Genomic DNA, 224,117 nt, shown 5'->3' with positions numbered 1-224,117 from the left:
CATAATTAATGGTGTTTTCTAAATGATGCCTGGTTTCATATGAACATACACTATTGTGGTAGAAAGTATCTAGCATCATCCTTAAGGTAGAATATTACTATTTAACTGAGGTGGGGGAAAGTCAGTGTTTTCAAAGTTTCAAGTAAGTCTCAAGTATAGACGTGCAAGTCCAAGTCAAGTCTTTTAAGTCAAAGTTGAATGCCGTCCAAAGTCATAGGTTTGGAATTTTCCACTCCTCAAAGTCCATAGGCACTATTTATTCATTCATTCATTCATCACGAGGGTCGCAGGGGTGCTGGAGCCTATCCCAGCTGTCTTCGGGCAAGAGGTGGGGTACACCCTGGACTGGTCGCCAGCCAATCGCAGGGCACATATATAGACAAACAACCATTCACACTCACATTCATACCTATGGACAATTAGCTTTGAGGTCTGCGTGCTAACCACTCGACCGCCGTGCAGCCCTGCACTATTTATTGTCTCCCGAAATAAAATGCCATTTTAACAATGTAATGTAAATTCTGGTCGGATCTCTTTGACAATTGGTTGTCATAGACCAGCAATCCTGATTCTTTTTTGGTCACAAACTGTACGAGGTACTAGAAGAGGTGGAAGCAAGTCAGTGTTTTGCAAGTCTCAGTTTTCTGACCTATAAATGTTGTTACAATGTTTTTTCTAACACTGAGTGTGACCAATCACAGCAGAGTGGGCATACCTGGAGGTGGGCTATGGGTGGAATAAATTAAACAGACCGTTTGGGTGGGAAGCAGGAAACCCGTGGAGACACTGCAGGAAGAGGTGCAGAATCTGGAAGCTCTAGAAAGCTTTATGTGCAGATGATCACATGTAGCTGCTCTACAGGAGTCCACAACTCAACACAAGAGGTCGAAAATGACAACAATAGGTCCCATTTACGTCTGGAGTCAGGTCTGAACGACACATTGGGACTAGTTCGAAGTCATAAGGCTGAAAATCTGAGTCCTTACGAGTCATAAGGACTGCAATTGAAGAGCTTGCAACCAAAAGGCGCTAAATCCATTTTGACTGATTTTGAGAAAATCAATGATTTTTAATTACGCACATATCAATCTATTTGGTCATCAAGTCTATATTGCAAATGAAAGAGCTATCAATATAGGTCATAAAAATGCACGCTATAAAAATCCTGCACACACCAGGTATTTTATATCTTTTTTTTAATTAATTTTTTTTCGGATTTAGCGCCTTTTGGCTGAAATGATGGATTTAGCGCCTTTTGGCTGAAATAAATTTGAAGTCACCTTAACTTCTTCAATGGCATTGTTGTAAAAGAATGTAAGGTGCTTTAATGTGCTATGCTAATAAAATAATTACAACACAGAAGCCATTCTCAACATACAATACAAAATAATTATTATTAATTAAATTAATAAAAATGTGATTAAAAGCAGTGCTCATATTTGACTGCACCATGAAGGTGACAGTGACAAAAATCATCTCATTACAAACTCTTTACATTGTATGTTTTTTAGTACAAGTAAAATAATGTTTCTCATGAAAGTTGGAGGTGTCAAGGTAGAGACATGCCTTTTATGGCGTAAAAAAAACTTCCATGTTACAGAATACTGTAAAAACACAATTTGTGTTCTCCTGAATTGCATAACATACTGTAACTATCATACGTGTACTTAATGTACACAAACAAAACAGGATGCGCACTGATACTGGCTTTCTGTATGTGCAATGATAATTGTATTCTTCTCTCTGATTGGTCAGATTATCAATAGATGGGAAACTTGGGCCAATCAGAATAAAGAATAAAGAAAGGGATTTAGCTCCTTTTGGTTGAAATCTGAAATGGAAATAGCGCCTTTTGGTTGAAAGCATACATTTCATATCACTTTTTTTCATATTTTTAAAAATGATTTCAAGACCAAAATATGTGATTTGGATACACATGACAGAGGTCTATTAAACTCATGAAAAACATGCAACTTAGTGAAAATTGGATTTAGCGCCTTTTGGTTGCAAGCTCTTCAATTGTTGGCTATTAAATTTGACAGATTCAATGAATGCTGCATCATAAATGTAAACATTATGACATCATTGCAGTGCTGCATACTGACATACGTACATTAGCGTGAACAAGCGACACAAATAGCATAAATTCCTCTCTCCGTTGTTGCACGGAGGTGACAATTCCCTGAATAGCAGCACCTTCCCCCAACCAAAGCTCCCCAGTCTGTAGTACTTCAACCAGTACCAAATATTTTGGACCCCCTTCCTAAAACGATTCAATCAGTATCCACTCACCTGGGAGAAGTTGAGGCCATTGAGAGGATGACACTGTTCTTCCACCTTCTCGACAGCTCCCGTCCTCTTCCTCATCCTCTCCGCCTCCTGCGCCAGGTAGAGGTCCAGCACCGGCACGCCTCTTGTCTTAATATCCGCCTCGGTCAGCGAGTTCACCATCAACATGACCCAAACCGGTCGTTTCCTTTCCCAGTTCCCGGCGATGGCGTTGAAGAGGTAGTCCGCATAAAGTCCTTTCCCTCGCTGATCTGGCGTCATCCACGAAGGCATCATGAGTTTCACGTACTCCAGGTGCCTCTTAAGTCTGCGATAGATGTCTCTGGGTAGAACGTCCTGCAGGTTCTCGCCCTGGGGGAGCAGCTGACAGCTGGTCAAAGCGGAGATGGTGAACGGATCTGTCAGATCCAGCTCAAAGTAGACTATGTTGCTCTCCTGGAAGGCCTGCTTGGAGTTCTCAGGGATGAAGTCCCATACACGGGTGTAGGGAACGTGGATTGTACCGTAGAAATACGAGGGGGGGTCCCGTTTGATCGTCCATAAGAAGGAGTTTAAGTCTGTTTGCTGGAGAAAGAAAACAAGTGTTATTTGTAGTTTTTGAGGGTTGTAATTGGCTACGGCAGAAACCGTTGGTCTGGGGTTCTAGTTTCAAAACAGGATTTAAAAAAAATGATGAGAGTTATTTAAAATTGTCAAAAATGTGTATAATATAGGACCTGTAAGTTTGATATCCTTGAATGCTTGAATGTAACGTCACTGACGCTTCGGGAAGCAAAATAAGCATTTAAACACTCTCGCATTGCAAAAAAGAGAAGCTAATGATGTTATTTTCTGCCTTCACTGGCCTGTCTGACACTTACCCGAGACACTGTTTATTAGCCGTGTGCTAACAGAGTGCTAATGACTTATTAACAGGCCACTTGGGAGCAAAGTGTCAAACAAACAATACACATGACGTCACGTCATCAGACTGCGGATTAGCTGCCTTCATGTTTTCCACACGGATCGGACCTGGAATCCTGGAATACTCAACTAGCCCGGACAACACTTTATTGGCTGTAGATCTCGAAAACATGAAAAAACAAATCTGATGTACTTTGGGATTTTTCTGAAATATTTGGTGACTTAAATGAAGTAAGCGAATAACACAAAATGACCGTCTCGTGCAAAATTTTGGACTACATGAATTAGAATTTTACTTGTTTATTAGCATCGTGGTGAGTCCATGTTCACCCTCAAGGTATGCCTGGCTTCTCAACTGGGACACATAAAATTATGAGCAAATCTAATAAGCAAAAAATAAAATAAAATTACAGTTTGATTATGGCTCCCTCACTATATCAGTTTTGTGCTACATTATGGTGTATTATATTCCTACATACTGGTGTAGTATTCTGGTCACTAGATGTCAGTAATGACACAAAACATTAAGCTATTACCTTATATTACATTACCTTAACACTGCAAAAAAACTTCCTCTCCCATTCGGTGTGGAAGTGGTACGTTTTGGGCTGCTTAAGTTTATAATAAATAAATTTGACGCTGACTGGTTAGCTTGTTAGCTCGCTTGCTGTTGGCCGTCTTGGTTGTCGCAGGTCTAATTAATACCCACATTTCCAAAATAATTTCCAGGTAAACATTGCATACACAATGTGGCACCTGTTGAGAATCCGTGATGTTGTCAACTCCAAGCCTTTACTGAGCCAAGGCAGACATTAAAATTAAAGTAGACAAATCTCACCGAGCATGGAGTGACTTACTGTATTCTGTATTCCTTCTGACATCTAGTGGAAGAGTGATAAATTGTTTAATTGTGTCACTTTGGGAATTTTGGAGTAAATAAATCATGTTTAATTAAGCAGAATGGGACAATCCAAAGGCACATTTGATGATTTCTCATCACGGCACACTACTGTATATGCGGTGGCACAGTGGTTGGGAATCAGATCTTTCTTGGAACACATTAGAGTAATTTTTACGTTTTTTTTTTCAAAAAAATTAAAAAATGTCACCAGAAAATTCAGTTACATTGAATTATAACACGAGGTGAGTATGACTTATTACTTTTGTAAAATAAAAAAAGTATCCAAAAAGTGTATAGAAGTATAAAAAAGTGTACAATTAAGACAATTAAGAGTGATTTACTACATGGGATGCAGATGAACATCTATCTATCTGTCTGTCTTACTTACTTTCTTGTGGAGCTCACAGTTGCTTGAGTCAGATCTGATCCTCCACTGGTCACTTTTGACCAGAAGAACCAGGCAGGACTGGATCAATGCGCCCAGGGTTCCGCGCATCGTGACTCTGTCCTCTCAGACACACACGCACACGCACACGCACACACACAAAGTAATCCAAACTATGTTTTCTTAGAATGCATGCATGAGTTAATGCTTCCACGGATCCACGCGTCCACGCTAAACAAACCAGTCATGCTCAGGCTTTGCGCACAGGCGTAATAGCAGCAGCAGAAGTGGTGGTAATGATGGGAGATGTTGGTGGTCATTTGGTGGAGTTTCTCTTTCCCTTCCACCGGAGTCGCATCGTCAGCTTGTCACGGAGATGTCTGCGTGTCCGCTCCTCTGTCCGATGATCACTTTGTTGGAGGTGCTCCAAAGTTGTTGCGTAAAATCCACGCGCGTCTGAATGAATGGAAGCAGCAGGAAAAAAAAAGTTCGCTCCTCACTTCTTCTTCACTATTTGCATCTCTGTGCGTCTGCCTCGCTGCTGCGTGTGTATGTGTCCTACCCCCTGTGTCGCCTGCACCCCCCCCCCCCTACACACACACACACACACACACACACACACCATCTAACCTCACTTTAACCTTACACCAATTCTCAACCCCCTAACATTTAATGATTACCGTAATGGGGACAGTCTGACCGTGCAAGGAGATTTATGACTCATCACAATCTCAAACTTTCCCCATCGTTCATTCCAATATGTACAAAGTAGCAGCAAAAAATATAAGCAAAATATGAGCACTGATAACATGTATGAAAAATACTGACTTTTTTTTCTTGGTCAAGTTGCCTGCGGGCAAGGCAGGAGGTGCCAGTGGAGATGCAGCAGCCAGATTACCATAATGCCTTACAAGGTGGGGGCATTAACATGACAAAACCTGCAATAACGAGGCGCTTTGCCCTGCAAATTCATGAAGATGGGCAGACACTCAATTAGCCTCGTCGGGGCATCGCTTGCATGTCCCTGTAAGTCAAGATAATCAAATATTATTACTCTTCAAAATAACAATAATGGTGATTAAAATAGTTTGGAGTGTATATACTGTATGTAGGAATTTACTAATATGTATTTATAGTGGTTTATTATTTTACTCAATAATGTAAACGGATAAATAAGAAATAAAGAAATAAATACAAAGATAAACAAATCGATCCACAATCATGTTTAAAAAAAATTTCCCCAATTGATTATTAGTAACTTCATTTTTTTCATTTTTGTCTATTATTTTCGTTAATTTAGCAATTTTTTACATTTTTTAAAATTAATGAATGCCTCTTAATGTTATTTTTTTTAATTTAATTTGACATTGTTCTTCCGGAAGCCAAAAGATGGATGCGCACGTGACTCGTGTAGCTTAGCTCTGCGTTAAATAGTCCAACTTTACAACAATCTGACAGATGTTCCACTTTAATTAGAGGGTTTGTACATTTTTTAGACTAAAAATAATGTGTTGGGATGGGGGGGTGCTGCTTTTGGAGGGTAGAGCAACACAACAGTTTAATGGGTGCAGGGAGCACATTCACATACATCATTGTCACCTGTGAGTAAATAAAGAACGGTTCTCTGTGTTGTTGATGGCTGCTTTGTAGGAAAAGCAGATGCTTCGCCATATATCGTGGACGCTGCCGGGGTGTCAGTTTGGTCGGGGACGATACACACTGGACGTTAGAGCATCACCCTTTCTCACTGGCTTTCTTTAGGCATCACTCCCTGTCACCGTGCACATGTATTCAGCCATATGCGGGAACTCTTTATTCCGGTCCGTCACTTTTTAGACATCCGGGTCAAACCCAAACAACAATAACAATTCCTATTGTTACATTGTGTCCACCATTTAACCCACAAAAAACATCCGTTAAGATAGTTCATGTGTGTTTGAAATTCAATTCGACTTTATCAAGGCTTCCCAAAGCTCCCCCTAGTGGCCACACTTTATATTAACTTCTCTGCCTTCACTATATCAGTTTCCAAAGACCAACATTCATACTACGTATTAAAGGGAAATATATCATACAAAGTCTATATTAAGTAATAAATCCTGTATTATATATTACATATTTTTGCTTAAAAGTAAAAATAAACTAAGACAGAAGACACATTCAAAGATATTTCTATATGCAATATCCTACACTGGTCACTAGGTGTCAGTAACGTTACATTGATGAGACAATAACCACTACAGGAAGTACAAAGAACACTCCTAATGCTGACGTGTGAGTCTACATTATGTCCAATATGTCTTATTTTCCGTTACTATGTCACTATAAGCTAGGAGACCCAAGTTCAATTCCACCCTCGGCCATCTCTGTGTGGAGTTTGCATGCGTGGGTTTTCTCCGGGTACTCCGGTTTCCTCCCGGTTTCTTCCAAAAACATGCTAGGTTAATTAGCCACTCCAAATTGTCCATAGGTATGAATGTGAGTGTGAATGGTTGTTTGTTTATATGTGCCCTGTGATTGGCTGGCCACCAGTCCAGGGTGTACCCCGCCTCTCGCCCAAAGACAGCTGGGATAGGCTCCAGCACCCCCGCGACCCTCAAGAGGATAGAAAATTAATGAATGAATGTCGACTATATTGGATAGTATGAGCGTAAATGTGACTATAGGGTTGTTATTTCATGTCTACAGGGCTCTAATCATGTTATAACTTATTAAGAAAGTTTTCTATGTTCAAACTATAAAAATATTCTATTTCTAAATAATGAATTCACTTATTACGGGTCTGGAACCAATTAATTACAATAAACAAGACTTTAGAGTAGTCAGTGTACAGCTTGTATAGCTGGATGGATTTACTATCCATTTAAAAATAACGAAAATAGCCGGCAACGGAGTTAAGCTATGGGGCATGGCCAAGAAGCTGCACGAGTGCTGCCGGCATAGGGAGCCGCAGTTCCCGGATTCCAATATATACATCGTGAGGCATTGTGAGTGGCTGATTCCCAACATGACCATGAGCCCCAACCCACCTCCAAGATGAAGCTGAAGGCATCTCCAGCAGAACTATTGGAAATATTCCCGTTTTTTTTTTAATGCAATTTTCCATCATCAGTTGAGGAAACCCAGAAGTCATGAACCCATTTGAGGGTGAACAATTCAGTGAGCGGCATATCACATGTTTCATGTCAGAGCTCATGCTAGCGGCGAGTGATTACAGCAGACAAAACGTCACTTGGGTTTAAAAGCATACGGAACAGCTGCATGAGGGGTCGTTGGAACAAAGGCGCCGCTTGTGCAAAGCAGCCCCCATGCAAAGTGGCATCACATCGCCACCGAAGAACGTTATAAAAACAGGCGGTGAAAATATAAACGTGCGATCAAAATCATCACGGAATGAAAGCGGGCGCGTTCAAAGGCAGCTGTCGATACTGATACAATGCGCCATCTGTACATTTCCACTTGAAAGTGTCTCTCTCTTGGCCAACATCAAATGGATCTTCTGAGGGATCCAGTGCAAACATCTCATTCTGCCTGCCGACGCTGGACAGATCTTCAAAAGGTTCTCACAATATGGAAATATGCACATATGTTTCATTTTATACGGGCCGGGAGGCGGACCCATCTGATCCTGTCAGGCCCAGGTGACCCCCGCAGCGCTATAGCTATCATGAGAATGAGGATTTTGTTGGATTTCATACAAAAATACATTATAATAATGACTGGGAATTGATATATTTTAGGGAGGTTACTTAAAAAGCTGATTGTATATCGGCGATATCCGATATATTGGTCAATAACTCTGTAAGGATTCATCCATGACATCCATGTATCAATTTATATTCCTACCATCCAGCTCCATTAGCCACGTATACATGGACCCAAATATTCCAACTGCATTCGGTTTATTTGCTCAAACTGAAAGAATTGAAACTTTGTATACACCTCATTCCGAAAGAAACGTGCCAATCCGAATGAATATATAATCAGATTCATGCGGTGGAATATTCCTTTTCCCAATCCGATTGAGGTATCTTGTACCCGCTGCAAAAGGAATGAGTTCTTCTTTGTCATGTTTTTCTTCTTCTGTTGTTTATTAGTGGTTGGCTATATAATATATATATGTATATACATATACATATACAGTAAAGTCTCGTTATATCGATATTCTCGGGAGTCGGAAAAAATACCGATATAACCGGACTATCCATATATCCGATCCTGCGCCGAACTGCATTAAAAGTGGGCAATAATGCACTCGACATTGTTCTATAGTATAGAACAATGTCGAGCAGCTTAAATCAATCTTTGCTTAAGGATTTCAATACCAAAAAAGAACACGGCGAACGGCTGCTTCCAGTCAACTTTATTTTTCACACTTCCACCACCAGAGCACAGCACACACACCGATTCCCGCACTTCCTGGTTCACAGGTCATGCTCAACCCGCCCCACATAGCTGGCCAAACACATGCCTGCAACAGAAGAACCAACTGCGTTCGTGGTTTCTCTCGTGTGTATAGAATCTATACACACGAGAGAAACCACGAACGCCAGCATGTACATATGAAAAACAGTGATTATTGCAAGCGATAAAAAGATATCTGAATACAACACAATTAAATACATGTATTTGTACGCTTGTGTCTTCGTTGGAATAGGTGTGTATGCTATGTCAGTTGGTTCTTCTGTTGCAGGCATGTGTTTGGCCAGCTATGTGGGGCGGGTTGAGCATGACCTGTGAACCAGGAAGTGCGGGAATCGGTGTGTGTGCTGCGCTCTGGTGGTGGAAGTGTGAAAAATAAAGTTGACTGGAAGCAGCCGTTCGCCATGTTCTTTTTTGGTATTGAAATCCTTAAGCAAAGATTGATTTAAGCTGCTTTTGTATCGATATAAGCAGACCAAATTGGCTGGCGGGAGATGAAAAGGGCATCGTAGTAACCGGATTATCATAATAACCGGGTATCTACTAACGGAACTAATTATATCATAAAAGACTAGAAATTTGCCGGGAAATGAAAATAGTATCGTAATAAGCAGTAATTCCTTATAACCGATATCGATATAACGAGACTTTACTGTATATATATGATATATTCCTTTCCCCAATCCGATTGAGGTATCTTGTACTAAACGTGCGAAAGTTGTCAGGGTTCGTTCTTTGTTCTTTGTCGTGGTTTTCTTCTGTTGTTTATTGGCGGTTGGCAAGCAGCTTTCGTGTGCATTAGCGCCATCTGTGGAACAGAATCTAAACACTTCTATACTTTATTCACAAGTCCAGTTTTATTAAAAAAGGAAATATATATCTATATAAAACATGTCCCGAGTTTAATTATAAAATATTAGCAAGATTGAATTTGATCTTTTCCTGTTTAAATTTATCCCGGGTGCGTTCTTTCAGCGCATGCTCAGATATGACGTAACACGGAACTCAAGATGTTCTTCGGTTTTAAAAATGGAGTCGAGCAATCGGCACTGGACTGCTGCGGAAAGTTCGTTTTTGATCCAAAATAAATTTCAAGACCGGACAAAATAAAAACTGGCAATACGGAGTTATTCCAACAAGTGAAAGAAAAACTCGAGGAAGTCGGTATCACGTGATGTTGATGTTTACATTTTACTGGGCATGCCCCATTGACTATTCTGGTTGATTAGAGATTGGATTATTCCATTCCATGTATACCATTGTTTTCAGGAAAAGTCATTCGGGAAGATTCCATTCGAAAAGAGGAAAAACTGGCTATTGTGTTCAGCAAGTTCAGCAATCCCATTCCGTACGACATCTTAATTAGATTTTTGTCCGGTTGACACGTCTCCAGATGTTGAGTGATGGGAGTCCCCCAGTAGCAACAAACAAAACCAGGGAATTCGTGTTTCTGTGGGCGAGGGCCGAGATTCCTATCTCTTGATTACACTGTTGGGTTTTCTGCACGCACTCCCGTTTACACATTCCTTATGTCTTTTTTATGATCGGCACAAGTGACCGCATGAGGACATGACTGTAGCGGCGAGAAGAAGCGTCTTCCAGTAACAACACTTCACGTCTTATGAGTCAGAGCGCTACAGATGGCGGCTTCTATCGACCGTGGTCCGCTTCTCTCACAGCACATTAAACTCCGATTGAAAAGCCGCGGCTCCAGCGTGTGTGTGTGCTTGCTTGGAAGTCAGACTGATTTCTTCCACGTGAGGCCAAGATTACTGACAATTTGAAATCAAGAGGCCTCCGGTTCGATGCCCAAACATATCACATTAGCACAGTATTGGGCAGGAAAGTGGACGACCTCGTCCAAGGAGCATATTTGAGTAACATCTGGGAATATCGATATGTTGCATGGCCACTAAAATGTCAGATATGCTGCGATGATTTTCATAATTTCAGCTGGTTTAGGTTGAGGATGGAGGATTTTACTAAATTCCCTTGACCTGGCACGGGCGGGACATCCAAAATGTGCCTTTTGAAATTAAAACCCCGACATTAAGTCCTCAGGAACTCCTAAGCTATTCAACAGAGATGACTTGACTAATAATAATAATAATAATAATAATAATAATAATAATAATAATAATAACATGTCAGCCCATTTTCTGACATGTTTTTTTGCAGATGTTCTACCGCTGAGGATGCTTCAGTTGGACACTGATGGCTAATGCTAAATGTAGAATTTAACAAGAAACAAACAAAAAACAAAACAGCAAAAAAAAAAATCAACAATAATTTTACAAGAACAAAGTCCCGATATTTAGAGAATTTTTTTTTTACAACAATGTCAATAACATAATGAGGAAAAACAACATTTATGAGGATAGAGTATAAATATTTGGAAAATGTTTAAACATTTCAGGCATTTTATGAGCATAAAAAAAATGTTGAGGATAAAAAAAAGTTGGGATTTAATTAAAATAAACTGGTGATGTTATTTAGAACAATAATGTCACTGCCGTAGCATGGAGTTCATATCTTAAGTCTTTTTTTTATGTCATGATATTCTGAGAAACAAAAAAAAAAGTTGTAATTTTGACATAATCTTACGAGAATAAAGTCGGAATCAAATTCATAATATTGCAAGAAAAAATACTAGATCGTTGAAATATTTTGCAAAATTTAAAGAAATGAAAAAAAAGTTTAAAAGTCTAAAATAACAAATTTGAAACCGTTAATTCAAATAAATAAAATACAATTATTTATGAGAAACATGAACAGCATAGAGTTTTTTTATACCATAGAGTTAAAATATTAAATAATTTTAAAAGTTATAATATTTTGAGGAATAAAAAAAACACAAAGAGCAAAGTTGTAATTTTTTGGATAATTTGCACCTCAGGCCTCTCCGACCCCCACCAAGCATTCATTCCCATTCATCTTCCAGTGTGGGCATCACAGCGTGTATTTAAAACTATAAAAGCTGTGTTTTAATCGTGGTCTTTATCTTTGTAGGAGGTGTAGATGTGTCCCATTACATGCACTACTGTTGTGTTTTATCTGTTTTTATATCTTTAGAACGCACAGAAAACAGAAAGACATACGTATATTGATGTTTCACAGAAAGATTGTGGATTTGTGGAGAAAAGTTTTTCCTTTGAATCCCCTCATTATCTTTGTGTTTAAGTAACATAGTTCAATGGTATTGTCAATCACTTTTTCCACACAATTATATTCATTTATCACATTAAATAATGGTGTCCACCACTTTTATACAGTTCAGAAATTAAAAAGACCTGCCAAAACATCATTTAGAAGAGCAGGAAATATATGTTTCAAGCAAGGAAATAAAGTCTGAACAATGTTATTATTGGAGGGATTGAACGTTCCCTTGTGTTCACAACCACATCATTAAATGTCAAAATGACTACAAAGAGCTTCAACTGGTTTTTAAATAGACTCACAGCAGAGATGAGACCCACCTGGGTGGAACATCAACGCGGGCCACCTAACTTGGTTGATTGAACCTAAATTGGTTCAATCAACACAGAGTTTGTTCACTTTGAGTTAAGCGCGTGCACCACGACTTTAAAAAGCCCTCATCAATGGAGCCCCGTTCCCTCGATTCACCATGGGTGACCATGTAGTTGGTCTACATTTCTCATCAAATGTCTTTACACTTAAGACACCACATAAAAAGTAACTGGTTTTCAGGCAATTTTCACTTGTTTCACGCACATTTTCAATTGAAATAAGTAGAAATAACAAACTTGACAGATTTTTTCAAATTATTTTTTTAAGTGAAATGTGATTGAAACACGTGAACATTGTCTAAAAACAATTTACTTTTAGGTGTGATTCGTTTTGATCAGAAATTAGACATTTTGACGAGAAATAAGAGAAATATTGTTGGTATGATTTTGAGTTTTTGCAGTTTGATGCAGTCTGACATTCAATCTACCTGCACATTGATGCTGTGAACGGATTTTCTGTTCACATAGTCTCCTTCATTTTCTGAAGGAGCAACGATGGGAATGTGCGTCCCATCGATGCACCCTATCACACCAGGGAATCCTAAAAGAAATGAAAATGACAAATCAGTGTGAGGTTGCAGCACCATGTCATTAACTGAATATGATTTATAATCATACATTTTAACTGATTTCTACATTCACATGCAATTCTGTGGAATTCCTCCTTGATGACCCCCACGGGTTTATGTCCCGGGAACTAGGGACACTTTTGTGCTCTGCAGACGGTGGCCTTGCTAATGTTTTCTGCATCACCTATATTATATAAAAAACTTCTGTTGGCAAAAAACCGAAGAGCAACACACAGAATCTGGGTGGATGACAGTGGACGTCCACGGTTGGTGATGTTTTGAATGTCCTACGGATGAGATTATGGATGTAAGTGATGGATGGTGAAGTGAAGCGGTACTGTTCGAAAAGAAAATGATCTGGAAATGATAGCGTGTCCAATCTCGGCCTGTGGATAGCTTCCCTTCGAATGCGGAGCTCTCTTCTGAGTAGTAGTGCCTCTTCGTCTATACCAGAGGTAGGGAACCTATGGCTCGGGAGCCAGGTAGCGCTCTTTTGATGACTGTATCTGGCTCTCAAGCATTTCTTACCACAATAAAAATTTATTTTTGCTAACATTTTAAAGTAAACATCACAGAAATAATAGTAAAACAACAACTTTCTTATGCATTTTAATTCGTCCATCTATATTCTGCTGCAATACGGCCAACCATATCTATCTTTCCTGATGATATTTTCCAGGTCAAACACCAAAACTTGATTATTACTGGGTAATGCTGTAGTCTACCTCGGTCATTGAGATGTCAAAAAAACATGTAAATGTAAACGTTCCTCCTTTAGTCAAATAGCTAAAGCTGCAGAACCAAGCCTTCTGATGAAGATGGCCAAAAGAATGAAATATGTCTACGGAGTACGGTGCAAAACTATGCAGCAGCAGAAGTTGTATTAATGGCAACAAGTATTTGATTTATTATTAGACACTGCGCTGCTCACGAAAGTGTGCTGGCCACACCCCATTGGCGTGGGGTAGTGCGCCTGGTCTACGTAATTAGAGCACATTATCTAAAACTGTTGGTCTTACATAAAAATGCACACATTTTATTGCATTCAATGTTTAAAAAAATGTATATGGCTCTCACAGATACACATTTTAAAATATCTGGCCTTCATGGCTCTCTTCGCCAAAAAGGTTCCCGACCCCTGGTCTACAGGGTCTTCTACAAACGGACATGCCATGGTTCAAAAAACAATGCGACACACAGCACACCTTTAATTTAATTGAAGAAAACCTGGTCCCGACCAGGTTATGTTCACAGAGTCTGTTGCCATAGTAACTGACACCGAGGTTAAGTTACCTCTCTCTGTGAAACAGGCTGGAGTTACTCCTCTGTCTCTGGTTTGACTTACCTCCCTTTTTGAAACAGAAAACTCAGAGTTTCCTTCATTTCAGGGTTAACATACTCAGAGTTTTCACTAAACCTGCTTCGTGAAACGGGGCCCAGGAGATTTGACTTCATCCTATCATCCGACTATCAATGGACGTTACTATCAATGAAAGCTCCACAAACCCAACCAACCAGCTTGGGGTGGGGGGGCTGGGGTTCATGTGTGTGGCATTAATTAACTGCACAAGCAGGGATCAAACCTTTGGGTGCTTAGTGTACGTGGCGTTTGTGTCTGACCGCAAATCCACTGGGACACGTTGGGTTCCTGTAAAAGTTGTTATACCATGAACACCATCTTGGCTTTCATGCCGTGACTCACACCGTCGTCACACAACCACTTCCACACTCAAATGTCACGGTGGCGTTCCAAACAAAAAAAACACTTTTCATTGGCTATACTGCATATGGAAGTCAAAAAGATACAACTGAGATAAAACTTTATTGAGTGGTTAGCATGCAGGCCTCACAGCTAGGAGACCCGAGTTCAATTCCACCGTCAGCCATCTCTGTGTGGAGTTTGCATGTTCTCCCCGTGCATGAGTGGGTTTTCTCCGGGTACTCCGGTTTCCTCCCACATTCCAAAAACATGCTAGGTTAATTGGCCACTCCAAATTGTCCATAGGTATGAATGTGAGTGTGAATGGTTGTTTGTCTATATGTGCCCTGTGATTGGCTGGCCACCAGTCCAGGGTGTTTCCTGCCTCTCGCCTGAAGACAGTTGGGATAGGCTCCAGCACCCCTGCGACCCTTGTGAGGATAAGCGGTAGAAAATGAATGAATAAATCAGTTGTTGATGCAGCTTAAAGTCAAATTAATGCATTAATTAATTCATCAGAGGATTAACTATCTTTAATGCATTTGACTGTTGACCCAGAACATGTTGTAGAGACTATGTTTCTCATTTGACCTGGGAATACATCGGGATTTGTTGGGAGGATCGGGACAAAGAGCCTGGGCTTTTCTGTTTGGGCTGCTGCCCCCCGCGACCCGAGCCCTGATCAGTGGAAGAAGATGGATGGATGGATGGATGGATGGATGGAGTGCAGGAGAGATATTCTCCCAGCCCATTAAAATAGTCAATCCTCATCATCCTCATAGCTAGTGGAGGGAAAAAGCGCATTAGATGTCCTTTTAAACCAGGGGTCCCCAAACTTTTTCCAGTGAGGGCCACATTTTTCCTCTGAAGGGGGCCAGGGTCAGGGTCGTATGTTTATGTTCTATGACTGGGGCAAAGTGTGGTTGTAGTCACGTCACAATAGGTTACCATTTCCAGTTGTATGACAGAAAAATGACCATGCTTTATTGTTCAGGGGGCCGGGACAAATGTGGAAGTGGGCCGTGTCCGGCCCCCGGGCCTTAGTTTGGGGACCACTGTTTTAAAGCATTCATTTTTGCCACGGAGAATGATTTACGTCTAAAAATATTGCATAATATATAAATATGTAATATAAAATATAATGTAATATGTCATATTATTTGTAATATGTAATATAATAATAAAATATAATATAAATAAATTATAATATAAAAACACAAAATATATAAAATAAAATATAATATAAATTATAATATAAAAACATATCTACTTAAAGATTAGACATTTGTGATGAATTATCTTATCATTAGAGGATGTAATAATTAGAACTTTACAATCTCGTGGTTGAATTCCCAATTCAGAGGCTCCATTGTGGATATTGAACTGGCGTCATATCCACACCAAGCCGTGTCAGAACAGTAAGCTTACAGTAATTATGATTCCGCCTCATACAAAACGCCGCTTGTGAGTCCGGTTTGAGTGAATGTGACACAAAACACACTTAACCGTGACCCCGAAACGTGTTGAAAGGTTGTATGAATGATTAATGTTATCTCTGTTTTGATTTCTCGGTGAACTTATCGGCGCACCAGAGGGACGTCGCCCATCATGAGCCTTCAACACCTCGACTCGATGTGTTTAAACAGCAGGAGCGAAGGCCGAGAGTGAACAAAATGAAAGAGATTCTTGTCCGGAGAAGAGCATCCTATTCCAAAAGCGGAGCTTGTTGTCCACGGCGGCTGTCAATCACATCCTTCAGCTTGGCCTCCGCTCTTAAAGGTCAATAAAATCCAAAGAGGACTCTTGTCTTCCGTTTGACTCTTGCAGTGTGTCAACAGGCCGAGCGTGAGGGTCAAGTTTCCTTCGCCTTTTGACTTTGTGAAGTCACGCCAAAAAATGATCACGAGCGAAGTTTGCGTTGGCGGGAGACGGCCTGCCTCGCTTTGTGTGTGTGTTCAAATCTCATTCCAGGCTCAAAGGGCCGAGGAATCCTTTTCTGGACGTGTCTGTGTGTGTCAATGAGCCGCGTTGTAATTACTTTTATATTTAGCAAGAAAAAAAACAAGAAACACCTGGCAACCATAAAACCATAAAACACTTACAAAATGCTTTTTGTGTATTATTCCATTTGACTAATATTACTTCTAATTATGCACTATTATACTATGCTAAAATAGTCCTCCACAAGCTTATCCCCTGAGTCAAACAGCCTTGAATATCTAGGCATGTGAGCCTGACCTTCATTGTCTCTATCGCCCCTCCAATTACATATGTGGTTTCCTATATTAACGAATCCAATGAAGTGTCAAAAACAAGTCCTCCATATGCTTATCACCTGATTTAAATAGCCTTGGGTGTCTGGGCATTCATTGTCTCTGTCCCTCACAGGAGGAGCACCCTTACTATATTAACTAATCTACCGGAGGCCAGAAGCCTCTTTGTGTAAAAATAATATATATGAATATTTTCTCCTTTTACAAACAAGCGTTAAAAGCAGCAAGTAGACATAGAGTACCCTATATATCGTATACTGCATGGATATGGTGAAAGTGAGAAGATAATGGAAGATGCAGAATCTTGTGGTATTTCCGGAGGCGGTTGAGGAAACGTGGCAGTGGTCATCGTGTCGGTATTTATATTTGTTCCCGTCTGCCTGTGGTGTCGTTATGCTCTCAATAACTGTCTGTCACTGTCTTTTGGGGCCTGACGACCAAAGTGATGATTCTCTGTGGTGCACACAGTTTGAAACTGCAAAATATATATATACATATATACGGTATACCACTGCCTGGAAGGTTTTTTTTCCTCTTTATGAAGCAACAGTTAATTCTTCATTTTAGAGAAAATGTTTGTTTATTTCTGCTTTTTCCTGATTATGGAGTCATTTGATCTGCATACTGATTTTTGGCTTGAGCCCTTTCAATTTCGGATGCCCTTCCTGATGAATATTGATGATGCTGACTAGTGGAGATTCGAACCTAAGGTGTCCGCTCCAAAGTCCAGAACGTTAACCACTATGCCACGGCGGGCTCTTCATTTTGGAAAAAATGCATCATAAAAACAGTTATTTTTGTCATTAGAGCGCTCTAGATATGAAATAACACCCCTATAGTCACCCTTACACTCCTATTACCTTGAAAAGACTGATTTAAGTACATTTTTTTAATACAAGCTTTATTTACAATGTCATGTCCAAGTTTTACAGAGTGGGAAGCACATTTTTTTTTAAATGGAGAAACACTTATGAGATAGATGCTATCCATCTAACTACTTCCATTCTCTCTTCCTCAAACCGTTCAAGGCCTCCTCGATACTGCAAGATGTTAATACTATGTACATAGTGGATTTGTATACAAACAATAGAAAACTTGGCAAATGGAAGATTAGTTCCAACTTCATTGTTCAAATCAGTAAAAAAAAAAAAATTGGCAAACACTCCCCACTCTTGTTTACACAAACAGTGTTGTAACAGTTAGCAGTCCAGTAATACTATATGGGACTTATGGGAGTATTTGACACAATTTTAGCATGATCAAGCACCGGTATTGATCTCGTCATGTAACAATATTCTTGTTATGTGACTCTGAGACAATAAAAGGTGCAACAAAGACGTGGATTTAACACAATCTGCTATGCAAAATGGCCACTGATCACCATGGATGTGCCCCATTATACACAGTCATGAGTCGTCGGATGGATTTAGTACAGTGGAACCTCCAAAGTGGCAAATGCAAACAGTCCAAACCAATACCTGTCAATGTTTTCATTATGAATACAACCTAAAAAAAAACTTAATCCTTAAAAAAAAGTTTAACTTTTTAAGGAAAATTAGGTTCATACTAATACACTTTTTTATTTACATTTTTCTTTGTTCATCACTGTACAACTCCATGTGTGATGATAACCATAGAATCAGAAATTAACTTGAACAGGTCTGGCTGCTCAGTGCAATATGAGCATTCATTCATTTTCTACTGCTTATCTTCACGAGGGTCGCGGGGGGTACTGGAGCCTATCCCAGTTGTCTTGGGGCGAGAGGCGCCAGCCAATCACAGGGCACATATAGACAAACAACCATTCACACTCACATTCATACCTATGGACAATTTGGAGTCGCCAATTAACCTAGCATGTTTTTGGAATGTGGGAGGAAACCGGAGTACCCGGAGAAAACCCACGCATGCACGGGGAGAACATGCTAATTCCACACAGAGGGTGGAATTGAACTCAGGTCTCCTAGCTGTGAGGCCTGCGTGCCCCGCAATATGAGCAATCGACTTAATTACACCTCTCTATAGTGACAGATTTATTCCCTTTACTTTACTTCCTGTTGGAAAAAAAGCTTTTGGAGATTCCACTGTGTGCTTTTATCCACTAAATATTGACATCCAATAATTATTTACCACTAATTTCTTGTAAGACCATTTTATTGGATATCCAAGTGAGCAAGCAGCCTCTAATACGATAATAGGACATATTTGTAAAATGTGCTTTTCTTGTTAAAAGGTGCAACAATCAACCTGTAAAAGAAATAAAAGCAACCATTTTGAGCTTTGCCGTCATTCCATTGTTGCATAAGACAGTCTTTTAATGTCCAACTGCTAAAAGTGATGTAGTACTAACACTGCTGCACAAGACACAAAAGAATAAATAACCCTGTAGGATAAAAATGCACTGCATGAAATAATAATAATACACAGTAGAAGAATTATAAGTAACGAATGTAAAAGACCAAAAAAAAGCCCTCAATTCAATTTCTCTTATCTCACCAGTGACAAAGGCACTAAAACTGGAAGATCCCACCATATCACGTTTATGCCTGTAACATGCACGTTGCTGCTTTTTTTTCTTAATAGCCCTGCAAATAAAACGATAAATATGCATTAAAAAAAAGTTACACCAAAACTACAGTGTGATGTACGAGTTGCACCACCACTGCTGCATGGTCGATTTCACTTGTGATGAATTTCCTGTGATTATTGGAATAAGTTGAGGAAGAAAATTGGAGGGATTTTCAACGGCTTAGCCTTTCTTATATATAAAAACAAAAACTAAGTACTATACATTAGCCTACATGAGCTAATATAGCTGTTTGCAATTGTGGGTTTTGGCTCAGTTATTGGTTTGTTGGACATAAAAACAGGCAGGAGTTTGTCTTATATACACATGCTGGGTCGTTTTATCACAAAACACATACTAATTGGATATGTTCCAGCGTGAAAAACAAAAAACTAACTTCATTGCGACTTTTATCCCATATGAAAATGTTCCCATCCTATGCCTGTAAGTTATAAAATTTGAGGTAAAAGCCAACCTGACGTGGCGTGGAGCGGTCCCGGCTTCCGTACATCGACGAGTACGAGCAGGGTAGTCATGAATTTAAAGGGTGGTTTCCTTTTCATATTTTTTTTTCCAATATGCAGACTCCTTTTCCTTTTTAAATACTGACATCAATTGACAACGAAACATGTGGGAAAATGCTGTTGAGGTATTCTGTGACTGTGCTGGTCTGGCCTTGAACGTTTGTAACAGAAAGGTTGTAACAGACCTGATGCAGGTTGGAAGCACAAGGCGGTGTGTCCATGAGGAGCAATGGAGGAGGAGGAGGAGGAGGCAGCGATGGAGTTAGGGCAGTAGCAGGATGAGGGGAAATAAATAAGCACAAACAGGGTGGGTTTGCTTTTCCAATGCCTCCCTCTGTTGGCCTGTATGGGTATTGCAATGCTGCCAAGGGTGTTAGTGCTCATGCTGCTGCTGCTGCTGCTGTTGGGTTACTTGCAGTCAATGCAAAGACATGCAATCGGCCAGCAGGCAGGTCATTCATGCATCGCGCACCTCGGCCTCGCCCACAGACAGGCCTGGTCGCACCAGGGCGGGTCAGTGGTGTGCCAGTCATGCTGGGATATTGCTGTCAGTGGGGGGGAGAACAGGAAATAATGGTCAGATGGCAGGGAATGTTAGCAGCAATTTGTGGCTGTTAATAACAATTAACAGGATTAATTTGACAAAAAAATGCAAATTGATGAGGGGGTGTATTAATTCTGTATTTTCTTCACTTTACACTTCCATGGATTCTAATACTTTAATCAATATCGTATTCATCCGACATGTTGGCACAAATATGAGAGCCTAGTAGTTGCTGGTCTTACATGGTGACTAGATATTGCTTTTGCATTACAGTAGAAAGTGGAACCTCGGAAGTCAACAAACAGCAGAATTAGAAGTTAAACCTGCTGTATGAAATTGTTGCTATTGTTGTATTGTTGTTACAATAAGACAATTTGTGGACAAGTAGCATAGAGAATGATGGATGGTGCTGCAATACTGTCTGTTCATCAAAGGGAGGCTGACATCATTGCAGCGCCCCAATGAATGAATGAATTTATCAAGTGTTTTGCTTTTCTACGCCCATCAGACAAGGATATACAGTGATGCCAAATTGAGAAAGGTGTACTGATAACTTCCTTTTAGTGACAATAAAAGCAATGTAATTAATTGAATATTAATTCCACATGTGTTAATTTTACCATGATGCCATGTTGAGCATACCATTACTTAAAATAGAATGACACAAAATGTTGATCCTGGTGAGAGTATCACTGTGAAAATAGTGACGTATTTTTCCGCTTGTATGACTTTGGAGATTCCACTGTACTGTGTATGAATAAAAAAAAGTAAACTAAGAAGCTAACCAGAAGATGGGCTGCAGAAAACAAGCTGAACCTTTAAGACTAGGAGACGGATGTGAAGGAGTGTTTGAGGTTTGAGGTGATTAGTCAGACAGGTAGCAGTCTGCCAACACGATTAAGTCAGGTTAAAAAAATATTTAAGTGGGAATAAGTGGTGAAAGTTTTTGGCAGTCGTGTCTGGCATCTCTACCTTGCAGATCTGATCAAGAAGAAGGGGGAAAAGAAAGAAAATCAATAGGCAGAAGTTCAAATCAACGGGAATAGACATGCCTGATAGGCACATCAAGGTACTGCATTGGATGGGAAAAGGGGCAGGACTTGTAAGGTAGTTTTGCTGTTGAATTATTGTTGTCTGCCTTTCTACCTTGCGGTAGCTGGCTGGACGTGGCCCGGGTAGGAGCGACGAGAGCTGGTGGCTTGTCTCTGCCGGGCCAGGAAGGACTGACTAGAACTTGTGTTGGCAAGTCTGGCCTCAGCCGCCTTCTTCTGAAAGGTCATTCCCTGGGAAAACAAACAACCCAATCAGTTGAAGCTATGTTTAATTCATCATGTTTATCTCCACTCAGGATAGGATGCTGCTCCACTCAGAGCATATACTGCCATCTAGCGGTTTCACATAGTTATACTTCATAGCAGTGTGTGCCTGCTGCCTTTGGAGGGATTTGTGAATTCATGTTTTAATGAAGTCAACTTCTAGTAACCATCTTGTGGTTTAATTTACAGGCTCAAATACAAGGAAAGGAAGAAGGAAAAATAAATTACTGGGGATCACAATAGATGAAAATATGAGCTGGAAACCTCATATTACAAATATACAACATAAGGTGGCCAGAAATATTTCAATATTGAACAAAGCAAAACTTGTTCTCAATCAGAAATCACTCCACACTCTTTATTGCTCTCTGGTTCCACCATATCTAACTTATTGTGTGGAAATATGGGCTAATAACTATAAAAGCAATCTTCACTCGCTAAATGTACGAATAATGTAAGGATAATTTGTGATGCCGCCTACAGAGAACATACTAACTCCATATTTCTAAAATCACAAATACTTCAACTTGCTGATATAGTTCATCTTCAAACAGCTAAAATAATGCATAAGGCTAAAAATAAGCAATTAGCTAAAAATGTCATCCAATACTTCTCTACAAGAGAGGAGAAATATGATCTCAGGGAAGAACTAAACTTGAAACACTTCTATGCTAGGACTACGTTAAAAAGCCATAGCATTTCAGTAAGTGGAATCAAACTATGGAATGGATTGAGTAAGGAAATCAAACAATGCACAACGATGAGCCAATTCAAGAAACAATACAAGCAGTTGATGTTTGTCTTAGCACACCCATATGTGTTGGTTGGTTGACAAAATATCAAGGTGGGCCTTGCATCCTTTTATTTTTCAAGATGCGGCCCTCGCTGGAAAAGGTTTGGACACCCCTGCTGTAGGGATACGTGAAAAAACGAGGAAGACCCAAAGGGTGCATCTTACCATATTGTACCAGGCTGATACAATTAGTTTCTCCTCGTGATCCCTCTGGCTCTTTGTCTTGTCCATCTCTTTCTGTTGAAAAGAAATCAAAAGCATTGATGAATGAACTACGCTAGTACAGGTATTGAAAAACAGTTTGGTCTGCAGTTACCTCCAACGAGTGCAACATCCGCTCTTTCTCCTGTAGCTGGTTCTTCAAAGCCTGAACTTCCGGACCAGATCCCTGGTTCTGCTTAGGATCCAAGGTGCGGATGACCTAAGGAGCAAACAAGTGTCATCATTCTCCTGTCAATTGTTCATAGCTGATGTGCAAAAATATCCTTACACTCTTGGCTTTCTCCAGGTATTTTTTATATCTCTCCTCCATCTGTTTCATCTCGTCATCCTTCTTTTTCAAGGCCTCTTCCAGCTCGTCCACTCGTTGAGCTAACAGAGTCGGAGATGTTTAGCATTGCGCTGCCATATCTCCTTCAGGAACTTTTAAAAACCAGCAATAACAAAGTCAAACTCACAGCTGGCAGTGTATTTGGGCTCCATCTCGTCGATGAAGGCGTTCTTCTTCAGTAACTCATTGTTCAACTCTCGTAGTTTCTCCCTGGGAAGGAGCAAAAACAAAAAAAGACCACATGTGGTCTGTTTTAAACTAAAAAGATTCATTCAGGATTCATCAAGGATAAAGATTGTATCATTGGCCGTGTTAAAGGATCTGCTCCGATAACTAAGCAGCGTTGTGGTATTATTGATGACCCTCTACCTCAGCACTTTGAAGTCGACAGAATGTATTTACTATGTGTAGTGGATATATGTGGGTCTGTAAATTACTACTTACATGTGCTCCTCGTACTTCTTCTTCAGACTGGAGGACTGAAACGAGCAAGAGAAGTCTGGCTTAGCACTTGTGTGACATTTCATCTCAAAGACTGCAATAAAGTAATCTTAAGGAAGTTATTTTGTGGCTCATAGCAGCTCTTTAAGTCAGTGGATGTTATAAATGGTTCAAATCAAGGATGAAAAAACATTGTTCGCCTATTCAGAATCGGTGGATTCGCCTGTGATTATGAAACAGAACAAACATTTTATGACGTACATCATCTGCTTTAGAGCCTTGTTCTTGAAGCGTCTTCTGGAGCTCTTCTATCTGACTCTGTTCCTCCATCAAGCGCTGATTGGTTAACCTACAAAGACACAAAGCCCATAGACGAGTTTGGCAGCATAGTTTTAACAGGGCAGATACGTAGCTCACAGTCAGTCAAAAAAGGCAACATTATAACATTATAATTCTAGTATGACAAGTATTACACTATAATTATTTTAAATGGGGTTGGACAAAAAAAACTCAAATTGCCTGCAGTATAAATGTAAAAAACTAAGATAAAAAAATAAATGTTAATGCATTATTTCCATGCATTTGAGGGCCACAACGACACGGCAGGCCTTGAGTTATAAAACAATTCTCAAAAAGGAAACTTTTCTTTCCAACATTGGCTTCAATTCAAATAACTCCTCAGCAAAAAAAACACCATTGATGAAGATGTAATAGTTCCATGATGTCAGGTTAGCCAACATGTTTTTATGCACTTTACTGACCTGTTTTCCGTCTCCAGTTCACTTTTCCTTCTATTGGCGTCCTCCAGCAGACTCTGCAGCAGTGCAATCTTCTCGTTATCCGATCCCTCTTGAGCCAGTTTCAGCATTTTGTTCTCGTGCTGAAGGCGAATTAAATGCTCCCTGTGTAAAAAAGGAACAGAGAGAGGTGATTACACTGAGAACTCGCCTATTTTCACTCAGCGGCGCTAAGCCCTTCTTTTACCACTTCATTTTCTGGCACCAAAGCTGCCAATAAGTTTGATAGGATTACAAGTGAAAGAGGGTCGGGCGGGATCATGTAATAATTCGGGTATGGTATGCTGAGAGCACAAATCCAGCCTCTTGGAAAGCAGCGGCCAGGCTCATGTAACTCATATGTTTGTATTACATAACAGTTGAGGAGGAGCGCTTTTTGGGCCAAACTCAAAAAACCAAAGCTAAAGAGCATGTGGCTACAACATGAACATCAACAACCAGCAGATGTACAAAAAAATATACTTCAGTCACTGGGTTGCAACCAAGTGACTTAGAGGCAGTATGCATCACTTCCGGTGATCGTGCGGTATATTAAAGCGAGTAACAGTTGTGAGTGTGCATGGTGTGTTGCATAAAGAAAAAACAGTTGAACGTAGGGCAATCAAACAGCCATTAACGCTTATCTTCCGCCTCATAATGATCAAGAACTGCGTGTGTATGTGGCATGATTTCACGGCATGACATGAAACCCAGAAATATACACTACCTCTCAAAAGAAAAACACAATTTCATGCATTTCACAAACATTTTCATCCGTTTCACAAACAATTAAAATTAATGAGATGATTTTCAAAGAAGGATGTATATTTTTGCATAGAGGCCTACTATCAACAACTGTCAGTCCTCTGCATCAATCTCCTGGTATGGCTGCTAATCCAAGTTCATCATTTTATAAGGCTAATAGATTATTAGAAACCTATCTAATCTCTTACCATGCTGTTAACTACTCCCTTCAGAGAGCAGCACAAACTAGGTCTAACAAGGACAGAAAAACGTTGCACAACTGTGCAAGAAGACAAATATCTGAGAGTGTGTAGTTTAAGACTGTAGTTTAAGCCTCACAGGTCGTCACCTGGCAGCTGTACTAAATAGTACCCGTCAAACACCAGGGTCAGTATGAACTGATGCTGGACTTCATGGCAGGACTGCCAAGAAAATATCTCAGACTGGCCAAAAACAATTTCCAAGTGATCCCAAACTTTTGAGCTGTAGTGTATCTCGAATGACATACCGAATCTCTGGCGTTGTTATCTCAGCTGCCAGTGAATCAGTTCCGTCACTGCTGGTTAGTGGGAGCAGACCTGGGAACACAGAAAGTATTGTTATGTCCAATTACACACTTTCTGAAAGACCGAAGCATTGTACCTGATGTAAGCTGTCCCTCTTGAGCTTGGACACAATGCAGCTCCTCGATGGTCTCCTTCAAAGAGTCTCTTTCTGTTCGCATACGCTACACAGACACAAACATATACATATGTACCGTTTGGCTGTATATACAATAATACACCAGTTTACACCGTTTCCTAACTTGATGACTAATAATGGCATTGGAAGTACTTTTAATGACTTTATGAACAACTGCACATACATCTTTTTCTTTTTGTAGGGAGTCCACTTTCTCTTTGACTCGTTTGTATTCAAACTCCATCTTGTCTGCTTTTTTCGATTCTTCCGACAGCCTGTTCTGAAGTTCGACCACCTGCACAGAGCACCAGGAGAGACGATCACCACCATGTCTGGCTTGTGTGCAGTATGTAACATGTACAACGGCACGTGTGAGAGGCAACATGTGCTGTATGCCACACGTGTACCTGTCTCTTGTATGTCTCCAGCTGTCCCTTAGCAGCATTGGCCTTTCGAAGCTCTTCTTCCAAGCCTATGTTCGTCTCCATTAGCACTGTGTTCTTTTCTTCCAAAAGCTTAATCTGGAAATAAAATGGAAACAGAAATGTGATTGTCACATGAATGTTGGCCAAGAATAACTAAAATAAACAAATGTGTGGTTGGATCAGGATTTTACGTACCTGTCTTCGGAGAAGTCCCATGTCCTCCAGTTTCTTCTTGTAGTGTTCCACGGTGCCCTCAAGCTTTGACACTTTGTCGGATGAATGCCTGGTTGGAAAACAATTGACGTACTATCCATCAGGTATTCAGTGTAAGACTAACTGGTTTTCAGCTCATATTAGACAAGGCATACTGTATGATATGAATAACGTGGTAGGAATACATGGAATTACCTGAGTACATCCATTTCATCCTTGAGAGACTGGGCTTCATCTGCCAAAGATGTGAGCTCCTCGTTTTGCGACTTTACATCTAACAGTTCTTTTTCAAGCTCCTCGCAACGGATTCGGTAGTCGTCTTTTGCCGCTTCCAACCTGGAAACAGCATCACCTTACAAATTAGCAAGGGTGACACCAGCAACACTCTTTGTAGTACTTCCACACCTGAAGCTTTCTTCCTGGAGCTGCTCCAATTGTGTCTGCAGCTGGAGGTGTCGGCGGCCAGCCGGGCTGTTTATGTCCTCGATGGAGTCGGACTGGTTGAGTCGCTCCATTAAAACTTGGTTTTCAGCTAGCAAACTGCTTTTCTCCTCTTGCAAGGCTGCGACCTGTGGCGACACCAATGCATCCAAATAAATCAGTGGTAGATAACACGTGCGTCTACACATCAGTCAGTGCATTATTACAATTAACAATGAGTGCAATTTAGTTGTAGTAATAAGGCAAACGCACAAATGCAAATCCTCAACAGGCAAACCAACAAAGAGGGCTCCATACTGTATGGTTTGATGTTGTCCTCTCTGTGTGATAGACAGGGTATCAAACTCCACGCCAAGCAAAGCAAAAGCTGCATCCTGTTTTTAGCTCATGACTAATGGTGCTGCACATCGTCAAATATAGATGTTGTTGTATTTAAGGCTATGTCCACGTGAACACAGGTATCTTTATGAATATATTTGATATGCATAAATAAAATAGTCTGAATGAAAATGTGTGGTTTATTACTCAAAGTGCATTCTAAAAATTCAGACTGCATTCTGAGTGCATTCCAAACATCTGAATGTTTAGAACATGCTAAAAACTTTCAAGGTGGATACGAAGTGGAAAAATATCAACAGCATTGGAGAGGTGCTCTAACTGCGTGGACAGTGCATTTGAGCTGAAACCCAAGAAGCATGTTGAAACGTCACTCACCATTGATTGGCACGTCACCAATTCACATCATGTCAGGAAAAAAGGAGCCGAGCTTACAAAGTGATGTGATGTGGCTTTAACATTTTTTTTTTTAGTCATTAAAAAAATAACCTGTGTTCATGTGGAGATGAGCGTGCCTACAAGGTTCCATTCAAACCTATGCCCGGTCCCTAAAGCTGTGTTCTCTACATACTATTGCTGTGGGAATGCGTGAAACACACCAGGCAAATAGACAGGAGATTGGTAGTAGTGGAGGGCTGACACCTGACACAAATCTGCAGTTGTGGGCAGTGTACCCTCAAGCAAGTGTAGACTTGTGCACAAATACTTGTGCACAAACGTGTACACATACATGTAGAACACAGGAGAGGATTAATTTGATGCAAGCAAACGGAAAAATACTGCAAGACTTTTTTCTTCTTTTTTTAGACACAACACACAAAATGGATGGAAAAAAGGGGGCGGAAGAAAGTTTGAATTTACCCTCTCTTCTAGCTCATTAAAGTCTAACCTCAGTCTATCACGCTCCTCTTGGACATGGAGGGCCTTTAAAGCGAGGCACAAAGTATTGCAAAAGTCAGGAAATTGGAGGAAACAGACAGAGGAAATTAAATAATGCCTCAAAAACCAATATTTGGAGCAGGCAGAGAATGCAGGCAAGAAGTCCATTTTGATCATCAGTCATGATGATACACATTGAAGCCAAATTTGAATAAAAAAAAAGAATCATGAGAAATTGGAAAGCTAGTGAATATACTCAGTCAATTACAACATACTGCAATAAAACAAGAAGAAAATACTTTTACTGCAGACTGGATCTGGAAAAAAACACCTTCTCACCTTATAGTGATGTAAAAACATGAACTGTAAAAGACCTTCAAATAATTCAGGATTCCAACTGTATGAAATGTACCTGCATGTCAAGCTCTCGGCACCTCTGGGCAATCTCCTCCTTTGTGGCCAAAGCTTCGTTTAGCTCCTCTGTGGTCTTCTTCAGCTGATATTTTCAAACAAATATATATATATAGTCATTAAAATCATAATTTCATTTATGTTAACTCAAAATTTGACCAACATTTGAATCCTTTTGGGCATAATTTTTCCAGTTATTTGCTGAGTACCAAACTGTTCGAATTTCAAGCAGTTTATCTGAACTTGTTGTGTCCAAAGTGCAGCAAAAAATATACTTTAGTAGCAATTTTATGAAAATTAACTTAAAAATTAAAAAAAAAAATTAACTTAATTAAATTAAAATCCACCCTCGGCCATCTCTGTGTGGAGTTTGCATGTTCTCACCGTGCATGCGTGGGTTTTCTCCGGATACTCCGGTTTCCTCCCACATTCCAAAAACATGCTAGGTTAATTGGCGACTCCAAATTGTCCATAGGTATGAATGTGAGTGTGAATGGTTGTTTGTCTATATGTGCCCTGTGACTGGCTGGCCACCAGTCCAGGGTGTAGCCCGCCTCTCGGCCGAAGACAGCTGGAATAGGCTCCAGCACCCCGCCACCCTCGTGAGGATAAGCGGTAGAAAATGAATGAGTGAATGAACTCTTAAAATTATAAGGCAAAATGGAGTTGAAATATTAAAGAAAAAATACAAAAATATATATTTTTTTAAGTCTTGCTATCGTGATTTGGGGGCGGTAAAGTTGTATTAGTGGTATGAAAATAAAGCCAAAATAATATGGGAATAAAATCATAATATTACTATAATATGGAAACCATTCTTCAATACCTGTCTGTCCAGATCCACATAGGAGTCGTTACCTCCCATCACTGGAGTTTCTTTACTCATCAACTGTTGGGCACCAAAAAAAGTGTTGTGTTATGACACAACGGTATGATAACTTACAATAACAATAATAAGAATACATAATACAGAATGCAAATCTCATTACGCTTGATCATGTACCTCTTGAATGGCTGTCATGACGACATGCTGGACTGATTCCTCCATCATCATGATAGTTTGGATGTATTCTAGAAGCATAGAAAAACATTTACCGTCAGTTAGAACATGAAACACGGGTATGAAATTAGATTTAAGAAACACAGACACACATTACTCCATATACAGTACATATGACGTGCACCTTGTTTCTGTTCACAGTTGACAGCACAGCCCAGAATGAGCTGAAGCATCCTCCCAAGTTCCGCTGCGTCAGAGTGCTCTCCGATAAGGTTGATGTCAGGCAGTGTGAAGTCGTTTATGTGTTGGCCTAGGATCTTGACAAGGACAAAAAAACCATCATGAACATCTTGTGCTCTTGTGTGAGTGAATGAATGAAACACATCGTCTTACCTCTTGGTTATAGTCAAGGATGCCTTTGAGGATTTTCTTGAGATTGCTGACCTGAAACATGTAAAACTTTATGTAGATATCTGCTCCGTACATTAAATGAATACAAAAAAATACCATGACTTATACCGCCTCCAACACACATATTCTTACCTTTAACCTCCAGTTGTCACCCACGTCTGGCTTGATTCTACTAATCCACGCATCACTGAAATACACTTCATCTCTGAAAAGATATTAAAAAGATTTTTAAAAAGTTTGTCATGAAGACCAATCACTTTTGCCATCCTTTTATTCTATTATGCGCCAACTCTGAGACATCTTTTTCGAGCGGGTCTGCACGTTATGCCTGCATCTCTAAATGTCCATCCAATTCAGTTAATAATCACAACTTACATTTTCTGTAGGGCTTGAGCCATGACGATACCACTCGTCAGGTCCTCCACTGTCTTGCATGGAGCCTCCACACCGAATGTTTGAACCTACGACAAAAACACAAACATAACAAAAAATTTAATTGTGCTTATAAAAACAAATATAAAAGTTAAAGAGCAATAATTCCAAATACTAGCGATTTGAATAATAGACAATTATGTATTCTTAAGACATGTACAGTATTAACTAATCCTGTTGCAGTGTATATATGCAAATCTACTTTTATATTGGTTTATCATGCATATTAGAAAAAAAAAAACTTGTGGTACATGATACCCACAAGCTGAAAGCTATCAATGTTGCTTGGCGATTAGCTGCATAGTCATTTCATAAGTATTGGTAAGCGATCTCTGACATTGAAGCTGTAGTTCAACCAACATGTGACTTCATAGTTCACAGGTATGCGAGGAATGTTTGCCCAAGACTAAAATGAAGGCTATTATAGAGTGAGTTTGTGTTACTATTGTTACTGTACATGAATGCCAATGGCATAACAACATCAGCTGTAAAGAGCCTGTGACTCGCATGACAATGTAAGTTTAACCTAAAGGTGCAGCACAGTCCTTGGACTGGTCCCAGTGGCACTGAAATCTACATGTGCACCAACATGGCCCTGATGCCAAGTCACTTTTAGCTGACCTTTTAGTCACGGAGGGTAGCACCCTTTGGTTTGTTTGAACTGAGTATGTTTCCTTTGGCCAAATGCAGAGCTGCAACAATTAATTGATGACTATAAAATAGTGTAAACTAAGCAGCGAGTGGTCACATTGAGACAGCCTCCTCTCAATAAGTGCGTCTCTCCTTCCTTTGCAACGCCCCTTCCAATATGACAGACAACCACAGGGGTTAAAGTAATTAAGTCTGTTTATTTATGACTGTTATTTCTTTTTATTACCATACTTTTTAAACTATATATTTTCTGTTTACACTGCAGCCAGTGTATGACAGAAAGAAGAGTTTCCTCAACATGCCATTTCACGTTTGTTTACACTCCCTAGCAAAGATTTGTTATGTATGCAGTGGCATTCCCTATACAGACGGAGAGGTTATGATGCATATAACAACAGCTCACATAATCCGAGAGCATTGACATTTGTGTATAAACACATTTGAGCTATTCAGTTAGGTAAATAAAGACAGTAGCACATGATGCTTTATGGATGTTTCTCCCTGCTCTGTAAGCAAAAGAGAACATTTGACTGGTAAGCTCATACGGAGAGAGCAAATAAGTCAAATTGAGACACAAAGACAGCAAAAGCATCAGTCAACGCTCACTCAACCCCGAATAGAAAATACTCTTCCAATATGAACCTCTTGACCCAAAACTGCCTGACATCCATAAACAATGTCGATCTAGTCGAATATCGGTTGTCCAAATGATAAGTCTTGCTAGATTAGACGGCTAGCAAACAACACATCAGCAGCTAAAGCAGCCAACAGCTGGCCTGCATACGTAAGCGACGTGAGCTCATGTCATTTTCCTGCAGCGGAAACCTAGCCTTCCCCTGTTAGCTCACCAAGCTAGCACTGGCGCTAGCTAGCTTGCTAGCCAGTAGCGGCGGCGGAAAAAAACACACGCGCATTGTGTTCGATGATTTACCCATGTCAGAAGGCTTTCACAGAGTTCCATCCGATCCAGCGACCCCGATGTAGTCATTGTTACGAAAAGTCGTAGTAGAATATAAGTGATGAATATAGCCTAAAGTTGCTAGCAACCCCAGACGCTCCCAGATCTCTCTGGCTGGGTGTCTCGCAATCCTACACCGGCGTCTGCCAGAGGCGGGCTGGGTGGGCGGAGTCTACAAACTCGACCTGATACTGTAAAACTCCCACACAAAATAAGCAAATTGTCAGTAATACAATAATTCCACTGATCTGGATTTTTTTTTAGATGACAAGGTTTTACTTAAATGAGGGATGTCCAAACTCTGCATACTTAAAAAAATGACATTGTTGTTGTTATTGCCCATTAACACTTCAGCTTTATCCTTTTACATTATGTGCTTTTTTTTTTGCTCTATTTTGTTTTCAAATTCTTGCTTTTTTTGTTGAATTGTACATCTGCAATGGGCCGTGGGCTCATAAAAAATTAGCAATGGGTCACAAATGGCCCCTGGGCCACACTGTGAAGACCCATGCACAGTTCAGCATCAGCAGCATGAATAAGCGCCTCCAAACTTTTGAGTACCACTGTTCATCAGGCGTATATACAGGTGTAAACAACCCCCATGAACCTACCAGACGCATTTTCTCACACTCTCCACTATACAAGTGGTTAAAAAAAAAAAGAGTAGTTCATGTATTGCATGTACTGTATTTCACAACTGCTGATCGCAACATTAGTCACTGCTGTCACTGATGGTGAATTGTGATTACGCAAACGCATTACAATCATAGTATTGACTCTTGTCAAACTAGTTTCCAGCTGTTGAGTCACTTTCTCTTTTGGTTGTTACTAGTAAGACAAGCAAGAGGGCGGGTTCCCCAGCGACAGAGAGGTATAGCATATATGGTTTTATGTTGAATCTTCCTCTTGCTATCCATGAAAAGTAGATGCTCAGTCAGCAGATAGAATTCCAGAAAAGCAAATGGCATGGATAAAGTTTCAGGAGCCATTTCCGACCTTGGGGTCCTGACCCCCCATGGCCTCCCACTAACTTTAGGATCCAAGAATAAAAGATGTCTACTAGTGCCTGACCGATAAATCAGATGCTAAATAAATGTTTCCAAAAAAAATAAGCACTCTGATACTAAATATCAGATCTATCAAATCTGATACAATAATAAATGTAAACCATCACACTACCACCACCATATTTTACTATTGGTATGATGTTAATTTTTCTGTAGTTTGGGATTTTTTTTCTCCCTTAATAATAAAAGGTTTCATATTAAAACTGCATTTTGTGTTCAGTGCTTCAGATTAATCTACTATGAAAATAAAAATAATTAATTGTGGCCCCTAGATTGTTGATAACCAGTGTTTGGAACTATTTTGTCTTCAAATAAAGATTGAATAATGAGAATCGTTATACTCAGACCTACTTGAAAATACTAATTTAAAAAAAAATCACATCATTGTTTGCACATTGCTCAAGCGTCAGATTTATTTCTCCAGCCCAGGGTGCCAAATAGAGTGCCTTGCATTATCATCAGTTCACAGCCACACAAAAATAAAACATCAAATGACAGAATCAAGAATTATGTGTTGTTGTCCTGCATGATCATTCAACCTAAATGATTACCAAATATCATTGGCTAGCAGGTTGTAAGATCCACAGAACGACATGTGTAATGGAAAGGGGAATTTGTGCACCACAGCCACTTACAGTAAAGAAGGCCCCATCACAAAATACAAATATTTTGTATGATGCATGGTAATACATAACTCTTTCAATATTGGCCTTTGCTCCAAAAATTAAATACCTCACCTCAAAGAAACGCTTCCGTTTCCCTGGTGTGAAGCAGGGTTGCTTTACCGATGGCCCCAAATTAAAAGAGCGGTGGTCCTCGGGCAAATATGGTTGATGTTAGGACACTGCTAAATCATCGCAACATAGCGGTATAATCATATAACAGTGCCCACTGTAATATACAGTACCAGTCAAAAATATGGATGCACTCTCATTCAACAGCATGAGCAAATGTCTCCAGACGTTTGACTGACGCCGAATTACATATCACTACTTGTGGGAAAAGAACGAAAATAAATACTGGAACTGTAAGATGCATTTGTACAAATAAACTCCCTCCACCTCTAATACATACCTGGTAGTCTTACCCCAACTGTTACTTTAAGCAGTGGTGCACCCTCCATTCTTGGTTGCATTGCCCCATGTGAGTGGATGAAGTATTACTTGTATGTTCTGTACAAAGCCAACTTTTCCTTCCAAATGAATGGCGTAAACAAGCAGTTTTGCTCAACTTTCCTTTGGTAATCCACCACATACCTCCAGTGTAAACAAGCGTTGGAGAAAGCATAGGCCTTGCCGCCCTAGCCGTTCAGTCTCTGTGTGACCATCTCCCTGTACATGATGGAGATGTAAACAAAGAGGAGCAGGATGACGAAGAAGTCGTCCATGAATCCCAGCAGGCCGAAAAGCGCCTCGGGGAGGATGTCTAGGGGCGAGGCCAGGTAGGTGAGGGCTCCCACCAGGCAGAGGAGAATCCGGATGCGGAACATCCAGAAGAGGCCACCCATGGAGAACATCTCCCTAAAGGCATGGCGGAGGAGGGTGGGTACGTCTCGTAGCCTGTCCATCAGCTGATAGACGAGAGAAATAAACTCTGTGAGACTATAATGTTTTAGACTTTTACCTTTTCATTCAAGAAGAAATCTGGAGGTGAAATCACTCTTCACTACATTTACTTGAGGTGGACCGCCACAGATAAATCCGGCACCACCTTTGTTTGTTTAAAGAAAAAAATCCACACAGTTCCCCCTTGATCCACACATCCTCACCCAGAAGGTTATCAGGGAGCGAGATTTAAGCTAGCTGGATTCTGTTACATACGCACATTGCTCATAATTACATATCTGTTTATCGCCCCCTTTATTGAACACATGCGTATTTCATCCTATAATGTTCACTGAACTGTCATTTTGCCCTTAGAAGCTTACGTATTTTCCTGTTCTGCGCATACTGCAGCCTTTCTGTATATTTTGCGACAGAATACTCACAGATCTGGGCTGGCCTGAGAAGCGTCGGTTGTAATCGGTGATGTCTCTCAAGACGAGTTGAGGTTCTGCGACGCCATCCTGGACCCTCTGAGGCGTGGTGTGCTCATGGAAAAGCGGAAAGAGCAACGTGACCTGAAAAAAGGTTTAAAAAATGTAATCTGACAACAAAATGTATTACTATAAAAAAATATATATATAATGCAATTTAATGCAGATATAATAAAATATCTGCACAAAGCAACAATAAGAGTCAATATGAATGACAATTCTCACCATTTGTCTGCATATGGGGCAGTTAATGGCACCCAACCAGGTGCCATACCTCCAGTAGGCTATAATACATGAACCTATGCGTGAGGAGATGAGGAGAAAGACAATTGCATTGAATAATAACAAGGCTAAGTGATCACTAAATAGAAATGGAAATAACTATTGAAGTCATTTTGACAAAGTCTTTTAGAGACAGGCACTTAAGAACAACCTTTAAAAATATAGAATATAGAAATGTGTTTTTTTCCATTTTTTTTTCATTTTTTGAATTGAATGAGGTCATGCAATGGAAAAACAAATATATTCAATTAAAAATGTTTGTGTGATGAATACCACACATTCTTACCACAGAAAAGATGACCACAATTTGTTTCGACAGGCAGCACGGCCTGTTGTAAACACACGGGGCAGGACATGTCCGTGTAATACTGCTGCCTGGCCTCCGGCTGAGGATTTTCCTCCTGAAATACAGAAAAAAATCAATAAAAACACTCAAATATATGAAGATCTTACAAATATTAACATAGTTTATATGTTATCATTCTTATATTTTACCTGTTCTGTCTGCAGCTGCTGTCGGACAGCCCGGACATGCTCCTGATTCTCAGGATGGATGTTCTGATGATCTTCTCTGAAACATCAAAGTGCAAAACTCAACACTTTGTTGCCCGGTAATCCAACTGACGTTGCATATGCTTTCCTATGTGTGCTTACCTGCACAGTAGCGTTAGGATCCCTGCCAGGAAGGTGATGGTGAGCACCACAGCAAATAAAACCTGGTTGCTGACACCTTCTATGAAGGTGTCTTCATCTTGGATCAGGTAGTCCACGTCCCCACATTGATTGTCCTCCATCGCCCCACGCTCATAACCAATTCATTACCTCCAATACTGGCTAAAATGGGCATACCACAGTATATGTTAACATGGACCTTTCATTTTTCATCGTCGGTTATTACGGTCTCGCGAATACAGCGTATAAAATACACCTGGAATGCATTCATAGTAGTCGACTCACCTTTTAGTCACAAACTATCACAGGAGTCGGTTGACAGTGACGTTACTTTCCGGGATTATTAGACATTGCTGTGTTGTAAATTCGGTCCGTTATGACGTTAATGTACAATTGGGCATTGTGCTCGTACCTTAACTTAGCAGAAGTCACCGTAACCTAAGCAGTTGACATTTCACGTAATGTATTTCGTTTGGCGTTAGCGTAAGGAAGCCATAACTTGCTAGCTAGCTACTGTTTTGCTTCTCGAGATGCGCGAGTCATGAACGAGTTGTTCAAAAGTACCGAGTTTTTACTGGTGGGGTGCTGCTGGTGTAAACTTTTTTAAGAAGCTCGGATTTTTAATTAATTTCCAAAATGTTCTAGTTTTTAGCAAACGTTTCAAATGTACTCGACGAAAACTTGAATTTCACTGAATTCCGGGTGCTCACCTCGCTTTGTGACGACTACTCTAGTGAATTGAGTAACCAATTGAGTGATTCCTAAAAATCGAGTCAGTACAAAGGAATCGAGTTTCCCATCGCGTCGTTGTCAAGCGTCTTGAGTATTACCAGAGAGCTTCACCAGCCAGCTTTCATGCTAACGGCTAACAATAATCCATTGGAAAATATAGATAATGCAGTGGCAACGTTTGTTGATATGAATATATTGTAAATATTTTTTGGAATAATTATTTAGTTTGAAGGGGGCGGGCATGCATGTTTATTAATCAGGCATGTGCTCATTTGTTCTAATTTAGTTGATATACACTCTTTTTATATTTAAAATGTCCTGTACTTACACCTACTTCTTTTACACTTTTATACTCCCTATTTATACTCATTCATTCTTTTCTCCTCACTGTTTAATTTAATTGCACAGCGGATGCTCCTTGATATATGGTGAATTGACAATAAACACTTTTAAATATTGTGTGTGAGATGATAATGTTTTATTTTAAGCTGAAATTCTTGACGTTTTCACCACTAAGATGAATTTTTTATGTTTTCACAAAACAATGTTACTGGGGCTACGTTATCGCTCTCGAATCGAAGTACACACTCTTAATCTAATAACATCTTTGGTGATAAGCCTTTGTGCTGTGACCGTAGTTGTAGTTCACATCGTGCTCGATAGGTAGCAGTAGATAGACTCAACAGCAGTGTCAATGTAGCAAAAAAAAAGTCGCGAAGAAGTATCCGGTCTCGTTACAGAAACATGCTGCCGTCACAAACAAGGGGATAGTTTTCTGTCAACAAACATAATTGTTGCTTTGTGGCAAAATGCCTCGCTATGCCCAGATTGTGATGGGCCCAGCCGGCAGCGGAAAGGTGAGTTATGAAGCGCTTGTGGGCTTTAATGGTGGCATAGGGTGAAGACAGTATCTTTACATTAGCTGCTTAGCTAATGTAGCCAACAACAAACTTCACAGCTCATCGGTGGTGTGCTTTGTCCTCCAACCTAGAGCACCTACTGCGCTACAATGATCGAACATTTTGAGGCTTTGAACCGCTCGGTTCAAGTGGTCAATCTGGACCCCGCAGCTGAGCATTTTGACTACCCTGTCATGGCAGGTGAGTAGGAAGTGATGATCATCTACCTGGTTTCTCGTGTCCAGAATCCCGATTTATTTCACCGTTTTCACCCTCGCACCCGTGTTCTCAGACATCCGTGAACTCATCCAGGTGGACGACGTGATGGAGGATGGCTCTCTCAGGTTTGGCCCCAACGGCGGTCTTGTCTTCTGCATGGAGTACTTTGCCAACAACTTTGACTGGCTGGAAGAATGCTTGGGTCACGTGGAGGATGACTACATCCTGTTTGACTGTCCAGGTAAATGTTTTGTCGAGACTGACAAGAGGATCCCAACACGGGATATGATGTCAACATAGGCAACGGTAACCAGACGATGCAAGCAGCACCCGTAATGAGAATTGTCCCGCTTCTGCAGGTCAGATTGAGCTGTACACTCACCTTCCCGTCATGAGGCAGCTGGTGGATCAGCTCCAGCAGTGGGAGTTTCGGGTGTGCGGTGTCTTCCTGGTCGACTCCCAGTTCATGGTGGAGTCTTTTAAGGTTACGCTTCTTCTTTTTCTTGCATGAAATTCACCTTTTTACATGTGTGTAGTGTAAAACGTCTAAAGATATATTTCCCCTTTCTGCCTGCAGTTTGTCTCAGGAGTCATGGCGGCCCTGAGTGCTATGGTGTCGTTGGAGATTCCCCAAATAAACATTATGACCAAAATGGATCTACTCAGTGCCAAAGCCAAGAAAGAAATTGAAAAGTAAATTCTTTTTCGTAGGTTTTTGTTTGCTTTGAAGTGAATTTCCCCAGTTTCTAGTCAGGATGTCACCGCAGGAAACTATTACGACTTATCATGTATAATTATAATTAATATGTTACAAGCATTACAAAAATATTTTGTATATTATTGTTGACAGTATATTACAATATATTATGTATCCATTTATTTCCTCCACCCTCTCGAGATGTACACTTCTCTTTTGCCCTCCCAATGTCGATCAAATCTGTGCTGGTAGTGTCCTGGTTACCTCAAAACATAAAGCATGTCCTTTAAAAAGCTTGTTTCTTAAATGCTGCTTTCCGGTTTTCCTAGGTACCTTGATCCAGATATGTACTCCATGATGGAGGACAACTCCGGCACCCTACGAAGCAAAAAGTTCCAGAAGCTGACCAAAGCTATCTGTGAGCTGGTAAGAGCAGTTTATCTGATACACATTACCACCGTTCATGTGTGAAAGATGAGATGCAAAAAACCGAGTCCCTATCATCATTACTACAGAAGATGCTCTCTGGTTATTGTTTTCCGTGTTTGTGTTTTCAGATTGATGACTACAGCATGGTGAGATTTATGCCATTTGACCGCACAGACGAGGAAGGCATCAACATAGTTCAGCAGCACATCGACTTCTCTATACAATATGGGGAGGACCTGGAGGTGAAGGAGTCAAAGGTATGAAGCTAAATACGCAAGTTTTGGGTGGAGTCAATGTAGCCGCACATCCATTGACTTTTCTGATCCTTTTCTGTTTGACAGGAGCCCGACGAAGAGGCAGATAACACAAATTATGATGACTTCTTCCAAGGAAATGTGGACAGTTGAGAAATGTACAGTTGTAAATATCGATACCGGATGAAGTGGAGTTTTGTCAATAAATGTTTTTATCATGAATGCGATGTTCCGCTGTTTGAAATAAGTGACACTCTGTGATGTGCCCTACAGTTCTGATACCCCACTATAAACCCTCCGAGGCATGGCGTGCTTATGGAACAGTGCATAAAACATTTAGCACTTTGTATGATAGTCCCTGAATGCACCATGGTTGCTGTGACACAAAATGAACCGTAGCCAGTTTGTGTTTCTGCTGTTAATATACACTTTGTGGTATCATATATGATACGTTTAGAAATACCTTGTAAAAACTATTATTTGACTAATAAATTACTCGTGTTTAAAGAATGTGTTGGCGCCCTCTTAAGGCCATTTTCCAAAGTGCTTGTGGCCTCTTCCTGTTTCAATAGAAGGGTGGGACAGACGGAAGTAGCATCAGACGGTGCTAATAATTCTCGTAGAGCAGTTGAATTGCTCATTTATCACCCAACATGCCGGTAAGTAGCGTTTTTCCCCTTGGTGAAGCCAAGCCTCAATAATCAATATTAATAACTAAGAATGTCCCAAAGACCGCCGAGTTAGCGTTGCTGTCGTTAGCATCGGTGGCTAGCAGGGTTAGCATTCGCTCATAAATGAAATGGCGTGTCACTGCCGAAGTTAAATGTCTTTCTACGCTTATTTCTGCACAGTTTAATCGTAGATCAAATGCGATACGTCGAGAAGACGCTGAGTTGAATATGTCAACAGCTTTGTTGAACCTCTCTCGTCAGGCGTATCACTCAACCATGCAGGAGGAGAACACCAGAACAGTGGGGAACATGGCTTTACTCCCCCTGAAAACTCAGTTTAAGGGACCGGCGAGAGGAGACGGTTAGTACCTTTTAACTCTGCTTTCAACAACGTTAACTGGCGTCGTTTGCACACCTTCTTTGATGACACGTAACTGCTTGCTAGTCGTTTCCTGTTTCTGGAATTTACTTCCGGCCTATAATTAAACAACAAAAAGGACATTGCAGTTTGAATTATCAGGCACAATAATTACAATATTATGATGAATCAGTGTTATCATAATATTGTAACCCAACTGTGAACCCTCGTCCATACAGAACATTGTATTGTCTACTTTGATCATCATTGGACAGTCATATTCTACTTTTAGCTAAGCTTGTTCCTCATAATGTTGTGTTTTTGCTGTAGTAGAAGAATGTGATGCGTCAGGACACGTTTTTTCCCCCTTGCAGGAATCGACTCAGACATAATTGATGAGGCCATCTACTACTTCAAGGCCAATGTTTTCTTTAAGAACTATGAAATCAAGGTAAGATATCGCCTGAGCAGTGTACGGATACCTTCAACTACTACATTCTGTGGTAAAGTAGCTGTACACTTCATTCCTTTACATGTCCCTGCTTGCTTCCTCCAATTGCTCAAACAGTGCAGCCTGTCGTTGTGCAGAAACATCTGACTGCGTCATAAAATTCTTAGTTTGTTTAATTTGTGTGTTATGTCTATTTCAGAATGAGGCAGACAGGACACTGATCTACATCACACTCTACATTTCAGAGTGTCTAAAGAAGCTGCAAAAGGTAAATGATAGTGTCTTCAATTGGTCACCTTGTGTGGAGCCTCTGATTACATATTTTCATTAGCATTTTTTGTCTTTAAACGTGCCACACCGTGCTAAAACAAAACTTTTATTTATAAAATTAAATTCGTACAATCAGCTTGTCATGTCGGTCATCCCCGCTCGGCATGTTTGACTTTGCAGTGCAGCTCCAGGGGCCAAGGGGAGAAGGAGATGTACACGCTGGGCATCACAAACTTTCCCATTCCAGGAGAGCCCGGCTTCCCGCTCAACGCCATGTACGCCAAGCCGGCTAACAAGCAGGAGGAAGGTGAGGGTGACATCATTAAATTTAACGAAGTATTCACACAAGCTGAGCAACACGGTTGCATGTCATGTATTTATGCTCCCTCGCTAAAGATGCATATAACAAGCAGTGACTCGGGAGGTGGAGCGGGGGTGTCCAATAATTGGAAGGTTGGCTCCAATGACTGTGGAGTGACAGAATAATGTGTTGAGAAAAATGCCATATTAACCCAATCAATTATTTGTTAATCATCCTTTGTGGTAAATAAACAAAAAAACAGGGCATCCCATACAATTGATCAAAAGCAAGTGATAAATAACATCGTCTTGCGACCTTGTCCAGATACCATGAGGTTGTACCTCCAGCAGATCAGACAGGAGACTGGCTTGAGGCTATGTGACCGCGTGTTCGACCCCCAGACAGATAAACCCAGCAAGGTCAGTCCACTTCACACACAAAGACACATTTTCTCTGTCGTTTTTCTCTGGAATGTCATCCGTCTCTACATCACAGTTCCAACATCGCTGCCTCACTCTAGTGTGGTTTTTCAAACGTTCATCATGGCTGACTAAAGCAAATAGTTTCTTGCCCAAATTAAGCATTGTCAAGCATAAAAATGGCTAAAAGCACTAAAATACAAATACAGTACCACAACGTGTGAATGTAGTACTCTACATTGGTCACTAGGTGTCAGTAATTGTTCAGCGAGACCAACACTGAAGCACCACGCTTGAACAACCGCCCCAGCAACAATGTTAAGGAGCTGCACATATACTGTACATTTATCAGATATTTGTCTTGCAGTGGTGGATGTGTTTCGTCAAGAAGCAGTTCATGAACAAGAGCCTGTCTGCTCCAGGACAGTAAACAAGCAGCAAGACGGACGCTTATTTCGGGTGGTTGGATCTGTTTTTTTGTGCAATTTTATACTCTAAGTTCACAAGGATGTCTCCTTGCTTTTCTGTGGACGTTGTTCAAATTGAGCTGGTGCTTAATTCAATAAAGCAGTTATGGATCTGGGACAATCGTCTTGTTTCTGCTGTGCATGTTATGTAACACAACTTGTGCTATTCTTAAATTTGTCCTTAGTGCGCTGAGGAAAAAGCACCATGTATAAATAATGTTGCCGGATGTATATACATTTCTTTTGTGATGGGACACTTTCTATGTGCAGATCATTTCAAGTCAACATTTCAAGCTGATGCACTTAAAAAAAATGCATTGAAAGCATAATATTGAACCATGTTTACTTTATTCTTCACACATACAGAAACTGTCCACTTCGAAGTACGACACAGCTACCATGCCTCCTAGATGCATCTTCCCTGCATTAATGTTTGCATTTCCTTTATTTTTCCTCCCACAAACAAGCCCTCGGTTATTTTTTTTTTAATTATTGAGGCACTGTAGGCTGTATGGCTCAGTGTGGCAGAAGTAAACCCGCCCCCAAAAGCATCTTGACTGGTTCTCCTTCCAAAAATAAATAGGTTTATATAAAGTAACTGGTTAGAAAAGGGAGAGGGGATAATAATCTGATGTATGTACATGGAGTTGTTGCATCTTGAATCCTCAATCAAAGTCTGTCATTGATGGGTCAGTCAGTAGTGGACTCTGTTCTACCTCACGGCTGAGCTTTTTGTTCAATCCCCAAACTGAAACGTAAAGAAACACCATGATGACAAGAAATGGCGCGTGCTTGTGTCAAATTGCACTTACATTGCAAAAAATAAAAAAAATCAGTCAAACGCCATCTCTTGACTTTTTCGCACACAACGTGCAACCTTTTTCTTAAAAACGCCCTTTGGATCGTCACGCCACTCTTTCTGCAAGGTAAACATTATGGCGGTCATTTCAACCGCAACCCAAAAAAAAAAACAAAAACGTACGAAACATTTGAGAACTCACCGCCGCGTCAACGTTGGCGGGGGAGTCTCCATTTGGGTCTGCCAACATGGAGATGACACTGATCATGATGGTCTCCACAGTGTGGATTGGCAGCCAGCGCTCTTCTGGTTTCTCGTAGCCAAACTTGTCCTCTCCAGGTTCATGGAGGATAGAGATGCACACGTCACCATTTTTTGCAACTGGCCCCCAAAAAAGAACAAACAAAAGATTACTAGCAAGTCTATACAGCAATGGATTTTTGTATTTTCCAAGTGTGTGATACCAGGGATTTGTGTAAAGAAGAAAAATGTACTGAGAACCATAGAGACAGAAATGGAACTTGTGACCCTGTTTTAACTCTGGTTGAGTGTGTGATGTACAATTATCAGTTGGAACATTATGGGCAGTATTTTCCAATGCATCAATTCACTGAGAAACAATGGCACTAGTCTTCTATTAAGACCAGGGGTGTCCAAACTGTTTTTTTGACCCACGCAGGAAAAAAAAAACACACAAAAATGAGACAACTGAGCAATTTTACAAGACTAACATTACAAGTATGAGGAAAAATAGTATCATTTTAGTTGCATTAAATTGAAATATTAAAGTTGTAATATGTAAAAAAAACAAAATGAGCAATAAAGTTAAAATTTTTGTGTGATTGTAAACATTACCAAAATTGATTCAAGTTCAACCTCAGAATGGTTACAAATGGTTACCGTTTGGATGCCAGATTTCAGTGACGAACTTCATTTTGGGAGGCCTTAAAGGATAATCCCGGGGAAAGGATAATGTGGCTTTGAAGAACCCCCCTTCGCTGAAATTTGCAAACATATCAGAAGTTATCAAATAATGAGAGAATGTATGCATTTTGTCTTCAAGTCCACTGTCAACAGCTGAGCATAGATAGCTTACAATAGCGTGTCTTGGGGTCCGATGACGACCACTTCCCACTGAAAGATGTCATTGTCATCCACAAGACCAGCAGAGAAGCCTTCCACTGGGTTTTTGTTCAACTCTGAAATATGACATTCATATTTTTAAATTACAGTCATGTTGAAATGGAGTGTTGCTTGCTGCCACAGCTGAATGCATGTGACGACAGCATCAAGTGAAGGCAAACTTTCAATGATTGAGCAACAAGCTAGGACACTTTTACCCGTTGATAAACAGGAGTTAATTTCATCTAATGTCAACATAATTGTCCTAGCTAAGTCACTCTTGTCTAGTAGCACCACTAGCTAACTTACCTGCTAATTGTTTACGTAGCAACAACGCGGACTGTTCCGTCATTTTTCAAATACGCGTTTCCGACTGGACTATTTTAGTTAAATGAATCTTAATCGCTGTCAGACCGCAGACTCTGATAAATAAAACATTTGACATCAAAAACAGGTAACAACGTCCACGTTTCTCCGTTCTCTTATGACGCCGACCACACGAGTTGGAGGGGAAAAAACTCACAGGAAGTTATTGCGTACCAGTAGTTATTGCCCTCAATTTAGCCTGTCAGGAAAATCACGCTGCCTGTGTGGTTCAAATATTCAGCAAGAAATCCCCTTTCCGTGGAGATTAAGGTAAAACTGATACTGATGGAAGTAAAAAAGTATTAAGGTGTGAAAAGCTTGAAATGCACGGCAACTGAGCTGTGCACAACACCCCTTAAGACAAGACTCGGGCCATATTATATAAAATTACTTTGTCAGTACACTTGCCTTGTATGGCAAAGTGAGTCAAGGAATAGCGGCTGTTCAATGTATTGTGTGTAATGCAATAAAATATATAGATCATTTTTTTTTGCTTATAAGCAGTACTTGGATTATGGATTATATCTCTGTAAAACATTACCGGTGCTAGTTATTTTTTTTTATTTTTTTTAGACAATATTGGGTTATTTAGCACCGCTTTGTCTCCGCTACAGTAATTCCTTACTTGAATGATTTCCCCTAGGCTTCGTATTGATCCCTGCAAGGAAAAGCCGTTGGATAAGAACGTTTTTGTAATTCATCACATATTGAATCCCCTTTTAAAAAATAGCATTCATATCCTCTTTTTTCAATTTTCTTTTTACGAATATCACACCTCCCCAAAGGCCAAACAGATACACTTTTACTTCCCTAAATAAATCAATTTCATTTTCTTATAGGCATCTGTTGTGAACTAAGTAGTCTATCATAAGTGTTAACTTAATTCAGAACATATTCTCTCCATCCTAACAAACGATGTTGCCTAGATGACAACCTCTTGACTTTCCAGGGAACTTCTCGGTTCCTTCATCTCGCTCACCTACGAGCTTCCTTCACTTGTTTTTTTTCTTCTCCCTGCAGGCATCCAATCAAGAATGCATGGAAAAGGCAAACATTCTAATAAAATATACAGTATACCAGAAAACGTTTTACTTGCTCCTTAGGGGTGATCTCTTGCCGTCAGCTGCGCTTTAATCTCATGCAAATACTCCTTTTGCAGCCTTGCTTTGGCTTTTTGTCGTGACATGCTTTGGTGTCAATCCGGCGAGTTCTCCCAACAGTTAACGAGCTTCCTGTTGACCTCCATGCGAGTGCTTTTCCTCTGACTACTGTTGCAATCTTTAATTGCATGTCATAAATACTAATGTGCTGAAGAAGACGTACATACGTGACATCGTTGCGATTATTTTGCCGCTGTGATCAAAAGAAAAGTCGAAACATGAGGTGAGAAACACGATTGAACTCAAGAATGAACTCATGGCAAAACATGAAGGTGTTGATCTCACTGCTACATTGTGTCTTTGTGTCTTCTGTTTAGATCACACTGCAGAATAACCCAGAATGAAGCCAAAGAAAAATAAAAGTGCCAGGATTTTGATAAGGAAGGCGAGAAACGATGGACTTGAATAAAAACCTCATGGCAAAACAGGAAGGTGGTGTCCGTGAGACCAAAACATTTTGCAACCTTCACATTTTGAGTGATGACTGTCTGTCGAATAAGCTAATCGGGAGACGATAACTAAATATCAGCATCTTTATTGGTGTTCAGAGGGCAAAACCTTGCACTATTGTTATTCCATGGGCAGACAACAGGGAATGAGAATTTTCCATGAAAGAAAAGGTTAGTCCTCTTTAAAGGTTGCATCAAAGGTCACCGACTGTTGTTCATTTGTACCCCGCCATTAATCATCATTGCTTTAACAACTTGTGATTTCTAGTTTCTTGTCCTATAAATTGTGTATGTGGGTGGCATTAAATATAATCGTGTCTGGAACGCAGTATTGCCAGGAAGTTTGAAGTTCCCAATGTTGATTGTTTTGTCTCATTAAGTATTATTACTGTATTTTCCGAGGAAAATCCCTATCTTCTACTAAAAATTATTACAAGTGTAGAAAATTCTTCACATGCATCCACAGACATGCTTTTGAAACAAGCCAACAAGTCATAAAGTGGCACCAAAACAATGCCTTGCCAAGGAGATCTGAGTGTTTCTTCCTGTCATTCACACACACAGACTTGAAATGATGATTCATGAAAAGCCGTGAAACTTCCAAGCATCCGAGGAACAGGATATCCTTTTTTTATTTATCTGTTTTTGTGTGGCTGAAAATGACTGGAAGGAGCAGATAAGTCACTAACGCGGCGCTTCATCAATCCCGACAGTCAACTTGCCGGGTGATTTGCTCCTGGGAATATGATAGAGTTATAAAAAGTGTCAATGTGATCCATAGCCTGCGACCGACTACTCCTCCCTAAATCAATAGGAATTTAAACTTAGTGCATCTCAGTGTTAAAGAATAACAAGAATAAAGACAATTTTTTTGGGAGAATTAGGTTAGGAAAATGTATAATATTATGGGAATAAAGTCATAATATTGTGAAAAAAATTAGGAAAAAGTTTAAATATTTGGAAAATTTTACAAAGTAAAAATGGTAAAAGTAAAAATTAAATTAGTTACTGAGAAACTCATGAACTAATGAGTAGTGGTTAGGATCAGGTAGGGTTCGTTCCTCAATAACTTCTATGATTTTTAAAGGTAAAGTGTTACCATTGGAATTATGAGATATAGTCAAAAGATTTACAATATAGTCAGAATTATGCCTTTTTATCTTGTAATTTTATTTTTTAACTTCATAATTATGGCTTTGCATTGTTTTTTTTCTTCCAATATTGGAAACAGGCTTCCATACAGAGCTGAGATGCAGTTTTATTCTAGAAATCCTTTCATTTTTCAATATGTGGCCCTTGGTAGGAAAAGTTTGGACACCCCTACAGTGGACTAAAGCATTTACTCCTAAAATGAATTAACTCCAATTCAACGCATTGCATGTTTTAATCTGAAATGATCATCTAGGAAGAAAACCTAATTAAACTTAATTACACTTCAGCCAACACCGGGTATATTTTTAATTCAATAATGAAGGAAAGCGGACCTCCCTTATCACATGCAAAAAAATGTAATCATTGCATCTTACTGATGAAGAGAGGAAGATATCAACTCTACACCATAGATGGAGATTAATTGCACTCTTTGGCTACTTTAACACAGCATACTAATGAATCAGGACTGCGGTACAGTATATTGTTCCATAAGTGACTGGAGTTGAATTGTGTAACGGTATCAAGCCAATTAGTATGAGTATAACAAATACAGGGAAGGGGTGTTGGCATCACGTAATAAATCAGAGCTAAACTGTGTATTTTCGCCTTTCCAAACAGGAAACAACACATTCTGTAAATGCAAGAGAAATTAGATTTCTTCAGCATATCCTGCAGGGTAGACTGCATTCAATAGGTGGCAGCGTGTCACAGATTTTGAACAGAAGGCCCCACTGACTCCCCAACCCGGCCAAGATGACAGTCTGCAACTGATTTGGTTTATATTGTGAACCCCCCCCCCCCAATCTAAACATGGCTGCTGAGCATTTCTATACATTTGTGCTGGTCTAACGCACAGGAGGGACAACTGCTGCACCACTTTTCATTATCCCTGTAAAGTAAATATGGGAGATAAGAACATCACTTTCTGTGGCCAACATAATCTTTAGGGAGGCTGCAGCGGCAAACCCTGCACTGCTCATTTTCTCACTGGCAGGATGCACACTCTCAAAATCAACAAAGATACCAACAATCTTCCAGTTTTAAGATGATACATCAGGGGTGTCCAAAGTTTGGCCCGGGGGCCATTTCCGCCCTGTAGGTGTTTCTTTCTTTGTAATCTAAAAGTCTTATTATTATGAGAGTAATGTCATAATATTAGGAGGAAAAAGAACATCATTTCAGTAGAATGAAGTTGAAAAATATTAAAAATTTATTAAAATATTTATTAAAAAAGTCATAATGTATTAAAAATTGTGGAAAAAGTAATTATGTCACAAGAATATTTTAGGATACCAGAAGAAATTTTACAAGAAAGAGATAGCAAATTAAAACCTAAAGACACCAAAATACTATCGGCATAAAGTCTCAATATTTCACAATTATTTATCTAACATTTATGAAGATTTTGAAAAAGTTAAGATGAGATGAAAAAACAGTAAAGATATAATATTGATTTATCATCGATATATGATATATATTCCGATATTTTTTCCACACAGTGAGTTTACACAAAAGTCATTTATAATAATGTTTTAATACATTATTATAATGTAAACAGCTGATGGAATAAAATAGTAGTATCCTAGTATATCCTAGTATGGAAAAAGTGGAAAATGTTAAATCCAATGTTCAATCAGTGTATTCATACTGCAGTCACGGTAATCTCTCTGTAGCCGGGTTAGCGCCGTTAGCGCTTCCATTTTCACGTTCCCCATGACAACAGACGGTACACATGGTTGATACCGTCTTTATCCAGCAACCTTTATACTGTCTTTTCACTATTTACTCTCGCTATGCAGCATCTCATCCTCCGTATGTCCGTGGGGATGTCCAGTTGCTCGGCGTAGCAAAGGGGTGCTCAATGTTAGCAACTGCTAACTCAGTTAGCAACTGCTAACATTGAGCAAGACGCAAGCTACAAACGTAAGTAGATGAACTTCCAAAGCTGCACACTTGCTTAAAGGGTCTGTATGGCACAAAAAACAATAAGAAAGTAAATAAAAATCGCAAATAAATCGCAGCAGAAGATTCGGAGCTGCCATAACTAGCTTGCACTCGGTTGGTGCCATTTTCAAACAAATATCGAAATACAGTAAAGTCTCGTTATATCGATATTCTCGGGAGTCGGAAAAAATACCGATATAACCGGACTATCCATATATCCGATCCTGCGCCGAACTGCATTAAAAGTGGGCGGATCTTTGATATGGCATGTAATTTTCTCCTTGAGTTCATGGATTGCGTATCTAGCATGCTTTTGTACTACAATACATTTTGTACTACAGTAAATAAAAATAAACTTACGCTGTAGTGATTACCGGTTACCGGGACATAATTCACTCCGGAACTATCGATAGGGAAGGTGTTGCCACCCGGAGGGGTAGGCGCGAGGGACGGGTGTTTTCCGCTGTGTGTGCTGCACTCTGGTGGTGGAAGTGTGAAAAATAAAGTTGACTGGAAGCAGCCGTTCGCCGTGTTCTTTTTTGGTATTGAAATCCTTAAGCAAAGATTGATTTAAGCTGCTTTTGTATCGATATAAGCAGACCAAATTGGCTGGCGGGAGATGAAAAGGGCATCGTAGTAACCGGATTATCATAATAACCGGGTATCGTACTAACGGAGCTAATTATATCATAAAAGACTAGAAATTTACCGGGAAATGAAAATAGTATCGTAATAAGTACTAATTCGTTTTAACCGATATCGATATAACGAGACTTTACTTTAAGATGAGATGCAGTTTTTTTCCGCTTAGCATATCTACATGTGTTGCTTTTTCAGTGGGCAGCCCTCGCTGGAAAACGTTTGGACACCGCCATGATGCATTGTCATTATTTGGGGAAAATTATAAAGCACATCTGATGACCCCCCCCCCCATCTGATGTTCTGTTTGATTGCCCTGTCTAACCTCGTATTTTCACATCGATATGCCCTCATTTAAATAATGGAGTATTAAACCCCCTGGAGGGGGGCAGCGCAACCCCCCTACCAGGCTGATTACATCCTGCTTTGATTTAAATTCACTCACCCGCCCCTTCCCATGTAAACATCACTAGAGTTCCACGATCTGTCCGGAAATTAGCAGGCCGCTCCAAAATGATGAACAAATGCTGTGGCTGGTAAATCACTCCGATTCTGGTTGCTATACAACCAACAGGCCTCACGTCAGCATCTCACGCCTATTTACATAATAATAACGCTTCATTTTAAGATAACACACTGAGATATTGCCTGTTATTAGATTTGTTGCGTTAGCAATAATGTAATCACCGTGATGAATTAAATACATTGTGACTGGCAGGTGTGTCCTATTGCGCTGATTATTCAGTCAATCAATAGCACTTAATGTCAACGCTCAGTTTTAGATTCAGTAGGACAGGTTTGGCCTGTGTAGACTGCATTTAGAGGTAATAAAGCACATAAAAAGCAGGGAGCTCCAATAATGGTAGGACCCATGTTTACAATGCCATAAGCAGCTTTTCAATGATCTAACTACAAATAAATGAAGAAAATCAATCAATCAGTAATAAATAAATATAATAATAAATAATAAAAAAAATAAAAAAATAATAAAAATTAAGAAACCACATATAGTTGGTGGGTAGACAATTTTTTTTCAGATTAAAATGAACAAAGCATTATTAGAGCCCTGTAGACATGACAAAACACGACTATAGTCACATTTATACTCTTTTTATTTACAACATATTGCGCAACTGCAGGGTCTTGAGACACATGCTAACTCGCAAACTAGAGAGCTAGCGACCTAAACGGTAGCCTTCAAGTTATTTCCTTTAAACTTAAATAGCCAAAAACTTACCACTTCCACACGGATAGGGAGGATAACTATTAACAGTTATTTAACCTTTAACATGAACATGAATCAAACGTAATCATTTTTTCTGGGTACATGATACCATACAGCATCCATATCAAACTTGCGTGGGCCGCACTAACATTAAACTTTCATATCAAGGCAGGTGCCTCAAACTAGTGTCCTGCAGGCCACATTTGGCCCACGGGCCGCGTGTTTGGGACCCCTGATTTACAGTTTGTAGCGGAGGTTATGTTTTTGTTGGAATTTATCTGTTTATTTGTGTTGGAAACACTTTATTTTTTAATTTTCAAGAATTGTCGGAAATGGAAGAGCTGATTAAAATTGCTAGCTAGGACCATTTTTGGGATTTGTGAGTATAACTCCACCAAAATTATCAAAGACTGATTAAGAAAATGTTGGATTATTATTTTGGTGCTAATCACAATATGGGGGGCGAGGGGGGGGGGGGCGGGGGGTTAGCAATGGCGTTGAAAATTCACTTATCACGGTTGGGTCTGGAGCTGATTAACTGCGATAAACAAGGGATGATTGCATTTTCAAACAACCATTCACACTCACATTCACACCTGTGGGAAATTTGGAATCTCCAACTTTTGGAATGTGAGGGGAGGGGGGCCAGAGAAATTCCAACCGTGCTGCCAAATTTATTGTCGTGGTACAATATTTCTTTCAAATCCACCGAGATCCTTTTTTCTGTATTTCTGTATAACGCTTTCTAGATGACATTACTAACAACTCATTCACAGTCCATGTTCACATCCCACCTTGAGGAGTCCCGTTTGATGTTTAATATCAAGTAAATGAAATGTGTCTGTAAAACATCGATGTGCGTTCCGAGGGCTATTTCAGTCCAGCTCAATGCTGTCTGCTTCATTTTAAACCTAAAACCGTCCTGAACATCGTAAAATAAAATATGGCCCCCTCAGGCTTGGCACCAGAAATAGATGCCCTTGTTGTCATCTGATGCAGTGACTGGTCATGAATGTGAGCCATTCCGTGTTTATTAGTGTTCCGGTTTATGTGCGCACATAAAAAGCTACAACAACATTGATCGGAAAGATTTCAGGATGAAAACACGATTGGCCTGGTTAATGCAACATGTCACACGGGTCAGCCATGTGGACCGACCGACTGAGAGCCTTGGACTGAAAAGTCCAGCTTCTTTTTTCTCTCCTTTAACTGTTTTGGCTCAAATAATCCCCGCTAATGATTGGGAAGATGACATAACATATTGTTAAACTCACTGCAAGAGATTTGTTTCAGTGGGTATTAATCATTCCACGACATCCAATTTTGCTCAGTGCCAAAGTATTCAGTGTATGCCCTAAATAGCTGCCTGCTCCAAAGGAATCCATGGAAATTAATTTACAGTTTTGGAGTGCACACACGGGCAATTTTCAAGTACAATCGAGACTCAGGAAGCCGAAATAAGATTATTGCTAATCTCTGCCTGAGATGTTGAATTTTGGGTTATTACTCGACAACATGATGAGCACAGGTGTTGCAATCAGAACAAGGGTTAGCTTAATCACATTTAGGCTCTCGTGCCAATACGCCTTGGCACTCGACATATTCTCGAGGTCTGCACAAATCTGATGAAAGAAATCACAGGTTTTATATTTTCATTTGCCACCTTCTGCTCGCCTGTTTTTTTTTTTTGCCATCTCTCGTCTGGCTTTTGTCTTTTTTTTTCCTTGACAAGATATTCAATCCGGGCAGTCTTTGTGTATTAGTTTAGCTGTATGCAAAGCCAAGAAATAATCCTGCACTGTGCATGGAAGGCCACTAGTTGGCAGTGTCAATTGCAATTACAATTTTCTTTACAAATGAATTCAGAAGACACCATGCAAAGAACCCCCGTGCATGTTATATTGCTGGATTTGTTCTGTTGGTGCGCAGAGCGCTATTTATATTTGATAATATTTTGTGTAACCATGGTGACATTATTTAAGCGCAAAGTCAAAAAGGGGTCAGTAAATTAGGAACACTGGGGGATGTGCCTCTTTTTCAAGGCTCTGTCAGTCATACAGTCACACAGCAACAAAAAATACTATTAATAAATACTAATATTTATGGGTTTTTTTTTCAACCGGAACGCCCGATTCTTTGTTGTGTTTTGAACAGATAAAGAAAAAAGGGTGATGACGCAACTGCACAAGAGAAGAGGTCATGTTTAGTGCATTTTGAAGTGTATTTTATAAGAGCTCGGCATGCATCTTCCCCGTATAATAAGAACACAGGAAGTCAAACAGCATGGTGGCGTGTAGCATGCAGGAGGTTACGCATTCAAGGGCCGTTTTAACGCAAACACACAAGATAGGTTCAAAATAGGAAAAATTGTGACTATTTCATGGTGTTACATTTATAAATAAATAGTTATTTTGGATAAAGGGGGTACAACCTGGACTGGTTATCAGCCAATCGCAGTTAATTACATAACATGAAAATGTATTACTTTCTGTATTATACTTGCCAACAATGACCGTGATCATGGGGCACCTCCTGCAGGGCTGATACCTCCGCAGACAGCTGGTCCCTCCACAGAGCACCGCTGATGGCCTCCAAATCCATCTCTCCCTCCTCCTCTGACATGCCGTCCTGCAGCTCATCATCCGAGGCCATGAGGTCACCTGCACTCCGGCAGATGTTGTGCAGGATGGCACATGCTGCTATGACCCGCAAACAAAAAATAACTTTGTTTACATCACCAGATACTATCATTAATGTGTATTATATAGTTGTTGTTTGTATATTACTTGTCACAGTGTGACTAGATACTATAAAGTTTACATATTTGAGGTGTGGTGGAGCTCCAGCTGATGGAGTGTGCCCTTGAATGATGCTGATTAAAGGGTTGGGCTTCCACACCTTGCCCTGGCTGCTTATAGGGAGTGATGAGAGGGAGTGGGCATTGGATGTACGAGTATCTGTCCGTCTGCGAGGATGAAATACACTAGAGGAGGGTAGATGGGCTGTATCGAAGTACCCCAGAGTCATGTACTGACCGTGTCAATGCAGCGGCAGAAACTGCCTGTAGGACAATTTATACAAACAGTTTCCCGTTTTGGTCGCACTGATCAGTAGAGCCAATTGGTGTCTTGATTCTGATATGGTTGCCATCAATTGCTCCACCAGCTTTTAGGAATCCCTGGAGGAGGGTAGATGGGCTGTATCGAAGTACCCCAGAGTCAAGTACTGACCGTGTCAATGCAGCGGCAGAAACTGCCTGTAGGACAATTTATTTTACATAATAATAACGCTGATTCTGACATGGTTGCCATCAATTGCTCCACCAGCTTTTAGGAAATCTCCGTGTCTTGCCAGCCTTGCAAAGCCTAGAGTTACTGAGTGAAGGTCTTGATTACTTTTGGGGAAGTAGATGACTTTGTGTCAAATTGCCACTACATCCTGAATAACTCTGTGGACAATGTAGTGGACAATGCTCTCCTCAGTGATGTTCTATTCATACATGTAGTATGTTCTGGACTTTTGCACAATAGCATACCTTACTTGAGACACGCAATTGTTTTGCTACGCTTCCTTGTCCTCCCAGGTGAAGCAAATACGTTCCTAATTACAATGAAGACGCTCCGGGAATGAACGAGGAAAGATGGCGCTCCCTGAGGCTTGATCCAATATTGGGCGCTGGACTCGGTACATTTGAAACAATATATATGCAGCCTGAAAGACTATACATTTCCCTGGGGAATCCAGCCAGTGTGCAGGTGCTTTTGGTGTAATTTACAATTGCAAAGATTGATCCAGGTGCTTTGGCAGAAAAGGGCAGATTTGTTTTTCCAATCCGTCAGAGCACAGCTAGAATGGAACGGGCATCAAATCTGTTCCGTTTACTGATTTTTAGATTATTGCATCTCCACCTTGTTGTCAACTGTTATCCAGTGTGAACTCCGCTCGAGATTTAAGCTGTCTGGCAGCTGAAGTGAATTGCCCTATTTGAGTTAAAATGGGCCTATTGATTTGGGTGCTTGATATTCCATAAGTACTGTCTGCAGCACCGTCTGAGTTGTTTTTATTCATGTAGCGTTTTAACCAAACAGGATGCGGCGTCGTAATCAAAGACAGTCATTGCTTCTGCTTCAGCTTACTTTGTTTTGACTGTTTCTACTTTGCATAACGAGGTCTCCTTTCTCTTTCAGCCTTGTTTTGCAATGGATGCCGGTTGCTGCAATTTCATCACTATTGGCCCTATGGCAAATTGGCCCTTTATCAACCAAGGGCCCCATCTATCAAGGCGCAGACGGGTATTGAAATTGCCCCACTGCCCACAAATCAAGCCAATGGATCGGGCTTTATCTCCCGACAAGGCCGTCATCATTCCGTCCTGGCTGCAAGGGGTGGGAAGAGACCATCGAGGAGTCGCTCCGTTGTTTCCCCGCTGATGGATGTGGCCTGCTTGACCTCCCGGTGACCAGGGGAGGCTGGACGAGGGCCGAACTTGCGCTCAACCTGGATCATTATCACTGCCCGAGTGTTTAATTCTCCATCAGCCGACCTGAAAAATGTCTGTCCTTTTGTGTTACCTTTTCCCCTCCTTGAGTTTCCCGACTCTCAATGCATCTCTTTTTCCCTTCCTCACCGCCAATTCCTAAATCTTTCTCGGCTCTTTCCAACATTAGTTTTACCAGGCCAATCAAGGCAAATGGAGACAGGCAATAATGAAGGACAAGATGGATTCACCATCTTACAGTTTTAAAGCCCAGCTCAATGTGATTGATTGGAAGTCTGTTTTGGATAATAGCTCACGCCTGCCATATTCCTCCTGCATGCTGCTGTCAAAACGAGCAACTTAAATCATATTGTGCATTATCATATTCAGACCTTAAGTGATGCAATGTTGTCGAGTTATTAATAGAGCAGAAATATTGCATTTGCAGTCAGTTATGTACGCACACATGCACATGACCCACGAATCACTCATCCCTCGCGAGCTGGTTTTTCGTCCTTGTGTTGTTTTTCACGCCTGAATCCTAATCATTTAAAAAATACAGCAAAACTTCTAAAGTCTCTAAATGGAATATACTGTACATACATATTAAATCATTTGGTTGGATGGATTTTTAAGAATGTCCGACACCAAGTCTTTGTCTCCTAGCCATTGTTTATATTGATTCTTCATCTTGTTGGACTTGGCTCTGTTTGCTCTGATCAACCAATCAGTGGATGGGAAAATGCTGATCTTCTTGCAGGCCAACAAATCGGAGGCAAATCTGAAATCTGTTTGGTGAAAGAACTAAGAGCGCTAACGTGACATCAGCCAGGACTACTGATTTTGAAGGATTGGATTAACATGGAAGCAGATTGGATTAACATGGCAGTTGCATGTTTTTCATGAGTTTAATAGACCTCTGTCATGTGTATCCAAATCACATATTTTGGTCTTGAAATCATTTTTAAAAATATGAAAAAAAGTGATATGAAATGTATGCTTTCAACCAAAAGGCGCTATTTCCATTTCAGATTTCAACCAAAAGGCGCTAAATCCCTTTCTTTATTCTTTATTCTGATTGGCCCAAGTTTCCTATCTATTGATAATCTGACCAATCAGAGAGAAGAATACAATTGGCACTGCACATACAGAAAGCCAGTATCAGTGCGCATCCTGTTTTGTTTGTGTACATTAAGTACACGTATGATAGTTACAGTATGTTATGCAATTCAGGAGAACACAAATTGTGTTTTTACAGTATTCTGTAACATGGAAGTTTTTTTTACGCCATAAAAGGCATGTCTCTACCTTGACACCTCCAACTTTCATGAGAAACATTATTTTACTTGTACTAAAAAACATACAATGTAAAGAGTTTGTAATGAGATGATTTTTGTCACTGTCACCTTCATGGTGCAGTCAAATATGAGCACTGCTTTTAATAAAAAATTTATTAATTTAATTAATAATAATTATTTTGTATTGTATGTTGAGAATGGCTTCTGTGTTGTAATTATTTTATTAGCATAGCACATTAAAGCACCTTACATTCTTTTACAACAATGCCATTGAAGAAGTTAAAGGTGACTTCAAATTTTTTTCAGCCAAAAGGCGCTAAATCCATCATTTCAGCCAAAAGGCGCTAAATCCGAAAAAAAAATAAAAAAAAAATATAAAATACCTGGTGTGTGCAGGATTTTTATAGCATACATTTTTATGACCTATATTGATAGCTCTTTCATTTGCAATATAGACTTGATGACCAAATAGATTGATATGTGCGTAGTTAAAAATCATTGATGTTCTCGAAATCAGTCAAAATGGATTTAGCGCCTTTTGGTTGCAAGCTCTTCATATAATAATCATTACTATATTATTAATTAGCCTATTATTACTACTATCATCATATTCTTCTTCTGATTATTACTACTACTACTAGTAGTACTAGTAGGCTGGTATTAGGCTGCTTTTGCTCAATTATATGAAATTTGTCAGATATTTTTTGGTAAAAAAAAAAAATTATAAAAAAAATATCAAATTATTTAGGGTGACTTAAGAACATCTAAAATAGGCCTAATGATGCCACTGCTGGAAGCGGTGCCGCCAATAGATGTGCTGCAAAATGAAGATAATATGCAACAGATGCTAGAGCAGGGGTGGGCAAACTTTTGGACTCGTGGGCCGCACTGAGTTAACAAAACTGTCCGGGGGGCCAGAATATATATTTTTTATAACACACACTATTTTACACTTATAATTCTAACAGTCCACCTTGAATTATTTGTCTAATTTCATTTATTTATGATATATTTAATATATATTATTATATTATTATCAATTATTAATTATATTATACCTATTATATTTAATATATTATATTTGTACATATGTATATTTGTATATATATTTGTATAGATTTGTATTTGCTTCTAATTCTAACAGTCCACCTTGAATTAGTTGTCAAATTTTATTTATTACATTATATATTATATTTAATCTATATATATGTATATAATATTATAATTATATTATTATTAATTTTTATTATATATACCAATTATATGATATATTTTTTATTTAATTAATTTACTTATTTGTATAATTTTATCTGTAAAAGTGTCAGACTATTAGATATATTCCATATATACGTATGCCTTTTTTCCACAGCATTTTAAACATCAGACCACATCAAACTACAAACTTTAATTTTACATTTAAAAAAATAAAAAAACATTTTTTTTTTAATTATTTTCATTTTTATTATTATTTATTTTTTACTGAATAAGACATCCAACTTCATCATGTTGCCAGCATGCACGTATGTTAAAAGTTAGAAAGCAACTCGCGGGCCGGATTCAAACGATTGGTGGGCCGCATGTGGCCCCCGGGCCGTAGTTTGCCCACCCCTGTGCTAGAGTCTACGTAGTAACTGTTGGTGAATGACCACCAGTTACTACATAAACGGCAACGACTGCTGCCCAATCCATCAAGCCTTCATAGGATGTCGAGAAATTCAGTGAGAAAAAGAACAAAATTCCAAACTTTTTGCACAATCAACTGATTGCCATCACAGCTGCCTCGTGACTGCCTGGCAATCAGGGTGAGCGTCCCCCAACTGTCTCCAAAGTCAGCTCACATTCCAGGAAATTGGCTGGATATGCAATCAGCTGCCCATTTCAAACACACTCTTGTCTTTTCTTGCCGGGTATAATGTAGCCTACAAAAACACGTCCTGTATTTCACTCCCAGGTTTGCCACATCTAAACCACAAAGAGAAAAATAACGTCTCCCACAGTACTGCTCCTCCGAGTTAAAGTCGAAAAGAAATGCTCAATACTTTTACTGTTGTTACGCACATCAGGCACGTGTGAAGTAGACCGCGTAATCCCACTTCTTGCCCTTGGAGCGGAGTAAGAAAATGGAACAGCATGAAATGCTAATCAAATTTAAGAAAACCAATTCGGAATTCTGAAAGCCTTATCCTACCCCATCCCCTTGACTCGGGATGTGAGAGGTGTTATCAGTCCCACGGGAGAACTGAGGGACCCTTGGCCCGCACAGTGTTAGGTAAGGGAAAAACAGAAGTCTTTGGGGAGGAAGAACACCCACACACAATGGACGCCTGCAGAAAGTAAAACAGGTCAAGACTCCAGTGGTCTGATAAAGCAGAGGACTCATGAATTAAAGAGTGGTGGAGGAAATATGACATTTTGCTTTTCCATTCTGTCTATCGGGACTAGTCACACACCGGTGAAATCTCCAGGAGAGAGCTGGCCCGATAATAGACTGCCGGAGACGAGATTCGTCCGAGTCATTTCTCTCCTCTCTCCCAGACAGATTGGCGCTGGAAATTCCAAACACTATTTCCGAAATATGACTGACAGGGGAATTATATCATCATAATAGATCATTTGTATATAAATACCTATTGTTGCATTGAATGGGATGCTGTGCTTAAGCCAGCTATGCATGAATATTGGCTTGTTATGGATGATTTCGGGAGAAAGAGGCGATAGAAACTCTTTACAAAAGAGCTAGCCCTTTAGGAATTTGAACGTTATTAGTTTACCGACACAAAAGCTTAGACATGAGAACTTGTGTTAAAGATGCTAGCTATGTACGACACAACGTTCATTCATTTTCTACAGCTTATCCTCACGAGGGTTGCGGGGGTGCTGGAGCCTATCCCAGCTGTCTTTTGGGCGAGAGGCGGGGTACACCCTGAACTGGTGGCCAGCCAATCACAGGGCACATATAGACAAACAACCATTCACACTCACATTCATATCTATGGACAATTTGGAGTCACCAATTAACCTAGCATGTTTTTGGAATGTGGGAGGAAACCGGAGTACCCGGAGAAAAGATGCAAACATGCAAACTCCATGGGTGGAATTGAACTCGGGTCTCCTAGCTGTGAGGCCTGCGTGCCAACCACTCGTTCGCCATGCAGCCCACAACACAACGTATTTTTACCAAAACAATCTTGTCCAATTCTGATCCATGCTAACCTTTTTCGGGGGTTGACATTGTTTACAAGTTTGCAGTTAACTTTACCCGGAGAAAAGCATTCATCAAACCATTTGGAACAAATTAAAACCAAAAACCGAGGTACCACTATACGTAGAATCCATTTCAAATGCGGCAGCCACCAATGCCTACGAAGAATCCAGTAGAGTCCATCTGCTGTGTCGGTCTGGAGTGGATGAGGACCTCCCTTTGCTCCATCCAAAGCCATGTATGTGATTAATGTGGAAGCGCTAATGGTGGGGCGGGCTGGGATGCAGTAGGCATTCTTGTTCTAATGATGGCTATAACTGAGAGCTACACTACACCGGGGTGCCAGTCGAGGTGATTAATGGGCCTTCTTTCCTTCTGTCACACCATTGAGAACCACTAGTGAGGTGGATGGAAGAGAAGCGGAGTTTCACCATTCTTTTGCAAGTATGTGTAAAATATATATTTGCACCTGAAATTGGACAGCGGTGTCCTGCTGCATATTTATCAGAGTGTAAAAGGGCAAGTGGTTTTGTTCCAAGCTAACCTTTAACTAAGTGTCAATGATGCCACAGGGGTATAAGCTGGCAAGATAATGAATGGTGCACCCTAAGTGGAAAAAGCTTAAACCTCTAAGACCAGCTTCACTGCAGGGGTACCGCCAATCACAAACCGAGAGCCCGTTTTTATCAGTTGCCCCCAAGAGAAATATACATGAAGCATTTATTTCTCCCTTTGAAAAAGGTTATAATGTCCTCCATGGGGTGTTTTTGGTTAGGCAAAGAAAATGAAGGGGACCCGAGGGGAGTAAAAGGTGGGTAAATAGCCTGTCTAATAGAGTCCTAATCTTCAGAGGCAATCTGCAGAGAGCTGCCCCTGGCTGTGTCGATGGGGATGATGAGACGGGGGTGACAGCACGGCAGTTATTATTAGTGCTATCATTGATCAGACGACCGCAGTGGCAGGCTTGGAGAAGAATGATGAAGCTTGTGGCTGCGGCCCAGCTCTGTCGCGGAGGCCTTGAGGAGGCCTCGTACGGGATACTGTACACACTACAGATGCAAAGGTGGCAGGACGCGGTGAAAGCCAAACAGGATGCAATTATTGGCTAACGTACTGCAGGTCATAGAACATACAAAGGCTGTGCTAGCTCAGTCTTGACTGACTTGACATGACTTGACTTTGGACTTAAGGGGTTTTACGACTGTAGTCCTGGCTTTCATGAAGGTGATCGAACTAGTGACTTTGCCGCTGGATCTTGGCAACATGGATCGGTGTCAGGAGGTCCACTGTTGTCAGCTTGTTTCAGGGGCTCGAGGGCTGATTTGCCTCAGGGCGGGGGTGACACTGGGAGTAGGTATGGGCACCTTTCACATTTGAACCGATACGGGACTGATGCCTGGTACCTTAGAATCTGTATCAGTACTAAATGTTTATATTTTTTTTTATGTGTTGCATGGAAAGCAATGTCATTCCAATTCCAATAATTTGCTTTTTTGTCAATGTAAGATTTGTTTTCAGGCTACACGGTGTTCGAGCGGTTAGCGCGCAGACCGCACAGCGAGAAAACCCAAGTTCAATCCCACCCTCGGCCATCTCTGTGTGGAGTTTGCATGTTCTCCCCAGGTTTGAAGAATATGAAACATACGAAAACCAGGCCATTAATTTTTTTTCAGAATTGCACGTCTTTAGTGTTGTAAGATTTTACAAAACCAAAGTTAACTGCAAACTTGTAAACAATGTCAAAGAGGTTAGCATGGATCAGAATTGGACAAGATTTGGACAAGATTGTTTTGGTAAAAATATGTTGTGTTGTGGGCTGCGTGGTGCGGAAGTGGTTAGCACACAGGCCTCACAGCTAGGAGACCCGAGTTCAATTCCACCCATGGAGTTTGCATGTTTGCATCTTTTCTCCAGGTACTCCGGTTTCCTCCCACATTCCAAAAACATGCTAGGTTAATTGGCCACTCCAAATTGTCCATAGGTATGAATGTGAGTGTGAATGGTTGTTTGTCTATATGTGCCCTGTGATTGGCTGGCCACCAGCCCAAGGTGTATCCGCCTCTTGCCCGAAGACAGCTGGGATAGGCTCCAGTACCCCTCGCGACCCCTGTGAGGATAAGCGGTGGAAAATGAATGAATGATTTGTTTTCCATATATGAAGTTTAACAAGGATATGAAAACAACAACAATCTGTTTGAATTGTAACATTGCAGTTTTTCTTTGACATGAATGATAATTTCAATATAAATTGTAGTTATTGTCGGTCTCTACCTTGAGCCTGTTTGCTTTTTAAGTGCTTACATGCAACCGGACTTATCGCCTACTCTTCCACTCCAAAGAAACCTTACATTGCTACTGCTGAAGTGTTCATTGTCAACACAAGTACGGCAAGTCCAACAATTTAAAGCACATGCAGAGGTAGATCTGAATTTCTACCATAGGTAAATCAATAAAATCCTGAATCTACTATCACGACCAGGACTGAAATTCACTGCTTTCTTTTCTGGTCCAATCAAGAACTCTTCACATGGTTTTCTTTTTTTGGTCATTTTTATAACTACCAAAAATAACAAGCTGTAACGTACAAGGTACTGACTCCAATTATAGTACCTAATGTAGTACCTGTGTGTACATGTCGTTGCAGGTGCTGCAACTGCATCTCTATCTTTTCAGTGTGGTTGGTAAGGACTGGAGACAGCCATGGAGCTAAAATGAACAACAACAACAACCAAAAAAAAAAAAATCTTGTCAGGGAGCTTTTCACACCCCCGTGCCCTCAATTATCCTCCCGTGCTTTCCCTTTCTTGTTGCAGCACCTTGTCATTTAAGCTTTACACTCTCTTCCAAGCATCCAAGTAGTCTCTCCTCTTATGTCGTAAATTTATGGATGGCTGTTTTGTACTTCTTAACTTTTCCGTGTTATTTGTTCCAAGTTATGTCATCCAATTCCACTGCTTTATTTTCCATACATCTACTCTGACGGGTAACCTTTTGTTCGAGGTTGTGCATATGATATGATGCCATCGCATGTTCCTTGCTGGGTGGAAGGTGCAAACGCTTGCTTGTAGTCTAATGATAGCTGCAGGGGAGATGGCTCACTCTGACATGATACGGATGCTGCCTCTCCCCATTGAACTCCCTCACTCTTTACAATGCACACATGAATATTTTTTGAATATTTACCGTGCGTCCAAACCTCCGGCTCCCACAAAGATAAACGACCTAAATGCTTTATGTTGCTTTGGACCATCTGATTTCTCTTATTTAATGAGAAGCAAGCATTTTGCATTTATTTTGCAGGACAAACGCTGTACTCTTGCATATTCAACGGAATATATTTTGCAATTCAAAGTGCATATTCAGAGTAGTTTTATGCAGATTTAATTAGACTTACTGTAAGATATAGTGCTGAATAACAACCACATTGAAAGTGACTGTAACCGCTGCTGCATAATGAATGACAGCTACACTGACACGCATGCAAATGGAAATTTGAAGCAATCATCTGTTTTGTCAATCGCACCTCTTGAATTAAACACGCAGGTGAATTTGTTACACAAGCTGGCCTCGTAGGTGCGTTCGGTGAGCATAACCTGATTAAAACTTCCATTTGTGATTCATTGCCGTTCTCCGGCAGGAATCTTCTCATGTTCATTCAACAAGAGCGTCTTTACCGTTCAGTCGCTCCTTCTAATTAATGAGAATCTTAACTGCCGTGGATGAAACCGGGTGAAATGAATCACAAAACACACTTGTGTGTGTTATTGTGTCACTGTAGTGCTTACTGAACAATCGGCTTGCTGCGGGTTACGTAGCAAGTAATGAATGTGACAAAGATGCAAGATTGTGTTCCATCGGCTCGAGTTAGAAAGCTATGAAAATCCCAAAATAGGATGAGAAATGGAGGTTTTTTTTTATGCACCTGAGACATAACCAATATAATGTTTGATGACATTTCCTCTTGTTGCAAGTGTGACAAAAGCTCCCCAAAAGCGACATATCCGATTTTGCATATCAAGCGTGACTGTATCAAAGTAATTTACATGTTTGTATCCGATTAGCCAGGCAATGGAGGAAATACTGTTTATGTAGGTAAACCTCTTAGATCGGATGTGATATTATGGCTTGAAAGATAGTGTGCTCCTGGCAAATGTGATTAGTCGAAGGCTTTCATCTGCTCCGTAAAACACTCCAGACGTTAATGCGCAGTAGAGCTGTTCTTTCTTTATGCTGCTGCAGTACCGCTTTGTGCTGTACCACTCTTCGCTTCTCATTAGGAAACATGCTGCTTCTGCACTTCAACACTTCTACGATGTCCTGGTCTGGAGACCCCCCCCCACCACCACCACCCACCACCTTCTACCAACTTTAGGTTTTTAATTATTTCATCCAAAGATGTCACTAATATTACTTATTTTCATTCATTTTCTACCACTTAAAGGGATGTTGAAAAAGCAACAATATGGATGCACATTTTCAGCACTGTTTTTTTAATATAAAAAAAAGTCACACAAACACACACACACACACAAGTCACTTGTTAAAAACATTTATATTTACTATTTGCCACAGTCGAGTGGTTAGCACGCAGACCTCACAGCTAGGAGACCCGAGTTCAATCCCATCTCAATCCCGGGTTTTCTCCGGGTACTCCGGTTTCCTCCCACATTCCAAAAACATGCTAGGTTAATTGGTGACTCCAAATTGTCCATAGGTATGAATCTGAGTGTGAATGGTTGTTTGTCTATATGTGCCCTGTGATTGGCTGGCCACCAGTCCAGGGTGTACCCCGCCTCTCGCCCCAAGACAGCTGGGATAGGCTCCAGCACCCCCCGCGACCCACATGAGGATAAGCGGTAGAAAATGAAATGAATATTTGCCACAGCTGATGTTTGGCCTTTAAAAAGTAATATTTCTTTGTCTAAGAAATTGTAAAATATAGTGCACTATATGATCTGGCCTTTTGATAAGCTTGGCAAGTATTTTTATATCCGCTATCAAATGATCCATGGCCGATATCACTGATTTATGGAACACCTGAAATACACACATGGGTAAAATTAAGTTAATAATAACAAAATATAACATTGACATGACTCCACTGGTAACCTCATTTTGGACATTTCCTTATTTGAGAATATTCACAGGCATAAAAAAACCCCTACCGATCACTCAAAGCCTGCGGAGAGATACACACAGACTGCTCAAATCCCAGTTTAAATGATTTAAATAAACAACAAACATAAATCATCAATGCCGAGGTAACATTTTTTACAGCGCTTAGATCCTACCAGTGGCGTCATTAAGCCTATTCTAGGGGGGCTGAAGTCCCACCTAAAATAATTAATAATAAATAATTTGATATTTTTATTGATTTTTCATTCATTCATTCATTCATTTTCTACCGCTTTTCCTCACGAGGGTCGCGGGGGGTGCTGGAGCCTATCCCAGCTGTCTTCGGGCGAGAGGCGGGGTACACCCTGGACTGGTCGCCAGCCAATCACAGGGCACATATAGACAAACAACCATTTTATTAATTTTTTCTTTTTTTTATTTATTATTTTCATAAATCTTCATATAATAGGGCAAAAGGAGGCGAATAAGCAAGCCAATAAGCAGGCTTATAGTACTAGCCTACTACTACTACTACTAGTAGTAGTAGTAATAATCAGAAGAAGAATAATGATGATAGTAATAATAACAGGCTAATTAATAATATAATAATGATTATTATATCATTGATCAGAATGGTTGCAGAGCTTGAGCAGCAGTTTTGCAGTGTAGATTGTGTGTACTTGTGTACATTTAATGGTGGCCTAAAACAATTGAGTATCTCTACTAAATCTGTCCAAAAGTGGGAAAGTTATATCCCGGTTCTTATTCCTTATGTGATTTTAGGATTTTTGGGGATTTTTTGGAATGTCTTATTGAATTCATATGCTATGCATCTCCAGGGGGCTAAGTCCTCAGAACCTTGTGACACCCCTGGATCCTACTCGAGGTGATAATTTTTGAGGGAGACTTGAATTACAGTCGTTTATACGCCTGAAAGGTTAATCAAGTCAAATGTGCCAGCCCTTTTAAAAAGCTAACAGCAGTGTGTGCACAAAGCCAGGTATTTATTCTGAAATGTTAACGAGCAGCCAATTAAAACACGACGCCATTACCTCCCATTGTGTTGACCGTTAAATCAATAGCGGGATGGTAAACTTTGAAGGTAGCGCACATCATAATACATTTGCCGGTCAATCAGTATTACCTGCTGGAGTGCCGTATAGACCTTGATGGTAGCCCTCACCTCCAAAGGCTAAAAGAGGTGAGGGAGCGTTGCAATGGGAGAGAGAAAAGACCGTTGCAGCTTACACATCATTCTCTCCTCTTTAGGAAAGGTCTCTGCTGGAGACTGATAAATGTTAATTACTCCACTCTGACATGAGCCAGAGAACATAACCTAGCACCTAGAAGAGCCGACTCAGAGATTACTGATGAGTATCGTGTGTTTTGCTTCTTGACTGTTTTTTTGTGTATATTAATATATGCATGGAAGAGATAACGTTATGCTTTTATTTGATGTTTATTGTTCAACGCATTTTTATCAAAAGTACCAGACAGGTGAAGAAAATAGTTTGTGTACATCCTTCTATCATTGGGACTGCTTTAGAAGTGCCCCCCCCTGTGTTTATTTACAATGTTGTTTTGTCTTCTGACAAGCATTTTATGGTTTGACATCCTACCGACAAAACCAATTTCATGACTGCAAATTATTTTTTTACTGGGCAGCAGTCGTTGGTATTCTGGGGACAAAACCTACAAGTGGGGGCGTTAACTAGCTGGTTGCTGCAGGACATCACGACCAATGATTGGTTGTTGGGATCAGCCATTCATTCATTCATTTTCTACCGATTATCCTCACGAGGGTTGCGGGGGTGCTGGAGCCTATCCCAGCTGTCTACAGGCGAGAGGCGGGGTACACCCTGGACTGGTGGCCAGCCAATCACAGGGCACATATAGACAAACAACCATTCACACTCACATTCATACCTATGGACAATTTGGAGTGGTCAATTAACCTAGCATGTTTTTGGAATGTGGGAGGAAACCGGAGTACTCGAAGAAAACTCACGCATGCACAGGGATAACATGCTAACTGCACAGAGATGGCCGAGGGTGGAATTGAACTCAGGTATCCTAGCTGTGAGGCCTACGTGCTAACCACTTGACCACTATGCAGCCCTGGGATCAGCCATTTTATTCCTATAGGTTCCTATGAGGGTCTGGATTCTGGTCTCCAGGTGAATCAGGTTTGATGGTTTCAGAGCATGTACAGATCTTTAAATGCTTTAAACCGCACCACAGATTTTCAATAAAATTCAGGTCTCGGGACTGGGATGGCCATTCCAGAACGTTGTACTTGTTCCTCTGCATGAATACCTTAGTAGAATTTGAGCAGTGTTTCGGGTCATTGTCTTGTTGGAAGTATTCAACCCCAGCGCAACTTCAACTTTGTCAGTGATTCTTGAACACATATGGCAAGAATCTGCTGACACTGGGCCAAGGTGAAACTGGACTATCCACCAAACAGTCCAACCCCTTACCAACATTACTTGGTTTTGTTGAAGAATCAGAAGAACGAGCTGTAAGTAACAATTTATCAGTGTTGTAACTGTTTATTTTTTTGTAAGCAATTAAACAAAAGGTATCGGCAGCTGTCCAGAAGTCCCCGGGAGTGCTCGGGTGACCAATCGGCTATTTCAAGCCATTTCTCAAATGGTTACGTGGGCCTTACGTGGGACACATATACTCTAGTACGCTAATGTTCTTCTGACATCCCCAAATCGCCCGACTTTTCGGGATGTTTGAAGGTTCCGTGTATTGTGAAGTGTTTTTTAAAAACATTGATAAATTAAAATGATTCAAATGACTCCCGAAAGACTCTAAACACCGCTTCCAACCAGTTCAAACCTGGATAAAAAGGTGTAACACCCGAGACCACCTGTCCTCAGTTTAACCCTCCGAGGATATGACAAAGAATCTTCACAGACATTGCGACTTCAATACGTTGAAACGAGTCCTCGACACGTTATTGCAGCCGTGTCTTATGAATAAATGGCATTGTGGTGTGATTTGCTCCATCACAGCATGTGTTTCCGCTCCAGCTGCTGTTATTTCTCACTTAGGTCGTCTTTGGTCCTTTATGTGAACGAGATGTTATCTAAAGGTGCACCACGTAGCCAGCAAAGACGCGCTGGAGTGGAACACTTTATATCTATTTACCACATAATGCTGTTATTGCGCATCCGCCACTATCACCTCATTCATCAAGCTTTACGATATTGTTTCATTTGTGATGCCTCTGCCATGTGAAGGGTATGAAGCCATTTCCTTATGAGAATTCATGAGTAACTGGCCCTCTGGCAATGAACCCTAATTAATAAATGGGCTTGAGTATGACGGAATTATTTATCCCCTTCTCCCTTTCGAGGTGGCTATACACAAAATAGGGATATTTTGTCATTAAAAAAATGCAGAGTGCAACTACCCTCCTGCAAATCTGTCCAATTGAAAATGTATGGAGAAAAGCCACTTTGATTAATAGCTCACACATTCTGAATATCACCTTGTGTTGAGTTTGGATGAACGGCTCCAAGAGGGATGAGCTATTCATGAACTGTACATCATACGTACGACACTGCTGTGTCCAGACAAGCTACTTAGCAAACCTCACCAAGGAGATGCACGACTGGCAAACTGATGATATCTCAAGGAGACAACAGTATTCAAATTATGCATGTAAAGAATGTTTGATTGACAAGCTTTGGGGACTGAAAGCTGCATTTTATTTATTTTAAATACATACAATATGTGTCACTTGCAGTGTGTTGTATTATATCAGTGCTTCTCAATTATTTTCTGTCCACTGATGTCTGTTTTGGCCGCCTGCAAATATGTTTCTGTATTGAGGGAGACTATTTCTAATGCCATTGGTATGGATGGAGGCTTTTTTTAACCACAGGGTTTGTCAGTGTAATGCAGTTTAACTCCCACCGTGGACTCTAACGAGCCTTTTGTTTCCAGTCAGGCCCTTCAACAACTTCATTGATATGCAAGTCATTTACTAAGCAGATGCATTTCGTAGCAAAGGACTCACATGCGACGCTCTATTGGAGTCAGGTACAACAGGAACTGACAGAAGACGTTTGGATCTGAAGTCTTCCACCAAGTCAATTTGTGTCTGATTCCTGGATTAGCATCACCTTGATAGCTGATAAGCTCCCATGAAGATGTCATTCCAACACTTAAACTGTAACATGGCTGTCCATGGAACTTGGCCAGACCAGATGGCTTGTAAAGAGGAAACAACATTTTGTTTCATACGTCTGCAGAGAGTCAGACAAGGGTTGTTGAGGCTTTACGCGCAGATGTTCACATATTACGTTGCATCCTGTTGGCTCTCACTGAGAAAATGGTGCATTCAGTGGCGGGTGGAGGATTTCACAATAGTTCATTTATTAAATTAGCATAATATAATAATATAGTTAATAAAGTTTTCATAATGAAAATATAAAATGAGCATGATCAGGAAGAATGGGTTCGATTCCCCGCTTGGGCATCTCTGTTTGCATGTTCTTTGAATGCGTGGGTTTTCTCTGGGTAATCTGGTTTTACACCACCTTTCGCCCAGGTCAGCTGGGATAGGCTCCAGCTTACCTGCAACCCTATTGAGGATAAGCGGCATAGAAAATGGATGGATCCCCAAATCGCCCGACTTTTAGGGATGTTTGAGGGTTCTGGTGTATTGTGAAGTGTTTTTTTAAATTAAAAATTTTAATAAGTAATTAAACAAAAGGTATCGGCAGCTGTCCAGAAGTCCCCGGGAGTGCTCGGGTGACAAATCGGCTATTTCAAGCCATTTGTCAAATGGTTATGTGGGCCTTATGTGGGACACATATACTCTAGTACACTAATGTCCTTCTGACATCCCCAAATCGCCCGACTTTTTGGGATGTTTGAAGGTTCCGGTGTATTGTGAAGTGTTTTTTAAAAAGATTGATAAATTAAAATGATTCAAATGACTCCCGAAAGACTCTAAACACCGCTGCCAACCAGTTCAAACCTGGATAAAAAGGTGTAACACCCGAGACCACCTGTCCTCAGTTTAACCCTCCGAGGATATGACAAAGAATCTTCACAGACATTGCGACTTCAATACGTTGAAACGAGTCCCCGACACGTTATTGCAGCCGTGTCTTATGAATAAATGGCATTGTGGTGTGATTTGCTCCATCACAGCATGTGTTTCCTCTCCATGGATGGATACAAAGACCTTTGTATCCATGACCTTAAAATCGCTTCATGCTGGAAAACCATCCAATGTGACCGAATGACAACAATTCTGCAAAGATGAGTGGACCAAAGAAAATTCCTCCACAGTGCTTTAAGAGACTCATTGCAAGTTATAGCAAACGCTTGATTGCGGTTGTTACCGCTAAGGAACACTTGGAAGTTTAGAGCGGCCCTGTTCAACATGAACGTTTTCATCCACCATCAATCGCTCATAAGTCTTTCAGTATTAAATGATCAGTGGTCAAACATGAATATTCCAACAGAGCACGGAGGAAATGTGGTAATTATAGCGAGAGTGAACGTGTGCACGGGTAAAGTGTGTCAGTATATCAAAGAGCAGCAGTCAAATCCACAATTCATATTTTACATCCACTCTTCCGCTTGACTCGCGTGTTACAAAAAAAAACTTCTTCGAGTGATGTCCTCCGAGAGGGGAATTCTGAATTTGCTCTTCATTTGATATCTCATTCTACTTGTACGGGGTAGCGTGCTGCAAGTTTGAGGGGAAGGATGAAGTTAGAGCTCCCTTTTCCTCCCAGGTCCGCAGAGTCCCGCTGCTCCTCTGATGGCCTTTAACCGCTGTTTTGCACGGCTGTTGCCAAGCCTCAGCGGCTGGGTGGCTGCCTGTCATGGTGGCTGGGTGACCTGTTATGGTTTGTTTACTCAACAGTCTGCATTGCGGTTTGGGCCTGTCGCTACATATAGAAAAAATGGTGATTTAAAAGTCCCTGCCTATTGGTTGCATCCCTTCCCCTCTCCCCTACCTGTTTAAGAGTATTTCCATATTCTGTATGAGATCTGGAATGGTTTCCTCTTCTCATACATTTTGTGTGTATGTTTGCACATTTTGCACATATGTTCCGGTTTCATACGTACGTGAAGTCTCATTGCCTCCTTTATATTAAATTGCATATTTTCTTTGTTAGAAGTGTGCTTGAGTGTTGACTTTTGTAAAGGTTTAGTCACAAAAACATCTCTTTCCCAAGTCTGGGGCAGAAAAGTGAGGTCACACCTGGGACGCCCCCACAATTGTGTTGCTGTTTGCATCATGTTTTTAGATTCTGCCCGGGTGTTATAAGCTTATAAATGTGCAATACGGGACTTATGTGTAATAGATTCATTCATTCAAGTGAAATTCAGGTACAATATGTGCAATACTACCTTTTGTTTACTGCAATTCTACATTTTGTTTACTGTATAGGTTATTGTTTTTGATTATACATATACCGTATTTTCCGGACTATAAGTCGCTTTTTTTCATTGGTTGGCTGTTCCTGGAACTTATACTCCAGAGCGACTTATACATAAAAAAACTGTTTATGTTACATAAACACTGGACACCTTTTCTGTTCATGTTTATTTTTTGGGTAGCTGAAAAAGCATTGTGTTAGCATATCTTACACCTATTCAGCCTGTTCTCTATTCTTTTATTTTTAAAACTTGCCTTCCAAGAGGACGTAATGTCTGTTTTGGTTAAGTTGTTTGTAAAATAAATTATCCTAAAAAAATTTGACTTTTTTTTCTACCTAATTATGCATTTTTGGCCATGTGCGACTTACACTCCAGAGCAACTTATAGTCCAGAAAATATTTATATTTATTCTGAACAGCACGTGCCACTGTTTATATTTATATTCTTATTCCTTATTTTATTTGTATTTTTTTCCTTATTTTTATTTTTACTTTCTACAAAATGCACCGTGGAGTTGCACTCAAATTTCGTTGTATGCAATACAATGACAATAAAGGCGATTCTGATTCTGATTCTGTTGTGTGACAAATTTTTTGCTCAAGCAGAAGAAGTAGTATGACAAAAATGTTTTATTAAGCGAGTCCTTTCATTGTGTTGTTGTTCTTTGCACTTTAAACAAAGAGATAATGACGCTATCACCATCCTAAGACTTCTAAATATTTTGGGTAGCATTTTGTACCAAGGCTGCATGGTAGTCGAGTGGTTAGCACGCAGGCCACACAGCTAGGAGACCCGAGTTCAATTCCACCCTCTGTGTGGAGTTTGCATGTTCTCCCCGTGCATGTGTGGGTTTTCTCCGGGTACCAAAAACATGCTAGTTTAATTAGCGACTCCAAATTGTCTATAGGTATGAATGTGAGTGTGAATGGTTCTTTGTATAAATGTGATTGGCTGGCCACCAGTCCCCGAAGACAGCTGGGATAGGCTCCAGCACCCCCACGACCTTCATGAGGACAAGCGGTAATAAATAATGAATGAATGCATTTTGCACCACACGGGCGGCACAGCGATCGAGTGGTTAGCACAGCAAGGAGACCAGGGTTCAATTCCACCCTCAGCCATCTCTGTGTGGAGTTTGCATGTTCGCCCCGTGCATGCGTGGGTTTTCTCCAGGTACTCCGGTTTCCTCCAACATTCCAAAAACATGCTAGGTTAATTGGCCACTCCAAATTGTCCATAGGTATGAATGTGAGTGTGAATGGTTGTTTGTCTATATGTGCCCTGTGATTGGCTGGCCACCAGTCCAAAGTGTACCCCGCCTCTCACCTGAAGACAGCTGAAATAGGTTCCAGCACCCCCCGCGACCCTCGTGAGGAAAAGCGGTAGAAAATGAATTAATGAATGAATAATAAAGTTACAGTAATAGTGTGTGTTATTGCATTTTGACATTCTAGTTGTGTTAATGCAAGAACAAGCGCTGACTAGTGTAGCCAGTCTAGCCGAGCCTCTCTTGTCTCACCGGGACAAAACTCCGCGTTGTGCTGTGCGAACAGATGAGACGGGGACCACCGCTGCTTTGCCACTGGAGCAGGACCCATCTGAAACCAGCTCTCCTCAGCGGGATCTCGCGCCGTCTCAGTTAATGCACGTTTCTATAAATTCGCATAATTCATTCAACGTAAGATTTGGAAACACAAATACCTTTCAATGTTTGTCTGATCGTATAGTTCAAATTTTTTGTTTGTGCATTCTGGCAACAAGGTTCCTTAAAATACATTTTTACATTCAACAGTGGCAATTTTTATGTTTTATCATGAACATTATAACATAAATGAACAAAAAAACATGAGCTCAAATATCTGTGTGAATAAAATAAAATCAGTACAGCAACTTGTCTGGATTTCAACAGGCACACCTCTAAAAGAAAGACGAGAAACATGCAGAGTGCATGAGAAACCCCGCACATGCTCTTCTCTTAGCCTAGCTTAACATCGGTAACTAGCATGTGGATACCGCTACTGTACGTTACATAAAGTGCCTCAAAAAGTCAACACAAAGCACACCTTTTTTTCATACAATGCATGTGAGCTTAACAATACAAATTTATACAACTCATGAATGTTTTTTTTTTTTTTTTTACTGTGTTTTAGCTCTGAAGACAAGAGCGACTATATGAACTTACCTCTCCTCAGCGGGATCTCGCGCCGTCTGAGGAGAGTACCGCGAAACTACAGGGAGTGCCTTCCTTACAGGAAGTCACCAAAATAAAACAAATTTCAAAATAAAATGACAATATACGTAAAATAAATAATTCAACATGAAAATGATATGAAAAAAATGAAAATAAATACTGAGGATGGACTTTTGGTGAATTATAACGCTATTGCTGGAACACACCTGTTACATCAGGACAAGTACCGCAGTGTGGAAAACTACGTTTTGCCTACTTGTGAGTGTCTGAAAGTAATTAGCCCAACAAAAAGCTCTTACGATGAGCACTATTTGCCAGCATATCCAACTTGGGCGGGATATGATACCGACAGTATATACTATAGTTTTCCTCCACAAACTTAACACAGAGACATTCTTCTTTAGAGAACACCTATTGTGAGTCACTGTATAAAAACATAGCGACATCACAGGTACAGCAGACCAACACGTTGTCACAAATGACTCATTGGAAGCAAAAGCAATATGCTTGGCGCGATGTGGCACCTTGTTTGTGCTAATGTTTCTTCCAAAGCAGACTCACATTCTAGTGGCTTGCAGTGCCGTCAATAGCATGAGTCACTGGAGCAAATAGAGGACAGCTGCTTGCTGCCATGGATGCCCTCCAGGGGGCAGTGTTGCTTCTCATGACCCAACATTGGGCCCAACAAGTTGCAGCTTCCAGGCAGAATGATGACCAATCATACATTTATGGGAGCATTAATTGTTTGTTATGATCTTTTATTTTTTAGTCATTGTCTTCTATTCAAGTTAGTGTTTTATTATAATCTGCGGAAGTAATGCAATACATTTTGTGATGATGTAAAATAAATAAATAACAATTGTTATTTCAACTGTGGTTTCTTTTTAAATGATTATATGAAAATTGTTATGATGTCCGTAAAACTGTTTTAATAATTTGTAACTTGCATTTGTAATTGCATATCGTAAAAAAAAAAAATAAATCACCTTAGACGTCTGAGTTTCCTTTAAATGTATTTCAGGAGTAAAATAATCAAGTGTGAAAAAGGACAAAAAGAAAAAAAAAATCCAATTTCACATTAGCCGGGAATTAAACGGCCCAATGACGTGACGCTGAGCTTTGCCAATCCTGGCTGTGTTCAACCCTTCAGTTTTGTGCAGCAGCAGCAGCAGCACTCTCCAGTCCGGAGCCACAGGGTGCAGGCAGGGAGGATCCAAACATTGGGATCTGTACACGATTTCTTTGTTCCCGGAGTGGAAAGTTCTGACGCTTCCCACCCCGCATGAAGGTGCCTTTGGACGAGCAGGGATGACACGTTTTGGGTGACACTGAATACTTTTTTGAGGACAGGAGGGAACTGAGTACACAAGTAAAAGGTAGGAAACGACAATGCGCTTTTACGCACAGCCAGACAACATTTAGTCACCTGCATTCCGATTTATTAGTAAACATGTACAATCTATATGCTTAATGACGATGCTCATTCTCAGCATGTGTGTTTTATTTTGGTTTTAGGTGGCGGGGAACGCCGGGTGTCACTTCTTCTTTTCTCGTAATGACATGGCACGCCGAGTAGAGCCGCTCACTTCTAAACGGAGACCAGCTCCAGGAGAGGAGCACTTGCGTGCCAAGTAGTGACGCTCGGTGCTTTTGGCAGGGATCCTGCGGCTCTGCCCGAGTTAAAAAAGACGAGAACACGGCGAGACATGGAGCCGCTTCGGTGCGTGAGACTCGCAGCACTTTTGTGCACAGGTAAGGGCGCAGCATGGACACTTGTGTGCGCATCATTTGGCTCGCTAAGCATGATGGAGATGCGCTGTTAAGGATATATGGACATCTTATGAGGAGCGATTCACGTGATTCAACTTTTATGGAGTGATTTTTATTATTTATTTAACAATCATGAAATGCAAATGATTCCCTTTCAGCCAAGAGGACATATATAATTTATGAGCCTCATAATTAGCTGTAAGCTGTTGTGGCAGAATACAAAATGACTTGTAATATTAACATGAATGGGTTGTGACAGTAGCCTGGAGTGTGTCTGTGTCTATGTGTGTGTGTGTGTGTGTGAAAAATGTGATGCAGGCTGCAACACGAGACGTGGAAATATAAAGTTTGTGTGGTTCCTGCACACTTTCTGGGGTTTTATGTGTGACATTTTTTGAGTCACTTTGCAGTCAAAGCTTCACATGACCAGACCGATATTTATGTACATGCCAGGCCAGTAGTGGGCGATATCACTTGGGTGCCCATAGTTGGCGTATTTGTGGTGGTAAAGAAAAACCGCCCATCATCCACAACACTAATATAACACTAATATAAGACACATCTTTCTCTTTTCTGTGTGTTCTAAAGATATAAAAAGAGACAGCTGGGACAAATGGGACAAACCTATTCCGCCTACAAAGCCTTCTGCAAAAAAATAAAAAATAAAAAAAAACTCCACACCCCCCAAAAATGTCCCATTTACATAATGAGGCCAGCATATTAACATTTTTATGCCTAAGAACTAGATTACTGGCATAGTGACACCTCGTTTAGCCGGCTAGCGACTAGCTTCACCATCCAATTTGCTATACCACTTATCCTCATCAGGGTTGCGGGGGTATGCTGACTTCGGGGTCCACCCTGGACAATCGCAGGGCACATATAGACAAACTATGGACAATTTAGAGTCCAACGTTTTTTTGGAATGTGACAGGAAACCGGAGTACCCGGAGAAAATCCACCCAGAAAATGCAAACTCCACACGGATTCGAACCCAGATCTTCCCGATTTCCTGAATGTTTCGCCAACATGCTAACCACTCGTCCACCGTGCGGCTCCTTCACCGTGTAGTTGGAAAACTTAACGCTAGTGTAGCATTTGTGAAATCAACGTACCCAGGAAGTACACTCCGGTATGCTTAAAATTACCAAAGTATGTGAAAATACTGGTGGTTAGCGCGCAGACCTCACAGCTAGGAGACCAGGGTTCAATCCCACCCTCGGCCATCTCTGTGTAGAGAGATGCAAACACTGCATCAGGGAGCCATATGTCATACTGTAGGGCTCATACGATAATAATAATATCATAGAGACAGTACTTACAGGAAGTACCATGTCTGGATGTGTTGGGATTCATTAGCACAGCCGCATTTAACGTTTTATTATGTTCTTTGCTCAATTATGGGAAGAAATTAACAATCAATTATAATCAGCATTGGGAACGTTATTTTAAAAAGTAATTAGTTACAGTTACTAGTTACTTCTCCCAAAAAGTAACTGAGTTACTGCAGCAGAGGCCAGTAATGCAATAGTTATTTTTACTGGTAACTAGTTACTTTTGTAGAGGAGTAAGTTACTTTTCGGAGAAGTAACTATAACTAATTACTTTGTTAAAGTAACGTGCCCAACACTAGTTACCATGCAGTAAAAGTAACTATCTTCCCTGGAGTTTTTTTTCGGGTACATAATGTACATTCAGGGCTGAACGGCGGACCGCGTGGTTAGCGCGCAGACCTCACAGCTAGGAGGACCAGGGTTCGATTCCACCCTCGGCCATCTCTGTGTGGAGTTTGCATGTTCTCCCCGTGCATGCGTGGGTTTTCTCCGGTTTTACTCCGGTTTCCTCCCACATTCCAAAAACATGCTAGGTTAATTGGCCACTCCAAATTGTCCATAGGTATGAATGTGAGTGTGAATGGTTGTTTGTCTATATGTGCCCTGTGATTGGCTGGCAACCAGTCCAGGGTGTACCACTTGCACGAAGACAGCTGGGATAGGCTCCAGCACCCCCGCGACCCTCGTGAGGATAAGTGGTAGAAAATGAATGAATGAATGAATGTAAAACTGTCGGTATTACTTGTCATCATGAATGTACCTGTTACTACATGGTCCCAGCATGGATGTAAAACCATAAAACGTGTGTGTGTGTGTGTGTGTGTGTTGAGAAGGACGTGTATGGAACTTGCTCCAAATGGCATTTTTAAAAACTAAAATATTAGAGCTGTCAAAAAATGCATTCACTAATTTATCTAATTAATTCTGTTAATTTTTGGTGTATAATTAATGCCTGTAATTAATTGCAGTGACACCGAAACTGAACAGCTAATAATGCACGGCGAGGTGAGGTGTGTGGCTAATAAAAAAAAAAAAAAGCAAACCTTTTCAACATGGCTGCTTTCCTGTCGGAGTGATTAAAAAGATACTGAAACATTCAGTTTCACACTTTAAAGCCATGTTATGTTTTCATAATGTTGGCCAGACTTGTACTTTCTAATGTACGTATTTAATGCGTCGGCAGAAACTATGATAAACACAAATTTTGCAGAGCAGTAAAACACAGTAGTAGACGGAATATTGATCCGGAACTCCTTTGGGCCCCTGCAGGTAATAATACATCCATCCAGTCAGTCAGCCATATTGTAACTCTGCAACCAAGTGACATATTGTGGCTTTCTCCATGAGGTGTACACACTGACAGGCACATCTTGGTAGGGATTATTTCAAGCATGCTGTCACACCGACCATCAGTGCATGAGGAATTATTCCATATAGGATGCCGTAGAGGCAGATGTGTGACAGTTTGGCAGGTTGGTCAGTAGAAAAGGTCTCCGGGGAGATGTGTGCCAAGTTGGGATTTATGTTCAGCAAAAGTTGAAGGATATTTTATTAATGAGGGGATGGCTCGCCGTGCTGCATTTTGTTTTCTTTATAAATGAGCTGTATGTTCTGAACTCCTGTTCCGGAGACATAATGAGCAGAATGAGCAGACCTTGTGTAGTTTTTCTCTAGATTTGAAACAACAGCGCCCCTTCTGGTTGCAGCCATGCAGTGCACTCTATTTTGCCTCGTTTTTTTTTTTTTTTGCAATTTCACAAAATCGGTTGAAATAATGGAAGGATTATTCGCTCACCATAGCTCGGTGTGCTTTTTAAAAGTAACTTTAAATGGTCTCTGGCTTTCGCTGAATGCAGCATCATTAATCCTTAAACTGCCTTGGTTTAAAGGGCATTGCTCCAAACTAGAATGGAAAGAAGCGGGCTGTCATTTAATGATGGGTCTGTTGGTGTTGTGTCAACAATCGATGAAGCTCAAAAAGAATGCTGATACGTACAAACCCGCAAACTGGGGGCTCAATCAAAGAGTTTCTAATCCACTATCTGCATATTGCATTAAGTGGGTGATTGCTTGTGACTTTATTTAATGGTGACTGTGCATTAAGAGCGGAACCCAACAGTTAGTTGCTGTTTTTCATGAACCAGGACCTACCTTAACAACGCTCATGTTCATAGCAGTACGATTTAGACGGTATTATGATGGTGACAGCTTTAGGGTTGGGTGCGGTTCACTTATTATCTGGTGCCAGTGCTTAAACAGGACCCAAACTGTTACAGAATTGATACCGATTCTATTATACAGTATAATGAGTGGAGGGATGGCATACTGTATTGTCTATATAAGAAACCATAGATTTGGAAAATTACACATGTGGCCAAATGTGGCCCGCAGGACACTAGTTTGAGGCCCCCGCCTTGATATGAAAGTTTAATGTTAGTGCGGCCCGCGCAAGTTTGATATGGATGCTGTATGGTATCATGTACCCAGAAAAAAATATTACGTTTGATTAATGTCCTTAAAGGCTAAAGGTTAAATAACTGTTAATAGTTATCCTCCCTATCTGTGTGGAAGTGGTAAGTTTTTGGCTATTTAAGTTTAAAGGAAATAACTTGGAGGCTACCGTTTAGGTCGCTAGCTCTCTAGTTTGCGAGTTAGCATGTGTCTCAAGACCCTGCAGTTGCGCAATATGTTGTAAATAAAAAGAGTATAAATGTGACTATAGTCGTGTTTTGTCATGTCTACAGGGCTCTAATAATGCTTTGTTCATTTTAATCTGAAAAAATCATTTGTCTACCCACCAACTATATGTGGTTTCTTAAGTTTTTATTATTTGCCGTTTTATTATTATTATATTTATTTATTACTGATTGATTGATTTTCTTTATTCTTGATTTGTTTATTTATTTTTCATCTTATTTTGTGTAGAAAAATAAAAAGTAAGATATTTGAGAACAGTGGAATGTTTTATCAGAGCTTTTATTATAGAAAATCGAAACCAAAGCAAAGTTAATTCATTTTTCTGTTTTTAATAAATGCGTTTTTTTTTGTTTTTTTTTGGAAAACCTGATGCGGCCCAGTCTCGCCCAGACCCTAGCTCCAGTGGCCCCCAAGTAAATTGAGTTTGAGACCTCTGGTGTAGAGAGTGGCCGACAGCAGCTCCTGTGAGAATGTTCACTGCAAGTGTAAAGGAGAGATTGAAGTGTATTGTGAGTTTCCGAGTATTATTCTACACTGGTCTGTAGGTTTCAGTAACATTATATTGATGAGACCAGCGCAACCAGGAAGTACGCTGTCAATTTATATCTAAGATGGCTTGTTTTCCATTATTATGTAGAATAATAGTATAAATGTGACTATAGGGGTGTTATTTTATGTTGAGAGAGCTCTAATAATGGTCAAAAATGTTGTTGCCCACCACTGTTAATATAGAAACACTCCTCGTCTCTCTTGAATTCACATGACTTCAAGGCAGAGCCACTAGCCAACTCTTTGCATTGAAAAAAAAAAGTCTAATTCGGTATTAATTCCGAGACCAAAGAGAACTTGAAGACCACAGAGGGTCTTCCTTGCAACACCTGAACAATTGTGTCTCGTGCAATAACAGGAGGCCATTTATGCTTGATGGGTAGTTCTTGAATTAAAAGGCTTTAATGAGCCCCAATTAACAAGTTTCCAACGAGCCCGCAGTCTAATCAACCTTGTTATAATGGAGCTTAGTAAGCTTCACTGTGCTTTCTTACATTACATCTACATTAAGAATTTTGTCTGTTCAGCTTTTGTTTCTCGCTAATGTGCTTTGCTTGGCTTCACGCTCTCGGTTCAACGCCCGTGCTTCTTTGCTTTGCAGGCTTTTGAATATTTGTTATTATTCAATGAGCATTTGCAGTTGCAGTTATAACCTCCAAAAAAAGCAGTCGCCCCTTTTTTAACAATTTTTTTTATGTATATATAAAGGCTAGAGAGGATTTTTGTGGATTATGCTTATTCCAGGCTGCTTTATCTCAGTTAGCACAGTGGGAGACTGACGAAAGAGGAGGAAAGCTGGAGATTTAAAAGCGATGATCTTATGCCAACATTACAGCTGTGAAATGTAAACTCTGGAGAGCAAAGTCTTGGGGGATATTGCTTGAACATCCCCTCGCCTTTAAAAGGAAGCAGGGGGATTGGCTACTTGACAAGTCATTGCTATTGGGCAGCGATTGTACTTGCCTGCAGCATCAGCTCATTTTGGAAAATGTTCTTATTTGGTGCAAAAGAAAAAAAAAATCAGATTCCCTCGGTTGCTCCCTTGTCACTTGTATGTTCAAAGGGCATAGTGATGAGCTGAAATGCTTATTAGCATAAAGGAGCAGCATTCTTAATGGAGTCTCTTGTGATTTTTTCTATTTCCATTGCCAGGGTTACAATTAATCATATTTTTCTATTGATTCATATTTGGATTAGTTAATACATACATTTGTTTCATTTGTTTTTCATTTCAGAGATATAGCCACAATAAATACACTTTTTATCTGCATACAAAAGGTATACCGTGGCATCAAAGCAACAATGACAATTTGGTGGTTACTAAATATACAGTAAAGTCTCGTTATATCGATATCGGTTATATCGAAGTACTGCTTATTATGATACTATTTTCATTTCCCTGCAAATTTCTAGTCTTTTATGATATAATTAGTTCCGGTTAGTACGATACCCGGTTATTATGATAATCCGGTTACTACGATGCCCTTTTCATCTCCCGCCAGCCAATTTGGTCTGCTTATATCGATACAAAAGCAGCTTAAATCAATCTTTGCTTAAGGATTTCAATACCAAAAAAAAAACACAGCGAACGGCTGCTTCCAGTCAACTTTATTTTTCACACTTCCACCACCAGAGCGCAGCACACACACCGATTCCCGCACTTCCTGGTTCACAGGTCATGCTCAACCCGCCCCACATAGCTGGCCAAACACATGCCTGCAACAGAAGAACCAACTGACATAGCATACACACCTATTCCAACGAAGACACAAGCGTACAAATACATGTATTTAATTGTGTTGTATTCAGATATCTTTTTATCGCTTGCAATAATCACTGTTTTTCATATGTACATGCTGGCGTTCGTGGTTTCTCTCGTGTGTATTTTAATGCAGTTCGGCGCAGGATCGGATATATCGATAGTCCGGTTATATCGATATTTTTTCCGACTCCCGAGAATATCGATATAACAAGACTTTACTGTATATATATATATATATATATATATATATATATATACATATTTTGGTGGTTACTAAATATGACAACTATTCATACCTATGTTATACTTTGGGGTTTAATATCTTTTTTGAAATGTACCATAATTATTCAACTGTGGGGTTGGATGAAGAGGAAGTGTTATGCGTTGGTGTGGATACGTGTTGGAATTAAGCGCTGCTGTTGGCGTGTTAAGGTTTGCAATGAAGTTTAAAAATAGCGTCAGGTTACGCACCGGAGGTCAGGGTGTTTTTAGATTTGTAAATTCATTATTTTCATGTTAAACAAAATTTGTTTGTGTTATTATGTTGGTGCATAGTTGTTTAGATCAGGGATGGGCAAACTTTTTGACTCGCGAGCCGCCTTGATTTAACAAAATTGACGGGGGGTCCAGACTACATATTTTACACGCAACAGTCCACCTGGATTTATTGTATCTGTAAAAGTGTCATGCAATCTATATGTTCTATGCTATATGCTAATCCATGCTATATGTGCTTGTGTCCCTTTTTTCAGGAGCACTTTGTAAACAGCAGACTACATCAAATAACCAAATTGATTAAAAAAAAATGATGCCAGGTTGTATGTTAATTTTAAATTAAATACTTTGGAAAGAAGGGCCGTATTCAAACACTTGGCGGGCCGGATGTGGCCCCTGGGCCGTAGTTTGGCTACATATATATATATATACATAGTTATTGTTATGCTTGAAATGAATCCGTTTACCTCCCTAAAAGAAAACTGACATTTTTCTGAAAACATACCTATGTTTTACAGCTGATTTCTAAAGAACGGAAAATGGTAGAAAAACACATTTTCTTCCCCGATGAAAGATGAGAGTCTAATATTTGTTTTGGTAGGTACCATGTTTATATACAGTGAAGAAAATAAGTATTTGAACACCCTGCTATTTTGCTATTTCTCCCACTTAGAAATCATAGAGGGGTCTGAAATTTTCATCGTAGGTGCATGTCCACTGTGAGAGAGATAAACTAAAAAGAAAAATCCAGAAATCACAATGCATGATTTTTTAACAATTTATTTGTGTGATACAGCTGCTAATAAGTATTTGAACACCTGAGAAAATGAATGTTAATATTTGGTACAGTAGCCTTTGTTTGCTATTACAGAGGTCAAACGTTTCCTGTAGTTTTTCACCAGGTTTGCACACACTGCAGGAGGGATCTTGGCCCACTCCTCCACACAGATCTTCTCTAGATCAGTCAGGTTTCTGGGCTGTCGCTGAGAAACACGGAGTTTGAGCTCCCTCCAAAGATTTTCGATTGGGTTCAGGTCTGGAGACTGGCTGGGCCATGCTAGAACCTTGATATGCTTCTTACGGAGCCACTCCTTGGTTTTCCTGGCTGTGTGCTTCGGGTCGTTGTCGTGTTGGAAGACCCAGCCACGACCCATCTTCAATGCTCTGACAGAGGGAAGGAGGTTGTTCCCCAAAATCTCACAATACACGGCCCCAGTCATCCTCTCTTTAATGCAGTGCACTCGTCCTGTCCCATGTGCAGAAAAACACCCCCAAAGCATGATGCTACCACCCCCATGCTTCACAGTAGGGATGGTGTTCTTCGGATTGTACTCTTCATTCTTCTTCCTCCAAACACGCTTATTGGAATTATGACCAAAAAGTTCTATTTTGGTCTCATCTGACCATAAAACTTTCTCCCATGACTCCTCTGTATCATCCAAATGGTCATATGCAAACTTAAGACGGGCCTTGACATGTGCTGGTTTAAGCAGGGGAACCTTTCGTGCCATGCATGATTTCACATCATGACGTCTTAGTGTATTACCTACAGTAACCTTGGAAACGGTGGTCCCAGCTCTTTTCAGGTCATTGACCAAGTCCTGTCGTGTAGTTCTGGGCTGATTCCTCACCTTTCTTAGAATCATTGAGACCCCACGAGGTGATATCTTGCATGGGGCTCCACTCCGATTGAGATTGACCGTCATGTTTAGCTTCTTCCATTTTCTAATGATAGCTCCAACAGTGGACCTTTTTTCACCAAGCTGCTTGGTAATTGCTCCGTAGCCCTTTCCAGCCTTGTGGAGGTGTACAATTTTGTCTCTGGTGTCTTTGGACAGCTCTTTGGTCTTCGCCATGTTACAAGTTAAAGTCTTACTGATTGTATGGGGTGGACAGGTGTCTTTATGCAGCTAACGACCTCAAACAGGTGCATCTGATTCAGGATGATACATGGAGTGCAGGTGGACTTCTAATGGGCAGACTAACAGGTCTTTCAGGGTCAGAATTCTAGATGATACACAGGTGTTCAAATACTTATTTGCAGCTGTATCACACAAATAAATTGTTAAAAAATCATGCATTGTGATTTCTGGATTTTTCTTTTTAGTTTATCTCTCTCACAGTGGACATGCACCTACGATGAAAATTTCAGACCCCTCCATGATTTCTAAGTGGGAGAAATAGCAAAATAGCAGGGTGTTCAAATACTTATTTTCTTCACTGTAGCCCTAGGACACAATATTCTGTGTGCCCTGAAAAATCTATCAAAATTGTCAAAAATGGCAGATTAATAACTGAATAATCAGCCAATTATTTTCAGATTAACAAAAACTTTAATTACAGCCTCTTTATTCAAAATAAAAGATTTTAACTGGCAGAAGAAATACAGCAAGTACACAAATACCAGGTTGCTGGTTGAATATTTTGTTTTATATATATATATATATAAACAGGAAAAAGGCTTTGCGAAGACAAAACAAAATGGCAGCGACAACAGGTACAAAAACTTGACGCTGAGCTTTTAAACCCCACAGCCATGTACAATTACACTGGGGTCAAGCTGCTGCAACTTCCCCCACAACAGGAAGTGTAGCACACCAAAATAAGAGCATGACAAATAAAACCAAATAAAACCTAAAGATAATAAGTCTGCTTTCATGAATGAGTAAGGAAATTCAAAAATATTCACATTTGAGCGGCGATTACCAAACTAGTTGTTGATTAATTAGGTCATTGATTTACCATCAATTAATTATTGCAGTTCTATGAAACATGTGGTGTTAAACATTCATTACCATTTTTATGTCCGTACAGCTCATTAGCTATTCCCCAAAAATATGTCCATATATTCCCCAAACTAAATCCCCATTACAATACTTGATGCCTCATTTTCTGTTCATTAATACATCATGTCATTTTAGCGCTGGAAAGTAACTTTTCTGTAGCAATTTCCAAACTCCAGTGCAAGTACTGTAGCGTGCAGTGATGGATGAAGGCTGGCTTCCCCTATGTGCACGAGTGTATTGTGCGCCAGGCTCCAGGGAGCAGCACAAGCAAACACTGCACCAGGGAGCCATATGTCATACTGTAGGGCTCATACGATAATAATAATATCATAGAGACAGTACTTACAGGAAGTACCATGTCTGGATGTGTTGGGATTCATTAGCACAGCCGCATTTAACGTTTTATTATGTTCTTTGTTCAATTATGGGAAAAAATTAACAATCAATTAATCAATTAATTAATTAATTAATCAGGATTGGGCACATTATTTTAAATATGTAATTAGTTATAGTTACTAGTTACTTCTCCCAAAAAGTAACTGAGTTACTGCAGCAGAGGCGAGTATTTTTACTGGTAACTAGTTACTTTTGTAGAGGAGTAAGTTACTTTTCGGAGAAGTAACTAGTAACTATAACTAATTACTTTGTTAAAGTGACGTGCCCAACACTAGTTACCAGTAAAAGTAACTATCTCCCCCGGGGTTTTTTTTCGGGGACATAATGTACATTCAGGGCTGAACGGTGGACCGTGTGGTTAGCGCGCTGACCTCACAGCTAGGAGACCCGAGTTCAATCCCACCCTCAGCCATCTCTGTGTGGAGTTTGCATGTTCTCCCCGTGCATGCGTGGGTTTTCTCCGGGTACTCCGGTTTCCTCCCACAATCCAAAAACATGCTAGGTTAATTAGCCACTCCAAATTGTCCATAGGTATGAATGTGAGTGTGAATGGTTGTTTGTCTATATGTGCCCTGTGATTGGCTGGCCACCAGTCCAGGGTGTACCCCGCCTCTTGCCTGAAGACAGCTGGGATAGGCTCCAGCACCCCCTGCGACCCTTGTGAGGAAAAAGTGGTAGAAAATGAATGAATGAATATTCTTATCACTGATTATAATACTCTTAATGGAATAGGAAAAGATATATGTGAATGTTCTGAACTCCTGTTTCTACGGTTTTTATGAGAGTGGACCTGTGCCATACCGCCATGCACGGAATAAACGGAATATTACCTGTAATAGCACATTTAAAATCAACTTCCGGAATTGTTCATTCATTCCAAATGGGAAAAATGTCACAACAAATGTTGAATTTTGGAAAATGTGAGCATTTTTGGAAACATTTGAAGGAATGTGAGGAATGTGGGAGTAGTTAGCGGACCAAAAATAGCATTATGTGAAGTGAAAAAGCTGAAGTATATATATATATATATATATATGTTGAAGAATTACCCAATGACAGAGAATTGAACCAGCAGCCATTGGGTCGGGAGGCACCAAATCCGCCACCTCAAGATGGACAGTGCTTCTCAGCATTCACACCGTGAGCCGAGTAATCTTGCCTTCAGGAGTGGAGTGAAGTAGGCTAGACTCGGCCTCAATTGCTTCAAGACGCAATCAGCAATCAGCCCTGGAGAGTTGATTCATCAAGTCGTCAATTATTATGCCCACCCCCTTATTGAAATGCTACAACAAAATAGCTCCAATGCTAATACTAAAGGCTGATAATAACAGTTGAGTAACTAATTCAACATAATGTCATAACTAGAAATGTACACACTTGGATGCGATCAGAATTGGTGCTGTTTTTTTCCCCTCCGTGATGGACACACTTCTCATTACACGCAGCCATTTAAAGCTTTGTTGATATAAATATCGATTAGCGCAGCAGCGGGACCTGACAACCGTTGAGCTACAATTTGGACACGGCTATTTTTAATTGAGGAACTGAAAATATGCCTATATTGTTGTTTCATTATGACCAAAATCCAATATAACATGTTACAAATATAGCACGTCATATTCTGACAGTTTGGACTGTCCCTTGGGATAAACACCGTAAATACAGTACATGTATTATGAGTTAAAGGCAGACATACTTTAGTTTATATAAGAAAAATTTATGTATGGCAGAAAGAAGATACATTCATAATAGTGTAATCTAACTGTACAGTATAAGGTTCATATCGAGATTTTTTCCCCCATGGTAGCTAGTATTATCGCATGTCTGGTAATGGAGAATACTGCACATTTCCATACAAGTAAAAATCTTTCTTGAGCTTGGGATTTCAAGAATAAATTGTTTTAAAAATGGTGCACTTTTCAAATGAAAAGTTACGCCGTGTGTGTGTGCTTGACCCAGATAAACACTTCTTCTTGGGAGTGTTGGCATTAATGATGCACCCCAACTTCAATATTTGTGGAAGCACTAAAAATAGTAAACAATAGCAATGTATAATAGTAATAATAATAAGAATAATAAATATATAGCTCCTACCCAAAGCTGTTTGCAATTATTGGGGGTGAAATTGTTTCCACGTATCCAGTGCAGACGTTGCTGGATTTATATATTGAAATATTTGTGGTGCAGAAGCAACGTTTTTCAGGGAGTCGTAAAGCTAAACCGCATCAGTTCGTGGGCGGAAAATGAAGTGCTTTAATTAGCTATGCATGTTAGCTGATTACAGTCGCACTGCTAGCAGCTTCATTGATATAAAATGAGGAACTGTATTTTTGTATTCATTGATTCATCTCTGTTTAACCCAATGAACATTTCAATTTTATTTGTCTGTTTCACTGACAGCAATTTACAGTAAATTAATTAGATTACCCCTTAAAAGTTATGTATTATTGGTTGAAATGAAGCATATTCAAGCATAACAATGGCTGAATTAACAAAATACAAATATAAGGTATTCAGAAGATACAAAGATGTGAGATGTAGTATTCCACACTGGTCACTAGTTGGCAGTAATGTTACATGTTGATGAGACAAGTGCCACAATGATGTCTTATGTTGTCTTATTTTCTGTGTATTTTTCATTATTTATACATTAGAGGCTAAATCGTTAGCTTGGTAGCTTGATATATGCTGTGATGCGGTGACTGTCTCTTAAGTTTCTGCCGTGACCTTGTAGTCTGCGTTAGTAGGAGCGTAAAGGCAACTATAGGGGTGTTATTCCATGTCGAGAGGGCTCCAATAATGTTACCAATATATTTAGAAGGTTGTAAACAGGTTTTCTATGCGCCCACAATAAAAATATTCTATTTATGTCTTAAATTTGGAGTGTAGAGGTTTTCCAGACAGGGAAGTGAGCCGGAAGTTTTCTCCTTGTCACTCACATACACCGGTGACCAGGAGAGATGGCACCTGAGACCCGTGTCTATTTTGATTATTATTTTTCCATGCCAGTGTCAAATTTGACTCAGGCCTCTTTCGTACAGTAAAGTCTCGTTATATCGATATCGGTTATATCGAAGTACTGCTTATTACGATACTATTTTCATTTCCCGGCAAATTTCTAGTCTTTTATGATATAATTAGTTCTGTTAGTACGATACCCGGTTATTATGATAATCCGGTTACTACGATGCCCTTTTCATCTCCCGCCAGCCAATTTGGTCTGCTTATATCGATACAAAAGCAGCTTAAATCAATCTTTGCTTAAGGATTTCAATACCAAAAAAGAACACGGCCAACGGCTGCTTCCAGTCAACTTTATTTTTCACACTTCCACCACCAGAGCACAGCACACACACCGATTCCCGCACTTCCTGGTTCACAGGTTATGCTCAACCCGCCCCACATAGCTGGCCAAACACATGCCTGCAACAGAAGAACCAACTGACATAGCATACACACCTATTCCAACGAAGACACAAGCGTACAAATACATGTATTTAATTGTGTTGTATTCAGATATCTTTTTATCGCTTGCAATAATCACTGTTTTTCATATGTACATGCTGGCGTTCGTGGTTTCTCTCGTGTGTATAGATTCTATACCCACGAGAGAAACCACGAACGCAGTTGGTTCTTCTGTTGCAGGCATGTGTTTGGCCAGCTATGTGGGGCGGGTTGAGCATGACCTGTGAACCAGGAAGTGCGGGAATCGGTGTGTGTGCTGTGCTCTGGTGGTGGAAGTGTGAAAAATAAAGTTGACTGGAAGCAGCCGTTCGCCGTGTTCTTTTTTGGTATTGAAATCCTTAAGCAAAGATTGATTTAAGCTGCTCGACATTGTTCTATACTATAGAACAATGTCGAGTGCATTATTGCCCACTTTTAATACTCATTCGGCGCAGGATCGGATATATCGACAGTCCGGTTATATCGATATTTTTTCCGACTCCCGACAATATCGATATAACGAGACTTTACTGTACTTACGTATAATTCAAAGATGTCATCAATGTCATTTTTGTGCTCCTGTGAAAATTCTTGTGTTTTTTGTGCAGTCATTTCAAAAGGGCGATGGGGTTGGTCTTGTTGAAATTCCCCGGTTCCGTCATTCTTTTTCCTCCAAGGTTTTGCTTTCCTAATTATATAAAAAAAAACAATAGCAGATGTATGGCAGTGTTAAGATGAAATGTTTCTCAGGATCGCTTTGGCTTGTGCAGAACGTTGTTGTTGGTGTCTTTAATATCAAAGCAGAGGCACCGGCTTTGTCGCACAATTCTGCACACGTGCGCCACCGTGACAACCTTTCGTAGTAACTACCAACTGTAAACATTGACAGTGACACCAAGGCGCACACGCAAGCGTCTTTGCAGGCAAACAACATCACACGCCCCCCACTGAGAAGGGATCGCACTCAGTTGGAGGTCTGGTGACTATTAGCATAACTAACGGAAGGCTATGTGCATGCTACCCACAAACCCGACAAATCAAATAGAAAGCGAACCTATGCAATCGGAGAAAAGGAAGACTATAACACAGTCACTTCGTGTACGGAGAGCTGATGCAGGGAGACATCACATTTATCTCGCATCACCAGCTCTTGTCCCACAAGACGTTGGAGGTACAGCACATCTTTCACAATCCTGTCACTTAAATCACCTTTCAGGCATCTTACAAAGTTGTCAGACATGTTTTTTTTCCACTTTTTTCTTGTGTGAGTCAATGCACTCTCGACTGAAGAAGAGGCACATATAGAATTGATAAGAGGTTGTCTTTATGAGCAAGAAGCTATTGCTTTAGTGTTGTTTGGTCCATCAGGGCAACATGATTGATTCCATTGAAACAGTCCCAGTGGGCTGTGCTGTCATAAAGTCTGTTCCTGCTTCTTTGGGGCTCCACAGCCATAACAACTTTTCAGAGACTATTGATCTGTCGTCCCACTTCATCAAAAGGTGGGAAAGGAAGACTGTGAGATTTTACTATGTCTATGGAATTAGTCCTGTTGTATTAATCGTGTTAAAAGATGCCAACAGTTCAGAAAATTAGGTTTGCGCATTTGGAAATGAGCACTGAAAGAACTTTGGCATGGCTTTGAACGCTTGGCTTCTGAGATTTTTTCCATCACTGGCTCTATGTGATGTCACAATGAGCCTGGCTCCATTCAGCCAGTGACTTCCATATATGGGCATGCCTGGGCACAAATGGACCAATCACAGGCGGGCCGTGGGTGGAATAAAATAAAACAGACTGTTGTGGAAATCCAAGGAAATACAGCTGGAATAGGTGCAGATTCTGTAAGATCTAGAAAGCTTTCTCTATAGCGGTCCACAAGTCAATACAAAGGGCCCAAAATGCCAGTGAGCTGTGTTTGGAGGGCCCTGTGATTTGTTTCCATGTGAACAGAATCACGGGATTGGCCCGTAAGAAAGGAAGAAGGCTTTTCGGGACATTGAACTTCGAAACCGACCAGCTCCTCTCCAAACTAGAGCCAACAAGTTGAGGGAGATCATATATTTTTCTCACGTTTGGTGCTCATAAACGGGCTCTAGGAACGCATATTCCTGTTATTGCATCATTAAAAAGTCATTTTAGCGTAACAGGGGACGTTTAATTGCCAGATAAGCTAGAATGGTGCTATTTAGTTGAGCAACTGATGGTTGTACTGTAGATGCTGTTGCTGCGTTCATCAATCTTCTTAACTGTTAACAAAATGTCTTTTGTCATGTGATACAGGCCCCGCTGGGGAAACATAAAAAAAAGCAAAAAAGAAACCTCCCTGATTTTGATTGTCAGAAGTTGGCATTTCTGCAATGAGGCACTTGTGGGTGGTTCAAGTGAAGACTCTGACGGGAATCTATGAGTTTTAGCTGACGGCTTAAATGAAAGTGTCATTAAAACTAGCTACGGGCCAGCCGAGACAGACGAGTCTGTCATATCGGGTTAACTACGAGCAGACTGAAGTTGTACGGGAACAGATGTTTGCTAACATCAGCCTTTCCTCCCAGATGCTTTCTCAACCAGAGCGTCTTCAATTAAGCAAACAAATCTGGCTGTCAGAATTATTTGTCCAACTTGTCTGACATGGAATACTTTTGAAAAAAAAACCAAAAGATTTTCTTCCCCGCATTGATGTTTCAATTAAAATTTTGGAACGCGATCAATTCTGATTTCCTTCATTTTGCACAGAAGGCTTACCAACAAAATACCCTTCATTGTTTGTTTTTTTCAGGTTGCTGTATCTTGAACATGTAAAAAACATATGTCCGCATGATATACAAGCAGCAACGGAGCCCTCAAAGATTTGGGTTCGATTTCCTCAACATCGTGTCTGGGGAAAATAGCTGGGTTGACGCACTTTCCCTCTAATGCATCACCTCACAATAGGATGGTTCAGGACTATTATCATCATCCATAAAGTAAATATAGTAGAACCTTGTTTAGCGTCATTAATTCATCATATTGTTTGAATCGAGGTTGAAAAATTGAGAAAATCAAATTAAACCGTTAAAAAAAAAATAAAAATATCCGGTTGGTTGCGCAAAATGATTTAAACTGCATTTTTCTGTTACGTTTACCTTCATTGAAGATGTGAGACGACGACACAATTAACATGGACAACCACCTTCTTGTTTTGCCATGAGTTAGTTATTCAATTCAATAGTGTTTCTCACCTCATGTCTCTGCTTTTCGTGTTGATCACGGTCACAAAATCACCCAAAATGGAAAAAAAAAAAACACGCTAACCGGGGTGTGCGCTAACCGAGGATCCTCTGTATGTAAACACAATCATGCTGAAATATTCTGCCTGGGACTGATGGGATATTTTTTCTCCCCTATGTCAACAATGCTGAAATATTGGACATCTTGTACAAGAATGTGAAAAGGGGAAAGACCAGAAAGACATTTTCGAACAATTTGCTACTTATTGTTTGAAGTATGGACGGTATAGTGCTACTTGCAGAGCATGAACTTTGTGTGGGAACAGGTTAGAGTGCCATATGTATATTGCTTCTCAGCAGATGTGTGTGTGTGTGTGTGTGTCAGTGTATTTCCTCAGCGGAGGGATATGGTGGCCAGGAAAAGGAGACACACACATATTGATTCATATTGTAGGCTGGAGGCCAAATATGAGCTAAAAAATGCGAAGAGCCTCGAAAACAGCCATTTGACAATTTCTAGTTAGAATGAAGTGTTCCGATGGGCCAGTTGCTCGGCCTTATTAGGTCCCAGAAATTGCAATCTGTGCAGCGGTGGAACAGATGTCGTCAAACGAATGAGGAAAAATCATTTTTTAGATTAAGTGTGTGTAGGTGTGAGTATATGTGTGGATGTGTGTTTTTCCACTCCACATTTTTACTGTTTTTTGTTTGTTTTTACTTTTTATTATAATTGCTGAAGTTAGTCGTTGGCTCATGACGGTTTTGTGCAGCTTTATCTGCATTACACCATTCACAAATTCCGAATTGCTCAAACTTCTATTCTATTTCTGTACTACAAGTCGCTCCGGATTATAAGTCGCACAAGGCCAAAAATCCATAATTAGGTAGGTAGAAAAAACATACATAAGTCGCACTGGAGTATAATTCACACCAGGCCAAAAATGCATAATTAGGTAGAAAACAACATCCATAAGTCGCTCCGGAGTATAAGTCGCACCAGGCCAAAAATCCATAATTAGGTAGAAAAAACATACATAAGTCACACTGGAGTATAAGTCGCACAAGGCCAAAAATGCATAACTAGGTAGAAAACAACATACATAAGTCGCTCCGGATTATAAGTCACACCAGGCCAAAAATACATAATTAGGTAGAAAACAACATCCATAAGTCGCTCCGGAGTATAAGTCGCACCAGGCCAAAAATACATAATTAGGTAGAAAAAACATACATAAGTAGCACTGGAGTATAAGTTGCACAAAGCCAAAAATGCATAATTAGGTAGAAAACAACATACATAAGTCGCACTGGAGTATAAGTTGCACCAGGCCAAAAATACATAATTAGGTAGAAAAAAAAAAACATACATAAGTAGCACTGGAGTATAAGTCGCACAAGGCCAAAAATGCATAATTAGATAGAAAAAAAACATACATAAGTAGCACTGGAGTATAAGTCGCACAAGGCCAAAAATGCATAATTAGGTAGAAAACAACATACTGGAGTATAAGTCGCATTTTTTGCGGGTAATTTATTTTACAAACTTGACCAAAACAGACATTACGTCCTCTTGGAAGGCAAGTTGTAACAATAAAAGAATAGAGAACAGTCTGAATAGGTTAGCACAATGCTAACACAATGGTTTTTCATCTACACAAAAAATAAACATGAACAGAAAAGGTGTCCAGTGTTTATGGAACATAAACAGTTTTGTCATTTATAAGTCGCTCTGGAGTATAAGTCGCAGGAACAGCCAACCTATGAAAAAAAGTGTGACTTATAGTCCGGAAAATACGGTACTATATGGTTTCATTGTTAGCATCCTGCAATCCACAACAAGATGTTGGCCCGATGCTTAGTGGGCTGTACTGACCTGGCTGTCGTGCTTTGTGCCATTTATCCTGGATGGGATTCTTTATCTACATTTCTACTTTGTCCATTGCATCCTCCATCCCGTCTCCCTCCATCCCATTACTTTGAATCCTCAGATATCGTTGGCCTTTCTTCTCCTATTGAATTTAATTACCACACCAGCGCACATTCATTGTCACCAGAATCAATCCAAATGGAAAAGGAATGGCCAATCTAGCGCCCGCTCGCATGCACTCAAATGAGTGGCAAAGTGAAGAAGGCAAAGCGAGCGTTGCTGTGCATTCCCTTCCCTTCCCGTCCGGCATCGAGCAGGGAGCTGCTTAGCTACACTTACACGACATCCACTCCAATTTTCATGCTAAAATCTGGATACTAGTCAATCATTTTTGTAAACATGCAGAGATTTAAAGACTTTGGAAAACTGACTGATCAGATTACCCTCAATATCGAATCATTTGTAGGCCATAATATCTGTTTTCAGACATTTCATCCGTGATAAATCCTTGCCTGGATCCTTTCCAAACCAAAACTGGGGAGCAGGATATTTTCACCATAGAAGTTTTGTTTGTAGTTGGAGTTCCCCTTATAAAAATATATTACTTTAAATATTTTGTATTATATTATAATATATTATTTTTCCATTATATTTTCCAATACATTATATATTATAAATACGTGGAATAATATATTTTTGTACATATATTATACGATATATTATATAGTCATATAATATATGGCAATATATTGCACAATATACAAATGATTACCGCTTTCAATATATTGAAATATATTAAATCCAAATATATAATATATGAGTTTATATATCCCAAATTATATGCAATTTTATATATGTAAAAATATAGTCCTTTTTTGGTCTTGATCGCAAGATATTTTTTATATGTATCAATATCTACACATATATGAGCTATGCATGTATTGCAATATATTGGAAAATATAAACATAAGATCCCATATATGGAAATATATTTCATAATACATAGCATTATCCATATTTGCCAATATACTGCAATATTTTTTTTTTCCGGGGTCCTACTCCAAACCTGCTGATAGCAATAGTTATGAGCGTATATATGTACTACTACCCACCCATGCTTGGGCTCAAATGCACACAGCATAGCCGAGGTGTCCAAAGTGTGGTCCGGGGGCAGCTTGCGCCCCACGGCAGTTTTTTGATTGGCCCACGGTACATTCTAAAATTTAACAAGGAAACACACAAAACTGCAAAAATGGAAACTTAAACAATTTTACAAGAATAAAGTCAAAATATGAAGAGAAAAAAAGCTGTAATTCAATGCGATAATTACTTTATAATAATATATTATACCATGCTATTGATAGAGCCTTTCAACCACATAAATAACATAAACAAAGGGTTCTACTTCAAAATAAATGAATTAGAACGAACATAAATGATAAAAATTAATATGAATAATAATATATGATATAATAATATCTAATATATATTATACGTAATGTAATAATATGAATAAAAATGAGTTGTACGAGGCTGTGTCAGTAATGTGAATTAAATATTTATTTGAAAGCTTTGAAAAAGATAAACAGATAAATGGAAGCTATGATAATAAAAAAATATTTCAGATTTGCGACAAATCTTGATCAACTTTGTCAAATATATGTCCGAAGTTGAAGGGACCGTTGCTGCAGTTTACCTTCCTTACTAAGAAGGGAAGAGCGACTACATTCTCCCTCATAATCAATTCAGATGCCGCAGGGAGGATTCAAATATTAATAGTCTGTTGTCGTACAGTTAGTATTAATGGTGATCCGCCTCCGGGTACACGACCCCATGCAGGACTCAATCGGAATTGCAATTGGAAGGCAAAGTGGCCCGGGATACATTACGGTCGTCACCCTTGTTTGTTTTTCACCGTTTTCCCCAATTGGCCAATTCACCACTGCTGGGTTTTGTATTAGGAGGGGGGCACCAAGGGGGGGATCCAAAGCTGAAGGCATTAAACAGAGACATGAAATCCATTTGGTTTCACTGTGGACTTGAAGCTGAGTGAGCGAGCACTGTGAGGGCTCAAGGAGCGGTGGGTGGCCTCTTGGGGTGGCAGGATTTTCTGCAGCGCTAGCGACTGGACTGCGGCTCCATGCGCCTCCTGTCTCACGTAAGCACGGGGAGACACATGCCACCGTGATTTCAACTAACAGATGAGGTGGCCCGCTGGACAGATGCGGTCCCCCTCACGTCTTTTGGCTCACTGTGTGAGGTGCGATTTCCATCAGCAGATTCATTTTCTTTTCCTCATCCTTGCTGCTTCTGTACCTACGTGAGTCTGCCTCCCTGGAGACCATCTGCGTAGTATTGATTTGGTATTTTAATGAGTCAGTAAGACCATATATTCTATTCTATTCTTCCTAGACGAGAGTTGGATGGATGTTCAATTTCACCTGGCGTGTCGAGAATGCTTTAATTGCTGAGGATTTTAGCAGAAAAAGAACATCATCTCAAGGGTATAAATACAATCATATATAGTGCGACACAGCACGTTGCATATGTGCCTTCGTGTTGCCGCACAATTTCTCAATTTCTCCCTGGAAACTGAATGCACCAGCTTCTTTCTATGCATTGACTTTCCTACCCGACGCAGTCCTCTGCACCAAGAGATGTGCTTTTGCTAAACCGCATGTGTCAGAAAGGAATTGCCATCTTGATTACACACAAATATAGTATTGGGCACAGCATTGGAAAAAGGAGTGCTCAGATTGCTTCCAGAATCTTCTCTTCTTCATTTCTTTGGACTTTAAGATGATAGAATTACATTTATATTCAATCGTCCCTCGCTTACAGACCTGACCGGGGAACAAATTAATTTGACAATATAGAATAAATTGAATATTTTGGTAGTCGGAGTATAGAAAACCTATTTAAAACACGCCTATAGTCACTTTTACACTTTGATTATTCACAGCTTTTGCCAGCAAAGTGTACAAGATGCTTTATAGCAGGGGTCTCAAACTCAATTTACCTGGGGGCCACTGGAGCTAGGGTCTGGGCGAGAATGGGCCGCATCAGGTTTTCAAAAAAAAACAAAAACGCATTTATTAAAAACAGAAAAATGAATAAACTTTGCTTTGGTTTCGATTTTCTACAATAAAAGCTCTGATAAAACATTCCACTGTTCTCTAATATCTTACTTTTTATTTTTCTGCACAAAATAAGATGAAAAATAAACAAATCAAGAATAAAGAAAATCAATCAATCAGTAATAGATAAATAAATATAATAATAATAATAATAAAATAATAAAAACTTAAGAAACCACATATAGTTGGTGGGTAGACAAATGATTTTTTTCAGATTAAAATGAACAAAGCATTATTAGAGCCCTGTAGACATGACAAAACACGACTATAGTCACATTTATACTCTTTTTATTTACAACATATTGCGCAACTGCAGGGTCTTGAGACACATGCTAACTTGCAAACTAGAGAACTAGCGACCTAAACGGTAGCCTTCAAGTTATTTCCTTTAAACTTAAATAGCCAAAAACTTACCACTTCCACACGGATAGGGAGGATAACTATTAACAGTTATTTAACCTTTAACATGAACATTAATCAAACGTAATCATTTTTTCTGGGTACATGATACCATACAGCATCCATATCAAACTTGCGCGGGCCGCACTAACATTAAACTTTCATATCAAGGCGGGGGCTTCAAACTAGGGGCCCGCGGGCCGTGTGTTTGAGAACCCTGCTCTATAGCAAACCCATAGTCTTATGTGTACCCCACTTTGGGAACCCAGACTCTACAGACTGAAAGACGTGCACAGTTTAGATGGTTTGGTTGGTTTAATGTGTCAAAACAAATGGCGTAGGTTCCGTCACAAATGGCGTTGTACCTGTAAAGCTAATTATGACTACTTCCATCATAAAAATATTGTACAGGACAGAGATTCTTTTATATGTAGATGTTATTAAATTATGCTCTGCTGAGCTCATTAGAACTCCATTTACATTTAGAGATGCTTTTGTGCTCTGCCCCCCTCCCCACCTCAACCCCCCCAACGCGTGTTCGGCTGCAATCACAGGGTTGTGATGACCCGACTTTCATTGGGTTTCCTAATGTCGCAGCTCCAGAAGTCGTTGCTGCTTTAGATTCATGGTTCACTTTGCCGTATTAAACCTTTTTAATATGGCAAATGGCTTTTTTTGTCATGGGTCTGGCTGGGTCACCCAGTTAATCACGTATCATTTGGGAAGCCCCCAGTTTGATAACGGGTGTTACAGTTGGCCAGGATGCTTCCATTAGCACACTTGGATTTTGGGGGCTAATTGCTGTGATTACTATCAGCAAGCGGTGTTAATTTTGACGGCAGTGTTTAATGTACTGATTTAGCCGTACTTTAGTCATCTATATTGATGCTGTTTTAGTCGAGGCGTCTATGATGCAACTCGGCTCTTTCTTGGCAATAAAAACAGCAGTAAATATCAATTATTATTATTATTTTGCACATTTTGCTGCACTTGTCAGGATGACTGTGTTATGGTTGACAGTATAGAGTGCCGTGTTCTGCATGGTGTCAAACGTGAAATGTGTCTCCGCTTCTATTTCTCCCAGGCGAAGGAAATACAATATTACAGGAAATATAATATAATAAATAATCTTTTTGCATGGAATATCCAAGAGCCCAAGTGAGTTAAAAAGTAACTCACCCCCACACCTTTAAAATGACATACACGATGAATCGTGGTTTATTATTTTTGACTCGTTTCTATTTGTAGATGAATCTGTCAATTCAGCTTTTCATAGCTTTGTCAACATTAATTTGTTTTGATTGGATACCGTCTCGTTTTACAAACTGTTTTATCAAAAAATGTCCATGTTGGTAACCTGAGGCTGTTAGCATGCTCTGAACTGGAAACTGGATCCGGAAGTCCTTAGTCCGCCAGCTCCATTGCCCGTCTGTAATGTCATCAGCGTTTGACTCTGTCGTTCTGTGCTAAGGATATTGAGTACGGCTGCAAAATAACCCAACATGGAGCCAAAGATTTCCAGCGCTTTGATAAAGAAAGTGATAAGAACTATTGGGTTCAAGAAATAACTCATGGCAAAACAGAAAGCTGTCCCCGTGGATCTTACGCCCTCACAGCCGTCCTTGTCAACAATCAAGTCTTCAATCCAGGGTAGAGTGACGTTAAAATGTCATTTATCCCATCCATTGGTCATTTTTTCCGTTTTGTTTTTTGGCAGGGGAAAAAAAATTGCAGACAAAAACTGCCAGAAATTATTGTTATTATAATCAAAATTTACACTGTTAGCAGGACTATGCAAAAAACTATGCAAACTACTGTTAAATTTAGGCACAGATCCATATAAAATGCGCTTAGACCATTGATTGATTGATTGCCTCAAAATACAAATGGTACGGTCCGATTCAATTCTTACAGTTTCTGAAGGACTTCATCGACGTAATCGAAATAGTCATCGATTTTTGTTGATAATTTGCTTAATAAAATGTTAATTGACCGACTGCATTAATGTCATTGAAGGCAAGAAATATGAAGAAAAAAATGGCAGGACAGTGTTGAATAAAATTAGTTTATTTTGCACTGAATGTCATGTTTTCAAAGTAGAAGCAATTTGTTTCAAAGTCACACGTTTCTTTTGTCAGAATGTCCTATAATAATTTGTTAAATGAAGCAGTCATATAAGTACTAGTTTACTGGTAAAAAAAAATGTTGCACACTAATATTCCTTGCAGTCTTAATTTGCTGTCTATAATGTTACATTTTAAAGTAAACTTCAGTAAATTTCAATATACTATTGTTTCAGTCCCCACAATATTCAGTGTTACTTCTACACAAAGAAAATATCCTCCATTATTTAGCTTGGGGCTTTGAGCAGATCTCTGCATTGCTAAACCTGCACAATGACTGACTGTTTTAGGTTAGCTCGAGTTTAAAATAAAGACATATCGCCATCAGTCATGAACCCCGCCGTTTCCGTATGTCGACTTGTATTACACCTCTGAATTGTACGGCTGAATAAGTCTTCAGCTATCAGCCGTTGTCGCCAGTTAGTTGATGACGATCACAGCATTCCTTTAAGCTCATTCTTTTCCACTATTCATCATCAAGGGATGACTGAGCGGCAGAACATTCAGCATGCAAACTATACCAGATAAGGTATGTGCATGAATATTAATGTGAAACATTTGTCGCTGTTTTTCCATTTGCCAGCGAGTCTTCTTTTATTATGATTTCCCTCCGTTTTTGTTAATAGGATATTATGAGGAAAAGGGCAAAAAATGAGCTGGTTGGAGGCTAATCTAACTCTGCAGGTTTGGTATTACAGGCTTCTCATTGAGAATCTGACTTGCGGTGGGAGTGAGAGAGTGAGTGAGTGAGAGAGTGAGTGAGTGAGTGAATGCTCCCCAGGCATTGTGTATTTTCTCAATACTGGCAGCAGCTTTGTGATGCTAGTGTGGTGTCACGCCACCGTGCAGATATCTGCTTAAATGTGATGTGCACGGTCAGAACTGTACCTGGAGGTAAAATTGAGAACTACTTGTGAAAAAAGTACAACATTTAATAAATCACACATCTCACATTTAGACGGTTTAATGCAGGGGTGTGCAAACTACGGCCTAGGGGCCAGATGTGGCCCACCAAGCGTTTAAATCTTTCTAAGTACAGTAAAGTCTCGTTATATTGATATCGGTTATATCGAAGTACTGCTTATTACGATACTATTTTCATTTCCCGGCAAATTTCTAGTCTTTTATGATATAATTAGTTCCGTTAGTACGATACCCGGTTATTATGATAATTCGGTTACTACGATGCCCTTTTCATCTCCCGCCAGCCAATTTGGTCTGCTTATATCGATACAAAAGCAGCTTAAATCAATCTTTGCTTAAGGATTTCAATACCAAAAAAGAACACGGCGAACGGCTGCTTCCAGTCAACTTTATTTTTCACACTTCCACCACCAGAGCACAGCACACACACCGATTCCCGCGCTTCCTGGTTCACAGGTCATGCTCAACCCGCCCCACATAGCTGGCCAAACACATGCCTGCAACAGAAGAACCAACTGACATAGCATACACACCTATTCCAATGAAGACACAAGCGTACAAATACATGTATTTAATTGTGTTGTATTCAGATATCTTTTTATCGCTTGCAATAATCACATGTGCAAATCATATGTGCATGCTGGCGTTCGTGGTTTAGAATCTATACACACGAGAGAAACCACGAACGCAGTTGGTTCTTCTGTTCGGATATTCGATGTTCGGATCGGATATATCGACAGTCCGGTTATATCGATATTTTTTTCGACTCCCGACAATATCGATATAACGAGACTTTACTGTATTTCAACTTTTAACATACAAACGAGCAACAAGAATTGCAAGTCGGGTGTCTTGTTTAGTAAAAAAAAAAAAAAAAAATTGTAAAATTAAATTACAGAGTTTGATGTGGTCTGATGTTTAAAGTGCTCCTGAAAAAAGGGACATGAGAACAAAATACAAATTAATAAAATAAATATAAAATTAGACAAATAATTCAAGCTAAATTATAAGTATAAAATACTATACTATGTATATGTTCTGGTCCCCTGGACAATTTTGTTAACTCAATGCGGCCCACGAGTCAAAATATTTGCCCACTCCTGGTCTAAAGCTACACAACAAATGTAGACTGGTTGGACTGACTCCCATGGACCCTTAAGGACCCTTCCCAGAGTTTTGAGATGGCCCACAGTTCCAAGACCAGGACGGGACCTGCAACCAGGTCCAACTATCGGGCAGACCATCTTCTCCAGTACCCTGTATAAAACTAGGAACGTCATCCTAGTAAAGCTCCAGTCCCCCCTTCTATAAAAGGGGAGCCATTACCCCTGTCTGCCAATTCAGAAGCACTGCCCCTGATGTCCGTATAAATTCCAGAATCTTGTCACGCTAGACAGCCCCACATCATCCTGATCCCAGTGGAACTCCGACGAGACCTCGTTCACCCCCAGGGCACCACCACCAAGAAGCTTCCCAACCACTGGAGAGTCCCCAGTCACTCACTGGAACGTAAAAGCACTGGACGACGTGACTGTGGGATTGAGGAGGTATTCGAAGTATTCCATGTGGTCCGCAACATCTTGCGTCAAGGTCAGAAGGACTGGATTCAGAATTATACTCAATTATAATCAAAGTGGCTGATTCAACTTTCAGTTCAATGTTTGCCCAAGCATTTGATGAGCTGCAGCAGGGTAGTGTCTTTCTAAATGCTACCTGAAGGAAATCTCAACCTCCCTTACTTCGAGGCGATCTCCTTGCGGGTGTCGAATTGAGGATACGGGCAGACTAAATAACCAAACCGGTATATGAAAACCAGTATTTATTCCTGATACAAACAATATCTAATACAGACGTCCGGGCTTAGTTGCTTTCCCTGTATGCCAACAGGAAGTTGGGTCTTAGTACAGCGCACCCTTTCTTTCCCTGCCCGGCTTTTTATACATTTCAAGATTGTGCAAGACGTGGACCAATCAGCACGCGTCGTCGCCCTGGTTTCAGCATCACCAGCCCATCTCTGTCTTTCTTGTCAGCAAGGACGGTGCCAGGACGTCTGGAACGTTCTGCGATTTCTTGTAAACAAGCCATATCATACATACCAGATACAGTAAACCTCGGATATATTGGATTCAATTGTTCCCACTGGTTTTGTCCGATATAAGCGAAATCCGTTATATGCGTATACCGGAAAATGTCCGCCACATTCATTACACGGACGCGCAATGCCATGGGGGAACTTTCTTTGATCCATGTTCACAGCCAAAGCTGAAGATTATAACATCTTTGTATGAATTACAAACGATAATGACGTCACAGGCTATTGAAATGTATGGGAACTTGCCGACTTGTCAATAGTCTGTGACGTCATTATCGTTTGCGTTTACGTTTATCGTTTGGTTTCTAAGCCTCGCTAATAGCAACAAGAAGGCATTTCTACAGATTTGAGAATTTTTTTTTTTATTTCATTGTACATGCTCATGTACATGTCTGTAATTCATACAAAGATGTTATAATCTTCAGCTTTGGCTGTGAACATGGATCAAAGATGGATCAAAGGCCACGATGCGGCCATCCGATATATGCGAGGGAAATTGGAACGGGACCGGAGATTTTGTCCGAAATAGGCGAAATCCGTTATAAAAAATCCGATATATGCAATGAATTTTTATTGGAAATGCATTACAGAAAAATTGGTTCTTTTTTATCTGTCCGTTGTGAGCGAATTTCCGATATATCCGAGTCCGATATATTTGAGGTTTACTGTATCTCCTGCCTTGGTCATCACTCTAGTTCTCGTGTGTGTGTGTGTGTGTGTGTGTGGTGTCAAAGGTCACACTAAGTTTGTCAGTACTTGTGAAACTATGTGTTTGTATTTAACTGTGTTTAAGCTATATGCTGCATCGCGTACTAAAAACATCTTAATTCGCTATGTGCTTGATTTTAACTTGTTAGCTAGCCAAAATATACCTTCATACCCCATAGTGAGAACCAGTATGGTGGGGGGGGGGTATGGGGCAGAAAACATATGCTGACACCAAAGCATCCAAGGACGTCTACACACCTGCTGACCGATCTGCACCACAGGACCTGGTGGCGTTTGCTTTTTTAGTGATTAAATGAATTTGCATGTAATAAGGTATACGAATTTCAGTCAGAGAGCAACTCCTGGCCTGATAATATCTGCAGACAGCAATGCAGTAATCCAAGCTAATAAGCTGCTTATACTATGTCTTTATTTCAGGCTTCTCTATCTTACTTTGGATAGCTTTTTTTCCACAACACCAATACCCGCCAGGTACACCTGTCTAGCATGTGGAGGTCTGCGTGGTCATGCAAGGACGAGCTATCTCTGACCTACCGCCAACACAGTAAGCTGGAGGATGTTGCAGGAATTAGAAGTTCCCATAACTCCGGACTCTCACAACTGTTCCATGTGTTCAATGTCCGCCGATGGTGAATCTACCAGTTGTGGTGTTCTCTGGTAAATGCAAATAAGGTTGTGAACGCTGACCTCAAGCTTCATGTGGAACGTACATGCGGCGCTTATGGAGTCTGTTTCTGACAGTTTGGGAAGGAATATGCACAAAAGGGCCAGTGAAGGTTAATGTGTCGGGGTGGCACCAAGCATCCAGTACTCGGGCCCTCCTCTCCTGGTTGACTGGCCTGTCTCCTGGTATCTCCTCCTCTTCTTGACATTGTGCTCGGAGACACAAACACAACGTGCGTGGTTGTGCCATCCTGGATCATTTGCACTACTTCAGCAACTTTTGCGGCAAGGGTACTCGGAAAATGACAAACTAGCCAGGAATCAACCAGAAAGAATGAGGCGAGGGAAATGGTCTGTGACCGCCACCTGAAAACCATTTTCACCCTAATGGACATTATGTTAATTGTCTCTTTACACCGATTGCATGTCCCATTTGCGGAACAGCGGGTGAAATTGTTTCACATTGTTTTTAATGCTGTTAAACACGCTCTAAACCGTTTTATCGAAAAATGTCCATGTTGGTAACCTGAGGCTGTTAGCATGCTCTGAACTGGAAACTGGAACCGGAAGTCCTTAGTCCCCAGGCCCCATTGCCCTTCTGTGAGAATATTGAGTACGGCTGCAAAATAACCCAACATGGAGCTAAAGATAGTTTCCAGCGCTTCGATAAAGAAAGTGATAAGAACTATATGGTTCAAGAAATAACTCATGGCAAAACAGAAAGCTGTCCCTGTGGATCTTACGCCCTCACAGCCGTCCTTGTCAACAATCAAGTCTTCAATCCAGGGTAGAGTGATGTTAAAATGTCATTTATCCCATCCATTGGTCATTTAGGTGCATTTGCAGTAGTACCTTGGTTAGTGTACGCCCCAGTTAGAGCATTTTTGGGCTTCTTTTGTGCATACAGGAATCAGACGTCGGCTCTATCTACAACGTCATCAGTGGTTGACTCTGTCGTTGTTTGCTAACTATTCAGAAAATAATTTGAAGTGTATATAAATAGCAATTCAAGGTTATGTTGACCTTCATTGAAGATGTGATCATTGGCAAAGACGCAATGTGGCAGCGAGATCAACACAGACACCACCTCAGTGTTTTGCCGTGAGTTATTTCTTGAAGTCAATCGTGTTACTCACCTCCAAAATGCTGGCACTTCAAGAAATTATTTTATTATTATTATTTTATGGGAAAAATACATTCAGTTAAAGAACATTTCGTTAGAATGGGACGTTCCGGAACGGATTAGTGATGCTAACCGAGGTTCCGCTGTACCGACCCCCCAAGATCTGTTTGGCTAATATCAATATTCCAGTAAATATACTTTGGCATTATTTAACATGCTCATTATTTTTATTATATGAGTAACTTTAGAGTGCATCCTTCAAAGCTCTGCAATGAAAGTGGAAATGAATCTATTTCCATAATGTATACTAATCTATTTTTGTGCAGCCCGGGCTAATCAAAAATCTGCCCCCAACATGTGTTGTGTACCCGTCTATTTTCATTGTACATTGTGGTGAAAAGACACAGCGGATGTGGACCACTGAATATTCAGCGAGTCTTTGTAGACTAATTATAATTTGTGCCTTCATAAACTTAGGGGACTGGATGCGATGACTGAAGAAGGCAGAGCGGAAAATAATTGATTTTCTTCCTGCTTTGATGCTGCTCTGTTGTGTCCACAAGTGTCTGATGAGGGGCTGCGTGAAATAACGAAATCTAATTCTTTATTTCTATTGTATGATAATTTAGGCTAGAACGGTAACACGGTGCCAAAAGCCTGTCTCAGCAGTGGGATCGCAGGAAAAGCTATTCCAGACCCTGATTTAAAAAAAAAAAAGGAATGAACCTTTTATGAGTGCAGGTCATACTGTATATTTCTGGTGTTGTGGCATAATGAAAAAGAATGGTAAGTGTTGAGGAGGTGGAACGTTGAAAGGCCCCCGGCAGATTCTGCGTGCTGTGAAATGTGAAATAAGTTCATCATGGACCGAGCTTACTCAGAATGAGTTAAGATTAATGTGACTTTGGATCGCTTCACATGTTTCTGAGTAGATGTTAACGCATTCAATACCAAAGTTCTATTTATATGTTTTTAGAATCGTGAAAGCCCAATTCCAACAATGCATTTGATCATTTGATATGCATTTGATAAGAGCTCGTCAGGGTCATTTCAATGAAAGAATCACACAGTTTATGGTGTTTTTTTTATATTTGTAAATTGTTATTTTATTTACATATCATAGTTAATTAAACATGTAAAAGTCAAAATTCAAGCTTTCTCACAAAAAGCTGTTTTTTGTTTTAGTTGGGAGCTGATATTTTCCAATTTTTTTAAATTAAGACTTTTTAAATCTCAAATTGGCCAGCATCATATATGCAATCATATTTTCTAAATTTTTTTATTATCAGTTTATATGATTATTCTGAGGAATTTGCAAACAGTGAGGACAGGAATAAATATATTGGTCCTCATGCAATTAATAAACAGTATGCATGTCCATATTAATCATGGACACTTTCCATACATAATATTTAAAACACCTCTCCATTTTTATTTGTCTTATTTTCTTACAGCGTTGTTAAAGTAAAACTTACTGCTCAACATAGCATCAATGATTTTAGCTGTGTTTGTCCATGATAAGTACCTCCTTCCAGCTCCCATCTCCACAGTGCTCGCGGGCCTCCTTCTGGGTTCTAAAAGCCAATTGGAAAAACAGAATTAAATAGATCAATAGCTGACACTGAAAGTGATCTTTGCTGCAGAGACGAGCAGAAAAGCAAACAAGGCAATCATTAAGCAAAGGCATTAATACGTATCATGGCTTTGCCGCAGCATGGCAGAGTTCGGGACCAGTTGAGATGCCGAGCGCATTCAAGCAACTATTTCTCAGCGAGCTGTGAAGGCAGCCTCACAGCAGAGCACAAAGAGACCCCGCTGTCTGCTCTGCCAAACACATTTCTCTCCAGGAAGATTTTGCACGGGGGCTTTTGGGAAACGTGGCGGAAAGTTGGAAGTTACGGCCATCGCACACGTAGCAGGCAGCCTATTACCTCGGCAGAGGAAGTTGTGTTTTAGGTACCCTTGATTTTTCAGTCCGTTGGCTGTAATAAATTAGAAAAAAAAAATGGAATTAACAGAAAAAGCATACTGGAACCATTTTTTGCACTTCTTATATTATGTTAATTGAAATGTTTTCATTTAATAGGTAATTGTTAATAAAAATAAATGCATATTTAGCAGACTTTATGTAGTTTTTGCCTAAATTAAGCAATTTCAAGCATATGAATGGTTAAATGAACTAAGGCAATCAGATGACCATGATGATATGTCATACTCTACATTGGTCACCAGGTGTCAGTAACATGACTGTCATGTTCGGTGATAACATTGGATTTGTCCTAAACAAATACAATAAAAATATTATTAAATATATTATAAAATATTTATTGTCATTGCACACAACAAACAACCAAACTTGGTTGGTTGGCGCCACTTCCATGACTAAATATCATGACATCACTACAATCAGCAGTCCAAACTTTGGCTCGGAGGGGTGGGCTGGCCAACGGGTGTCTTTGCGATAGTGGAGGATGCTGCGGTGATGGGAGCAGCTCCGGGCCTTTCTATGAGGCTGGCCTCAGGGCACCTGCGTCTTTGTAGGCTTTTGGGACACCACCGATGCTAGAGTTAAATATTTTTGTACATAGCCACATATTGGATTTAGTTGTATATAGTTATTTTGTATAGCTTTTGCATTTCGTTATTATGTGTAGTTATTTTGTGCTTTAGTGTATTTATACTATATGACACTTTAGCTTTGGCTCTGCTTGGAGAAATCATGTTTTAGTGCCTCATATTAATATTTGTGACTAAACAAGGTTCCACACCTGATCAAGTTTTAATACTGTTGTTTTTGGCCAGTCTTTTTACATTTTCTTACTCCGAGGCCCCTTCTGGTTCCACATGGCTCAGGTTTGTTTGCTTGCACTTGTGGAGCAGGTGGCATACTGCATTGCATTTTTATTATTTACCAGTCCCTTTTCCTTAGAGAGAGGGAAAAGACGGAGACATTCTAACACATTTTTTTTTTCAAGAAAGTAGCTGGAGTGGACATATTTACAATAGTTTTTAGTTTTGTGAATGCAGAGGGAACATACTTTGAATATTTTTGTTAATTTTAATGACATAATTGAAGCTGGCAATAAAAGCTTGCAGAAATAAGTTGGTCACTGTATTGTTTTTCATTGCAGCCCTTGGAGAGAACTGGTTGGCTTTGCACAGATGGCCACACAATCAAAGTATGAGTCAGCAGAATTCTATGAAAGCCTAATCTATAATAGTGCTCTTATTCATAATCATGTTCTAGTTCGTGTATACAGTAGGGCTTTTTATTTTGGAAAACTTCCTCATGTTTGGTTAGTGTAGGAGGAATCAGTCCTTACAAAAAAAATTGGAAATAGTCCGGAAGTTCCTATTAATTTTTCCCTCCCACATTCAGTATGACTGGACAACAGTGACTTACGATGATGTCAACTAAACTGCAACATGAAAAATACGCTAATACGTATTGGATGACCCCTGCGCACACACACAAATATACACACAGGTAATTAAGAGGCCACTTGCTGAATGATTACAACTACGATGCTCCCAGCTGCTGATAATTGAGTGGATGGGTAAATACCATCTGTGTGTCAGGTGGAAAAATGTCACCTTTACATAAGTGTGTGGTGCAGGGAAGTGACCAGCATGCTGCTAACAGGCAAGCCGACTAATGTCCGAGTGCTGCTCATTGACCTGTGAAAGCATGACTGTATCATCATCATCGCAGCCATCTGGCATGGCTCTTTTAAGTTCTGTTAGTACACTGGTAGGAAGGAGATGTACGTAACCTTTGCAAAGTACAGTGGCACACAGAATGATCCTTCATTGTGATTACAGTAAAGTCTCGTTATATCGATATTCTCGGGAGTCGGAAAAAATACCGATATAACCGGACTATCCATATATCCGATCCTGCGCCGAACTGCATTAAAAGTGGGCAATAATGCACTCGACATTGTTCTATAGTATAGAACAATGTCGAGCAGCTTAAATCAATCTTTGCTTAAGGATTTCAATACCAAAAAAGAACACGGCGAACGGCTGCTTCCAGTCAACTTTATTTTTCACACTTCCACCACCAGAGCACAGCACACACACCGATTCCCGCACTTCCTGGTTCACAGGTCATGCTCAAACCGCCCCACATAGCTGGCCAAACACATGCCTGCAACAGAAGAACCAACGAACGCCAGCATGTACATATGAAAAACAGTGATTATTGCAAGCGATAAAAAGATATCTGAATACAACACAATTAAATACATGTATTTGTACGCTTGTGTCTTCGTTGGAATAGGTGTGTATGCTATGTCAGTTGGTTCTTCTGTTGCAGGCATGTGTTTGGCCAGCTATGTGGGGCGGGTTGAGCATGACCTGTGAACCAGGAAGTGCGGAATTCGGTGTGTGTGCTGCACTGTGGTGGTGGAAGTGTGAAAAATAAAGTTGACTGGAAGCAGCTGTTCGCCGTGTTATTTTTGGTATTGAAATCCTTAAGCAAAGATTGATTTAAGCTGCTTTTGTATCGATATAAGCAGACCAAATTGGCTGGCGGGAGATGAAAAGGGCATCGTAGTAACCGGATTATCATAATAACCGGGTATCGTACTAACGGAACTAATTATATCATAAAAGACTAGAAATTTGCCGGGAAATGAAAATAGTATCGTAATAAGTAGTAATTCGTTATAACCGATATCGATATAACGAGACTTTACTGTATAAACTTGCAATAAACCAACTAAACAGAAAAAATTTACAGGTTAACGACACTTATCATATGACAATCTATGGCGCACACACGTACATAAAATCATATTCTTGAATGAATTTATTAAATTAATTAGATTAGATTAATCGTCAATGACTGATGTCATCTTACAAAGAAGGGTTAAATCATCACACATCAACTTAACACTCAAAAGGTAGCTTGGGAATATACAGTATACAGTCCCAATATTCATTAATTTTATACCGATTATCCTCACGAGGGCCACGGGGGTGCTGGAGCCTATCCCAGCTGTTTTCGGACGAGAGGCGGGGTACACCGTGGACTGGTGGCCAGCCAATCCCAGGGCACATATAGACAAACAACCATTCACACTCACATTCATACCTATGGACAATTTGGAGTCGCCAATTATCCTAGCATGTTTTTGGAATGTGGGAGTAAACCGGAGTCCCAATATGAGTTTAAAAAAAGAAAAGAAAAAAAAAGAAAAAACGTTTTCCCATCATGCATTTCATACCAGCAAAGCATTTCATTGGATCACAAACTGCATAGAAACTCGCTCCCGAAATGCTGCAATTCTGAATCAAAGAAGCCCAGAGGGAGGCTGACGTCATTGCAGCACCCTAGCAGACTTAACCAATGAAATTATTTGCTCAGATGAAATGCATTATGGGAAAATGTTAACATAGTGTAAAAAAATATATATAAACTATCATTAACAAAATATTTGTCATTGGTCACATCAGTAATTGTCATCACGGTCATCATCAAGCATGGCTATCATCTGCTTTGAACATTTGCAGTGCTGATTGATCAGTGACCCGTTCTCTTCCCAGCACACTAAGCTAGTGACCATCAGGTGTGATCTCCTGCCCGCTTGCATTTGTAGGGACAACACACCAACAAGACCTCGGAGTGTGCATGTCAACCTCATGAGAGGAGCTTACCCGAGGCCATTTCTAAAAGAGTTCGCAAAGAAAGTGTTCTGCCGTGTCGAGCAACTGTTGCATCAAAAGTCATTGGGTCTGGCCTCACAAGATGTCCCGAAGTGCTGAAGTCAGATGTTTGCTGGCATAGGTAGCAGAAGTTCTACAGTTGTGAAATGTTGGATAAACCTTCCAAACCCTTGAGGCGCTTTTGTGGAGAAATCCAGTCACTTGTCTCATAATCGCTCTACAGTACGTTTGTGCAGTCAGGATGTGTCTCTTCCCCTGAGGCTTCTGTGGGTTTTGAATTGAAACATTTTGAAGTTTTTCGACTGTGCCACACTGGTGCAAGTGCACAAATCTGCGTATTTTAAAGGTTTTTCCCACATTAAAATTGTATAGTTGATCTTATCTGTTGCAATGGATGGTTGCGATAGCCTGTCAAAATAAGTTTTTTGTTTTTTTTTAAAGAAGCTGCATGCACTGCTTACTGATGATTGATTTCGACTTGAGGGTGGGGCGCTGTGGCATTGCAACAGAACACAGCGTAATTATATTTCAATCATGCAAATGAGCTTGGTTTTGGTAGTTAGAAGCCTGTTGGAGTGTGTAATTGAAAACGCCTGAGATTGTCCCGCATCAAAAGTGTCGAGGAAGGCGGTGCCAAGCTGCTAATCAGAATGGTCGCCACGTGTGCCGAGTGCCCTCGATCACAGCCTCAGTCTCTCCGGAATTGAATCGATTCATCTTAATTAACTCTGTGCCGTCTACCCAGGTTGTGATAGTTTAACCCTTGCAACACAACAAATAATAATAATGCCGTATTCAGTCAAATAGTGGCCTACACGCTAATACACATCATACCTGAATTAGTTGTAGACTTGGTCAGGAAAAAAATAGCAGATGGTACTTGGACAGTTGCACAGGTCACTTTGGCTCACATGGGTATGAACCACTCTAATTTGATTAGCATAGTCGACAGACCTAAATCGTCATATCACTGCACAGTCATCCAAAAATGAATGACTTCAAGGGGACCTACTATAATGCTCATTTTTCAACCCTTTGTATTGAGTTGTGGACTCCCATAGAGCAGCTACACTCAATAACCCGCACAGAAAACTTAGATTTGGCAGAATCTGCACCAATTCCAGCTGTATTTCTTTGGACATACATTTCAGTATGTGGAATCGAACTATGGAATGGATTGCGTAAGACCCTCAAACAATGCACAACGATGAGCCAATTCAAGAAACAATACAAGCAGTTGATGCTTGCTAAATACAAGGATGAAGAGTCTGATGTGCTATATATATATCTATATTGACGGTTACTATGGTACCCATTATGTCATTGTATGGTCATATCACCTCCTACTTTGGTACGTGACAAAAATAAAATAATAATAAAAAAAAGCTTAAACTATATTAGGAAAGCAGGAAGTGAACAAATGTAACAGTTACTGATTGTAAAAGTACCAGATGGAGGGGTAGGATTTAATAAGCTTTGCTTCTTCCTACTCCTTTTGGACATGTGGAACTGGGAACTGATTATGGGATGCACTCAATTGTAATCTGATGCATGTTCAAATGAAATTAAACCATTACCATTACCATTTGTGCTTCTTAAAATGGTCTGTTTTAATGTATTCCCCTGCTGGGTATAGTTATCATAAATTGAACTGCAACTTTGGCATCGTTTAACACGAGAATACAACATTGTAACTACTTTTAGGTCAGAAAAGTGGAAAAGCATAATAGGTGCTATTTAAGTTTAGAATAAATAAATTAGTTAATTAAATTAAATTAATTAATTATTATGATCAGTAGTTAGCTTGCTAGCATACTAAGCTTAAAGCCGTAGCTCGCGACTGAGCAATGTGGTGTAAATAATAGAATAATAGTAGTATAAAGGTGACTATAGGGTTGTTATTTCATGTTTAGAGGACTCTAACAATGTCAAAACTTGTATGTAGAAGGTTTTCTTATAAATAAGGAATCATGGCGGGGTCTGGAATCAATGAACTGTGATAAACAAGTGCTTACTGTGTTATATTTTTGTACATTATTGCTATATGCTTTGTATAACTATGACATGTTAGTGATGGTATTAAGAGGTGGATTAATGTAATGCAGATGCCAGCTGCATGGGCCATCATTGATCGATTTTCATTTTCCAATTAATCAGTCAAGGGAATTTAGATGACATCGGTGATCAAAGTAGGTGTGTGTGTGTCTTTCATCATAATAATATTTCTGAATTTCTTCATCTATAAGCCATGTATGCTTGGTGTCTTTTACCTTCTCCACTGCCCGAGCCCTAGCTTGAAGACTTATGGCTTAATTGTGCTCTCTCCTTGCTTTTTACAAGCACTTTCGTTAATATCAAGCCCGGTGGTGTGGCTTTACTGCGGGAAGTGTGTAAGATTTGCGTTGTCATTAGTATTCTTGCAAGAAACTAGTTTTTCCAAAGAAATCTCTTAAAAAGTTACTTATAATTAATCAGCATAAGATCTAAAAGCAAACAAAGCAAGCGAATCTAAACAAAGTTAATGTTGGTTCCGAGTAGTGGTCAAATGGGATTCATCCCTACCTGCATATATATTAACCCTGAGAGGCATCAGATAATTTGCCCACTAATGAGCAATTAAATGACATCATGTTCCCAGTTTAATCCCAGTGCCCAGCTCCATTTGAACATGCAATTTCACATTTTTAATTGCTTGCAGCAATCAGGTAGCCTCTGCTAATTGTTTTATTGTGACACATTGATCTTTGATAATGAGGAAGTTGCTTCGCGGCTGGCCCGAAGAGCTGAAATTGGTTCCGACAGTTGGGTTCTTGCTCAACACCTGTCACCTATGCACAGATGACGTCTCCCTCAGCGTGTTTGAGCTTGTCTTCCTGTCACTCACACGCACATACACGGAGAGACGCAGCCGTGTCTTGTTTGATTTTGTCAAAATGCTTCTTGGTTGTCTTATATTTGGCTCGATACGGTAATTAGTGTTTGGATCATTACGAACACAAGAACAGTCCAATCCGAGTCAAAGCCAAACTACTTTCTGATTGCCCACTTGTCTTAACCCGTGGGGTGCTGCACGCCGACAAGATGTTTTGAAACATGTCAAATTGGATCTTGTTCTTGCAGCTTTGCACACAGCAAAAAACAAACGGAGCTTTGAGAGCACCCACACGAAAAACCCTTGCGTGTCAATGCAGGTGATATGAATGAAAGCGAAAGCAATGTGTGTTGACAAGCGAGCTCGTTCAGGCGGACAGCTTACGATATATATCTGCTTACAAATGCATTGAAAAGCACATGGTACATCTTGAAGAACAGTGCCCTGGAGTTTTACATTTTCTTCTTTTCTCAAGGACATTTTGGCATGTCGCTTGGATGCAAAATGTTATGGGCCACAAGGGATTCCCATGAGTCTTTAATTGATATATTTTTTAAAGATGATTTGATTTGATTTTTAAAAAATGATACAGCAGAAACAGGAAATTAATTTTAACAATTAATATCTATTAATATTTTTGTACTTTTGAAAAATATTTATGTATGATATCTACAGGGCTGCACGGCACTCGAGTGGTTATTGCGCAGACCTCACAGGAGACCAGGGTACAATTCCACCCTCAGCCATCTCTGTGTGGAGTTTGCATGTTCTCCCCGTGCATGCGTGGGTTTTCTCCGGGTACTCCGGTTTCCTCCCACATTCCAAAAACATGCTAGGTTAATTGGCCACTCCAAATTGTCCATAGGTATGAATGTGAGTGTGAATGGTTGTTTGTCTATATGTGCCCTGGGATTGGCGACCAGTCCAGCTGGGATAGGCTCCAGCACCCCCGCGACCCTCGTGAGGATAAGCGGTAGAAAATGAATGAATGAATGAATAAATGAATGATATCTACACTACCGCTCAAAAGTTTGGGATCACTTGCAAATCTCTTTGTTTTCCAAAGAAAAACATTTTCATCCATTTCACAAACAATTAAAATGAATCAGATGATGAGATCAGATGAGGCCTACTATCAACAACTGTCAGTCCTCTGCATCAATCTCCTGGTATGGTTGCTAATCCGAGTTCATCATTTTATAAGGCTAATAGATTATTAGAAAACCCATCTAAAAATCTAATCTAAAACTAAAATAATAAATAATAATAAAACTACTCCCTTCGGAGAGCAGCACAAACTGGGTCTAACAAGGACAGAAAAACGCTGCACAACTGTGCAAGAAGACAAATATCTGAGAGTGTGTAGTTTAAGACAAAGACGCCTCACATGTTGTCACCTGGCAGCTGTACTAAATAGTACCCGTCAAACACCAGGGTCAGTATCAACAGTGAAACGGCGACTTCAGGATGCTGGACTTCATAGCAGGATTGCCAAGAAAAAGCCATATCTCATGGCCAAAAAATGTTCCAAGTGATCCCAAACTTTTTAGTGGTTGTGTACATATGAATTTATTTAATGTTCATTTATTTTTATAAATCGTAATTAAACTGTAGCTTCAGAAAGTAGTGACATGGACGAGTAAAGTGGAAGCTAACAAGACATTTTAAAGTCTCTTGACCCACTTTAGGTTTGATCAAGTGTAGAATTTCTGCAGCTTCGGGTCTCGAAAGGCTGGGCAACTGTGTGATGGAGAGCGTAGTTGAAGCTAAAATGGCTAATTTGCCTCGAGACAAAAGTGACTCCAGTTGCAAAAACAAAGGAAAGAGTGGCCGACAAAGTGTGTGACAAAGAAATTATGATGGTGTTCACTTGTGATGCTGAAGAAGAGGAAGAGGAGGACGGTGATGAATTGAATAACTTTTCTGGTAGGCTGGGCACTATTTTGAAAAAAATCATTTATTTCATCAAAACTTAAAATATTTGTGTCGCATTTTTCTGCAGGCAGCAGCAGCTTGTGTACATGTTTTTTTTTCTCTTTAAATTGATTGGGTGTGCCTTACATACCGGTGGATTATTTTAGTTTTTGTACATTTCGTTTTTTATTGAAATGGCTTAGTGACGAAAACCGAGGTTCCGCCGTCCGTAACGACAACTTAACTGTGAACTGTTGTTGTGTCAGTGTAACGTTCATCACACGGATTGTCAAACACTGTATGTCGGTGAAAGCCTAACATCTCTCGGTTAATCCAAACATAAAGTGCACATTAACAAGACCTGTGCCGTGTTTACGTCTGATCTCCACCAATGTGATGAAACAAGCCACCGTTCTCGCGGCGGCATGCGCGAGGTTGACTGGATCTGCAAATGAAAGATGCCGCGCTCGTGCCTTTGATACCTTGAAGCCTGGCTAAATGAAAGACAAATGTGTCTAATTAGCCAGGCAGCAGGTGCAGGGTGATGGTTGTCTTTGGAGGCGAGTGGGAGGGGAGCATCTTCTCCGGCGGGCTGTAAATATTGACGCTTGTAGATTGGGAGCTCAGCGGGGAAGGCAGCTGACCGTGACAGTAACTGAGACAGCCGCTGTACGCTTCCTCTCAGCTTGCCATCCAACGATGTGTTTGAACACACCCGCTGATCCGCCGTGTCGGCGTGTGCCATCGTCTTTGTGTTTGTATGTTTACCTACTGATTGTACAGTTAACCCTGTGATGCCTTAGAAAAACAAAGAAAAAGTGACTATAGGGCATTTAATGTGTTTTTTTTTTCTTCTGTGTGATTTGAACTGCAGTGTCACAAAGTCTCTGTGATGTCGTGCTGAGGGAGTCGACTTCCTGTTTCTGCACAGGAAAAAGAAATAGCTGAGGAGACAGCTGCAGGAGGAAAGTTTACAAAAAAAAATAGTTCAAATCATAAAGAAGGACGTTGTTCGATCAACACTGCATGAACTCCATGAATGACCTTTATTTTAATACCAAGACATTTTATTTTGAAGACTGATTGCAAAAAGAAATATACTGACGGAAAATGAATAGAAACGGCTATAATTAAGTGTCAGCTCCGCAACTGGTGAGGTGGAACGTTTCAAACATTCTTTTGAAAGTGGCAATGAAACTCAAATCATACTCATTTGTAAATGTCTCTGGGGGAAGCGGGGCGGGGGGCAACTTATCCTCATCAATCTCCAAATCCAAATTGGAATAAGTTGATTTAATATTTAGATGACAAATTTGCTTTTTCGATGCACTGCATTCCATAAAGCAATGAAAATCAGTTTGTTGTTTGTTTATGTAGTTTATTTATTTGTCTGCAAATGGAACTTATCCCAGTATAAATCCATGATGTGGAGGGGGTGGGGTTGTTTGTCTATCCAGGTTGTACCCCTGTGACCCTGGTGAGAGTAAGCGGAATAGAAAATTGATGGATGGATGGATGGACGGGGGAAAGAACGCAAACATCGAAATATGAAAAATACTTGGTTAACCTTGTACAGTCCTGTACTTTCATTTGAAACACACATTTCTAGACTTCTAATAAGCTAAAATGACCACAATTGCCCTCTAGTGTATTGGAGGTGCACTGCAGCATGGAATTAGAAACCGCATGTAAATTTGGACTTCACACAAATGTGTGGAAAATTAATAAACAGAACTACTTCTGTCTGTTTTAGTGCACGTCCGTAAAGATTGTATTCTCAGGGCACTGAATGGATCTCAAATGCACTGTTCAGGTTGTCTTACAAGGAGTGAGACCACAATGTATCTTATCATTTCGCATCCCGATAGAGTAAAAACATTCTTTTTGGGGGTGGGCAGTAGAGGATAAATACTTGGGTTCTACACATGTGATGATATGCGTCTCATCTTATGTCTAGAGGGCTCTAATAATGTTAAAAACCGTATTTAGAAGGTTTCTTTGCTCAATTTATCAAAATACAGTAAAGTCTCGTTATATCGATATTGTCGGGAGTCGGAAAAAATATCGTTATAACCGGACTGTCGATATATCCGATCCTGCGCCGAACTGCATTAAAAGTGGGCAATAATGCACTCGACATTGTTCTATAGCATAGAACAATGTCGAGCACCTTAAATCAATCTTTGCTTAAGGATTTCAATACCAAAAAAGAACACGGCGAACGGCTGCTTCCAGTCAATTTTATTTTTCACACTTCCACCACCAGAGCGCAGCACACACACCGATTCCCGCACTTCCTGGTTCACAGGTCATGCTCAACCCGCCCCACATAGCTGGCCAAACACATGCCTGCAACAGAAGAACCAACTGACATAGCATACACACCTATTCCAACGAAGACACAAGCGTACAAATACATGTATTTAATTGTGTTGTATTCAGATATCTTTTTATCGCTTGCAATAATCACTGTTTTTCATATGTACATGCTGGCGTTCGTGGTTTCTCTCGTGTGTATAGATTCTATACACACGAGAGAAACCACGAACGCAGTTGGTTCTTCTGTTGCAGGCATGTGTTTGGCCAGCTATGTGGGGCGGGTTGAGCATGACCTGTGAACCAGGAAGTGCGGGAATCGGTGTGTGTGCTGTGCTCTGGTGGTGGAAGTGTGAAAAATAAAGTTGACTGGAAGCAGCCGTTCGCCGTGTTCTTTTTTGGTATTGAAATCCTTAAGCAAAGATTGATTTAAGCTGCTTTTGTATCGATATAAGCAGACCAAATTGGCTGGCGGGAGATGAAAAGGGCATCGTAGTAACCGGATTATCATAATAACCGGGTATCGTACTAACAGAACTAATTATATCATAAAAGACTAGAAATTTGCCGGGAAATGAAAATAGTATCGTAATAAGCAGTAATTCATTATAACCGATATCGATATAACGAGACTTTACTGTATTCCATTTATAAATAAGGAATTCTACTTTGCGGAAATTCAGTTATGGGACCAGTGAAAGGTGATGAACAAGGGATTATTGTATATCAATTGTATACTATATTGTATAACATCAAATTTTAACGTCAATAAAGTCAGTTGTTTCTATAGACACAACGGCCAATCACCAACATAATTTTATTTTGTATGTGACTTACTTCGACTTACTTGTAAGAATTCTACATCAGTCTAGCAACTGTGCTCGATTGTTCCTCATGTGATATAAATATACTTTTGTCAAATTGAAATTTGCCAATTTAGATTCAAAAGTATTTTTCAATATTGCGACCTACCTCTCCTGTGCCTTCATCTGCCCACTGTTTTTGTTTTATCGCCCAACCACTGAGCAATGTGTGCAGCGGTGTGTGCCGCGAAGACTCCATTCACCCCCCACCCCCCTACCCCAACATGCCCCGCTGCGCTCTGCAGGGGGCCTGAGCTCAGATCTGGAACACACACTCACAAATCCTATAAAGCAGGACCTTCTTATGTTCTGAGGTATTTTCTGCCATCCATGTGTACACAACCGCTGCAACTCCATGATCCATGTTTCATGCACACGCAAACACACACTAGCCTGTTTACACACAAACACACACAAACACACGGGGCTCTTCGTCACTGATATTTGAAGGCATCTCATCTCAGCCTGTACAAGGAGCCAGAAGATGTGGCAGAGGAATGAGTTCATGCTGTTGCCGAGTTCAGAATGAGAGCCTTGGAGAGATTACACAGCTGGGAACGCTGTCCTTCCCGAGATTCCGGGCCAGAGTTGTGGATCCGTTGACAAACTGTCATCTGCCGAGATGGACGGCTGGTTGGGAAGCGGAATGCATGATTGAAATCAGCAGAAGTTCACTTTTAAAAAAACACTTGTTTACTTTTTCTTCTTTGTTCATTAGTTCTTCATTAGTTACTGAGGAACTACTATACATTTATGTTCCATCATTCCTCAGTAACTACTCATTAGTTCCTCGTTAGTTACTCAGGAACCACTCATTAGTTCTTCACTAGTTACTCAGGAACTACTATACATTTATGTTCCATCATTCCTCAGTAACTACTCATTAGTTCCTCGTTAGTTACTCAGGAACAACTCATTAGTTCTTCACTAGTTACTCAGGAAATACTATACATTTATGTTCCATCATTCCTCAGTAACTACTCATTAGTTTTTCATTAGTTACTCACTAACTATTATACATTTATGTGCTTTCATTCCTCAGTAACTACTCATTAGTTCCTCGTTAGTTACTCAGGAACTACTCATTAATTCTTCATTAGTTACTCAGTAACTACTATACATTTATGTGCCTTCATTCCTCAGTAACTACTCATTATTTTCTCATTAGTTACTGAGTAACTACTATAAATTTATGTGCCGTAATTCCTCAGTAACTACTCATTAGTTCCTCATTGGTTTATCATGAGTCCCTCAGTAACTACTCTAAATGTATGTGCCTTCGTCATTAGTTCGCCATTAGTTACTCAGGAACTACTCTACATTTATGCGCCTTCATTCCTCAGTAGCTACTCATGAGTTCTTCATTACTCCCTCAGTAACTACTCTAATTGTATGTGCCTTGGTCATTCGTTTTCCATTAGTTCCTCAGTAACTACTATAAATTGATATGCCTTCATTCTTCAGTATCTACTCATTAGTTCTTCATTACTTCTTCACAAGGTCCTCGGTAACTACTCATTAGTTCTTCATGAGTTCCTCAGTAACTACTCATTAGTTCCTCTTTAGTTCTTCACAAGTTCCTTAGTAACTACTCATTAGTTTCTCATGAGTTCCTCAGTAACTACTCTAAATGTATGTGCCTTCCTCATTAGTTCTCCACGAGTTCCTCAGTAACTGCTGTACCTTTTGTACCTTATTGTAAAGTGAGACCGATTAACCATCGATGATGCTTTCACTTGCTTCTGTAATTTGGTATTTTCATTCAATTTTCTGTTGAATTTATTTATATAAGGCCAAATCACAACTACCATTATCTCCTGGAGCTTTACACTTGAAGGTTCAATTGAAAAAAGAGAACCAACTGAAACCCCACATGAGCAAACACTTGGCGACGGAGGCAAGGAAAACTCCCTCAGGGGAAGAAGCCTTGAACAGAACCCAGGCTCCGTGGGGCAGCCGTCTGTCTCGACCAGTAGGGTTGAGGTAGAAAACCCGAGTAGAGGGACAGATGGTAGATCAAGACAGAAAACAGGAGTGGTTTATCTTAGTCCAAGGAACATAAAGGAGTGTGTCTGATGCATATCAGCATATCAGGGGCAACCTTCAATTATATGCTTTAGCCAAAAAGTGGACAACTAAAGTCTCTCTAATTGTAAATAAGATAAGACACTGGAAGCTCTTCAAGATGTACCGATGCCTGACCGTGTAGTACTTTTGAAGTAATTCTAAATTTGACATTACTAAAACATTCTGGTCCTTATCTATGCTATTATTTGTCATCCAAATGTTGCCTTGATGCATTTTTAACACCACCACAAGAAAAACCATCAATAAACAGACTGGCTTGCATGGATAGCATGCAGCCGCTGTCTTAACGCCCTGTAAATATTTTTCTACAAAGGCATGTGAACACAACACGGTTCCACGAGCAGGTTGACTTCTGCATTTCATTTGCTCAAATAGCTGAATGTGAGTCGTGCTCTGGGACTCGTTCTTCTTCTCCGGTGTGAAATCGGCGCTTCAAGCTGTTAACATTTCATGACCGTTGTATCGGTGTGTGACAAAGACCAACTGTGCCTTTATCTTTGATGGCTCTTGCAGCTCGAGTGAGGATATAAAAACAACAGGAGCCCGGTAGCGGTCAGGGAAGTGATGCCTGGCGTGGCGCTCGTGTGCTCAGCTGGGTTGTTAAATTACAAGTCGCCATTCAACCTTTGTCTGGAGTGTCAAACGGCTTCTGTGCTTTTTATTCCAAAGTATCCTATTTGCCGTGTGAATATTTGAAAATGAGCACAATAAACGTTTCCACTTACTGTACTTAAACACGACCTCTCACGTGTCGGTGTTTAAGAGAGGTCGTTTTCTTTGCAGGGAGACCCTTGCCGGGTTGCCGCTTTGGATGTAGACGATAATAGGCTGCTTAGATATCGATCTGTTTCTCATCAACAGAGTGCTTTTCTCTTAAGAGCCTGCTCCGCTTGTCGGACACCCAAACATGTGATCTGAATATCAATGCACGTTGGAACAAAAGTGCCCGTGCACCTGCTAATAGAAGAAAATCAAGAGTGGAAGAATAAGTATGCTCATTAGCAGTGGCACGGTGTTGAGGGGGAATCAGGAGCAAGAGCCTCTTGGGGAAGATTAAGATATTTAAGATAAGATATTTTGGCATAAACTGCAGTCAAAGACTAACAGACCCTCATTTTGCTAAATTGGAAACAAATGGTGATGCAATAAAGGTTGAGAAGAGGAGCTCTGAAATTCATTCATTCGTCTTTTAAAAAAGAGAGCACATTCGGTGCCGTTTTAAGCTGAAATAATGAATAACAAAGTGGCAGGCACTTTTATTTGAAGAGTTTGGCCTGCATCTTTACCATTGAAATGCGTACATGCTCCACAACAATCAGGCATCTCGCCGTGCTGCGCTAAGGAGGTGAGGCATTGAAAGGAAATACACACACAGTTCAGTTGCAAATGTAAAAATTGTAAAAAGTTCATGGTGTTATTCTGTATTTGTAAAAAAATAATATTCATGGAAACCAACCATTTTTTTGTGGTGTTTATGTTGTGGTATCCTTGTTTCCATCCATTTTCAATGCCGTTTATCCTTATTAGGATCGCGGGGGTATGCTGGAGCCTATCCCAGCTGTGTTCAAGCCAGAGGTGGGGTACACCCTGGACTGGTCGCCAGCCAATCACAGGGCACATATAGACAAACAACCATTCACACTCACATTCATTCATTGTTTAGATATGTTGGCTAAATTTAAATGGCTGAATTTGTGTCAAAGTGAAAGTAATGCTTGAAATATGTCTTCAAAAAAAGCTTTTTTTTCCCTTTTTTGGTTGAGAACTGATATTTTGCTGAAATTTACCAATGTACTAGAAAACGGAAAAAAAAGAAACAAACTTTTTTGTGTTTATTTAGCCTGGAGAAAGCCGTCAAAATCATCAAAAATGGCTGTTACCGATAAGGACAGCTTTTGACAAAAATGGCGGGGAATGGTTTCAATGCTTTCACTTACAAGGGACATTTATTTTTAATTCATTCATTCATTCATTCATTTATCCTCACGAGGGTTGCGGGATACGCTGGAGTTTATCCCAGCTGTCTTCGGGCAAGCCAGCCAATCACAGGACACATATAGACAAACAACCATTCACACTCACATTCATACCTATGGACAATTTGGAGTGGCCCATTAACCTAGCATGTTTTTGGAATGTGGGAGGAAACCGGAGTACCCGGAGAAAACCCAGGGTGGAATTGAACTCCGGTCGCCTGTGTGCTAACCACTCGATCGCCGTGCTGCCATTTTTAATTCATATTAAATATATACTTTTGTCCATTATAATATTGTGTATATATATTTATTTTATATCTACTTCATTTTCTTATATTTTTTATTTTTTTAGTAGGACTGTTGGCACTTATGGCAGTTACAAATTATTTTAAAGTACTTTGGGTACTTCCTCCCAAATTCCAAAAACATGAATCAATAAATGCATTTTAATTACAAATCAACAACTACTATTTTAGGACCATTCAAACTGATATTTACCACAAACAAAAAGAAATGCATGCAAAATAAGAGTAGCGTTAGTTAGTTAATGCGTATAATACTAGACCGCCTCAACGGGCAAGTTTTTATGTCCACGGGTTAAAGGGTGAAAGAAGTCCGACCAACCGTCCGCCTCTGCTCATTAGTCGTCTTCGTCAACCACAAGCCAATACATCTTTTCTACTTACTTGGCAACTACTATACTGGCATTTTAATTCAATTTGTGTTTTTGTAATCTTAACACACACAACAGTTCACCCCTGGTCGACTCCAGGAGATAAAATAGTTCTAATACTGAGAAGAGGCAAAGGGCAAATGAGATGGCATCTGGATGATTAACAGCAGGCACACAAACCAGTTACAGAGTTCAAATTGGACTTGGAAATAAATGGTCAGCAGAAACCAAAACAAACCACCAGCATCATCACTCAAGCAAACAAACTCACAAAACTTTATGTGTTTTAGATTAAATCGTATATTCAAAAATCCACCCGGTCTCAGCGTTAAACATGAAATTAGTCTCTTGTGGTAAACAGCTCAACTTTCTGTGGCCTTTACAAGAGAACAAACACGGAAATGTAAAAATGCCTGTGACAGCGTTTATAAAAGGTGCTGGAATACCTTCACGCAACGTATCGGATGCTGACAGCGTCACTACATTTCCATGCTGCGCTTATTTGGTGCTTTAATATCCCATAGCGCCGATCATGTCACCTTTTACACAGAAGCAACATGGTGGACCCTTTACAAGTCTGACAGTTGGCATTTTGTCAGCTGCCATGTTGGCCTTTGGGAACTGGACATGGTCGTATGGGGTGAGAGAGAGAGAGAGAGAGAGAGATGCTGCCTCCATCTTTATGCAGCATCAGCATCAATCCCATGCTAAACCATGGCCTAAAGCATGCCAGGGTTTATTGTCTATTTCACACCAAATAGAGCCTTGATTTATTTCATAGGAAGGGAAAAACACTTGTAACTAGGGATTGAGAACATAAACACTTAGTGTTGGAGTTAACGAGAGGCCATTTTAAGAAGGGTTCAGCAAGCCAGTGATGGAAGCCAGTGTGCTTGCGTGGGAACCTGAAGGTTGCAGGTTTAATTCCCCAGTTGCCATGTAGTGGAACAAGATGCTTGCTTAAACTTCAAAGTGGAGCAAGAGAACTTTCTTGATCAGTGGGTGAAGGCACTGGAGGAACCAGTTGGGGTCCAGATGCCTCATGGTGAGGTGTTCTGGGCGTGCCCGACAGGGAGGAAGCTCTAGGGCAGGGGTCTCAATTTACCTGGGGGCCACTGGAGCTAGGGTCTGGGCAAGGCTGGGCCGCATCAGGTTTTCCAAAAAACAAAACACATTTATTAAAAACAGAAAAATATACAAACTTTTTCAGTGCTTTGGTTCCGATTTTCTACAATAAAAGCTCTGATAAAACATTCCACTGTTCTCAAATATCTTGATTTTTATTTTTCTGCACAAAATAAGATGAAAAATAAATAAACAAATCAAGAATAAATAAAATCAATCAATCAGTAATAAATAAATATAATAATAATAATAAAACAGCAAATAATAAAAACTTAAGAAACCACATATAGTTGGTGGGTAGACAAATGATTTTTTTCAGAATAAAATGAACAAAGCATTATTAGAGCCCTGTAGACATGACAAAACACGACTATAGTCACATTTATACTTTTTTTATTTACAACATATTGCGCAACTGCAGGGTCTTGAGACACATGCTAACTCGCAAACTAGAGAGCTAGCGACCTAAACGGCAGCCTTCAAGTTATTTCCTTTAAACTTAAATAGCCAAAAACTTACCACTTCCACACGGATAGGGAGGATAACTATTAACAGTTATTTAACCTTTAACATGAACATTAATCAAACGTAATAATTTTTTCTGGGTACATGATACCATACAGCATCCATATCAAACTTGCGCGAGCCGCACTAACATTAAACTTTCATATCAAGGCGGGGGCCTCAAACTAGTGTCCTGCGGGCCACATTTGGCCCGCGGGCCGCGTGTTTGAGACCCCTGCTCTAGGGTCAACCTAGGACACGCTGGAGTGATTATGTCTCACAGTTGACTTGGGTGTCAAGTCTGGGCTTCTCTATTGCTGCTGCCCCTGCATCCCGGATCCGGATAGGAGAAAACGATTGGGTGTATGGATGGATGTTGACCAATGTACAAACACAGAAGCCCACAAACGGATATATACTCTTGCTATGGTGTAATCACTTACATTGCCGTATTTGCGAGAAAAATACTAGGAAATCGAGGACCAATGTACGAACACAAAAGCCAACATACTGACAAGCATACATACCGTCCCTTGAGTACACGTACACAAATACCAATACTTGCAACTACCAAGCAACCAAGGAAAAGAGGATCAACTTAATACAGCGCACCTACGTATGTAATACAATGGTACAGAGTACAGGAATACATAATGCAATGTGACAATGTAATTTATAGACTTTTTGAATACTTTTGGACCACCAACATTACAAATAATACAAATTTGGAGGACTGAACCCTTTGTACTTGAACATTTTGCTGTCATATATTAAGTTATACATTAAAGTCCGCCTTTTCGTTCCGGGACTACCACTCTAATTATTAGATCCAGCCCTGTCTCACAGATTTATTTAATGCATTTAAAGTACAACTGTAGGTGCTCACCACTAATTCACCATAATGTAAGATGATTGATGAACAGAAGGAATCAGTGACGCTGCAGAGCTTTTTATATTTGATAAAGGGATCAACAACTGAGCTCTCTGACATTCCTTTCTTCTGTCCTCATTTCATGGATAGGCCACTTTTTCCTTCAAGAAAATGAACATCTTCCGCTTCAGTGTGCCTTCCAACAGCTCATTATTGCAACTGGAGTCTCAACTGAACTGTCTGGTACCTCACTGTCCTTCTTCTCTCTATTATTTTCCACCACCTGTTATTTTGAACAACTGGCATCGTGGTCCTTTAGATGGGGTGAACTTGGGACAAGGAGGTCAATTATCATAGCGGCTCTACCCAGGAGAAGATGGAATCAAACAACACTGCTACCTGGCTTTAGTGCATTTATATTACTGTTCTGTAAAAAAAATGAAGGGTTACTTTGGTCCACATTGTCTACGACGAGCTTTTCAAACTGTGCCGTGGCCTGAAAAAAATCCAAGAAAGAGCTGCGAAACCCAAATTGATCATGATGTACCTGTCTGACTTAACTTCTCATGCAATTTTTGTCATAAAATCTGGCATCCGAGCATTGCAACAGAATGATCGACAGCCTTCCTTTTCCATTGTCTGCCTATTCCCCAGCTGGAAAGCTCACTCAGATCAAATTCTGTGTGGCACTTTTGAGGGGAGTATGATGTAGATTAAAAAAAAAAAAAAAACATTCTGTGAGCATCGCCTGTTGCAAGAGCAGATCTCAGAGTTCATCTCATTTCAGAGTTTTCTCAGCAACAGCCAAATGACTCCTTGTTTTGCTTCTTTTGTCTTTTGCTCTGTGCTATTTAGTGCCTCGCTGCGCTTGCTGGTGCAAATCCCTCATCCAGTTCCATTAAGCTTCACATGCAATCCAAATTTTGGGGGGCATTTTTACTGTGATTAGTATTTTGTTTACGCCCCTTTGTTGTCCCTCGTTTATTGCGGTTAATTGGTTCCAGTTTTCAGCATTGGCAATTGTACTTTGACCTAAGTATGCAGTGACAATTTTAAAAATACAATTTGGGGGAAACATCACATTATTTGTATTATTATTTTTATTGTTAATATTGTTTCCTCTTGGACAACAGCAGCTGTTTAAGCACAAATGCTAATACACTTTTTTTACACAAACAACTCACTTCCATCTCACCATCGAGCTCACTAGCGCTAGCTCCATGCTAGCTCAGCTGCACTTGCGCCTTTGTCCTCGCCCACTTATAAAGCCTTCGGCTATGCTGTACAATCCCAATTTTAGCCTGTAATAATAAAAAAAAATCAGCCAATAGATGACTCAGGAGTAGGGACACTCGGCCATTTTAACTTGTGTCCATTATTGAGTAAAAAAAACCCCAAAACTAAATGGAAGTAGGCAAACAAAAACACAGACTGCTGGGTAGGAGAACCGGGCTAGCGCTACAATCACACTAAAGATGAAAACAGACATGTCAGACACCAGCGGTGCCGACCCAGCTAAAACCGAAACCCCGTCGACTTCTGCTGTAGCTGAACTGGAAGAAAACGCCAAGGCAAGGCCACATTTAAGAGATAAGTTTTGCTTCAAGGTCAAGAAGGACATCAGCTGTATAATACAGTGTAAGAGAGACTGAACTAGCAACCTGGTAAACCCAGCTTAGAGATAAGTTAAGTATCGTTTTTTCCGGACTATAAGTCACACTTGTTTTCATAGGTTGGCTGTTCCTGCGACTTATACTCCAGAGCGACTTATAAATGAAAAAAAAAAAAAAAACTGTTTATGTTACATAAACACTGGACACCTTTTCTGTTCATGTTTATTTTTTATGTAGCTGAATAAGCATTGTGTTAGCATATCTTACACCTATTCAGCCTGTTCTCTATTCTTTTATTAATGTTAGAACTTGCCTTCCAAGAGGACCTAATGTCAAATAATATGTAAAAAAAAAATGCGACTTATGTTTTTTTTTTTACCTAATGATGCATTTTTGGCCTTATGCGACTTATACTCCGGAGGGACTTATAGTCCAGAAAATATGGTAATACTTAACACTGATACATTCATTCATTCATTTTCTACCGCTTTTTCCTCACGAGGGTCGCGGGGGGTGCTGGAGGGCACATATAGACAAACAACCATTCACACTCACATTCATACCTATGGACAATTTGGAGTGGCCAATTAACCTAGCATGTTTTTGGAATGTGGGAGGAAACCGGAGTACCCGGAGAAAACCCACGCATGCACGGGGAGAACATGCAAACTCCACGCAGAGATGGCCGAGGGTGGAATTGAACCCTGGTCTAACACTGATACAATGAAATAATAATAGGTAAATGTCCTTCTGTGGTTTAGTTATGTGTAGTCTAAAATTACAACCTGTTTGGATGTAGAGATATTACTTCAAATGTAGTCACATCCCAATCAGCAGTTGTGTGGATGTTATTGTGCGAGTTGAGCTGCTTTGAGATGGGGTCGTGTCAGGGTCCTGATGGCTCGCCACCAGTAGCAGACAACGCTGCCATTTTAAAGGTGTATGGACAGAAACAGAGAAACGGTCTGCCGAGCACAAGGACAACAACACCACAACGAGTCTTTGAGGGTAGTACTTTATGTTTTTGTGGCTACGTTGCTGTCCCAGGGTTCTCACTGTCTACTGCAGGGGATGCACTGGCTTGACGTATCTACTTTATAAACATAATAGTCACTATCACATTCTCAGACAAAATGTCTGAGATGGGAAAATATGGATGGGAATATTTCAGATTCTGTGCGTTGAGTGACCCTTTATTTATTTACCATTTAGGGTCATTTGTTGACAGAGGAAAACAAACGTTGTAACGGGACTAACTGATGAAAGTATTTTTTATTACAATATGTTTCAAATCCTCAACTGCTCGGGTACTCGTTGCTGGGTTCATAACACCGCCAAGACAAGAGCTGATCATCGTGACTTTGTCGTCAGCCTTGGATAATGAATGTAATATTCAGAGCTGATTGACAATAAAAGTTCTAATTTCCCCTAAATAGTTTTTCCCTAATTAAGTTGTGATTAATGCATGCAGGTCGGAAATTGGTGTGTGGAAATTCGCCATTTAACTCTGATACTGATTTGACGATTATGCATTGGTCTGACATCTGGGGCGGTCCTGGCTTGAATGACGCCTCGAACGGGCCGACCGATTAGCGTATAGCCACCAAGTAACGTTAACTTATTTGGTCCATAATGTGATAATCTTTGGCCGTTTTCTACTCTTCTTCTTTCCTCTTCTTTGTTTGTTTATCAATCAATTGGACACAACAGTCACTGCACAGCAGTCGAGTGGTTAGAGCACCTCGCAGCTAGGAGACCTGAGTTCAATTGCTCCCCGTGCATGCGTGGGTTTTCTCCGGGTACTCTGGTTTCCTCCCACATTCCAAAAACATGCTAGGTTAATTGGCCACTCCAAATTGTCCATAGGTATGAATGTGAGTGTGAATGGTTGTTTGTCTGTATGTGCCCAGTGATTGGCTGGCAACCAGTCCTGGGTGCCTCTTGCCCGAAGAGAGCTGGGATAGGCTCCAGCACCCCCGCAACCCTCAGTTTCAGTAGAATCTCAAACACATCTAAAGTTGGACAATAAACACACTCCGACGTCTACGAGGCTTCCTACCATTCATGTGTCCTAAACACCTCCTCATAGAGGCATCCTGAGTGTACCCTGCCTCTCGCCTGAAGACAGCTGGGATAGGCTCCAGCACCCTGCGCGACCCTCGCGAGGATAAGCGGTAGAAAATTAATGAATTAATCAATCAATCAATTGACACACCCAATCAAAGCCCCTTGTCCATTTCTATCGTCCTATTTGGGTTGTGGTGCATACATTTCTGACGAAGCAATGCTAGTTCACAGCATATGCTCTGAATTTCTGCTGAGAAATTACATGATGAGGAGTGTGAAGGACTTTCTCATTATTGACGAGTGTCTGATTAAATGCAAAATTGAGCCTCATGATTATCACGGTAAACTTTTATGGATCTGTTTGGCTCATCAATCATCAATAAAGAAGAGTGTTGCTAAAATATTGGATTATTTTGAAGCAAATTAAGCGGATGGCATTGCTGAGTGATTGTCTGATTGTTGCTGGTTCGATCCTCCCTTCTCCCCTGACTGTGCTGAGGTATCCTTGGAAAAGATACCGAACTTCCAGTTGCTGCTGATCAGGAGGTCATCGGTAGGTCATCAGGATGTACAATGTCAAAGTACTTTGAGTACATTAAAGGTATAAAAGTGAAAGTCCATTTAACATAGTACAGAATCAAATTGAACTACGGTTGATCTGAAGGACCCGGTGTCCTGGAGTCTCTACTAACATTGCTAGAAATGCCAGGCCATTTCTCACCTTTCTCCCTTTTGCCAACTCATTGCATTACATTCACCAGCTTCAGCTGGATTACATACATTTGCACACAAAACCACCCCTGGTGTATGCTACAGGTGAACCGGATTCACTGGGAATTTGGTGCACAGTGAGTCATTATTATTTATGACACAGGTCTCCTTCCATCGAAGCAGTTCCCCTGCATCGTCCATCACTGTCACACTGTTTATTTGAGTCATTTTAAAGGGTAGTAACCGGGGGAAGGAAAGAGCCAGCCGCATTGATAAGTTCTCCAAGGTAATCTGAGCTGTTAAATGGGTTTGCATAGTTAAAAGTGTATACTTCGATTAGCCCTGTGGGTGCTCTGATTGCCAGCCAAACTGCTGCTCTGCTCGGCTCAGCACATTTAGCAGCGTTTCCTTCAAGAGCCCTCGTCTCATAGCTCATCCTGTCTAAACAACCTATGGCTCTATAGTGACTCCCCACGCCGCCATTCACCTCCTGTCACCCTGACACTGTATAACGCACAAGCAATGCGGCCACAGGCGATGGGAAGAGCTGATATAAAAAGGCTATTCATGTCCCAAATGTGTCTTTAAGGGAGAAAGCTTTCCTTTGCACGCACTGTTGCTGGGTAACTCCCACCGGGGTAGCATGATGCAGAATGAGTGGCGCTTCATGGTGGCAAATGCATGGTTGGAAGATGCTGCAGGTTTTCCCTGGTCTTCCATAACTAATGCCCAGTGGGGAGTATATTTTCTTTTTTATATTCCACTCTGTCTTTCTGTAGTACTGATATGATGGAATAATGGAACTTTAGCAGTGTCTCATTTTCAGGGTAGACTTTAACCCCGCATATTGGACCAACCATCTGCAACGAGCTAAATGGAAAAAAAAATGGGCTCTCTAGTGTGTCTTTATTTATGAAGTGGATTTTTTCAATTTGTTCCATTCCTTTGAACACCTTGTGCTGTTTTTACAATTAAACACATTCTCTTTGCCTGCTGACTAAAAACAATTTATGCAGCATTCAATCACAACCACAAAATAAAAAAAAATAACAAAAAAAAAACAAAACAGAAAACATGCCTCCATACATTTTCTAGTCTGCTTATCTTCAATAGGGTTACAGGTAAACTGGTGCCTATCTCAGCTGACTTTGAGGGAGAACATTTTTTCTTCAGAAAGTAGCCTTTCCGAAAACAATGGTATACATGGAAAGGAATAATCCAATCTCTTGTCTACATGCGCCGCTATAATCAAACAGAATAGTCGATGGGGCATGCCCAGTAAAACGTAAACATCAACATCACATGATACCGACTTCCCCGAGTTTTTCTTTCACTTGTTGGAATAACTCCGTATTGCCAGTTTTTCCTTCGTCCAGTCTTGAAATTAGTTTGGATCAAAAACAAACTTTCCTTAGCAGTCCAGTGCCGATTGCTCACCTCCATTTTTAAAACTGAAGAACATCTTGAGCTGCGTGTTACGTCATATCAGAGCATGCGCTGAAAGAACGCACCCGGGATCAATTTAAAAGATCAAATTCAATCTTGCTAATATTTTATAATTAAAATCGGGACATGTTTTATATAGATATATATTTTCTTTTTTAATAAAACTAGAAGTGTTTAGATTCTGTTCCACAGATGGCGCTAATGCACACCAAAGCTGCTTGCCAACCGCCAATAAACAACAGAAGAAGAAAAACACGACAAAGAAGAACGCACCCTGATAACTTTCCGTTTGAGCGGGTACAAGATACCTCAATCGGATTGGGGAAAGGAATATTCCACCCCTGTGAATCCGATTATATATTCATTGGGATTAACATGTTTCTTTCGGAATGAGGTGTGTTACATTCTTTCCGTTTGAGCAAATAAAGCGAATGCAATTGGAATATTTGGCTCCATGTATACGTGGCTATTGAGAGATCATGTTTAGCGTTTTATGGGCTTCATTTTTAAACCAGTCAGTCCTTATCATAGACAATAAATATTCATTCATCATGACCATGAATGAATTGTGCAGAAATCACAATAATATCAAAAGTCACTTTTTGTCACGGACCCACGGATGCTGATCTATAGAAAATGGCAGCGTTCCATCTCTGGGCTAAAACCAACAGCACTGACACACGGCCAAGATTTATTGGTGGGATAGGATGAAGCATGCTTCATCCATGTTGGTCAGGTCACATCACTTCATTTGGCCTCATTTCTCTGAAAGGCAAAATATGATTCTGTCTATTGATCTCTGCATAAATGTGTTGCCTAGTGATGAAAGATGAGGTGTGCCTTGCTTTTATGGGATCTGATTAACCTCCTGCTGGGATTGGACGCTCTGCTCTGCCACTGATCTCTGGCCGTGTCGGGGTGTATTTGATCAGCTCTTAGAGTGATTAGTGTGTCTGTGTGATTTTATTTGTGTGGAGGACAAAGCAGAGTATACCGCTCACCATCGATCGATGCTTCCTGAAGTCAGGTGCTATGAATTTTGTATTTGCATTGCAGAAAGGTCTGTATATGTTTTAAATTTTCCATGAGCTCCAACCATACCCTTTTCAAGTTGTCCAAGGCTGAATATGTGATAGTTGCCTTGTATGCGTGACAGTGTTGCCGCTAAGAGTGACCACAAGGTCCCTTAAGTGTTTGTGAACAAGAATGACGGCTACCATTGAGAGCAAAAATAAAATAAACCCTCTTAAAGGTGACAGATTATTAGTATGATGTTTTCATCATTATATTCTCAGGGCATTACAACTGGATAGCTCAAGATGTTGTACCTCTCGGTCCATGACTGGGTAGGACAGCCCGAGTCTGACTAGGAAGGAGGCATTCATGCAAGATCCAAAGCACTTATCCTCTAAATGTACGGAGATATCCAGACAAGAATGGTTTCACTTCATTGCGATCGTTAAGATACAATGGAGCATGGCTGTCGTTTGTACGGTATCATCCTCTCTAACGTTCCATTCGGTTGCGACGGTGGCCATGACCATGTCTGAAACCAAGGCAACTGTGCCTTCTATATGTAATATTAGAAGCTAGATTATTAAATAGGAAGGGATGAAAAGACGGCATTGACATTGTACGTGGGGAAGATGCTCCCTCAACTTTGAGGTTGATTTTCATTTATTTAGAGTAGCCGCTTGACATGCAGCGTCTTGGTTTGGAGGGTGTCCCGACACAGATACATAATATACAAAATATTACACAAAAAAGACACATTTGCATAAAGTGTTATGGAAAATATTGAGATATTTGAGGAAAAAGTCGGTGGTATTTTGCTAAGTATGGAAGTAGCAGTAATGAAAGGATTTTTTTTCCTGACATGAAATGAAAAAACATTGATTGGTAGAGAGCCCAGATAAGCGTACATTCTCTGACAAATGCAATCAATATGGAGTTTGAAAGTAAGCTCAGGGTCAATCCAAAGCTCTATGTATTTCAAACACATTGACACTCTCTAGTATAGTTTTATTACTGAAATTAATAAGTGACTCAGGTGAGTGAGCAGAAGCATATTTTGTATGACTTTTTCATATTAAGAACTGGCTGCTGTTATTGAAGCAGTGTTGGGCAGTATTAAAATCTTGCTGGATTTGTACTACATCCGTGTTAGGATGCTAAATCATTTATTCAAAGAGACAAAAGAAGTTGACCTAATATAGAACCCTGTGCCATCAGCTGACAACTGACTGTGAAAATAAATATGTTTTGATCCAGTCCAATATTATGGAGTCCATCCAGGAGAAGATACTAGTCGACCATACCAAAGGCTTTTCAATGATCACTGAAAATGACACCCATCTGTTGCAGTGATGCAGACTCTACATCGGTCCTTTGAAGTGAAGAGGGACCTTTGGGTTGTGATTGACTAAGGATAAGATTGTACAATGAGTTTTTTCGTAGGGTGGCTGGGCTCTCTCTTTGAGATAAAGTTGAGAAGCACTGTCATCCAGGAGAAACTCAGAGCAGATCCGCTGAGGTGGTTTGGGCATCTGGACAGGATGCCTCTATGCCAAATGTGGCCCGCAGGACACTAGTTTGAGGCCCCCGCTTGATATGAAAGTTTAATGTTAGTGCGACCCGCGGAAGTTTGATATGGATGCTGTATGGTATCATGTACCCAGAAAAAATGATTCCGTTTGATTAATGTTCATGTTAAAGGTTAAATAACTGTTAATAGTTATCCTCCCTATCTGTGTGGAAGTGGTAAGTTTTTGGCTATTTAAGTTTAAAGGAAATAACTTGAAGGCTACCGTTTAGGTCGCTAGCTCTCTAGTTTGCGAGTTAGCATGTGTCTCAAGACCCTGCAGTTGCGCAATATGTTGTAAATAAAAAGAGTATAAATGTGACTATAGTCGTGTTTTGTCATGTCTACAGGGCTCTAATAATGCTTTGTTCATTTTAATCTGAAAAAAATTATTTGTCTACCCACCAACTATATGTGCTTTCTTAAGTTTTTATTATTTGCAGTTTTATTATTATTATTATATTTATTTATTACTGATTGATTGATTTTCCTTATTCTTTCTTGATTTGTTTATTTATTTTTTCATCTTATTTTGTGCAGAAAAATAAAAAACTAAGATATTTGAGAACAGTGGAATGTTTTATCAGAGCTTTTATTGCAGAAAATTGGAACCAAAGCACTGAAAAAGTTTGTATATTTTTCTGTTTTTAATAAATGTGGCCCAGCCTTGCCCAGACCCTAGCTCCAGTGGCCCCCAGGTAAATTGAGTTTGAGACACCTGCTCTATGGGGAGGACACATCAATGGTAGGAAGCCTCATAGAAGGCTGAGGAAACGTCGGTGAGATGATGCGTTTATTGTCCAACTTTAGATGTGTTTGAGATCCTACTGAAACTGGTGTCATTTATTCATTTTCTACCACTTATCCTCACGAGGGTCGCGGGGGTGCTGGAGCCTATCCCAGCTGTCTGGACTGGTGGCCAGCCAATCACAGGGCACATATAGACAAACAACCATTCACACTCACATTCATACCTATGGACAATTTGGAGTGGCCAATTAACCTAGCATGTTTTTGGAATGTGGGAGGAAACCGGAGTACCCGGAGAAAACCCACGCATGCACGGTGAAAACTCCACACAGAAATGGCCGAGGGTGGGATTAAACTCGGGTCTCCTATAGCTGTGAGGTCTGCACGCTAACCACTTGACCGCCGTGCATCCCCCAAATAAGGTTGTCATGCTAATTTCTAGTAGCCTTGTTTTAAATCTAAATACATAAATAACAACAACAGTAACGTCTGGCCCACAAAACGGAGCAATTGAGGTGAATAGTTTTCGTATAGACCAAAACAATCACCGTGCAAATAATGCAACATCTTTTATTTGCTCTTGTTGTTGCTGAAAAATGCTATATTGGCTTTTAAATGTGTCCAACCTGGTGTGATTATTACCAGGAGAAGATTACAGACATCACTATCCGCCTCTGACTCACAAGCGGTGAACTGAGCAATGGCTGCCAAGGCTGCATTGTCTCCACAAGAAAACAAGTCTTAATTGTTGAGTGATCCGCCATCGCTGGAGGCGTGAGCGATGCGCACATCATCTGTTGATGCGTCTCGCGTCAAGTCTTCACACCATCCAATTCTAACAACTTTTAAACTCCTTTTATCCCCGTCTGCTGTCACCGGTCGCCTCCGTGCTTTTACCTTGATCACGTCTCCCGGCATATCAAACCTGTTTAGAGAATACGGTGAAGAAAGTTGGGCCAACTTAAAATATTTGATCAGGGAGTGGTTGTAAGACGCACACATGGTGGAGGGATAACAACAGGATGAGATGAGGAGAGGCTGGGTGAGATGAAGGGATTATATTTCTACCTCCGTCTCCAGGGAGGAGAACAGGTGACTGGATTTGAAGTCAAACACCGCTCTCTTGGGGAGAGCTGCAATGCAACTGCAGAAGTTGAAGTGCGAATCCACAGTTTCTGGATTTCTATGCATTTCAAATTATTTTCTGCGAGTGAAGCTGTAATTAGAAAACTATGCGGTCACATTTTTGGTTTTCTGAAATTTGATTTGCATGAGGCTGCAAGGCGGTCCTGTGGTTAGCGTGCAGCTAGGAGACCAGGGTTCAATTCCACCCTTCGCCATCTCTTTGTGGAGTATGCATGTTCCCCCCGTGCATGCGTGGGTGTTCTCCGGGTACTCGGGTTTGCTAGGTTAATTGGCAACTCCAAATTGTCCATAGGTATGAATGTGAGTGTGAATGGTTGTTTGTCTATATGTGCCCTGTGATTGGCTGGCCACCAGTCCAGGGTGTACCCCCCAGCACCCCCCGCACCCCTTTTGAGGATAAGCGGTAGAAAATGAATGAATGAATGAATAAGCTAAGAGATACAGTGGAACCTCAGTTAGAGTTCGCTCTGGTTAGTGAACCACAATTTTGCCTTGGTTTGCAAAGATACGTGTACAACATATGTACAATATGGCACACGTCTGAATTAAATGAATGAATGAATGAAAGTGAGTTTGTTTGAGTCGAATCATGTTAGGTGGGTTTTCTCCGCGCACTCCAAATTGTCCATAGGTATGAATGTGAGTGTGAATGGTTGTTTGTCTATATGTGCCCTGTGATTGGCTGGCCACCAGCCCAGGGCGTACCCCGCCTCTCGCCCAAAGACAGCTGGGGTAGGCTCCAGTAGAAAATGAATAAATGATTTGCATTATTTCAAATAGAAACTTATTGTTTTGTTTATAGTTCAACCTTGCGGAACGGATTAATGATGCTAACCAAGATTAGCAACATCTGACAAACTACGCAGTCAGACCAGGTCACGCGCATGTTTTATATGTGATCACCCACCTCTGCCCGCATCGTGACAAGCGCTGTCGGTACCCAGCAATCCTCTCCTTGCAAGAGTTTTACAGCCCAGATTTACAGCAGGGGGTTAACTTATCTCCACAAATCATTTCCTTTTTCATTTGCAGAAGCAGTCCGGCAGCATACATGATTTACAAGTACAGTAGCTGCTGACACGAAATCCAAGGATAACTCGCGACTGCAAATCACACCGGCTTTGCCCGTGTGTTATTTACAACAACTCCACCGGTGTCATGAAGGGGGCAAAATCTGGAGTTGCAAAATGTGACTTTTTTTTCGAGTTCTAAAGAGGTATTTACTTTCATGTGTGCCATAGTAAGTAGGACAGTGTGTCACATACCCCTGGAGAAACGGAGCGATGGGGAAATCATCTCCCAACACCACAAGCACGATCCAGCACCAACCAGACCTGCCCGCTCCCTTGACATCGAGCCCCATTTTGTCATTTTCAAATCAGGGGCATCAAACTCCAAACAGACATCACTCACCGCGTTCTGTCTGACTGAAGGTCTTTTTTATCGGCAGGTGCTCCCACCCATCAGGGATGGACTTTAATACCAGGGGAACCTGGAAGAAAGAGCACCGCCATGAATGCAAATGTGAAGGTTCCGAATGAGTTCAGCTAATTTGTGTTTATGACTCATGCTTATTATTTCCATGGCTTTGTCACTCGCGCCAGACTTGTGTTACTGATGCATATTCTTTTATTGAATTGGAGGTCTGTAATTAGGTTCAGCTCTGGGCCTGTTTATCATGCTGAAAGCCAACACTTTTCAAAGCTGTGACTGAAACAAAGGCCGTATTGTCATTATTTGTGCATTTATTTGGCAATAAATTGAAGCTTTTCTTGCTCCTTCAATCAGAACCCCGTCCTGTGTAATAATTCACCCCCCCCACCCCCAAAAAAGGCTTGGCTGATTCATTACACCCTAAATTGAAAGTTTGAAGCAAACGCAGAAAGTTCAGATATTGATCCAGCTGCAGAATACGGCGGAAGGAGTCCCGTGAAATCATGTCAGTTGTTTGTGGACTCTGGAGTATAAGTCACATTGGTAAAAAAAAAAAAAAAAAAAGTGTCATGAAGACGAACAAAACATATAAAATAAGATAAGATAAGATATGCCTTTATTCGTCCCTCAGTGGGGAAATTTGCAGTACAGAATCAGTTAAGCAGTACAAAATACACAATATAAAAAATAAACAATATAAACAACCCAAGTATTAACAAATCAACAATTTTACCCAGAGTTATATACAAATACAGTTTGCAGATAATTTGAAATGAGATGAAAATATCGAAGTCAAACCATTTACAGTAAAGTCTCGTTATATCGATATCGGTTATATCGAAGTACTGCTTATTACGATACTATTTTCATTTCCCGGCAAATTTCTAGTCTTTTATGATATAATTAGTTCCGTTAGTACGATACCCGGTTATTATGATAATCCGGTTACTACGATGCCCTTTTCATCTCCCGCCAGCCAATTTGGTCTGCTTATATCGATACAAAAGCAGCTTAAATCAATCTTTGCTTAAGGATTTCAATACCAAAAAAGAACACGGCGAACGGCTGCTTCCAGTCAACTTTATTTTTCACACTTCCACCACCAGAGCACAGCACACACACCAATTCCCACACTTCCTGGTTCACAGGTCACGCTCAACCCGCCCCACATAGCTGGCCAAACACATGCCTGCAACAGAAGAACCAACTGACATAGCATACACACCTATTCCAACGAAGACACAAGCGTACAAATACATGTATTTAATTGTGTTGTATTCAGATATCTTTTTATCGCTTGCAATAATCACTGTTTTTCATATGTACATGCTGGCGTTCGTGGTTTCTCTCGTGTGTATAGATTCTATACACACGAGAGAAACCACGAACGCAGTTGGTTCTTCTGTTGCAGGCATGTGTTTGGCCAGCTATGTGGGGCGGGTTGAGCATGACCTGTGAACCAGGAAGTGCGGGAATCGGTGTGTGCTGTGCTCTGGTGGTGGAAGTGTGAAAAATAAAGTTGACTGGAAGCAGCCGTTCGCCGTGTTCTTTTTTGGTATTGAAATCCTTAAGCAAAGATTGATTTAAGCTGCTCGACATTGTTCTATACTATAGAACAATGTTCTTACTATAGAACAATGTCGAGTGCATTATTGCCCACTTTTAATGCAGTTCGGTGCAGGATCGGATATATCGACAGTCCGGTTATATCGATATTTTTTCCGACTCCCGACAATATCGATATAACGAGACTTTACTGTATTTCCGAAAATGTAAGACTAAGAAGAGAGATTTCGTCAGCAAAGTTGTTCAAGAGCACAGCAGCACGCAGACCAACAGGCAAACTAGGTGTCCGGTGTGTTAAGGTAACCCAGTTATTGCAGGACCGGAGCAACAAATTAACAATTCACAAGCCGTGAGACACTCCCTTGAAGCTCTTGTGATTTCTTGCATTGTACTTCATCAAATACCTCAAACGGTGGCCTTTGTTCTGTTACATGTGATGTATTGAATCAGTTGAATGCTGTTGCTAACCAAAACAGCAGCTCCCACAAACTAGACTACTGATTTGAGCTTTTTTTTTTAGAATCTTCGCCAAACTCCCTCACAGACGGTTGTACACTGGAACCTCGGTTTGGGTCAGTAATCCGTTCTAGAGGGTCAGATTCAAACTGAAGTTAGTTAGTTTCTCTTATTCTCACATTACGCTGTAATTTCATGGCTGGCTGGGGCTTTGCTGATAAGATTAGAAAACGACTGTTTTAGGTAAAATCGCCGTAAAAAGGATGTCTTGCATCATCTTTTTCTCTTCCTAGGAAAAAAGGAACAATAGATAACCTCTGTTGTGTTTGTGTGTCTTTGTGTTTCAGTGGTAGACAGCAAGGTGATCCTGGAGGGTCTGCAGAGGTACACCCCGATGCCAATCTATCTGCCTGTCAGCTACCGGATCCTTAATGCTGAGTCAGCTTTTTTCCTACAGGAGGCAAACCAGGATTTAATGAGGAATTCCAGCCTGCAGGCCCGCACTGAGTCCTTCTTCATCCACCAGGCTCGCCACACGCCCTTTGTCAATGCTAGCTATGGGCCGCTATCGGTCCAACAGCCCGTCCCGCTGGAGATGCTGCAAACGCAGCCTGGGCCGTTCAACCAGCACACTTTCAATTCACCATCAGAGCCAACATCGGCGTCACTGTCTCCTCTCTTTACATTCAACTGGAAGGTTCACACTTATATCATCAATGAGAGAATCCAGCCCAGCTGGCCCAAGGTCCAAGTGTTGTTCTACATAGGAGGGCGGGACTGGGATGACTACAGCGCCATCCAAAAGCTGCCCTGCATCAGGATGTTCGCCTTCCACGAGACCCAAGAGGTGCGGGGGACATGTAGGCTGAAAGGTGAACTCGGGATTTGTGTTGCGGAACTGGAGCCTCTTGCCAGCTGGTTCAGCCCACCCACTGTCAGGCCAGGTCGGCAGAGAGTGTCCGAGCAGGCCCAGGGAACCCCTGTGGAGCTCTATTACATGGTTCAAACCACCAACAGTGGGGACTGTAATGCCGAGGACTCCAGGAAAGGCAGCACCATTCGCACGGAGCAGCACGGCCCGATGGGGTACTCTGCCGGGCACACAGCCATGCAACGCATCGGGAGCGTCAGGCTCTTCCAGCCGCTATCGGAGCTGAAGCTTGACAGCAACTTTTTGGTCATGGTGCCCTCCAAACCCATCCGTCAGAGAGAAACCGTCTCAGCGTTTCTGGCTCTGTCCACACTTTCTTCTGTGCAGATCTTCACCCTTAGGTGAGCAATTCTGACAAGCTGTTTCAATTAAGCCTGTTTCAAGTCCGATCCCAAGTCCGACTCCCTTTTGAGCTGAATCATTCGTGCTGCAATGTACAGTGAAACCTCACTGCTGCTTTATGGTTCCTTTTTTTTAAGGCATCACAAAAAAGTTCTTGTTTAATGTGACACATGATGAATGTGGTTGTACAAAATGCTAATGTCCTCCTTTGGGGCATCCGAGTTTCGAGGTACACTACAATCGAGGTAAAAGTGATGACTAAGACTATGTTGGACGGTCTCTTTGTTTGAGTTTTCAGCACAGGGAGCGTTGTTCGTAGCCGGAAGCTTGTCTTCTTCTTTACTAGTTTTGACAGTTAACAGCATTTTTCAACTCACACTCCTGTCACCAACACACACAACAGGAAGTGAAACAGCAGCTAGCCAAAGGTTCAGTTTGTTTCCTTTTTGGATCATTAAGTCGTCCGGTGTGAGGGGGAAAAAAACCCAAAACAAAACACTTTAATCGTAAAGTGTATGCCCACCTTAACAATGCTTCCTTCAAACCCATTTACAAAACAAATCATAAATCACACAATTAAAAAAATAGTTGAGCAGTAGGGGGAAAAACAAATGTGTGTCACTAGCCCAGCCTAGTGACATTTACAGTCTTCAAACTGTCATCAGTGGGTGAAATTGTGTGGTTGCAACTCATTTCCGAGAGAAGAGAATCACTGATGCGCTGAATGATATTGCTATTACTCATGTAAAATGACTCAGCAACAGTGAAACTAATCAGGTTGTACACTGGCATACAGGAAAGTTGTCAGTGTTGAGGTTGTGTATTTACTCCTTTCTACGAGCGGTATGGCCTTGCAGCTCTGGGGTTGGTAATCATCTGGTTATTTTGCTAATCCTTTACTATGAAAACTTAACTGGTCAAACATACGGAAATGAATCAAACGTCTGCTTCGTAGCTTTTTTTTACCACAGGATGTTTTAATTTAAAAATACTGCAGTACATTTCATCCGTTTTATCAGCAGTGGGCAAATTCATGGATTAGTATGTGGCTTTAGAGATTAGAATATGTATGCATGTTAAGCCTTTGATTTGCCACAGAACGCTCTCGATTGCAGGAAACCTTTCCATGACACCACTTGTCCAGCGCCGTTTGTTTATTTGGGTCATTTAGCGACTGAAGCAATTTAAGTAGTGTTGCAAATGAAGTCTAAACAAGAGTACTTTTGAAACGGTGCAGATGCTTAAGTGACCTTCGAACCCGTACTTTAAAAATCCAAAACACACCAATTTTGTTAAACAACAATATCTTTTTATTTTGACAGAATTATATAACTTGCAAGTTGAACACAATAGTAATTGAAATACAATAATTGGTCTTTTATTGTGGTTAATTGGCCCTGTACCCAACTGTAATGAGTGGATGGGTAATGAGCAGGATTCCTTATTCACAGATTAAACATTTTTGTAGTTCCAGCATAGCCAACTTATACCCAATATAGTAGACATAATAAGAGTAAATAAGTATTTTAGGACATACACAAGACTACACGCATTTGGAAGTCAGCCCTAAAAGAAGTTTAGGATAGCTCAAAATGCTCGGTTTGAAAAGGTGTGGTATAACCGTTCCTTTGTGAGATCACAAAGGGGTGGACTTCCTTTCATTGTTCATGCTTAGGAACCACTTTAGGCATGGGACCAATCACAGCGCAGTGGGTGGAACAAATTAAAACAGTGGGAGGAAGTACAAATCAAAGGAAATACAGTTGGAGTTTTTGTGCGGGTTATTGTGTTTCGCTGCTCTATAGGAGACCACAACTCAATACAAAGGGTCGAAAAATGAGCATAATAGGTCCCCTTTAAGTCATTTTTATGCTTGAAAAGGCCCAATTTAGGCAAAAAATACAATTTGCTTCAATATTTTCACTAATAGGCCAAATTGAACCGCAAAGTAGGACGATTTATTCATATATTTTCGAAGCCATGAAATTCAGCGGGGGGTGACTGTATTTCAATAATGGAGCTAAAGTAATGATTTCAATGATATGAAATAAAAAAGAAAACACAACAATTTGTCATAATTATCACGGGAAAAAACTAGCAGTGACAGAGAACATAGGGAATGTGCAAGAACGGCGCATGTTTTCATAGTTCTAGAACTGCATACATTCTGCTCAATTCCAGCAGAAGTTGATAGTTGATACGTCAGTCTGGTGACATGCTGTGTTGTCATGTTGATCAGAATTCCCATGGTCGTGAATCCACCTCAGTCACCATTAGTGGATAATGAGGAAGTGTTGTGTTTACCGTGTTTGCAGTGAACGCTGCTGTTGGTGCGTTAACGTCGGCGGTGTATTTTATAAGGAGCGTCAGACTGTGTTCTGTTGCATTGCTACAAGATGTTACCTGAAGAATATCACCTTCAAGCACTTGTTGCAGCTGGCTGAGTCAAATTAAGCACGGAAATGAGGCACAGAGCACCACTTAGTTTTTCAGTCCGATTATGATACCAAGTTGCGGTACGCATCCCGACTCACTTTGCATTTTTCCAGTCTGAGTACAAGTCTATTTGAAGTGATTCCACACAAAAGTGTCAAGTCATTGATTCATGGAGAAATGCCTCGCATGAAACATTATTCAGCGAGACTTTAATTGCCGTGTGTTGTTTGATGCAAATAGAGGCGTAAGGCCTATTTCTGCTGGGCTTCCTGTTTGCCTGAGATCTGAATCATGGGAGATGAAACTGTAAGTGTCCTCAAAGTGGGGCTGTGACACAGTGCCACTGCAATTTGTCAACCCTGGATGAGCAGGAAATCTGCCAAAAAAAAAGCCTCATTGCTGTTTCTCTCACTCGAGTGATGATGAACTCCCATGAAGTCCTACCGTTCGGAGTGTGTTTATCACAGTCCCTGCCATGGGAGCTTAGATGGTCGTATTTTCGCTACAGCCATGTCCGTGGCACCCAAAAGCCATTTAGAAGGTCCCTTGGCAGAGCACAGCCTTAAAACCCAACCAGAACTACTGTATTTCATTAGCATCCGGCAAGCTTACCAAACTGGTACAGTGGTTCCAGTTGTCTGAATCTCCAAATCTGATCAGGTCATGAATCTTTCGGGTTTAACTGTATACGTGGCCTGAATCCCTGGGATGATCTGAATGTTGGCACTGCTTCATACGCAGTATCACAGGAGGTGGGGGTGCACTCGTGTGTACTCATACATGATGTTCTCCGTCCAACGGAAGGGACTTTGAGTTTTATTTTACTTCATTCCCTTTTCCGGAGTGTGACTGGAGAGGCTGTGACCATTGACAGCTTACTTTGCAAGTGGCTGTGCTGGATGTTTTTTTTGTTTGTTTGTTTTCCCAGCAGTGAAGGCATCATTAACTATTTACAGTATGTTGTTTGGAGCCACTCCCATCCCATCTCAATTGTCTTTTCACTCCCACTGATGCATCTCCTTCTCCTCCTCTGTGTTACTGGTGACAAATGAAGACTGAGATGGTCGAGCTGAATTAATGGCCTCTGGTCTCTGCCCATCAAGTCAGCCACAATTATCGACCTCGTCTTCTTATTTTTTTTCGTCGTGATGAGAATTAATAGTTGTTTCTTCAGATTCATATGATCGTCTATGGGGAAAATAAAATAAAAATAAATTAACCGAACATGGGCTGCACGGCGGTCGAGTGGTTAGCGCGCAGACCTCACAGCAAGGAAACCCGAGTTCAATCCCACCCTCGGCCATCTCTGTGTGGAGTTTGCATGTTCTCCCCGTGCATGCGTGGGTTTTCTCCGGGTACTCCGGTTTCCTCCCACATTCCAAAAACATGCTATGTTAATTGGCGACTCCAAATTGTCCATAGGTATGAATGTGAGTGTGAATGGTTGTTTGTCTATATGTGATTGGTGTGATTGGTTCCAGGGTGTACACCGCCTCTCGCCCGAAGACAGCTGGGATAGGCTCCAACAACCCCCGCAACCCTTGTGAGGAGAAACAGTAGAAAATGAATGAATGGATAACCGAACATACATGCTTTTGGAATGTGGGAGGAAGAGAAAACCCACACATGCATGAGGAGAACTACACGCACAACAGGGATTCGACCCCAGGTCATCCAGATCTTTTGACTGTGTGGCCCTCAGGTGTTACTCATATATTAAAAAAATATTTACCTATAGAATATAACATGTTTTTAAGTGTTAATTCATACTGACTGTCATAAACCAAGGCGGGGGCATTGGTAAACTCAGTCTCCGATAACTTGCTTGTCGGATTCACTGTCTTGTTGTGGTAATTTAGCCTAGCCAGCCTCCCAGGTATGTCCTTTATGCTATTGTGTATCGCTGAATAACTGTTAAAGTCTTGCAGTCAGGTATTTAGCCTTGTTCTCTGTGCTATCCTGTTGTAAATTGAATAACTTGACTTTTGTCTTGAATTTTGTGATATAAATAAAAAAAATGCATCATGGCAACAATCTGGCAAATATAACGTGCATGAGTTTCATACCAAGAAACCAACCTATAGTTGAGCACACTCATATTTGCCTCTGTTGCATCAAGACACAATTATAACACAATCATAATTCTTGGAAATCAGTTATAGGGTAATACCATAAAAAAACCGAGACTGCAATTGCTTATGAATAGCCAGTCGGTATTTACACTGGAAAATCATCATAGTTGGCCAAAGGTTAGCCCATTAGCAATTTTCTCTCCGGCTTTGTGGTTAATTGGCTGTATTTGATCTAATACAAACAAATGTAATTATTGGGAATATAATTATGGGCTTTGGTTTCCGTCAGGGGTGAGGGGGGGGCATGCCCACACACATGCAACTGAAATTTGCAGGCTGGTGTGTGCACATACAGTATAGTGAGACTGGGATTCATGACACGCCTGGACCTGCTCTATGCCAACTGTAATGTCACGCTGTGTTTATCATGCTAAAGGCTCCCTCCGGAATCTGTAATTCCCTACTCCCTGCCTCATTAGCTTCGGAGAGAATGGCGTAACAGGTTGGAAAGGGTTCTCCAAGCTATTCCTCATTCAACATGCAAATGAAAACACCATTTCCTACTGAACAAATTAACTGGCTTTTCAAACGATAAATTTCCCCAGCTGTACTGCAATTTTTTGACTAAACAATCCTACATGTTCCCGCAGATTCCCCTGGGGAGCGGAGGGTTTTGCTGATGAATGCAAATGAATATCTAATATCGCAGCGCTGAAGGTATGAGGTAGCCTGTGTCTGGCTGGCTCAGCCTGGAAGCATCTCAGCATCAGGTGTTGCACTTTTGAGTAGACTTCAGGTGAACAGGGCTTCTGTATGAGTGGGTTGGCTGTAAAGATTGAAATAGCTGAGGGTACTTGGTGTTAAAATGATACAGTATGTAAACAAGACATAGTGCTTCTTGTGTACTTTTCCTTCACAAAAATATGGTTTACAGGAAAGGTTTGGGCTGAAAGTGTATTTTGCTCGTTTCCTTTGACACAAGCAGCTACCCGGAGGTATTTATTAACATGCCAAATCATCACCGCCGATGCTGGACTACATACCGGATTTTCTGGATGAAAAGTCGCATTTTTTGCGGGTGATTTATTTTACAAACTACTTTCTTGGAAGGCAAGTTCTATCCTCTTATCCGCTTACCCTCACGAGGGTCACGTGGGTCCTGGAGCCTATCCCAGCTGTCTTCGGGCGAGAGGCGGGGTTCAACCTGCACTGGTGGCCAGCCAATCACAGGGCACATATAGACAAACAACCATTCACACTCACATTCATACCTATGGACAATTTGGAGTCGCTAATTAACCTAGCATGTTTTTGGAATGTGGGAGGAAACCGGAGTACCCGGAGAAAACCCACGCATGCACGGGGAGAACATGCAAACTCCACACAGAGATGGCCGAGGGTGGGATTGAACCCAGGTCTCCTTGCTGTATGGCCTGTGCGCTAACCACTCGGTCGCCGTGCAGCCCGTTTATGTAACATATACAGTTTTTTTTCATTTATAAGTCGCTCTGGAGTATAAGTCGCAGGAACAGCCAACCTATGAAAAAAAGTGCGACTTATAGTCCGGAAATACGTAACGAGCTGATCCCGTATTGGTTGAGGTCAGGAGTGTTGGTAGATCACTCCATTCTTTGTACTCCCAAATTCTTCAGGTCGTCTCTGAGAAACGCTGCTCTCTATAGCAAGACCAAAATAACATCTGCTGTGTTTTATCTTCCTCGCTGTCCAAATCTCGGAAGACTATTTTCTCAGATGTCCATCATTGTCTAAATTGCCACGACAGTCAACTCGCCCTCCCTTTTACCCGATTTATCATTACTCTTTTTTTCAGCCCCTTTTTACTCACTTGGCCTATTTACTAGTGTTTACTGTGAAAGCATAGACTTTCCTCTTCTACTCATTAATAAGTAATTAGCAGTTTGCAGCCTGCAGAGAATGCTCACTATGTAGCTCCAACTCACTGCTGGACCCCGCCGCCACCAAAGCAATCACCCGTTGCCTCAAGCAAGTCATTTGAATCCGTGTATTTTCTACCTTAATGATTTTCTATCACATTTCCCTTCTTGAATTCGGTTTCAAATTGATGAATGCATTGGACATCGGAAGGACAGAATGTATTGCTTTGCCATTTCCCTGCTGTCTTTTCTTTGTTTTTTTTTTGTTGTTTTTTTTCTCAACTTGCTCTGTCCCCCGTCTTCAGAAAAAGCTGCATATCCCTGAGGGATGCAGCTCGACAGAGGGTCATACAAATGTGTCGTAGCATTCAGTTACAGACCTGCTGCCTCGAAGACTAGGAATATCGACACAGTCAGAGGTTACTTTTTTATTTTTTATTTTTTGGCTTTGAACTTGTGAAAGTGTTTGATGCTCCTTATAAGGGCAGCGTAGAGAAATACAGAGGCCGGCATTGGCTCCATTCCTATTTTAGACCTGTGGAAGGATTACTGAAGCGTGTCCAGCATGTAGGGATGAAACTAGCTTTCCTTCTGACTGCACGTTTGATCAAACTCAGATTTGTGGAAATGTGGTTAACTACATCAATTTTTTTTGATGGCTTCCGACGCTTATCTTTGCACTTTCGCCTGGGCTGCGTTAGAAATGGGAGAAGCCTGAGCCACAATTAAATCAAAATTAATATCGGGGTTGTCAAAAATAACACGTTATAGATGTAACAAATGTTTTTAATTGCGTTAAAAGTTGAAACTGTATTCCTACCTTAACACATTAACAGCAGTGCCCAGTTCCAACATCACCAAGTCGCACATGTCTCCATTCATCCTGGAAATCAATCAACACAATACAGTAAAGTCTCGTTATATCGATATCGGTTATAACGAATTACTACTTATTACGATACTATTTTCATTTCCCGGCAAATTTCTAGTCTTTTATGATATAATTAGTTCCGTTAGTAGATACCCGGTTATTATGATAATCCGGTTACTACGATGCCCTTTTCATCTCCCGCCAGCCAATTTGGTCTGCTTATATCGATACAAAAGCAGCTTAAATCAATCTTTGCTTAAGGATTTCAATACCAAAAAAGAACACGACGAACGGCTGCTTCCAGTCAACTTTATTTTTCACACTTCCACCACCAGAGCGCAGCACACACACCGATTCCCGCACTTCCTGGTTCACAGGTCATGCTCAACCCGCCCCACATAGCTGGCCAAACACATGCCTGCAACAGAAGAACCAACTGACATAGCATACACACCTATTCCAACGAAGACACAAGCGTACAAATACATGTATTTAATTGTGTTGTATTCAGATATCTTTTTATCGCTTGCAATAATCACAGTTTTTCATATGTACATGCTGGCGTTCGTGGCATGTGTTTGGCCAGCTATGTGGGGCGGGTTGAGCATGACCTGTGAACCAGGAAGTGCGGGAATCGGTGTGTGTGCTGCGCTCTGGTGGTGGAAGTGTGAAAAATAAAGTTGACTGGAAGCAGCCGTTCGCCGTGTTCTTTTTTTGTATTTAAATCCTTAAGCAAAGATTGATTTAAGCTGCTTGACATTGTTCTATACTATAGAACAATGTCGAGTGCATTATTGCCCACTTTTAATGCAGTTCAGCGCAGGATCGGATATATCGACAGTCCGGTTATATCGATATTTTTTCCGACTCCCGACAATATCGATATAACGAGACTTTACTGTAATTGTAAGTCCTAATAAATATTATACATAGTATTAATGATATAATTCTAACTATTGAAATCCATTATTCTGTTCTACTCAGGTTTATCTTCTGAAACAAATTCATGTTAGGTTGTGTTATCTAATCCTGGGGCTATGTATTCTAGTTGTGATGACTCAAACTCCCATATCCTCCAACCAATTGACCGTAAATGATGCTCCCAGCCTCTAATTTGACCCACCGGAGTGTTTTATAAGTTATGCCAGTCGCAGACCTGGCCAGCATATCCTCCAATGCACAAAAGACCATTCTGTTCCCATAACAACGTGTTTAATTTCCATCCACAGTGTCATTCTTGTTTGTTTTTTTGTTTCATGTCAGAAAGTCTTGTATAGCTCTGGGCGCTGTTCAGCAGCCACAGAGATCCTGCTAAAATGACCAGGCCAGGTAAGACCCACCTTTGCCTTTTACACAGATCACCTGCCCTTGTCTGGCAGCTGTGGGAGAGTTTTTCTCTGAAAGCAATAATGTTTGTTTACTGTTGCTCAAAGAGGAAGATGACTCGGACTTGAGCTTGGAGCCAAATAAATACATCTCGGCCATTTCTCATTTGCAATAAAAAAAAACTCTTCCAAAAGCACTGATTTTGGGCAAGAATAATCTAATCCTGTCTTGAGGACAACACCAATGCAGCATTTTTTATGTACTCTTTAGTCAGCCATGCGGTTCAACAACAAAGCAGTCTTCATTATAAATTGGGATGACTAAACATGATGGAAATTACACTTTATTATGGAGGGTTGTTGAGGAATGGCAACTAGGGTGTCGTCATTGCGTTGCGACCCCAGGATGCAGACAGCAGGACCAAAACACAGATGAAAAAGTGTTTTTAATGATAATTGTGCGATGCAGTGGCAGAGAAAAAGCAACTGGCCATTTAAACCAAGCAAATGATAAACAATTAACCGACAAAGGTAGGAGCACACACCTGAACTAAATAGGGAACAGAAAATTAGAGGCAGGTGCGTGAAACGAGTGTGGCTACAAAATAAGGGCATGGAAACAAGAACTAAGGCATAGAAAGAAACTAAACGAGCTGTCACATCGTGACTTAGGGAACTTTTTTTTTATAGTAAAGACACACTTTACGGTACCACCAGCAAAAGCGGCGAAAAATACTGATACTGATACTTTTTTAAAGGAATTGAATCAGTAGTATCTCTGCTGGTTACAGCAAGTTGTACACTCCATTTTGTTTCTTAAATCGCCCTAGCAATTAGGGCTGCAACTCATGATTATTTTCTTTGTTGATTAATCTGAAGCTTTGTTCTTTCAATGAATCAAATGATCGGTTATACCAAGGGTGGGCAAATATTTGGACTTGTGGGCCGCATTGCGTTAACAAAAAGTAAACAGTAAAGTCTCGTTATATCGATATTCTCAGGAGTCGGAAAAAATACCGATATAACCGGACTATCCATATATCCGATCCTGCGCCGAACTTCATTAAAAGTGGGCGGATCTTTGATATGGCATGTAATTTTCTCCTTGAGTTCATGGATTGCGTATCTAGCATGCTTTAGTACTACAATAAATTTTGTACTACAGTAAATAAAAATAAACTTACGCTGTAGTGATTACCGGTTACCGGGACATAATTCACCCCGGAACTATCGATAGGGAAGGTGTTGCCACCCGGAGGGGTAGGCGCGAGGGACGGGTGTTTTCCGCTGTGTGTGCTGCACTCTGGTGGTGGAAGTGTGAAAAAGTTGACTGGAAGCAGCTGTTCGCCGTGTTCTTTTTTGGTATTGAAATCCTTAAGCAAAGATTGATTTAAGCTGCTTTTGTATCGATATAAACAGACCAAATTGGCTGGTGGGAGATGAAAAGGGCATCGTAGTAACCGGATTATCATAATAACCGGGTATCGTACTAATGGAGCTAATTATATCATAAAAGACTAGAAATTTGCTGGGAAATGAAAATAGTATCGTAATAAGTAGTAATTCGTTTTAACCGATATCGATATAACGAGACTTTATTGTATATGCTTATAATTTTCCTTCAATTATTTGTCAAATTTTATCTGTATACTATCAGCTGTATATTTTAATTTACCTTTTTTTCAGGAGCACTTTAAACATCAAACCATCAAACTATCTAATTTAATTTTGTTGTTTGTTTTTTTTACTAAATAAGACATCTGACTTGCAAGTCATGTTGCCAGTTTTTATGTTAAAAGTTGAAATACTTAGAAAGCCACTGGCGGGCCTCATTCAAACACTTGGTGGGCCGCATGTGGCCCCCGAGCTGTAGTTTGCCCACCCCTGGGTTATGCCCTAGACCAGTTCTTGAGCTGGTTTATGCTCCTGTGTAGTCACTCTGGCGTCTCTTCTGATGTCGTAATGGGCCTTTCAAAGCTCTGCCTTTTGAGTTGAGCTTGAAAAACATTAAGTGTAACATTAAGTGTAGCGTTGGTTCATGTAGCAATCAGTGCGCCCAGGAAGGAAGTTCTGATAATGCTTAGAATGACCAAAAGTGCAAAATACTGTAGCACACTTTTTTCCACACTGATTGAGCTCTTACACTCGACACCACAGATAATAAATGTAGTGGTGGTGGAGGGGCTGACGAACATGGATTATGTTGTGAAGCAGTCCTGGCAGCATAAGCTCCAACAGCGAACAGCGAGTTGCCTCTGTCTCTCCTCCAGACAATCACAAGCTTGTCCCTCTAATCACTTGTTTATCCTCCATGTTTCTCTTACGGATTTACTTTGATTAGTTTGATCACGCCAACTTGACAGCTGTTACGCCAACTCCAAAATCATGCATATTTTAATGCAAGACTTGAGGCAAAGGAGTAGGGAGAGGGCGAGAGAAGAAAACCATGAAATGTTGTGCTCGTCATATGGACTTTCTTTCCTCATATATATTTTTGGACTGACGTTAATCCTGAAAACAGACAATATGCAGTAAATCATCCCAACTTGCTTCACCCACGTAGTAAGAAACTTACACAGATATTGAAACAGCCGACACAACTCAAAAATAATATTGAAAAACATCTCCAAACAAGGCTGCACGACGGACAAGTGGTTAGTGGTAGGAGATCCCAGTTCAATTCCACCCTCGGCCATCTCTGTGTGGAGTTTGCATGTTCTCCCCGTGCATGTGTGGGTTTTCTCCGGGTACTCCGGTTTCCTCCCACATTCCAAAAACATGCTAGGTTAATTGGCCACTCCAAATTGTCCATAGGTATGAATGTGAGTGTGTATGGTTGTTTGTCTATATGTGCCCTGTGATTGGCTGGCGACCAGTCCTATCGCCCAAAGACAGCTGGGATAGGCTCCAGCACCCCCGCGACCCTCGTGAGGATAAGCGGTAGAAAATGGATGAATGAATATATACATATATAGATCAATCAGTCGTTACCCTATTGACCCAAATATTAGAGCGCACTCAAACTAGGCCAGTCGTACTATGCTGGATTTGGTGCATTCCCCCCTCCCCCCCTTCCGTTTGCTTGTGCCATAAACTAGAATAGAATATTAGTATTATTCTTCACGTACCTCGCCCTGGGTTATATGATGTCGCCAGTCAAGGAAATCTGTATCAAATGCTCATCAGGAGTCTGAATATGTCATTAAGATTGCAACAAAGCTGGATTGATGAGAACAGAGGGAATCTATCGACCGATCTTGAAAAGCGCCAACATTCTAAGTCAATGACAATTTTCAAATACATCCAGCATTCTTTGAGAGGAAAGTGAAAGAAACAGTAAATGTACTATAACCTTCATCCTTACATTGAAAAGTCGGAAATAAACGTATTTTTTGTAGATCTCAATAAACAGATCAGAATGTTAGAACCTTTAACATGGCGGCCTCCTCATTTGCACACGCAGGGAGAAACAAACACACACGGAACGTACAATGAGAAGCTGAGAAATGGGACAAGCTGGGCGAGTCCTGTGGGAAGGATCATTAGACCGATGTGGTGTTGAGCACGTGGTTTGGAGCGGTGCCTCTGGCAAGGTTTTAAGCTGTGCGGTGCTGGTCAGTGTGTGTGTGTGTTGATGGTTGGGAGGTCAGCCATTGATCTAGAGATATAAGCTGGTACTTTGGATCCAAGTCTTCATCATATGGGCCTGATATCAATGTAGGAGGATAAACCTTGATCTGCTGGAGTGTGTGTATCTGTGTGTACAGTGGATGCCCATTTAGAGAAAGAAGCAAGTGGCTGCTCGTGTGTTTGTTAATGGCATTGTGCCCCTGAGCGATTTAGGGATTCAGTCCCTTGTAATTCAACGCTGCTCAAGACTTGCATCTCTCCCAACTTACGTGTTTTGTTTTCAACCTTTGACCTTCATAGCCCCGAGCCAAGTCTTTAGGGACTCTGGGCTGCCGCCAACCTAGTCATAATCCCATGAAGGAACTCAAACTACTGGACAAAAACCTTTTGAAGAGAGTGCTAAAATCATGAACTCAATCTTTATCTTTGTAAAGGAAAAATAATACAGTCAATGGTATGACTCGGTTTTCATCGAAAATCTTGCAAATTGTTTGTCAAATTTTATCTGTATACTATCAGCTGTATGTTTTAATGTAACTTTTTTTCAGGAGCACTTTAAACATCAGACCATCAAACTATGTAATTTAATTGTTTTTGTTTTTTTTTACTAAATAAGACATCCGACTTGCAAGTCATGTTGCCAGTTTTTATGTTAAAAGTTGAAATACTCATTCAAACGCATTCAAACATTCAAACACTTGGTGGGCCGCATGTGGCCCCCGAGCCGTAGTTTGCCCACCCCTGGGTTATGCCCTAGACCAGTTCTTGAGCTGGTTTATGCTCCTGTGTAGCCACTCTGGCGTCTCTTATGATGTCGTAATGGGCTTTTCAAAGTTCTGCCTTTTGAGTTGAGCTTGAAAAACATTAAGTGTAACATTAAGTGTAGCGTTGGTTCATGTAGCAATCAGTGCGCCCAGGAAGGAAGTTCTGATAATGCTTAGAATGACCAAAAGTGCAAAATACTGTAGCACACTTTTTCCACACTGATTGAGCTCTTACACTCGGCACCACAGATAATAAATGTAGTGGTTGGCAACAATCTTGCCAAATTGTTGCAAATTGTTTTTTTTTACAATATTGTTAATATTTTTGGGTGTCTGAAACTGATTAATTGAATTTACATTACAATTCCGCAATTTCAATTTTGGTTATTCACGTACCCCCTATGGCAGGGGTGGGCAAATATTTTGACTTGAGTTAACCAAATTGTTTGGGGGGCCAGAACATATGTTTAATACACACACACAAATTTATGCTTATAATTTTCCTTGAATTATCTATTTGTCAAATTTTGTCTGTAAAAGTGTTATACTATCTGCTGTATGTTCACATGTCCCTTTTTTCAGGAGCACTTTCAATATCAGACCACATCAAACCATGTCATTTAATTTGACAGTTTTATTTTTTTTTGCTAAATAAGACACGTTAAAAGTTGAAATACCGTATTTTCTGGACGATAAGTCGCTCTGGGGTATAAGTCGCACAAGGCCAAAAATGCATAATTAGGTAGAAAAAAAACATACATAAGTCACACTGGAGTATAAGTTGCATTTTTTGCGGGTAATTTCTTTTCCAAACTACTTGACCAAAACAGACATTACATCCTCTTGGAAGGCAAGTTCTAGCAATAAAAGAATAGAGAACAGGCTGAATAGGTGTAAGATATGCTAACACAATGCTTATTCAGCTACACAAAAAATAAACATGAACAGAAAAGGTGTCCAGTGTTTATGTAACATAAACAATTTTTTCATTTATAAGTCGCTCTGGGGTATAAGTGGCAGGAACAGCCAACCTATGAAAAAAAGTGCAAATTATAGTCTGGAAAATACGGTATTTAGAATACAACTGACTGGCCGGATTCAAACGCTTGGTGGTCCGCATGTGGCCCCCAGACTGTACATTGCCCACCCCTGCCCTAAGGCAATTGATGTACCCCGGGGGGGTACGCATACCGCACAGTCCTCGGGTAAAATTGTCAGGGTTTTCTAACATTTCAGTTTTTTTCCGTCAAATTCATGCAGAAAACCGAGGAACGACCATAACCGACAATAATTTTCAGTGTGACAAATATGTCATAATCTTACTTTGCTTAAGTGTCGTTGAAGCTACCACTTGAGAAGGATGGATGGTGTCAGCGCATGGCGATCAATTCCAAGTGTTTAAAAACACTTTAGTTGGTTTTGGGTCGGTATTAAATACACATGATAAGTGACTCATTGACTTTGTTTCCGTGTACTAAAAAGTGCAGTTGGAACAAGGGGTGATGCTTTTACTCTGGAGTGAAGCACCTTTTAAGGCTCTTCTTCCATCGGCGTCAAAAACACTTGAGGTTCAAATGGTGCTCAGAAAGCCCAGCAGGGGTCTCACCTAAATGTAGCGGCGCTCCTCTGGAGTTTTGATACTTCTGTAAAGGCTTGAGAGTTCTTGGACCACTATTTCACCTTTTTCACCCTCTCGTTGAAGGCTGTTTGGCCCTGAAGATGGAGCAAAGTAGGGGATGGTTGGCAATCGCTCTATATTTTGCACTCTGAGTGGGCACAAGCTGTGTTATGGCCTCAAGGACTCCGTCTAATTCTCTTTGTTTCACTTTTCAAGCATGTAAAGTGACACAAATGCAACAGTGCAGTAGTTTAGCCTTTTTACGATAGTTTCTTTTGTGGCTGCTTTTGCGTTGGCCTTTTGCCGGCGACCATGTTCCTCCAAAAGCAGGGTCAACATGTCAGGCTGTTTACTTACGGCTCTGTGCAGTCTTCAACCAGCTGGAAATACTCTGTGTCTATGTCACAAGCAAACATTGTTTACAGTTGTTGGTTTAGCCTCTCCAGTATTGTCTTCATTGTTAGCATTTATTACATTTACACATGATTAAACAGTTGTTAGTATTAAATAGCAAAGTACCGTATTTTCAGGACTATAAGTCACACTTTTTTTCATAGGTTGACTTATACTCCAGAGCGACTTATAAATAAAAAAAAACTGTTTATGTTACATAAACACTGGACACCTTTTCTGTTCACACCTATCTTACATCTTACACCTATTCAGCCTGTTCTCTATTCTTTTATTGTTAGAACTTGCCTTCCAAGAGGATGTAATGTCGGTTTTGGTCAAGTAGTTTGGAAAATAAATTACCCGCAAAAAATACGACTTATACTGCATTGCGACTTATGTATGTTTTTTTTCGACCTAATTATGCATTTTCGGCCTTGTGCCACTTATACTCCGGGGCGACTTATAGTTCAGAAAATACGGTATACATTGTAACCGGATTAATCATGATTAATCACCATTTGCACTGTGACACACTGACATATACCCATTTTCAAGTAGATTTCCCTGAAGTACGATTCAGTATTAATAAGAATATTTCAGTTGGAGCTTAGAAGATGTGTTCATGACTTCTAAACACTGTTTTCTACAATTATCAGAGCCCTGTAGACATGAAATAGCACCCCTATAGTCACCTTTACGGTCATATTATTCATTTTTACACTACCACTGTTGTAGATACAGTACATATTGTATATATACGTAGTGTTGTAATTGGGCACTGGAGTTAATGTGTTAAGGTTGGAAGAACTCACTGGTGGAGCCCCTGTCCACTGTCATGCTAGCCCTTATATTAATATAAATCAAGGCTAAAATCTGATGTTGTAGTGTGCACCCCTGTGCTGTTTGCATACTCTTAGCCTCTGTCTGAGTTTGCTGTCATTCCTGGCACGCAGTGCACAAACAGCCTCAGCATGGTCACTGTGCAGTGCAGTAAAAAGGCTTTTTTGCAGGTCCACAGGGGGTCCTGCAGGAACACGGACACATGACGCCACCTAAGGGAGCACTCTATGAAAGGATCAGTGCAAACTGCCAGTGACAGTCCATGTGGTGATAGTCCGGCTGAGTGCGGTGGAAGCAGTCCTCCGTTAATGAAGAATTTGTATATTATTTGTATAGCGCTTTTCAAAATACTCAGACACTTTACAGAAGAATGGAGTTGAATAAAAGCAAGTAAACAGTAAAAGATACATTAAAATATAACATTCATTCGTTAATACACAGTTAAAACACGAGTAAAAGCGGGGCAGGGCACAGCACTCAGGTATAAAAAGTTAGACATTAAAAACAGATTTAAAGAGGTGGGTTTTTAGTTGTTTAGTTGTTTCGTTGAAAGACCTATGAGTTTTTTTGTTATGTCTTGCATGACTGTAGTGTTTTCTTGTTATCGTGTTACTGGTCAAAATACTCTTTTGGTCTCTCAGAATTGTAAATGGATTTTTTTGAAATGGAGGACAAAGTTTGGGTGCAATCCGACAGCAACTTGGCAGTGGGTAGGAGGTTAGAGTTTCAAATTGATTTGTTCTTCAAGAGTACAGGCGCTTTTATTCTTAATGAAAATACGAAACCTGTTCATGTTCAAGCACACCGGAATCACAGTGGCTGATGTATCGGAGGTCAACTGGCAGATTCATAGATAAAGGTTTCTTTTCGGGACTCTATTGGGCTCATTTTTCAATTGATTTTTCAAGCATTTGCAAGGTTTTTCCTCTAAGGTAAAGCAAGAAAACAACCTGAAACACAACGGCTGTGGTAGTGTTCAATTGCCTCCATAGTGATTTACAATATGAGATGTTCAGATCACAGATCTTTATTTATATTTCCCTGATCACTGATTTAATCCTGGATGTTGGGGCTTGTTGAACTGGTCTTCCGTGATTAACCAGGGCACACGGTGGTCAAGTGGTTAGCATGTTCTGCGTGAAGTTATAGACATATAGACAATTGATGGATGGGGACTGCCGGCCTTATTAAAAGAAAAATATTCACAAAGTAAATGACTGAGTGATCCTTTTGTCCGTATGTCATCTGCAGCATGACAATTCAATTTGAGGCGCTATTAGCATACCATCATGCACGGTGATTGCTAAATTGCAGGCTGCCTGTTTGCACTATGATGGCACCAATGACAGTCACAGCATGCGTTAGATTCTTGTATTAAAAAAAATAGCATGAGATTCTTAAATGTATTTGCTGACACAGGTTGCAAATGAAGGGGAAATATTTGGTTTAGTTTAGAAGATCTACAGCAGCCCAAGGGTAGGGTAAAGTGCAGACTTAAGACTTAAGCACTGGTTTGATTCAGTCCAAACAACTTGCATACAAATAAATTATTTGCTCACATACCGACTTTAGTTTCTTTCCAAGGATAACAAAACGTCTTACTAATTCCACTTTGAAATAAATTTAAAATTTTTCATTCATTCATTCAATTTGTACTGCTTATCCTCACGAGGGTCGCAGGGGTGCTGGAGCCTATCCCAGCTGTCATCAAGCAAGAGGCGGGGTACACCCTGGACTGGTCGCCAGCCAATCACAGGGCACATATAGACAAACAACCATTCACACTCACATTCATACCTATGGACAATTTGGAGTGGCCAATTAACCTAGCATGTTTTTGGAATGTGGACGAAACCGGAGTACCCGGAGGAAACAGAGATGGCCGAGGGTGGAATTGAACTCAGGTCTGTGCGCTAACCTATTGTGTGATTTTGAAAACAAACATACAGCTTTATTGTAGCTAGGAAATAGTATTTCACTGCACCCTGATCTGAGTCTGTTATTTAAACCTCAAGTCATCCTTAGCGCCCCCCCCCCTCCCCACCCTCCTCATCACACACACTCACTCACAACCACATTTTACCTGCCACACAACTTACGACTCAGGTCCATTGCCCCCCATCTCCTGTAAGTATTGGAGCCCACTGATGCACATAATGAAGTCCAAATGAGGCTAATGCACTGGTAGATATATTTTACGGATCACACCTGAACAGTTTTAGCTGCAAATGCACCTCAGTGTTCCTCAATAAACTACCCAGACTGCTTGTGTGTGTGTGTGCATGTCAAATACATACTTTACTATCTCTACCAAAAGGTTTTATGTCTTGTGTTTAGAAGACGTAAAGGGGAACTACACGTTTTTTGGAATGTCGCCCATCATTCCCAATCCTGATGTGAACCAATTCCAGTTTAAGCAAAACAATCATTTTTCATGTGGAATGGTGACACATGTAGGAACTCCTTATTTGTGCTGTTTGCTTAAAAAAAAATGCCAAATTGAAGACATTTTGTGGAAACTCATGTTGCAAATTTAGGTTGAACAGATAATCTGGTTCTGATCCTATATTTGGACGGACGCAGAAGGGGGCCAAACGGTCTAAGCTGAGAATGGGAGGGGGACGAATTGTAGCAAATGTTGTAAACCCAAAGTTGGATGAGACACGTGGATTAGTAATGATGCTGTCAGTTGTTCCGACTGTGTGGCCCATACAACTGCACCACAGAGAGTTATCCAGTCAAATTCAAATGTTTAGCCCAATTATAAAGATGCCTTAAAGGGCTTTATTAATTTGTGCATTATTTTTAGATCATTTAATCTGAGGGGGGAAAAAAAATCAAACAACTTAATATAGTCATTGCTGCAGCCCATTTATGAGTGTGTGTGTGTGTGTGTGTGGGGGGGGGGGGGGGGGGGGCCTGTGTGTCTGATAATTTCCTAAAACACATCTATTAGCCAGAAGACCTCCCTTTCTATGTTAAATATGTTTAAACAAATCAGTTTAAAAGGTGCTGCACATTTTTGATTACAACACTGTGTGCTTTAATTGAGCTTTCGGAACAATTTTAACATTACGATCTCAAAATTGGAAATGGTTGCTTATTCATTATGCTTCTTCATTATCAGGGCAGATGATTAAGTGCAAGTTAAATAAATATCACCGAGGATGCTTGCTCAGTCCTGATAGCATCTCCAAGTGATTTATTGTCTCACTGACAGAATTGCTGATGGGTGTTACGAACCTGCAGGGGTCCCGCCTGGCCCTCAGGTTCAGGGGTCAAATGTTACCATAAGTCATTCAGTGGTCCTGATGAATTGCGAGTGAAGCTAGAAAGCTTCCAGGTCTCACTTTGATGTGTTGTGTACCTCCATGTTGTGACATTTGTGCCAAAGACATCCAATGGTCGACAGTGTGACAACTAAGATGGCAAATACAAAAACAATACTATCGACAATGTCCACCCACAAAGTGTCACAAAAGGGCCAAAATCTGGAAGTGGGAAAACTACAATAAGTAGCATAAAACATATTCTACTTTGGTATCAATCATTCTCAAATAAGTAAAGAACCGAGCCCCCCAAGGCTAAATAACCCCAAAAGTGCCCATTTCAATCATGCATTATTTAAGGTAATGTAAATGAGGGAAATGTAAATAAATATATACAACAAAAGTGGAAAGCAAAAACAGCATGAGGCAGCTAACAAGGCACATAATGGTAAAAAAAATACTAACTATGTTCCATTTGCATAACAGGACCTGCATATTAACCAAACAGCGACTTTGTTATTTCAAGAGCTAACACCGAAAAACAATTTTTTTGGTGCAGTGACACTGAGTCTAGATCACAGCGCCGCACACACAAGAAGGAAATAATGCTTAAAATGGTCAAATACAACAAAACACTGTCAGTATTACATCTTATAATGGGCCTGATGGTGGCGTTTTGCAATTGTGAACAAGTGTGGCTTTGCTAGCAAGTAAACAGCAGAGTAGTAGCAGAGCTTGGAGACACATCCATATAAGGAAGTCTGCCCTCTGTGACATCACAAAGGGCAGTTTCACCACGCCTTTTGAAACCGAGTATTTTGAGCCATCTTAAACTTCTGAAATTTAGGCATTGTTTAACATGAGAATACAACATTCTAACTACATTTATAGGTCAGAAAAGTGGAAAAAACATAATAGGTCCCGGTTAAGGTATTCTGTGATTCTTTCCCTTCATCCGACATGTATTGTTCCTGTGTTGCAATCACTTTGTAGTTTTCCCAACATTGGATGAGAGCTATAGAAAAATCTGCCGTTACACATCATACTAGTCAGTTGTCAGTCAGAAAAGTCCAAATATAACACAATTAATCATTCTTTGCAATAACTAATTAAATACTGAGTTGGTGGGTGAAAATATTGTAGTTTTTTGTAGTCGGCTGCACTGCACACTACTATGAATACTAATGAATGTGTCACTTCTTGTCGTCATTCATTTATTTATTACTTATCCTCACGAGGGTCGCCGGGGTGCTGGAGCCTATCCCAGCTGTCTTCGGGCGAGAGACGGGATACACCCTGGACTGGTGGCCAGCCAATCACAGGGCACATGTAGACAAACAACCATTCACACTCACATTCATACATATGGACAATTTAATTTTGTGGATGTAGGAGGAAACCGGAGTACCCACGCATGCACGAGGAGAACATGCAAACTCCACAAAAAGATGGCAGAGGGTGGGATTTAACTCGGGCCTGCACGCTAACCACTCAACAACCGTGCAGCCGTGTTGTCGTCATATTTTTTTTTAAATATAGGTCTTGTAATGGATCACTGGTGTACCTAATGATTTGTACAGTTGCTAAAAGCATGTCTGCCAGTGACGTGACCTCATTCCTTCCACTAATCCACGGCAGCATGGAGAGGAAGTTCATGATACCCGGCATTAAAGTGAATTTAAAAAGTTTGGAGTCAACTGCTGGAGCACATTTCGAACCAAAAAAAAGTCATATTGACACACATTTCCAAAATTTGTATGACATAATCTGAAATCCTCGGCATGGCCTCCAAATCCTATAATGTTAAATAGGATCAGCATCCTACATGTTGGCCACTAGACTGCTGGACTGATAATGTTATTTCATGCTTTTTCAAATAGATGCTGAAAATGTGTATGTGTGTGTGTGGGGGGGGGGGGGGGGGGGGGGGGGATATAGGCCATATATATACAGTATATATCTGTAGAGCCAAGCTGGGAGGGAGGGGGTGTTCACTGTCACACCCCACTGTGTCATCATCCCGTTGGGCCGCTCTCATTCTGAGCATCCACGCACACACATAAATCTCCTTGTCATCTCAGTCAATAGCCATCTGTTTGTTTCTTCACTGGAAAATGTTTTTTTTTGCCAAAGTTTGGCCTGGACTATTTTAAGTTTTCATTTGGAGACAGATTGCTTTAGGACATTAAAACAACAATATACTTGAATTTTCCGTGTACCGTCTTTGAATACTTCATTTCCAGTCATTTGTTTTCTTCAATCTACCATTTCTGCTAATATGTCAATGTCATTACAATATATATATATATATATATATATATATATATATATATATATATATATATATATATGGCTACTTGTGCAGAATAGAAACAATATTCACGTCTTCTAGGGCGGTCCAAAGTCAGACACAATCCGTTTTGTGAGGCTGGTTGATTTATAAGGTGTTCTAATTTCAAACAGGCGAATGCTATGAAGTGAATGAATTGGTTCCATTATAAATTATACATTATCATAAAACCTTTATTGAAGTGTCAACAACGCTGTGTAGTACTATTTCATAGCATAAATATCGTTGGTTTAAAGCGGCAAGCATAACATTGTCAGTGCGGTATTCACTTTGCTTTAAAGATCCGTTTTTGAAAGTGATGATGATGAACACAGACGCAGACGGTGCCTTGCAAACGTATTCACACTCGTTTGATGTTTCAGCCTTTTATTTCTTTTATAAATGAAACCAAGGTCAATGTAGTTTGGCTTTTTTTGATGAAAATTTTGAAAAAAAAGGCAATTTCATGTTGGAAAAGTGTGTCAATAAATGACAAATATATAATGTTGAGTAAATGACAGTAAGTATTCACCCCCTTCAGGTCTGTGTTTAGTCCATGGACCACAACACTGAGTCTTTGGGAATGTGCTGACAGATATGGACAATGCGATTTCCCCCCCAATTCCTCCTTGCAAAACAGCTCAGACTTTGTCAGGTTCCTTGCTGGGACGGGTGAGAGCAAGTCCAGCTACAAATTATCAATTGGATTGAATTCTGGTCTTTGATTTGGCCACTCTAGAACCTTTGCCTTGTTGGCTTTGAACAGGTTGCGTGTAGGTTTGCTGAATGTTTGGGCAAGTTGTCTTGTTTGGTCTTTGGTGTTACACAATAGCCACGTATACATGGACCCAAATGGTCCAATTGCATTTGGTTTATTTGCTCAAATGGCAAGAATGTAACCTTTGTATATGCCTCATTCTGAAAGAAACATGTTCATCCGAATGAATATATAATCGGATTCACGGGGGTGGAATATTCCTTTCCCCAATCCGATTGAGGTATCTTGTACCCGCTCAAACGGAAAGTTGTCAGGGTGCGTTCTTCTTCTTCTGTTGTTTATTGGCGGTTGGCAAGCAGATTTTGTGTGCATTACCGCCATCTGTGGAACAGAAACACTTCTATACGCCATTCACAAATCCAGTTTTATTAAAAAAGAAAATATATATCTATATAAAACATGTCCAGAGTTTAATTATAAAATATTAGCAAAATTGAATTTGATCTTTTCCTGTTTACATTTATCCTGGATGCGTTCTTTCAGTGCATGCTTAGATATGACGTAACACGCAGCTTGAGACATTCTTCAGTTTTAAAAATGGAGGCGAGCAATCGGCACTGGATTTGGATTCGATCCAAACAAATTTCCAGACTGGACGGACAAAAAACTGGCGATACGGAGTTATTCCAACTAGTTAAAGAAAAACTCGGGGAAGTCGGTATCACGTGATGTTGATGTTTATGTTTTACTGGGCATGCCCCGTTGACTATTCTGTTTGATTATAGCGGCGCATGTAGACAAGAGATCGGATTATTCCTTTCCATGTATACCATTGCTTTTGGAAAGGTCATTTGGAAAGATTCCATTTGGAAAGAGAAAAACTCCTCATGTAAACGTGGCTAGTGTTTCATCCAGCCAGAATAACAGACCTCGGTCCGGATACAGATCTGTTGATGGTCCTTTCCACCATCGATTAACGTGAATGGGTTTAACTGAACCTTCCGTGGCAATCTTCCGTCTTGAACTGTTCAATTCCTTTTCGTCTTCATGTTGTATTGTAGCAGGGACGCCAACAATCAAGAAACTGATCCTCCCCCAGACACAGATGTTTGCATACTACAATCACTTGACACACATTAACTGCACTCAGATCAACTCCATTTCACTAACAATGACACTACAGGGATCATCTAGTCGGATCTCTGCTGAATTAGGTCACGTTCAAGGGGTTGAAGCAAACACTTGTTATATATTCGTAATAGTTGCCAAAAAGCCAAATTACTTTGACCTTGATTTCATTTATAAAAGTCTGAAATATCCAAAGGAGGTGACTACTGGTGAGTAAACCTTTACTGATCATTTCTACTACTAACCTAATTGCATCAATATTTATCATGATATAACGTTAGTTAGACTAGATATTCTAGTATACGTCAGCTCATTCTATCGTCTTTGTCAAATACCATTTCACTTAATGAAAACTCACTGCTGAAATAATGACGTTCCTCTCATCCATTAGAACGAAACGTTCAATATCACACGCATTTCCACGCATCCGTGCTGTGTTCAAACATCCATTTGCTTCACGGTTCAATCGGATCCAAACACACGAGAATGGAAAATAGTGATTTCTGAGGAGTCAAGGCTAGTCAGCGCCGGTGAGGACTTTTCTCTGTCATCTGCTCAGTCTCTTCAATACAACATGACCTTGTTTGCAAACAATATACAGCAGGGGTCTGAAACACACGGCCCGCGAGCCGACGCTAGTTTTAAGCCCCCACCTTGATATGAAAGTTTAGTGTTAGTGCGGCCCACGTAAGTTTGATATGGATGCTATCATGTACCCAGAAATTACAGCTTGAAGCTGTGTGCACACCGGACACAATTCACGCGATTTTGCAAGTTTCGACGCTGCCCCCAGATGTAACGATGCTAACTTGTTAATTGGGTAAAATGGTTATGTTTCATTAATGTTTATGTTGAAGGTTAAATAACTGTTAATACTGTTAATTTGAATCTGGAAAAAAATATTTTCTCTACCCACCAACTAGTATTTGTGGTTGCTTAAATTTTTCTTATTTGCCGTTTTTTTTTGTTTTATTTATTTATTACTGATTGATTTTTTCTTTATTTTGATTTAATTATATTGTCATCTTATTTGAGAACAGTGGAATGTTTTATCAGAACTTTTCTTGTGGAAAACTGGAAAACAAAGCACTGAAAAAAAAAAAATCTTTTTTTTTTAACCTGAGCAGGTAACCTCAGGTAAATTGAGTTTGAGACCCCTTGATATACAGTTACTGTCTAACAACGATATGTATTAAACATTATAAGGATAACTACTTCCCCCTGGCCATCAGACTGCTCAGTGCCAAATAAGCCCCTCTACCTGCCTACACGCACAGCCAAAACTTAAAATTATTGTGATTTATTGTAAATTATTTAAATTATTTGTACAAATTACTGTTTACGCTGTACATTGTTGTTCATACAGTAAACCTCGGATATATCGGACTCGGATATATCGGAAATTTGCTCACAACGGACAGATAAAAAAGAACCGATTTTTCTGTAATGCATTTCCAATAAAAATTCATTGCATATATCTGATTTTTTATAAAGGATTTGGCCTATTTCGGACAAAATCTCCAGTCCCGTTCCAATTTCCCTCGCATATATCGGATGGCCGCATCGTGTCCAGATTTAGGACAAATATAAAAGTGAGTGACGTCAATAATACTAGCACAGCAGTGAATGAGATCTTAACCTCACTATTGGAAATAACGTAGGCCTGACGGGCGTAACAGGGCCGAGCTTAATTAACAATTTGTTATGCTCAGAGTCCAATAAAGTTAAATTCTCATTACCTTCCGTCTCTTTTCATTGCCCAGTCCAGGTACATTGGAAACATAGTCAAGGAAGTGCCTTTTTATAACGGATAAAAATCCGATATATGCGTAAAATGGACATTTTCCGGTATACGCATATAACGGATTTCGCTTATATTGGACAAAACCAGTGGGAACAATTGAATCCGATATATCCGAGGTTTACTGTATTTGATGTCATCTATTTATTCTCCACATTATTATTTATTATTTATTATTACACGGGAGCCAGGCACAACATTTCGTTGCCAATTTCACTGCTGTGTTATTGTGCAATGACAATAAAGAAAGTCTATGTCTATGTCCTACATGCATTTGTGTTTTTGCAGAAAAGCTCAATTGAACTAATTCATATTAAATCTGGGGATGTTCCGTTTGATCGGCCGACACTAAACACTAACATTCCCCCCATTTTGTGGTTGCAAGAACAACCACAAAAGGAGGCTTAAGAGGCGCATTTGGCTTCAGACCTGCGGGTTGCCAACCCCTATGCAACATAACACAGGGTTTCAGCATGCGTACCTGGAGCCTTGTTACGACCAAAGATGCATATCCACGTATACTGTTTGATGGAAATGAAGCATCAGGCTTTTAGGCAGCAAAATATCCCAATCAAATGTACTGCCTGGCAAAAGTTCATTTGAGACTACTGTTCTTATCCAGCCACTTGTAATTTTGTCGAGTGTTTGGTGCCTCTGTGATGAGACCGTCTCTCTCCATTCCACATTGGAGTAAAAGCCGGACTTTTGGGACTTCATTTAATATGGTCTTTGTCCTTGGCTAGAAGAGTCGCTCTTGACCCTTTCCAGCTTCAATCATCATTGGAGAGTTCGGCTGCGACCAAATATCACTTCTAGTACAGTCATCATATGAAATATGTATTTTTTTTATGATGAAAGATGTTATTTTTGAAAATTCAGTTTCATAAGAACGGGTACAATCTTTCAGTTTCGCCCATCACGGGTTGCCATAGCGTGGTCTGTTTATTTTTCACCAAATACCCTTCACTTCATCGGGTCCTGCGACGGACCCCTGGAGAGCTGCGGTTGGCATGTCGACCGCATGAAGGACAGTTGCTCCGTTGATTGTCAGAGATTGACAGATGAGTTGAAGAATCATGGAAGGGAAGCAGACAAAAGCTTGGAACCTCCACTCTGAAGTACAACAAGCATACGTAGGTGTTTTGCCCGGTGTGCTCTCTTCAATCTGATAGTGTTAATCTTGTCCTTGGTTTTTTGTGGTTGCATTGCTACGCACCAGCACTTTTAACTACCCTTGATAATGGGAGGACGAGCCCGAGACTCATTAATTGGATTAGCCCGGTCTTTATCTCTGCATCTGTTTGTGTCAGCCTGAAATACTCCCAGCCTATAACTACTAATTGACTAACAAATGGTTTCAATCATATCGACGCTTTTACTCATTTGCTTGACTGTTGTATGCAACCATGGCGATGACATGGTTGACATTTCTGCATTGCCCATTGTCATGAGCATTTTCAATTCCCAATGCCATTTTAGCTCTGATTTCACTGTTTGGCTTTTTCTTGGCAGTCCCGCCATGAAGTCCAGAATCTTGAAGTGGCCGCTTCACTGTTGATACTGACCCTGGTGTTTGACGGCTACTATTTAGTACAGCTGCCAGGTGACGACCTGTGAGGCGTCTTTGTCTTAAAGTACACACTCTCAGATGTTTGTCTTCTTGCACAGTTGTGCATCGTTTTTCTGTCCTTGTTAGACCCAGTTTATGCTGCTCTCTGAAGGGAGTAGTTAACAGCATGGTAAGATATCTTAGTTTTAGTTTAGATTTTTAGATGGGTTTTTTAATAATCTATCAGCCTTATAAAATGATGAACTTGGATTAGCAGCCATACCAGGAGATTGATGCAGAGGACTGACAGTTGTTGATAGTAGGCCTCTATGCAAAAATCTACATCCTTCTTTGAAAATCATCATGATTCATTTTAATTGTTTGTGAAATGCATGAATTTTTTTTTTTCTTTGGAAAACAAAGAAATTTGCAAGTGATCCCAAACTTTTGAGCGGTAGAGTATGTGTGTTTTTTTTTCTCCTCAACATTGGATGGATTATATTTCAATCAAATAAACGTTATAGTGTGTTATTTTGTCATTTCACCTCATTTCCGAGGGAGCTGCTTAGGTAAAGATGTCCATGAATAAAATCATATTGTATGCGGATGTGCTGCAGCCGGTCTATATCGCTACATGCTAGAGGCAGCAGTTGTGCCCTCATTCATCTCTACGTTTTTCCGGAGTCACCCGCTGATGTAGGAACCGAAAGTGGTTTCTTTGTGGCCGAGCAGATATGAGAGCAATTGTTCTCACTTCCATTTATCTCTACTAAAGGGCAGCTAGATCTGCCGACCTAGTCCGTGCCAGTGTGTTAACTTTATATCAGATAGAGACACCGGGCGAGGTTTGTGTTTGAGGATGTTTGTGAGTGCTTTGAAGATATCTGGTTCTCTCTGGTCTCCAGTATTGCTTTGTGTAATGATATGTTATCATGTGGAAACCGTTATGCTTCTACAGTAAACCTCGGATATATCGGATTCAATTTTTCCCACTGGTTTTGTCCGATATAAGCGAAATCCGTTATATGCGTATACCGGAAAATGTCCGTTTTACGCATATATCGGATTTTTGTCTGTTATAAAAAGGCACTTCCTTGACTATGTTTCCAATGTACCTGGACTGGGCAATGAAAAGAGACGTAAGGTAATGAGAATTTAACTTTATTGGACTCTGAGCATAACAAATTGTTAATTAAGCTAGGCCCTGTTACGCCCGTCAGGCCTACGTTATTTCCAATAGTGAGGTTAAGATCTCATTCACTGCTGTGCTAGTATTATTGACGTCACTCACTTTTATATTTGTCCTAAATCTGGAGCCAGGAGAAAGACACGATGCGGCCATCCGATATATGCGAGGGAAATTAGAACGGGACTGGAGATTTTGTCCGAAATAGGCGAAATCCGTTATAAAAAATCCGATATATGCAATGATTTTTTATTGGAAATGCATTACAGAAAAATTGGTCCGTTGTGAGCGAATTTCCGATATATCCGAGTCCGATATATCCGAGGTTTACTGTATTTCTGATCCTTGCGTGAATGCTGAGAGCCCCTAATGCTATTTTACCAAAGTAATCATAACAATGCAAATGTTTTTTTTCACATATCGCAAGAAAATTATTTGTCAAGAGTTGCAGAATATTGATAATTGTTAGTATTAAAGACCGTTTTAACATGTACAAGTGCTTCAAATGAGGCAAAACCTGTACATGTTGCTATTTGCATGCAAGATCCCTTGTCTGTCTTTCACTTTATAAGTAATTGTTTATATTCCATTTCATTTCCTGCTGTGTACGGTGCATTAATATTAATGTGCGCAGGTATTTCATTCGGCGTGTGAGAACCATGCCTGAGAGCAAGGTGACTTGTCTTATTATTTGGGCAGCTGCCATCCTCGTGTGTCATTACTGGGGAAGATGGCGGAAACTGTCTTTTCTGACAAGCTCATCTCGTCTGTAAATACTCATCCCACTGATGCAGCTTTTCATGAAATTAATCAAGCGACCTCGGGTGCTGATATGTGTGAAAAGCACGCCCCCCCCCCTTCAAATTCCGTCCCCTTTATTGCCGCTGCCTCCGCCCGCCCTCGCCAATAATCATATTAGAGCGGCCAATCTCATTACGACGTGCCATTTGGTAATTTAGAGCTTATGATCATTGGCTGCCCATGCTTGGCTTGTTCTGTCACAATAGAGAAATGTTGTTTTTGCCTGTAGATGACACTGACATGGATATCCATTTTTCATACGAGTGTTTTTTTCCTGCTCGTCTTTCAATATCTCTCACTTCACAGGCGTACAATGAGGCAGCCTGTCACACACCACTTGCTCACCGACGTCAATCTCTTGGCTATTTACCCGGTTTTGGGATATTTTGGCAAAGACCATTCACATTCAGCATCTTTTCAAAGTTGTTCCTCATTTGGGCTTTGCCCCTCCTGTTCCCATTTTAGCTTCACTGGTCATGCAAAATGCATCCTTAAACAATAAATGCTAGGTAACCACAAACGTTGGCAGTTAAGATTGAGGTTGAAATAAAAATACTGAAGTAAACAAAATAAAGCACTGACAGCTTACTGGTTTCCCTATGTGCTAATTTTTCTAGCCTTGGTAAACTCACACTATTTACGCTTCCACTGTGCCAGATTACAGCAAGTGATAGTCCCTTATTTTCTCTCAAATAAACAAAATAGTCACAATAGTTTGTGTGCTTTTGTGCAAATAAAAATGATTGTTTGCACTGTCATACAGTTGAGGTTATTAAATATTTAAGAGCGTAATCTGCCCCGCAAAATACTCAAAATTAAACCAAAGTAATGTCATTATTTTCTGCTTTGTATGTGCTGTTTTGTGCTGTAAAAATGATAGATTTTGTGTTTTTGGTATTCATATTCCAAAGTCAACCTACCCCATTTGCTCCAAATCCAACCAAAATAGATTGTGTGCTGTTTTGTGCCATTAAAATGATTGTTTGCGCTGTTTTTTTTTTTTGTTTTTGAATGATTAAAGATTATTTGATTCATCAATTCGGCCCAGCCGAGTCCAACATTTTGTCCACAATTAACAAAAATAATTGCAATCGCTTGTGCTATGTTGGTTTTATGCAATTACAATGGTAGTTTGTTCTTTCCGTTCAGCGTGAACATAATCAGTGCCCCAACATGCTCGGAATGAAAAGAAAGTAGTCTATTTGTTTTCTTTTTTGTGCTGTTATTTTTTTTTAGATATGAAGCTTATTACAAAGTACAAATGATTGAGTATTTCACCAGAGTTCCAACTTCTCACAGGCACTCAGCTTCCAATAACTGACCTCATGTTCTTCTTCTTCTTTAGATGGCAAACAAGTTGACAGCACCTCTGCTGGTTGCAACCAATTAGTGCACTACACTTTTTCGTTTTGCAGTTCATGGAAGTAAACACTTAATCAATCAAAACAATCTGAAATAAGATTGGAAATAATAGTGGAAATAATAAAACACAAGCCAACAGGATGGAGAACCCGCACCAAAGTCCAACAGGGTACTAATGGCCTCGTGCGAGCACACCCTTAATGGACTAATTGGTTGTTTTGCACATCCCTACAGCAGATACTTGTGCTCTCACGCCAACCACTTTCACCATCAACACATCTGATGTGCATAAGAAGTCAGAATGCATCTGACTCCAAAAGATTTAGTTAAAAGAGCACTTTAGATCTTTAGATTATCGGCCGCTTTGTAGTCCTTGGTCAAAGCTACTTTTGTGAGTCTGTGATTACTTTGCTCTTTCGACTCAGGAAGGGGAAAAGAAAGAAGAGGCTAGACGGCAATCAGCGCTTTCGCCCTCTTCCACAGCAACAACGTTTTATCTCGTCCGTCAGGAGCGGTGAGCGGCACATCAGTTATTACGGCCGCCGTCGCCCGGATAGCATCAAAGAAACCAGGTTTCACACAGAGAATGTGGGGACTGTGGTCGTCTAAAGGCGGCCGTACAACTTTGTATAAACGGTACACATGTACATATATATATATATATATGTACAGTATATCATTATGCTCTGTTTACGCTAAGGTTGTTATTCGACTTTTACAGGCCTTATGCTCTTTCCGAATAAGGACAGACTCCAATTATAGCGGGGGAAATACCCACCATTGTTTTTTGCTGAAAACAACACTCTATCTTCATTCTCCGTACATTGCGGCTATCCTCCATCATGTCTGCCTCACCTGTCTCTTCCATCTTTTGCCCGCATATCCTGCCCTTTCGTGGCAGCAGTCTAAACACGAGCAATGTGGAATTGCAAGTAAAAGAAAGTAGAAATGACATGATGCAAACTTAGATTGTTTCACAACAAGCTAACTGAAATTTGATGTTGTTTGGATTTATGAATCCAGGCAGGGTTCTTATGCTATGGAAATGAAATGGGTCTGTAAGGTTATACATGATTCAATCATTCATTCATTTTCTACCGCTTATCCTCACGAGGCTCAAGGGGGTGCAGGAGCCTATCCCAGCTGTCTTCAGGCGAGAGGCGGGGTACACCCTGGACTGGTGGCCAGCCAATCACAGGGCACATATAGACAAACAACCATTCACACTCACATTCATACCTATGGACAATTTGGAGTCGCCAATTAACCTAGCATGTTTTTGGAATGTGGGAGGAAACCGGAGTACTCAGAGAAACATGCAAACTCCACACAGAGATGGCAGAGGGTGGAATCGAACTGGGGTCTCCCAACCACTTGGCCTAAGGTTAAGCATTCAACTTTAATTATGTTGTCATTTACAACGGAACCTTGGTTTTCATCATTAATCCTTTTTACAAAAGCAAACCAGAACCCGAAACATACTTAAACTGAATATTCCTCCTATAAGAACTAGTGGAAATCAAATTAATCCATTCCAGACACCCCAAAATATTAACACAAAGGACGTTTTATAAAGAATTATATTTACAAGTGTGCTGTTTAGCCGTACAATAACTTAACACAGTGTACGAAAACCAAGACACCATGATACCTTTTTCAGAAATCAACTTACATGTAACTTAAAAAGTGCATAATAATCACCCACAAAATAAAGAAATGCAATAATATGGTCTATTGCTGCATTAGCCAATAATTAGTTTTTTAAACATAACATGTCCAAACCAAAATTATAGTTATGATCCACTGTCATTATGGCCTGAGTGTTTTTTCTTTCATATTATATCAGCCAGCTTTCCTTTTACTGAATGAATAACCTAATTAACATTACATAAAGGCTTCATAAAAGCATTTGAGATTTGTTCAGTCATGTTCTCAAAAATGGATTTCATCCAAGAGTAGAAATTTTTGGCTGCAGTTTGCAACTTTTTTTGAAGGAACCAAGGGTTTTTTTGGATCAAATGTATGTGTAACTGCTGACTTAATGTCTACCTCGCTTAGTTAGTGTGTGTGTGCGTGTGTGTGTGTGTGATGCAGAGTTGTGCTCTCATTCAAGCAGTGTCCACTAAAAGCATTATTCTGACACAATGCTCAGCTTCAGGAAGGTGAAGAACTAAAGACTCTGAGAGACGATGTCACAGGAGGCCTCTCGGTGGAATGAGATGTCTCTTTTAATGCATTTTGTCTTGACGCGGTGAACTGCTGTGTTTTCCAGGGTGAAGCTGAAGGACGGAGTGGCATTCCTGGGGGCCAGAGCCAGTAACCCCGTGGTGTGGACAGTGAGTCAGGATGTCAGAAGTGAAGGTCACAGAGTTGTCACTCTGCACTGTCGAAGGAAGGAGAACAGCTTTGGTCAAAGGTACGTCTGACTGAACTACCAAAATAATCGATATGAGATACCGAAATGCCAAGAGAACATCTTGCTGAATGACGACAAAGCAGGTTGCTCAGTTTGCAAGAGAACGAGCTCGGCTTTAATTCTATGGCCTGATGATGAAAATATGACTTGTCATCGTTTTGTACCCAAAGTATCACCTAGTTTTCCTGCACACATGGTCATTGGTCAGTCGGTCCACTAGATAACCCAACTAGAAGTCATCTGGCAACACCTTCTGTTTTGCATGTATGAATCTCGATACCCCAACTGGAAATTTTTTTGTTTGTTTACTAGCCCAGGAAAGCCTTAGCATCTGGATGTACACCAGATTTATTTTACAGTCAGACAGCATTTTCCCACCCCCAAACAATTCTCCCAGGTCCCTTTTCCTAGTCCGAGCCCAACCATAAATGCCCAATGAGAGGGTGAGTCAATTCCTATAAAAAGGTACATCTCTATTTACATCTTCAAAACACTTCCTTTTTTTCAGTATTCTTCATTTAGGTTTAAATGTCTGTATATTTTAACCCCTACATTACATTTACCTACATTTACAAACATAAACTACACAGTTAAATCCCCTCCCTCCTCCAGGTGACACTTGGGAGAGTCCAATCAAGGTGATGACATGCATTTGGTCTGCACTCACATGGCCACGCCTCCATGATTGTGCCGCAACCAATCACCTCAAAGAGAGGATAAACTGATGGTAACTAACTAAAGTGGCAATTAACGGATTCATTGGCAAACAAATGTAATATAACTAAAGTATTAACCAAAATGTGTGTAAATGACAGAAGAAAACTACTATATACCCAAATAGAAAGAATGACGGTGTAGGCGGGGCAAACACCTGATCAGCCATGACCCATGGTTTTTTCTCTTCAACTTCACATTCAATAACTTCTGTATGGTTTGTTATTAATGGGAAATATGCACAGGAAGTAGCGCAACCTGACTGCTCCGATGCTCTCCGGGGTTTCCGGTTGACGACAGTGATGAATGATAGGTAGTCTGTCATTTTTTTTTTTTTTTTGCATCTGCCTCACCGACCCTGCGGGGACACCAAACGAGTCACACAGTACAGGACTGTTGGGATGAAGGTCATATCACGTTGAACCTGGGATTTAGTCTTGACATTATCCTCGCAACAAAAGACTTCCTCAAACATTGATATGATAATGTGACGCCAACAAAAGCCTCCGCTTTTAGGTTTCTTCAGAACAAATTCAATTCAGCATTCATTCATTTTCTACTGATTATCCTAGGGCGACAAGGGTCGCGGGTGTGCTGGAGCCTATCCCAGCTGTCTTCAGGAGAGAGGCGGAGTACACCCTGGACTGGTGGCCAGCCAATCACAGGGCACATACAGACAAACAACCATTCACACTCACATTCATACCTATGGACAATTTGGAGTGGCCAATTAACCTAGCATGTTTTTGGAATGTGGGAGGAAACTGGAGTACCCGAAAACCCACGGGGATAACATGCAAACTCCACACAGAGATGGCTGAGGGTGGGATTGAACTTGGGTCTCCTAGCTGTGATGTCTGCGGGCTAACCACTTGACCGCTGTGCAGCCATCCACAACATTTTCCAAAACAAAATATTTTGCGCAGAAGATTAAAAAGAGGGCAAGGTTTTTGTTTTGAGGTGCAAGGAGGTGGATGTCATCGCAGGAGTGGTGGGACATTGTCGTGAGCTGCTCCACTTACACGGATTTTCAAAATAATTGTCATATTCTTTTCACACTGGAGTGTGAATGCAGCTTTAGTCCTAATAGATTGAACAACCGCTGCACCAAAAAATAATGAACTTTGAGCTCAACCAACAGTGAATTTGTTCCTCTTAGCCTGTACGCTACATAAAACATATTCCATGTGACAGCTCCTCAACTCTCCAGCAGTAAGTCCAACCTCGGAGAGTCATTTCATGCTCAGTAGTCAAAGACCATTATTCAGGTTAAGCATAAAAAAAGATTCAAATTAGCCGGCACTTGTTGAAAATGAGTGCAGAATGAAGCCGAAAAGACAGGCGCTGCAGAACATCAAATAGCTCGTGTCATTTGAAGCTCATTTTCTTAACCGTAAAAGGTCCAAGACGTGCCAGAATCTGTGAGGTGAGAGTGACGCCAGTGACGCCAGTGACGTTGGCACCTTCAACCAGACGGACAGGCTTGATGACTTCAATTGTTACACTTAATAAAGGGAGATGTACAATTCAGATTAGGACCACATGTACTGTTTTCCTTGCTCAACATTGGAGCAAGGGCTGTGCGGTGGTCGAGTGGTTAGCACGCAGGCCTCACAGCTAGAAGACCAGAGTTCAATTCCGTTTGTGTGTTCTGCTCGTGCATGCGTGGGTTTTCTCCGGGTACTCCGGTTTCCTCCCACATTCCAAAAACATGCTAGGTTAATTGGCAACTCCAAATTGTCCATAGGTATGAATGTGAGTGTGAATGGTTGTTTGTCTATATGTGCCCTGTGATTGGCTGGCCACCAGTCCAGGGTGTACCCCGCCTCTTGCCGGAAGACAGCTGGAATAGGCTCCAGCACCCTTATGAAGACAAGCGGTAGAAAATGAATGAATGACCATTGGCGCATTGGGGAACTTCATCTGTCATGTATCCAAGAACATGCGTCACAAAGACAAACCTGTCTTTAGTATTAAAGGGTGGGATGGTCATTTATCATTGTGAGGAATCCATGCATGTGTAATAAATACCCAGTGGATTTGTCTGCGGCCAGTCTATGGAACCATAACTATCAGAGGCTCTCAAAATAGCTTCCTGTTAAATGGTTTATGTCTAAATGATATCTGAGACTAATGTTTGTAGCTTTTAAATGAAAGGATGTCAAAAGCATGTGTCAAGCAAATCGAGTTAAACTCTAGTATTTTATAAGACATGCAAAGCAAAAGTGCATTTATAGTCTTAGGGTTCTGAATTCACTGTGCCCATAGAGGCTCCTTAGAAGCCAATCCAGCATTTTTCAGCCAGGAGCTCCGATCGGTATCACAAAAGTTTTGTGGTCAGCAGTTTTGTTTAAGGGCATCTGTATGCAGACAGCAAAGATCGCAGCAATGCTTATTCTATCGTCTCAGATGGCTCTACAAATACTTGGACTCAGGCTGTGTCCATATGTGTAAGTATTTAAATACTTCCATTCGTTGCCGGTGCTGTTTATACAAAATAACAACTTTAAACCACACTCTTTAAACATCACGGTGTATTAATCGCTATTCAAATTCTGCACACAACATAATGTGCATCACACTGTGGCAACAAATCACAACCCTGATCAAGAATAAGTTATGTCAGTGTTTAGCTCTCTCCAGAGGGTTCCATTTCAAACAGATCTATCTCCAAGCAGCGAGCTGCATGACTGGTTAAGTCTCCAGGCGATAATAAAAGCAGGCTGATGCATTATGAAAGCAGCACCTTTGGTCATCAGACAAAAAGTGCCTGCTCAGTTAGGAAGATTAAATAGGCCGATTAAACCGCCGTGTTCCCTGTTAGCAACGGGTGCGGTCGTTTTTACATAAGATAATAATTATAATAATAATCAGTGATGCCTCCACTGTCATGATGCAAAATAAAAGAAATTGTCCATTGAACTCTTGTTGTCATCTTGTGAAGATGTTCCCATGTCAAGCTGATGAGAGACGTGGTTGTGAGTTGGAGACATGGATACGGTGATGGGACTGCACCGCTGTCGATGTGGTCCGGTCAGGACGACGTTATTAACGGGTGGAAGATTCTGTGTGACTCTATGGGGACGCCATTGTGGCTCTGTCTGCTGTCATCACAGAGAGAGGTGGCTTGACATTAGTGGCGTGTCGGTCATGAACGAACGCCCCTAAAATACCCGTTCAGTACGTTCATTTACATATGCTTTTTTTTTTGATTGGCTGGAGAGTCAGTTCACCGTTCCTTTTGCAGGGCGGGACCTATCTGCGTACAGTAAAGTCTCGTTATATCGATATCGGTTATAACGAATTACTACTTATTACGATACTATTTTCATTTCCCGGCAAATTTCTAGTCTTTTATGATATAATTAGTTCTGTTAGTACGATACCCGGTTATTATGATAATCCGGTTACTACGATGCCCTTTTCATCTCCCGCCAGCCAATTTGGTCTGCTTATATCGATACAAAAGCAGTTTAAATCAATCTTTGCTTAAGGATTTCAATACCAAAAAAGAACACGGCGAACGGCTGCTTCCAGTCAACTTTATTTTTCACACTTCCACCACCAGAGCGCAGCACACACACCGATTCCCGCACTTCCTGGTTCACAGGTCATGCTCAACCCGCCCCACATAGCTGGCCAAACACATGCCTGCAACAGAAGAACCAACTGACATAGCATACACACCTATTCCAACGAAGACACAAGCGTACAAATACATGTATTTAATTGTGTTGTATTCAGATATCTTTTTATCGCTTGCAATAATCACTGTTTTTCATATGTACATGCTGGCGTTCGTGGTTTCTGTTGCAGGCATGTGTTTGGCCAGCTATGTGGGGCGGGTTGAGCATGACCTGTGAACCAGGAAGTGCGGGAATCGGTGTGTGTGCTGTGCTCTGGTGGTGGAAGTGTGAAAAATAAAGTTGACTGGAAGCAGCCGTTCGCCGTGTTCTTTTTTGGTATTGAAATCCTTAAGCAAAGATTGATTTAAGCTGCTCGACATTGTTCTATACTATAGAACAATGTCGAGTGCATTATTGCCCACTTTTAATGCAGTTCAGCCCAGGATCGGATATATGGATAGTCCGGTTATATCGGTATTTTTTCCGACTCCCGAGAATATCGATATAACGAGACTTTACTGTACTTGCCTGTCTTATCCTATCGTCGCGCCTCACTCGGTGTGTGGCAGGAGTTAGCTGACTGAAAGGCCGAGACCGAGAGATTGACCGACACTGTCGGTGACCTCGTTCATTCCGTTCACACAAAAGAACTATTTCTTTTGACCCGCTCGTTCATGACCGACACACCACGAGTCATCACGTGTTGTTGTGCTGTTGAGTCGGAACGAACGTGAACATGAGCGAACGGACTGACTCGACACGGCTGACCGGGTCTATGCACAGGCTAATGACCAATTGACCGAAATGAACAGATTTTTTTACTGAATGAACCGGAATGATCCGGTCCACTGAAATTAGCGATTTTGCCCACCACTATTTGACATGACGCCTGTGCTTTCATAAGATTTTTAACAGTCATTCATTTTCTACCGCTTATCCTCACTGGGGTGAGAGGCGGGGTACACCCTGGACTGGTCGCCAGCCAATCACAGGGCACATATAGACAAACAACCATTCACACTCACATTCATACCTATGGACAATTTGGAGTGGCCAATTAACCTAGCATGTTTTTGGAATGTGGGAGGAAACCGGAGTACTCGGAAAAAACCCACGCATGCATGAGGAGAACATGCAAACTCCACACAGAGATGGCCGAGGGTGGAATTGAACTCTGTACTCCTAGCTGTGTGGTTAGCTGTGTGCGCTAACCACTTGTCCGCCGTGCAGCCCCAGCTGGAAAAATTGCGCAATTAACAAAAAAAAAAAAGTCTGATTTTATTTCTTTTCCATCCTCGATCGGGACTTCATGTAAATGAAATTGTCAAGATTTTTCTGTCTGCTCACCCTCACAAACATTCACACAGTTTTGTACGAGACCATTATGGATAAATCTACAATATGTTTTACTACATTGCAAAACAACAGTGACACAAATTATCTGTAATAACGATGATTTACATTATTCATACATTTCAGTGTATGTATTAGCTGATCATTGCACGGTTTCTTCACAAATGCCTCGCTGGAAAAAAAAATAATAAGTCATCCATACAGTAAGTTCTTGCTCAGAGCAGCAGGGGAAGAAGCAATAAGGATGTATGTAGGTTGAAAAGTTAGCGAAGGAGAGTGATCATTATGGTTTGCCTCAGGTCGCACCTCCTCCCACTACCCCAGTGCTTATTCAGATATGTAGAAATTGACTGTGCAATTATGCAAGCGAGTGCTTGGCAGGAAGAGGAAGTGGCGCTCAGATGTTTTCTTCGTACAGTAAATATGGACTAAGTCCCATCTGTGTTCATGCACATCGCGGCGTTGCGCTGTCTGCCTGAAACAAACAAGTGAACAAATAGAAGCGCCATTGCATCGTTTACTCCTTCAAAGTCCGCAAGCGTGCCACCGCATTTAAAGAACCTGCTGTGAGAAGACGGGTCGCCTATTGTGAGCAAGTCACAGTCGAGCTCGGCTTAAAAGACTGACTAGCATGCACGGCTGCACCAAGGACAAACATGTTAAATAGGATTTTCTGCATTAAATTGAAGTTGCTTCCAAATTTGCTTTGGGCGGTGTCTGATTAAGGTGGTCATGGGTGCCACCGTCTGGGAGGCACCCCCTCATAACTGCCCAAATCCCTGAAATTGATGCCATGAACTTGCCTCATCTATCTAATCGGCTAGATTTTAAAGTTTTCTTTGAGGACTTTTGAGGATCTCATCCTTGTATGAAGCAAAGTTATGGTCGCCACAGTCCCATTATTCATGTTGATAGTGATTATTGGGAACCGGAGAAAATCTACAGGGAGAACATGCAAACTGCACACAGAGATGCCTGAGCGGGGAATCAAACCTATGTCTTTTAGTTTTGTGGCATGTGTGCTAATCACTCATCCACTATTATCACTAATATATTATTTTCATGTAAAACAACCTTTTTTATAGTAAATATAGTTATATTATATATACACAGTATGTTTTAATCATGCACATCCTTGTTCTCTTATTCACTTAAAACCTGTAAAAATCTGTCATAACATGTGAGTTGCTCCTTAGTTTCGTGTGATAGGAGACGGAACCTTCAGTTTTTTGTTTTTTTTTATCTGTTCCAATGGCAATGCAGACTATTCACTGATGCGACGCAACCACCAGAAGCTTGAAGTGCTCCTTGACTCATTCACTACCAAAGACATATTTATATGGTTTTCAACCCGACCACTCGCTCACAAAGACACATGTATACGTCCTTTATGCTTTTTTTGTGTGTGTGCAAGAGGCACAAAGAGGTGATGATGCAACTCTACAATAGAAGAGGGCATGACTGGTGAGGTTTTATGGTGAAAAAAAAATGACACAAGGTGACAGAAGTACATTTTATTCGCTGCACAGCAACCAGGAAGTGAAAGGTACGGTAGCGTTCAAGAGATTACACATTCATTCATTCATTCATTCATTTTCTACCGCTTTTTCCTCACAAGGGTCGCGGGGGGTGCTGGAGCCTATCCCAGCTGTCTTCGGGCGTGAGGCGGGATACACCCTGGACTGGTGGCCAGCCAATCACAGGGCACATTTAGACAAACAACCATTCACACTCACATTCATACCTATGGACAATTTAATTTTGTAATAAAACAATGTTATATCCATAAGTATGTAATGTAGAGGAAATTATATCAGTAGGTTGCAATACATTGTATTGGACCGTATTTTCTGGACTGTAAGTCGCTCTGGAGTATAAGTCGCACAAGGCCAAAAATGCATAATTAGGTAGAAAAAAACATACATACGTGGAGTATAAGTTGCATTTTTTTGCGGGTAATTTATTTTACAACTACTTGACCAAAACAGACATTATGTCATCTTGGAGGGCAAGTTCTAACAATAAAAGAATAGAGAACAGGCTGAATAGATGTAAGATATGCTAACACAATGCTTATTCAGCTACACAAAAAATAAACATGAACAGAAAAGGTGTCCAGTGTTTATGGAACATAAACAGTTTTTTCTTTTATAAGTCGCTCTGAAGTATAAGTCGCAGGAACAGCCAACCGATGAAAAAAAAGTGTGACTTATAGTCCAGAAAATACGGTATTGTTTATATCACATGACTGTCTAGGGAGCTATTTATATAGATGGATGGCATTGTACCTTTCTTAAAAGTGATGTTCAAATCTCTTCTGATTTCATCCTCAGTATTGACAGTATTGTATCTTTTGGTGCTGATTTGTGAGTGTCAGAGATTGAAAATCAAGTGTGGTGGACAAACACACCCAAAAAAAAGAAAACACTAGCTGCAAACCCTGCTGTGAAAACAGATTTAACATTCCGGCAGTGGACTGGAGCTTTCTTGAAAGCAGCAAGTGAAGTGAAGCCGAGGCTCCGCGTCGGCCCCAGCCATCTGTTGAGAGAGGTGACATGCACCTCGGTGGATCTTTGGGTGAAACACAGGAAGTAACTATCACTGGGATAGATTGGAGGCTTCTGTTGGACTGAAATATTTAGCATACTCTGACAGAAGAAAGGCACAATTCCTTTAAAGATCCTTGCAGCACACGTCTGCCCATTAGGTATGCTTGTACATCAATGAAAAGCTCAGACAGAACTTGTGCGCTCACTATTATTATTTTTAATGGAACATAGCTGAAATGAGTGTACTGTCATTCTTGCCTTCTTTTCCAATACCCAAAGCCAATTATAGTGATTAAAATCTAAATCTATCCCAAGGTATTTTTCTTTGAACAGTAAAATTGAATGTCGAATGTTTACAAAAAAAAATGTTTTGATGTAATTAAACAGTTGAAGAAAAAAAGAACGTGAGAAAACATCAAGCAGATCTATAAAATCAAGGCTGGAAAGTTTGAGAAAATTAAAGACTTGCCGAAAATATGCCATACGACAGGGGTAGGCAAACTACGGCCCGGGGACAACGTCTGGCCCGCCAAGTGTTTGAATATGGCCCGCCTTTTCTTTCCACAATATTTCATTTAAACTCAACATACAACCTGGCATCATGGATTGAGCCAACCATTTGATTTTTTTTTATCAATTTCTTATTTGATGTGGTCTGTTGTTTCCAAAATGCTCCTGAAAAAGGGACACAAGCACATAATAATAATAATAATAATAATAATAATAATAATAATAATAATGATAATAATAATAATAATAATAATAATAATAATAATAATAATAATAATAATAATAATAATAATAATAATAATAATAATAATAATAATACTCTTGACGGGATAGGCTCCAGCACCCCCGCAACCCTCGTGAGGAAAAAGCGGTAGAAAATGAATGAATGAATGAATAATAATAATAATAATAATATTAATAATAATAATAATATTAATAATAATAATAATAACAATATAATAATAATAATAATAATAATAATAATAATAATAATTTTATTTATAACGCATGTTACATCAAATAAATGATTTGTTAAATCAATGCGCCCTCGAGTCAAAAAGTTTCCCCACCCCTGCTATACGACTTGGGACATCCCTGATCTTTACGTATACATCATTGGACACAAATATGGAGATTCCAATCTTGGGTGGGGGAACCAAATTTCAAATTTGTGTCTTGTGCTGAATCCATTTAGGGAAGCCTGCTTTGTATGCATTAAAAGTACTCGTAGCAATAAACGCAAAACAAACTATCGCTATTTTGACCACCCGACAAATGCGTTCTATAAATACTAAAAACAAAGTGCCGACATCTCTCCATACTTTGTTGTCTTTAGTGTAAGTTCTGAACTAATTTTGACCCCCCCCCCCCCCCCACACTTCATTCAGTAGGGCTGCTTTAAAGGAGTCAAATTTGTATGAATTTCCATTTTCCCCTCCCACTTTTGCAGCTCTGAGCGCCTCCCAATACATATTGCATGAACCCAAGATGTAATTTTGAGCAGCAACACCATTCTTCATGTGTCTATCTACAGCAGCACCTTGTAGTGTACTACCTAATGCATATGGAGAAACACAGTTTAGAGCTGCAAATCCTTCATAAATACATAAGCTCCGTCTTGTTTTAACTTTTAAACTGTTTTATTCATCTATCTCTCGTTACCAGCCAAATGTGTCTTAGGGGAAAACATTTAAATGGTTTCATTTTAGTTTGGCAAAATATAAAAACCCATATATGGTATATTTAATAACTTGGAATCCCGTTGGAAGCAGTTATGCAAATGTACATTAAATCAAAGTAGCTTGGCGCTTATTCTTCGAACGCTTCAAAGTAATGTATAAGGTGGTACCTTGTTTAATGTCATTAATCCATTCCAGAAGGGCCGACTCTAACCAAAACATACCGAGAGGGTTTAACACAGTGTAATCTTAACCAATCAAATGAACGTCTTTAAAATCAGAAGCCACAATGCATCATCTGCCTGACACGCTGAAAAACCTGCCTGTGAGGTTTTGGTCTGCAATGTGCGCCCGTCAGCCAATTTACCATTACGCAGGCTGCGCTTCACCTGCGCCAAGAATAAACCAGGTAGGAGCTGGTGAATTTTGTCATGAAATTGTCACTATGCCAAGCTAAAAATGTGGACACCTCCCCTGGTGCGCCACCACGCCCATCTCACTGCAGTCCAGTCGACCAAATTGTATGCGCACAATGGTGCGCTGGACCAAATTGCCACACTCCGCCAGCCTACGCCACAAAATGAGAGCCCAATATGTTAATTCGTCCCTTTCATTCATATTTGTATGTATTTATTATGGTCGCGGGCAGGGTACATCCTGGACTAGTCACAGGGCAGTCGCACTCACATCCACGCCTATGGACAATTTAGAACATGCATGTTTTTTGGATGTAATGAATGAATGAAACACACGCATACACAGGGAGAACATGCCCAGATTGGCTTTACATGGTGTCTTACTTTGGGGTTAGTGTCCCTTTCGGTTGGAATTGCACCTTCTGGAACATTAATGACACTCACCGAGGTCCCACTGTATATTCCTGGGTGCCTTGTTTTATTGCATTTGACTGCCCCTTTAGGCAGCAAACTATTTGGACTTGAAATAAATGCACCATCTGCTGCCAGGCACTAAAATCTATTAAGACTCTTTCGATACAAACTTTTCAACGATCAGATTGCAACATGATTAACAAAATTCTCAACAATCAAAAATCAATAAGCGGAACCAGAACTTGAGCACGGAGGATGCGATGCATGCATTCAGTCCCATGTAAACTATTTTAGGGTGTTTATGTAACACAACTGGGAGTATATTCTCATTATGAATGTTGCAGTGAATCATCATGTGGATGTTCACCGTATTTGATAGATTTTTCTCATGATATGGTAATAATAGCCCAAGGCCTTTTGTGTATGTGTGGGGGAAATATTCTCATCACTACTCCGACCCGTTTCAATTGACTTTCTCCTCCCTTCATATCAAATGCAAGTTATTTTGTGGCTTCACTTATCAAAATCCAGCCTTTGGAGATATTTTCAGTCACACATTAATGTATTATCATGTGAAATGCTGTCAGCCTACAACGGATAATGTGATTATATCCTACAAATGCGCTACTCTTGTGTAACTTGAGAATCTATGACTGCAGAGATACAGTCAAATATTCAAATTAAAAAAAAAAAAGATGTTTATTCGCCGCTGACAGGCAATGAGATGCAAGCCCATGCAAACATGCATTGTTTCAGTTGGTGAGTATGTGTCTGCAAGGCAGCTTTATTTCATGCCCGAGAGTAATTAGGAACTGGAGTCATTGACAGAACAATGATGAGTGAAGATTGAACAAGAAAGGAGTTCGATACGCAGTCCTCTCCGGTTGGCTAGCGAGGTCAGAGAGCCTCGTGCTGTTCTTTCTGATTGCAGCGAACTTAACTCACAAATGGCAAACGGCCGCGTGCAATCAATGGCAAAGCTGAGCAAGACCAGAGGGACCGCTTTTACAGCTCCGGTTAAATCAAAGGTCCCTCCGGTGCAATCGTACGCAAATCAAGGAAACTCGCCAAGACCCTGCATGAACACGTGAATGTTAATTACCTTCCTGCTGTTCCTGTCTACCAATGCACCATAACACATATGCACCTAGATTTCTTTATTGATCAAGCAGGCAAAGTAAATACCACATCCCCCAGTAATGACTTTGAGCAAAGTGGCTCTTTTGTGATTTATATCATTAACATACCAAACACAGATGTCAGATGTGAACTATTATCATATTTGCTTTCTGACTTTAGTTCATATGGCTACTTAATTAAAATCACAGAACTCTTTGTTGTGTTTGGCTTGCCTACTGGAAAGGTTGTTGCAAAAGAGAGAGACAGCCTTAGTGGGAGGAGGACGTGTCAATAATGAGACCACTACACCGCTTAGTTATCACTGTCTATTTCATAGGAGCTGATCCTTTTAAATGAGGCGGGCTACACCCTGGACTAGTCACCAGCCGTAATTAATAGTTTATTTAGTAATAATAAAAATGAGCATCATTTCTATTATTAACAGTAGCATGAAAGTAGCCGGGTAGCCCAACAGGACACGATGAAACATGTTTTCATTCATCTACGTATGTATCATGTTGACAGAACCCGGATATGCTAATAGAAAGTGAAACTCATTCATTAAATGCACAACTGCGCATGTTTTTAGTACGAGTTGCGATATATACGACAATATTTTATCTTATAGAATATGCAGTACATGTATGCAGATGACTTGTGATTGTGCACATACAGCATTTTGTGCATGTCCTTGAAAGCGATGATAGCCTTTTTTTTCTTTTAATACAATATTTCATATGCTAGATAGAAGAGACAAAGCAATTACCCTTTCAGCTAGTGTAATTTGCATATATGAACAGATGTTTTCTTAGCACAGCTTTGGGTAGCATACAATTTGGCTAAGAAATATTTGAATAGATTCTCTTTAAGGCAATCATCCGTAATGTATTATTTTCTTATATTTATTGGTAAGGCCGCTAATGCATTCTGAATTGCTCTCCGCTGACTGCCTCTGTTCAATTTGAAAAGAATCCCAACCCCCACCCTTTCCGTCCATGCTTGCAACTATGTGACGGACCGGCAGTATTGATCATGTTTAATTTCATTTGAAGGAAAGGCCTGTGTGACATTGCTGTGCTTCATCATCCATCCAGGACTCTACAAATGCAAAAGCAGTCAGGCTCCATTTTGTACCAAAAAAGAAAATATCAACATCTTTAATGGCTATCCTCACGAGGGTCACGGGGGTGCTGGAGCCTATCCCAGCTGTCTTCAGGCGAGAGGCAAGGTACACGCTGGACTGGTTGCCAGCCAATCACAGAGCACATATGAAGAGCTTGCAACCAAAAGGCGCTAAATCCAATTTTCACTAAGTTGCATGTTTTTCATGAGTTTAATAGACCTCTGTCATGTGTATCCAAATCACACATTTTGGTCTTGAAATCATTTTAAAAAATATGAAAAAAAGTGATATGAAATTTATGCTTTCAACCAAAAGGCGCTATTTCCATTTCAGATTTCAACCAAAAGGTGCTAAATCCCTTTCTTTATTCTTTATTCTGATTGGGCCAAGTTTCCCATCTATTGATAATCTGACCAATCAGAGAGAAGAATACAATTGGCACTGCACATACAGAAAGCCAGTATCAGTGCGCGTCCTGTTTTGTTTGTGTACATTAAGTACACGTATGATAGTTACAGTATGTTATGCAATTCAGGAGAACACAAATTGTGTTTTTACAGTATTCTGTAACATGGAAGTTTTTTTTTACGCCATAAAAGGCATGTCTCTACCTTGACACCTCCAACTTTCATGAGAAACATTATTTTACTTGTACTAAAAAACATACAATGTAAAGAGTTTGTAATGAGATGATTTTTGTCACTGTCACCTTCATGGTGCAGTCAAATATGAGCACTGCTCTTAATCAAATTTTTATTAATTTAATTAATAATAATTATTTTGCACTGTATGTTGAGAATGGCTTCTGTGTTGTAATTGTTTTATTAGCATAGCACATTAAAGCACCTTACATTCTTTTACAACAATGCCATTGAAGAAGTTAAAGGTGACTTCAAATTTATTTCAGCCAAAAGGCGCTAAATCCATCATTTCAGCCAAAAGGCGCTAAATCCGAAAAAAAATTAATTAAAAAATATATATATAAAATACATGGTGTGTGCAGGATTTTTATAGCATGCATTTTTATGACCTATATTGATAGCTCTTTCATTTGCAATATAGACTTGATGACCAAATAGATTGATATGTGCGTAATTAAAAATCATTGATGTTCTCGAAATCAGTCAAAATGGATTTAGCGCCTTTTGGTTGCAAGCTCTTCATATAGACAAACAACCATTCACACTCACATTCATACCTATAATAATAATAATAATAATAATAATAATAATACATATTATTATTATTTGTATAGCACTTTTCAGAGTACTCAAAGACGCTTTACAGTGAAGAAAACATAAATAAAAAATAGAGTTGAGTAAAAAACAGTAAAAGAAGCATTAAAATACAACATTCATACATTCATTCAGAGCTAAAAACAATGCTAAATGCGGTGTGGGGCACAGCAGTCAGGTATAAAAAGTTAGTCATTAAAAACAGATTTAAACAATTTGGAGTCGCCAATTAACCTAGCATGTTTTTGGAATGTGGGAGGAAACTGGAGTAAAACCGGAGAAAACCCACGCATGCACGGGGAGAACATGCAAACTCCACACAGAGATGGCCGAGGGAGGAATTTAACTCAGGTCTTCTAGCTGTGAGGCCTGAGTGCTAACCACTCATGCAGCTCAAACTTCCAATAACGAAATGAAATTCATCCAAAGCTTGCTTTCACATCCTCCTAGTCAGATACTCTGTGCGTTGATAATTATGTTCCATGGAACTATTCCTCTAAACAGCAGAGCACAGAACAGAAATAAGATATTTACTGCGGTTTCTATCATATTCTTGACCCGTGGGTTATCAGTGAACGGGTGCATGTGTCCGTGTGAAGGAAAACATCCCTGATTGAGCCCTTCAGGACTCTGGCTGGATAATCCTGGTAATGCACCAAAGATGCTAAAGTGTAAAGCCAGGACGTCAATTTCTGGATTTATCCTTTCCATCTTGTTATTATTCTCCGCTGTATTTATAGAACGATCTTTTGATGTCCAATATTGACTCAAGCAGAAACCATCAATCAGATGGGAAGGGGTTGTGTTTAGAAAAGCAAAGTCTTTATAAGTATGCAGCAGTGATTGTCTCGTGTCTCTGGGTATTTATCCTGGAACTGGCCATTTTTAAAGTCATATCAAAGCCCATCGAAGCTGCTCTGTGGCTCCTCGCTTACGCTTTATCAGCAGCCAAAGCCAGCGCTGGTGGGGACTTGCCCAGAGACAAAGTGGCGATTGGCCAGGGAGTCTGGTGTTGTTTGATAAGGCGGGTCTATTGCCCCTGGAACCTTAGACTTCAGATCCTCTGATCCACTTCATCTTACTGATAAATCAAGCCCTGAATCACAGGGCTACAGTTCATGTTTCACAGGTTTCTTTGAGGTGCACTTTATACTTTGACAACTTGTCACGGAATTTTCAGCTCTCAGATGTCCACCTACAATTCTCATATTTTCTGTGTGGTGTTGAATTTTACTCTTAGAAATTGGAGTTGGAAAATAGTAACCCAGGGCAACAAAGCTTATGCTATGTTCACATGCACATATTGGAGTTACAGAAATAACCGTATTGACCCAAACACAAGACAGAGGAGGAAGAGGAGAAAGTTTGAAAAGAGACAGGTTGTCTATTTGAGGTCGAGGCAAACAACTCCTCCTGGCATGTCCAGCTGGGAGGAGGCTCCAGGGCAGACCTGGGACACGCTGGAGGGATTATGTCTCACAGCTGGCTTTGGAACACCCATGAGCTGGAAGAGGTGATTGGAGACCGCAAAGTCTGGTCTTCCCTACATGAGACCGCTGCCCCGGCAACCCGTCCAAAAATGGATGGATGAAATTGAGATTGTGATTCTGTAGGCCAACTTGTTTACACTGTGTTCAGGGACATGGGCTTACATTTTAAAGACATCACTCTGTGTTTTTTATTGTTATTATTGTGATTATTAGTAGATTTTTTACTCCTATTATGTTTTTTCTACTTTATTGACCTAAAATAAAAAATATTCTTGTGTTAAACGATGCAAAAGTTTTAGATAATGAGGTTTGCACACTTGGAGGTGAGCCCGAAAAGAAGTTTGGGATGGCTCAAAATGCTCGTTTTCAAAAGGCGTGGCAAAACTGTGCCTTTGTGATGTCACAGAGGTGCAGACTTCCTTATAAGGGCTTATATGTAAGATGGCGAATCTCTGCTCTCCCCCAAGTTCTGCTCTTCTGTTTACTTGCTAGCAATGCCTCATACGGGGGTTCGCCATTCCCTACCAGCAAAAGAAATGCATTTTAATCTGTCAATACTGGATTATTTTGTGAACATGGGCCAGTATGGAACTGGACTAGCCAACTTTTCACAATGTACCAACACATTTCCAGGTGTATGCTGTCCTTTCAAATACAGATGTCTTTCAGCATGACTTTGTCTCCCAATATATTGGAAAATGTTTGGCTGTGGTTGCAGGTCACGATGCCCATAACCAAGGCACCATTGTCACATAACCCCAAATTTATTTAAAAAAATGCTGTTAATGACTAGGGCCTAGTGTGCTTCTTTCTCTCCAGTGAAGATGGTTGGCTGTTGTTTACTTGACAGATTAATGAGGCAAAGGAGAAGTAAGAGTTCAGGTCAGCAAGGGGTCATGATGTGTTCAGCATTCTTATTAACCCTGTCCTGATACACAGGTTTAATATACACAACCCAGAGCGGGTTCATTCGGGGTTATGTCGGGGCGTGCACAGGCATGTTGCCTGCTCTTATATCTAATTGTGCCTCAGTGTACGTATATGGGGGGGGACATGATCTACGGTGCTCTCTGGAACATCCTCACAAGGAAAACAGCAATAACTGTGAACTGGCTAAAGATCCTGTTGCAATCCGCCGGAAAAAAATATGTTTTGGATTATGGACTGCATTGTCATTCAACTGATTGAAAGCAATATTTAGATCTGACATATAATCCAAAAGTCAGATATTTTGTTTCAGCTGGTCAAACCTTGTTTTATGTTTGGTCGAAAAGTGCATAACCAAAGTATTGATCTTCAGTCATGACAAATTTGGTGCAAATTGATTTGTATTTTTAGTGCCATCTCGGTACCATTTGTATGGAGTTTGACTTTTTTCTTCTTTGTTTTGTACACCAAGACTTAGTCATAAATATGTATATTATTCTTTGCTAAGTTATTTATTGTATTTTTTTATACAACTTGAAAAGCCCATCCATCCATTTTCTTCCGCTTACATGAGTACGAGTCGGAAGAGCAGAGCAGGCTTCCCAGTTCCTGGCCAGCTCTCCCAGTCCCACCAGGAGTACAATGAGGCGTCGCCATGCCAGTCCCTCCAGTGTGTCCGAACACCTCACCAGAGATGCGTGTCCGGGAGGCATCCATATTAGATCCCTGAGCCACTTCAACTGGCTCGTCTTGATGCGAAGGAGCAGCAGCTCACTTCTGAGCTCCTGCCGGATGACCGAGCTCCTCACCGTATCTTCTCCACGAAGGAAACTCATTTCAGCTGCTTGTATCCGCGGCCCCATTCTTTCGGTCACGACCCAAAGCTCACGACCAGAGGTGAGGGTAGGAACATAGATGGACCAGTAAATTGAAAATTGAAAAATGTTCAGTCAAATCACATCAGACAATTAGGTGTAGCGATGCAGCATTTTATTTCATTTTGTTTTTTTAGATATCATTGACAAAAGAAAAAAAATATGACTACAACTGATGGTGAATATTTCACCCCATGGCAGACACACCGGATGTGACACGGTAGTCAGTCACTGTGTTCTCTTCGGAGTGCAAATTGTACATTTTGTACACAATACGAATGAAATGATGACAAGTACTTTGGGTAGGTAGCGTTCAGTCACAACTAAGTGCTATAAACGTCACAAATAAGTCAATACTCGCAGGAAGTCCTATAGACTGAAAATGCGACTAAATCCTCATGAGAACGCAATGTGTTTACTATTTATTTTGGCATCTTGCCTCGATCCAAGAGAAGATACGCTGCTGAGGCCCATTGAAGGAAGGAGACAGCTCCATTTGATACAGGGTCAAATTTCCAGCCCAGGTATTGAACTGATAATATTTCAGTTATGTGGTATGCAACCTAATCAGACCCTTGAGCCGTCGCCTGCATTCAAGACACACTCCATAAAGCAATGCTGGAATATTAGTATCCTCGTCAGGGTGAAATAGCCCCGTTTGTCCATTCACCTACCCTTTGGCAGACGATTATTCACGGCACAACTGTTGATGTTTTATCAAAAGCAAATAGAAAGTAGATGTACTTTTATGGATATGATGCTAAATGTAATGGAGATGATAGAAGCAAAGTGGGGCTGCAGCAGACGTGGCTTCAAAGTGTGGGATTAATAGCAGCAGGCAACAACTGCGAGGGAAAAAAGGCAGAGAACATGCTAATCTAATCCTTCGTCATCTATATGTTTGTGTGTGAGCTACAAGGGGGGGGGGGGGGGGACGTGACATTTGTGGTGGAGAGTTAACGCTCCAAGAAGGGAGATTAGCCAGTTACACTGCTTAATCTTATTGTCCAGGATAAGAGGATGAGCAGCTCTCCAGAATTTTGCTAACACTCTTGACGGCTCACAGAAATCAATAAGGGGGTATAAGCAGTGTTTATACAGTGATTGATTGTGTTCCGGCTATTGTAATCACTTTCTTAAGCATAAAGGCCAGTGTTTGAAAGGCTTTGCTGGCTTTGGATATATATATATATATATATTTTTTTTTTTTTTCCTTTTCTCCCTTGACTGACAACGGCATTATGAGTGTGACAATATGAACCGTGGCAGCAGACATTGTACCAAAGGAATATCATTTTACTTTGTGCATATATTTCATACTACAAAGTCCTCCGTCTCCCTTACATTTTTGTTAGCACTTTCTCAGAGGGAATGTGTTAAAATGTATCTTAGTGGCATCAAAAGCTGCCCTTCCCTTGGTAACGACAGGGTCAGAGCCACATCCAGTGGCATTCCATTTTTTTTTTTTTTATGTAGCTATTTTTATTTTTATAAACATTGAGTAAAGCATTGAGTGTGTACTTAAAAAAAACATCTACAATGAAATAAATAAGTGAAATTCCTAGTGCACCGGTGCAAATAGTGAATTTGCTTTGCTAGATCACATCCATTTGAAATGCTGGACTGTGTGAAGAACAGAAAAGCTGTTAGGGAGACTTCCATATCAGCTGGAAGCAGAAGACTTCTCAATCGAGGAAAGAAGTGCAAGGGAAGCAGAAGAAGTTGAGCCGGCTGCTGCTATGCAGTCAAATAGGACTGCAACTAACGATTATTTTCCTACTCGCTTAATCTGAAGCTTGTTGTTTCGATTAATCGAGTAATGGGTTAGGCCCTCGACGGAACAAATCAATATGAACCAAACAGAAACCGTTAGTGGTTTGGACCGCAGTATATCTGTTGATCACCGTTTTCCAACGTCAAATTGAATATCTTGTTTTGCCTCAAACAAACTAATTAAAATACCTATACAAATACAATATGCTAACATTTGTTTTTTTAGGGTCTGACTTTTGCCATAAACATTTCCATTGTGTTTTTGCTGTTTAAGCGACTGGCTGTTTGTACACTTCTGTAGCCTATAGTGTTGAGTGGTCACGTTGCCTTTGGATTGGTTGACACATCTGTTTCATACAGGAGGGCCTAATTCAGTCATTTCACAGACCGTTTGAGAGCTCTATTGTGAAAATATGGCATCGCGAAGAAAGACAACAACAATTCTATGGGTTAACAAGGGGGAGGTGATGATGGATGAAGAGGGGAAAGAGTGGTTGATGAGTCCTATATATTCTTTCTTTATTTCTTTATGTCTTTTGTATGTGTTTTGTTGCCAAGCATTGACATTTCACACTTCTTTTGACCGACCTTGAACGGACCGTAGTTTTGTGCTGTGAAATGTTTGCCGATGAATAGAAGCAGTAGTTTTGACAGAGAATCCTGAACACATTTTAGTACAGTGTAGGATTGTAAATCTTTACTGGAATTATAATGGTCAAGGTGTGTGGATTATGTAAACGCAGCTTGGAGAAATGCCTTCTCTGCCGCAAGCGTGATGACCACGCTAAAGGCTACACTGAGACTCTGATTCCATTTATTTATTGAGCATCTTACCTACAGGATGCATTTTATTTCAGGAAGTATGTGAGGTGTATTTAGGGCATAAATCTGGATTGTGTCGAGAAAAATGGCTATTGAAGGGAAAAAGGGAGGGTTCTTTTGATCCAAAGTTGGAGAACATCAACATCAAGCAATTTTTGCCATTCACTGGTGGTTCAAAACATAACGTTTAGTTTTTTTGTTTGTTTTTTTCTTCTGTCAAGAAGATTTTTATGGTATTTTCCCCCAAACACTGTAGATACATTTTTGCCGAGTTGATGATGTGATCTTAATGTGAGCAAAATCTCTTCTACATCATACATCATTGTTGAGTGCAGGTCTATGTACGCTAATCTACACTGACAGGGACAGTGATATACATGGCTTTGATAGAGCCAATGGGAAATCTAAATGAATTAATCTAAATTAATAATTTGGTTATTCTACATGTCATATGTCTCTTGACAAGATTTCACTTTAATGAACTCTTCATTATCTGTCTGTCACACATCAGCGTTGTAAACACGACCGTTCCACTGAGAGGGAACAGGACCGCGAATGATGGAAATACATTTCCCTCCTTTTTTAAGAGGAAAAAAGGAAGAAAAAGAAAAAAAAAGAAAAAAAGGAAATACATTTCCCTGTGATAAACACAAGGTTAAGACTATTTGAGGCATTTTTCTTTTATTAGGAGCAACTGTCATTTGGTTCTTTGCTGTATTCGAATATTTCAGGATGGATACCAATGAGTTTTGGGCATGACTTTGTGTCCCAAAAGCCCACAAGGTAGTCTAAAGGCCTTCATTAAAAAGCCAATGCAGAACAATCTCAGGCTATACAGAAGTAGTGTTTTGTTTCCTTCTCCTAGTTCTCATAGAGTTTCATCAAAATCACCAGTGGGGGTCGACCGATATTAGACCTGATATGGCGAAACTCATTAGATCACAGTGTAGATTCTCACGGAAAGCACACACACACACACACACACACACACACACACACACACACAAGGCTTCTGCTCCACCGGTTTGCAATTTCTTAATCATTACATTATAATGACCCTTTCTCCATCATGAACTCATTACATACGCACGGTCAGGTCAGCGACTGTTGAACTCCACGATTAATGTGCAGCGACCGCCATATCTGCCACTTAACAAGTAGGCAATGAATGAATCTTCTCCGTTTGACCCGTCCTCACTAGAGCAGCACCTGAGCCCGGTCTTGCCGTGTTGGCCCTGTCAGGAGTGTCGTGGTAGCAAAGGCTTAAACGTGTCTATTGCAAAATCAATGAGTGAATGGCTGTGCTCGAGCACCTTAATAATGTCACCAAAGAAGGTTTCTTTTGCTAGAACCACATTACAGCTATTGTAAAATTATTGATTGTATAATATCATCAAGAGCTCATAACATTAGAATGTGACCGTAAAGAAATAAGCCCCTCTACCTGCCGACACGCACACGCAAAACTTTAAATTATTATTTATTCAAAATTATTTAAATTTGTGCAATTTACTGTTTACGCTGTACATTGTCCTTCATATGTCATATGTTGATGTCATCTATTTATTATATCTATCTATTTATCCATTTCTCTATCTGGTGGTAATAAGGGACAATTTACGGGGTAATAAAAGGGACAATTTTCGCAGCAATAAGGGACAATTTTTGGGAAAATATTTTACATGTAATTCTGCCTTTTCATGTTAAACAGGAATCTGCTTGGTATTGTTTTATTTTATTTATAATATAATTCAAAGAAGCATATATTCTTGAACAAATTGTTCAAAAAACATTTTCCCAAAAATTGTCCCTTATTACCCCGCCGTCCCTTATAACTCCGTTTTACGGTACCGTGCTTGTTTTGGGGATGTTGGAGGAAGCTTGACTACCTGGACAAAACTCCACACAGAAATGTTCCAAAAGAGATTTTAATTCAGAGGTTGTCACAGCTGGACAAAGTGAACTACAAATAGCGGCAATTGCAAATGTAAATTATGCCTATAATCACAGAGGGGCACCCAGAAAGCAAAAAAAACAGTGATTGCATTCTAAAAAAGCATCAAATATTCAGTAGACAGTTAACCATGGTCTTTGCTAAGATAAAGCTGCAAGTCAATCAGAATAAATCACCATGAAGACCGCAAACATCCAGTGTTTTCCACTTTGAAGCATATACTATTGGCCAAACTCATGTGCAATGAGTGCCACCCACTCCTCTCTTCCAGAATGAATTAGACCACATCCACAGTCACGTCTACCTTTTTCGCATCTGAAGCACTTGAGCAAACTACCTCCTGTGTGCCTCCAATATTTTTGTCTTTTTAGAAGCAGTTTTGTACCTCAGCAAATTGCTATCATTACAATTCCAATGCGTGATTGCGTGATTATTTCAAATGTCGTTGAGAGCAGGGTTAAAAGAAAATGATCATTATGAATGTACCATTTCAAGCGTCTTTGGACATGAAATAATTGTGTCGTGGAAAGAAGGTCATTCATTCATTCATTCATTTTCTGGTGCTGGAGCCTATCCCAGCTGTCTTCGGGCAAGAGGCACATATAGACAAACAACCATTCACACTCACATTCATACCTATGGACAATTTGGAGTGGCTAATTAACCTAGCATGTTTTTGGAATGTGGGAGGAAACCGGAGTACCCGGAGAAAACCCACGCATGCACGGGGAGAACATGCAAACTCCACACAGAGATGGCCGAGGGTGGAATTGAACCCGGTCTGTGGAAAGAAGGTCCACTTTATGAATGTCAAAGTACAAAAGACTTATATTATTTGTTCAGTGGGAACATAAGTTATGGTGCAAAGACTGCTGTCAAGTTTGTAGATGAAGCAGCTGTTGGTTGGTTACATAATCCATGCATGATGCCTTCATGCAGCTTATATAATTAAGCATGTTTCCCTTCTTGGAACACATTTTCAGACAGATGCTCTGATTGTCTTTGTTTCTGTCTGACCTGCTTCAGGACACGTGTGTGGTGTGTACAAGTAGGCACGGGCATCGCAGAGTAACTCATAACACAATAATATCACATAAATCACGTTATGCCATGGAAGAACTCCATGAGCCAAACATCATGATGTCCATGTAATTGAATAAATATTCCAAGCTCCTTTTTCGAAGCCAGTTTTCTATGAAGCTGGAACTGTGTATGTGTGTATTTCCCATAACTCATGTCTTGAGCCGAAACATTGAAGCGTCTTCACTATTATATTATATATATACCGTATTTTCATGGGTTGGCTGTTCCTGACACTTATACTCCAGAGCAACTTATAAATGAAAAAAATATATATATAATTTCACAGACAGCCACAAGAGGGCACTCTAGACTTTTGCATTGATATCTCCTACTCCTTAACAATTCAATATTTAAACAGTTTAACTTACAAAGACAACTGAGAAAATCATATTCTGCGGACTTCAATCTGCAAGTAGTGACATTTGTAGCTGAAAACAGTAATCGAAAGTTTGGAGTAATTGAGAAATGTGTTAGGGACCGACGTAAAGCGGAGGCTACTCAACAGTTATGTACTTAAAACTGTTAAATTCTGGACACCTTTTCTGTTCATGTTTATTTTTTATGTAGCTGAATAAACATTGTGTTAGCATATCTTACACCTATTCAGCCTGTTCTCTATTCTTTTATTGTTAGAACTTGCCTTCCAAGATGACGTAATTATAGGTTATCACATGGTTTGATAGAACCAATGGATTTGGGTTTGGTTTGATAGATCCTCGACCTTCGGTCTCGGGCTGATACTGGCACTTGGGGGCATGATACTGGACCCAATACTGGACAAACCATGGGAGGATCTTATTATCACATACTATTTAAACAAAAAAACATTTTATTTCATGTATTGCATGTATATGTGAACAGTGTAACACAATAATTTCAACAATATTTCAACAATTTATCAGTCTTATCAATATGTCTTACAATTAAAGTTCTATTAATCAAGTTTTGTTTTTTCGGCTACTGGACAAGCATTAGGAATGTTTATATTAAAAGTGATATTTCCTGTCACATGAGTGGAGTTCAGAAAGTTAAGCCCAGGAGCCCACCTTATGACCGAGGAGTTTTGTAGCGTTCACTGATTGGTTGTTTCACGGGCCTGATACCAGAGCAGCGCACGTTGAGTGGACAGCTATGGGGGCTGATACTGGACATGGTTAACACAGTATCATTTTGGCCTTTTCCCGTATCATTCATGGGCGGTTTCTAGGGTATAGGGCCAAATAATGTTGTACTATATGATAATGTCTGTTTTGGTAGTAGTAGTTTGTCAAATAAATTACCCACAAAAAATGTGACTTATACTCCAGTCTGTTTTTTTTCTACCTAATTTAGCATTTTTGGCCTTGTGCCACTTATACTCCGGGGTGACTTATAGTCCAGAAAATATGGTATATATTATAATACTATTTATTATACTACAGTACATATGAAGTTCAAAAAGTATCCACCTTTTGAGATTTTGGCCAAACAAACACACCTCTCACCACTCGCAGGTTGATTCACTCTCTTGGAATATGTTTAGGTCTTTTGATGTATCATTGTTGTCGGTGCTCACAAAATCACAGCAGAATGAAAGGAAAACCTCCCCTTGGGTCTCCAAAAAATAAATAAATACGATTCAGGCGTCTTTTCTTTTCACTCCCTTCCTCACTAAGATGTTAAGAGTGAGAAGAGACATTGTGTTTAGTTCAACAGGGCTGCCTCTCTTTTATCTTCCTTTTGTCTGTCTTGCAGTCAGGCGCTGGATTTATTTTGGTATGACAGTTTCAAATGTATCATACAGTAATTGAATGGGGGTCTTTTTCTTTTTGAAAGGATTCCTTTACCCTGTTTGTTTGTGCTGTAACACCTCACGAACCGCCAAAACATTTCGACATCGACAAAAGCACCTATGATCCCCCCCCATGGCTGACTGCATAGCTTTTTCACCGCATAACCCTTCTTAACCGTCGTCCATTTTGGCTGCCGCCCGTTCCTGGAGCTTGGGGCCCGGTGAATGTATTGTATTTTATGGTAATTGTGCTGGGAAAGGCCATAGTTTGTTTCCAGGGAGACATGGGAGAAGCAGGCTGACCTCTAAAACCTTTGAGCTGCACACATCCGATGCACAGGTTGACAACAAGGCAGGAGACTGAGGCTGTGTCCCACAATTGTTTTTTTAAAACTGCATATTTCCCCCTCTCCGTTTATGAAAGCGAAGATGGCCGACCTCGAAGTGTTTCTTCGCCTCCGCTCTTTAAAGTGAAGCAATATTTGGGCTTGCAAATACAACCAAGATACAACCAAAACAGTCCTGAGGGCATCCATGTTGGTTGTGATGGAAACACGGGTCACGTGTGTGATGTCACAGCATACGTTGTCGGTGGGAAATGTAAAACTCTGGTTATTGACGTCCATAATGAAGGTATTTGCTCATTTTTGCTAGTTAAAGATAAAAGCTAAAACAAGCACATAGTCTTAAGGTTTTGAACTCTGTTTACTACAAACACATAGTCTCACAAATACAGACAAAAGCTTAAGATACTACTTAAGATACAAGCATCCACACGAAAAAGGACGAATGTGACAACTGAGAGTTAAGGTGGAAACATCCGGTACGCTTAAGACAGCTTGCTTTGCAACAAAGGAAACCGTAGAATGTTCCAGACTCCTTGATGCCCCTGCGAACAAAGGAAAGCAGAAACACCATGAAAGACGAAGCGGTTGAAGCAAGGGCAGTGGCGAAAGCTGATTGGTCCGGGACTTCAGCCTCTTACACAATCTTGAGTGTATAAAAGGCTGGGCGGGGAAAGGAAGGGTGCTTTTTTGCAGCGGCGCTGTAATAAGACCCACTTACTTGTAGGCATACAGGGACTGCAGATAAGCCCGGACGTCTGTATTGGGGATTATTGTCAAGAATAAACGATCTGGTTCTCATTCTATGATTTGGTTCTATAAGATTCCCATATCCTCTTTACGAAACCCACTTAGAGTCTTCAGGGGGAGGATTTCTACAATAACCAAACACATGATCAGATTTTTCTCCAAATAACACTTTGGCTGGAGGTTTTGAAAACCTTTGTTTTTAGTAGCAAATATCTGCGCGCTGATATTGTAATCAAATCGTTGGATGTGTGGACATAGGCTGAAACTACTGTTGTCTGTTGGGGTCACATGACACAGCAAGAAGAGAAGTAGAAACAAGTGGTGGACAAAATGTATAAATGAAAAGTCCTAGTGGTAAAATAAACAGAAAAAAAAGATTGATTTGGGGGATAAATAGAAAGTTGCGAGTCGTGTCTTTTGTCAGGCTGTCTCTCACAGATAATTGACTTGCCTTTAATTGCACATCATGACAGTAAACTACATAATCACTGCAGTCACTGCCTTTGAACACAGAATGTTGCGGTCCTACTGCAGCTCTCCATCAATTCAAGTTTCTGCCCCAGAGAATGGTAAAAAAAAAAGAAAAAGTGATTTGGACTTGTCCACACTGTCCACACGTGTGTAATCTCAAAGAAGCCTTAGGCACACTTGCACGGAGTTAAACACATTTACAAAGATGATAATGCTCATTTTTGATTGACACTGCCGAGGTGGTGTTAACTTAGTAATACATGTATGTGAAGAAAAAAAAAGGACACCTCATGGGGAGGCATTGCCGGCATCTTTGATGCATTAGCTGCCTACATTTTATTATTAGTTGCCTTAGCAACTAAGTGGACATCAGTCATTTGAGGGTATCTTTCCTACTTGTATGCTAGCATGGCTTCACACATTTACAGTCATATGAAAACGTTAGAAAACCACATGACTATCTGTGAAGTTATTTTGGGGAGGAACCTATAAAATTAGAGTTTAATATTTCAGTTGTTGTTATGTTATGATTCACTAAGGGGTGTGGCCCTTGTTCAAGAACAAGTCTCAGCAACCCACGTCTCCGGAGTCGCTTCCTTGTTGCGGCTCCCACGCCGAGCTCTGTGATTTTTTAATATTTTTTTCAACACAGATGTGGAACCGTTATAAGAATAGGTGAAAACTGTAAAAGCTTTATTAGCTGGATAATATTTTGCAGCTCCAGACTATTTTTATTTACTGGAAGAGGAGACAAAATGACCCTTTACATGGTAAAGGTTGCCGACCCCTGCCCTGCAAAGCAAAGGGTCCCGTCTGCCCAGGAATGGACTTGCAGGCTTCCTAATGAATCGGAAACAAGCCTGTTGAATTAGGGATGAGCATAATAATTGATTTGGTGATTCATTGATTCTTTTACATTTTGTAAATGCATGAAATTGATTGTTGATTCATCGTGTCCTCCAGCAATTCAGGCAAAATGGAGTGCAATACCGGCGCTTTTGATTCCATCTCAACCATAGCATTTAATGTTTCATTTTCAAAAGAAGCAAAGAAAAATATCTATTGAAATAAAAACAAAATAAAGAAGAATTGACAGAATATGAATTCATTGATGAACTGATCTTAATTTTTTTACATTGTCAATAAAGGAAATTTAGTAAAAGGCTGATCCCTGTGATACCCTAGTTGTCCACAAACGGATAAACACAATAATGGCACAACACTTGTTTTTGCTGTTGCACACACAATGGAAACATCCCCACCTTGGTATCTCCCCGCCATCGTATCTCATTTTTGTTATCTAATGTTGGATGCATGCTATCATACGCTCAGCAACACAAATTGTTTTTGTTAGCGATTCAACCTTGGTGCAGAGGTCTCCGCTCTACTGAGGGCTATTCAGGTGGATTTCATACAACTCTTGTATTTCTGCACTAGTGAATTTATGCAGTACCCCATTGAAATGGCCGTTGCGTGTGTTGTGTAACGGAGAACAAGGCAGGAAAGCCCTGAGAGAATTTTGCCTCAAAGGGATTATAATTCCACTTTTCTTAGAGGCTTTCTATTATAAAACTTAATCTCTTGAACTTTTACCATTAGAAAGTGTCAAATTCCATCTCTGATCCCGAGGGACTATTTTTGCTTTTTAAGACTTAAATATTAGAGATAAAACCTTAAATGATATGCGGCATTTAAGTGTAACGATCTCAGGCTTTCTGGAGGTCAGAAGTAAATACCCGTGGTCCGTAGTTTGCGGTATTCGGTGTTGCTTTGATGCGTCCCCATAAATGAATTATAAACTTAAACTTGGTCGATAAACAACACAAGACTCACCGTGTCAAAACAACATCAGCAAACCCAGCTGTCCTCCTCCCACGCCCACTCACACGATTAACGCACAATTATGATTAGTCAGGATCAATCAACTCCATTTTTAACAATCAATACACCCACTGTATTATGATGCCCGCCGCTAATTTAAATTGTATTGTTGTCAGCCTCTGCAGCTGGTTTGTCTTGCCCCCCCCCCCCTACCAGAATGAGAGTGGAACCGTAAACCAGACACTTTGAAGTGAGGCTTGCATCTGAAGTGTGTAAAAACAGTCTGTGGAGTAGTGGGGGATTAAAATGCAGGCTTGGACAAAAACATGTTCAAGGAAAACCTTGGATCACCCCCCCATCCCCATCCCCATCCCCCCACCTAACTTCACTTGGGTTCTCTCCAGCCTTGTTTCATTTTGGGACAACTATAACAAATATCTTGGGACAGACATGCGCATTAAGTCAAAATATAGCGACTCTTTAATCAAGGCAAAGATTTCATTTATTTTCAAAAAGGTCTGTCCTTAAAACATCTTTCATCCGAGTGTTTTGAGTGCAGTCACTGTGACCTACTTTGATGCCGTTGTGCTTTTCAACAGTTACAGCAAATCGGCGTGGGATTGTAAACGACACCTGATGGGCGGCTCAATTCAATTTATATTCATTGTTTTTCTGCTTGCATTTCTTTGTTTTGCTTTAATAATCTCTGCAATTGATTGTAAAGCAAAACACATATTTTGGTTAGTGTACAATATGTTATATTAAGATGTTATTCTGAACGTTTAATGTGAACGTATCTTTTCAGTTCATCATTTATATGCATTTTTAATAGTTTTCTGCATGTAAACTATGCATGTGTTTTCTGTTAACATTTTTGGCATTATTTCTTCAGGGAAAATTGGTTTTGGTTAGAGTACATTTAGGTCCTTTTGGAAAGGATTAATGATGCTAACCAAGGTTCCACTGTACTAAATTAGTGTAAATTAGTCTAAATCCACTGTACAATGGAACCTAAGTCACTCAAACAAACTAAATGTGGATTTGTGCTACTACGAAAATGGCCACTAGGGGGATTTGCCTATGTCACTTTGTCATTAGCAAGCGTTTTTTTGTCACAATTGATGCTGTTGTTGACTTTAGAGGACAATCAGAATCATTATGCCCAAGGTCTCATCTTTTTTTTTTTTACAATATTCATATTTAAACCAATTATTTTTGTCCTTCCCCTTCCCTTATGTCTTTCTCTTAGCTTTCCACTCAATTTCCCTTGTTTCATTTATTCAGCTAACCTCTTTTTCTTATCTTTCTCGTTGCGTTCCACTTAATCCGTTATCATATTTTTGCCCCACTGTTCACCTCATCTATTTCCTTGTTATTTCCTCTGCCCATTTTGATTCTCACCTTATTTCTACCTCATTATCCTTTTTCACTTTTGCCTTTACATTTAATACCTATTTTCCGTTGTCACCCCCATTTCTACTCATTGCCCACCCTTTATTTTAATCTAAATCCACTACTGACTTCTGGCTTTTTATTTTTTTTTCATCTGCACATTTCCAGGGGGGAGTCGGTGGGCTACCAGCGAGTGTTGCAGGTGGATCTGGAGGTGAACGGGCTGATGGCGCCTGAGGGTGGAAGAGAGGTGACTTGGCAGGTGGAGTATCCGCTCACCCGCACCCTGACCAGTGAGGTGCAGACCCTCATCCGCCTGGCACCGCAGGACCTTGGTGGCATCGTGCCACTAGCAATGGTGAGTGAGTCAACCTTGGAAATACAGTAAAGTCTCGTTATATTGATATTGTCGGGAGTCGGAAAAAATATCGATATAACCGGACTGTCGATATATCCGATCCTGCGCCGAACTGCATTAAAAGTGGGCAATAATGCACTCGACATTGTTCTATAGTATAGAACAATGTCGAGCAGCTTAAATCAATCTTTGCTTAAGGATTTCAATACCAAAAAAGAACACGGCGAACGGCTGCTTCCAGTCAACTTTATTTTTCCACACTTCCACCACCAGAGCACAGCACACACACCGATTCCCGCACTTCCTGGTTCACAGGTCATGCTCAACCCACCCCACATAGCTGGCCAAACACATGCCTGCAACAGAAGAACCAACTGCGTTTGTGGTTTCTCTCGTGTGTATAGAATCTATACACACGAGAGAAACCACGAACGCCAGCATGTACATATGAAAAACAGTGATTATTGCAAGCGATAAAAAGATATCTGAATACAACACAATTAAATACATGTATTTGTACGCTTGTGTCTTCGTTGGAATAGGTGTGTATGCTATGTCAGTTGGTTCTTCTGTTGCAGGCATGTGTTTGGCCAGCTATGTGGGGCGGGTTGAGAATGACCTGTGAAGCAGGAAGTGCGGGAATCGGTGTGTGTGCTGCGCTTTGGTGGTGGAAGTGTGAAAAATAAAGTTGACTGGAAGCAGCCGTTCGCCGTGTTCTTTTTTGGTATTGAAATCCTTAAGCAAAGATTGATTTAAGCTGCTTTTGTATCGATATAAGCAGACCAAATTGGCTGGCGGGAGATGAAAAGGGCATCGTAGTAACCGGATTATCATAATAACCGGGTATCGTACTAACGGAACTAATTATATCATAAAAAACTAGAAATTTGCCGGGAAATGAAAATAGTATCGTAATAAGCAGTAATTCGTTATAACCGATATCGATATAACGAGACTTTACTGTAGTAAACGAGTTTGCACATCTTGGTGGGGGTTGGAGGTGTTATGCTGCAGTTAAGGCCGTGTTGCACTTCTTCAGACAGCAAACAAGTTGAGCCTAAGCAAGCAGTTGATTTATCATGCAATTCATCTTTAATAACCGATTAATCAATTACTGTGCCCATTCCTGGTAGTTCATCACACCTGCTTGATGTCAAATTATTTGTTTATAATGCAGGGATTAAAAGTTATGTCCCAATATGGCTTCCATATAGCAGTCAATGTCACTCAAGGGAAAGATATTGCGGTGTTACGTATACGAGTTGCACGGCTGTGATGAGCCGCTGAATATCAAGTCTGGGAAAAAAGTTTGATGAAACTCGGTGTCCACTACTGACATCAATCATCCCCTTAGCTACTCTTGTGTGTAGACATCAAGCGTCACAGGCACTCAGCAGGACCTCGCCGGCTCCAGAAGGCCAGACACCTTGTTCAATAAAATTCTCATCACTTTGTGGCTGCTTCTGGCTTCATTTTACCACACACCTGATTGCCAAAGTCAGGACCCAAGTCTTATAAGGTTGCTGTCGCAATCAAGGCACTTGCTATAAATCTCAGCAATTGATATCAACCAGTTGCTATTGTATGTAAAAGGTAAAAGGTGGGTAATGAATTTAATGAACTTAACGAGAGGCTGTAATTTACATTGGTGTAGAGATCTGATCTGATCTCCCTTTCATTTTATCAATTAAGGAAAGAAAAATTAGAAACTACTCAATATAAGGCAGTCCAGTATTAGTCAAGTATTTAAACATTCTGTTTAAACTCGTTTTGGGCTTCAAAGGTTTGAACGTTTAAATTATAAAATTGCAAAAGGAATGTTGTTTTTATTGATAATTAATTATTTTCTTTGGATCTTCCCATTTTTAGTTTTTATGCCCTTTTCTGATGTAACCTTTGCATTTGGGATCGACACTGGGTGGCTGGGTTCTCAAACCCACGTCTGTCACATGTGTGCCACTACTCCACCAGGGCAAAAAGGAATGTTTAATATTTCAGAATATTAAATGAAACATCATCTTCAAACAGGACAGGAAAAAAAAATTAGATGTGCTTTCATCATGAAATTGAATTTTATCCAGTAAGACTTCAAAAAAGAATGAATACGACTACTGTATTTAGAAAATCAACCTTTAAGACTCTAATAGCGCTGCCTTATTTGTCACATGAGGATTTTTTCATCCCTTGTTAACCCATTCAATCCCAGCCATTTTACAAAAGACAACCCCTTAAGTATCCTTCCATTTTAGAATACACAAAATATTGTGTTTTATGGCTATATAAACATGTGACCTACATGAATCAGAAAAAGTTTGTCTCTGTCTGTTTCCATTCTTTAGTAATCAGCAGTAGAACATAGGTAAGTTTCAGGAAAACATCTGCTCTTATAATATAATCAATAGAAAAAGCAAATGCACTTCCGCCACCTTGTGGCTGTTTGTGTGTCTTGAAACTGCTCTAAAAGTGCAGCAGCGTCATCGCCTGTTTTTACCTCTCGCACACACACAAAAAAAATCAAATATGTCTTTTGGATCAGGCATTCGGGTTCATAAAAATGTATAAATATGTCTTTGTTATTGAAAGACACACAAAATATCTCACTATTTTCTCACTATATTGGATAATACGAGTAGAAATGTGACTATAGGGGTGTTGTTTCAAGTCTAGAAGGCTCTAATAAAGTTTGGAAGGTTACATATAAACAGGTTTTCTATGCTCTAATGACAAAAATATATTATTAGGAATTGTATTTCATGGAACATTCACTTGTCACAGTCGGATCTGGAAGAAATTCAAAGCGATGCAAGGGATTACTGTACTCCACAGTCTCCACTTTGCTGCAGCAGCCCATTTTCTTGCTGATCTCAGTCTCATCTTGAATAAAACGCAACTAAATACGAGTAAATGAGAGAGACCCGTTTGTTAGTCTGTCGCGTCTTATTCTGACTGATGCATTCGATGTGACATTGTTACATCGATTCGATTTTGTAGTTCAAGACAAGGTGGAACGTGGCACCGTCATTGACTTGCATTACGGCTATGTAGGGCAGTGGCGTCATTATGCCTATTTTAGGGGTGCCTAGGCCCCCTGAATAATTTGATATTTTTTAATGATTTAAAAAAATAATAATAATAATTGAATTTCATATAATAGGGCAAAAGCAGGCTACTAAGCAAGCCAAGGCTAATACTAGCCAACTACTTCTAGTAGTAGTAATAATAATCAGAAGAATAATAATTATGATAGTAATAATAATAGGCTAATTACTAATATAATAATGATTATTATATCATTGATCACTGTCCACTGGACAGAATGGTTGCAGAGCTTGAGCAGCGGTTTTGCAGTGTAGATTGTGTGTACTTGTGTACATTTAATGGTGGCCTAAAACAATTGAGTATCTCTACTAAATCTGTCCAAAAGTGGGAATGTTTTTGTTCGTTATTTGTTTTTTGGATTTTTTTGAATGTCTACTACATTCATTCATATCCTGTGCATCTCCAGGGGGCTAAGCCCCCCCGTCCTCAGAACCTAGTGACGCCCCTGAGTATGACCTTGGCATCGTCTACAGTCTAAATATCGTTAACCTACCTAGTGACAAATCACTGTTTCAGATCTCTGAGGATCTTAACCAGACAACAGAGAGGGTGACACAGCACCAATGAGGCGGACGGTGGGAGAGAAAGAAAAAAAAAAAAACGTTTCATGAACAAATTCAAAAAGCGGAACATGCAGAGAGCATGCCAAGGGAGAGTACGCCACTTTCATGGCATCCTTCCATAAATTTTTGATCTCGCTCTCGCTGTGCTGTGCCACTCTTTTCTCTCATTAGGAGAGACATTGAGTGTGCCGCCCATAGCTCTTTACTGTACATCCCAAATGCCACCATTAGGATTTTATTCATTGCTTCTGAAACTCACTCCATTTCAAACTCAATCACTTTGTGCTGGCTCTTCCATAATGTAATCAGAGCCATTAGAAGGGAGCTTTTTTTCTGGCCTTGATTGAGAGCCTTTATCTAGAATAATAATTAGGCTTTGATCAAATGCTGCCCGCACAAGATTGATGCCATAACCATGATTGACTGAAGCAATGATGACAGCATAATTAACAGGCGACTGAGAACCACATAAGTCCGACGGAAATGCTTTAGAAATCAGTAATTCACGCGGTAGACAATGATATTCTGGCAGTCTGTCATCAGTCGCTCTCGCACTCCGTTACGACGTCTATTGGGGAAAGACATGTCAAAGCATTAAATGGCTGAGCAGAGAGAATATCCGCTTGCATGTTAAGTGCCCTCAAGTCAGCATTCAGCGACCTACGTGGGACTGCAGTGCAACTTACGGCTTAATTAAATCCTCTCATGCTTACACGGGGCTTTTAGTTTACCTTTCTGTCTTTTGCCTTTTCCCTTTTGGAAATCTTAATTCTCACTTTTCACGGTCGGAGGCAGCGTCAAGCACACTAAGCTTGTTTCTCGTCTCTGCTCTTGATAATCCCGCACGTCTAAGAGGGAGAGATAAAGACAAAGAGAGCAAACCAGGACAGTTTTGAGCTTCATCTTTCTCTCACGGTTCACTTTCCAGCCTGACGGGTTATGGGAGTTAAGATGCGGCTGCTAATGTATTAGCTTAGCGTCATTAGATTGGCCCGGACATAAAACATCAAATACATTGAGAGTAAATAAGCATGTATTTGCTCTTAAATGTCGCTGCAGACACTTGAACTCGATTGAAAGCTGGCGTTTCCAGTCGACTGAAATATTTAACTCGACTCCAAAGCCCAGAAAGTTCTGTTACCTGGGAAATACGTATAAAAATGCAATGTTTAATTCACCATGTTATGATATATTCTCTTGGCTTAATAATAATCAAATCAAAATAATCATTTTTTTAAACTTTTGACTCACTTTCAGAATACTATGAATTAATTTAACAACGCGGTCTGCAAATGATGATTATTTTCAGAGTCAATTAATCTGAAGCTTGTTGTTCCGATTAATCGAGTCATCGTTAGGCCTGACACCACGGGTGTCCAAACTTTCCAATTATTGGACACAGTGGCATGAAAAAGTTTGGGCACCCCGGGTAATTTTCAAGATTTTCCTTGATGATAGTTCTTTGGATCAGCCATTTCAGTTAAATTTATCATATAGCAGACAAACACACTAATGTATGGGAAGTGAAATGAAGAATTTACAGAAAGTATTTAAAGTGGCCAAAATTAGTGGCAAGTTGTATCTTTTCTGAAAAATAGCACCATGGTAACCTCAAAACATAAGGTTCAAACTTAAAACATGTTTCAGGTCCTGAAACATGACCTGAAAGCAAAGATTGTTCATAATCATGGTCAAGGGGAAGGATACAAAAGGTGCTCAAAGTTCAAAGTATTGAATGTTACAAGACCACACTGATAAGAGTATATATATATATGTATAAAAAAACATTAACAGAGAGTCAAGAAAACATGACCTCTTTGTAATCAACAGAGTTAAAAATCTCTCAGTATTTAATCTTTCTAAACGCATCCAGTGTTCTCACAATACAATAACTAGGCCAACAGGTTGTGTCATGAATCAATATCTAATTAATGAGCAGAGAATAAATCACTTTAGGCTCTGATTTAATTCTAGTAATCAATTCGTCGTGTTTCTTTTACGCCAAAGTGGCCTTTTTGAGGCTATGACTGCAACTGTCACTGCTTAGCTAGCACAGTTGTATCCTTCTTAGTCCAAACACAGTTTTGAATCTGCATCATGAAAGGAATCAACACGATACATCCAAAGAGAGAAAAGAGGAGGAATTCCAAAAGCAGGCATGCTCGAAGATTTTAACCTTTTTTTTTTTTTATCTTAAAAGTGCTGTGAAACCGGGTAATTAATGTAACTAATTAATTAACATTCCAGTTGCTGTTAATGAAACTTTCATCGTCACTGTAGCGGAGAGGCTTCTCGGGTTGTGAGATCGTCTCCCAGGATGCACTAGTTTGGAGCGGTCAAAGGTATAGGGGGTGTTGTTCAAATCAAAGAATTTGGTGATTTTATTTAGGTTATGATGTGGTACTGATGAGACATACATACAAAGACAAGTACACAATAAATGATAAGTAACGTAATGTAACTCTGAGCTAAAGGCACGCTACACACAGAAATTCACCAAAGAAACCAAGCAAACATGACACTCACTAGAATAACCGTTAATCATAGCTAGCTTAAATACTGATATACTGATATTAGCACCGATGAACAAGGGAGTCTAACTTTGTGAAAAGGGTGCCCAAACTACTCCACAGCTCCCACAATAAAGCCAAAAACTCACGTCTATGCATTCACGCACAGCATCAGCCTGGTGATATGATGTATGGGGCGCCATAAGGCTCAGAGATCTATGAATTGTTCAACCGAAAAAACGTCCCGCATTGTGGTGCTTTTACTGACCGCTGAACACCGTAGGACAAACAGCACTCTAAGCCGAACATACAATGCAATGTAAATTATGGGCTTTCTAACAGTCACGGTGCAGCATGTCAGTGTATGAAATGCAGGTAAAAATTTATTTTTAATAATAATCTCGCTGTACAGTGGCAGGAAACTAAAAACATGGCAGACCAAACAAATGATAGACAATGAACTGACAAAGGAAGGGGAAGGATCACACACCTGAAATAAATAGGGAACAGAAAATGATATCGGTTATAACGAATTACTGCTTATTACGATACTATTTTTATTTCCTGGCAAATTTCTAGTCTTTTATGATATAATTAGTTCTGTTAGTACGATACCCGGTTATTATGATAATCCGGTTACTACGATGCCCTTTTCATCTCCCGCCAGCCAATTTGGTCTGCTTATATCGATACAAAAGCAGCTTAAATCAATCTTTGCTTAAGGATTTCAATACCAAAAAAGAACACGGCGAATGGCTGCTTCCAGTCAACGATCAAAGATTGATTTAAGCTGCTCGACATTGTTCTATACTATAGAACAATGTCGAGTGCATTATTGCCCACTTTTAATGCAGTTCGGCGCAGGATCGGATATATCGACCGGTTATATCGATATTTTTTCCGACTCCCGACAATATCGATATAACAAGACTTTATATATATATATATATATATATATATATATATATATATATATATATATATATATATATATATATATATATATAGTATGTATATACTGAGCTACTGAGTTATCCATCCACTCATAAAGTGATGGCTGAATAACTATTCTCTTTAAATACTGTACTTGTATACTGTACTCATGCGCTGTATAGTCAATACATTACATTATATGCTTTTAAAACCGGAGAGGAAATTGTAGAAAACAAACATAAGTATAAGAAAAACATGCAAGTACTCCACATAAAGGCCCAAGTCAACATCTGCTGTGAGAACACCATATTCCATACCAAAAGACTTCTCTGCAAAGTAGCTTCCCTGCTGTGGCATTACAAACTCTGACAATGTATCAAAAATAATCTCCTGGGTTTGATTCATAGTCTCGCCCTCGCTTTCATTTCTCAGGCGGGAGGCTGCCAGTTGTCGCTGTTTGATCCTGGCAGTAAGGGGGGGGGGGGGGGGGGGGGGCTATGTAAGGTGCAGGAGGAAATAGACTTTTTCTTTGATAATTGTTATGGATTGAATAGATAAGAGTTTTTGCGATGCAGTACAGTACACCAAAGTATTGCTGGCCAACATAACCTTAGCTGGAAACTACCTGAATTTGTTGTGAGTGTGACACATGAACCCATGAACACAAAGTGGTCCTGTGCTGTTGTTTGGGTCATGCACTCACAGCAGCACAAAATGCAAAGTTGATTATTCAACCTATCCCAGCTGTCTTTGGGCGAGACGCGGGGTACACCCTGGACTGGTGGCCAGCCAATCACAAGGCACATATAGACAAACAACCATTCACACTCACATTCATACCTATGGACAATTTGGAGTGGCTAATTAACCTAGCATGTTTTTGGAATGTGGGAGGAAACCGGAGTACCCGGAGAAAACCCACGCATGCACGGGGAGAACATGCAAACTCCACACAGAGATGGCTGGATGGAATTGAACACGGGTCTGTGGAAAGAAGGTACACTTCATGAATGTCAAAGTACAAAAGACTTGAATATTCTCCTCAAGGAGGTCGCGGGCATGCTGGAGCCTATGTAAATAAATTCCTTTAGTTAAATACAGTTGCTAATGTTTTTTTTTTTTTTTTTACATTTGAATTCTTGCTTGAAGACAAACCAAGCGGGCTGGAAATGGACCATGTTCCCAAACGTATCGACTGACTCACACAAAGCGAAGTAGAGTCATCCATTTCAAATTTCCTGGCTTCACTCTGTCAGTTTATCACTTTATTAATTTTCAAACTGTATTACCCCAAGCACCAAACTTGATCACCAGAACAACAGGCTTTTATTGCAGGTTTAATTTATGCCACAACAATGATAATATAGCACAATAATAATTGGTACTGATAATACAGCACAATAATAAACAATGATAATAGCACAATAATAAACAATGATAATAGCACAATAATAATAATAATAATAATAATAGTAGTAGAAGTAGTAACACAGGCGACTGTTGCAACCCCAACCCACAACAAGCTAAAACTCAACTCTCAACCCCCAAAGGCACTTCCTGTCCTCCACTCATTCTGGTCCCCTGGGATTATAAACAGGTTTTGTACTATGCTCTAATTACAAAAATAGGAGGAAAAAAGGAGTGCTACTTTGCTGAAATTCACTTATCACAGTTGGGTCTGGAATCAATTAATCACGATAAATGAGGCATTACTGTAGATGTTTGACGTCTTCACGTCTGGACACGTTCTTTAAATATCAATGACCGACCTTTTATTTTCCACACTGCAGTCTTTTCACAGTGTTTTTTTTATCTTGAATAGCGCCACTGTAGGTTGTTGGTCACACATCATTGATTCCGTCCTTACGCGGTCCGCCATTGTAGTCCCGTTACAGCTCTGTGAGGTTGTTAAGATAAACTGCTGGGCGATGAGGAAGACATGCGTCTTGTCGTCTTTGTTCAGGGGGGTCCTGCGGTTGGTATTTAGCCGCGGGTTGGCATCACGAGGAACATTTGCATGTTTGTTGGTTAATAATGCAGCAATTTGGCAACACGATGTGTTTATCTTCGATTTGGTACAATGAGACTGCAAATAAGCCATGCGGTCCCGCTCATCAGAACCACAGGAGGCTGGCTGGCTAGTGAGAGGCAGGGTGATTTAGTGGAAAAAAGGCGCCTTGCTTTTTTCTGACACTCCAGTGTGTTCTCTCACTGAATTTCAAGATGATGTGTTTGCTATTATGTGAATTGCATCAGGCTTGAATCTAAAATATTTTGTCTGGCTGTATCTGCTCTATTGAGTACTCGTTACAGGCCCTCTTTTCATTGTGTCTTCCACTGGTAATGGCTTATTGAGTGAAAAGAGCCCTTACAAAGAGATAAAACACAACATACGTAGCACAGTTTCTCATAGGTATTTAATAGTCACACCCTGTCTTACAATGCAATTATGAGAAAATGGCTTCATTATTCACTGGGGGAAAATAGCACAGAGTTGATGTGAAGGTCTCGCATTGTGAAAGTTGTCTTTATCAAGTGCAGAGTCTAATTTAGTCGGGGAGAATCGTTTTCATTTCTTTTCGATTCAAGTTGAAAGAAGAAGGAATCTTAAACTTTTATTCAGAAATACAGCTTTTTTTTCTCTCTCTCCGATGTGGAGGTTGTACCTCAAAATGGCAGTACTCCAATGGTTATGCAATTGGAAGTAGACCGATATTAAATGTAGGAAAATGTATGAAAACACGGCGTATCATTTAAAACGCCGTCATTTTATAGTGCAACTGTTAGCTCGTCATTCGTTATGAAAATTTGATGACTTTTTAAAGAATTTTTTAATGTTAAAATGACAGTTGCTAACGTGAGAAGACATGGGTTCAATTTCACCCTCGGTCATCTCTGTGTGGAGTTTGCATGTTCTCCCAGTGACAGTTGCTAACCTGGGAGGTAAAAAATTAATCAAAAATTAATCAACTACTTCCTGTTATACAGAGTAGTTTCCTACAAACAAATGGCAAAATCCTGGAATAAATCATCATTATATCGCCAACAAGTATGGAGGTATTATGTAGCTAGGTATTGTGTTCTTGCTGAAACCCCTCTGATGAATAAGCTTCTCCACATTAAGCTTTCAATGGCAAACCAAACAAAAAAACAAAAAAAAGTGTTGCCTGATTTTTTTTCTTTTTCTTCTTCCTCTCAAAGCTGTTAGTCAATCTAAGCCGTCATGAGCAGGAAGCTCGGCTAAAGCCAGACGAAGCTCTGTTAAAGCCATCACGCTAAGGGCCAGGGGATTAACGCCATTGTCTTAATTGATCTCATTATCTCATTCATGCTTGTCTTTAATGCTTTGTGCTCGCTAATGTATCTTGTGATATCACTGGAATGAAGGCAGTTTGACATGAAGTATTATTGTTTTATATGAAATGAGCTCCTACTGATTGCTGGGAAGAGACTGTGTCGTCTCCTGAGGAGGATTAGGCCGATACGACGCAATGATTATGCTACGCAGGTGAAAATGGCAGAAAAAAAAAAAAAACGTTAAAGTAGTGTAGATTTATCAACTCTTGATTTTAAGTCAGACACTTTACATCAGTTAGCGGTTGAGTTAGTGTTTTCTGGTGCTGCGGGACCGATACCGGCTGATTTGGGGTGAGATGTGAGGTGCAAATCACAACCATTTTGTCCTGAATGTGTCCAGGAGGGGATTTTCACGTAGCCTTGAAAGTGTCTTTATTCATTGCCCGATACACAAGCCTTCAGCGTGGCGGCAGCAGTGTTCCAGCTAATCAACAATCTGCCTGTCCACCCCAGTAGAAGAAGTACACAGGAACACCAGTATGCAGAGCTGAAATAATGTTCATATTTTCTTTATTTTTCTTTTGTAGGACACAGAGATACTAAACACGGCCGTCCTCACCGGGCGTACAGTCGCTGTGCCTGTAAAGGTCGTTACCGTGGGGACAGACGGGACAGTATCTGATGTGACCGAGTCGGTGGAATGCAAGTCAACAGATGAGCAGGTTATTAAGGTGAGTGGGGTCTGTGTGTGTGAGCTAACATTATGACGTTGACAAAAATAAAATGTGTGGAACCTCCAAGGTTGAATTCCGTATTCTTGTAAAGAAAATGTTCCATTTACATATAATGTTCCACGCAAGTCACTTTTTAATTAAATATTAGTGCCATAAGAGTATTAATGGCGTTCTGTGTCGTAAAACAAGACATGTGGCCTTGGCTGAGGTCTGAGCTGATTGAGAGCCCACCTAAGCTGCGATGTTTGCAGACAAGAAGCTTCTGTGTAACAAAGGTTCATGTAAGAGCCAAGTAGCAGATCTCTTGCCTGGTTTAATTATCCACTGAAGTGCAGTACTACTACAGTATACAGTGACGCTGACCTTGGTACCAGTCGTGTTTGGCTAGCAGTTAAGTAAGTGGCACTCTCTTCTCTTCAGTCCTACTTTCATCTCTCAGTAAGACTTTCATTCATGGCTAAATTTAAACATATATTAAACACATCTGGTCAATACATGTGTATTTATGTTTTTTTTTAAGAATATGTGTGAGAAAAGTAAATGATATTTAATTTTACAAAATTGAAGTACCACTACATGAAGCTGATAATTAAAGTGGATCAGGATGCAATTTGAGTGATTGCATACATTTACAGGACACAGTGCAGTGCCATGTAATGAACAGTGTGTATCTTGTTGCCATGGCAATTCTTGATTGCCTGTTTTAGTGGCCGTAGGGTCTAATGAGCGCAACAGTTTATAATGTAGCATGGCATGACATGTCCCACTTATGTGCTGCTGCCATAGAAACACATTGAAAGTTACTCAGGTCCAGAGACCAGCGGTTCACAAACTTTTTACAGTGGCATACGCCTTCAGAGATTGCGTTTTTTTATGTGAGAGGCAAAAAGAGGTGATGATGCAACTGCACAACAGAAGACATCATGTTTATTGAAGTTTTAAGCCGTAAAAACGGCCACAAGGTGGCAGCAGTGAAAAGGCTTGAGGGTGGGTAACGTTCAAGAGATTACACATGAAAGGGAAATTTGTGCAGCCGTGAGACAATGTGTGCATAAAAAAACAAGTAAAACAAGTAAACAAGCGCAGATAGGAGTCCCACCCTCGGCCATCTCTGTGCGGAGTTTGCATGTTCTCCCCGTGCATGCGTGGGTTTTCTCTGGGTACTTTTACCAATTAACCTAGCATGTTCCAAAAACATGCTAGGTTAATTGGCGACTCCAAATTGTCCATAGGTATGAATGTGAGTGTGAATGGTTGTTTGTCTATATGTGCCCTGGGATTGGCTGGCCACCAGTCCAGGGTGTACCCCGCCTCTCGCCTGAAGACAACTGGGATAGGCTCCAGCACCCGTCGCGGCCCTCGCAAGGATAAGCAGTAGAAAATGAATGAATGAACAAGCATTTTTGTTTATGTTGTGACATAGTTGTTAATATATTTTGGCTGAATATATATTTCTTTCCAAGTGAAAGTGAAGTGTGTGCATCGCATTTGTTGATGTGAGGCACACAGAGCAATGAACAACTTTCTGCTTGTGAAGTACGTGTCTGTCTGGCTAAACGTTGGTGGCAAATTTCTAGTGGAGAAGTTTGAATGTGCCCAAAAGTCCTTTGTTTTAAACACTGTAATCATCCTGTTGGAAGCTTAAACTTCCAGCAGTGGCGTGTGAAAGAGTGAGGAGGAGGAAAAGGAGGAGTGAACTGAGCTGTTTTGTTCTTCAGCGGTGTTGGCAGCTCTGACATCATCTGAGAGTAAATGTGCCAACTTCTATGCAAAGAAACACAGACGGATGACAGTCTTGTCAACACTCGTTTGTTCGAAACATTTGTGATTGTTGTCCAAATGAGCATGTGCCAAGCAACATCATAATGGCCGCGTTTGAAATTAAATAACAAATCCAATTATTGGCCAGATTGTTGAATATGAGACTGCGGAGGGAGGAATGTCTGATGATGATGATGGATGGTGGTGTTTTGAAGAGAACGACAGACCCTTCAGATGTTGTGTATTGTATGTCTCCACGTTGGATGTAAATCTGAGAACATTTGTTTCCTGATTGTTGTTTAAATTCATTACGGAATTCCCCAATTTAGCTTCCGCGTATGTTTTCTCTTTGAGTGGGATGAGACAGGTCCGTCTCTTTTTCGGCTCCATCTGCTGTGTTGGACTGAAGTCCTATTTCTTCCAGTCATACTGCATTATGCTACTCTCACTCACACACTTACAAAAAGAATAAGTGAGCAGACCCTGAGTGGGCTGTGCCAAATATGTCAAGCCTGTAAACATGTTCATGGGAATTTAGGAAGAAATGACACAAACATTTGTCCACTGGATTACTGTCATCGCAACATGTGCATCACTGGACAAAGCATAGCATCTCGATACATTTGAATATTGTCCAAACCGTGATGGATTTCAGCTGTTCAAGTCGGAGTAAGAGACCAATTAAAAACTTGGAATGTTTTTGAAGTTGATTTGTGGATTAGATACGAATCATTATGCAATATCCAACCTATGACCTACAGAATTTGGAAAAAAAGAATAATGATTCACAATATATATTTTTTTGGAAACTAATACTCAATAATAGTACAGTAAAGTCTCGTTATATCGATATCGGTTATATCGAAGTACTGCTTATTACGATACTATTTTCATTTCCCGGCAAATTTCTAGTCTTTTATGATATAATTAGTTCTGTTAGTACAATACCCGGTTATTATGATAATCCGGTTACTACGATGCCCTTTTCATCTCCCGCCAGCCAATTTGGTCTGCTTATATCGATACAAAAGCAGCTTAAATCAATCTGAAGAAGAACCAACTGACATAGCATACACACCTATTCCAACGAAGACACAAGCGTACAAATACATGTATTTAATTGTGTTGTATTCAGATATCTTTTTATCGATTGCAATAATCACTGTTTTTCATATGTACATGCTGGCGTTCGTGGTTTCTTTCGTGTGTATAGATTCTATACACACGAGAGAAACCACTAACGCAGTTGGATCTTCTGTTGCAGGCATGTGTTTGGCCAGCTATGTGGGGCGGGTTGAGCATGACCTGTGAACCAGGAAGTGTGGGAATCGGTGTGTGTGCTGTGCTCTGGTGGTGGAAGTGTGAAAAATAAAGCTGACTGGAAGCAGCCGTTCGCCGTGTTCTTTTTTGGTATTGAAATCCTTAAGCAAAGATTGATTTAAGCTGCTCGACATTGTTCTATACTATAGAACAATGTCGAGTGCATTATTGCCCACTTTTAATGCAGTTCGGCGCAGGATCGGATATATCGACAGTCCGGTTATATCGATATTTTTTCCGACTCCCGACAATATCGATATAACAAGACTTCACTGTAATTTAATTTCCATCTCCCCGCTTTGCTCATGCCAAGGTTTCAGAGAGATGTGACTACGTGTATGTGAATGGAAAAGAGACGAGAGGAAAGCGCAGCGTGATGCTCAACTTCACCTACAGCTTCCTGAGTGCGCAGCTGGAGATGAGTGTGTGGATGCCCCGCCTCCCTTTGCTCATTGACATGGCCGACCCTGAACTCAGTCAAATCAAGGGCTGGAGGGTCCCCGTTGCGTCTGGGAAAAAAAGGTAAGACCCTATTAGATCGTGTTTGTGTTTCTAAATGAAAGACAGTGAACACAGCAGGATTTTTATCTCTAAGTACATTAACATAAGACTTGACTACATTTGTTCTCCATTCAATTGAATGATTGTATTATATTGTTAAAAATATGTTAAAATATATTAAAATACTGGGCTACACGGCGAACGAGTGGTTAGCGCGCAGACCTCACAGCTAGGAGACCCGAGTTCAATCCCACCCTCGAGTTTGCATGTTCTCCCCGTGCATGCGTGGGTTTTCTCCGGGTACTCCGGTTTCCTCCCACATTCCAAAAACATGCTAGGTTAATTGGCGACTCCAAATTGTCCATAGGTATGAATGTGAGTGTGAATGGTTGTTTGTCTATATGTGCCCTGTGAGTGGCTGGTCACCAGTCCAGGGTGTACCCCGCCTCTCGCCCAAGACAGCTGGGATAGGCTCCAGCATCCCCTCGTGACCTTTGTGAGGATAAGCGGTAGAAAATGAATAAATGAATGAATTAATATTAAAATACTGTATTTCAAATGAAATGTGAATCTATTTGTACTTGTAACCCAACAGGTTGCACCACAAAACGTCTACCCAAGCGGGTCAAAGCTTTTCTTCCGGTCATTCACACACACCATGGACTGGTCACCAGCCTCTGTCTCTTCTTCTTTTAGTTTAATGGCGGTTTGCAGCCATGTATTCCAGGGATATTATTATTCACTTACAGGCTTCTGTTTATGTATGATTCAGGTTGCATTTGACCTTTTTTTTGTGGAAACATTGGTTCTACTTCATAGGTTAAAGTGTAAAAGTATATTTGCAATGCAATGATATAGATTTATACACGTTATGCAAATGTTGTGCCATATTTTACCAGTACGGGCAAACAACAGAGTAGGATGTTATTTAATGTAATTTATAGCATAAAACAAAGCTGCAGGTTGTGTCAAATGTTGTGATTAAACATCATTTTTACTCCTCTCCGGGCTAATGTGGGTCTTTGAGATAAAAGTCTGTAGAAACAAAAAAGACCGGACAAGAATAAATGTATAAAGGAATCTCATGTTTGGCTTGGCAAACAGTTGTTTTTCCTCCTCCTTGTGAAATGGCTATATATCTCCAAAGGTTATATTCCATGGGCAAAGTAAATGGCAGACACATAGCAAAATATTAGTTGCCCTTTAGAACAAAATGAGAATGCAAGCACGGCAGCAGTTTGTCTCTGGAAGCTGTTTTAATGGATTTTTCAAAATACCTGCAGCCTATGACTTTTGGGAGGTCAGAAGAACCTGCAGCAACACAACAAACCATGCTGGCTTTAACTGTATTAAAGATGATGGCACGGAAAATTCAATCGAAAATATAAAATTAGAAAGGATGTTTTGTCTGAGTTCACTCAAGTCTAAAGAGTTTTCACCTCCAAACCCGAACTCAATATGTTTTTGGGTGGTTTATGCTCACCCGCTCTGCTCTTGCTCCAGATATGACGACAAGGGGGATGATGACGTGGATGAGGAGAGGACGGAGAACGCTTGCGCACCTCAGTACCAGAGCACCACCCTGCAAGTCCTGACACATTTTGTGTCTGAAACTGAAGAGGTCCAAGGTGCTGCTGAGGAAGATGAAGAAGGCCAGCAGAACTTTCTTCTGGGGAGCGACTGGCAAGTGGACGTGACGCAACTGGTCAAGGACTTTCTGAGGGTGGATGACACAAAGATTGCCCAGCTATGGAAAGGCCAAGTTATCATCGGGCTAAGCGCCGGAACAACCAAAATACAAGTTTGTGCATTTTTATGACATTTCAACAAATATTTTTGCTCGTGAAGTTCCCACTCCAACAATGATGGTAGAACGATAGTAGATTTTCAATCTTTTGCATACTGCAACCTCATCTCTGGGTCATGTAGCATTGACCTCCTCCCACTAGTCCAGTATTGAAGCTTTTTATGGGAGCAACTTTCACTTTATGTGGGTTCAACCCTGTGTTGTTGTTGTGGCGTTCCAATTGAAACGGACAAACAAGTGTTTGCTTGTGTTGCAGGTGCTGTCTCCTCTGACATCATTGGTCCTGGCTGAGAGGAGCATCAGGGTCCTGGATGACAAAGTGAGTGTGACAGAGCTGGGGGTGCAGTTGGTATCTGGCCTCTCGCTGTCCTTGCATCTTAGCCCCGGGAGCAACCGTGCCATTGTCGCCACCGCCACCACACAGGAAGTCATTGAAGCTCCCCAACAGGTAGACCCTTTCATTCACAATGATGATATAGATTGCAGCTATCTGCTGTAATTGGTCCTTCTCTGTCATGCGGCAAGAAAAGAAAAATGCATTTGTACTATACTGTCACCGAGCCGGGCTTTATTGTTGGCTTCGTCAGGGTGACAATGAAATCTGTTGTTCTTTGTATGTTTCGTCTCCTAATTAATTTGGTCTTCACATTGTGAATCCTTCCCTTTGATTTGCATATACAACCAGTGAACTGCTAATTAGAATTTCAACTGACAGAAGGCAACTGACTCGTCCCTTGGAGAGAAAATATTATTCGGCTTTCAGGGGGATATTCTCTCCAATTTCCTTATGTATTATAATAAATCAGTCTCACTTGCAATTCGGTTTTTCTGCATTTCTTTTACTTTTGTAGGAAATGTGCATATTTTTGGAGTTATTTTCAGAGTTTGTTTGCATACTGGCTTGTTGAAGCCTTGGTGATCATTTACAAAAGCAGTCACTGCTTCATTTTGTTTGTCTTATACTATTTTTTTTTTCAAACTGTTGCTCTGCTATTTCGCTAAGCTTTGTGTTCCTATAGAGTTTAGTCCTTCGTGACTGAAGGAGATTTATGAGTGTTCACTTTGCAAAAAATTGTAAATTGATGAAGGGATTTCTCCCAGATGAATAGACAATATTTAAAAAAAATGTCCATCTTTGATTTTTTAGCCCTTGATGAAAAAGTTGGGACACCATTGATCTCGGCAGTCTATAGTTGTAGTCTAACCCTACCGTATACTACCACCACATCATTGACTCAACAATTTGATGTTTCTAGGAATCCTTCATCAGCGCCTGGCTACAGTTCAGCGATGGCTCTATGACCCCACTGGAGAATTACAACCCCGCCCATTTCACTCTGACAGCCACCTCATTAGACGAGCAGGTGGTGGTTGTGCAGCGCAATGCCGCATGGAGGTGGCCCGTCATTTTGGCAAAGGGTGAAGGTCAAGGTTTGCTTGTGCGTGTTGAAATGTCCGAGGTGTGCCAGAAGGGGAAACGGCGCAGCAGTTTAGCCACCGGGATGGCCAATGTACAGGTGAGGTTTGGTGGAGCGGAGGACCACTATAAACACTCAGGAGAGCGGCGGACACGGCCAGATCCACCTTATTATGGCGGGTCTATCTCAGATGTGGAAACTGGGCTGATTAACCGTGGAGGCACGACCATCAGGGGCCACGTCCCAGGGAGGCCAAATGGGGGCCGTCTCTCTGCGGACACGGGACGAAAGATCCCGGGAGATTTATCAGACTTTCCGGACCAGGTTGAGCATCCTCGGAGTCGCAGCACTGACGACGACCTGCCGACCCGAAGAGCTATGACCGATCTGGAGATTGGTATGTACGCGTTGTTGGGAGTCTTCTGCCTCGCCATACTGGTATTCCTCATTAACTGCATCTCTTACACATATAAATACCGGAGCAAGCACCTGTCCCTAGAGGCCCCGGAGACCATGCCCCATTCCCATGACTGGGTTTGGCTGGGCCAAGAGGAGGGGCTATGCCTGCAGCAACAGCAACTGGACGAGTTGGCTGGCACCCCCGAGGAAGGGAGCCAATTGTTAAATGGGGGGGCCCAGCACGGGACTACAGGCACAGGAGGATGTCGGGATCACAGGAATGAGTCACTTAACTCCCCGACCACTAAGAGAAAGAGAGTGAAGTTCACCACCTTTTCCAACGTCAAGTCCAGTAATGGATGCCCTGTGCTTAGCCCGTTAGCATTAGTGCAAACCAGCGAGATAAAGTGGGTTTGTCCAGACATTGAGCTTGGGGACTCCAAGGATCTTAGGAACTACATGGAAAAGTTGAATGAGAAAGCTAATAAGAACATTGCTTAGGGGCTTCAGTGAACTTAAGTGAAACTCACCTGACTGCCTTCAGAATGAGAAAAGAAAGTCAAGCGAAATAAGGGATGCAGAAATAGAGTTTGCTCTTGTTTCATTGTATCAAACTTTAATACACGGCTTGGACTTTGGAACTCTGGACGACGGCACCCAAAAAGGACCGAGTGACCGTGAGAAGAATTTGCCACAGCACCACTACATTGTTACAAAAAAAGAGAATCTTGATATTGTTGCTTAACTTAAATGTTTGTTCTTGGTATTTAATTGAGTTTCATATTCTGTGCGTCCGGTACTTTGGTTTGTTTTTATACTTTACTGTTGTATTGTTTGTGCTCTGCTTGCTTTTGCAGAGTTGCTGTATGCCCTGTACGCAAATCGGCAGATACAGATTCTTGGATACATTTTTTTTACCTCTATAAATGCAGAGTTTGATTTAGAGCTATTATATGTACAGTAACATTTTGTATAAAGCCATTTTCTTTGTTTTGTTATTGGTTTCTTTGTTGCTTTGTCTCCAGAAACCAGATCGATCCATGGTGTCAAGGTGGATTGCGTGTTGGATCTGGTACCTGTAGTGGAGATAATTGTGTAGATAATTAATACCCCTGGCGACATGTCAGTTTCGTATTATAGCAGTCACACATTGTAAAATGAGTTTTGGGTTAACTTCTGTACGGTGATACTGATATCCGTTTTTCCCCTCTTAATGTTATATGAATTGATTATGCTACCCCTTTGATTCTATGACTCAATTGAAGTTTACCGCACTTTTTTTATCATTAGGGGTCCCCACAGTGAGTCAACTGCATGTTTGATTTGGCTTTGTTTTATGCTGGATGCCCTGCCGCAACCCTGCTTGAGACCAGCACTGGACTTCTCCAACGGTTATATGGCCCTGGCCCGGGAATCGAACCTGCACCGTTTGCACGAAAGGCATCATTACGTCACCAGGGATTTATTTTAATAGAACACAGACGTACTTAAAAATATGGATGAAGACCATCACAGACAATCTGCTATTTATAAGAGTTCAGCCCACTTCACCATCTGTACGGCCCAAATTACACACTTAAGGAACTTTATGTGACATTTTGGATCCCAGAAAAACAGTCATGACAGTGAATAAATAAACAGTCACTAACTGTGAAATCTGGCCTCTTTGCTCATCATGTCAAACATGTGTCAAGCTCATCCTTTTTGCTCCCAAGATGAATTGTGCCTGAAGGTGACTTCTCTGATTGTGTTATTCGCTGGTCTGCCTTTAATCTATCAGTCTGTCCGATCTCACGGTTCTTGGTTTTTTTGAATGACAAAAAAAACAACAAATAACTGCAGCCAGAATAAGTATTTAAGTTCTTAATTTTTTTGATAAAAATCAAATGTTGGCACGGTGGTCTAGTGGTTAGCGCGCAGACCTTTATTTTTATCTCTAAGTGCATTAACATAAGACTTGACTACATTTGTTCTCCATTCAATTGAATGATTGTATTATATTGTTAAAAAATATGTTAAAATATATTAAAATACTGAGCTGCACGTTA

The 224,117-nt window shown here is 40.4% G+C and overlaps 7 protein-coding genes across 11 annotated transcripts in view; 3 read left to right on the top strand and 4 right to left on the bottom strand.

Moving 5' to 3' along the window:
- The window catches only part of trabd2a (TraB domain containing 2A), a 60,032-nt gene extending 54,999 nt beyond the window's left edge, over positions 1 to 5,033 (bottom strand). The window contains exons 1-2 of the mRNA XM_058064202.2: positions 4,482 to 5,033; positions 2,293 to 2,853 (exon numbers count right to left, since the gene is read on the bottom strand). Of these exons, the coding sequence (XP_057920185.2) occupies positions 2,293 to 2,853; positions 4,482 to 4,589 (669 nt within the window). The 5' untranslated portion in view covers positions 4,590 to 5,033. The remainder of the gene's footprint in view (positions 1 to 2,292; positions 2,854 to 4,481) is intronic.
- A 14,206-nt stretch (positions 5,034 to 19,239) lies between these two features.
- hook3 (hook microtubule-tethering protein 3) lies at positions 19,240 to 32,207 on the bottom strand. 3 transcript variants are annotated; one of them, XM_058056738.2, is made up of 25 exons: positions 32,034 to 32,207; positions 30,395 to 30,480; positions 30,152 to 30,224; positions 30,002 to 30,052; positions 29,793 to 29,925; positions 29,612 to 29,679; positions 29,435 to 29,497; positions 28,610 to 28,693; positions 28,180 to 28,242; positions 26,947 to 27,110; positions 26,737 to 26,877; positions 26,524 to 26,611; positions 26,311 to 26,424; positions 26,088 to 26,198; positions 25,865 to 25,949; positions 25,731 to 25,800; positions 24,464 to 24,604; positions 23,964 to 24,051; positions 23,706 to 23,740; positions 23,389 to 23,471; positions 23,202 to 23,302; positions 23,028 to 23,132; positions 22,877 to 22,948; positions 21,749 to 21,885; positions 19,240 to 20,603 (listed from the first exon to the last, which is right to left on the bottom strand). In XM_058056738.2, the coding sequence occupies exons 1-25, from the start codon at positions 32,088 to 32,090 to the stop codon at positions 20,588 to 20,590; spliced, it is 2,229 nt and encodes a 742-aa protein (XP_057912721.2). In that variant the 5' UTR covers positions 32,091 to 32,207; the 3' UTR covers positions 19,240 to 20,587. The 3 variants fall into 3 exon arrangements, with proteins under 3 accessions (XP_057912721.2, XP_057912738.2, XP_057912746.2); XM_058056755.2 differs by lacking the exon at positions 28,180 to 28,242; XM_058056763.2 differs by lacking the exon at positions 28,180 to 28,242 and having other exon boundaries at positions 19,240 to 21,885.
- Positions 32,208 to 33,526: 1,319 nt separating this feature from the next.
- On the bottom strand, positions 33,527 to 36,675 carry rnf170 (ring finger protein 170). Its single transcript, XM_058056783.2, has 7 exons — positions 36,402 to 36,675; positions 36,099 to 36,278; positions 35,940 to 36,015; positions 35,731 to 35,845; positions 35,388 to 35,461; positions 35,115 to 35,246; positions 33,527 to 34,697 (listed from the first exon to the last, which is right to left on the bottom strand). Exons 2-7 carry the CDS (start codon positions 36,236 to 36,238, stop codon positions 34,428 to 34,430), a joined length of 807 nt encoding a protein of 268 aa, XP_057912766.2. The 5' UTR covers positions 36,239 to 36,278; positions 36,402 to 36,675; the 3' UTR covers positions 33,527 to 34,427.
- An 864-nt stretch (positions 36,676 to 37,539) lies between these two features.
- gpn3 (GPN-loop GTPase 3) lies at positions 37,540 to 39,772 on the top strand. The gene is made up of 8 exons (XM_058056770.2): positions 37,540 to 37,705; positions 37,840 to 37,948; positions 38,040 to 38,207; positions 38,326 to 38,450; positions 38,544 to 38,659; positions 38,993 to 39,089; positions 39,221 to 39,349; positions 39,434 to 39,772. Exons 1-8 carry the CDS (start codon positions 37,658 to 37,660, stop codon positions 39,497 to 39,499), a joined length of 858 nt encoding a protein of 285 aa, XP_057912753.2. The 5' UTR covers positions 37,540 to 37,657; the 3' UTR covers positions 39,500 to 39,772.
- Positions 39,773 to 39,852: 80 nt separating this feature from the next.
- Positions 39,853 to 42,404, top strand: arpc3 (actin related protein 2/3 complex, subunit 3). The gene is made up of 7 exons (XM_058056803.2): positions 39,853 to 40,005; positions 40,279 to 40,378; positions 40,750 to 40,826; positions 41,026 to 41,094; positions 41,277 to 41,403; positions 41,722 to 41,816; positions 42,184 to 42,404. The coding sequence occupies exons 1-7, from the start codon at positions 40,000 to 40,002 to the stop codon at positions 42,244 to 42,246; spliced, it is 537 nt and encodes a 178-aa protein (XP_057912786.1). The 5' UTR covers positions 39,853 to 39,999; the 3' UTR covers positions 42,247 to 42,404.
- A 205-nt stretch (positions 42,405 to 42,609) lies between these two features.
- Positions 42,610 to 44,723, bottom strand: LOC131107114 (ubiquitin-conjugating enzyme E2 G1). 2 transcript variants are annotated; one of them, XM_058056818.2, is made up of 6 exons: positions 44,514 to 44,723; positions 44,179 to 44,281; positions 43,983 to 44,080; positions 43,285 to 43,463; positions 43,096 to 43,202; positions 42,610 to 43,031 (listed from the first exon to the last, which is right to left on the bottom strand). In XM_058056818.2, the coding sequence occupies exons 1-5, from the start codon at positions 44,554 to 44,556 to the stop codon at positions 43,116 to 43,118; spliced, it is 510 nt and encodes a 169-aa protein (XP_057912801.1). In that variant the 5' UTR covers positions 44,557 to 44,723; the 3' UTR covers positions 42,610 to 43,031; positions 43,096 to 43,115. The 2 variants fall into 2 exon arrangements, with proteins under 2 accessions (XP_057912801.1, XP_078650399.1); XM_078794273.1 differs by having other exon boundaries at positions 42,610 to 43,202.
- Positions 44,724 to 75,031: 30,308 nt separating this feature from the next.
- Positions 75,032 to 223,702, top strand: LOC131106846 (transmembrane protein 132C). Of its 2 annotated transcripts, XM_058056315.2 has the most exons (11): positions 75,032 to 75,218; positions 75,358 to 75,594; positions 140,331 to 140,367; positions 140,441 to 141,255; positions 173,516 to 173,659; positions 203,538 to 203,727; positions 214,717 to 214,860; positions 218,258 to 218,466; positions 219,949 to 220,246; positions 220,509 to 220,700; positions 221,509 to 223,702. In XM_058056315.2, the coding sequence occupies exons 4-11, from the start codon at positions 140,459 to 140,461 to the stop codon at positions 222,568 to 222,570; spliced, it is 3,036 nt and encodes a 1,011-aa protein (XP_057912298.2). In that variant the 5' UTR covers positions 75,032 to 75,218; positions 75,358 to 75,594; positions 140,331 to 140,367; positions 140,441 to 140,458; the 3' UTR covers positions 222,571 to 223,702. The 2 variants fall into 2 exon arrangements, with proteins under 2 accessions (XP_057912298.2, XP_057912290.2); XM_058056307.2 differs by having other exon boundaries at positions 140,331 to 141,255.
- The last annotated feature ends 415 nt before the right edge of the window (positions 223,703 to 224,117 follow it).

This window comes from Doryrhamphus excisus, linkage group LG10, assembly GCF_037039965.1.
Source record: "Doryrhamphus excisus strain RoL-2023G ecotype Guam linkage group LG10, RoL_Dexc_Guam_v1.1, whole genome shotgun sequence".
Classification (NCBI taxonomy): Eukaryota; Metazoa; Chordata; class Actinopteri; order Syngnathiformes; family Syngnathidae; genus Doryrhamphus; species Doryrhamphus excisus.
This window is presented reverse-complemented; position numbering and strand designations above follow the sequence as displayed.

What these genes read in the sequence shown, in the direction of transcription:
- arpc3 (XM_058056803.2), top strand. An exon ending in GGGACCGGCGAGAGGAGACG is followed by an intron (nt 40,379 to 40,749) that starts GTTAGTACCTTT and finishes TCCCCCTTGCAG; the next exon opens with GAATCGACTCAGACATAATT. An exon ending in GTCTAAAGAAGCTGCAAAAG is followed by an intron (nt 41,095 to 41,276) that starts GTAAATGATAGT and finishes TTGACTTTGCAG; the next exon opens with TGCAGCTCCAGGGGCCAAGG.
- gpn3 (XM_058056770.2), top strand. Translation starts at nt 37,658, where the DNA reads ATGCCTCGCTATGCCCAGATTGTGATGGGCCCAGCCGGCAGCGGAAAG. An exon ending in TGACTACCCTGTCATGGCAG is followed by an intron (nt 37,949 to 38,039) that starts GTGAGTAGGAAG and finishes CCGTGTTCTCAG; the next exon opens with ACATCCGTGAACTCATCCAG. An exon ending in GCCAAGAAAGAAATTGAAAA is followed by an intron (nt 38,660 to 38,992) that starts GTAAATTCTTTT and finishes CGGTTTTCCTAG; the next exon opens with GTACCTTGATCCAGATATGT.
- LOC131106846 (XM_058056307.2), top strand. Translation starts at nt 75,549, where the DNA reads ATGGAGCCGCTTCGGTGCGTGAGACTCGCAGCACTTTTGTGCACAG. An exon ending in GTGCAGATCTTCACCCTTAG is followed by an intron (nt 141,256 to 173,515) that starts GTGAGCAATTCT and finishes TGTGTTTTCCAG; the next exon opens with GGTGAAGCTGAAGGACGGAG. An exon ending in CCGGAACAACCAAAATACAA is followed by an intron (nt 220,247 to 220,508) that starts GTTTGTGCATTT and finishes CTTGTGTTGCAG; the next exon opens with GTGCTGTCTCCTCTGACATC.
- LOC131107114 (XM_078794273.1), bottom strand. Translation starts at nt 44,556, where the DNA reads ATGACGGAACAGTCCGCGTTGTTGCTACGTAAACAATTAGCAG. An exon ending in GCTACGTAAACAATTAGCAG is followed by an intron (nt 44,282 to 44,513) that starts GTAAGTTAGCTA and finishes GTCATATTTCAG; the next exon opens with AGTTGAACAAAAACCCAGTG. An exon ending in CCGCCAACGTTGACGCGGCG is followed by an intron (nt 43,203 to 43,284) that starts GTGAGTTCTCAA and finishes TTTACCTTGCAG; the next exon opens with AAAGAGTGGCGTGACGATCC.
- rnf170 (XM_058056783.2), bottom strand. Translation starts at nt 36,238, where the DNA reads ATGGAGGACAATCAATGTGGGGACGTGGACTACCTGATCCAAGATGAA. An exon ending in ATCCTAACGCTACTGTGCAG is followed by an intron (nt 36,016 to 36,098) that starts GTAAGCACACAT and finishes TTGATGTTTCAG; the next exon opens with AGAAGATCATCAGAACATCC. An exon ending in TTGTGGTCATCTTTTCTGTG is followed by an intron (nt 35,462 to 35,730) that starts GTAAGAATGTGT and finishes CCTCACGCATAG; the next exon opens with GTTCATGTATTATAGCCTAC.
- hook3 (XM_058056738.2), bottom strand. Translation starts at nt 32,090, where the DNA reads ATGACTACATCGGGGTCGCTGGATCGGATGGAACTCTGTGAAAGCCTT. An exon ending in GCCGAGAGCTTGACATGCAG is followed by an intron (nt 28,243 to 28,609) that starts GTACATTTCATA and finishes CTCGCTTTAAAG; the next exon opens with GCCCTCCATGTCCAAGAGGA. An exon ending in AAGAAGTACGAGGAGCACAT is followed by an intron (nt 23,472 to 23,705) that starts GTAAGTAGTAAT and finishes GCTCCTTCCCAG; the next exon opens with GGAGAAACTACGAGAGTTGA.